Source organism: Argiope bruennichi, chromosome 3, assembly GCF_947563725.1.
Source record: "Argiope bruennichi chromosome 3, qqArgBrue1.1, whole genome shotgun sequence".
Classification (NCBI taxonomy): Eukaryota; Metazoa; Arthropoda; class Arachnida; order Araneae; family Araneidae; genus Argiope; species Argiope bruennichi.
Genome location: NC_079153.1, coordinates 72,529,855 through 72,775,528, shown reverse-complemented (window position 1 = coordinate 72,775,528; position 245,674 = coordinate 72,529,855). Strand labels below are relative to the sequence as shown.

The 245,674-nt window shown below is 27.8% G+C and overlaps 5 protein-coding genes and 1 long non-coding RNA gene across 12 annotated transcripts; 3 read left to right on the top strand and 3 right to left on the bottom strand.

The window, feature by feature from the left end:
* Nucleotides 1–26,272: 26,272 nt before the first annotated feature.
* LOC129963207 (TBC1 domain family member 30-like) lies at nt 26,273–51,588 on the bottom strand. Its single transcript, XM_056077385.1, has 10 exons — nt 51,472–51,588; nt 49,341–49,462; nt 43,189–43,314; nt 40,778–40,963; nt 39,721–39,889; nt 35,677–35,848; nt 35,042–35,147; nt 31,958–32,162; nt 30,980–31,165; nt 26,273–30,573 (listed from the first exon to the last, which is right to left on the bottom strand). Exons 1-10 carry the CDS (start codon nt 51,572–51,574, stop codon nt 30,068–30,070), a joined length of 1,881 nt encoding a protein of 626 aa, XP_055933360.1. The 5' UTR covers nt 51,575–51,588; the 3' UTR covers nt 26,273–30,067.
* Nucleotides 51,589–52,005: 417 nt separating this feature from the next.
* Nucleotides 52,006–64,670, top strand: LOC129964159 (uncharacterized). The gene is made up of 5 exons (XM_056078869.1): nt 52,006–52,309; nt 55,023–55,588; nt 58,305–58,439; nt 60,756–60,998; nt 63,162–64,670. The coding sequence occupies exons 1-5, from the start codon at nt 52,168–52,170 to the stop codon at nt 63,420–63,422; spliced, it is 1,347 nt and encodes a 448-aa protein (XP_055934844.1). The 5' UTR covers nt 52,006–52,167; the 3' UTR covers nt 63,423–64,670.
* Nucleotides 64,671–80,630: 15,960 nt separating this feature from the next.
* LOC129963170 (serine/threonine-protein kinase PAK 3-like) lies at nt 80,631–95,784 on the bottom strand. Its single transcript, XM_056077308.1, has 8 exons — nt 95,607–95,784; nt 91,896–92,107; nt 88,682–88,833; nt 87,794–87,882; nt 86,621–86,747; nt 85,510–85,573; nt 84,620–84,751; nt 80,631–81,892 (listed from the first exon to the last, which is right to left on the bottom strand). Exons 2-8 carry the CDS (start codon nt 92,087–92,089, stop codon nt 81,229–81,231), a joined length of 1,422 nt encoding a protein of 473 aa, XP_055933283.1. The 5' UTR covers nt 92,090–92,107; nt 95,607–95,784; the 3' UTR covers nt 80,631–81,228.
* A 258-nt stretch (nt 95,785–96,042) lies between these two features.
* LOC129963611 (uncharacterized) lies at nt 96,043–105,522 on the top strand. The gene is made up of 3 exons (XR_008784000.1): nt 96,043–96,263; nt 102,089–102,205; nt 104,990–105,522. It is a non-coding gene; the product is annotated as an uncharacterized LOC129963611 (long non-coding RNA).
* A 16,216-nt stretch (nt 105,523–121,738) lies between these two features.
* On the top strand, nt 121,739–167,614 carry LOC129964295 (phosphoenolpyruvate carboxykinase [GTP], mitochondrial-like). 2 transcript variants are annotated; one of them, XM_056079068.1, is made up of 11 exons: nt 121,739–122,087; nt 152,709–152,975; nt 154,097–154,281; nt 156,393–156,596; nt 158,257–158,444; nt 159,098–159,311; nt 159,669–159,873; nt 160,099–160,202; nt 164,153–164,248; nt 165,132–165,370; nt 165,654–167,614. In XM_056079068.1, exons 1-11 carry the CDS (start codon nt 122,059–122,061, stop codon nt 165,870–165,872), a joined length of 1,950 nt encoding a protein of 649 aa, XP_055935043.1. In that variant the 5' UTR covers nt 121,739–122,058; the 3' UTR covers nt 165,873–167,614. The 2 variants fall into 2 exon arrangements, with proteins under 2 accessions (XP_055935043.1, XP_055935042.1); XM_056079067.1 differs by lacking the exon at nt 121,739–122,087 and adding an exon at nt 151,091–151,158.
* Nucleotides 167,615–170,839: 3,225 nt separating this feature from the next.
* On the bottom strand, nt 170,840–245,436 carry LOC129963761 (acyl-coenzyme A diphosphatase NUDT19-like). Of its 6 annotated transcripts, none has more exons than XM_056078297.1 (5): nt 245,254–245,436; nt 184,897–185,292; nt 184,200–184,561; nt 178,646–178,853; nt 170,840–172,716 (listed from the first exon to the last, which is right to left on the bottom strand). In XM_056078297.1, exons 1-5 carry the CDS (start codon nt 245,411–245,413, stop codon nt 172,496–172,498), a joined length of 1,347 nt encoding a protein of 448 aa, XP_055934272.1. In that variant the 5' UTR covers nt 245,414–245,436; the 3' UTR covers nt 170,840–172,495. The 6 variants fall into 6 exon arrangements, with proteins under 6 accessions (XP_055934272.1, XP_055934273.1, XP_055934275.1 ...); XM_056078298.1 differs by lacking the exon at nt 245,254–245,436 and adding an exon at nt 233,841–234,230 and having other exon boundaries at nt 170,842–172,716; XM_056078300.1 differs by lacking the exon at nt 245,254–245,436 and adding an exon at nt 198,486–198,596 and having other exon boundaries at nt 170,842–172,716.
* Between the last annotated feature and the right edge of the window lie 238 nt (nt 245,437–245,674).

Here is a 245,674-nt window from a genome sequence, read left to right as displayed (position 1 = left end):
TGCGATTCTTTTAAAATAGAATTCCCTACATTGTTTAATATTTGCTACATTGTTTACTACTTTTAAGCGTCCCAAATTGGGCAAAGATATTGCTTTCCTCTTCTGCAGATTTTCCTCCCAGTACGAATGCTAAAATATTCCCAGCCACCCAAAAGCAGTCTCAGGGCACAGGTTTCTTATCGCGTGGAATTTTCACTTTGCGAAAAAAATAAATCCCCCCCCTTTCTTTTTTCAATTTCTGAGAAAAATTGAAATTGTCTTGTAGTTTTAAAACGCAGAAAATCTATTTGGGAATTGATAATCGTTTTTCAATTGTTTCATATAACACTCAGTGGCGGATTTTAACAATATGAAGCGACAGACGCTGAAATATTTTGTGGCCCGTTTCCTTAGTAAACACTATCACAAAAAAAGTAACATGAATTAAATTTATTTGAGTTTTTAACTTTATCTTCATGTTTATTTTCTAATATCGCTATATAATTTGTAAGGAATTTCTATATGTTCGTTAATGCATCTTTAACTTTTATTTATCCTCATTTGTACAAATAATATACTCTTTATCAATAGAATTTTAATACTATGTGTTTTTTTAAATGGCTCTACACCACAATTATTCTATAAATGCATCAATAGAAGTAACAGTCGTGGAGCTCCCTATCGATTTTTAGTTTAGTTTTCGATAATAGTTTATATCAAGGAAGCAGTTCAATTTTTATACAATTTCAAGATTCTTTGGTCAAACCTTGGTATGCACGTTGCAGCATACGAATAGGAAGGCAGAAAGTAGGAAAGAGAGGCCATGAGAAAGTATTCTGAACTTATGAGGTTTTAAAAAAGAATTTGCTGATGCAGTGTTTTGATTGCATGGAAAAAATAAAACTCTTTAAAAAAATTGTCATCCTTTTACCCCATAAAATTGCGCACCTAGTGAAGGTTGTGAATGCCACAAATTCTCTGATTTTTATTTTCAGACATTCGCACACGAAATTTTGTGCTTCGTAGTATAATGAAGAAAATCAAATACGTATTGGGAATGCCTTTTTTTCAACCGATTGATATTAAAATTGAATACAGAACTACAGTTTCAATATCAAGGTCACATATCAAATTTCATTTATCTAAGTCCTGTCTTTTAAGTTATCGCATTTACATGATGCAAAAATATAGACCAACAGATGGTCCACCCTTTGACGAATTTTATTCAAAATTCGATAAGTATCTACTCTTTAGATGTCAATTTAGATTTGTGTACTAAATTTTATTCATGCATCTATTTAAGTTTTATAGTTGTCGTGTTTACTTATACTCGGACAACCAGCAGACATCATGCCAATGGATTTCGTTCAAAATTTGATAGAAATCTACATATTTGGTGCAAACACAGAATAGATTCCATCTGGGAAAGCTCAAGATGCTGTTGAGCTATTTTGTTCTCAGACATATAGACAGACATAATTCTCAAACTTCTTTACGGGCGCATGGAATTCTGAAATGTTGAAATTTATCAAAATCTCGAGTTCGAATTTTTGACGATGACAGTACTTTCTCTTTGTATAGCTCGTAAAACGAGTAAATAAAAATGGGCTTAAGTTCATAAATTACTGAATTTTTAATGAATTACAAAATAATTTATTACAAAAAAAAGTAAAATTAAGAGAAAATATTATATATTTTTTTCTAAACTCAAAGCTGAAATAAACATTTTCATCTATCTATACCCAAAGATTAAATGACATCTATACTTATAATAAAGCTCAATGTGTGTGTGTGTGTTGGCACTCTACAGGCCAGACCGTTTGACTTACAGCTACCAAATTTGGTACATGTATACCTTGGAGGTCGGAAATGTGCACCTGGGGTTCCCTTTTTTGAATTTTTAATTAGAAGTTTAACTATTAATTAAAAACTAACTTTCCCGCCAAAAAAAAATCTTCATTTCTTTGCCCACAGCCAAATGAGTAAGGCTTCAGTATTTTTTCCCAACAGTAATGAGGCTAGGGTTAACATTTTTCGGCCGATTATTTCAAATGATTCTGTTTATTTTCTTAATGTTTGATGCATTTAAAATTAAAAATTGTTAATTAATCGATCTTTCAGATTCATTCTGAAGTACTTTTGAATTAAAATAAAACAGAAAAAGGGAAATAAAAAATTTCTAATCTGCATAGCGTTACCCCAACTGGCGTAGAGAAATTCACGCATTTGCGTTACCATAACTGGCGTTGAAAATTCACGCATGCGCATTGTGTTCTGATTGTTGACAAAGGATACGGACGTTTTGAAGGCTTAACCTGTTTTCGACTGATTATTTTAAACGATTCTGTTTATTTTTTTAGAGTTTCATGCATTTAAAACTAAACATTGTTAATTAATTGATCTGTTCATGATGAATCTGAGAAAATTTTGTAGAAAACGTCTTGAAATATTTCATAAATTAAGAAAGATATTCTTTAGTGCCCATAAGGTTTAGTTTAAATACTCAGCGACTCTGTTTTCAGTACTCATATTTTTAAAAAAATGCTTCGTTTCAGTAAAAAATTTCCTTATATTAATTGCAATTTAACTATTTCCACTTTAATTTAAAGCATAAATTCTACGGGGGCTAAAAGAAAATTAGAAAGATACACATTACGTTATGGTTGAAGGCCTTTATAATATTATGAATGAATTATATGACTATCAAAATTTGTAGCTTTAAAATATTTTGATGAAAAAGCTATTAAAATAGGAGTTACATAAAATATTTAATTATTAAAATTTTAACAAGCATTAAGATTGGTGAACCGGCTGGTCACCAAAGGCGGCTAGTATTCTATATTCTAGGATATTTTCTGATAAAGAAACTAAATCTGAATAAATATTTTTGAAATAAAATAATAGAAATATCCAAAACAAATGTTAAATAAAATAAAATAAAATTTAGAAAAAGATACAAACGCACATATCGAGTTGCATTAAATGTATACATTTGATATGGTAATAAAAGAAATTTTAAAAAATCGACAATAAAATTTTACAAACATAAAAAAAAACACATTGAAAGGCATCAAAATATTAAAATATCAAGTTCTTGCTTTTAAATGAGAAAAATTTTGTCTAATTTTTTATAACATTACTTTTTAATAAATAAGCGAGATAATTGACTCGCACTATTCCGCAAATAGTTGTTGACTGTTTTAGAACAAAAATCTCTGTCAACTGAGGAGAGGGAAATAATTCCCTCAATTCTGACAACTCCGATTCTAGTGAAAAGGAAAAATCGCACTGTAGCATCCGAATTCAAGGACTAATATAAATCCTTATTATTCAAAAATAATCCTTTTCAATGGATAAACGAAAGACTGATAAGTATTCTTTTTTCATGTTTTTAGCTTAAAAAATGCCAGCCGCCTTCGACTACAAACTGTTAGTGCACCTTATTAATAATACTAATTTAACCATATCAGCTAACTTTGGTCAATTGCATTTTACCACAATAAATGAAATAAACATTTTAAAACATTCTTGCACAATAAACATACAGCTGAGTAGCTATGCTAACAAAGTGACGAAATTAATTGGGAAATAAAACTGACGTAATCGATCTGGACGTTATAATTTTTTGCAATCATTCTCGAAATGAAGAGGGGGGATAAACAAAAACTGATAAAATAAAAGAACATGCATTCCTGTTTATTAACAGAATCTACGCAACAGAAAAGCTAAAACATTGTGCGAGATATTTATCGAAGGTCTCACTTACTTCTATAAAGCACCTGAATAAGTGTTAGCAAAAATTACATAGCATTAGTAATGATAAATGCATTTTTTTGTCAATTTTTTTTTTCGAAAAGAAAAAAAGGTTAAAGTTTAATAAATTAGTTTATTATTATTTTTTTAACTTGTTTAATACAGAAACAAAAAATTAATAAAAATATGAAACTTAATTTTAAAATTTATTTTTATCAACGTTTTAAATAAACCTTTTTTTTAAATCAAAAATGTGATATGAGAACATCTTCAAAAGCTTACTGAACAAAAATTCCCTAAATAATAAAGAATTGTAAAATTATAATCATATTTCAGTGTAAACAATTCGAATAACTACTACGAATAAATACTTTGATACCTTACTTTCTAGGAATTCTTTCTTTCTAATTATAAACCTTCTAATCGTATTCTTAATCTCTCTGTTTACTGATATGACCAGCTTAGCAACAACCAAAATTTTCAATCTTTACGAATGTTTCGGGTTTTTTATTATTATTGTTCTTTCAGAATAGTTTACAAATCCCTTTTTTAAGAAAAATGTCTGAACAGCCCATTTGTTCTTGATTAATTATAAACTTAAACTTAATTAAATTATGTTTAATAATTTTCTAGAAATATTGTAATGTGATCAGGAATTGCACAAATTTTTTTGCACATATTTCTAACACACCAGGAAGTGAAAGGAAATTCAGTTTTGAAATTTCAACTTTACAAATATGAAAGAAAACAAATTAAACGAAAACTTGTTATATGAATAGAATTTGCGCAATAATTTTTTTAAAAGTGTCAGGTTATGCACGAACGAATTGCAGATCTAATATTACATTTAGGGAATGACTGGCCAGGTTGTCAGCTTGCTTAATAGCAAGTAGGTCCCTTTCCATATAAAATAATATGGATCCTCAAGGTTTGGTGTGAAAGAGGGAGAGAGAGCACTAGAAAACATGTTGTAGCAGAGATTTTCTAGAATTTCTTTTGCCTTTAGAATTAAGTAAATTAAAATAGCAGTTTCTTTTTTTTAGTACAAAAAACAAACAAAAACAACGCACCTTTTCTGAGGTTTGGTCGCAATGGCCTCGTATAGTTTTACTACTGCGCGTTGAAAAAAGGTGCTAACTTTGGCAAAGAAGTAGAAGTTGGAAGTGGTGGTCTGTGAGAGACACGACTAAACGAAGTGTTTTCTCTCACTCCCTCTTTTTTAAAACTGCATTTTACTGGTATAAAACTGATGGGTATGCTATTTGGTATTTCTAAAGTAGAAAAACATATTTTTTAGAATATTAAAATATTTACAAGGGATCAGAAAAAATGATCCCTTGTAACTTCTGACTAAAGCTACATTGCAATAAAAGAACCATACACGCATTTTCTTAGATTTATGTGTTTGTGGGAATGTATTTGATCATGCTTATTGTGCTCTGGGGAAGTCAAAAGGGTCTGTACCTTATTGAATATATTTCTGGATATTCTTTCGGGGTAAATTGTTAGAAGAATATGTGGTATTTCGGTTTTAAGTGAGCAGAAATTGAGATAAGCTAATCTTGCAGGAGGAATTTTTTGAGATGACATTTTTGTTCATTTTTTATTACTATTTGGCCACCTTCTGCAATCAGTGGTTTATTTTTTTATTTGTATTAATTTCATTTTACCAAATAACTTTAAATTCACAAATTTAATGTAACCTAAATTCAAAGAATGAATTATTACAAAAAGCCAAGAAATGAATTAGTAAAACACATAGACATACACAGCATAAAAAAAAGCAGAAAATGCATTGGTATTTGAACTAAATTATTTTTGCAGAATAAAACGTGCTAAAAATCATGATACTCGATGAATATTTTTCTTTTTGCTATGCAATAAATAAATTTAAATAACAATTATATAATTTATTTCTCTTAATAATATCTCTAGTGCTAAAAAAGATTAATGTAAGTCTGCTTTCGCTCGACAAGACATATTCTTAGATCATAGATTCCCAAGTATGGAGGTACTGCTCACCATTTAGCAAGGCAATTTTCTTTGGGCGGAGCAGTAGGTCAAGAGCAACAATATTTTAATATTTGGTATGTATAGAATAGGAGGCGCTAAAAACTTTTTTTCCTGTTAACAGGACAGTAGTTCAGAAAAGAATGGAAACTGCGTTGGGCCTACATCTATCAAATTCAACGCAAATATACACTAGAAAGTGCAAATATGCATTTAATAACTATTTTTTAAATTTTAATTAAAGTCTTATTAATTTAAAATTTAATTAAATTTTGATGTTTCTCTCGCAAAACTGCTGAAAGTTTTATAAAGCAAAAAAGAATTTTACATAATTTTGAGCTTCAGAAAATTATCTCTTCGATAATACCAATTTTATTCGCGTACAGTTGTTTGTCTATTTTTAATTAATTTTTCAAAATATTTTAAAAAGTATTTTACAGCAATATTTTTCATTGTTGTAAAGAAACTAGAAATTGTTTTCATTATTGCTACAAATATTTGATCAAGGATTTTTCGCTTGCTCGTTTCATCCGATGATAAAAAAAAAAAAAAAAAAAAAAAAAAAATGAAGATAAGATTTTTTTTTTCCGTGATGAGTAAGTTTCTTGTTCTGAGAATGCGTTTAAAAACTTTTTAAAATTTTCTCATTCTTGCAATTTAATTTACTTTAAAAGTAAGCAATGATGAAAACTTTTATAGTTCACTCATTTTTAAATAGCTTCTACAAATTTTTTTTTGTTTTAATTCCTTTTTAATCATTTCAGTTTCAAATTAAAGTTAGATAGATGTGTAATTTTACATAAGAGATAAAAAAAATTAAGGTGATGCATAGCAAAATAAATAGAGCGATATAAAATGTCTACAAGAATACATGTTACACATCTATCAAAATCTGAAGTTTAAAAACAATTTGCAAAGACAATCGTTCAGAAGATGCAACATAAAATATTTAATTGAAAATTTTAGCAAACTCCCAGCCAACTGATAAAACCAATTCCAACCAACTGACTGGTAGTTAAAACTTACTTGGAACAAAAACTGAATTTTATGATGAATCAGTTAAGTTTGTAATGAATAGATTTTTTTTGAGATATTAAATAAATTATGGAAATTATTCCGCAGTGCACATAAGACTTCAATGCCGAATGATTCTGTTTTCTGTTCGTTTCGTTTCAGCAAAAAATATTTTTGTATTAATTGAAATTTAATCACTTCCATTTTAGCTTAATTTTCAAATTTTACGGAAAATTAAAGTAATACATCATTGTGCAATAACAGAGCAATTTCTGCCGTTCATTGTACAATGTCTTCTATAATAGTATGACTTACATGACTATCAAAATTCTATAATAGTATGACTTACATGACTATCAAAATTCTATAATAGTATGACTTACATGACTATCAAAATTCTATAATAGTATGACTTACATCACTATCAAAATTTGAAGCTGAAAAATAATTTGCTAAAGAAGCTATTAACAGACCAAGTTACATAAAATATTTAATTGTAAATTTTAGCGAGCATTAATCCTTGTGCGCCAGCTAGTTGTCTGGATTAATGCCATGTACTGGTTATCATATGATTGATCTTTTCAAAAAGTGGATGTGATTGCTGAATGGTGTCTTTTACTTTACTGTGCTCTTTGTGAGAGGATATCCAATTTCGGAAAATATCGGCGATATTTTTCGATATAAAGATTTGCTTCCTTGTAATAATTTTTATTTCTCCTTGTCTTTGAATATTGAAAATTTCGTGTTTCTTAGAAATATGCAAACGAATAAATCAGCGTTTTTCGAGATAAAAAAAAAATGGCGCCAATAAACCTATACGGGAGCTGCTCCCATTTCCATATATTCAAAAGTATAAACAGAGAGACGGTTAACTCCTTGAAGTATCTGACTCCAAATTTAATATTATCTGCAGTTTAGATGCTAAATCTCTATGCCAAGTTTTATCTACTTAATTCATAGCGTTTTATAGTTGCTATCTTCACTCGTACTCGGAAGCCTGGACGGATTTTTTTTGAATAAATTTCGCTCAAAATTTGATTGAAATCTACAAATGTGTTTAAAGTCTAACAAATTTCCACTGACTAGATAAAAGCATTTAGGAGAAAGTAAAAATCGTCAAATATCTCTCGCTAACAGGCTATTTCGTAACTTTTGCTCGTCACAAGTATACAGCTATACAATTACAAATGTCGTTCACAAACTCGCACAAAATCAACAATGGTATGCGAAAAGGTTTGGGGTTCGCTCCAGCTCGTTTTTCGGGTGATTAATCGAATGGTATGAGACTAATACACAAGTGCCGATAAAATTTCAGAGCAATTGAAATCAAAATTTGATGCAGAACTACAATTGTAGTGACAAGATAATAATCCAATTTTCACTCATTAAATTATCTCATTTATATGCATGAGGATACGTCGACAGACAGACGGCCAACTCTTTAAAATATTTGGATCAAAATTTTATAAAATCTACTTTTTAGATGCTAAAATTGTAGGCCAAGTTTCATTTAAGTAAGTTGTTAAGTTTCTGAATTATCGCGTTTGCATGCATGTAAAAATACAGCTAGATAGACGATCAAGAGTTTCTGGTATCCGTCAAGAACCTCTTGACGGATACCAGATTTAATATAGATCTACATTATAGATGATTGAACTGTGTTTCAAATTTTATTTACTTAATTTTTTACGATTTGTAAGTATCGATGCTAACTTGTACTAGGACAGCTAAAGATCATATACCAAATTTCATATGCTTAGCTCAAGACGTTATTGAATTATCGTATTAACAGAAAGGCAAATAGAGTGTCGGTCAAAGAGAAAGATTGACATTATTTAAAAAATGTGTTTTTCGGATTCAGAGTGCCTAAAGCGAGAAGACCGAAATTTTAAATGATTACAGTACTTTTTTTTTCTTTTTTTCCCCCCGTACATTAACATAACATTTCGTACAGATAACATACATTATTTTAGTTTATACGGAGGAATGCATTAATGTTAAATTTAATCAGTCATATCTTGAATAATATTTCAAAATTTTACCTAAAAAATGACTTCTGCACTATTAGTATAATAACTTTAAATCGGCTACTCGGACCCGCACGAAAAAAATCTGATCGGCTCGCCTCAACAGCAACACTGGCGGGAGTCTTAAGAACCATCACCGACCACGGTACAACCCTTCCCTTGGGAAGTGAGTTCCGTCATCGATGGGAGGAGACGACAACCAACTTTTTCTGTAACCACTGGGGTCGCTAGAACCAACCACCATGCTGAAAGTTTCACATCCTCAATTACGAGGTGCCTCCCAGTGTGAGACACCAATAGTATAATCTCCATCAATCAAAGAAAAAGCACGATTTTTATTATTTTTGACAACATTACTTTAATATTTTAATTTGTATCGGATACTTCCTTTCGCAAAATAAGCGTAGTAAGCATCGTTTGCAATTTATATAGTAAGTTTTTCTTCTTTCGTAAGCACCAGGATAAAATATGAATACATATTTTTAATTAGTCAATTAAACTTAAGACACAAATGTGAGTTGTAGTTCCCTTTTAAAATAATAATTTTGAATAATCTAAAAAAAAAAAAAAAAAAAATTAAGAAAATGCTTGACATTTGTTTTTTTCTTTTTTAAAAAAATTTTTGAGATAAAAAAAGAAATAAAAAATGTTATTCTTATCAATGTTGGACGCAGTTGTGTCTGTGTCTATATATATATAATTAATAAATTAAATTATTATTAAATTAAAGAAGAATTCGCTATATATATATATATATATATATATATATAGCGAATTCTTCCTTGATTTGATCAAATATTTTGTTAAGGTATCCAATATATATAAGTAATTTATGAAACAAAATTATTTTCTGTGATATATTATTTTATATGATTTAAATGTCTTGGATTAATAAAACAGACTGTCAAAGGAAATTCTTTGAATAATAATTTAGTTATCGAAAAAAAAAACATGTTTTCTGAAGAGGTTACGTTCGTTCAGTAATTAGTTTTATTTCTCTGAAATTACATTTCCTGAAATCCTGTCCTGCGACTTTCGTAACATCCAGCCTCGAATACTTCGTTTCGTAATATCCTGTCGATTTATGCCATCTTCATTAATTTTCATACGCTTTTATTTCACAATAGTAGTCTTTCCACTTTTGAAACTTTTTTTTTATCGAATGCATTTAATGAACGCATTCCATCTCACTAAATTTAAACCTTCGACAAGAAAAAGAAGTCCAATTTATATTTCGAAATATTGAAGGAAGTTAAGAGTATATCTTGGAAAAACCAACTTTAATTTATCTACTGCAGCCAGTAGATTTCTCAGTGAATGGAGGTCATTATTTCTAAGATAAGGAAGTTCCATTCAGTTCGGTTCTTGTGGTGCGTAAGAAGCTCACATTTCCATTTGGAAGCTATATCCTGCATTTGCAGATGCTGTTGGAATTCACAATCCGTGTCGATGACTGTTAAAAGACAAGGAAATGAATTTCGCAAACATATATATACATATTACAGATAAGAATGTTACATATAAGAATAGATTAATAATATTACAAACGTATGTTACAGTACAGATAAAAATATTAAATGTTCATGGTAGTTTTAGTGTAAGTAGTAGTTTTAGTAGTTAATTAGCTTAATTTAGTAGTAAGTTTAGTTTTAATAAGTGTTTTTACCTATCAAGTTAAAAGCATATATTCTGATGTTGATTCCAAAATTGGCATTGCACTAGTAAAGATTTCATAATCAAAATTGAATTTAAAAAATTTAAATAGCTGTCAAAGGATTAGCCATTTAAAAAAAATCATACGCTTGTGTACTAAGAAAAAAAAAGAAGTTGAAGACAGCCAAAGACAGGCATAAAAAGAAAATGCGTTGAAGGTGTGAAAAGTTCGATTAAACAATAAAATAGGCTTAACACTTCAACGGGAAAAAAAAAAAGGGCATTTTTATAAATTGTGTTGTAATTAACTGTGAAAAAATGGTTAAAACTAGAAAAATGATCCTATAAAAATAAAATTTAAGTCCCTGGAAAGCTAATTTTTAAATTAAAAAATAATTATTGTGCAGTGATTATTTTCGAAAGTTATTGTAGAAAAGCAAATAATCGTTTTACTACCCTTTTCTTCCTCTTTAATAGGGAGTTGCAATTTTTTAACAGAGTAATAAATCTTCCTATATTTGCCTAGAACATATGTGCCGAATTTTGTTCGATTATATTTAGGAGTGTGGAATTGTATAAGGTTCAAATGAATAAACGAAATTCAATTATAGTTATATATAAATTACTGATGAGGGTCTTAAAGCAATTTAAGGTGAATATAAAAATTGCACAGTGTGAAAGTATATTTTACTTTTTCTGACTTACATACAGAACAAATAAACGAGGCGAAGCCGCGGGCCCATTATTTTTACTATTTACTACAATTCATTATTTGCGACATTTTATTTATTTACTACAACGGCTAATAAATAAATAAAGTGTCGCATAACTGATAAGTCCCTATTATGAAATGGATAACCTATTTTTATTTAATACCAGTCTTTTTAATCTACAAATTTCTGATCTAGGAGGAGGAGGAGCCTTCAAAAAATGAGGATAGAGAAATCTTGATTTTTTTTAAGTTATTCAAAATTTATCAGTAAAAATATTCAAGAAAATAACCTTGTCGCCAAGTATTTCGATAGTTTGTTAAAATATTTCACTTCACTTTCTTTTAAATTTAACTAATAATTGATTTATCATTAATTTTTTCAATTTTGGAACAGTGACAATTTTTTTCTGATAAAAGGACAAATTAAAGAATGTTGCAAAAATTCTTAATATCTCGGATGAGGTCGCACGCGGAAAAAGCTTGAAAATCTTTGCAGTTGAAAATTTCAGGAAAAAAAGAAAGAAAGAAACTGATAAGATTTAACGAGTTTTCGATATGAAACAGAGCTTGTAAATACCACTACAAATAACAAAGGATGCCGCTATTGGAACAATCAAGTGAAAATACATTTAAGTGTTTACATGTGCTGGCAATTCATAAAAAAAAATTATTCAATGAAAATAAAAATCTTAACAATTAAAAAGGCATGAGATAGATAAAAAAAAATTATTAAACACAAAAAGTAATAATTCCGTACATAAATATTTCATATTTAAATGCACTCATTCTTCGAGAGAAAGGCAAAAACGTACCGAGATTAATCTGCCGCCAGTGGCGTAACTAGGACGGGGCAGTAAGGGCGTGATCTATCATGGAAATTATATCCAACAAAAATATATTCCACGATTTAAAATTATATCAATCTGATATTTTTACCAACCACATGCATTCTTAAATTTATTTCTTTACTTTTAAATTATGCGAGGTAACTCTTTACCGATATCAACACCAGATGCAAACTGCAAAACATCTTTTAGCTAATTAAAGCTAACATTTTTTTTATATATATAAGAGTTTATCTTTTTATATCTTATATATTTGATTTATATTTTACTAATGTATTAAAACTGAATCTTTGATGTTTCTTTTTCTTTGGATTTATTTGAATTAGAATGGAGAAAATTCACTGTTCAGCAAAAAAAACTTGCGAACTGATGTTATAAAATTTGATTTGAACATTTTTTTGAATTAATCTTATGAGACATTTTATATTTAAGGGTTTTCCATATATAATGGTTATTGTAAAGTTCTTTATAAGGTTTAAATCTAATCAGTTCTAAAATATTTTATGTATTATGATTTTGATTTAATTGCGCTTTCGGTCGGCATTCCTCAGTCAAAAAAAAGGGGGGGGGGGTTCCCGTTTCAACAGAAAAAAAAAAGAGAGAAAGGTGCAGTTTTGGTACTTGCCCTAGGGACCCTTTTATGTAGTTGAACGGGGGGGGGGGTCCCGTTTCAACAGGAAAAAAAAAAAAAAGAGAAAGGTGCAGTTTTGGTACTTGCCCTAGGGACCCTTTTATGTAGTAGCTTTTGATAAAATTTTTAAAAACCCTCCTATGATTCCGAGAAACTATATTCCTTCATTTTTTTTCTTACACAGATCCATCAAATGTTATATCTTTGCAAGCAAGTTTAATAAAAATGATATACTCTTGAAAAATAACGCTTTAATTAGTTTTATTGCTAATTATATTGATGAAAAAAATACTGTACACAATAAATTAAAAATAAATACTCTAAATAAAATAAAAATAAATTGCAAATTATGCATATTTAAAAAAAAATATTTTTACTTTACTATAATTTTTATCAGCCACTGAGAGCTCATCATTGAGTTCCATTTTATTTACACAGCTCATCTATATAAATTTAACTTTTAATTTTTCTGAATGGTCAATTTTGGATTTCCTCTCTTGGCTGGAGCTTCCGCGAACGTATAGAGCAATAAAAAGAGGAAGCACCCTTTTCGTATGCCACGTCCTGGCTCTATCTGCTCCCTCGGGAGGGGCTCTCTCCATCCCCTAAGATAATACGACCTTAAAGATTTGCTACTGTGGAAAGTTAATTTTATCGATATCTCGAGTACAAACAAATAAATAAAAATGATAGCTTTGGTTGTTTTGCAACTCAATATGTGTAAATAAATCATAAAATAATTATTGTATATTTTCATCTGTTAAGCTCATCAATTTTATTTGCAGAAACATTTCAAAATTCTTCGTAAAAAATCGCTTTTCTAAAGCTTTTTAATATTGCTTTTCACATAAATATTTAAATATTGCTTTTCGCTTTTCAAGAATTCACCGTATTAAGAAACCTGAATGTTTTCCTTTTTCACAAAAAAAAATTATATACAAATTAATTGTTTTTATATTTTTTATTTATTCGTTGCTAGCATTTATATTTTATTTCATCAAAATCCTTATTCATTTGAGTTGTGTTGTTGTTGTTGTAACTTATGGCACTTTACAAGCCCGCTGACAGTTAGCGATTTAAGCCGTGTGAGCGTCTCTCTTTTTTTTTTTCAGTACCGCCAACTAGGGCCAAGAGCACGACTTAGCTACTTCATGCGTCACATTCGCTTGTACAATCCCTTTTTATGGGAGGGGGGGGGGGTACATTCACACACCTCACAGATAGAAACCAGAAGGAGAACAACCATGCCCGAACCGGCACGCCCAGATCACGGGGAAGACGCGCTACTCCTATGACAGGACGCCGGCATTTGAGTTGTAATGATTAAATATTTCGTTTACTAGGATGCAGCGCTTTGGTTATGGTATGCAAGTCCGTTGGTACCTCCTGAGATAAAAGAGATAAATTTTGAAGAGTACGTGAGCAGCGATAACGATATCATGACTCAAGAATTATTTACATTTGATAAATTAATAGCAAAAAAATTATATGCGGCTAATTCAAACGATCATTGTCCACTTTCTTTTAAAGACACAATAGACTATATTGAAAAGTATCTGAACGTATTTTGATTATCAAAATACAAATTTAAAAAAAAAAGGACATCTGATGAGCTTATTCAATTTCATAATGTTATGTTGAATATTTTAGCATTTAATATATTAGATGACATTAAAAGTTTTTTTTTAAGTAAATGTTTACTTGTAGGCACATAAGACGTTTAAAGAAATATATAAATTTCATTCAAGATATAATCAGGTACGATTATTTCAACTTCATGATAAAGGTACAATTTTAAAATTTAATTATTGTCTTTAATACTATGCAAGTGCATATCTTTCAAAAATCATTTTTAAGTAAATTCGTTTTAATAACGCTATATTTGTTATAAACAAAATTGTTTATAAAAATTTTGAGTACATAGTTTTACATTTATATCAGTCCCTTGGAAGATGAAGAAAAGATAATTTACTAAATTATCGTTTCGCCGAATTTTACGCCGAATTTTATAATTTGTATTATATACTGATGCTTGTATTACAGATTCTTATAAGTCTAAAAATACTATAGAATTTCGTTCGTTTTCATATACTATCAGGCAATGGCGTAACTAGGGTGCGGCATGCGCAATTTAATAGATAATTTCATTAGCAAATTACAAAATTATTATTAGGATCACAATTCGTAGCAATTATGTATACATCCAGGAGTCATTGTAGTTTTTTTCCACTGCTCTTCAAAGACTAAACATTTTATGCATGGGTAAAGTACAGCAGCAGTCAACAGTTGGTGCAAGTATCAACAGGCAAATGCACACAGGTAAACATTTCTTGAAAAAGCCACTGGACTTCAGAATATCTTATCTATACTTCTAATAAAGTTCAATGTGTGTGTTGGCGCTCTACAGGCCAGACCATTTGACCTACAGCTACCAAATTCGGTACATGCATACCTTGGAGGTCGGGAAGTGCACCTGTGGTCCTTTTTTTTAATTTTTAGTCAGAATTTTAATTATTAATTAAAACTAACTTTCCCGCCAAAAAAATCTTCATTTCACCAACGCCAAATGAATAAGGCTTCAGGTTTTTCCCCGCGCTAATGAGGCCAGGCGTAACATTTTTCGACAGATTATTTCAAACGATTCTGTTTATTTTCTTAATGTTTGATGCATTTAAAATTAAACATTGTTAAGTAATCTATCTTTCAGATTCATTCTGAAATACTTTTGGATTAAAATAAAACAGAATGAAGGAAATTAAAAATTTCTAATCTGCATAGCGTTACCCCAACTAGCGTAGAAAAATTCACGCATTTGCGTTACCATAACGTGTTGAAAATTCACGCATGCGCATTGTGTTCTGATTGTTGACAATTACTTTCAACGGATGCAGACTTAATTTAAATTATTTTTAGATTAGTTGTATGCTTTTGTAATTAAATTGTATTTGTGTTAGTTGTATATTTTTTGTATATGCTTATAGTTTTAAGTACATCGTTTTTTAAGTAGTTTTTTAGCCTGTTTTCGACCAATTATTTTAAGCGATTCTGTTTATTTTCTTAGTGCTTGATGCATATAAAAGTGAACATTGTTAATGAATCGATCTGCTCATGATGAATCTGAGAAAATTTTGTTGACAAATTCTTGAGATATTACATAAATTAAGAAAGATATCCTTTAGTGCCCATAAGATTTAAACGTTCAGTGACTCTGTTTACAGTATCATATTATAAAAAAATGCTTTGTTTCAGTAAAAAATATTATTTTATTAATTGCAGATTAATCATTTCCACTTTAATTCAAAGCATAAATTCTATGGGAGCTAAGAGAAAATTAGATACATATAACGTTATGACTGAAAGCCTTTATAATATTAAGAGTGTATTATATGACCATCAAAATTTGAAGTTTTAAAATATTTTGATTAAGAAGCTATTAAAGTAGGAATTACATAAAATATTAAAATTTTAACGAGCATTAAGATTGGCAAACCGGCGGTCGCCAAAGGCGGCTAGTATATAATAAAAGCAGTATACATAAAACTTTGTAATCAAAAATTGCTAAATTATCGCTAAAATGACGCGAAATATCAAGATTTTAGTCATATTAGCGTCCCATTTTTAAGCAATACTAGGGTTTTTTAGTCATACCAGTGCCCCATTTTAAAGCAATACTTGGACTATTTTAGGATGAAACTCTTAAACAAAGATGACAGCTGAGCTGGCACTCAATTTTCCAAACTGTTGAAACCCGAGAGGAGAATTGACTCTGATGAATTTAGTGTGTACTAGAGTTGCTGCCATAACAATTCTTCGGCGGAATCGGGTGTCAAACATGGAGTTCTTTTGTCCTGAAACCCGAGTACTTACCATCAGGCCACTCAGCGCGCAATCTGTCGCAGTAAACTTTAATAATTTTTGCTCTGAAATATAGTTCTGTAACAACAATTCGGTGAGCTATTTTCAGTTTAATGTAAAGGGCCTGCTATATTGAGTGTACTTAATGATTTGCTAATAAATATTCGTAATTATAAGCAAGAAGGTCTAAAGCTTTTTGATTATGAACACATTTGCAATTCAAAAAGACACTCATTACCACCTACCAAAGTTCACAGAAAAAAAATACGAGCATAGCTAAAAAAACATTCAATATATGAAGAAAAAGAAGGTTTAAATTTTAAGTGAGGAAAATTTCGACTATTATATAAACAGGAAATTCTTTTTTACAGTAAATATAAACTTTAAATGCGTTTTTCTCAAAAAAAAATTTTTTAAGAGATTATGAACCATTAAAATAATATTTCCAATACTATTTAAAATTTTTAAATGAAATTTTCAAGAAATGTTTTATATACTTTTGTCAATTAATTGAACTAAAATTTTTGATATATATTTAATACTTTCTTATTTATAGATTTTTTAAATTAGAAAATAATTGGAAAATTTAGAATAACGTCAGTATTTTAACATATAATGTCTTGTAACAAATAACCTTCATAATATTTTTGTATTTTAATCAACCTCTTAAATTTCAATTCATTTTGAAGATAACTTGCCTGAAGCAAAAAAGAAACAATGATTATTTCCTTAGAATTTTGTGTAGAATGTTACCTGTTTTAGCTGATTTTGATGAAATTTACGTCAAATTAGTCAATTAAAAACATAGGGCATTTAGAAAAATTTGTTTTTTAGATTATTATTTTTTATGTAAAAAGTTGCACGTTTTATGTTACTAAATTAAAAAGTAGCTTTAAAAACTGGCCTCGAATATAAATAGTCACCATAAATATTTTCATTTTAAAATAACGACAAGCATTTCACAACCAGTTCCTTGATTTAGTTGAAAATCAGTTTCTCAATGTTGCTATTAAAATGCGTTTTCTTCGCATTGTTATGGAAAGAATCATGAGTACGTATGTCTTCACTGATACCATAGCAACGTGCCGTCTTACCATAAATAAGCACTCTACGCCATAGCTGATGGATATGCTTTGACCTTAAAAAGGTCACCATCATACTCACACTCTTGAGTAAATATAAAAAAGGAATTTTGATATTTATACTGAGCACAACACTAAATATAGAAAAGTTAAGACTGCATAAAAATTACATTATTAAAGGCGAGGAAACAAATCTGTTAATGTTAGCGATAAGAAAATTATTAGTTTTATTCTATTTTGCTTCATCGCAAAGACATAATAACGGGGGGAATGAGGAGGAGGGGGAGTGTATAGAAACCATAGACGTCATTCTTAGGGAACACCATAGAGATAAAACATCGGTCACTTTTTAAAACCAAATATGATGAAGGAGCGCAAATATGACACCATGTCTTATGTGTCATTTACTTTTGTTGCAGTCACTAATCACAACTGGGAATGATAAAAACCTATTTTTACCTTTGATCCCATTTATGCCCACTACGCCACTATTTTCCCCGTTTCATTTATCATTTTACTTTTAAATTATCTATTCTTAATGGTATACGCATTCATTAAAAAATATCAGCTATAATTCCAAACAGGCCGACCAGCGAAACCCTATTTTTTATATCCACATTCATCTAAAATCAAATGCATTTATCAAAATTATTTCATATTCAGTAAAATGCGGAACATTTACTGAACTTAAATATTACACAGGATGCTATTAAGACATGAGATTAATAATCTCCTATAAATGCAAACATCTTTTATTTTTAACTTTGATTCAATCCACTTTTAATATTTCGTCTAATTTGTTAGAACATTTTATTAAATTTCGGAATAGTTAAAAAATTTTTTTCATAATTAATTTTTGGTTTAAAAAAATCAAAACCTAAACGTAACATTTATGGTTAAAACGGGTTGTCTAAAGATATTTAAACTTTGCTATAGAATCAGTAAGAAAGATGAAGGAAAAAAATGTATTTAAATTTAAAATATATATATACAGTGGCTCAAAAAATTGAGAGTACACCTAAATTTTACTTGATAAATCCGACTTTCAATATAAATAACACATTACCGGGAAGTATAAACATGTTTTTATTTTTACACGTAACAAATGGTTTAATTTAGAGTAAAATGAAAGAAAAATCAACGAAAAACCTCCAAAATGGAAAAATTTCAGAAGCATTTTAAATATAAATACACAGAATTTTGCCTCAAAAAATTGTGAATACACCAATGACATTTTTGCAATATCACGCATAGAAACAAAGTGTCACTATTAAGTTGCATGTCTTTTGGCTTTTAGAATTGCCTCTAAACATCATGGTACCAATTCGACCCATTTTTGGTGGTATCTGAAGATATTTTACCCATTCTTCTTGCACCACTTGTTTTAAATGGGTTTTGTTTCTAATTTTGTGTTTTTGAACGACTGCTTCGAGTGTGGCCCACAGATAGTCAATGGTATTCATGTCGGGGTACTGTGGTGGTGTGTGTACCTACTGTTTACAATGAAAAAGACACCATATTTTGACGTTACATGCATTCTGTTTGGGGTCGTTTCCTACTAAAAAATGAAATTTCCATCAAAACCCAAATTTTTAAGTACTTTCCTTTAGATTGCTGCGAAGAATATCCAAGTAAACCATATCGTTTATAATGCCATCTATAAAAATTAAATTTCCTACCCGGGATGAAGCCATGCCTGAAATCATGATGGAGTCACCATCATGTTTAACTGTAGGATGTAAATTTTTTGGATCCAAAGCAGTATTAGTCTTTCTCCAAACAGTACGATGGCTGTCACTGCCAAAAATGTTGAGTTTTCTTTCATTACTAAATATAGCTTTCTTCCGAAAGTTATTGGTCTTCAATTGATGAGATTTTGAAAACTTCAAATGCTTTTTCTGAATTTGCAAGCACATAAACGGTTTCTCTCTAACAATGCGACTTTTATATCCAGCTTGCCTAATGGTATTTCGCACAGTTTCAGCACTTACACTTCTGCCTATGATTTGAAAAGTTTCTGAAACAAGCTGGATGAACCATATGGTGGCAGCAATTTAAAGGAAAGTGTTAAAAATTTGCGTTAAGATGGAAATTCCATTTTCCAGAAGGACAACGACCCCAAACAGAATGAACGTAACGTCAAAATATGGTGTCTTTTTCATTGTAAACAGCAGTTACACACACCACCATTTAATATTCGTGGGCCATACTCGAAAAAGTGGTTCAAAAACACAAAATTAGAAATAAAACCCATTTAAAACAAGTAGTGCAAGAAGAATGGAGTGAAATATCTTCAGATATCACCAAAAATTGGTTGAATCGGTACCATGACGTTTACAGGCTGAAGGCTATTATAAGAGCCAAAAGACACGCAACTTAACAGTGACACTTTGTTTCTATGCAAAAATTTCATTGGTGTATTCTCAATTTTTTGAGGCAAAATTCTGCGTATGTTTATTTAAAATGCTTCTGAAACTTTTCAATTTAGAAGTTTTTCGTTGATTTTTCTTTATTTTTGCTCTAAATTACACCATTTGTTATAGGTAAAAATAAAAACATGTTTGCTCTTCCCGGTAATGTGTTATTTATATTGAAAGTCGGATTTATCAAGTAAAAGTAAGGTGTACTCTCAATTTTTTGAGCCACTGTATATCTACAAATTGCAGGTTAAGTGCATATTAATTTTAATATATATATATATATATATATATATATATATATATATATATATATATATATATATATAACCAATCTAAAGTAAGAAAAAGTTTGAAAACGAAACTAAAATGAAAACGAAACAAAACAGTTTCGAAATCGCAACTAAAATTTATTATCTATTTAAACTAAAACCAAAAAGGAACTTCATAGTATTTAGAGAGCGCAATTGCAGCTACTTCTAAAACACAGATGAATTTATACAAAAGTATTAGAATCAAGTTAATAGGAAAAACAAAATCAAATAAAAATTAAACCAAAAAAATTATTAAAAAATATTAAAAAAGAATCCGGCCTGAAGACTTTTTCAAGGGTCACCCTCAGGCAGGGATTCAAATAAAGGGATTTTTTCTGTGAGGACATACAGACATTAAGTCTAATAATGATTCCTCGTGACCCGAAAATCCCCCGAAATTATGCTCAAGAGATATACCATTTTAACAGAAAGGAAATACAAAATAACAAATTAGAAAAAAACCACAAAGTAAAAATACAATGAAAACAATAACAATAAAAACAAAAACAGCATTAAAATTAAAATTAAAATTAAAAACAAAAAGGCCAGAACATACCTTCCAACAGTGAATGAAACTTTAAACAATCGATTGTGATTTCCTGTTTTTGAAAGTTAACGGTTAAATTATGTAAACAGAGGTAGGCACCCAGCGCCATCTATTGAGTGATCCAATATGCAAGTAAATTTCTATTTTTATTTAAGCCAAAAGATTAATCCCAAACCATACCTTGTTTAATTAAAAAATTGACATTACAGTAATTTCTAGGAAAATCATTTTTAATTAAATTTTTAAGGAGGATATTTGATGCTTCAATATAAGAATTTTTATTATTGCAAACCCTTTTGATCCTGTTAACTTGTGAGAAAATTAGATTTTTGAAAATTTTAGAGTTTAGATTGGAATGGTAGTTACATAGTTTTGTTATTTTAGTAACTATGTAGGAAACTATGTATGTTTGTTAGTTTTGTTATTTTTAAATAACAAAACTATGTAACTACCATTCCAATCTAAACTCTAAAATTTTCAAAAATCTAATTTTCTCACAAGTTAACAGGATCAAAAGGGTTTGCAATAATAAAAATTCTTATATTGAAGCATCAAATATCCTCCTTAAAAATTTAATTAAAAATGATTTTCCTAGAAATTACTGTAATGTCAATTTTTTAATTAAACAAGGTATGGTTTGGGATTAATCTTTTGGCTTAAATAAAAATAGAAATTTACTTGCATATTGGATCACTCAATAGATGGCGCTGGGTGCCTACCTCTGTTTACATAATTTAACCGTTAACTTTCAAAAACAGGAAATCACAATCGATTGTTTAAAGTTTCATTCACTGTTGGAAGGTATGTTCTGGCCTTTTTGTTTTTAATTTTAATTTTAATTTTAATGCTGTTTTTGTTTTTATTGTTATTGTTTTCATTGTATTTTTACTTTGTGGTTTTTTTCTAATTTGTTATTTTGTATTTCCTTTCTGTTAAAATGGTATATCTCTTGAGCATAATTTCGGGGGATTTTCGGGTCACGAGGAATCATTATTAGACTTAATGTCTGTATGTCCTCACAGAAAAAATCCCTTTATTTGAATCCCTGCCTGAGGGTGACCCTTGAAAAAGTCTTCAGGCCGGATTCTTTTTTAATATTTTTTAATAATTTTTTTGGTTTAATTTTTATTTGATTTTGTTTTTCCTATTAACTTGATTCTAATACTTTTGTATATATATATATACACACACAAACTGCAGGTTAAATTTACCTTATTCATCAGTATAAACGCGATACTTAATTGCCTATGAATATTCTCTGAGTTAATAAAATTATCTCGTTCGCTTAATGAATATTAATTTAATTATCTTCAAGATGACATACGCCAAATACCCACAAGGCAGATGGATTCCTGATTTTTCAAACCAGAAGCGGAAACTTGATAATCTATACTTTAATTTGCTCTGTTAATGATTGTCATAAATTCTATGCAAAATATTTTTAGAACTAAAAATAAGGTAGAAAAAAAATGAAGCAACAGTTTGCAGTCTCTATAAAAATGTTAAAAGTATTTGACACTTAAAAGGTCAGAAAAGATAAAAACGCAAGAAAAATATTTTATTATAATTATTGTTGCTTTAATCATTTAGCTTAGAATTTTATATAAGATGCTAAAAACAGATCTTGATAATTTTCTTGAAGCCTGTATTTTCATTTAGTTTATTAGATAATCTTAAAATTTTGTGAATACACGAGGACTATTTCTATCTAAAACTTGTAAATTTAACACATAATCAGATGACATGGATGAAAACTCCCTTTTTCAAACTATTATGACACATCATCTAAAAAAAAGAGCTTGATTCATTGAGAAACTTAAACATGTGTCCAGATATAAGACAGAATGTAGATGGATCAGTGATTTTTCCAAGTCAGAAAGCGAAATTTGACCTGTTAACTACAATACCATTCAACTTGCGAATTTCTTTTGCTTTGTTTATTATTGCCACAAGTCCTATGCACAGCACTTTTTTAGCACCAAAAATAGGATAGCAATTTGCAATCTAAAGCATATAATAGAGCATGCTACGAAATGTAATACTATTTTTGCACATAATGCTGTTTTACAGCATTAAATGTTTTCAATTACATTATTTTGAAACTTAAACAGGTTTGCCCAGTTTATTTTAAAAATCTTTGCAAAATTGTAAATATTTCATTTGGTAGAATTCTTATGCATATTCTAATCCTTCATTATCTTGTTAAAAATATACCCAATTTAATTCTAATTAACATAAATAATTAACATATATAATTTGAAACATATTTACACATTTATATCCAAGAAAATATAAATGTTAATTTTATTTAACTGACAAAATTATATATTATTCTAAATCAAAATAATTAATAGAAAGGGGCTACAGTAATTTATAAATGTCTAATATTGAATAATGATAACATATGCAAAGTAATCTATATCTATATACTTATAATAAAGCTCAATGTGTGTTGGCGCTCTACAGGCCAGACCGTTTGACCTACAGCTACCAAATTTGGTACATGTATACCTTGGAGGTCGGGAAGGTGCACCTGGGGTTCCTTTTTTCGAATTTTTAATTAGAATTTTAATTATTAATTAAAAACTAACTTTCCCGCCAAAAAAATCTTCCATTTTTCCCACCGCCAACTTTTCCGCCAAAAAAATCTTCCATTTTTCCCACCGCCAACTTTTCCGCCAAAAAAATCTTCCATTTTCTCCACCGCCAAAAGACTAAGGCTTCCGTTTTATTTTCTCCCAACAGTAATGAGGCTAGGGTTAATATTTTTCAGCGGATTATTTCAAACGATTCTGTTTATTTTCTTAATGTTTGATGCATTTAAAATTAAACATTTTTAATTAATCCATGTTTCAGATTCATTCTGAAGTACTTTTGAATTAAAATAACACAGAATAAAGGAAATTAAAAATGTAAAATCTGCATAGCGTTACCCCAACTGGCGTAGAAAAATTCACGCATTTGTGTTAACGTAACTGGCGAAGAAAATTCACGCATGCGCACTGTGTTCTGATTGTTGCCATGACAACCGTTATGAACGGACGATTTAAATTATTTTTAGGTTAGTTGCATGCTTTTGTAAGTAAATTGTATTTATGTTAGTTAAATATTTTTTGTATATGCTTATAGTTTTAAGTACATCGTTTTTTAAGTGATTTTTTAAACCTGTTTTCAATGATTTAAATTATTTTTAGGTTAGTTGCATGCTTTTTTTTAATTAAATTGTATTTATGTTAGTTATATATATTTTTTGTATATGCTTATAGTTTTAAGTACATCGTTTTTTAAGTGATTTTTTAAACCTGTTTTCAATGATTTAAATTATTTTTAGGTTAGTTGCATGCTTTTTTTTAATTAAATTGTATTTATGTTAGTTATATATATTTTTTGTATATGCTTATAGTTTTAAGTACATCGTTTTTTAAGTAGTTTTTTTAAACCTGTTTTAGACCGATTATTTTAAACGATTCATTTTATTTTCTTAGTGTTTGATGCATTTAAAATGAAACATTGTTAATGAATCGATCTGTTCATGATGAATCTGAGAAAATTTTGTTGACAAATTCTTGAGATATTACATAAATTAAGAAAGATATTCTTTAGTTCCCATAAAGTTTAAACGCTCAGTGACTCTATTATCAGTAATAATATTATTAAAAAAAATGCTTTGTTTCAGTAAAAAAATATTATTATATTAATTGCAGATTAATCATTTACACTTTAATTTAAAGCATACATTCTACGAGGGGTTACAGAAAATGAGAGAGATACATATCACGTTATGACTAAAGGCCTTTATAATATTATGAGTGAATTATATGACTATCAAAATTTGAAGTTTTAAAATATTTTGCTGAAGAATCTATTAAAGTTGGAATTGCATAAAATATTTAATTATTAAAATTTTAACGAACATTAAGATTGGCGAACCGGCTGGTCGCCAAAGGCGGCTAGTACTTAATAAAATAAAATAACCGTATCTAAAAATTCATTAAAAGTTTTCTGTTTAGTTAATGTTCATGAAAGTGAACGATATATAATTATACAAAAAGAATTGATATGTTAAGACACTGTCAATGCAAGAAAAAATATGAGAAAAAAAAATGTATATTTATTCTTATAAACTCCTTTCAGTTCAGAAAGAAAAAAAAACAACATTTATTGACAGAGATATCCTGAAGAACATTAGAACTTCCATCGCCTTCAAGCAAGGAATGTTTCATAAAATAATATTCCATAAATTCTTCCTTTTCTTCACTTCAACATTTAAGATAGAAGGTACCTGGTTTGGTTCTTTCGGTGTATTTCACACTCATGTGCCAACGCATTCTTAACAATGAAAGCATTTAACTTTCAAAGGATTGTGCCTAGTTGACATTATGCTAAATGAACAAATGTATGCTATTATAATGGCTGCTAGATTAAAAAAAAACAACGCAGAAACTAAATTCAAACAGTTTTATTAAAAAAAAATTTTCAAAGCTGCAAAATATTTAATAAAAAAAATATTTGATATATATTTTTTTAAAAATGCTTAGACATTATATTCTCTATGTACTTATTTAAATGAGTATATTTAGAACTTAAAACCAAAAGCCAACAAATAAAGTAAAATAAAACCAAAATGCCAAATGCAAACCAAATTATTCAAAAACAATTAGACCTTGAATTTGAACTGCCCTATCTTTATTTTTAAGCATGTGTTCTCCAAAAAGTTATTACAAGATAATATTCCCCTCCCCCCAAATTGGTTTATCCAACTGCATGCATTGTTTTTTAAAAATTTATTCTGTATAAATATTCTATGAATAAATATTTTAATCATCATTTTATTAAAACTCCTTTGTCAAAAGTCTATTAAAAATTTAGAGACACTTGGAATTATACAGTTTTTGTTGTTAAGAGTAATTCAGAGAAAAATTGAAGGAAAAAAAAATGCATTCCCAGTTTACATAGTTATAATACTGAAGGTAGAATCTCAAATATCTAAGTACTAATTTATTTAACGAGTTTAAAGCATACTTAGATAAGATCTTTTCATGTAGATAAAAAGCTACAATGCCCCATTGTATTTATTTCTTATCGCCTATTAAGTGATATTTCCTAATTGTAGTTTAATAAATTAGAGTGAAAAAACAGTTATTTTATTGTTAAATAAGGCTAATTCAGAATTATAAATTTACTTACTTCAATGATTTATAGCAAATTGATATAATTTGGATATCATAAAGCAACTCTCCTTAGCATGCATATAGTAAGAATGTCATTAATTATAGTCTGTGTTTATTAATTTTAACCATTAATCAGATTTTAGTTAGAGAATATTAAAATAAAATACGTATAATTCCAATGACAGGTAATTGAAATTGTGAATGAAAATAAAAGCCCAATTTTTCATAAATCATGATGATATCTTAGCCAAAAAATAAAGAGCAGTAGAGCAAAAAATATATATATGAAAAAAAAAATCAGCATTTTATTCTCTTAATGCCAAGTTGTTATTCTGTCAAACATAGTACAAATTATCAGCTGAATGAACAACATTTGATTCAGATATCTAAAAATCTGCGGGCTTAACGTAGTCGTAACGCGGGCATCCATCGTATTGAATTCTTAGTCGGCTGTGGAAAAATTATCGGCAAAATGCAATATCTTGTTACTTGTTATACTGTCGACGAGTTTGCCAAATGTTATCATTTTGCAGACTTAAGCCGTTACTTAGATATTTTGATTGTTCAAAATATATTAAATTTAATATCATTTTCAATTATCATATTTCTTAAAGCCCAATTCTCCACAACTATTTCAAAATGGTGAAGATGTTTGATGATGAGATAATCAATTTCTTGCCCATGGGCAAGTTTCTCTTGATAGGGGGTGTTTACTCTCCTAGTCACCCTACTAATGCAGTCTCTGATATTAATCCCTCCAGAAATAAGACATTCGCCATATTCTTGCTTCAAGGCAGGGAATTAATTGTTAAAAAAAGTCCACAAATCTATTTGAGTATTCTCTTTAATTTAAAAATACTATTTTTAAATACATTTAAAAAATGCAGTACTATACATAAATGTAGTCAAAAACAGTTAATATTGCATAGTTTTGGCAAGTATAAAAACAATTTTAACTGTAATAGACACAAAACTAATATATTGAGAAACAAATTAAGCAATATGACTTTGAAATACATGTTAATTAAATCAAAAATTATAAAAGTACAAATGAAACAGTTGTTTACAAATACAACAGTTACATGAAAAAACAAAGCCAAATCTGTCAAATTTATATGACATTGCATGACTTTTTTCAACAAACTTGCCTAAAACATATCATGGCTTCAATGTGCATTCATCCTATAACATTCAAAAAATGTACTTTCTGTTCAATCACAGACACAATATATAAACACAGATAAATGCTTTATAAATGTAAAATGAAATGCTGGAAGATACAGCACAAATTTTCTGTGCTACAAGTGAAAAAAATGACTAGGAATGTTTGATAATATAACATTCTACGTAAATTACAAACTACAAGTTTAATAAGGTATATGAAAATAATTTTTCATTACAACATTTGATCACATGCAACAAATACTGAATTTAAAAATGTAATAACAAGTGTAGGTGACTAGAAAATATCTATAATTTTATTTAGCCAATAATCAATTAGCGCATACTGGCCATGCAGAGTAAAGGATTATACTAAATTGTACTCAAATTTTAAAACTAATTCCGTTTTATGTAAAAAAATACTGACTAAAATACCTATAGTCAATCTCACATTCCCTAATTGTTTAATAGCAAATTTTATACATATTAAGCTCCATGGCTAAAATTAGAAATTGATAAATGAAGAAAATGAAATAAATCTTTGCAAAAATTATAAATAAATCTTCTGTTGGACTTTATAAATTCCTAGAAAATCGAATGTATAAATGGGAAATTGAAAATCCATTAAAAAATTATAAATTATACATGAGTAAGTATATCTGTTATGAATTTTCATCTTTGGAATAAGGAAGTTTTTATTATTTAGTTGTGGACAGTGACTGGGAAGTATTTGTATTTGCCCAAATTATATACATTTCTTTTGAAAATTTTAAATGATGTGTTAATCATTATTAGACAAATAATATATTATGAAGAATAAAGAGGAGGGAGCTTTGTGATGTAGAAAATGAATCAAAGGAGGATATTGGAGCCAAAAGAGTAAGCCTATAAGAATAACTTAGCAAGAGTAAAGGGAATTGAATATTTAATATAATTTTTTTTACCTCCAATATCATCATTAGTGATTTAAATGTAAATGGCATGAGGTGTACATTATTTTTTTTCAGCTCCTTATCATATTTGACTTTAAAAAATAACAAATGCATTACTGTTTAATCTTGATGACCCTCTTAAGACTAGTATCCTGGGTTTCTATACCCCATTTTGACTCTGATTTCTGAGCTACTTATTTAAGGAATACTTTTAAAATAAAACATCTCCACATGGAAATTGACAAATATGTAAAAACATACCATAACATGTGTATTATTGGAATCCTATAGTAGAACATTCATTTCAAACTTCAATTTTATAGACAATCTGTTCATCTGGAATGACAGTCTGCATCAATATTGATGCCATCCAAGTTTAGTTTTAAAATTAAAAAAGTATTTTATAAGAAATATGTTTTTTGAGCAGAGTTTTGTACCCTTAAGGCATTTATACTGAGCCATTGTCTGACACGTATTCATAATCACTTATTTAGATCCTGTGATCAGATATATTGCTTAGTCCAATTTCAGACATAATTATATATTTTAGACTTAAATTTTTAGATACCTTACAATATGAATTTAATTCCACTTCATAAATCTTAACATTCTGCAGCAAGTTGAATGCAAATGTAATATGCAATACAAGTGATGCATGAAAGTAAAAAACATTAAACACATTCTTGGACTTATTTTTAAATTGATAACCATCAAAGCAATGAAAAGCAGATTAGATATAAAATAAAAACATCTGGATTAATAGTAAATTGATTCCTTATTTTACACTTGCTTGCATAGTATAAGCACATACAGTAACATCAAACTGCAACCATAACTATTCCTATTTACACATTGCATGCAAATTACCATGCATGATGGTTTTCTATAAAGCTGCACTAGCACAAAAGTGCAAGCTGGTGATAGGCATATTGTAATAAATATTACAATTCAGTTGTATTAAATATCTTATGAGTTTTAATCTGACATAAAATGTGCTTCATAGTTTTATGATGCTATTTTCTTTTTCTTCTTTTTCTTTGTCAAAAGAAAAAAGTGTCACAATGAAATTTTAAAATAAAAAAAGAGAAGTAATTGTTAAAATATGATTAATATTTTTCTACATATTTTAACAAGATATAACTATGCACAACAAAACAAGAAGCACCATAATTCGTATTTAAAATTAACAATAGAAAAGCTAAATAACCTTTTGATATTTGAAAGGGAATATAAATGTATCAAATGAGCAAAATGCACATATACGAAAATTTTCAACACTTAAAATGTACTTTTGTATTAAAAATTTCTCATTTTTTTTTTTTTTTTTACCACTCTCAGATTTGAGTTTGTTTAATTTTTAGTTTAGTTATATTAACGTCCCATTTTAAAACACTAGGTCTATTTTGGGACGGACCTCATAATTTTGAACTGCGATCAGATGACAAGGACGACATCTGAGCTGGCACCTCCTCTCCAAACTTCCAGACCACACCAGTGGGTGGACATTTGGCCCCGATGGATTTAGCAGGCCCCAGATCACTTACACAATGGTTCTTTGGTGAAATCAGGTCTCAAATCTAAAATCCTCCAATTCTGAAGCCGAGACCTTACCACCAGGTCACCACAACCCTATCTCAGATTTGAGGACAACATATATGGACTTTAAATTATTACACCCTCATTTCAATCTTTTCAAAAATTTTATGATTGTTATAATATTTAAAGTAAGTGTATTTATTGTACAATTTCATTAATTTTTTCAGACTATTAATTTGAGATTGGGTGAGAAAAGATTATTAAAAAAAAAACAATGAAAATATGATAAAAGTTTTAACAAATTTCAACTAAAAAAAAAACCTTTTTTGTTGCTTTTGATGTACATAAGAAAGTGCACAAATAAATTCCAATGTACATTTAGTACAAGAATTTATCTACTGCTTTACATACTGGAAATTAAACTGAATCTACTTCTTTGTTTTCATGGATCCAACTCGCCGTCTTGTTGGAAATGGATTCACAGCAGCAGGTTTATCAGTGGAAGTATCAACATGAGCAGGACAAGTAAATGATAAACTACAGTTACAATTATTCCCCACAATTTCAGAAGAGGAACATGTGGAAATGGCACTCAAGTTTCTAGGTTTACAAGCTACAATTTTATTATCACAGCATTTAGCCAAAGGACCATTGGTGTCATTTAGACTGAAAACATTTTCTGGCACTGTTTCAACTTGAAAAGGTATGGGATGAGAAGTTTCCAGATATTCTTTGTCTTTCTCATCATCACTATCATTGTTCCTCATTGTTTTGGCATTGCCTTCTTGAAAACTTTTAGAGGTGGTATTCTTTTCTGCAAACACAAATTGTGGTTGGTGGGATTTTTTCCTGGTAAGAGGCTGTTTACCCATCAGGAGATGATTGACAGCAAGAGAATTGCGACGACGATTTTGAAAATGATTTTGGAAGGCACCTTCAGAATAAAATAAAAAGATAAATTTAATTATAATTACCCAACTCCTCAGAATTCTCAGAGATTAATTTTTACTTTTATAATACGAAGAATTAATTCACATATTAGAAAAAATTAAGCAGAAGTTAAGATGTAAAATATACAAAATATTGGGTGCATGAATTTTCTTTTATAACATTACAATTTGCACTTACCAAAGAACATTTTAACATATTTCAGTGATTAATAAAATATGCTTATTCTTTGTAGTTTAAAATATATATTTCAGAATATTCTTAAGAGATATATTAAAACATTAAATAAATCTTGAAGAATCTTAAAAGTTGTAAAGAAAAATGAAATTGATAGGAATTAAATCATTTCTAGGGTCAGATTTGTATATTTAAATTATGCCAGTAAAACTTACCAGTAAGAATTACATGAGCTTGCTTTTGCCTTTCCCTGAGTTTCATATATTGCTTTTTTAAAGAAGAAATATCTAAAGTCATTCTCTCAGTATTGAAATTGGTGAATGACAAAGGAAAATTATTTTCTGAAGAGCTGTATGCTCCAGGTCCAATATTTCCCATTGCAACTGCTGAACCAACTAAACCTGGATGGAAAAATAGCATCCAGAATTTAAAGAAAATAAATCAAAAAATAAAATTTATAGAATTAGTTACCTAAAATAAAATACTTTTATAAAAACATTCTTTTTAAATACAAAGGATTTATTAAAAAAATTTCTATATTTTGAAACTTATCGAAAGCCTCTTTAATTTACTAAAATACTACAATCATATTTATTATGTTTCATTTAGGATATATTCTTATGCAACTGCATTCTACTATTTTCTACAAATGAACTTAACTTCCATGCAAAAGAATGTGTTAATTTTATTCTACATTTTTTATTAAAACACAAATAATATAACAATCTTTGAATGATACAAACATGTGCAAAGGTTTCAAATATAATTATTACGTCACCTGATTATTGATGTTTATAAAATAAAATTATGCACTTTTCTTCATTTGTTCACATGTGTTCCACCAAAAATACTTTTCATTAGAAACTAAATCAGTATCTTATTTTTGTAATCTTAAGCAATAGAAATGAATTTCTTTTTTTTTTAAAAAAATATTAGTTTTACACAATTTTAAAATTTTAATCTTTATCTAAGTAGTTTTTCCCAAAGTATAATGACAAAAGAAAAATAAAGTTTATGAAACAGTCAAAACAAATTTTATTACTGTGAAAAAAACATATTTACCCCTATATAATTCACACAAGACATTTAAACATAATTCTATAATTGTTTAAACCATTTGTTAGAAGTTTTTAGAATTTTAAATGTATCTCGTAGTAGAATGAAAATTAATCAAAAGCATAAAAAAAAAATACCTTTCTTCCTATACCACTGTAATTCATTAGAAAAGTACCACTTGGCTGTATTAAGATCTTCATCTTCATCATCTGGTTCTCCAGAGAAAATCTGTGATTCTGCATCAGAAGACCAAGAGGAAGTAAAAGGCTGTATGTTGTAGGTATAGCTGTCTCTCAACTCTTGCAGTTGAGGAAAAGGAAAAGGAGCCAAGGTGCACACAGTCTGTAAGTAGCATTACGTCATCTGTTATCTCTTTCATTATAGGGAAGTATAAAATGGATTGTTATCATGAACTATACTATCCTTTGAATGAGATATATCTTAAAGAATGAAACATTAAAAAATGTTTTTATTCATTCATATTTTATTTCCTAATTAATGCACCAAACTGAACTAATCTTATAATCAAATCCTCAACAAGTCATGCCATTCATATCCTGGTTACCAATAGTTTATTGCCTTTGTTTTGATTAAGAATTTCCACATGACAACTGAAAATTGATCTTTTTTTATTCCTTTCAAAATAAAACAATTAATTAATAAAATGACAACACTGAACACCAGAAGAAAAGGAAGCAACAATTTAAAAGATTATCTAAATCAGTAGTAATTGCAAGATTATTGCAAAAATCCTGGAAACTAGCACAATGTAAAAATCTCACAAAATTTCAAATAATCCATAATGTTTATGCAGTACAAATGCAAAAATATGTATCTTAAAAACAATTGGATTTTCACTAATTTAATTATACAGAGTAAATCATCATTTATATGCTTTTGTATGGTATATAAATGAAAAATGTACTATCGAAATTTTGATAAACATTTTTAATTATTACAAATTAAATGTCATTAGCATTTAATATAATTAAAAGTAATTATTTAAAAGTTTTAAAAGATAGTAGCAGTAAATTAATTGATAATATTGAAAAACAAATAAATCTTAAAAATCTTAAAATTAAGCATTTATCAAAGTAAGAAAAATAATTTTTTATTGCATATATTGTGTACTGTAGATATATTTTTTATTTAATACAATTTATTTGAGGAAAAGTGGTATAAAATTAGGAGAGAAAAAAACCTTCAAATATTATTTTATAAGCTGATTGTCTGTGATTATTAATGGATCAAATTAGGTTCATTGAATATTGTTCCACTCATTTTTTCACAAAACAAAACAAATTTGAATATTTTCAATCCAGTCCACTGAATTTTTAAATAAAGATCACACAGCTTTTTTATATTCCTCTTCATTGTCATCTAAATTAACACTGACAATTTGCTTTCTATTAATTAAGTCTGAAATTTCGTTATCGATATCAAAATTTAAATATTCTTTGAAAAGTTTTTTTCTTTAAAGATAAATAACACTCTAGACAAAAAATCTGTGAATTTTTAAAAAAGGAGAAAAATACATATAATTGAAAATCTCTGACCTTTGTCTGGTATTAATGAAGTTTCTTTCACTAAAATGATTGATTATGAATGAATTAGAAATGAGATAAAATGAGACATAAATGAGAAATGCATAAATGGTGTTTCACAGTATTTGATAGATATAACATCTTATACAATAATTATATATAAGGGCATATTTGTTTTAAGAAATTGAAACAAATACTATAGATGTCTGAAAAAAAATTCCAGAGATTCTAGAGAAAGCAAAGGATCTGAAACTTCTGATAAATATGCATACAATCACTTGTAATAAATTAAAACACACACACACACACACACACACACACACACACACACACACACACACACAAAATGCTATAAAATAAATCTAGAAAAACTGAAATTAATGAAGAGAAAAAAATGCAATGAATAATGTTGATTTATTTTCTAATTGATTGAAATGTAAAGATACTTTTCTGAAGTAAAAACACAGCAGTTTGATACAGTTCATATAATCTTAATTTGGAAGTTGGATAATTAACTGAAATATATCAGTATGTCTTTCCAAATATAGTTTTCACTTCTTGAGAATTTTAACAGCATGGTATTTGTGCTACTGATGGTGGTTTAAATTGCCACTTTTCCAGTTATCAATCTACATTCATAAATCAAACAGATTGTTACAATTCTACTTCTGAGATAATAAAAGCTACTATCCATAGGAAGCACAATATACACAGATATCTATATTGGTCTACTTTTTCAACAATTCATTTGCTTTTACCATGTGAAGTAACAGCTACTATGCTCTCTACCATTAAAACAACTAAAAAAAAAATGTTTCATTGAATTAGATCAGTCTAAATCAACACAGAACAAATTTATAATGGACAAGTCATAGAAAAGTGGACAATGTAACAATTGCTCAATCCATGATTACACAGATGTATATCACTGTATGCTGAGACTAACTGGAACCTTTATTATACTAGTAATTTGCTGAACTACAATCATTTGATCAATATATATTATATACCATTTGTTCTTTGGCATTAATGAGATAACAATGACACACACACATGATGATTAATTATTTAAATAATCTCAAATTACATTTCATTCACTGGAAAATATAAGAAATATATAATATTTCTAACAAAATTCAGGAGATCAATGCCATTATAAGTTATCTTAATAAAATATATTAAGTTTGCTTGCTTTTCAAAATGATATATGTGCATTATATATTGCGTAATCACATGTGGATCCCAATGAAATATACACATTGCAGGACTGCGTTTTCTAGATTAACTGTGGTAATAATCCAGAAAAAATAAATCAATCCATAAAAGATAATAACAAAAAAATTTACTCATTGCAAAATTATTATTTTAAAACATCTAAAGTCAGAAATCAAGTTATGAGAGTTTTTGCTAGTTAATTCCAGAATATAACACAATATCATAAAATTAATTTTCTATGGAATGAATATCATTGTACTATTCAAAAGAGAACATTCTGAATGCGATTCATACAAATACCAACAAAAATAAGACAATAATTGCTGCTAACTTCAGAAAGTAAGTTTTTCTTTTTTATATAGACATTTCCATAAACATTTTTTAATAAGGGGGGGGGGGAAGAGCACAATATTAAACAGATTAACATATTAAATACAAAAATATAAGATGGAAAGAGAATACCTTCACAAACATATTAGCATCCATCAATCCAAATTCAAGAATTTCTCTAGTCAAAACACCCATAATGCAATAAAACTCATCTGCACTTTCAACAGCCATAATTCGACTAAATATGAAATGGGGAAAAATTTAACATATGATATAAATTGTAAAATAATAATAAAGTATCTAATATACAATATTAATAAACCAATATTGACAAAAATAAATCACAGAAAAGGAATAATTTAACTTTCTTTCAAAATGCAAAAATTCCAAGAAAACAAATAAGAGATTATTAGAAGTTTTTTATAAATATATTAGAAACATTTCAAAAATATCCAAGGGAAAATGCTGCTTCATGCCAAATAAGGTATTAATTTTTCCTTTTCAGAAGCAAAATGTAAAATTTTGTAATTTAAGACTACAATACTTTTATGATAGTATGAAAATTAACTATATTTTAATTCAAATATTATAAAAAATAGGAGAAAATCAAAATCATAGATATGAATATAGCATATGTATGATAACTCCTTAAAATAAATTCATATCTATTATTTTAAAGTAACAGGGATGATTATTAATTATTAATTTAAAATGCATTGCAATTATATATACATAAAAAAACTTTAACTAAATCAGGAGAAACTCACTCAGCTAATCCATCCCATATTGCAAGAGCAGTTCTCAATAAAACTTCATTCCCTTCTAGAAAAATCAGGTCCCATACTCGCAAGACTGTGTCTTTTGGTAAACAATTTGTAAAAAGGGTTAGGAACCATTGCATAGTGAAAACATTAGTTAAAGGAGGTTCATAAATATGACCTATGTGGAGAAAAAAATATGATGTTAAATTAATGGTATTAATCAGAGAAGTTTTTAAAAAATCCTATTATCTTATAACGGTTTAGTTTTTTAAAATACTTTTTATACAAAGCAATTGTTAGCCTAATGAAAACACTATTGACCAAATAAAAAAATTCTTTAGAGGAAACATGCTGATTTACTAGCAAAGCAAAGTTTTCCATTCGATACTTAAACAAGTTGTAGCTTCATTTGTGCTGATAATAAAGTATGTTCTAATAATGGAAGTAGAACTGCAATTGTTAAATATCATGGGAGCATCTGTTTTTAAAAGAAATGTAATACATTAACTTAAAAAAAAATTACTGTTTGACATAAAAGAATAAAATTAATTTAAAAATATCCCTCTCTTAAAAACAAAATTTTATAGCTTGAATATATACGTACATATATAACATTTTTTTTTTAATTTAAAGAGAAGCAGGTGTGAAGATCTTTAATAATATTTTTTATTCTTCATGATGTTACTGAAACAGTTCAATTATTATCCAATATTATGATTTTTTTTTTGTAAGAGCCGTGACTATATAGCTTTAGAAAGGAATATGCTGATATGACTTTTGACGTGTGTTAAGATTTCTCTGAGAAAATAACTGCCTGTGCAACTTGAAAGTTAGTGTGAAGTCAAATGAAACTCAAATGATTGGTAAATAATTACTTAAAATGCAGATAAATTGATATTTATGTATAACATAATTTTGCAGATGAGGGTGGCCAAAAAGAAGACAAATTGGGAATTTAATTTCAATTTATTTTTCCAGGGAAGGGCATGGTTTGTACAAATGTGTGTGTGGGGGGGGGATGATAAAAATGCATCTATTTATATCAAGACAAAAGAGAAAAGTCTGAGAACTTCTTCCTTTAAGTATCTTTGAAAGAAATAATAGGGATGTTAAGGATTTTTTTTTCACTTATAGCACTAAGTGTCAGCAATTTTTTAGAACATGTGTTAGAAATAATTAAATAAGAAGGAAAAAAAAAAGATTTGGATAAGGAAATAAGAGAAAATTTTAGAATTATTGGATTAATTCATAAAGAAAATAGGAAATCAATTAGGATATAAATAAAAAAAATATCATTAAATACATACCTGAATAATATTTAAAAGAGAAAGAATATGCAAAACAAGAAGAAAATAAATTAAAGTTCATTTTAAAAATTAAAAATATTACAAAGTTTGCAGTTTAAGCCACATCAAGTGTTTGCATACAAAAATACCAAGAAACCTTTAAATTTGCTTACGTTTGTCAACTTCAGAAATTAATGAAGCTATTAAATCCTTCAAATTTTATTTGGAAATTCTATAATGAAAGCTGTAGATTATTTCTCTTGATTAATATATAAAAAAACAAGCTATAATGTAATATCAAATGCTTTTCAATAAATAAAAAATTATGTAATCTATAAGATTCAAATGATTGATTATTCTACAATATTCTTAGATATGAAATTGGCATTTCAAAAAGAATAGTAATCAACTCGAATGCAAGAAATTATATATTCTTATAGTCTAATATCTTTTACTACTTCAATTCAATATTTAAAAAAAAAATGAGTCACTGTTTTATGGTCTAACTCAACCAACAGAAATAAGCATGCAAGATTCTGTTCACAGACTAGCATACATAATTTATAGATTGTCACAACGAAACAGCAAAAAACATTTATACCAAAAGAACAAATAATGCAAATTTACAGTAGCCAAAGGATTTCTTATTTCAAAAGTTAAATATTCAAAACAGGGCATTTTGTAGATTTTCCCCCTTTATATCATTATTTAAAATATATTTCAAATACAATATATGGAGATTTAAACACAGAAATGCAATTCAGCTTATTAAGATATAGAACTCGTTGAAGAGAAATGACCTGTATTTTTACATTAATGATTTAATTATAAGATGAATAGAGAAACAACTGATATTAATTAATTAGTGATCTGGTCAATATATCACAAAAGCACAAAGTTCAAGTTATTTCTGTTTCCTCCTTGCCTTTCTCTCCTCGCAAAAGAAGAAAGAAATCAGATTCTATAAGAAAAAAAGTGCTTATATATGGAATAACAGTAGCAGCAGTAACTCATTAAATGAGTCTAAAATCATAGATTATTAGACAGAAAAAAATTAGAAATATGAGTTTTCAATAATGAAAACAAGTCCAGCTACATCTATATACTAGAAATCTAGAATACAAAAGCCATTTATTAATTAGAGCTATATTACAAGAGAAACTGTTCCATTATGGTTCAGAAGCAAGAACAGGATACTGTCATTTTATTTTTAATGTCATTTTATGGATATTACTTTCAGCTGTGGTTCAATATAAAGCTCATTAAATCACAGTTAGTGAAAAAAAAAGATTCAAGATATTCGAAAAACACTTCATTTTGTATAATATATAAGCAATTCCAACTGTTATTATCAAAAATTTAAACTTTACTGCCTCCAGATTAAAAAAATGTTTTGCTAAACCGCAATACTGTACAAAAGTCCAATTCTTTAACAGAATATGTTTAAAATAGGTTGCCTTTACCAATGCTTGTATGTAAAACAAGTAAATATATAAAACATATATAATACAATAAAACGTATAAAAATATTTATATACAATAAAATATATAAAAAATAAAGCAACTATTTTTAGGGATGCAATTAACCCCCCCCCCCAAAAAAAAAGAGGTGACAAGACACTTTGCATGAAGGGGGAAAAAAAAAAAGAAAGAAAAGAAAAAAGTATGAATTCAATAATCAATGTATAGAAAAATTACCAAAACTACAGAACCAATTGGTTTTCATATTCATTTCAAAATATTTATAAAAGCAAGAAATCACTGCCAAATGATTTTCTAAAAAAAGACTTTAAGAAGTATATTGTACAGGACAAATTTAAACGTATTTTGCTTGAACTTGACTGCTTATCCCAAACATTATTATTATTTTTATGAACTTCTGTTTTGTAGTTACTTGTTGTTGAATGCTTTTACCGATATTCCTGTCTACTTTATATTTAAACAGTCTTTCTTTTTATATAATTGATCAGCAGACTTTTTTTTTTTTTGAAAACATATGTTCATACTTCATAGTCTGAATGGTACAAATAACTCTACATTTGGTCTATTTATTTCAAAAGTGACCACCGAGTTTATGATACTAAAACTTGATTCAATTTTTGGCCCATGAAAGCAGATGAGCATGGCACATGTCCTTTTTTTGATACTAATGAAAATTATTTAGAATTTTTAATTTCCATCTACCAGTTATTCAGTGTCTCCAAAGCATGAGCACTTCTTTCTGCAACATTAATGGCATTAGTCACCAAATCAGGAATCCCTTTTATTATTGTCAAAGAGAATGTTTCTGACAAATAAAATCAATTGCTATTAAAGATTGTAACAGCAAATTATCCAAGAGCATCTTCCGTAATGTTTGTGAATATTCAAAAAATGCTTTCAATAAATTTTTTAGAATTTCTTTATTAAATCCAATTTTGACTTTGGAGCTGAAATGGAAAGTGTTTTAACACCATACCCCATAAATGCAGTTTTTGAAGAAAGATCTTTTTTTTTGTGATAGATTGCAGAATTTTTTTATTGTTTGCTTGTTAAAAAAGCAGAAAAAGAAGAGAAATAAAAGAAAGTAGAAACCTTGAATCCATAAAATAATCACATCTCTGTATTTTGTAATTTTAAAAAACATTTTTTTAAAAAGTTATATATACCTTCCTACAAATAACAAAACAGTATAGTAAATATTGAAAAAAAAAAGTGTAGTTAAAAAATAAAAAAAATTATCTGAAGCAATTATACTCTTAAATTTCTTTAACAGAATACTTACCTGTACTTGCATCCTGAGTTTTTGATTGTAGTCTATCTAAATGAGCAGAAAGACTAGAAAGACGTAAACGCAGTAGGTCTCTGAAAACAGCCATATCTACAGACAAACCTCTTAAATGGTTGGCAAAGTAACTTTCAGGCAACACTTCTTCAATTAAAAAAATCATTACCTAAAAGAAAATACATTTGAATAAGTACTAAAAAAGTAAAAATACAGGCAATATTTTAAAAAGAAAACTATTAAATAAAGGGCGCTAAATGTTTAATAGCAAACAAATAGTAAAATCACCCAAAATGAAAACAGGAAAGACATCAATATCTTGCAAGTGATTACCAACACAGTAGTTTCAATCAATATTTTCCTGGATTCATATTCTTATTTGCTAATTTAGGATATTAAGATCCAATTCATTTGAAACAATATCTTTTACAAATATTATTTTCGTATTGTAAACAAGCTCAGTTTTTTTTTTTTATCACAGATAATTACTGTTTATTATTTAATCACTTTAATCATATAAACACATTTACATACAGTGATGGGGAGTAAATTATCAAAATTTCAGTATAAAAAAAGCTTTATTTCAGACTAAAACATATTAATTAATTAAAGTTCTCAATTTCCTGGAATTCACAAAAAATTTCTTAAACATTTTCTCTTCTAATTTTTGTTTAGGATTTTGGGGGGAAAATATCAATTCTGAAGAACACAAACTTTCCAAGTTGGCAAGAATTTTCTAAAATATGAAAAATTAAATAAACAAAAAACAAACAAACATGTATCTCTAAATCAGATCAAGGCATAGAATTTTTATAACGCTAATGATGCATTTACAAAACATATAGGTTAATATAGTTCAAGAAAGAAAACATATATAAATAATAAGTTTGAAATAAATATAATCTAAAATTATAATCACTCGAATATATAAAAAACACTATAATTCAATTTAATCCCAATTCTTTAAAGACAGGAATAATATTAAAAATATTTTTTTTGAGTTTTCTTTTGTCTTTTCATTTAAACTGAGAGTGGGTCAAAAGGAGATCTTACTTACAGTCAAAGCATCTTCTTCTACCCAATCAACAACTTCCAATATGATTGCTGCTAACATGTTGAATCCCTGGCAATATCCTACACTGGGATTCCATCTAGCATAAGCCAGAAGGACTCTCTTCAGATGACTTTGGTTTTGTTCAGCTACATCGCCACTAAAAGGACTACAACCAGTACGGTGCAGATCCTAAAATATGTGCAGAAATATTACAGAAATCAAGGGAAAAAATTTAAACACTTATATGTATTTCCAAGATTTCTTATAATTGCATATGGCATTTCCAATACATAATGAATAATTTTACTATCAAACCATTCTAAAGGCTTTATCAGATGGGCGAATACCGTTTACACTTTCATGGACAAACGTGCACAGAAAAACATATGTAGTGATGTCATGCGGGCATTTGCTGTATGGTAAACCCAAAATCGCTCTTCCTGTTTTGTGAATATCGTACTCATTTCGTTAATGGGATTCCGGTTCATACATTCTGTATATTACTGTTTATAATGACTTTTTATTGCTATTTTTTAGTTTTTTTACTTTTCTGTACTTAGTTTTAGTAACAATTTTGTTTTTGTTATTAATCTTAAGATATATTGCTGTCCCATCAATTTTGTTAATTTTTCAGTAATAATAACAGGTTTACGTACAAAAAAAATTTAATAATTGCATAATGTGTCTGTACTGATATTTTATAGATTAAATTGTGAATATCAAATTTAACACAGAAATACACTAAAAAAGCGACTTTGGGGATGTGTGTGCAATTAACTTTAAAAATAAAAACTACACTAATATTTTACTCCCATTAAAATATTAAACAGAAACATTTATATCTTACAATTCCCTCAAATATGACTATATAATTTGCTGAACTCTATTCCAATAATTAGAAGATGAATTGATCCTTATTAATTTTCACAACAGCATAGGAGTTAAATAATTTTTTAATTGTATGGGAGATGTTAATAACAAATTTTAGAAATTCAAAGTATATAAACAAAAATTCTAACATTATTTTTTAAAAAATTAAATATTCAATATAATCTAAAGATTATTTCACAAAAAGAAAACAAATCACATAAACATTAATAATTTTTTTTAATTCTGATTTTTTTTTTTTTTTTTTTTGATGACTATCTACTGGTATTAGTATTTCTTCAGCTTCTGATAAATTTTGTACGAATTTCTTCTAAAAATTTTTTTAATAATGAATATTCAGGGGATTCCAAACAGCCAACTCACAAATAAAATCAATCAAAACCAACTTTTTATCATACTCCATACAACTTTTTTTTTTCTTTTTTTTTTTTTTTTGCCATTTTTTACAGCGAAGGAGTGATTTGGAAATATGTTTATGGATTAGTATCATTTTGGTGCTAATTGTGCCATTCATGGCAACAAAATCACTACCAAAGCCATGCATGATTGGTCGAATTTCATTGTCAAACAATCTTTTTGTCACTCACTATCTTCAACATTTTCAAGGTGGTTGAAAACGACTCATGATGACAAAGATCTTGCTTGACCGGTTGTCTGCAGGCAAAAATGGAAAACTGTCCATGAAAGTGTAGACAGTATTTACCCATCTGATAAGGCTTTAAAATATGTGTTTAAACACAATAATTTTATAAACTTCCTACTAAATATTGAGTTCAACACTACTCTAAAACAAAACAAGCTATGTAAATGAATTTCACTTTAATATCAAAGCTGTAGAGCTGCAAGAAATTTTGGATATATTTGCTTAAAAAGAAATGATCAAAAAGCATATGTGATTTTCCACATTACATTAGAAAATGTAACAAAAAATACTTTATTGTACAAAATAAGAGAATATCGATGAGAGAACATTATCACTTTTAAAAACATAATGTGCTAAAGTTATAGATGATTTATATATAAAAATCCCTCAATTTTGTAATTTACAACTGGTTGATTGAATGTAACAAATATAAAATTGTTGCCCTTCATTTTTTGTGAATTATTTCATAAAAAATTATCAGCATTTTAATAGTCTTTAAAATGTATATAATTAAAATTCAGAGAATAAAATCTAGAGAAATACAAAAATATTGCAGACAGAACAGATAAAATTGATAAGAAAATTATCTATACGGGATTAAAAAAAATAATTATGATTCCGACATTTCAGCTTTAATTAAAATGTATGTTACAGTATAAATTACTACAAATTATTTTAATTTCAATTCTCACAAGAATTTTATTTTGAAGCTTCTGTTAATAGCTTAGCTGATTACTCCATAAATATTAAGATTAAAACATTAAAAAAAACAACTAATAGTGCTATATTCCTTATATTCTCAAAAAAAGGGGGAGGGGACTAAATAAAAAAATCTGTATACCTTATTTAAAACTTACTAATTAAAACACAATTTATTAAATACTTTTATGATTTGTGTCCCGAGATCTGCATCTTCTGGATCACTTCTTTCACTAAGGCATACAGAAAATGCTCTCTTCAGATCAATATTTTTGCTGTCAAGATGCTTTTTAGCTAGTGTCAGCCACAACTAAAAAAATAAATTTTGAAATTAGAGAATAATACTTAAAAAATTTTTAAGCAGATTTCTAAACCTTTTGTTAAATAATGTGCAAATATTTATAATGTCAACTTTAATTTGTATTTTAATGTTATTTTTTAAAACACAACGTGTCTCTCTTGGTTAGTAAATTATTTCAATTGTAACTGTTGGACATATATAAATACTATTTAAAATTTAAATTGCCTTTGGAGAAATAATTAAAAAAAAACAGAAGAAATTTTTACAAAATTGAGCTATATACTTTTTTAAATATTTTTTCTCAACAAAGATACATGGTATTTTCTGTTTTTGCAAAACTTTTCTTGCAATTGGGATTTATGCACAGAAGATGAATTTTTTTTAAAAGTCAAATATATATATATATATATAAATTTTTTTTATCTTCTTTTATTAACAAATGAAAGTAATATAAATATATGTGTAAAAAATAGATTTATTTCTTTTGGCAATTTAAAATGATTTATGTATGTGAAAAAAAATGCACTATGCCCAGCTTAAAGAACTATTTTATATAACAGAATTTCAAATTTGTATCTAAAGCTATGAGTATTAAGCCATGCTACAAAAGAAATATTTTTCATTTTACACACAAAAAAATGTATGAGAAATCTACATAAAAAAAGGATCAGCTCCTGAATTTGAAAAACTTAAGAGGATAAGTTATTTATGCAGAGAATGTCATATGTATTCAGAATGAATTAAAATGTTATGCATTATTTAAAAAAAAAAAAAAACCTATCATAATAACATGGTTGCATTTATCCCCGTTTTTCCTAAACTTTCTTATTATGATAGTATAGTTAAGATAAAGTATTATTTAATAAATGAACTGTATGCAATACAAAACTGTCAAGCAGATGTTAAGGCTTTAAAGTGTTAATCACTGTGATAAATGAAAAATCATATTAATAAAACAACATTTAAAAAAGCTAAAATGGTTTTTCTTATTTTAGGGAAACTTTTAGGATATGTACTAATAAAATTTTAAGGGCTACAACTCAACTGTTACAACTACTACAGCTGTTTTTATATATAAAAGTGTTAATGAGAAATAAAAACAAAATCTGAATGAGATGATGAAACTTGAACATTATAATACAATAGTAATATTAAATACTACACTTTAATGGTACTCAGAATTATTCATTCATACTGTAATAATAATGTAACTACATTTTATATGTATTAAAAATTGGAAAGTAGAGTTCTTTTTATTTCAGTTACATCTACCTAATTTTGCATTATAAGGCAACAATTTAAAGAAGAAAGAGAAAAATATAGACAACTTCAGTCTAAAATTAAATAGTTTTAAATTGAGGCACTGATTGAATCTTTACTATTAATAAAGATGAATATGTTTGTATCTTGTTTATGTATAAGTTGCCACACTATCCTGAAATACAAACTGTTCTCATTGCTTCATCAAATATTTTAATGTGCAATTTTTTTTTTCTTTTTTTCATTTTATAAACTAAAGAAAAAGGATTTTATTTAACAGTTACGCAGTATATAAGATAATTAAAGTTACTAAACTGCAAAATTTAAAAAATAGATGGATCATACATTTATGTTTTTAGTAGCGCAATGATGTTATGAGATTGGTCTGCATTACAAAAGTTCATATATATGTATATAATGAACAGAACATATATAAGACAAAATAACACAATTTTAATGTTCAATAACTTTATGGAATTATGGATCTGAAGTTATATATAAATAATTTAACAGAAATATATATATATATATATATATATATATATCCTATTATTTAATGGCAAATTGGATGTATTTGATTCAATTAAAAATTATAATAAATATTTTTGTTTAAAGAAATCTATGAAAATATTTATTACCATAGTACACTTTTAAGCTAATTTAAGAAAATATTTTAATTTTTATCAATATAATTATACATTAAAAGTATTTAAAATAGTAGTAAAAGTGATTTAAAAAATGAACCGTTTTTTAGAAAAATACTGAATTGAGCACCTTTCTTAGTGTTCTTATAATTAAAATGCATATTAAGTATGGCAGAGTAAAGCACTAAATTAAGGTATGATTTTATAAATGTGTGGATTCCATATATTTAGCTAATAATTTGAGACTTAAAAATTGAAATTCAATAAAAATTTGTAAGGTTTGGATGGATAAGAAGACAACAAATGTTGGAAGTCATAATGTATTCAACATGGATTTGAATATAAAGCCAATTACATTCTTAATCATTTAATAATGGTATGTTTGTAAATAAATTGACCTAAAATAGGCAACAGAGTAACAGATACTTCATCTAGTAACACATACTGTTCCTAAATGTTTCAATCATTTGAGTTACACCATTCTATCTTTCAATACTTATGGGATGAGAATCACTAAATAAAATTCTAGCAGATTTAAATATTAAACACTTTCAACAGAAACTAACAATTCTCAAATGCTGAGTCTCACAAACACAACAAAATAATCTCAACAAGTTAAATGAATTTTATTAGATAAGATAAATATTATTACAAATCTGTAATAAGCAAATGTACTCTGGATATAAATAAACCACAATCCTTGGACAATTTAAGACATTTAGACAAAAGGAGGTGTCATGATATTGATTTAATATTGTTTCATAAATGAATAACTTGTATGTTTGATTATTTTATTAAAATCATTTGAGTAAATTCATAAAAGAGGAAATTAAAAACGGCCTAAATTTTTGGTAAATTGTCAAAATATGCCACCAATCTTATTTGAATTTGATAAATATTTTCAAATAGAAACAGAGAAGAAGAAGAATGATGACAAATAAAGAATTATTAAACAAATTCAAAATTCTGCTTTTGCATCTATTTTTGAAGTGCACATGATTATTACAAAGATGCGAGTTTGTGTGCCTTGGTGTGTTTTCTGAGTTAATAAAAATTGAAAATATTAAATGCATTTCCAATATAATAATATGAAAGAAAAGTAATTCATATCATGCAATAATAATTTTCCAACAGCATATTTGCATACAAAAATAATACCCAGATCAGAGTGGCTACAGAAATTATATGTATATATATTCCCTCGGAATATAACTTGCCGATTAAAGCAGTTTTACAAAGTTTATGTAGGATTAATTAAATAAAAAGGTGGAATTGATCAGGAAATAAGAGACCATTTTAGAATGTAATTAATATGGGTTAAATGAAGATACAAATTTGGAATATATATTAAATATAAGATATTTAAATTATATTTAAAAATATCCTTACAATTTTAACTAAATTGTAAAAACATTTTTTAAGCAGTTTCATGGCTAAAGACAAAAGACACTTTTGAAATTTTAAAATTTACAATTTATTCCATCCCAGGAGGCATAAATTATGTACAAGAAAGAAACAAGAAGATATGTCAGTCTACAACACAAGAAGAGAGCAAAAAAGACTGAAAGTTTTTCCACAGTGATTTTATATTATGATAGGGATTTCTTTAACATGTGTCATTTAGATAAGGGAATTTAGGTATTTTTAAAAGAATGTTTCAAAGCATTAAGGATTTTTATCCCTTACTTTGAATCAAGGAACTTGTCAATTAAAGCAGTTTTACTGAGTTTGTGTAGGATTAATTAAATAAAAAAAGTTGGAACTGGATCAAGAAATAAGAGACCATTTTAGAATAAAATTAATATGGGTTAAATTAAGATAAAAATTTGGAAATAAATTAACATGTAAATTAGATTTTATAATATCATTTTAAATATATATATATATATATAATCCCTGGCTAAACTTGTATCATTTGCTATTAATTATATTAGTACCTTGGTCTTCTCTAAATTCAGAATCACTGTATATGCACAATATACATTACTAAAAACTTTTATATATTTAAATTAAAAACATATTTTGCATGAAATTTAATTTATAACCAATTAATACAGAGTTTACTTTTTTAAAGTCCTTCAAGGCATCTTTTTTAAAGTCAAGCAATGATGCATACTCATAATGCATGCAGTACAAATAGTTGCATAGTAAATTTTGCAAAATATCATAATAAAGCAAATATTTCATTTTTATTAGATAAAAAATTACACATTGATTATGTCAAAATGAAGGTTTAGATTGACATATATATACACATCGAGCACACTTAATTGGTTGGTTAAAAAAACGAAAACATCCTAAAAAAACTACTTAAATAGTTATATTAGATTTCTTATATAGAAAAATTTAATGTTAAAACTACTATTTGTGACACGAGTTAAATTATTTTAACAGTAAAGATCATGATTTTTGTTCAAAATTTTAAAGCAGTTTAATAATTAATAAGTGCACTCGATATAAGTACCAGAATTACATGCTGAAGCATAAAAATAAAGTTTATATGATTATATGAACTAATGTATACATATTAGCAAAACTTTAAATAATAAAAAAAAATTACCAAAATATTGCTTCACAGTTTATTTTATTTTTTTGTTTAATAAAACATAATTTTTTTTTTACCCTAATCAAAAAATTTATATATTGTTTAAATGAATAAAACTTTTTTAAAAATTCCACTTATTATTATAAATAATGCTAAATGAAACAAACTAATTTAAAGATAACTCAAGTAACAAATGCTTGCCATTAACAATAAAAATGATCAACTATAATAATCAACAAAAAATAATCAATCATATAATCAATTATTAATTTCAAAACCAAAATACTGATTTACTGAATACTAAAAACACACATTTGGTTTAAAATAATTAATTTCTTTAAGGGAATTGAAAAGTTTTAAAAGTTTCATTCTTGCAAAATGTTTCGATTTGAAATTTCTTCTTCAGCATTTAATTCTCTTTTTCATCTGCTGCAAGAATTTATTTTTTATCATCACTGCTTTTAATTCTTTGAGCTGATACTGAAGCTTTCCTTTTTTTTTCTTTTCAAATTTTCACTTAATTCTTTTTCTTGCTTTCTATATTTACATATTTAGTCCATGAATTCCTCACACTTAAAATCAATTGTCTTAACCCTTCAAAATTACTTAGCCCCCAATTTGCTTGAATGCTATCACAAACAATTCTTTTTCACAAAAAGTTACTGTTAGTAATATTCAGCTTATTGTAATGATAGCATATATCATTATTGTAATTCTTTTTATTGTAATGAAATTCTAAAATGTCATCATATCCTTGAAAGAAAGCTACACTGGGTTGCTTTGCTATGATCATTTTGGAGACTTTTAAGTTTCAGATGTATAGAAATGATAGCACAAAATTGCAGATCCTGTGCATGATTAGTGTGAAATGCTCTTCTTGGCAATTTTTCTTAATTTTTAGATATTTTTATCAAAAAATCGACCTTTTGCCTGACTTTTCCAGATTGATACAATTCATACACTTTTTCCTAATTTCTCAGTTTTAAAAAAACAAATGATTCAAGAAAGAAGAATAAATAATTCAATTTTATAATACTCTCCACATATATGGAAATGGTGCATGCTGAGACAGTCATAGTGCATCATCCTCTGACATTACCAAATTCTTGCTAGATTTACATTTTACTGTAAACAGATTAAAACACTAACATGAATTTTTATCAAATAATTTTCATTAAGTCTCTAGAAGGACTTCTTAATTTTTTTTTCATTCCAAATCCTTTGAAATAAGGTTAAAAAAAAACAATCTGAAAACCTAAGTTTTTTTCTATAACTTTTCTTGCAATCACAAAATAATAGTCAAAACAATTTTAAATTAAATAATGGTGAATAAATAAAAAGTCAATTAAATTTTTTTTTCACCATATTCCATTTATTTTTTTAATATAAGATTTTCATAAGTTTTTGCTTGCAAATACTGAATACAAAAAAGTATTAAGGATCCCATTATTGATTGCTATTTCTAATCTTCCTTTCATGAGTAAAAATCTATGGATTAAGGAACATTGATCAGTAATAATTAATAATACAATAGATTTGTCTTCTTCATAATACCTGCTAATATGTAGATTACACACCAAACTAACCTGCTTTCTAAAATCAGGAGGTATTCCATCTGGTAGACGAGCAACCATTTTCATTGCATCCTTCCATAAAACAAAACTGGAACCATCTGTACTACAATTCAATTTTATATCATGATCCCCACCTAAGACACAATAATTGCAAATGGAAATAATTATTAGAAGAAAATATACCTTTCATTATAATTATTTGTAGTTTTCTTCAAAATCACAGAAATCTTATTTTTTATTATTGAAAATGTTTGAAAAAGTAAGCTATTTTTTTTTTTTTGGAAATATTTATAATTGAATTGTTATATACAAATCAGCAGAGTAACATTAACATTCTAATAATTTAAAAAATAAAGTTAATTACATAGACGGATATTCCCGACCTTTTTTTCAACTTCAATTTATATTTCTGGAAATATACTTAAAAAATATTCACATGTTGTTATATATATATATATATTATTCTTTTAATATATTTTGGTTATTCATCAAACAAAAACATTAACAAGTAAGCAAAATTAGAATTATTTCAATGAAATCAATAAGTACCTATTTATGTTTCTAATAAACAAGTTGCTTAAGTATAGGCATGTTTTTATGTTTGATGATTTTACCCAATATTTTTTTAATAAATTTCTTTTGAATGAAATTTTATTAATTTATTATAAAGTGCCTCGTTCTTTAATTCAAATTGACTATCATTCTTATATCTTTCAAAACTATACTGCTAATTACAAAATATGTTCACTAAACTTTTATTAATTGTGAGATATAAAAAAGGACTGATAATTATTTGAAGAATATATGCACTGGATACATTAAGGATATATATGCACTGATAATCATTTAAGGAAAAAAGTTGTTTTGCATTGCTTATAGAGAAAGAAGGGGGGGGGGCCGTTTTTTTGTTATTGAATTAAAATCTTGCAATTTATACATATCAATATTTTTAATTTGTCTTTTAAATCATGATAATTCAATATATATAATAATTTCATTCGTTTGAATATGAACTGAAAAATTTAAATATAAGTGCAAGGACTTATTCAAAAATTTAAAGCTTTGTACAATTAATTTTTTTAATTAAATATAAATACTTTATAATTAAAGAATTTATCAAAACTTGAAAGATCTAAAAACAATAGAGAAATTTAATTCCTAATTTAGAATAAAAGTAGATATCTAAACATTAACATTACATGTATATCATAAGAATATTTTCTTTTCAATAATGAAGCTGAAAGAAAGAATGTAATTCAAATGAAAGCATTGAGCAATTAAGAAACAATTTTTCTAAGCCAAAGAAAGATTATATTTATATATAGCATACATTCCACTATTTTATTCATTCTATCTAGAAACTAAAAAGAAATTAAAAGAGTACTTAAAGCATCTAAAAGTATTTTACATTTAAGTTGGATGCAATTTAAAACTTAAACTTATTTTAAAATTAAAATCACGAGTTAATGCTAATAGTTGCAATCAAATAGTACAGGAAAAATATAAGTCCCAATCTATGAACTCGTTCAGGAGCATATGCCGGAAAACAAACCTCCATTCCTTCCTATAAGTCACAATCAAAACAGTATGATAACAAAAATTTATTCCAACTTCCAGATATAAGAATATTCAAATTATTATTAGAGCGATGCGATGTACAATAGGTTCTCTTTTGCACGATTAATTTATAATTCGGAACTGAATCATCCAGTTTTGAAATTGTAAAATCTGAAATTTTAATAACAAGTAATAATTAAGTGCATATCAAAAATATATTTTAAAAATCGTTTTAATAGAATAAAAAATGCAAAATAAAAATAATCGTTTCTTTGTAATAATTTAAATACGATGGCATTAATATACTGTATTGTAAAGAAACATGATAAGTATCAAAGTAGCGTGCGAGATATCAAAACAGATCAGAATCAAATAGCTTCATTTAATATTTCTCAAGTCAAACACTTACATTTACTTGAGGTTTTTATATTAATATCTTTAAGAGAGAGAACAAAACAAAACTGCTAATTCTCACAGACAGTTCAATAAAATGAAACTAATGTAATAAACGCGCAAGAAATTCAGTGCACGCTATTTTGATAAAAAATAAGCATTCCTTAACATTCTTAAACAATTCATATATCACCTTTTATATTTATTTTATTATCACAGCTTTTGCTTGATGATAAATCCGGCATTTTTGGATTTATGGACAAATTTTTTAAAGCAGACGTAATTAAATTGTTCATGTTTGTTTTTCATAGTTGATGCCAAATTACTTAAAATAAAAATTACTTATTCAACAAACAATCAGCAAATCAAAATCACTGCACAAATCAGCAAATCAATTTTTAAAATATTTTTAAAAATAACTTTTAATGGGCAAAAATGTTATGTAATACATTGTTTTTGAAGGTTAAATCTAAACATATCATTTCAAAACCCTTATCATTTCTATAATTTTTCCTAGGTTTCACTGAAAGTGAAGCTAGAGCATGATTGAAAGATATTATAAGTGAACCTTCTCAAATTACAATATTATTATCGAATTTTTTTAAATTTGGATTTATTTGATAAAGAAAGGATAAAAATCTAAAATGTTCAAAAAATATCTATGTCCATAATTGTAATCGCAATCGTAACCTATAGATACATGTGTTTGTATTATGGAGAGCGGACGCTTTTGATTGTTTGATGATTTTATTTTTTGTTTCGTTTTAAATTAATTTCGAAACCATTCATTGATTTTTCTGTTTGTTATTACTTACTTATTTTTATTAAAGTGTTTATAACATAATTTTTTTCTTTATTTGTAAATGCCTTTGCATTGTACAAAAATTCTATGGCTAACGAGGATAGATTCTTCGTTGAAAAGGTTGCATTTTGTTCGCTTCTATGTGCTGGATTTGCTTATGCCGGCTATAGTATTGTCACTAAAGTATACTGTAAGAAATCTAAAAAGAAAGACTCCAAGCTCTGTCAAAGTAAGATATCAAAAAATACTTTAGAAATACACTATTGTCTCTGTATCATCATTTTTAGATTTAGTTGTGATATAATTATTGTCTTTTAAAAATAAGATTTCAGTGTGGTATGATTATCTGTTAATGCTGCTTTCTTCCGTTTTCGTGCATTTTAATCAATTTCTTTTTACAGTTCTGAGTTTGTATGTGTTATTTGACTCATTGTAATAATTGTTAATTAATGGCTACTGCAGATGAGTATTCCATGTATTAGATAATTTTATATTTTCCCCTATTTTGAGATTTCCTATCATAATATGTTAATAATGTTTAAAAATGATATACAATTTTATATTGTCTATTATGAACTTATATTTAATCTATTTTGAATTATATGATAAAATTTATGATATTTTTCTAGTGCTATTTTCATAGTATACAAAAATGTAATATCGAATTTTTCTTTGAATTATGATAATTTTTCTTTCTGTGGATATTTAGCATGCTTATTCAATCTATGGTTATGGTTTTTGTTTTGTCTTTTTCCAATTGAATAGTTTGTAAGTTTTCTCCCAATTAAATAACTAGCAAAACCTGCAGTCAACATTTTAAGCAATTGTGAATTTTAAAATAAATAAGCTGTCATGTATACAATTTGATTTATCTATTTTTTTAATTAAATGTTAATGTATTTAGTCTAATTGTACTCATTTGTAATGAAGATTTTAAGATAAAATAAAATATTAAATTATCAGTATTTATTTTTGGTCAAAATTATTTTGGTACTGTCATTTTATATTTAAAGAATTGAATCATTAATTATGTAATGAAATAAATATCTAAATATACACTATCTAAGTTAAAGATATATTTTGGAAAAGGATACAGTTAAGATTTAATGATCTTAAAAGATAATACATGATGTCTTATTAGAATATTCAGTGCAACTTAAATGACATAGATACAAAAGGTCTTTTTTTCCCCCCTTGTCTAAACTACTGGATGTGTGCTGAGTGTTCTTTTGAAAAAATTTGTTTCATTTCATAAGCCTTGTCCACTTCTTTCGATTTTCCCTTATCCATTTTCATGATAAGGGAAAATCCATTTATCCTTATCCTTATACATCATTTTGATTTGGGGTTAACACATGCTGATTTAGAGTTGCTGTAAAAGGTGATTTACTATTAATCAGGAAAATAATTTTAGTAAAAAAAATAATAGGAATGGAGGATATACAAAATTAAGGACCTATTTAACTTACTTAAGGACTTATTTAACTTAAGAGAATAATGCACAAATTCTTAGAAATTAAGCTGTTTAGCTTAACTATGAAGAACAGACATTGAAAATGGCTACCTGTGATAGTACTCTTATCTATAGAAAATTCTCGTACTTCAGAATGGAGTGCGAGATTCTTCATTTATTGCATTCACTATGGAGTAATTGCATTCAGACAGTGAATACAAGAAAGACTCTGATGTTATTATTACATTTTTCTTTTCTTTTGTAACAAAATTCATTTAAACTGTAAAAAAAAATATATTGTCTAATGACTGAAATTATTTTATTTAATTAATTATATATTGCATTCAACAAATAAATGTAAAAGTAAATGGGGGAAAATATGTTGTGACATGTAACATAGGTATACAAGCATCCCTCTGTTCAATTAAAAAAAGCAAATAAAAAAAATAAAACATAAAATTTTATTAATTATTTTTAAAAATCTGTTCTAATATTTAAAATCTCTTAAAAGAATATTTTTAAATAATTATTTCGAAAACTAATTATTAACTAGAAATAGTGCATTTTTTGTTGAATGACCTAGTAATAAGTCAGTCTCATGCATTTGTAGAGATATTTTGTGTGCAAGATAGTAAGTAGCTTTTGATTTTATACATTATCGCTCTATATAGTTATTAAATAATTTATCTTGCACAAAGCATAAATAAGTTTAGCAGTAATTTAGGAAATTATAATCAGAGTGCTTTAAAGCATATCACACAAATAAGTTAGAAAAATTAATTATTGATTGAATTAAAAAAACTAATTAAAATGCATTGATATACATACTTCTGTTGGTTTTCTGAAAAATGTTTTTATGTTTCTGTTCAATGTGAATTAGTAAATATTAATATATTATATTTTGTATTTTTTTTCCTATATATTATACCTCTCTATGCATTTCTAATCAAATTTCAAGTGCTGTTTGAATACATCATCAGTACACCATCATAAAATTACTCAATGCATCTTACTATGTGAAGGAGTCAATAGTAATTGTTTTCTTAAAAATTAAAACATTTTTCAAGTTTAACTTGCACACAGTTTGAATATATTCTTTTGAAGGAGTGATTTTACTTTCTTCTATTTTAAATTAAGCTAAAATTCAAAATGAAATGAATTTTATTTTTTAAAAATTACAAAGTTGTTTTGGACTATAGATAAAATTTTAAAATATATATTTTTCAAAAAATTCTAATGTACTTGGAGATAATGTTGATTCTCCAATTTTATTGTTTCTGTCTTATATTTTTTAAAAAATATTTTACAAGATATTGTAGAAAAAAATAAAAGAATTTAAACTAAGTTTGGAAAATTACTTGTCTGTTTTTTTCCTGTTATTTGTCTGTTTCTGGCACTTTAGATCTTTTCTAAATTGAATTCTAATTTCAATATTTGTATTTGCATGCTCTTATTAGGATTAATAGATAGAATTTTACATTTTTTTCAGCTAACACATTAAGACTCAGTAAGACGGAAGGAACTCAAACTGAAGAAATAATGAAAATCAAATCATTGATTGATGAGTGTTGTGTCTCACCCAAAAGTGTAAGAGAAAGAGTGAATGATTTGAATACGACTGAACGTTTACGGAAAAACAGTATTCCTGTTTCACCAGAAATTAAACCTCATAGTTTTCACGGCAGCCCTTGGAGTTCCCCTTTGGGATGTGCCAAGTATTTAAGTGTGTCATGTGAAAATATAAGTACAAGACAATGCCCTTCTCCTGATTTTAAAGAGAAAAGCAAACTTGCTGCTTCCCAAGGTGCTCTTGATGTTGAACTTCAAGCTAAATTATCAAAATTGCAGTTGAGTGAGAGCATTTCTCAGCAAATGTTACCCTTCCAAGAAGATGCCATCACTATGAAATGTTTAAGCAATTTACAAAAGGCTCCTGGAACAATGACAACTTTTGAAGTAAAAAATCTGGTTTGTTTGTTGAGATCCATGAATGAGGATATCTTACTTAAAGCTCTGTATACTATTTCAAACTGTGCAGCTTTTACAAAAAATCAGGTAGCTAATAAATTCATTGTATAAAGAAATCTGTATATTATATTAATTTAATTTTGTCTTATCATATTTTTAAAGTCATTGGATTATTATTCTTAGTAATAATTTTAATGCAACTATTATGAGATTAGAATTTATATTTTTTTCATTGCGATTAAAGTTAAATCTTTAAAAGCTTTTCAAAATGGCACATATGTGTTCAGAGCTATTTTTTAGGTATTATAAATATGCTGTTCTTTTTTTTTTTTTTTTTTTTTTTTTTTGTGGGCATAGTTTATAGCTAAATTAATTGGCTACAAATTTAATAGCTTTCATTTCTATGAATACTCTAAAATATATTATTTTCTAAATATCTTTAATAATATATAGAATGTTTTCTTCCACATTCTGCTAGTTTTGCTTTATTCTATTAATCATTATATTACAGGTACTTTAAATTTTACATTTGTAATTTATATAATTTAGTTAAGCTTCCAACTTTATTATGACTTTCAGTCTTATTGAACTCATTTCTAAAATATCACCATATGAATTTTACTTCCCAAGTGCATAAATTTATTTGCTAGATTCTGGTTAGTTAGTTTTTTTAAAATTTGTTTTATTTATTTCAAAACCTTGATTTCCATTTAAGAAAATATAGTTTCTAGTTATGAAAATGAAGGATTGTTTAAAATTTTCATAATGTATTTTTAAAAAAATAATTATAATTGTATTTTATATATAGTATATTTTATATATTTTATTATATTTTTATTATTTAAATTTTAACTCTGGAACCCCTATCTGAAAGTATTACATTTTTTTTCTCATTCATTGTCTATACAGTCTTATTTTTTTAAAAATTTATTTATTTATTACTTCAAAATTGTGCAGGAAGAGAAATTCTAATATAGCAAATTTCAAATTACAAGTGATCTTGTCTGTGTAAATTATAACAGTGTAGCTGCTTAGCATTTCCCTTTAAATAAAAAGTATGAAAAATACAAAATTTTGTAAACTTTAGAAATAAGATAATCAATTTTCACAAAAAGAATAGGTAACTTCAATGAAACAAATAAATAGTTTAATTTAAAATTAATCTGTTCTAAACATAAGAAATATATATTATAGAAATACAAAGTGCTATATTTAGCAACATTTAGCAATTTTTTTTACTTGTGCCCGACTAATGTACCTGCCTACATTTTTCATTCATAAGTAAGATTCATATATAAATTGGATCTCCATAATTTAGTTATAGAAAAAGTTCCAAAAATACTTAGCTTATACATAGAAATATACAATACTTTAAAATTAGTTAATTTATTAAGATTTTGGATATATATAGCAGTTATTGAAAACTATAGTTGTTTAATAGGTTTGAAAAACATTTAATCTTGGTTTCTTAATTGTTCGAATTCAAAAAGATTAGTTCTATTTAAAAATTGTTAATAGTAGCTTAGTGCTTGCATGACTTTCTGTATTATATTAATATATTTGCATGTTTGAAAATTGCAGGAGATTTTTGACACATGGGTTAATATGTCAATATCAATGAGTCCTTAACTTTTACTTTATGCAAATTCATCTTTTTTTAATAATTGAAAACACATGTATTATTATTTGTGAATATCTATTTTAAAATATTTCATTATTTAGGGGTAAAATATTGTAGTGATTGGATTTTGAAGCGTTAGAAAATAAACGTTCATAGATGGCGCTAGACAACTAGCACAAGTGTAATTAAAAGAGTGATGTGATTCAAATGTTGGCTCTTGGAGAAGAAGGAGTTACTGAGCAGAGTAACTCCAACGAATCTACAATAAATTTGTTGTTAAGTTTTCTATTTGCCTATTTTATTCAAAGCACTCACGAACCAGCCGCAACGAATATTTTCTTTCATAATAATGAAAAAAGAATGATTTTTAATTAATTATCACAAAACATCACTGCAACATTCTTTGTACTTTAGTATTTATTTAAAAAAATTTAAGGACTTATAATATGACAATAGCTATAGTTATATCAAATCAACAGCTGATGGTTATGTGGAATGAAATTAATTTATGAAAAAAGGTTTATTTAAAAAAGCTCTTGATAAAGTGCTGCTGTATATAAACACATACCTTTTTAAAAATATATAAAATATTTTTAAGGTAAAATTTCTTATATGTAAAATAATATAATGCATACTATCTGTTTTTTTATTCCTGATTTAAATAAGAACGTTAGTTTCATTAAATAATTGATGAAAATTGGAAAAAAAATTAATATGTTATTCATAATTGAAAAAAAATATTTCAAAATTTGATCAAACATTGCAAATAATATCTTGGAAGAAAATTATGATGATTTGGAATGAGTTAAAATATCTATAATGTTTCATAAGAATTTTATATTCAGTTAAAATGGCAACACTAAAAGTGACATTATCTATTCTTTGAATGGAATGTAATATTAAATTAATAAAAATTACACAATTTAGCAACACAAAACCTTCCTTCGACTTCTTAGTATTTAGGAACGAAAACTTAAAATTATGTGCGTGTGTGTGTTAGATTTTGTATTGTATATAAATTACTTATAAACTTATATTTGTAAAATTAATTATTTCATATATAAATAAAGTGTTTTGATTTCTCTTGTGCTTTATTTTGATGGAGTTTTAAGAAGCAATTATAATTTTGTGAGAAGCTACATTGCTTAATACAAATTTGAATTAATTTTACTGTGTATGTAGGAGCTGCTCTGTGAGTCTGAATGCCCTAAGAAACTGAAAGATTTATTGTTGATTCAGTCTGAAGCTATCAAAATTGCTACAACTCAAGCTGTTTCTAATTTATCTGTGATAGACAAGAGTCATCGATATTTTCAGGTATATTGAGTTTTCAAATTATAATGTATCTAATAATAATGAATTAGAATGTATCAAAAATATCTAAGAAAGATATTGTCTAGCTGGTAAAGGTAAATGAATATTTTTTCTCTGAAAACATTATAAAGATAAAACTAAAGGATAGAATGTTCATAGTTTTTTTTCCATGTTTTCAATTCAAAACTCTCAAGATTTATGATATATTGTATGTAAATCACTCAATATAATTTCAGATTGTTATTTTATCATTTTCCTTATTTTCTTTCGTATTTGACTTCTAACTATGGTGGTATATTAATTCTTTTTCTAGCATTTTTAGTTCTAAAATGAAATTATTGTATTAACTAACACTTTGTATGTTTGTTCATTCATTCCTTAACTTTTGAGAATAACCAGAATTATTAAAGTCAGCCTGGCAAGATATATTAGTCTAGTTTATTTTTCTAAGACTACATTGTGATATTCTGTAACAGAAGCATAAAATTTTACATTTTGTTAATTAATTTAACCCTATCTATTTGAAATAATAAGAGAAACTAATGAAGTAGTTGCCCAGCCATTTGTCCAGTACCACCAATTTTTGTTTCATATTAAAGCTTGTAATCCCTAGATATATTATCAAGCATTAACTTTTTTTTTAATCAAAAGGAATAAAAAAAGAAAAAAACACACAATTTTATAATACATTCTGTATGGGGAAATCTTGCAATGGAATTTGTCAATGAAAAACACTGAATCAATTTTGATGATTTTAAGATTCATATAAAATGTGGTCAAGGTTATTAGCACCTTTATCCGCCTATATAAAATTCAAATGGCTATATATAGAATTAATGTAATATGAAATAAAAATTGTTGAACTAATACTTGGTTTTGATAGTTATTTTAAATGGTAGGAAAACAAATAATCACCAAAGGCTAATGTAACTTAATTTTTATAAATCACTTATTCTGTACTTAATTTTATGATAAAAAAATGAGAATCTGGTAAGTGGTTAATTACATTTAAATACTTCATATATTTTACTTCATACATCTGAAAGAAATATGAAGTATTGCGATTAAGTTCCAATAAAAGTATTGCGATTAATCATGTATTATGAATTAATTTTTACAGGCATTCAAAAAAAAAAAAAAAAAATTGAATCTGTTCTTTTTGTCAATGACCAAATTTCACCAAAACCTATTTCTTAATCATTTATTTTTCTTTCTCATAAATGGGCTAAGAAATTGCATGCTCTTGTGAAATATTTTCAGTAAAATTTTAAATAACAACATATTTTATCAATTATTTATGCAAGAAAGAGCAAAGATAGCAGTAGTATTAAAATGAACAAAACTTTTGAAGTGATACCATACAAAGCATTTTACATTCTATTTTAATCTATTGCTTAATATTGTCTGTTTAGTTTTTTTTTTTTTTTTTACATGTTTCTTATATCTCTTACATTAGAGAAATTAATTAAAAATTCCAACTTTTTCTTTTTGCTTTATAAGGGTCTTTATTTTGGATTGCTGCTTCTTACTGTGAAAACTTAATTATGTCTTTCAATAATATTACAAGTAATTTTAATCCAATAAATTGTGATTAAAATGTTTCAAAGTGTAGAACACTTTATTCCATTACTTGTAATAATCTAGAAATATTTTTAATAATAAGAGGTTCTGTGCTTTGTATTTTAAAAAGTTGATTTGTATATATGTGTGTGTGTGTGCGTGCTTGCCTGCGTGCGTGTAACATAGTTTTAAGTATAAGTTGCAAAAAAAAAAAAAAAAAAATGATACTTTTTAAAATTTATTTTTGCACAGGTGAGTATGGTTTTTATATGCAGAGGAAATGCATCTGTTAACATCAGAATATAAGAGAAAAGTGTTAAAAGATTTTTCTTTAGTGATTTTATTAAGAGATTCTTTTAGAGATTTCTTTGACTTATGTTCATTGAGAGAAGGGAATCTTAACTATCTTTTAAAGAAGGTGTTAGGAATTTTTATCCCATCATTTGCAGTGTAAGAACTAAAGCATCAGCAATATTTTAGAATAGATAGAAATAATTAAATTAAAAAAGTGAGATTTGGAGCGGAAATACGAGCAATGTTAGAATAAAGTAACATGGACTAATTTAAGACAAAAAAAGAAAAAAAAAATTAAATAAATAAATAAAATAAGATATAAGTTAAATTAACAGATATCATTACATATAAGTGAATACAAATTTATATTTTGTGTGCAATTTAATTTCTGCTTTTTTTTTACAAATATTAATGTCTTATATGAGTATCAGTAATAATTTCCAATAAATAGAATTTTTTTTTTAGTTTCACATTCCAATTTTGCTGAATAATGCCATAAATGGACGAGAGTTGCTGAAATCTCTCTCTCTGACTGCATTAGCCAACTTGGCCCTGGATCCTGCTTCCCACAAGGTTATTCTGAAATATGTCCATCATGTATCCCTCATGGTACGGAATGGCACAACAGTAGTGCAGCTACAAGCTCTTAGGCTTCTAGTCAATTTGTCCTGCAACAAAGACATCATTCCTTTGTTGCTCATGACTGAGGTGAGAAAAAATTTCTGTTGAGATTGAATATTTCTGTAAAGAAGAAACAAAATTGTTCAAGCAGAAATTGAAAATGAAACTGTAAAACCCATATCAGATTTTTCTGTAAGCATTTGCCTAAATGATTTTATTTTATTAAGGTGAAAAAGTTACCTTGGTACTGATTGTATTGTTTAATTTAATTTTAATTTATTTACTAATATGATAAATAAGATATTCATCATTTAGTTATGTGAACTATCAGAAAAACTAATATTTATTGTTTGTTTTTCTTCATTTTAAATACAAATAATTAAAGGAAACTTTTTTTTTTTTATAAATAATGCTTCTTGCAAATTAATGAAATCAAAATTTATTTTTGAATGCAAATTGTTTTCAACAAAAAAGTAACATGTATACTACATTTTATTAATTATAAGAAAATGCAAGTTTTCAAATTTTGTTACTTTATAATATCAATTAATCAAACAGCATGCCGGTATAAAGAGTAAAATTGGCTTCTATATAATCATAATGTGTTAATGACTTTGAAGGAGAATTAAAGTATATTGAACAACTTTACTTTTTGGTTATACTAAAATTCAGAATTTTTCAAAATCTTGCCTAGTTTATGGTAATTATTTTCTGCTCTGAATATGGAAACTTAGATGTTATTTAAAAAATATCAGTAGGAATAGTGGCATGCCTAAAACTGCACTTGTTATAAATGCTATCTGTGAAACAGAACACAAAACAAGATTTTTTTATATTTAATTCTGCTTTCTTTCTTTTCTTCAGTTTGCTCATAACCAGGAGTAAAGAATTAATTAAAACACCCACTCAGTAAAATTACTTATGAAAACTAACAAAGTATCTGGGATTGTCTTCTAGAGTCTGTGTAAGGGAGAGGGAGTAATGGTTGAAGAGAATAAAATACAGTTATATTTTTGAGTGAAACAATCTTAGACATAATTTTCTTACATATAATGAGGAATCAGGAATTTTCGTTTCATATGTATTGATTTTTTAAAAAAACTATGTTGCCTACTTATAAAAAATTAAATATAATCTCTTTTGTGTTACATTTCATTAAAGTAAATATTGCATAATTTTTTTTCTTTTTCTCTGTGTATTTAATGACTAGTTGGCCAACTAATTTTGCTAGAATATTTGATATATTTAATTTCAGATAAACTATTTAGATTATTTAACTTTATTTCATCATTCTCTCAAGATGTCAGATAATAAAGCTGTGTTATTATAATTGTCTTTCATATGTTCTGTTCATTGTATACTTGCACTTACCCAATGGAGGTCAATCCCATGATATCATAGTGCTATTAAACACTTAAAAGTTTGGTTCACACATCTTCTAAATTTGGCGTATTATAATTGCACTATTTTTATTCTTCTGAATTATATAAATTCAAAAAGTCTTAGAAAATTAAGTGGTTAAATATTTAATAAAACAATGAAAATGGTTAAGTTTCAGTTAAATAATATGATTTATTGTTGAAAAGTCAAAAAATATATTTAAAATATTACCAAAATCCAAGAAAAATTTGCACGACTATTAAATTTTATCATTCAAAATATACTTTTTTGAAATTCATTTGTGTGCTCTAAAATTTTTATAAGTTATCTTTAAATAATGTCAAAACTTTGCTTAATTAATTAATTTTCTTAAAATTGCTTCGGTGTGTACATTTCTCCAAGGTATATATGTACCAATTTCATAGTTACATGACACACATACAGATAGATACTCACACACATTCATCTTTATTATTAATAAATATTTGCCATAAAGCAGACAAATTCGGCTCTTTCATTTGTTTGTAACATTGAAACACATTGAAAAAACTTTGTGCAGCTGTGTATTATTAGTAAAACTGTTTTCATCTCTATTCCATTGGACAGCTGAATATAAATTATATAGTTAAAACCTTGTATGTGTAAATTTCACATTTGGAAATAGTATTTTCTTTCTCCCTTCATCTTATGTTTTTCTCTAAATAAAAATTTAATACTCTTGACTTTAAATATTTTTTAAAAATTTATATCTCTCTTGTTTTACTTTACTACATTAAAAAGAAATTTTTATAATCATTTTCAGAATTGCTATTTTGTTTATATGTAACTATAATTTACATGTAAATTTTTAAAATAAATGTAATGTTTTAGGTACCTTCTGACATGCTGGACATGCTCAGAAAGCCATATGAAAGAGAACTGGTTCTTAGGCTTCTAACTTTCCTGGCTAATATTGCAACTTTTGCTACTCATTTTGTTGATGGATCTTCAAAACCCACACTTTTATCAGTTCTTTATCACTTCAGCAAAAGGACAGATCTTTCGGAATTGACTGCATTAATCAATGATCCAGATGAGGATTTAAGTTTGCAGGCAAAGCGTTTGCATGATGCATTAATAGGAATTTCATAGAAAAATGTTCTTTTATTATTTATTTTAGTACCATTTTATATGTTATTTTGTTATATGTATTAAAATGATATTTATTGTAGCTCTGAAATTTGACATATTGCTGTCATAACAGCATATGAAAATTTTTTCTTTAGTCTTTCCTTGTTGGATGTAATACAGAAAAAATTTTTGTAGTTAAATCAGGAAAATATGATAGTTTGTATTCTGATCACTGTTTGAGTAGTCAAATGTTAAAGAAGTATTTATAGATAGAGAAAAAATTTTCATTTCATTTTACATAAATTTCCTGTTGGAATTGTTAAAATTTTCTAGTCAGTGTTTATTATATTTTACCTGCTGCTTATTATATTTTATGACTTTTTTCACTTCATTTAATTCAAAGCCAATATGAATGTAGAAGAAATTATTTTCTTAATTGTACTTTTCTAGTTTTTAGTATATTGTGATTAATTATACATTGTCTGTTTTTATTGCATTGAATTATGCATTGTCTGTTTTTGCTGCAATGAATTATGCATCGTCTGTTTTAAATATACATCAATGCAATTTGATTTTATGCAGCTGTATTTGGTTCAAAACCTATTAGAAAATAGATAATGTCAGAATGTTAATATTTCAGAGTATATAGATGTTTCTGATATAAAATAACTCCTAACTGGATCCTAAAGGATAAATCACGAGACAGCCTTTATATCTAAAGTAGGTTCATTACTTAACTTTGAAATCTTAGATATGCCTTAATTACCCAAATGTGATACCTTTTTAGTAAATCTTTAAATTATAAAAGAATGAACTGAAGTTTGATATTTATTTACATAAGAAATGCGTAGAAAATTATTTTCTATGTTAATTGTCCTAATTTTCCTTCCTTTTCAGAGAAAAATGTTTAAAAATATGAATGGCAGGAAAAAATTAAATCGAAATCCCATGTCAGACTTGAATTTATTTAATGCCTAATGTTCGTTGTTGGTTTCAGTTTGGAGGATTTGGATTTTCATATTCCTTTAATTTCAAAATAACTGCAAGTAGTCTTTATATAAAAAAAATTTGTTTTGTACTCAACTAAGATTTTTAGTTCACAATTTATGATTATGTTTACTAGTTTTGAATTGTTCATCCAATGCATAATTTTGTCTTCTTTACCATCTATTATTTTTTTTAAATCATTTGTATGTCTCAATTATTATTGTTTTTTTTGGGGGGGGAGCGAGGGACTATGATCCAAAAGCATATATATATATATATATATATATATATATATATATATATATATATATGCTTTTTTAAAATTAATATGAATTGAGTAATCATATGGTTGGGGATTGAGCCTTTTTTTTTTTTTGTATCTCTTATCCATGACTTCTTTTGTACATTTAAATGAGAATAAAAGTAGATTTAAAAAAAAAAGCCTTATAATGAATCTTGGCCACATTTATAGCTATCAAATAAGCTATATATTTCCAAACTGTATATTGCATTTGATTGGAAATTAAGAATTTATATTATTTAAAGATAATTTTAATATATAAAAAAGTGAAACCATGGAGACAGATGGAAAAAGTTCCTTTTTAAAAATATAAATTCTTCACACACACACAAAAACCTTAATAATCATATCTATTCAGAATTAGTTAAGTTAGAGTAAATTAATGACATATCAAGGATAAATAATTCTGAAAACAAGGTATTTTCTGGTCTCATGTTGTATTTGATTTTCAAAAATGAAATAAATGCAGTAATATTTTTTCTTCACGTCATCTTGCAATTGTAAAAATCTATCAAGGTAACAATTCATAATAATTAAGTTTTTTTTTTTAATTATGTTTAGAATGAGATGTTGCTAATTTATTAAGATTGCATTTTGCCATCTGAACTTAGTGCTGTTTTCAGACAGCATATTTCTTGAAATCCTTTCTGTTCATTCTTTTAGCCAGGCATTTTTATATAGGGTTCCTATAAAGAAAACTATAATAAATTGTATCCTTTTTTTTTTTTTTTTTGGAGGGGGAATGTAAAATGTTTGGTTAAGTCTTTGCCAGAAATAATAAAAATTGATGAATATTAAATAAATTTTTCGACTGTCATTTAATGATGTTTATGTTTTATTATTAATATTATTGCTAAAAGTATATTTTGCTACTGTTTTCACAATTATAAATTTGAAAATTTTCATATTACATTTCTTGGACTGATGAGAGACTTTCAGAATTTGATAATTCCATTGTACAGGGAAAACCTTTCAGAACTTCTATTTGTGTTTTAATTCCTCTTTTCATTATTTTAAAGGTTTTGTGAATGTACTGTTATACTTTTATCTTGAAATAATGTAATATACTGGATTACAGGTTGTTTTTTCTAGTAATGAAATGAACATTATCTTTAAGCTTATGATTAAGGATGTCATATTTTTCGTAGCGTTTTGAAGCTTTAAAATTATAAGCTTTAAATGCAGAATTAAAGCATTAGGATACACGCACATGCATAAGACTGCTGTATTTCTACAAAAAGAAAATTTTTAATGAACAAAATATTGAATTCATATCAATGTAATACTGTCATGTGATATTTTTAAACATTTTTAGATGGAACGATGCAAGTGAAAAAATATTTAAATTGCTTTCATTTAGAAAGTATTAAAAAAGAATTAATAATAAAAATGTATGACAAACCTATGTTCCTTCTTCTAAATATATAAAGGTTTTTTATTGTAATAATTCTTTTTACTTTCGAAAAATAAATTTTATTTGAAAGACCATGTATATTATAATTTTTTTTAGTTGAGTATAGAGTAGTATACCTTATTTTTTAGGTGACACTTTAGCTTGAAAAAATATCCATAAAAACTTTAACTTAGTATGTTTCTAAACAACAATTTGAATTTTGTTAAATTTCAGGCTTTCTTTATTGTTATTAATTAAGCAAATGAAAAAATAGTAATGAAGTTATGAAAACAAGCTTGTAATGTAACAATAACAAATAATAATGTAATATATATGTATATATGTTATGTTTTAGTTTATGTTTTTATGTAAAAGTTTTCATAAATTATTATATTGAATATAATAATTGTATAATTGCATCACAAAATTAAATATTTTGAAGTTTTTTAAAAGTTTCTCAGTTTGTACCTTTAGAAATAAGAATAAGCAAATTCCTTAGAAATGAATAAGGAATTTATTCTAATCATTTGTAAATGTTTTGTATCTCTATAACCTACTCCAAAATTTATAAAATCCGTCAAAAAGATACACATGCTTCAAAGCTAGTCTGCTCAATTGTTTATACATATGTTATTATTAATATTGTTATTGTTGGACTCTATTATAAAATATCATTTTTTAAGAGCCAGTGAATGATGACATTAAACAAAGGGATCTGTATTGATCCAAAATCACTTGCTTAAATATGATACAAACTCTAAAAATAATTTGCAGATTTAAATTAGTTTTTATATTGTTTAAGAAGCAGCATATCTATGCATGTGTGTTAATATATTTTTATTAAAAGTAGAAAAATAAAGTTTTAATGCCAACTGAAAAAAAAAAAAAGAATAATCAATTATTCATCTTTTGTGAAAGAAAAGATTGAACTTCCTTAGTATTTTAGTGCCAAATGTTACTGCAACTTATAGCTCCTTGATTTTTTTATTGTTTTGCCATTATTTTTAAAACTACCAAAATTAAAATAATATTGGAATTGAATTTTATGTTCATTAAGTAACTCTTAAAGAAATAATTACTAAAAAAAGATGCTGTAGTGATAAATACATTCAATTTGAAATGTTGTATTTTATAATCGCATCTAATTTTTTTCTACGTCAGTTTAGATGCCTTGTAAAATAAATTTAACTGCCATATAATTTTATACAGTAAACATATTGGATACTTTTTATACCATTAAAAACATTTAAAGTAAAGAAGTAATTCTGTTATTAACGTTTCTCCATATTGTTTTTTTAATTGATAAGAACTTTTCATTATTCATTTATTAAACATATTTGAAATTATTTTTTATAACTTTGATATCAAATTTGCATATACATTTTTTTAAAACTTTATAATTTATGTTGAAACATTAGAATTTTTTTTTTTCATTTGAATGTTTTTGAAATGACAATCCTTCAAAAAAATCAAAAGTTACAGAGCTAACTTTATCATGCTTTATTTTGCAAAGCAATTCAAATTTGAATTATACATCGAATGTAAAATAACAGGCATTTACTGATAATCATAAATAAAATGTTGTACTATTATGCATAATATTGTAAAGTATCTTGTATGATATGTACATATGAAGATATTGAGCTGTATTTGAAGTGGCCATTTGTTCATCCTTGTGTTTTATTTTTATATTCATTTATTGTGTGTTTTCCTTTACCCAAAGTGCGTAGTTTTAAAATAAAGTTTTCTTGAATTAGAGAACCAATGTCATTGTATTTTATTTCGTTCTTTTCCATCCTCTGTGCATGCTTTTATAAAGGTAGGTAAAGAACAAAATTTATTATTCAGAATAATTTGTATTTTAGGTGGAGAAAAAAAGATTTTAGTCGTTTTTGTTAATTTAATATTAATTCGGTATAAAATTGTTTACACAGTGTTTTTTCAGTGTAATATAATTTATCCATTTTCTGGACTATTTTAATTGTAATAACTTCATTTACCAAATTCATCAATGCATGAAACCTGCATATAAGTTGCAATCTTCATGATAAATGACAGTAAAATATATTGAAAAATAATCATTTTGATGAATTTTATTATGCAGTTTTAATAAAAATAATTGTTGGAAATTTTTGTCGAACAATTATAAAGACTTATTTCTTCAAATAGTAGTAATTGAATAAAGCCAACAGTGAAAGATAAAATTCTAATGGCTGTATGCAGACAATTTAAAGTTTGGTTTCTTTTTTGTACATTCTAAACCCTCTCCAACCCCCAAATATGTTTAATGCATCTGTGTTCAATAAAAAATAAGAAAGTACTCTTGTGCCCAATTTTATTGACAATTCTAATTAGAGTTAATTATTACTGAAAGTTCTAACTGTAATGAGCTATAAAATATTTAATTCTTCATTGTAAGTTTGATCGTCATTGCTTCTGTGGCAATAAATATGCTGAGAATTAAAGAAATCTGCATTTTTCTGATTCCTTTAAGTATTACTGAAAAGGATATTATCTGAAGCAGAATTTTTTTTAAATAAAAAGACAGCTTCAAAAAATAAGGCATCATTTGTGATAGAAAGAAGAAAAAATGGCATATTTAAAGCTATCAGTGCTTTATAAACCATCTTTTGAACCAACTTCATATTTTTTTACTTAATAACTTCCCTGGAAGTTTGTGCCTCGTGCGTGTGTATAAAGTAAATAAAAGAATTGCATACAAAAACCTAGGTTAAAATATTCCATATCTCATTTTATCATCTCAGGCAATCGAACTTTCCTTCTTCAAAATTATTAATAAAATTTTTAGATAAATGTTAAAAATATAAATAAGCATTCTTGTTTTAACACTAAATTAAATTATATTATGCAGACATAGCAGATTTTATTGTTTTTTGAAACAAATTTTGTGATTCGTGAGATTAATTTTTTTCTTTGTAATAATTCTTCATTATTTTCAAGGTCTTGACTAATTATTGAATAAATTTATTCAACTTATTGCTTAATTAATCATGTTTATTTAACTTTTAATTATTTATGTTTGGAGAATTCATTATTTTATAAAGTTCTTTTTATTTCAAGCCTGACTAGAAGCATTTTAAATATTGATATAATGAAACAATAATAAAAAAATTCTACATTAATGAAATAAAAAAATATATGTGTCTTTTTTATTTCCTTCTGTTTCAGGTTTTTACTTTTTGTGACCACTGTTAATAAGTTTCAATAAAATGAAGTCATTTCTCTGACTTCATCTGAATTATAATGAGTGTAATGCAAGAGGGAATACTGATTCCTTGGATATTAAAGTACAGTTATTGATAAAATATCATATTAAACACTGATTGCTACTTAAAAAAATTATTATTTAATTGAAGAGTATGCAACAATTTTCCAGATTAAGGTTATTAAAATATACTCAAAATATCCCTAGAACAGCTTATACATAATTATTTGGGATGGTAATTATTTGATAACAATTAAATAGTTTTATACTAATTTTATTTACAGCCTCTAACACATTTTGAGCAAAGCAAATGAAATACTTACACGGAATTTCATTAGCATTGCATTTGCATGCATTCATAGCATGTGAAATTAAATTTTTTTAGTGAAATATTTTCTTCATTTGCAATTGTGGGACAAATAACTATAATCCACAATCTTGAAAATCTTACGATTTTTAAAGCATTATAAAAGCGTAGGTTCGCAAACATTTTCTAGCACCTTTCATTGTACATTTTAATAATAAAAAAATATCATTGAAACGAAATAAGGGCGTCTATATGTTGAAATATACGAGGGGAAAAAATATTCGGTGATGATAATATTTCTTCATAATTAAATGCAGCATGGTACAGCTACAGCAAGTGTAAATTTTGATTAAATTAACTTGTAGTGTGGAACGTGACGGATGTAAGATTTCGACTTAGGACGGGACCTCTGAGAGCAATACAATAAGATGTATTTGCATCGCGGCGGTTCAGCTTAGGAGCCGGAAAACTAAATGTCCGAAACCCGATTTCACAAAAAACCGGCTGTGTATGCGGCCCTGATATACATTCAATGTGACATCGTGGGTTAAACAGGTTCTCATTAGTGTGGTGCGGAAATTTGTTGAGGTTGGATACTAGTTTAGCCAACAACTTCATCCGTCTGGTTCAAAATTACGAGGTGCATCGCAAAACAACCCTTAGTGTTGCTTTTGAACGAAACATTAATATAAATAAACTACAGAATGGAAGATAATTGAAATTTTTGTATTTTCCTTAACGGAAGTTTTGTCTTCACATTGAGTTAAGTAAGTTCTGTGATTGTTGTTAATATATGGCAATGATTTATTCTACTAAAATGATTAATAAAAATTATTTTGTTGTGATTTAAATAACTTTGCTACTAACTTTGTCTAAATATAAATGTATGCTAATAAAATGAATCATTTATTGTATCGGTGAAATTTTATTATAAAGTCTGTCAAATTACCAATTTATTTTAATTTTATATTTAGTTATTTTAATGTTTTTTGTAGATTTCAAAATGTTATTAAATATTATGAGTTTAAACAGCTTATTTTCTGAATAACAGCAACCTTAAAACCGTTTTGCTTTAATTAAGCTTAAAGTATGTTTTAATGTAAACTTATACACTAAACTAATAGCGTTTTATTTTCTCGTATACAAGGAGTATTATCGTTATCGTAATCGTATCGTATCGTATTATCGTAATCAGCAAAAAATTCGAACTCGAGAATTTGACGAATCTCCACATTTCATACCTTCATGACTACGAAAAACAATTTTTGGGTGTGAATACAATAGTCTTTGGAGACTGTGAATACTATTACTCAAAAGCGCTTTGAACTAAATGGATGAAATTTGGTATGTTGTTGTTTATGTGTGTGAATACTATCTAAAATCTATTTCCCAACTTTCAATAATAGATTCTACATACAATATCATATTTATTCAAGCTCACATAAGATAGCAAGCAACACGAACACAAAGATACTCTTACACTTACATCTCTAATTAAACTGTTTTAGTTCTATAATAATTTAACATAAAAGTAAAATCAAAGTCCTAGAGACTAGTACATGCCCATAGCAACCATAGTTGGAAGGGGGAAAATGTTTCTGCTCCAGAACAGAGATCTTCACATCAAATTTGCAGATTTGTGAGACATGTTTTTAGATAACTACCAATTCAAAATTAAAAACAAACAATTGCACCCGTTTTTTTAATCAATTTGTGTTTTTACATTATATCCTATTAACACAAGATATTACGCTTCTTCTTCTATTTTCTCATTCATATCTCCATGACTTTGTTCAATATTTTGACGTACAATATCGTGAATGTATCGTAATGATATAATTGAGCATCTTAGGCTAATAGGGGTACCTTAATCTACTTTTCATCATAATTTTCCATCAATATTACGCCATTTATCAGATCCTCAATAAAGAAATCTGAAGCCTGATTTTATAACAATTTAAAAACATGGCCATTTTGTGATCTTCCACTGTCGTGGTGATGACAAGTAAGATCTTTTTTTAAATGCATGAAAAAATGGTAATTACTGGGTGCTAGATCAGGATTTATGGAGGGATCAAGTTATTTCTAACCAAAGGATGCTGTGAGATCTTAAATATGATTAGCCACACTTGGAGAAGGACTATTATGAAGTAAAACAATCCTCATATTCAGCATGCCCCGCCTTTTGCTGAATAATTTAGCTTAATTTTCGAGCAATTTAGCTCTAAGGTTTTACAATTATGTCGCAGAATTTATTGTATCTTCATAAGGTCAAAATATCCTAGAGCAATTACATTTTCTAGCCCAAAATACAGTATACATGATTTTCCGGGTTGAAATTATTTGAATTTCACTTTCTTGAGGATGTTGTATGTCGCCATTCCATAGATTCTTGTTTCCGTTTCTGATAGCACGAGCCATCCATATTTCTTTGCCTGTGACAGTTTTTTTTTTTTTTTTTTTTTTTTTTTTTTTTAAATTTCCGCCACAACCAACTGTACTGCTGAAGGAAAATCAACATTCAAGATAGATGTTGGTTTTATGAATCTCAATACGACTTCTCGAGAGTATTAATTTAAGATTCTGAAATAATTCCATAAAAAGCACTTTTTAAACGAAAACATAATTTATTAGATAAAAATGAAATCATTAAGCATTTATTATCCCTAGTTGTTCCTTCATCAGCAGGTCTTTAGTAAAGTCAAGGCGTGCTTAGATTTTCTAACCTATTTCCCTAGGATTCCTTTGCTCATAATGTTTCTTTCATACTTCACAAGATTTTCAATGAATTTCAAACGCTTTCACATCTTTTGTATTCAGAAAACAAATGAAAAATCACATATCACAGTCGCTGGGGTTTTTAATTGATTGAGGCTTTCTATTACTCACAAGTAGAACATAAAACAATCGAATTATTCTGTAATAGTGCCTATGGCTAGCCAACGGATGTAGGTATTCAACACGCATTAGCGAAGTGAAGCTGCAGCGCTCGAATTTCAAAACTGTATTTACTTACAGATGATTGCTTGTGTTCGAAGCAATTTTTTAAAGTTCTTTTTTTAAAGTTCTATTTGGTGTTTTTTATTTAAATAATATAAAAAAATCGGTATATGGGATTTTTCTTTTGTGTTGTAAATTTAAGCAAAATGGCTAATATTTTACAGAAAGTTCTATTGGGATAGTTATTACTTTACATACTAGGCATTTAACACTGTTACATTCAAAATGTAGAAAAATCTAAGATATAGATTATAATACAGGAAGTATTATCAAGATTACAATATAAACATTATTCCAGACTTCCCAATTATTTTTTAATAAAAAAAAATGGTTATAATCAAAATTTTTAATTCTATTTATCAAAAATAGTATACAAAACATTCCTTGGAAATTTGATGAAAAAAATTTAATTAGTTCTTGCCACCTTTGGCGACTGGCTTGTTGCCCAGATTGTTGGCTTTTTAGGCTGTTAAATATTAATATAGATTGCATGTATTTTTTAAAAATTCACTTGTAATTTGATAAGACCAAATAACATGAATTTATCTGAATAAATCAAAACTAATTATAACACGTTAATTAACAAATTATGACAATTAACACGCACATTAAAAAGTGCATATATTACGAAATAAAAGCGAAAGTGACAACCTTATTTCGGAATTAATGTCCAAAGGAAACATTTTTCAACCTTAATTTTAGTATTAGCATAAGAACACGAGAGAGTATTATGATGGATAAATTTGAATTTCATCATAACATTGCAAGTTGTATATTGCGTTTAAAAAATGTTATTAAAAATAAAGAAAATGTAGAGATAAAATTATTACAAAAAGAGTATTCTTTGAATTTTAAGAAAATGCAAAAAACATTTACATGATAGTTTAGATATAGGCGGTAGTGTTCATAAGTAAATTATACCAGTTACCCATCTGCCAATAATTCAGCCATTTTTCAATCGATTAAACTTTGATGCTTATTTCTGAATTTCTTTTACGTTCTTCTTTCCTCTGGGTGAATAGAGTTTTTTTCGGAACCCTATCCAGAACATTAATAATATTTTACAGCTTTATTAATTAACAAAGCGTTGAATTAATTATATCTGTGAAAGTGTTCAATAAAGCAATCTGAAAAGTTCGTATAATTATTTATTTGCCTTTGACTGTTACCTTAAAACATTATGTAATAAAAGTGACTTCTGTACCCCTTAACGTTAACGTTTTATACATAAAAAGTTTGGAGATATTTTAATGGATGATAATTTATTCCAAAAAATAATTTTGCTAAAAACGTAAAGTTTTAAAGTTTTAAGTGTGTAATTACTACCAAACAATATCTTCCCCTAATCTCCTAGTCTAATCTTCTCACATATAAGATAAACATTTCTTCTTTTTTCCTCATACATTGAACTTTTTTTTTCTTTAGCTGAGCTCATATTTTTATTCTGTGAACTTTTATAGGTGGTAATAAGTACCTTTTGAAGTGTAAATACCTTCATTAGCAAAAATATTTAGACTGTTTTTCGTATAATTCACTATTCATTAGTAGTTTATTAGCAGTCCCACCTTCATTAAACTGAAAAATAGCTAAAAAAATATTGTTAAGAGCAACGATATCTTCCGCCCTATCCTGACCTGGTGGTATGGCCTCGATTTCAGCACAAATGAGTTCAAGGTTTGAAACCTGCTTTACCGATGCATTGCTGTGCAAGCCGTTTTGGTACACACCTTACTCATCGGGGTCAAATCACCTCCCCGTTCGGTGATTTGGAAAACTTGATTACCAGTTTAGGTGTCGTCCTTATCATCTAACAGCAGTTCAAGAGGCACTAAAAAAGCACTAATGTTGTTTTAAAAAAGGGCTCTAATATGAATACGATTTGGGAGCTTGCGTGATTCGGTGTAAGGAATTTAATCACAAGGTTTCATGCATATTGGCTTTATCCTAGGTAGCACATACTTTTTAACAATATTATACATTATTGTCAATATTATATTATATCATTTAATATGATACAATATTCTGAATATTGTTTAATATCATACAATTTTGTACAATATATGTGTGCTACTAGGGATACGATATTCTGAGGAAAGTCCAATGTCGTTTGAAATAAATTTTTTCCCTTGTGTCTTTGCTTGTTGATACTTGCACCAGCTGTTGACTACTAATGGATTTAAACATATGAAATAAATTCAGTAAACGATTTTGTGATTACAATTGCAGTCACAAAATCGTTTACTGAATTTTGTAAAATCAAATTTTGATTTCAATCAGTTTGAAAAAATGCTTCCAAAACCGCATGTCGGGAATTAATCGCCAAGAGTCACACGATAGATTCAGTAAAAATGCTAAATTCACACCAAAGATCAATATTTCGTAACTACTGTTCGCCAATATCAGGCAAGGCATTTGCGACTTTACACAAGATTCATAATTATATGCGGAGAAGGGGAATGACATGCAATAAAGTTTGGGAGAGACTATTTCTGTTATACTTTTTAAAATCCATTTTGGAAAAAATCTACCGATACTTCTAATTCATCAATTTTCTACAGTATATTTTAGTAAGAATTTAAAATTTTGTGTTTTCTCTATCAGCTGTCTTCTAAAAACTAATAATTAAAATGAGGATAAAGGTGTAAAAAACTTATAGTAGAATTTCAAATATAATTCAATAGAAACAAAATATACATATTTTTGACATTAAATCTTTTTAAACAAATAAATAAACATTCTTCTGCGAGTAAAATGGACCGACTAATGAAAAGTTGAAAATCGCTATTTCAGACGAATTAGATTATTACGGAGATTTAGAGATAATTTGGAGCCTCAAGAGAGATTTGAAGGGATCTTTGAAATTGAAATTTTGCGCAGTTGAGTTCCAAATTTTTCTTTAAAATATATTTGTATATGAATGATGGGATTTTTTTTATCATATATTTTAGAGTGCCAATAGTTTTTTACTTATCACAGAGCGGGGTATCGTGTAAAAAGTTTAACTTTTATTGACTCAAACAACGTAAAATAAATTTTTTTCTGTAATTTAAAGCTACATGTCTATCTTTTAAGGCTAAGTTCAGTCACGTTAACGTCCCGTTGTAAAGCAACACTAGGGCTATTTGGGGACGGAACTGGTAATTTTGAACCTCGATAAGAAATCGAGGACGACCCTGATCTGGCACCCCTTTTTAAACTTCCATACCACACCAGCGGGAAGACATTTGGCGCCGACGGATTTAACGTGCACCAGACCCACTTACACGGCGGCCCACGATTCCATCAAACAATAGAGCTGTGTTATTTTAACAGTCTTGCATATGTTCTGTTCATTGTACATATGAATTTTTCTAAAAGAGACCAGTTCTTATCGCTATTATGCCCATTTCATCTCTATATTTATTTAGCGGTTCATAACTAAACCTTCTTCTTTTTTTTAAATCTATCTTTCAAACTGTACAAATATAGAACTGAATCCTTCCTTTCTAGTTTTCAATAACGGAGAAAAATCAAGTGAATAAATATTTGAGGAAATAATGAAAACTATTTGAATTTCACAATAACAATATAATCAATTGTTGAAAATTTAACAAAAAATAAATAAATAAAGGCCAGCATTTAGCAAAAATGTCAAGATTATTATATTCACAACATAAAAAATCGCTCCGAGATGCATATTTCTTCCTTCAAAGGTATATACGTTCCAGATTTGGTCAAATGGTCTGGCCAGTTAAATACAGATTCATCGTTATTATGATTAAACTAGTAACAAAAATAATTAAACAATAGTGTTTTAGTATTATTACCAAAAGAACTGCATCATTATTATATTCAATTCCTTTGCTTATTGATAAATGTAAAATACAGTAACTATCAAACCATCGCTGCAATTCTAAGAATTCTGATGATGATAAAGAAAGAGTGGCACAATTTAATTTTTTTCACACATATACATAGTTATGAATTTAAGATATCAAATTAAAAATCTGTGTTGTTTCATTTGCAAGATATTATAATGATGATTTTTAAAAATTATTGTGATCTACAAAGATAATATTATTTTGTCATAAGATTAAACTGAATTTAATGGTATAAGAATAATATTCTAATGTCTCTTTATATTTGACATTTTATATCCAATAATTTCAGTTTCTTTCTTCATCATTATGAAAAGATTACATTAAAGATTAACTATAAAAGTCTTGCATATAAAAGTAATTGTAAAGTCTCTTCCTTATTTTGTTTTAATATTTATTTTCAACTTACATTTTAATTCTCAAATATTTTTTCCCCATCACCTGTGTCTTGAAATGAAATCTATGTATGTTTTTCTAGTTAGAATATATATATATATATATATATATTCTTATATATATATATATATATATATATATATATATATATAATGTATTGTAATTTTCAGAACATATTTTATATTAATTTATGACAACTTTAGGTAGTGAAATTTGTGACAATTTAGGCATATATAATGACAAAACAGAAGGTAATATTAATTCCATTAAATAACAGGTCAATATCCTTAGAAAAGTAAAACTGAATACTTGCTTTTTTTAGTGAGGGGATACTCTTCAAATATACCTTATTGTAACAAATACAAAAAAACAACAATGGATTAGAACTGCAATTAGAAAAGAAATGATATTTTGCATGAATATATAATATTTTCCCTCAATTTCTGTTAAAAGTTACAGTGTTTTGATTTTAAAAAGAAGATCAACTATACTACATTCTAAAAATGATTTTAAAAGTAGAAATTCAAATTGATAAAGAAAATCAATTTATATTACCATACCAGAAAGAAAGAAAGAAAGAAAAAAAAAACTATGTCAATATGGAGGAATGGGTGCCCATTATATTATTCGAATTGATCAATCACATTTCAGAAACTAATAGACCTAAAATGATGAGATTTCATGTGCAAACATAAATTTTAATGCATTATGAAATTTGATATCACAAATGGGTGTTGTTAATGGAAATTTTGAGATTAAAGGTCTCCTAAGAAATTTTAAAGAAACTTTATTTCTTTTTAAATGATATGTTAGGTTCTAGTATAATGTGTAACGTTTGTTGTTTTTCTCCTGAAACCTATAATTGATAATTATCTTTTAAACTGTTACATATAATATTTGATCTAGCATAAAAAGATACTTTTGTAATTGAAATCTAAAAATATTTTAATGTTTAAAAGGATTCACAATTAATTAATACAATTTATTGTCACTGAATGCACTTAATAACAAATAATGCAAACCACAATAGAGCAAACATTTTTATAAAATTATACATCATACAAAATAAGTTATTTCTTAAAATAACTTTAACTTTCTAAAATAGAGATGATAAATTCATTTGATTTAAAATAAATTGAGAACAACAAATTATAAATTTCAACTTTATTAGAAAAACTTGAATAAAATGTTCATTCACAAAATGCATGTACTTAAATTTATGTATATATGTATAAACATATCTATATAAAATCAGCATAGATCAAATATTTTGTTTCCACAAAATAAGCAAAAGTATTTGATAGAAAAAATTGAAATCAGTAAGCTTGATTCTAAAAATATATTCCTTTAAAATCTTTCAAGTTGAATAAATATTACAACTTTTCTGTAATGCATGATACAATAGGAAAAGTCTTTCTTTTTTAAAACTAAAATGGAAATAATGCAACAATTTCACTGCATCAATACCAAATTGTAATAAAACAGAAATCTACAATGAAATATATAATTTTACATGGGTGGGGTAGATTGCTAAGAAAAGGGATGAATATTTAAATGAAAATATGTCCAAGGAACACTCAAGATTATTTTAGAAATGAGTAATAACATGATATATAAAGTACAAATGATTTGGGAAAAGAAAAAAAGTTTCACAATGGCTTATGAAGTAAAAAAATAACTAAAAAAACACTGTTGCAACAAATTTGTTACAAGGACAGAGATTTAAACATCTCAGTATTTGAAACAAAAATATTAAGATAAAAAAACAACAGCAAACAATGCAAAGAAATGATAATTCATTCTGCTCTAAGCTACAATTTATTTTATAAATATATTATAATACAAATATTCATAATTTAAAAATTACGAATTTTAATAATTTGAATATTTAATGTGAGGTATTCTTCCAGAAGTCCTATGTTAGAAAACAACAGACTTAAAATAATACTGTACACTTATTTTTAAATAATATGACACATCAATATACCACCGAAGCACTTCCATCTATAAGTGCCAACTCATAGATGATTTTGCTAATGATTCTTTTCAAAAGAGCATAATCAAAACAAGCAAAGGAAAAGAAGATTCACTGAAAGACATTACAAAATACTTTCCCATTTGCTTTAAACAGTAAAGTATTTTCAATTAAAAATAGGAACAATTTCTTAAAAAATTAAATAATAAATGGTTGGTTATTTTAAAATGATTCGAGTTTATTGAGCCTATACTTCATAAACAAAAATTGTTTGAATAATAATAATAAAAATAAAATAGAGAGATTATGTATAACTCACGTTAACAAATATGCTAAATTTATACATTAAAATACAATTTTTAAAAATTCATATTACTCTTCAAAGAAACTTCTGAATTTGCTGTAAATAATTATGGATTTAATTCCTAAGTCAAAAGTTAAAATATATCATTGTCATATAGGTTTCACTCATACATATAAAACAGTCAAGCAAAAAAATGAATATGATATAAAAATATTTTTTGATTACATAAATGCATAGCACATACTTTGATTATCAGTCAAAATAAGGTAAATGCATATACAAAGCATTTCAGTCATTAAGAAACATTTATGATTTTACAAACAGATACAATTCATAATAATGTTTAGTACTCTACATTGGAATGTGAAGCATAAATATAGCCAAAAATTACACATAAAGAAAACCCCAACAACTTAAGTTAAAGAACAAAATTTAGGACATACAAGTACAATAAAACAGAATTCAATTACATTTTCTGTAATTACAGAATTAGACATTATATTGTACTATTTGTAGAAAGAAAGAAAATGGCTAGGATAAAATATATACTTTCTTTAATCATTAACTTAAACTGTACAACATTTAAGGACAAAAACATACTACTAAACCTTTGGCTTCGATTAAATTGGTTTTTCAACAACTGCATTAAGTAGCTTTTTATGACACTTATGGTTCCAAGATTTTTAATGCAAAGGATAAATATTACCAAAATGATTACATTATGTATAATGAAGCTTGGTGATCTTAGTGTAATCTTCAAGTAAACTGGGAGCCGTAAATAACCATAAGTACCCTTTTTTTCTCTCTTTATTTATTTCTCATTTTGTTGTTGTGCTTGTAGTTTTTTAAAATGTTACTAATCCATAAATTTTATAAAATATAACTATGCTGTGAATTTCTTATTAGAATAGTACAATAAGCATTTATTTCCCATTCATGAGATTATTTAAGCTCTTAAAAAACAAAATAAAAGAAAAAGAAAAATCTTTTTAAATTTTAACAAATAAATATCTAATCTTTTAACAATAATTCATAAATATTCAAACATAACATTCCAAAAATGTTTTCTATAAAAAAAATAAAAAAAAAATCACGGAAAAGGATAAAGAAGATTCATGCTAGATATGCTGAAGTTGCAAAACAAATCAAAACAGAAAAAACAACTTTTTTTTAAGTATGGCAAAATAATCGTATCTTTCATAAACTTAAATTAAAATGTCAATTTTCCAGCTCATGAAAAATAATAAATTTTCAATTAAGCATTTATTATACTTTTTGCTTGGTTTCAGTTAAAGTTGTTACTTTATGATTTTTATACACTGCCAATATCAATAATATTCAAATCATTTTAAAAATGCAATGTAATATAAAAAGTAAAAATCAATATTAAGAACTAAGTTTAACAGTATCTATTTCAGATTTTAAATGAAACAAGTTTTAAATTATTATTATTTTTATTATTGAATACTTTAATAGTTTCAATTTATTAGTATAAGATAATTCTGAGATCAAGTAAAAAAGAAATGGATTTAAAAACAATAAATTCTAAATTTAACAATACAACAAAAGCAGTTGGCTTTTTCTTGCAAGTCATTTAAAAACAAACATATTAAAACCTCTTCAAGAAGAAATCCAAATTGCATATCTTGCACACAACCATATATTCAAGATTAAAAACATATTAGAAACAGTGCTAATTAAAGGGACTTTGTCAATGCATCTATATGCCATAATTCAATTTAACATTATTTCATGCAAAATTAAAATATAATTAATAACAACATAAATTTCAAGTGACTCTTTTAAAGCTTAAGTTTCCAAAAGCTAGTTTAAAACCAATGTTAAAATAAAATCTGCAACTGCAGCAATTTTATCAAGTTGTAAAAATTGATGATTTTGAAATTTCTAAATCAAAGAACTAAGAATCAATTTAAGTACAGAAAATGAATGCAAGATCAAATTCTTTCTTTCCTTTTTTGACTAGTCCTTTCATAATTGACTTATACAAACATAAAGTAGAAATAAAATGCACAGAATTGGTATATACAATTATCCTTAATTTTCCCCATATCACTTTTCAATCATTGCTTTTTAACAATACTTCTTGCTAATTTAATGAGTGGAACCATTGTTGATAGACTATCAGACTTCAATAAGAAAGGATGTTCCAACAGTTCTTCAGCTGATAGTCGCTTGTCTACATCTACTTCAAGGCACTTATCAAGAAAATCACATAATTCTGGAGACAATTTTGCTCTGTCTTGTATCTTTGGCTTTCCTGTGGTGGCAATAAGATACAAAGCTTTAAGGGGTGTTTCATTCATATAAGGTGGCTGACCTTCAATCATTTCTATTACCATAATGCCTAAGCTCCAAATATCTATTTTGTTGCCATACTGTTTACGGGTGACTACTTCGGGTGCCATCCAGTATGGAGTACCAACAACTGTTTGTCGCTTTTCCTCAGGAGAAATTTGAGCACAAAATCCAAAATCAGTCACTTTGACAGTGCCATCCATGCCAAGAAGCACATTATCACTTTTGATATCACGATGAATTATTCCTCGAGAATGAAGAAAAGCAATGGCTTTAAGGGTTTCGCGGCACACAGCAGCAATCTGGCTCTCCTTTAAGAAGATCTCCATCACAACATCTGTTAGTGGACCACCTTCTAAAAACTCCATCACAACCCATAAAGAGTTGTCCACTAAATAGCTTTCAACAAAGTTGACCAAATTTGGATGCCTTAAGTAAGAAAATTATATCAATATAATTTTGTAATAAACATACATTATTTTAAGATGAAATAAAATTATACTGTAATTGTAATTCTTTATAAGAAAGACCATGGGAGAGCTTTAAAATAAAGTAGAAAATTTCATCATCCAAGGTTCAATGAATTAAGATTTCTGTTAACAAAGCTAATCTTTGAAAAAATTTATACTAACGTTTTTTTTAATCAACATTTCTAAAAAATAAAATTGACAAATTTCTCAAAAAAAAGCATATCTAAGTTAGAAATAGAACTAATTTTTCAAGATGCAAGGGATTGTGAAATATCATTATTGAGAGGATATTTTATAACTCAAGAAACTATTAAGAGAAAAACAGATGTAATTGATCATCACAAAACTTTCTCATGTTCCCCCATAGTGCCCAAATTCCCAACCAAAAATTAGAGTTAGAATTAAATTAGAGAACCACCGATAGCACAAGACCAAAGTACCCATAACAGGCCAAAGACTTCATAGAAATTCATGATTCTCTTTTGTGATGATAGCTGATAATAAATGAACTCTTTTCTTCTCAATTTTTTTTTTCAGTCAAAAAAGATATGAAAGCATTAAAAAATTTTTTACAAAGAAAAAAAGTTTGAAGTTTTTTAAAAATAAGAGATACAACTGCTCTGCTTTAAAAATAATAGTGGAAATTAAAGGAATGGTCTAAGAATCAATGTTTTTGGCTTTCCTTAAGACAGTGGTTAAAATGATTAGCCATTATACACTGTTATGGATTTCATCTGTTGAAGTACCAAAACATGACTAAGGCAGGGACATACGGGGCAGTTGCCCTGGGCCCCCACATTAGAGGGGATAAGATTTGATCCCCAAATCGATGTTTTTCTTTATTTATTGTAATTATTTGGAGAGAACAGTAAATCTTGGTTAAAACTGAATTAGTAATAAACATGTTAAAATTTTGTAGATTTAAAAATAAGCATAATTATTCAAGGTCAATATAAATTTTATTATTCTCAGTTTTTCTTACATAGTAATAAAACAGGCTAGCATAATACTGTGTAATAACTTTAAAAGAAAACATTATTTAGTATTATGACAGGAAAAAATGATCAAAAGTACAAATACGTATTTACAGAAAAGACACTTTTTAGTCTCATTTTTCATACAATGTTCTGTAACAGTAAAGAATACTTTATTTCGATGTGTCTATGAAGTAAGATGTAGAAATGTTTTAGTTGTTTTGAAAAAATAATTATTTATTGTACTTTACTGAAAGCTACGATATTAACATATATATATATTTAATTTTAAAAGAAAATTATTTTCTTATCCCATTGTTGACCTTTTATACATCTATACTAAATCCTTTAGATGATGGACATAGAATTATCAGAAAATCAATAAAATGGACAGAATGATATTTCGTCTGACCATTGGAGGGGGGGGGGACTTTATAGCTGTTTTAGGTTCTAGTCAATTTTCTAGTTATATATCTATAATAAAGTGAAAAATTTAAATACTTCCATAAAGTTAGGTTCTTTATTACTGAAGTAGTAAAGCACAGGGGGCTCCCAAAGAAGTTTTTGCACAATTACGTCCCAATTAGGCTAAGTTGAGCCCTGTGAAGTATAGCAGGGTAACTTCATTTAAAGGTTTTAAAGTAATGCCAAACTTATCAAGGGAAAAAAATTATTCTTACTTTAGAATTTAAATTACTAGATAAAAATACTTTAATTTGAATGTAATTATCTGACATTAAGTGCCCCTATTAAATATGAAAAACTAATCATTAAAGAATTCTATCTTAAGATGCCAAATTGCACCTTTTACATATTATCTTAAACATTGCATAAAGAAAATCCAAAATTAGAAAAAAAGTACATAGGAAAAGCTTTTGAGTTAAACATAACAAGAAAGAAGAAGTACAATAAAACCGGATCTTAAAATATTGAAGAACTCGATCAGTGTATTTCATTAATAAATGATAAACATCTGGAATATTATTCATAACAAAAATTAAATTTTTTATGAATATCGAATTAACTTACGATAATTATATTATCTGTTTTAATAAACAATTCATCAGAGGCGTTAGCTTTAGTTGGAAAAACAAGCCAGCCAAATATTTCTAATTTTTAGTGCCTTGCCAATATAAGCTAATAATATCAAGAATCAGAACATTTGTCAGAAATGAAGAAGAATGCATTGCTGAATTCAGATATTATTTTCTAGATAATGGTTTCATGGGTAATATAAATATAACACAAGAATTGACTGCTATGCTAATTCAAAATAATAATAATAAAAGTAATAGTCTTCACAAATCCCCTTATCAGTGATTGATTTTTGAGTATACTTACAGATTTATTTTAGAATTTCAAATGAACAATTTTGGATAATCTAGCCATAAGAAGTTATAATTTAAAATTTAAAAACAAATATAATTCTGATTGAGAAAATACACTGTAAACAATATGACAGTATGGGTATTAAAAATTTCAACAAATTTGTAATTAAAAAGGCAAATTAATTAAAAAAGGGAAAAGGCAAAAGGGAATATATATATATATATATATATATATATATATATATATATATATATATATATATATATATATATATATATATATATATATATATATATATATATATATATATATATAAAGGCAAAAGGGAATATAAAAAAAAGGAAAAAGGCAAATTAATTTATCCTAAAATAAAATAAAGTCACCTGTTCTGCTGCATGACTTTGATTTCAGTAATGATCAGTTCTTTTTGTGGCTGTTGCTTTATGTCCATAGTTTTTATTGCCACTTTCTCCCCCGTGTCTTTATCAATTGCTGTATATACCATACCAGAAGCTCTGAAAAATATTGAGTGGCAAAGCATGAATATGATACTGTAATATTAGATAGCAATATATATTTTTTAAAGTAACATTTCGACATTAATTATACTTAAGAATACTTTAACATAATGAATAACTTTTCATTATGAGCCGAATGTTTCCTTTTACAACCAATAATTAAACAATTTAATACTTTCAAAGAAAAATTAAATAATGATGGCAATAAGAATATAGTAAAAGGGAATGAAAAAAAGCATCAAACTTTTTTAGCAACATGGGTATACTTAGTGAATTTCCTTTATTTTGTCCAAAATAAGAGATAATGTTGATTATTAACAGATAAATATCATTTCTGGAATACTAAGATTTTGAAATTAAGTTTAGAAGAAAGTTTTAAAATTGGATATGATGCAAATAAATGGCAGGAAAACTGCCAAATGTTTCCCATTCATTTACTGCAAAAAAAAAAAAAAAAGCTATACTTTAAAGAGGAATTTTTATGCTTTATTAATTAGTGAAAGCCATATTTTTCTTTTGTCTGTTCCTGATTTCAACAAATTTATCAGGCAACAATTATATAAATAAACCTATAGATACTTGCTATGAAGAATGACATGGATATTAAATATAATCAAATATTATAGTTGCTACATTCAAAACTATTTACAAACATACATTTCATTTTAAATAAAATAAATTTTCTTTGACTATTGTAAACATAATATAAAACTATCAAAACAAAATATATTCAAATATTTAATACAAATACATACCCAAATCCTATCTTTTTTAAAAGAGTATATTTTTCTTGAGGATCACCAGAAGATACTATTTCTTCTGTAAAAGGAATAAAACACATATAATTTAGAAAAGCATTTGTTTAAACAACCTCCCAAATGTTACCAGTGTTTACAATAAATAGTTTCATAAAAAGTTTATAAAAATTCGAAACTTTCAGTAACTTATCAGCAGGAGTAGAATATTTCATTAAAAAAAAAACCTACAAAATTATTTAGTGTGCATCTTTAACATCAATTTACAATTAAGAGCTTTATAAACTAAAGCTTTTAACCAATGATTTGATTTTTGCGTGCAAGATCCTAGGATAGGATAAGGCAAACCATTTAATGAGTAACACTTCCAAATAGGGATATAGAGATTCTTCAATTTTAGAAAAATTTTAATGCTTTGAAATTTATAAAAGGAAGTACAAAGAATATTTTCTATCAGCTTTAAGAAAAATTTTGGATATTGTATAAGGCTATTTCCAAAAGATTGAAAGGATTTGAAGGTTTACGAAAATAATAATGTAAAAAAATAAATCTGAAATCATAACTGCTTTCAATTTATAATAAAGAATATTTTTTTATCTTCTATTGTTCAAAGTATACATTAGTAACATGAATAACATCGAGTGAAATTGATAGTTATCTGACACAATACAAGATACCATGATTGATTGATAATTTGTTTTTTTAAAGCTGTAACGGTAAAAAAATAGTAAATGTTAAAAAAACAAAAAAACCTTGTTCGGAAGGGGGGGGGGGACGAAAAAGCGTCTAATGAAACTTGAGTGCCAAACAGAGAGAGCTTTGCCGTAATCTCTCTTTCGACCCCTGCCACATCAAATTTATTAAAAAGAATAATAATAATTTTTTTAAAAAAATAATAATAAATTTTTTAAAAAAATACAACTTTTTTCCTGCAAGTGGAGTAAAATGATATTTTAATAAAATGTAAAACCATTATAATCTTGAATTCAATTTTAAGATATTGCTTTTATAACCATGATTTCTAAGACTTATTAAATGACCATTCTCTAAAGATGATGTTTTTGTAAAGAAAAAAAAATTGTTATACATGTAAAATAAATTTTCTTCTTACTTAATTTTGTCATGACCTCTTTATCTGAGAGTGGCTTTCTCCTCAATACAGGAGGAGCAGGCTCTGCATCAGCCAAACTATTTAACTTCTCCAGTTCTGTAACAACTTGGTCTACTTCATCTTCAGACTAAAATAAAACATAAAAATATACCTTATGAGTGTATCCAAAATGCATGATAAATTAGATTTATTTTCTGTTAAAAAAAGTGAAAAATGATAAGATAAAAAATAAAAAGAGGAAAATCTCAGATCCGGAGAGGAATTGCATTCTTGCAGGTTGAATGCTGCATTTTCATACGCATGATTCATTTCTGCTATTGCAAATCCATAATTTTGCTTCCCTGTGCAGTTAGTTTTATGATAAAGAAGAGAATTATACAGATATTTTAGAGGATGCTGAATGGATGCCAGGTCGATGTTTCTAAGTATTAGCATTTAATAAATGTGCTGTTGAAATGATATTTTTCCAACAAACAACAAGGTTCGGCTTTGTTTTGTTTTCTTTTTATAATCATTCAAATTCATGATATTCATTTATGAATATGTTTTTATATTAATGCTTCACAATTAAGGAGTTCATTCCAGACCTTTATAATCTTTAAAAAACATGTACATTATAACACAATATTCACATTTCATATTTAAAGCAACTTTAATATATGCAGGATAATAAATAAATTAAAAAATGAAAAGGAAATTGTAGATTTATGGATAAAATATACACTAGGTTAATTACAAAACAAATATAAATAAAATAAAATTGTTCTAGTTGTTACATTGTTTTTAAAAAAACTTTATTTAGTAACTAGAGAAGCCTGATTACAGTATATCATGAGAAGAAAGGTTTTAAACAAAGTTCAGGTCATGCTAGTAGGAGAAACATTAAACTCGAGTAGTAAAATTTGTTATGATCACTTCTATTTGCTTTTTTTAATTAGAATATTAAATAGAAGGGCAGATATGATCATAATTTAAGCATGAATCATGCTGTAGATAAACTAAGATTCGATGATTATCCCCCCTTATATTTATCTATTTACAAATAAAGATAATTAGAATAGTATGCATTCATTTTGTAAATTGCCATTAGACTTTTTATAAGTCATTATACAAAGGGCATTCTTCTTGAAACTTCAATGCAAGACAATAAATAAGAGAATTAATATTATCTACCTCTTTATTTTCATTGATAATATCATCTTCTATCTCAGAAATAAAATCCTTTTCAGAAGCAGCAATATCATTAACATTGTCATTAGGCTCTATAAAAAGAAAGGATAAATTTGATATAAATTAAAGAAAACGTTCACTTAGATAGCATTTTAAGAACATATATCAACACAAATTTAAGAAAGTAAATTAGAAAACTAAGAACAGACTGAAGGCTTTAAAAAGTTTTTTTTAAAAAAAATCCTATTTAATAATATACTTTATGATTTCATTTTAAGTAAAAAAAATGACTATATTATTCTAGATAAAATAATTCCAAGATATATAAATCAATCACCATTCAACCATTTATGTCGCTGAATTTTTGAAATACATTATACTTTTGAATACATCATTATACATTGAAATACAATAAAATTTTATACTTTTTGTAAAAAAAAAAAAAAAAAAAAAAAGCTTAAAGTGTAGCATCTAATTTTTGTAGTGTAAAAAAAATTTATGAAGATTTATATATCTCTATGTGAAAAATTACTTAATTATTACATATAATTTATTCATCTTAATTCTTGAATGTTTCAGTATACGAATAATTTTATTGTAAATTTTAGAAAATTATTCAAAAGCCGATACAGAAACTAAAAATGAGAAAAAAATTACACAATAGCAACACAGTAAATTATGATGCTAATTAAAATATATATTTTCAATAAAGAACGAAAATTAATAATTAATTATTACAGTGTTTCAATTGTATTAGTATTGTACAAGTATTAATATTAAGAACAAGCTAAAATTATGTACAATATGTATTTCAGCTTTAACTACCATAAAAAGTGATATTTTCAAACAAATTTTAAGGTGATAAAAACAACAACAAAAAAAAAAAAATACCAGTAATAGTGTCTTCAATTTCTTGTGATTCTTGTTCTACAGTTGTTGCAGTTGCAATGAATTTCACTTCACATGGCTTTTTCTTGATAGAGTGAACATAATATTTCAAAGCTTGAAGAACAGCAGTAGGATTTTGGCTTTGTTCTGACTTGCTACAAGAAAAATAAATACAGGTAGTAGATAAAAGCATCCATATGCAAGATAATCATGTTTTCAAAAATAATACATTTCTCAAAAAGTTACTCTGGATAACAGCAAATTTCTTTTATTTTTGCTTCAATAAATTTACCATATAAAATACAAGACATGATAAAAGAACAATAAAATAACAAATTATATTTCTGTATACACTTATTTTTTTCATAAGAAGTATGAAGCATTGAGAAAAGATGGCCTGTTAAAATGTTAAATGAAAAAAGGTTCCAATGAAATCATCTTAAACAATTATTTTCATCATCTAGTAAGAATTATTTTACTTTAATAATAAAATAACTAAGCAAATCCAACAAAACAAATCCCAATGCATACATTTTTTTGGCATTCAAATAAAAACTGAATGACTTTCCTTATTCTAAAATATATTATGTCTCATGGGTATTCAGAATTATTATTCAACCCTATCTTTATTAATTTTTACTTTTAAGATCCCAGACCTCCCTTCTATTATCTTAATACAATTATCTCCATCAATTGCCATAATAAAATGTTTAATTCAGTTACAAATCAGTAATAAATTCGAAAGCAGTGTCCATTGCCTAAAAATAATAAATTGCACTATATTCTGAGAATAAATTTATTTCCCATTTGAGTTTATTAAGAGCACTCATTGCTTTTGGTGACCAACTGTTTTGCTCCAGGAAAACATCAACTGGGAAATATCAGTTACATTTATTTTCAATTAAAATTGCAATACTCAATTTAATACAAATGACACCCTCATTTAAGTGTTTTTTAAGAACCAAATAGCAAAAGACCTTATACTTATTTAAAGGCCTAACACTTAATCTATTTTTTCAGCTTTAATAAAAGAATCACATCCCAAAACAATGCACACATTATCATTTAACAAAAATATTCACCATATTTGATAATTCTAGGTCAAATAATCAGCTCTGTAGAATGCCAACAAACAAACTCCTTGATTACTAGTAGTTTTTTTAAAGTGATTTTTGAAATCAGAAGTATAAATGAGATTTGTTTTATATAAATATATTGTAATTTTCTAAAGCAGATTTACAAGAATGGGGGCTTTTTAAAAATGAGAAAATATAAAGAAGGTAATTAGACATATCTTTTTAAAATTTAAATATGCATTTAATATTATTAGGAAAAGTTTGAAAACATTCAGGTATAAACTGAGTGTTTCATATTTAATGGTACAAACTTCAAGTGTTGATATATTACATCTACAGGAAAAAGAACTGTATAGGAACCCAAAAGCGGAAAACTTAGGGCAAGAGTAACAGAGGCATAAGACGTGAAAGGATATTAATGGGGAAGTATCCCCTCATGTTGCAGATCACATTTGCTGGTGTATATGTTTTAGTAAGCCAGCAAATAAATAACCTGTCTTATTCTACAAGATGGTGGGAGGTACACCTTGACTAAGTAACTGTCCACTAGACCTGTTTACAATTCAGTGTGAAGTGTACAGAAGCGTAAATGCTGTACAGAAGCGTAAATCATAGGAATTAACAGTGCTCAATAAATACATATTATGCTGGTGGAAAATACCTTCTTTTAGAAATCAAAACTCATCATTAAACAAAACTTGGACTAAGAAATTCCTATATTATATGAGAATGAACCTCATAAGAAATTCATTCTCAGTCACATTTTTTAACATACCACTGTGTAAAATGCATATATGCAGGATAATTTATGGGAAGCAAAGTTTGAATTCTTTGTAAATGATAGAGTTGTAATGACTCATTTTGCAAAATCTGTTGTATACTGGCCTGAGATACTTCCAAGGAAGAGGCAATGATAAATGTGCTATTACTAAATTAACAGTCATGGTATCAATTAGAATTCCTTTATTGGTGGATGTATGCATTGATTATAGACTCACTCACATCCACAGCAACCTCTTAATTTTCCAAATTCAGATACATTTAGATGCATTTGCACAAATAAATGCTGGTCCGCTTTGTCCAAAATATATTCCTCTACATTTGTGTAGTAGCATATCCATTCCTCTCAGCTCTGTCATACACTAGATACATGCTTGCAAGTTCCTTATTTGCATAGTGTTGCACACTGTTCCTATTTTGGATACCACTTGAATAAAGTAGCTGTTATTTTTTTTCCCCTCTAGTATACATAAACAGTGCTGACTACTGGATTTCTGCCTATAAGTTCCTATAAAATTTTTATTCCTTTGGATGTAAATTAAAACCCTTTTAAATTTGTATTATATAATGAGACATCTTATAGAATTGTGATAACCTTTATATTATATTCATATTTCAAGGATATTTTTAACATATTTGCAGTATTGTAGAAATTGATTTTAAGCAAAATTTATTTGATAAATCAATTTGACTTCACTATTATAATAATTGCAAAGTCATTCTGAGAAATGGCCTATGTTAAATAGTGAAGGCAAGTGCAGATTATCATAATTTAAAGGAGATGCATTTTTTAAAACTTTTAGAGCAAAGATTCTTTATAAAAGCAATTTTTATTAGTAAATGATTTTATATTTCTTAAAAATGTAACATTGTGTGCTTTCTTGCATACTCAGCATTCACAATTTTAGCATTAAAAAGAAACTGCCCTTCAAATCATTCCAAAATTTCAAATGAAAATTTAAGTACAAATACAATCTTCAAATATTAGAATTCAATCAAAAAAATATGTATGTAAAATTAGAGGCCATATCCTATAGATAAATCAGTAAGCTGGAATAATATGAATTTTCTTTAAAAAGTATATTTTCAAGGAGAAGGGGGGGATGAAGCAAATGATGATTAAAATAATATTTTCAGTATATAATTCCAGAAAGAAATTTAGTACTTGCAGCCCCAGTTTACTTTTTAGATTACTGCACGATCTTCAAGTTCCTTTATATATAATGCAAAAAAAAAAAAAAAGGGGGGGGGCTTTAAATATCCATAAATATTAAAAATTTACAGAGGAAGAATCAAATATGATAAATACAAACATTCTCATGTATGTAAAATTTAGAAGGTATGCTTTTTTAAAAAAGTACCTGATATTTGCTTGTTGAAGAAGTCTTAACCAAGGTTCAGGTAAACCTTCAATTTCTCCAGTGTCTTGATTAAAACCAACATGAATATTGTGTTTCACAGAAAATGGAATCCCAATTTCAGAAGGTGTCTGATCTTTCTTGGAAGACTTTTTAGATGAACGTAATTTAGTAAACAAACTACTCATTGTAGACATTGTAAAGAGCTATTCAATCTAAAAAATAATTTTAAAAAATTACTTTTATAAATATAATGCATTAATTTAATTTTATAAATCTCACTGCAAGCACACACAAAAGTATACAAATACATCATTATATTGCAAAATTACTTTCAATTGAAAAAAAATTGAGTTACTTATTGTAATATAATAACTTGTTGTAAGAGAAATTGTATGGCAGTAAAATCTATATAAAATTAAGCTACATTTCAAAGTGATTTCTTACTAATGATCATAGAAAGATATACTGAAAATGTCTACCATAGTAATATTTCATAGCTATTAAATTATATATGTGTGTAATAGATAATTTTATGGGAAATCAGTGATGCTTTCATTTTTTTTTTATCCATCAGTGTATTATTTGATATTTCATACTAATTTCATATCACAATGTTCCTAGCTATAAACCATAAAACTTAGGATTTTATAATAAAAAGATTCGTAGCAAATATAGGAATTGTGGTCGGAATAGGAACATTGTGGTCAGTCAGATAAAAATGCATGCCTACAGTTCTGTAGGAAGATATTATTTCCATGATCCATGTTTTTGTTATTTTGGTATAGTTTCAATACATAGATACAAAGATTGACTAAATAAAGATTTAAATTTTTATACAGTTTTCTTAAATTTTTATACTGTAAAATATATTTGATAAAAAAAAAAGTTCCAGCTCTTTTGTTATTAAAACTGATTGAGTTGCACAACTTTGAATTTCCTTATTTTAAACTAATTTGAACATCTAGAGAAAACAAACTGTTATTTGAATGGTTTTCTTTGAGGCAGCTGCTGAAATGAGTTCAAAAAGAAGAGGGGGAAAAAAAGCCCCTTCATATTATGATTTCCAAGCTTCATAATAGGGTCACATTTGGTTGCAAAACAGTGAAACCTTTTTGTTTAAAATATTAGTGCACCAAAAAAATTTCTTTAAACATAACTAATATCATCAAGTTGTATAAAAATATAGATTTCAATTTTTTTTCCTTCAGAAGAACAATTATTGATTCAAGCAAAATATAATACTTACACCATTTGAAATATTTTTCTCAATAAAAACTATGTCTGATTCTAATGGTTTAGAAATCGGTTATTAGGTCATAATCTGAGTGGTCCTGCATATTTAAATTATATAATTCTTAATGATACTTTTTTCTAACACAAGGTATTTTATAATTTCACAATGGGAAAAACCTAACTGAAAGTATAACTTAATAATTTATTACACAAATGTATAAAACTTGTCTATATATCATTTTGACAAAACAATGTTTACATAATACATGACATAAAATGAATATTCAGATAGAATGTTCCATAATTAATACAATTTTATTTCTCAGCTAAATCACATACACACACATAAAAATGAATAGAAGGTAAAATGTGAGAAACTGATTATCTGGAGCAACAGGTTAAGATGGCTCGGCCATATCTGGAGAAGCCCTGAAAACAGCACCCTCAAAATATCCACTTTTAAACATCCTATGGGATTCCGGGACAGAGGAAGACCTCCAACTAGATGGCTGGATGACGTGGAAAGAGACCTGAGTATTCTGAGGATAAAGAACTGGAAGGGAGTTGCAGGGTATAGAAAGAATTGGAAAGCTCGTGTGGTTGAGGCAGCCAAGGTCTGCAAGGGGCTATTGTGCTCAGGAAGAAGAAAAATGAGAGGGGCCTCAATGAAAATACATCAACACAAGAATTAATAATAACATCAACCTAATAGAGTCAAAATTCATTCATCATTTCATATACAAAAATTTCTTCCTAAAAATCTTATTTACCACTTAATTTCAGATAAAAGAAATTCTACAATACATATAATAGACTAAGAAGCAATATAACAAATATTAAATAATGGGAAAAAATGAAGCCAAAGTATTAACATAATTTATTAAAACATTTATTATTCTAAATTAAAAAGAATATTTAATTTTACCTTTTTTAGGTAATTACCACAAAAATGGGAGAAAAGGAGAAGAGTAAGAGAAAGAGAAAAGTACATTAAATAACAACGTATTGTGATCAGTGGTTGTAAAAGAAAAGAATAATATAGAAGCGCCAATAAAAATTTCAAAATCAGCTCTTGTTAGGCATGTCCAAAAACCATAAATCATTGAATGAAAAGGATATCAAAACACAATATTTATTAATTTAAGCTTCTCAAACCTCGTCTCATTCTTCCCTCATGTAAAGGAGGTGTGGGACAAAAATATTACAGCTTTTAATTATGCAAATAAAAACTAGTTGTTAGTATTTTTCTGTTTCTGTATTTTTCAAAAATAAATTGAAGACCATACAATTAGCTTTTTATAAACTTCATTCTTAGTAAGTCTACACTAGTGAGGTAAGAACATTTTTGTGAAATCTGTCCCATTCCTCCTAACTCATCCCTAACAGAAAAATACCAAAAGGTGACTATGGATATATTAATTTTTTTAATAAAATTAAAACTGGATCACATGTATAAGAAAAGAAATAATATAAGTGCAAAAATGAGCCAAAAATAACAGTTTTACTATTATTTCAAGTTATAAATAAATATTAACTTCACTTATATTAATATCATTAAAAATAAAAATTGAGCTTCATTCATATAATATCTATTTCTAAACCATAATATAAATGATAAAAACCAAAGAAAGTTAAATAGATAGAATAAGAAACCTCTGCACAGTTTTTTGTTACATTTCATTTCGAAGCAGTAATACATAGTCTAATATTTACAATATTAGAATAATTTTAGAACACACCTAATAATTCTGAACCCCAGTCCTATATCGAGAGTGACATTGAGTTAGCATACTCCTCAACAAATTTGAAAACATCAATGGGGGAATTTTGCCTTAATGGATTTGATGTGTACTAGATTCACTCACACATCTGTTCTTCAATAGAATAGAGTTTTGAAAGTAAAACCATCTGGAATTCCAAAACTTATTATAAAGCCATGACATGGCCCAAAGTCTGAGCAAAATATATGTTAATTGTATAACTAAATAGTGCCATTATAAGAAAATAATTGGTTAAATAGATCAAGAAATCCTTTAAGGATTAATGTGAAACACAAAAATATTAAAGATAAATAGATTGTGTGACTGTCAACCGTTTACCAATTATAATATTAAAAAATATAAATGAGTAATATACAAATCAAATCTAAAAATTCTTATTTCTAATGCACAGTTATCTTTTCAAAGTTCAGTTTTAAAATTTCAGGAATTATAAATTTGGAAACTTTAACAAACTAAAAATCCCGATAAAACAGAAATGAATATACAAACTAAACCATTTAAAACTGGAGATTAAATATTTTTAATTATCAAGACAAAAACTATTGAAATGTAGAAACCACTCCTCATAAAAATAACACAACATTTATTTCTTTTGGAATGGAAAGAAACTTGGTCATTTTGAAAATTAAAAATACTTTCATCAAAATATAGAACAAAATTCAGCAATGATTCATATCTATCTTATTTATTTACATACCTAAATCACAGCAAAATGAACAATAACTATTTTCATACTATAAATAAAATGTTTCTCCGACAGATCATAATAACCTCTTTGATGAAATGTAAATTCGAACAATATTTATGCAGTTTGAATAAATATATTCTAAAAATATATGCTATCAGTCATGAATTTCATTTCCGGCAAAACCCAACCAGTGTAAAACGGAAGTCGAAATAGTTGCCAAAAAAAAAGCAAAAAATATAAAGCGATATTAGCCGTCAAAGTATCAGAGAGACTAGCGAGATATTGATTTTGAAAATTACAAAACCACTGAAATTATTGTAAAGACGGCTTATTCAATAAATAACAAATATAGTTGCTCACAAAGAAGAATAGTTTATTTAATAGTTCAAGGAATATTTAATACTGAAAAATGTAACCTTTCTTTTCACTTCAATGGAATTTAATGAAATGATTATTTGCTGCGCCGATTGATGATCTCATGTGTTGAACATGGTTTTGACCAAGCTCTTTGTTTGTATGAAATTTAAATTTTAGTTGTGAAATCTGGGTTCATGTGTTTTAATTGATTGGTAACTTACGCGCATTTTGCGAACTCTAGCATAATGTTTATTCCAGCAATCGCTACGTTGTTAGCTATACTACTTGTTATAATATATTTAATAATTTGTAAGTACAGAGTATTATCCTTGTGTTACTTGTATCCAGTTTATTAAGCTATTTATATTGCTTTGCATTCAAAATGAATGTTAGATATGGCTTGGTACTTTAATTTTATCTTTTCGAAATTTCATTTGTTCGAATTTTATCAATCGAACTATGATTAATGGAACATACTTACACAACTATTATATTTTAGAATTGTTAATTAAAATAATAAGTAAAAAAAAAAAAGAATACGACGTTTTCCCTTAAGATTTTATATTTTGGATAAAGTGGCAAAATTTTTATAGTAACACCATAATGATTTTTTAAATTTTTTTTAATTGGACAAATTAAGATAAATAATTTTTTTCCACCTTTTAACACAAATCGTTAGATTACGATGTGAAGTTGGGAAATAATGTCTTGTCTCATAATCCAAATTTTATCTTATTTTCACAATCTGTTTCTTTAACTCCATAAGTTGCTACTAAATTATTTTAAAAATTCACTCACTATACAAATAAAATATGCAGTGTAATATGTAAATGTAAGCCGAAATTATTTGAAATAAGGAGCAAAGTATTTCATTTCTCAAGAAATTATTGTATCATTGGCATTCATTGCCAAAATTTGACAGCTAATTTAGAGACTTACAATTTGTAAAATAAGTAAAGCCTTAGTTAAAATGTAGCATATTTTAATAAAAGTTAATATATTAATAAGTAGACCCTCGTAGAATGTTTATAAAGCTTTTAACTTTATTAGTTTGATCAGATGCACCGTATATTTTCAATGATATATTTATTTATTAAGATGTTATGAAAATCCTTGGTAAATTAACTTTTACCTTCTTGATAATTTCTATATCATAGTGAAGCAATTTAAAACTAAAAATTTTAATTTTATATTGTACTATTAGTAGATTATATTAATATTGTATTATGTTTGTTGATTAGAATTATTGTAAAAGAATTCTACATTATTCGCAAGGATGCTATTTTTATATTACATTGATAGTAATGATGCTCCATATATTTCGAGCATTCTGTAATTTTTATTTTTGACAAATACTTTTAAATGACCAATCATTAATACTAGTAGCTTTATAGACTACTACTACTAAAATTTTTTGATGTCAACCGACTATGGCAGCTCTAAAGTTATGTAAAGTAAAGTAAAAAGTTACATAAAAATACTTAAATTATAAAGCTAAATTGACTTACTTTGAAGCTTGAAACAAAGTATAATTTTGTTTTGGGTTTAAATATTCTGGTTATTCTAAGGAAATTGTTTTGAAAATCTGGTACTTTTGTATTAATTGCATGCCATTGGGAAATTTTTGTCTAACAGTATGTCATTGGCCAATTTTTAGACACTAATATGATATGATTAGTGAGTTTTTTTAGGGGTGTGGAGGACAAATAATCTCTGGTTATTATAAACATTACAACTCTGATTATTAATAACTAGCAGGTGGTTAATACACAAGTAACAGGGATGCATAGCATCAAGAAAAGTGCTTAAATTTGAAAACTATTTTTAAGCACCTTAAAAGTGCTTAATTTTCAGGAAAGGTCATTAAAAAGTGCTTAATTTTCTCGTGAAGATGAAGAAAGCTTTTCATTTTGTTTTGTTTCCCCACAAGTTGAATATGATAATTTGAAATAAAGATCGTATTGGCATGTTTACCGGATGTATCAAAAAATAAAACCAACAAAGAGGGAGAATTCGAAGAAGTATTCCAAGGGTTCCATCACATATTAAGATAATGTTTAATTTTTTTTTTTTTTTTTTGCTCTCTTTTTCTTTAACAATGTACACTGCTATTTATTAAAATACTGGAATAGTTATCTGAAGAAGCAGTACAAAATGCATACTATGCCATTTTTATTGCAAAAAAAAAAAAAAAAAAAAAAAAAATTCAGTTTTTAATGTTTTAGATGTTGAAGAATTTATTTAAGTTATGCCTGGTAAGTATATATTTAAACTTTTATGTGTTGTTAAAGAAGAATAGGCAATATGGTCTGATCAATGGAAAATATGAAAATAGTAGGATGAATTTGATGTACCAAAATGATACATGGGAAAAGCTGCTTTAAAAACGATTGCATATTCGATCATCATTCTCATTAATATGTCGCTTTTGAGCAATCACTTGAATGACCTACGATTGGTATTCAACTGTACTATATTGAATTTTATTTAATTGTGGTATCTCATTATGTTAGTCAATCGCTTAAAATCTAGTATGATGAAATTTTAATTTGAAGCTTTAAATTTTCAATGATCATGTTATCTTTGGTGGTATAATGCCCCTATCCATTTAAACATTTTTATTTGTTGAACTATTCTTGCCATATTTGTTTTGATTAAAAAAATTTGATTAAAAGAAGAAACTGCTGGATTTGGCATTTAAATATTTCTAAAGAAATAAAAAAAAAAGTTTTTTACAATTTTTTTTATGACTTAGTTTATATAATTTTATAATGATTTTTTCTTTTCTTTTCTTTTTATAACTAATATAGAAATTTTTTTCAATATGAAATCTCTCTTTTTATCTAAAGTGTTGTCCTAAGAAATGTTTAACATTAAGATATTATGCCAATCGTCGCTCAGAGAGAAATTAGGAGCATGAAATGTGGGAAGTTATTTTTGGGGCATTAGAGGCACACTAAGAATGGATTTCTCAAATTTTAATTTGAAGTTTAATTAAAAAAGAGAATTTTAATGTGTTTTCATCATAACATCAAAATATATCATCACATAAAAAAGATTTTAACATTGTTTTAAAGGTTAAAAAAGAATATTCTTTGAATAATAAAAATTTTGTTTAGTTGAATGTAATTTTAAAAAAATAATTTCTAAGAAATTAGTTTTGAACATAGTTTATAATGAAGATTTTAATTATAATATAATTCAAAATGATATTGCATTTTCGAATCATTGAATTGTATTATTCTGCAGCTGTGAAAACTGTAGTAAAAGGGAGGTGATGTTTACTTTGCTTTTATTTAAATTTAAAAAATTTAAAGCTTGTTCATTAAATAAAATTTATTTGATAAGTTTTGTTAAATTTTGAAGCAATACAATATACTGTCTCACACTGGCTTAAAGAAAATTTTTTTTAAAAAATGCTTCAATTGCCATTTTTATTTTCTTGTATACAAAATTTAGAGAAAATATTACAATCATCAAAAAATTTGATCTCATGATTTTAATGAATCTCCATGATTCATACCTCCTTGAATTTGAAAACACATTTTCGGAAAAGTGTCTGTCTATGACAAAGATAACACAGAAACACTTTGAGCTTGATGGATGAAATTTGGTATAGTCTTCCCACCAAACTTGTAGACTTTAGTCAAAATTTCAGCAACATCTTTTTAGATGAAATCTGTTTGTCTGTCCGACTGTCCCATAAGCCTGAAGTTAGCCTGATAATTACAAAACAAAGAGAGCTAGATAGTTAAAATTTGGTACACAGATTTGATATCTATTACATAAACATCTGTCAAATTTTGTGCCATATCCAAAAAGGAGTTCACCTCATGTTAGTCTGTACTTTCAGAAATATGTAAATTCGATAACTCATAAATGTAGTGACTTCGATATTTCAAATTTAGTATGTAATTTTGTGAGTATAAATACTGTTTTGAGTCAAATTTTTGTTTTAATCCATTGGAAAAAATGCGTCTAAAACCCAAATTCACTTTTCAGATACTTTCAACCTTATGCCAGAGATTAATCCCTAAAACTTGCCAACGACCATACGATAGAATCAGTAAAAATACCTAATTCACGCCTAGTGTTTATATCCTGTAACTATTGTAAACCAGTGTCACACAAGGCATTTCCTGGCAATATGCAAGAAAGTTTTAGGAAGACACTCTGACTGATTTATTTCTATTTTGCTTCTAACTACTGAGCTGATATTTTTTTTTTAACTTTATGAATTTATTTTTATTATTCATGAAAACTTCAGTCTGGACAAGGTCGACTCAGCCTTTCATCCCTTCAGTAGGTCAATACACTGAAGACCAAGCATGCTTAGGAACTAACCGGGGGTTCCGCGTTAGGCTGACCACCTAAGGGAGACATATGCCTTGCACCCCAGGGTCCGTGGTCAAGAAAGCAGATATGGACACTGTAGGCCTTGTCCCACATGGGCTGTCGTGCCACTGAGTTTAAAATTTATGAAAGCTAGGACTTGTTAAAACATTTTCATTTCTTTGTGAAATAGTTAGTTAGTTGTAAGAATTTTTGCTTATAGCTCAAAAAGGAGATTTTTATTAAATTTTGGAACACTAAACATTAAAAAAAGAGAGACTTTTATTACACTTTAGAAATAAAAGGCGATAAGACAATTTCTTTTTTATCTGATCGGTTGTGAACACTGCTATTAAAAATTGATTTTAAAAACTTATTTAGAACATGACATTGTTCTATCATCAATTTCATGGCAGTTTCATAACTATAGAAATACTTTAGTTCTTAGCTTTATAAGATTGTAAATAAAGTTACTTTATAGAATGAGTCAGTGCAGGGAGAAATTTACTCTTTCTATCACAGCCGTGTTGGATCTTAATCTTGTTGATTTTATAAAGCTCAAATACAAAATTTGTGGTCATGTTGAGCTTCTGCATCACTATCGACATTTTCAGAAATATTGCATCTATCTTATATTTTATTTTAATTTTTAAGAAAGTTGAAAAAGCTCACTGATCTTTTTTTGTTAATCTAATTAAAGTTGACTCAATTTTTTTGGTATTAGTAGTTTCTTTTTTTTTTGATCATTTCTATACCTTTGTCAAATCCAAAAAGGCATGCTTTTACAATAAAAAATGTTGTGCAAATACAGAAATAAATATTAAAATTTAAAAAATAAGTTTTTCAAATTAATTTTTAAGAATTTTTTTCTTTTAATAAAAACTTTGCATTATTATAAAACGAAAAAAAAAATACTATGCTTAGAAAATATACAATTTACATATGCATACTTATACAAAGGTGCTTAATTTTTGGGGGTTAAGGTGCTTAAAAGTACTTTATTTTTGCAGCAGTTTCTCACTATGCACCCTGGAGATTATTTTTTTAGTAGTAGTTATATTAGTTTAGAAAGCTTTTTTTGAGTTCATATGTATGAAGAGATTATTTTCCTTTTCCTTCTTAAATGGGTATACTATTAATATATTTTTAAGAATAGAATTATAAAAAAATATAATTTCTTATAAATTGTAAGATGTTCTTAAAGTATGTGTTACAATGTAAGGAAGTTGGAAGTTTGCAAAAGAAAAGCTAGGCATGACACATTTCTACAGAAAAAACAGATTTCAACATTTTTGGAATCAAATTTAGATTAATTTTCTTTCATATAATTCTACAATATTTTCACAATATTCTACAATAATATCACAAACATCATATTTATATATGTATATTATAGAAAATTATTTTATATTCCTTTATTCTATTAAATTCTTCAATATGTCTCAATAACAATAAAAATATTCTTATCTACAATTTCAAAATTTTGATAATACTTGAATTGTTTTAATTACTTGGTCAGTAAATATATATTTATATGCACTAGGCATAAATTTGTAAGAAAATATATAATTATGTATTGTGGAATAACATATTTGATGCCTTTTTCATTTGGGGAAGCAAGTTTTACTTAATAAATATATTTGAATTTCATTTGTCTTTAAATCTATATTAGCTATGATGAACCATGAATATAATGATTAAAGAATATAACAATTGGAAGAATGTTTTGTCTTCTTTTCTTATTATTCTTGTCATTTTAGTAATTAATACAGAGTACTAAAATAGTGTTTATCTTTATTAAGGTTGGGCAGTTATATGGTTTTGTAGTCTTTCTCGACAACGTTTCTTCCAAGTGCTGCTCCATGACGATGTTCTTGAAAAACCAAAGGAATCACAAAAGGTGGAATGAAGCACTTGTGGTACTGATTTAATTATTTTTCTTTTGTATTCTTTAATATTAAACTCGAAATTTAATTTTTATATACTAAGCATTTTTGGTTATTTCGTTCACATTATTTACAGTCTTTTATCTGCAATTATTTAAAAAAAAATTAATATATATTTTTTTTTCATTTATGTAACCTGGTTCTCATGTTTGCTTGATACATTTAATTGGAAGTAGCATTTATTCCACCCTCTTTTTTAGTTTTAAGACTTAAGAACTCTGTGAAATGTTCTCATGAATTCTGTAATTGAATGAATTTTGATGTTTTACCAAGGCTTTTGGTGTGAATTTGATGATTAGGCAACATTTTGGTGACCTGGTATTTTGAAATTTCTGTTCTTTTCCAGAAAATTTACGAGTCTTTTCAAAGTATTTAAAAGCTTTACTGCATTCGCTGATCAGTGAATTAATTTTGTGCTTGCATTGAGTAAGAGCCTCCTGCTGCTATTTTTTCTGTGTTCTCTAAATGAACTAGTTGGAACTGTTGTAGTCTATTGAAAACTGGGTTGTTTTTACTTTATTAAATGTAAATAACTAATATCAAAATTTTTTTATTTTTACAGTCAGAATTAAAATAATTTAATCCATACACCTGTCTGAACTATAACAATATTCATATAGTTGTTTAATGTAAAGTTTCAAAATAGTCATTTTATAAAATAGTAGCTTTTATTTCTAAAAGATACATCATTATGAAATAATTTAAATTTAGTATATTGTTATGAATTTGTAATGTTGCTTCTTAGTGCAGTAAGTTTCCTAATAAAGAAGACAGTTTTATAGAGAGCTTAGCTTAGTGACAAGATAGAAGATTCCAGAATCTCTTGGAATTTTTGCAATAAGTCCATTAGGATGTGATTTATAGTGATCTTTCTTGAACCATCTCTGCCCTATTGCAGAAATCAAGAAAAGCTAGAAGACTGAAGTGGAGTTGGTAAGTTGAATTGAACTCAAGTGATTAGTTGAGTTTGTGTGCCAAGTCTTGTAGTCGAGTTTTGAGACTAAGCATTATGTCGTGTGCTGAGCAATCTGAAGTGTTGTGTTGAGCACTGCATTTGTATTGAATCAGTAGTTGAGTACAGCTTGAGTGAATAGAGAATGGAGAATAGCGGATTTTGAGGGATTTTAATAGTTATATATGCTCTCTCTTCCTGCAAATTTTTCTTGGTATTTGTGATGTTTATTTATGCATGTCAACTATATGTTTTCATTTGTGTTTTCTTGTCTTCATATTGAATTAATATCATTATTTATTACTGACTCTTTTTTAATCTGTTCTATAAATACTACTACACCAGGCCCATTTATTTTGCAGAATTTGCCATAACAATATCCATTATCCGTATTGAGTAAATAATTTTCAAAATAATGAAAAGATCAGTTCTGTTTAACGGTCACATGCCTGATTAGACTGGGTAATGGTCATTTTTATATTTGTAAGATTTTTAGCTTTAAGTCTCAAATTGGTATTGTTATAAAATGATCAGTAAAACAATTTCAATAAAAAACAAAAACCGAAGAGCATTACTATAACCTCTAAATTACATATTTATATATGATGTTTCATTATAATATAAAAACCAAACCAAAAATAGAATGCTTCAAATTTGACCAACTTACAGGCAAATTTAAAATTTGTTCCTTTGTTGTAAAGAAACGAAGCACAAAATATACAATTTTTACTACACACAATGTTAACTGATATATATAAACTAAGCTGTCAGGAATACCAAATATACTTTTGGTCCTCTGGTATACTTGAAATTCCAAAATCCCTAAATGGGGATCATAGTAGGTAATGAGTTAATCAGTTAGAAATTTTAAATATGTTTTTTTTAATACATTTTTGAACTAAATTCAATTCAATGACCAAATTTATCGTTTGCATGTGTTAGAACCAGCTTTTTGAGAGCAGCCTGAAGATACCTATACTACAAGCAGAACAAATACGAGTCTAGAGATAATTAAAGAGATGCAAGCTCTCTGAGTAGTAGAACGAGAGGTTCTGATATTGGCCTGTAAATCTGTGTATAATACTGTGGATTATCTGTCATTGAATGATAATCATAGTTCTGGTAATGTAATGATATGTGTCGCAATATAATTCTGATTTACATGTATTATTTGTTTGTGCTGTGTCCCATTAACTTGCCACTCTTGTCATAATAAACTTTTTAGAACTAACCAAGTGTATTTATTATCACCAACCACAATACAATAAAGAGAAAGATGCAAGACTAAGATATAGAGTAAAAAGAAAGACAATGTAACTAATCATTTGAGTATGTATTGAAAATTACTGCAGAGAATTGTTGAGAACTAGAAGATTTGATCTACTGAATTATACAACAGACATCTTGATTAATTTAATATTTTATTATCCTAATCTATTTTTATATCCCAAGAATCAAAGAACTCTTTACATGATTTTAAAATTTGATACAAATAATTGAAATTCTAGTCTTAAATTCTTGTATTTCCATTAACAAAATAAGATTACAGCTAGAAGCTTGGATTACTATTTAAGTATCATTCTAATATTTTTCTTAATCTTATTTTAAATATTTACATGAATAATGTGTATAGTTTTCATCATTATGTTACATATTTATCTATTGTATATGTCATAATCTTTGAAATAATTCTTATACATTAAACATGTATTTTATATGTTACGTTATGTTAACATATATATGTCATATATATAACATATTATTTTGATTTTTTGGAATGTTAAATGTTTATTTTGGTATTTTAGTTATCAAGGATGCTGGAATCCAAGATCGTCATTACTCTGTTTTCACCAATTTTGATTCTGTGATTTACTTATAGCACTCTGTGATCCAATAGCAAGAAAGTGAAGTGTAAATAATATGAATTATGAATTCATTTTATAATCATTTCCCTCATTCAAATTTTATCATTGTATATATTCATTTGTGTATATTTTTGTAATTTGTGATCTTATGTTTCATGACAGTTTTATTTAACTTGCTAGACACCCAATTATTTTGACCAGAAACTTCTTGGCTCTCAGTAACTAGCTCTTAAATGTATATCCTTATTTTCTGACATGAAATCAAATTTTTGTAATTATAAAAAAATACTTAGAAATTTTTAGAAAATTTAGAAATGCATATGTGTGTTGAAAATGAAGAATTAGCAAACACTTTAATCAAGTGTATATACCTTTTTATTTATTTTTTATGTGTTGGATTTTATTCTTTTACTGTTTAAAAAAATTATGTATAAAAGTGCAAAAAAATAAAGACTCTGTTTTTATTTTGTTATTAACATATTTTTGTTTGTTTAATCATATAAAAAAGTTAATATAAATTTGAATTATCACTGAATATTTTGAAAATGCTTTCATGTTAAGAATTTGAAGGTTTTACTTAATAAATTTCCAAACTGATTTGAAATATGGTTGAACTAATTATATAGACAGTTATCAAAATAGTGGAAATACTATGAAATGTAAAAAGTTTTAACAATAAAGTATATTACTGACCTTAGTTTATAAGTGCATCTAGAAATTAAATTTTGTGTGAAGGAACACCATACCATGTGATGGTGTTTATATGGTAGTTATAGGGAGTCTGTAAATCTGTAATGCCTTATGCATTGATACCTGTTGTAAAAATCAGAATCAGATTTTCTGTTTTCTCAAGTCAATTAATTTAATGATTAATTTTAATATCTTAATTATTTTTCACATCATTCTATTGATTTAATTGTTAAATTAATCATGCATTTTACTTCTAGGTGTTTATCTTTGGCACAATTCTTTATTGAAAGAAGTTTAGCTTTTTTATTCAAAACCTGTGTCATGTTTGTTCATTAGGAATTAAATTTTAAAATAAATGTTTTTAGTTATTTTTTTCTTGCCATTCTACTCACAATTCCTAAAAATTTAATAAAATTCTTCCTAACATAAAAAAAAAAATATTTATTGATAATTATCTTCCATTTTTTATTTATATCTAAGTTTCAAGCTTCTGAAAGGGGAAAAAAATGCTACAACAGAGCACTGTTTAAAATTAACTGATAAGAATGAAGATGATTAACTGATAAGAATGAAGATGCTGTACTCCTAACAATATTTCCTTTTCTTCATAAACTGTGGAATAGAGCAAAAGCACTTTGTTACTGTGCTTGTACGTTCACAGAAATTGGAAATTTTCTTCTGACTGCTCCTTCTTTCCTTCAGAAACTGTGTAGATATTTTATCTTTACAAAAAGTTTTTTTTTTTTTTTTTTTTTTTTTTTTTTTGCTGCATTTCAAAGGAATGACAGCTTGAAATTATTGAAATGAAAAAAATTGATGATTATGTACTGAAACAAGCTGAGAATGCTGCAGTGCCTATGTATGAACTACCTGTAATCATAGCATTACTCAAGGAAAAATTATGAAAGATACCATAGGAATGATAGATATTGTTTATGAGGTATGTTCTCCCAAATTGGTAATAATGATATAAAAATATCGAAACCCAGTAAATTGCATAGCCTTTGAAGATAGAGAATTCTTATTTTGAAGTTTTTCAAATTTTCTGAAGGAAATTAAATAGGCATCTGATTTTCTAAAATATCTTTGCAATCACTCCCAATTTTTCTCTTTCTTCATATTGCCAAAAAAACCTGGAGAAATCCACTTAATTGTTTATCCAATCTTGACATATTTGCTTTCGTGGTTCTCTATTAAACAAAAGGTATTTGGATAATATTCATGTGAAGACAATTTAATATTCTTGCATCTTTTCTTGAGGTCTTATTTGAATAACAATTTCATAACATTATTTTATAATTATTATTATTATACAATTTAAAATGGCATTTTACTTTACAAGTGGTCATGAATGGATAAGAAATTGCTGCTTTAACATAGGTTTATTACTTTTGCTGTACATTTCTGAATGCTAATGTAATAACCTGCAAGTATTGGTTATGTTCTCCGGCACTTTAGTTGTGATCTGCTTTTTTGGGGGGACCATTCATTACATAATTCAATTATATTTTTACCCTCTGCCCCCACCCCCAATATATTCGGCAAAGAGTGATATATGACAATTGCTTGTATATTTGACACTTCTCTTATATATTATATGCAGTCTATGCTTCAAATGGCTGCATTATTATATTGTTTTATTAATATTTTTGTTCGCTGTCATAATTACAGATCTCTAATTACATAACTACCAACAATTTGGCCTCAGTGGTGAAAGTATGTAATATCTGATATCCTCTGTACTGAAAACTGCAATGGCTACAATTTTTTAGCAAGTGCTTCATGATAAATAATAAATCTAAATAGATAAGTTTACTTTGGTATCCTTTTTAAGACAACAGTTTAGTTGGAAAGTTTTATAATAATGTATGTAGAAATAAAATGTCTACTGTTTTGAGAAATTGAGTTTATTTAAATAATGAATCTTGCATTAGAATAATATCCATTTCTTGTTTGAGGAACCAAAATTATGGAAAAGAAATTAAAAAGGGTGGGGAGTAAGTATCACTTGTTATCGGAAACACTATAACCAGTTAAACATTGTAACCAGCATAGTGAGTACCCTTTTACTTACTTGGCGATTCTACATTCATGTACCTAAGATAAATTTCTTATAAAGAAGTTTTGTTTGGCAACATATTGCAGACCATTATAAGACACTGGAAACATGGAAAGCCAGCCATTATACATTATATACCAGCTGTGGATAAAGTTAATAACAAATTGAAAATCTATGTATATAAAACGCAAACATACGTGGCACAGAAATCGATCTTATTACTAATTTTCGAATAGCAACAGTTAAATATAAACAAAACATTATACGAATTTCAGATTGCTTCATTTTTTTTTTTTTTTTAACATTTTTACAGCTGTAATGAATCAAACGCTTCGCTTAGCTAATTAATGGAGTTACAAAATATTATTAGAAGTGTTCTGAAGATAGTTCGCTATGTTACCAATGAGGACATTCAATCAGAGGAAAGAAGATAAAAAAGAAATCAAGAAATAGACTTCAAACAAAAAGTTCAATCAAGAGCAAAACTAGATCTAACTGTCGTCAGGTAAGTAATTATGGTAAGACGTAAGATTAATGTATGGTTTTATACCGAGCGCATCAAAAATATCAAAAATCTCTAGAAGTCTGTAATCTTGAGTGTATACCAGAAATGCTGTCAAAAGGCTTTTATAGTTGCAACCAAAAATTGTCACGATTATATTTGGCGAGAAATCGCTCAACAATTGTTCAATCTTTGCGCCCTTATATTAATCTTAAGTCCAGCCGTAATCGCTATAACTTGATGCTTATATCTCCCAAAATAATTATCTTTTTAATAACATTAATTTTATTTTCATACAATTTTTCATTTATCTTTAATAATATTTTTAATTCAATTTGATACATTATCAGAAAACAATGTCTTTACGGGATTCTAACTCTCCATCAAAACATACAAGCTCGTCTTTTTGCCACTCATACAATCCGTAGTAGTATTTCCGTTTTAATATATGTACTTTGTAAATTGCAATAAACTGTTTTAAGTGAATCCATGTGTTTTTATCGTGTTAAATAACTTTTTTAAAGAAACACATCCCTTATTAATAATTTAACTGCCTAATAAGTTAATAATCTGGACGATCAAACTGGTCACCAATGACTTCTAGTTTTTTAAAAATTTACACTGATTCATTTCAAATTATAATTTTTCTGTCATTATCAGAAATGCGAGCCTGTCTCATATGATACTCTAAACAGTTTCATTCGGGGAAAAAAAATGGCATGGCTTTGTAATATTCATTTTCCTTTGTGATTTATATTTTTGCATTTAATTTACCTTAAGTATATTATGTACTCTAATGAGTGAATGAATTTTAATAATCCAAAATTAATATCCATAATTCCTACCTATCTAATTATATGGTGAATTTTTTCCTCCTTGCTAAGCATTTTATTCAAAAAAGTAGAATACCCTAAACAGTCATCACTCTCACAATTTGTAGAACTTCTATGTTTTTAAACGCTTTCCCTCCACGTTATTCGGCTTTCAGATTTTTTTTTTTAACGGACTAAAGAATTAAAATTCTGAATTCCCTTTTATGTAACACAGTATAGGCAGAATAACATTCAAACACCTATAAAATACCGATGAATTAAGAGCTCTTACAAATACCGTAGAATTTAATAGAAACCTAACCAAACTTTGAAAGAGCAGTAAAGAAGACTTATGAAAATGTTGTATAGTACTAAAGCCAAATAAAAGTTATTATATTTATTAATTGTAATTTTAAAGTATTATTGTTAATAGATAAAACGACATTACTTTTTATTTTCTTATATACGAAATATATAAAAAGAAAAGAATAACTGTCAAAAAAAAATCAAAATTATGATGAATCACTACGCTGTAGTCCTTCCTGAGTCTAGAGAATCACATTCTTGGAGTTCCAGTTATTCCAGGAAATACAGTTATCGCATTCACTTATAGAATAAGTGAATGCGATAACTGTAAACCGCTTTGAGATAGATGTATGAAATTTCACACCAAATTTGAAGACTTCTATCAAATTTTGAGCAAAATTCTTTCATAACAAATGTATCTATCCGGGTGTGTGAATATAAATTTGGTGTGCAATTTAACATCTTAAATGCAGGTGTGCCTCCGATTTGGAATTAAATTCATAAAGAGGTTGATCATCTGTCGGTACATATTTTTGCAGGCATGTGAACGCCATAGTTCACAAAGGCAATGATTTCAGTACTAAAAAATGGTATAGTAGATTTCTTTCAAATTTTGGTTTTAATTGATTGGGGGAAAAAAGTGTCAAAAATATTCATTTGGTGTTCAAGTGCTTGTGTATTAACCGCATTCTTGCGGTTAATCATCTATGACTGCACGCTAATAATTTTTTTCTATGCCTATTGCTAGCCAACGGTATGCGGTACATTTACTAAAGAGTATATGATAAAGTTTCGGAAAGACTAATACAGTTAATACTAAATAAGTGTAGGCATTTGTTTCCTTGCAGATTCTAAAGATTTTTTGGTGAAAGATAAGATACAGACTTTATCCGGTCAATTTATTAGTACATATTTAACCCACCTCGATATTGCAGATTAATTTGATATTTTGTAAAAATATTACAGAAATAAATGCACGTCAGAGAGAATTCTATTGAAATGTATATCTTAAACAATATGAACTAAGTGTAACGATTTAAATGCTAAAAATCTATAAAGATAAAATACCTTTTCCATTTGTAAACTGATGGCCTGCTTTCGTGCTTAATTATAATTGGGTCCAATTATAATAATGCACAAAAATTGCCTAATTTTCCTTAGAAAATCAGTCGATCAATATTTAGATTCATGGTCACAAAAGTTTTCTTTTTTTCTTTGATTTTATCTAATGTTCGTTACTTAGAAATGCAAATAGAAACATGGGAAATTATCGGCGATATTCGAATCATATTTTTGCTTTTCGGCGACACATATCAAAAGGGGGGGAAAAAAATAAAAAAATCGATGGCCATTTAAATAGAAACATAGCACTATTTCTCTCATGCTACAGTTTAATATTCGCAAAAACACGCCACTTGTGCTAATCACTTTGACTAGAGTAATTTTATTTAAAAACTAGCTGACCCGGCAAACGTTGTTCTGCCTTATAAATTATTTCTATTGAATATTTTGGTTGTTAACGAATGCATTGTAAGTATGTGGGGTTGGGATCTATGGCAGAAAGAGGAATGGAGCGCTGTAGATGATGATCGCCGATAAAAACCAAAAAAACACCAACCATTCATTTTCTCAATACGATATATTTCATTAATATAACGAACATATACATTGTTTGATCTCTTAAAAGTTAAACGTAAAGTGAAAAAAGTAATATATTTTTTATCCTAAAGTATAAAAATGAAATAAAGAAAATCAATATTCATTTCGAAGAGCAATTGAGTATACGATATTTTTTCTCAGTCCGTCTTTAGCCAACACAAATAAGCTCGATAGTTTGCCCACGCGAGAACATATCACGTGTGAAAACATGGTGTGCCCAAATCTAAGCCGCAAACAGACATAATTTGGTCTTGCGACTTATTGATTGTCACTGCAAATGCGAATCTAACAGGAAATTGAACGCGTTTGAATTCGATTGCCACGTCTGTGAGAATCATTGGAATTCGTGGCAGCAAAACATTTTCGGCTCGAAATTTGCCATTCAAAATGGTGGCTTCGATAACGTTTTTCATCAATTTTTTAATGACCAATCGCGTGTTGTTGCACAGAATTTGAACCCATGGTGGGTTCAAATTCCGAAGTAAAATAACCGGAGATCCAACTTTCAGTCGTAGAAGGTGTGGTAGCATGCCTGGCAAATCCAGTGAGTTCAAAAACTCTGTTGGATAATTTACACCTTCGTTAGGATCGCAAACTGTATCGATCAGTTTGTATGATACCAAATCGGCTGGCAACGACTGCTGTATCTTGAAGTTTAAATCGTCGACGTCCACATTTTTTGCTGTCAAATTGGCTCTTTCTGCCAGCCACGCATGATTTATGTATTGTGTGCGTACATAGTGAAATATGCGGTCAATGAGAGCATTTTGCGAATCAACGATAGTGCAGAAATTAGTGGGCAATTTTATGCATCCAGTATTTTCATAGACAGCAACTTTTCCATCGCCGATATCTAATAATTGGTCCAAGAGTGTTCAGCAGATGGATCTTGTAGCATTTGAACGCGCTTTTTAGCTGGACTGTTTCAACATTACGTCACAGTGGCAATGATTTCAAGCATGCGTTGATCTCCTCATCGTACGGTGAACGTGGATAGGAACACTATAATTACCTAGTGTTATGAAATATACTTTACGACCTATTCTCATACCTACCAAATACACATAAAAAATTTCATGAAAATCGGTTGAGCCGTTTCGGAGGAGTACGAACACAAACACCGTGACATGAGATTTTTATATATTAGATATCTAATAACGGATGTGATTCTATCCTGCCTTTTTCTAAATAGTTATATCGAGTTTATTTACAAATCAAGTTCACGAGAAGCTTGCAAAAAACAAACAATTACTAGATGAATAATTAAAAATCGGCAATGAACTCTTAGCTCTTAATTCTTGATTAAGATTTTTAACTCGAATAACAAATGATCCACATTCGTAAAACTAGAATGGTTACTGCTGCAGTACAGCGTCAGCTATTTCTCATACAAATTATATTCTTTCCTGTTGGCATGAATATCACAAAAAAGAAAAAAGAAAAGAAATCTACATTTACCTCGGGATTAGCCTTTCTTTATCAGAATAGCCTTTCTGTATCGAGATAGCCTACATAATCCGAATAATACCTACAGTTTACATGAATGACGATGTATATTCTGGAAAAGTTGTAAAATCAAATATAAGTTCGAAATTCTGGAATGTTATTTTTGCTGTCATCTGGTATACGATATTAAAAAGAACAATTCTATTTTGTTAGAGGATATGAACGTCTTTTAAGAAAACCGAAATGAAAAATTCATAGATTATGGATAATATCTTCCTTAATAACCTTCATTGCAATTCATACAGTGGATTCTTTAATTGTTACTTTGCCGGCTACAAAAATACATTGCCAAAGGATACTGAGATATCAAGCTTTTTTTTTATTGACATATTTTCAGTTGATGGTTGCAAGATCTGGTATATTGTGGTGCCTCTCAGTGCTGTCCCCTCACATGTTTTTTTGCTCTGCCCTTAAAATCTTTTATGTTATTATCTGCTGCTGCATTCGAAACCTTCTAAATGAACATTCGAAATTCGGATTAGAGAAAAAGCATATAAGCTGTAACGAAGACTTGTACTTCTTTAGGAGAGCCCGCTTCAGCCAGAAGCTATCTCCTGTAGTGGCGGAATTTGGATGTAAACTAGACTTGGCGTTGTTGAATGCCCTGGACTTTTGTGGTTCTTGGTAGTTGGCAGATGTTCTACGCAGAGCAGTCCCCTGGTGGAGAGGGAGAGGAAGGTGGAACGCCGTCCAATAGGAACTCAGCTGCAGTGAGGAGGGTGCGTTGGGTTGCAGTGCGGATCGGAGTGTGTAGCCTGCTAGTTATTAATTGCACAATTTAGGATAAACTATTGTTTGTTCAGAGTCAATCAGCATGCGTTTATAAGGGATGGAAGTGAGTTTGGCTGGTCATGACATTAGGAAGAGGGAAATGGTTAGATTTTAAAGCAACAGTATGTTTCTTGTTTATTGATATGGGGTTGAGGTGTTATATTTTTCAATAAGCTGTAACGATTTCAGAGATTACTTATATACTTATAACATCATAGCTAAATTTTTAAAAGATTTTGAGAAAATCATGTCTTTACCGGTTTTCATGGTCGTAGCAAAAAATTGCACTGGGATATTTTTTGGTTTTTTCATCCTAGATCCTTTGGACGTCTATCAAACCCTTTATGGAATAAATTATGGATGTTGGGAGCTGTATTTCTATCTCTGGAATCATTAATCTCTTTCCTCTGTATTTCTTTTGCGGCTGCAAGCTTTGGTGGAGCTAACGAGAATGCTTGCCAAGTCCAACAGGAAACGATGAAACGAGTTCATGCTTTTACACTACAGGAAAAGGTAGATCTGTTAATATTCTTCAATACGCAGAAAACTACCCCTTTCAATCTGTCGGCAGGGGATATCTTTGCTTTACCAATGGTTTTATTTTAGCAACTTTTGGGTCCTTTTTAACCTATTTTTTTCTGCTGGTACAATTCTCATAAATGAGCAACTTAATTAAAATCTCGATTGTAATTAAGCGCAACTTAATTTTTTTCTGCTGCGACAATTCTCATAAATGCGCAACTTAATTAAAATCTCGATTGTAGTTGCTCGTTATTATTTTCCAGTTTAAACATAAGAAGTTATCACATTTGAATCTTGTGGAAATCGGCCAATTCTGCTAATACCGAAACTTGTCAGTATTATTGTTTCTTAGAACTTTTGCCAGAAAATAAATCTACAGTCGGGAGAAAAGCTAAAAAATACAAGAGAAACATCGACTTGCTGAGATGAATTAACCCTTTTCCTGTGGGTCATGAAACCTGCGTTCTCTTATTTCCCAGAATTGTTTTATGTAATGTTGTAATATATGTAACTATTGTACATAAAGTTTATTCTTCTATTGTGGCCGCATTAAGTATTATGGTTGCTGATGCTGTGCCTGTATACTTACATTTCATTTTTCTTTTTGTTTGCTTAAAGTTAATATTTTTTTTTTATCATCTGTGTTTTTTATTATCTTACCTCGACTACCAAATTATTATAGCTATTGCATTAATATTGTGACACACTTATGATGGATGCATAGTATCATTAAATGTGCCTAAATTTGAAAAATCTTTTTAAAAGGGCGTGATTTTGAAAAGCAAGGCAGTAAAATGTGCTTGATTTTCTTGAGCAATGCAAAGGGAACATCTTTTTTGTTTGTTCTCCGGGTGTTGAATACGATAAATGGAATGCATAATATAAATCATTGTTTATCTGATGTTTCAGAAAAAAAAAATAATGAAAAGGAAGAATTCGTAGTAAGAATGTGCGACGAGCTAATTTCAAGGGTGTGAACACATACTAAGATATTACTTTTTCCCCTCCTCAGGTTCCCTTTTTCTTCTACAATAAGTACTCCCATTTATTGAAATATAGAATGGTTACGATACTACAAAAGCCTTACCTTAAAAAATCGGAATAATATACTTTGAACATCAATAGACGCAAATAAAATGCACATTGAACAAATGATACTGAATTAAATAAAGTTTTGAGTTTCAAATTCGTGATTTTCACTCTTTATGAGTCACCTTTTCACATGGTGATCGAAATTTGTAGTATTATTTTTGAGGATTTCTTTTCCCCACAGTCCAAATAACGCATATACCGAATTTCAACCAGAATGGTCTCTACATAAGTCTACAAAGTGTTACTTAAATTATAACACAACTAAAGAAATATACTAAAGAAGCTTCAGCGTAATAAGAATAAAGGTCGTTAAGTGTCTTTTTCCTTCTATTAAAGCTAATATGCATATTATTTAACTCATAAAGGATTAAACAACTCTTACCAGGTATAACTAAAATAAATTCTACAGTTCTAAAATACTGAAGATTAAAAAGGTTAGAAAGTTTGAGTCGCAATAAGTTTGATGCAATATTTATTTTGTATATCTTCATCTACAAATATTGTAAGACTAGCGTTTTTCAATATTGTAGACCATTTTTTAAAAATCAATTTAGCGAATTTTAATTGAAATAATACCTGTTTAATGAATAAATTTTGCGTAGGGTGATTCAGCACAATATGACGAGGTATGCGGTATCAAATAAATGCGTTTTATTATTACTCATATCCAAAATTCTTTTAGCTAATTGGTTTCTTGTTTATTATACAGATGTTTTGATATTATATACGAAACACTGATGAAGCATCTTGAAGCCAGGCTCAACTAAAAACAGCTATTGATGCTGCTTTACAGGAATACCGAACAATCAAGAAAGTAGGATGATCTTTTGGCATCCCTGAATCCATCACAAGACAAGTTTCTGCCCTCTAATCTTTATGAAAATCGTTTCAGACTGAAGTAGATTTTCTCAAAAACAAAAACTCACTGAACGCTTTCTAGAATTAGCTAGCTTATTTTGTGGACAAACGAAAATTGCTAAATCCAAGCAATTCAAAACATATTGTATTGAATCGACAAAAATAGCCGGTAAGGATTGGTTGATCTTATTTCTTAAACACACTATGAATATCATTAAGAAACCCACAAACATAAAATTCATTTTGAATCATTTAAAAATTTATAAGTAATTTTTCACAAATTGTTCTAAAAACAATGTAGAAACCAACAAACAAAAAAAACAAAAAACAAAAAAACATATAATTATTGGAGCAAATAGGAGTGGAAGAGTTCTGCACCTTAGAACCCCTTCAAATAACACCATAATGGTTTATACTTTCATTGCTGCAGGAATCGAAGCTTTGAAAATCAGAAAGCTGGTAATAAGTTCAGTTACTCAATTAAGGTTGGTGGAACTGAAAGATTGTTACGGGCTGAAAGCTGCATGAATTTGATTTTGTTTTCTGAAATTCTTTTGCTACTGTTGTTAATTTAATAGTTTGTTCTTCATTTTAGTAAAATATGCGAATTTTAGAACAAATCGGATTAATATTTACATTTATTTTATCAAGTTTATGAGAAACAGTGCTTTTAACACCTAATTCGCAAAATTGTAGCTCAAAGCTACATGAGATTGAGCAGTATTCCCTTACTCAGAGTTCGGAATTACCCGATAATATTGCATGCGCAAATAAATTTTGTTGAAAATAAATTATTTTTAAAAACCTGAACTAGCTGTATAAGAAAGAACTGCTCTCACTTCACACTTAATAGCAGTAGTACTTAATGAATATTGAAAACTGGTTTGTGAAAAATCATTACCATGTTTACTAATATCTGCCAGGCGGTTAGCCAGTATTAATGCCACTAAAATTTTCAATTAAATATTTTATTAGTCTCTTAATACTTTCTTCAGCAAAATATTTTTAAGATTCAAATTTTGATTGTCTTATAATTCACTCATAATATTATGTAGGCCTTAAGCCATTTTGTTCAATGTTCTATGTATTTTTTTATTATATATATATAATATGAGTTAGCAAAAGTCACCCATTCCAGAGAGCTCTAAAATGCGTTCTATTGATCCAAAGGGGTCAATTCACGGTCACGTGTCAGGTACCAAACAAACCGCTTCAGTTCAATTTTCAACCGTTCTGCGCATGTCGGGATGTCTGCTGATAACGTTGATGAAAGCACTGAATTTTTCACTAGCGGAATAATTATTAAAAACTTTTTTTAATAAAAGAAATTAATATTTTGAATGATTTTCTCCAAATTTTTGTAGTAATGTAATTTTATTTTTTATATTAAAATTTTAATTAGTATTTTCAAGGGAATTATTGTTTTTGCATAACTAATTAACATCGCTTTTTAATTCATTTGGCGCCGTTTTATTCTTTCCTTTCCCATATCCCCCCCCTTTTTTTTTATCCAAAGGATACTTTTTGACAAATGACTATGAGTTTGAAAAATTACATATGTTCTTTTTTACATAATATGTAAATGTTATTTATAGTTGAATTTTATGAATATAATTCTTTTTAAAAATAATTATTACTCTTAGATAAGTTAACATTTTAAAGCTTACTAATAAAAATTATTACATTTTTTTTCTTATGCAGTGGTTTTTATTAATATTTAAATACTGATATTTTCAATTTGCTCAGAGGAAAGAACATGAAACTTAAATATGTAAATATTGAATAAATTATGTTTACAATTTCAAATTATAAAATACAAAAGGTATAGATACCATTCTTTTTAATTTATATCAGTTATTTCATTTTAATTTGTAGAAATCATTAAAGGACAAACAAGCAAAATTATGTCTTCGTAATTTTTATTTACACATTACAAAAATATATAGATAAAATACATATGATAATTATTTGAAAAAATATGACCAATGGATGTTTCAATGTAATCACCTATAAAAAAATCAACTATTTATTAACATTTCTTTTTCTAGACACTTAGAAAGAATCTAAACATAGCATGACAAGAATGTCAAATTAAACGATGAAATCAATTTTATTCAATAAAAACATCCTAGATACTAAAGAACAGTTTTTTTTAATCACCAATAAAAACATACTGTTGAGCAATATACTTTTAAAGCAGAACATTTCTAAAATGCTAAAGTTACATTGAATGAATATCATAAAATAAAACTAAAGATACAGTACAGTAAATTTAATAAACAAGAATAAGATCATGATATATATATATATATATATATATATATATATATATATATATATATATATATATATATATATATATATATATATATATATATATATATATATATATATATATATATATATATATATATATTAAATAGCATATAAAGAGGAATTAGAAGAAACCTTTTTCTGCCATAACAAAAATCATTCAGTTCTAATACATGCATCAGATGAATTTTAATAAAAAGTTCCTTGTCAGATATGCTACCACAGTATAATGATAAAATAAAGCTGATGGCTCCTGAAAGTATTATCATATCTTTTAAAATATTTGTTTTTTTTTTTATAAAAACTCAAAGTCATTTGCTGGTCTACTGGATTTTTAAGTTTCTATAAAGAAAATTCAGTGAAGTCAATAAGGACTCTGGAGTCTTTATTTTCAGAACCAAACTGTTTTGTCATGGTTCAATAATGACTTTGGAGGAAAACCGATAAATAATTTCAACTTTTCATTAAAAAAAAAAAAACTGTCGTTACAAAATTAAAATACATTGAAACAGTAAAATCTGAAATTTCAAACAAAATAGATAAAAATTCTTTTGAAATTCTAGTCCTTAATTTAACAAGGAACAGAACATATAAATCAACTGGATACTTCGACAAATTCAGTTTTTGAAGATCTGCTTCAGAATTAAAAAAAAAAAAAAAAAAAAAAGAATATATAGAGAGGAAAATCTTTCTTTAGTGAAACCTGTCAATCCCCTCATTTTAATATCATCAACAATATTCTCTGGAATAAATCTCTCTTTCTTTCTTACAGAATCATGAAGTTCTTGCAACTTATTTTGCAAATCTGTTGATCTTGTCGATTATTTCAGAACAAGTAAAAAACTAGGAAGAAGCAGAGTTCACTCCACTGAAATCAGAATTCATATAATTTTTTCTATACTGTAGATCATTATTTAAGTCAATTTAGCCAATTTTAAGTGTTTAATGAATAAATTCTGCGTAGGATGATTCAGCATAATATGACGAGGTACGCGGTATCAAATGCGTTTTATTATTACCCAGTGCCAAGATTCTTTTACCTAATTGGTTTCTTGTTTGCCGGAATATCAAGAGCATGATGCCGAATTCAGCTCTTCAGATCTGGCACAGATGCTGGGCTTTGATGGAGCAAGTCTTTGATGGTCCTTCTGGAGACCCCATAACCAAAAGTCGCAAGGTATGATATATGGCGAATGAGAAGGATATGGCATTGAAAAATGAGGGTTTATCATCCGTGTATCTGCAAAATATTTTTACCAATTGCTTTTCCCTAGATTTCTGTATCATCTAGCGTAGAGCACATGGAAATTTTGAAACTCTTCGTATGCGCTTTCTACTAGGGAGTTCTACTAATTCTGGTAGAATAATATTATCATAACGATTTTTCTTGCAACGTAAGCATAATATGCAGAGAAGTGACTAAGGCTTTTGGAGAATACGTCTTATTTTTAATCCAAGGAATACTGTTGATACTCATGCGCTTAAACGTAAAAGATGTTTCACATTTTTCAATATTTGTAAAAAAATACCATTTTTGTTATTACGCCTTCTATAGGTGAATTTTCGTACAAAAATTTTCTATTTGATAATTACCAAAAGCATCATTTAAATTACCTGCAGTTCAAATTTTATCTAATTTGGATCAATAGAATATATTCTATTCTGATGTGAATTTTTTTTTTCCTGATGTAGGAAATTTATTTTTTGCTAACTGTGTGTATGGATTATTATTTTTTTTTCAAATCTATTTACGTTTTTTTTTAGTTTATAAAAAATAAAATTAATTTAGTTTATGACATTTTTTAAGAAATTACGATAATAAAATTTTTTAAAAAAATAAAGTTTTCTGTAAAACAAGGGTCGGTTATCAAGTTCTAGATAGTTTGCTTAAGCAAAATAATTTGACCATGTTGGGCATAAAAAATTTTCTAAAAGTATTTTTTTTAATATCTACAAGTAATTATTTTTTAATTCTTTTAATCTCTTTAATTTGTCTTTATCTAATTGTCTAACGTTAGTAGAATTTATAGTAAATAAATAAAGGAGCTATGATATTTATTAAATATCGGATGCTTTTAGATTTGTACAAAGAATCAGAATCAAGTATCAAAAAATGCACCCGAATAAGCTGATAATTTCTTGTACAGCACATAAAAATTAATAACAAATTGTTATATAGTATTGTTAAATACATAATTTGTCTTAGTGTTCTCCCAATGGTGATAAATGTAAAATTTACAATATAGTTTTATCAATATTCATCATTGTTTATTATAGAATTTTCAATCTTATTTTACAAATATCGTATAATATTACACAGTATTCAGATTTAATGAAAAATTGTTAAAACTGATTTTTTTGAAAAAAAAAAAAAAAAAAGAACTCAAATTAAATGAATTGTTAAGTTATAATTCATATGTTTTGCCAGAATTTTACTGTATTAATGCTTTAAAATTTTTTTTAGCTCCGATGGAATATTATTTCAACAACATTTCCTAAATATTGCACAGTATTGTGCTACTAATACCTGACAGCATTCCGCACTTTAAACTTTCACTTCACAGCAAATACAAGACTTTTCACCCACAACGATAAATTTAAAATTCTCCTGGTTCTCCAATATCGCGTATCATTTTTGAGATTGGGTCTAGAACCAGTCACTTAAACCTATTCGCATTCACTTAGAAGAAAACGATCGAATATCTCGATTTAGTTGAAAATATTCTCGTGTTGTGATTCAAAATTTAGTGGAACGCCAGATTTCACCTGTGCTTCCGAATCTATATTTCAAAATCATGAGGTTGCACTGGCGTAACTATTATGAGATTGTTTTGATTTCATGCATTACTGCACATTTTTTTTTAAAGCAATAATGTATAAAAGCAAATATGTTTCTTATAGATAATACATTCAAATAAAACAAATTCATGAGCAATAACAAGAATATTTTATGCATATCAAAGTAAAAATAGATAAATACCAAATATACCAAATAAAAAAATAGATAAATACCAAATAAAATACAAAAAATAAGTAAAAATAGCTATGTGTATGTTAATTTATTTCATTAATGATATGCATTGTGAATATATAGAGAAAAAAGTACAGAATTAAAAAAATACGAAGAAAAAGGGAAAACAAAAGTAAGAGAGAAAATAGAGCGTATATTAAATAATTTGTTAATCACTATCTTCTACTTCAGTGCTGTAATAAAACGCCGTATATGGTAAATTTGTATCTTAAATACTATCGTCTCTAGGCAACATAAGTATAATATCAGCGAATACAAAAATTAAATTTTCTGATATTCAGTCATTCGACCAGCCACACATAGAAACAGAAAACCTTCACCCTAAAATGCTGCAATCGCTTATCAGTCTATCGTGTGCTACCGGCAAAAATTTACGTAATTGTGTCGATATAGACATAACATTTTTTTTCTTATCGAAGCCTGTAGAAATTTTTGGATTTTGAAATCCTGGATAACCTTTCCAACTTATCTTTAATGACGTATATCTCTGATAAACTCAATTTATCTTGTCAGTAATAACCTGTCTTATGATTGGATGTTGTATAAATGAGAACTACACACCCCTTAAATATTTGCAACAGAATACAGCTTGAATATTTAAATTCACATTTATTTCAACGGCGTTAACTTTTATATTTGATTGATTATTAATCTGAAGTGCATTAAAACGAATAACTAAATAGAAATGATAAGGGAGTTGCTGTTACACAGCTAACTTCTTCTCAACTCCAGACAACTTGTTTTCTAGTTTTTCTTATTTTTGCTTTTGAGCAGACTTCAATTTTGCGTTTGTCGAAGAACTTGCGTATGTGTTTGATGCAAGTGCTTTTGCAGCTTCTTTAATTTGTAGACGCTGTTTAGAAATATTTATTTTATTTATTCAGAAAAATGCCAAAATTATTGAACAGTGTAAGGCGGTATGTATATTTTGCTTATTATTACGAGTTTCCAAAATTTATTTGACATTTACAGAACATTTCGCACGTTTGATTATGTCAGTATTGATTACAATTTTGTTGTTATTTTATTTCTTTTATTGATGTTTATGGCATTTGGTTTTCGTAATGATATCTGCCTATAAAATTTTAACAATTATTTATGTGCAATTTCCACCCAGAGATTAAAATGATTTTATTTTAGCCTAAATTAAAATGCACCGAACATATTTTTAAATCGATCCTTAAGCTTAAATTAAATAAATCTGCTGATTACAAGTAATTATTTCTTTAATATTAATTTTTTCCCATTGTGGATTGTTAGTAACTAGATATTTTTTCTGTCATGTAACATAGATTAAATTTTTATTTATTGGAAATATGAAAAAAGCTTTTTATTATTTATTCAACTATTTTAGAAAAATTAAGAATGTTCCTGTTGCTGAAATATTTTTTATTGCCTGCCTACAAATGCATAAGGTTCTGATTTTAGGTACTTTAATATATATATTTAATGGTTCGTTTTTCAGAATGTAACAAATGATAAATAAAGTAACTTCTCTGAATTTTTGTATTGATCACAACTATATATTATTCTTTGTGGGAGAAAATCACTTTAATTATAAAGTGTAGATCAAGCAGTTTCTCCATTGATAAATTGTATTGTTTGAGGAAAAAAAAATAAGATAATTTCTTAATGCAAGTAAAAATAATTAAATTTTGGTTTCTAAAATAATTAAATCTTGTTATTTTGTGATTCTCCACCTTGGGTATTTATACCTTAACAATATTTTTTTTTCGTGCTTTATAGCCAGATCAGTTATTTTCAATATTAAAGATACTATGAAATTATTATATGCTGTATTATAAGAACTCTTCTTAAAATCTAAGAACAAAATAGTTGTCTATAATGACAACATAATTTTGAAGAATTATTTTAATTATTTGAAAAGACATTTACTTATATGTACAGCTTTAAGCTTAGGTATTGCAGAATTTTTTAGCTATGATTTTGTAATTTATTATTTTGCAAAACATTTTTCATTTATATGTTGATTCTGAGTAGAGTTGCTGTCTATCTTTCATATAATTCCTGGAATATATTTCCTATATTTTGAGTCATCTTTTCTTTTATTTCTTGTAAATGGAGTCTAATGTACCACGTCTTGAAATTGTAATTTGAACTTATAAAAGCTATATATATACATATTTGTTGTTGTTTCTGAACCTGCTTAAATATAAAATATTCTTGGAATTCTTTTGTTTATTTGGATTTTTTATACGTTATTTAAATTTAAGTCCTCTTTTGATTTTTTTTTACGAGGAGTAAATGGATAATATTTTTATGGCAATCAAATCCAGGATTAGCAGTAATTAGATTTATTATCTATCAATTATGAATAAAATGAATGCAACTTTATTTTAAAGAGTAGCATCTGCAGTATCAAATTTTCAACCTGCTTATCATAGCTGGAAATGGTAATAGTAGAAAAGACACTTTTTAAAATAAACTTAATGTAATTTTTACTAAGAATTCAATAAATAATTCTCGGGTGTTTTCTTTAAGGCATGAAAAAGATTCAACTTTTTTTCTTATATCTTTGAATTACTTAAGAGCTGGGGAAAATATATTTACATTCAAAGTATTTAATGTTGATCATTAAGTCATCAAACTTTGGTGTAATCTGGATTTAAAATAAGTAAAAAGTATATTTGAAGGATTTCATTTGTAGTTATTTTTTAATAAATGCTTATGCTAAAAAAATCATTCTATAGGAGAAATAATATTTTAAATTTGATTGATGAAATTCTAGGTTTATTTTTTTGTATTAAACTAATAAAATAAGGTTATTTGAATAAAGCACATAACAAATTATTTTGAAGATCTTTGCAATTAAAAAATCATTTTGTTACATTTTATTTAGTAATTTTTTTTATCATTGGTTAGTTTATTTACAGATTTTAAAAATCTTTCATCTTCTTAAGTTTTTAAGATGCATTTTAAATAAAAAAAGTGAATACTGTTTTACAGTTACATTTCTTGCATATAATGAAATTATTTATTGTTATGCTAATTTAGAAAATATTTAAACATTTATTTTGTTTGAAAGTGTGCATAATTATTACTTATTTTACAAGATTCATAAAATTTAATGTTTTAAAATTACCTAAATGTATCAATAATGGAAGAATTGGTGATTTTTTTTAAAGCAATAAGGATTTTTCTTGTTATGGTGTATCTGAATGTAAATTCATGTTTTGAAAATTTGAATTTCAAAGTTAATGATTTATGCTAAAAAAACAGAAAGTAAAGCATCAGTTGTAAGGCTGATTAAATTTAATCAAAACTGTCTAGATCTGAAATTATGAAAACATGCACACACTAAAATGCTGAAATATTCCAATGCTTGTTCTCTATATTTTCAGATTACTTTTCATGCCAAAATTATACTTAATTCTGTTTTAATTCTTTTCAGAAATAGATAAAATTCAAGATGTGAATGTAATGAAAAGCTGATTTTTGAAACTTGCATTCTTTGTGGGGGTGGGGGTTAATGTCTAAATGATGTGAATAAAAATTTATAATCTATTTATGTAGAAAATTAGGAAGAATCCTTTTGCTGCTTTTATTCTTTAATGCTAGATTTATTATTAAAATGTGCATCATTTTATTGTTTAAGAGTATTGCTATTTCTTATGATTTTCTGTATTACAAAATTTAATTTAAAATAAAAGTAGATAAATAAAAATGTTCTAATATTTTTTTAAATATTGAACTGAACTCAAAAGTATCTAAAATATGAGTAATTAAAATAATGTGTGCTTTATAAAATTTAATTGAAATGGATTTAAAATGTTTTATGATTTGATAAAAAATGTTTTGAGATACCCAGAGATTTTAAATATTTATTTTCTATTGTATGCCGACTTTTTTTTTTTTTTTTTTTGCATTTCTGAAAACTACCCTTTATTGATGATCAGTGACTTGAAGGTAAATTTGAATTGAAATAAATCAAGGATATCTGATAAACATTCTAATTTTAGCATTTCAACTTTTTATAGGTTCATTTTTTTTTTTCATGTAAAGTTAACACTGGCAATATTGATACATTTTTTTTCTATTTAAAATAGAAAGAAAATAATTTTTTTTCTAAAATAACTCATTTATTTTAAATTAATGATAAAATATTCAGTTTTTGTTAAAAAATCATTCAGTGATGAAATGATCTATCATTAATTTACTCTGCAGCCAATCATCATCTCATATGGTTGTAGTATTTACACAATTTTTTCAAAAGCACTTTGTATCGATCTCATTTTAAAAAGTAATTTCTACTTGTTAAGAAAAAACAAGATTTTTATTTGCATTCGGTAGTGCGTGATTTATAGCAATTTGGTGGCTTTCTCCATCAGCTGACTGTTGAATCTGTTCCATTGAGATTCTGTAAAGTGCTGAGAAAAGTGTTATTTTGTTCGCAAAGCTTGGGCAAAAAATTCGCGAGTTCTCTTTAAAAATTAAAATATGTTTATTAAATATTTTAATGTTTATTTAGGATATCATATTTCAAATAATTCCAAATCTTTTTTGAAAAATTTCTGAAATTTCTTTTTTTTAAACATCCTATTAATGTTGATGATTCCTCTTTAATTTTTAAATTGATAAACATGATTCCCCCCCTCTTAAAATTTATTTGTAGATTTTCGGAGTCGTAGTTTTCCACAAAATAAATTCCTACATTGATGCTGAAAATTTGCAGTGGATGTCAAATTCAGTGAAGAATTTGAGTGCCATTCGTTTTTAAGACGTGTTAGTTATGAAAAGAATATTATCTCACTTACGTCAAGGAACTGTAAGCCGATAAGAAAACATTCATGATTATCGCTTTATCAAAGTATTTTTTTTTTCGGAATAATCTGAAATTGCCCAAGTTCCTTCTGGAATTTCTTATCTGGTCTTTTAATTTTCAAGTATTGCTCCATTGACTGGAGATATAACTTTATTATTTCTTTGCAAATTCACACACACAAACTATAGATTTTTTTATGAATCGTAGTTGTTTATCATTGGAGGTTAACCGCATATGTGTAGAAAATAAAATGAATATAAATCAAAAGGCTAGTTATTTTCTTGTCCTTCAAAGCAGCATAAATTGGGGATAAACTTGAGGATTTCCCCACTTCCGATTCTTGTTTTATAGTTGTTTTCCTTCAGTCACGCCTTAATAGCATTAATTGTACCTCGCTCGTAGATATTTAATGTTTAAGAGTAGGATGTAAAATTAAAAAACAACAACAAAAAAACCCATATTGATTTCTTAGAATTTAAGAATATTTTAAGACTGTTTTGCATCCATTTATATTTATATAACTAATTGCATGGCGTAGTACGGTATAAATCACAATTTAAATGTTGTTAACTGGATTAGCAAAAGCATTTCAATAATGATTGTTTTTTTTTATTTCATTTGCTTTGTTACTTTGATCATTATGACATTGTTCATGAACGTTTTACTGCATAAAGGAAAGATTTCGTTTCTCGAAATGTGATTCCTGATTCTTCCAAATGCATTTTATATGCATATTATGTCGTATTAAAACAAAACAATAACGTGCTATTTAAAAAAAGCTTTTAACTGATCATGGACACTGCTAAGATACTGCTTTTTTTAAGTATAAAATTTTTTTAAAGGTTTTTTTTCCCACCGACATGAAAATTGTAAACATTTCATGTAGTTTATACATGCATTTTTATTTAAGACAATAAAACACTTTAAGAGGAGTGAAAAATGACGTGTCTGTTTTGAAAATTTTGAAGGAGTGCTATAAATATAATAAATCATTGTCTTCGAAAATAACATTGACCTTGTTAAATGCGTAGTTGCTCGTTCGAATTCCCTATTTCGCAATCTTTCTAGAATAAATCTGATATATTTAATAAATGTTCTGTAGAAAAAAAAAAGTATTTCGCAAGTCGCTAGCATCATTGAAAATTTAGACGGAACTTGATGGGCTTGATGTCACGTATCCTTTACTAATTATTCAATTTAAAGATAGGAAGATTTAATTCATTTTCATTTGAAAAGATATTCACTGCTGACGATGAATTAAAAATTTTGGAATTAATTCACGTGCTTGCTCTTGCTCTCTTGTGTTTGCTCAATAAAGTTTTTTTTTCTTTTCTTTTTTTTCTTTTTTCTTCTCTACTAGTAGGAAAAAATCGCATGAAAAAAATGATGTTCTGCTCGTGTTGTTAACAGTGCCAGCTGACACATATTTCTTCCTTTCAAAATAAATCTTTCCAGACACTTTTCTCTTTATTTTCCATGACCATGAAGCTTCATGATGACAATTGATGTTTGAATGCTCCCCATTCTTAGTTCAATATTGAAGTAACTGAGCAGCCAATTTTGTTCGTGGATGTGTCGTAAATCTTGTTTAAGTAGATAGGATCGAAGTGCATTTACATCAAATATCCTTTCAAAATGAATTCATTACTAATATTTTATAAATAACAATAAATTTTTATTATTTGCTAATCTCATTAGACGGTTATTTAAACGCTCTAAATCACTGGATTGAACATTTGTTTTTGATGAGAGAAATATAAAAAAATGAAATAAATATTTGTCTTAAGTGGCCAAATTTTGTAATCTTTTACACGGGAGACGCACAAAAACCGGAGGAATTGAAGATGGAGAGGCATTTACAAAATTCATAAACATTAACATTTTAGAAAACCATGGTATTTTTTATTATTACTTTTTTTTGTAATTTTTATGATAAAATAGTACAAGTAAATTTTATTTTTAATGCTATATTTTTCACCAATTCCCTTTACTCATATAGATCATATGAATGTGATTATATTCCATTTATAATCAAGTTAGATAAAAAAAAAAGAAACTTTTGAATTATTTTTTAATTGGAATTAATTTAAAGTAAATTATTTTATTTAAAAAAATTAAGATTGGAGCAATTTATGACATTAAATTTGAGACTATCTAATATAATCCAAACCGAGACATTTTTCCACTTTATCAAACTGAATGCTGCCAAACAGTCCATTATAAATTGGAAGTATGAAAGCAAGTTCATAAAACAGGAGGACAATAATAAAAAAATTTGCAATACTTCGTAAAACTGTCCTTATCCCATTTCTCACAGCTAAGTTCTAATCATGCCAAGAAAACTGTGGCTTCGGTAGTAGCTGGATGGTTCACACATATGCTTGTCGGATATGTTCGCCCTGTGGAATGGCTTGGAAGTTTGAATTTTGGAAGAGGAGGGATACCGGCTTAGTTGTCCCCGCCATCTAACTACGGTCTAACTTATTCTGCCCCAAGAATAGTGTTCGTGTAATTTCAAAAGCAGGATGTTTTCTTCTCATTGTGTACCACTTATTGTTTTCTGAAAATTGTTATTTGACCAGCTTGATCTGATCATGTTATTTTTTATGTTAATTTCTTTTTTGATAAGTCTACTAGACCGAAGAAGAATATTTCTTGTTTTTATCTCAAGTTTTAGTAATTATTCGTTTTTGAGTTTCATGTTAAAATTACTTTGAATCATAATATATTTTTAACTAAACACATTGATTTTAAATACTTATTTCGAATTTTTTATTTACATTGTTATAGTTCAAATACAAACACTATTGCGATAATTAATGAAGGAATTATTTTTTAAACCGTATCTGATTTATTAAAGCCACAAAAAGTTTTCAGTAAAAAGCACCAACAACATTCTCTAAACGTAGAAAGCAGTATATATATATATATATATATATATATATATATATATATATATATATATATATATATATATATATATATATATATATATAAATAATATAATATAATATAATATTTTAAAATTTAATTTAATCCTAATTAATTTCCTAATTTTTATTCTCTTATTACAAATGCCTTTTGATTAACAAAGTATATGCTTATGTGTGTGTGTGTATATATATATATATATACTAGCCGCCTTTGGCGACCAGCCGGTTCGCCAATCTTAGTGTTCGTTAAAATTTTAATAATTAAATATTTTATGCAATTCCAACTTCTTCAGCAAAATATTTTATTCTTCAGCAAAATATTTTAAAACTTCAAATTTTGATAGTCATATAATTCACTCATAATATTATAAAGGCCTTCAGTCATAACGTGATATGTATCTCTCTAATTTTCTGTTACCCCTCGTAGAATTTATGCTTTAAATTAAAGTGTAAAGGATTAATCTGCAATTAATATAACAATATTTTTTACTGAAACAAAGCATTTTTTTAATAATATGATTACTGATAATAGAGTCACTGAGCGTTTAAACTTTATGGGCACTAAAGAATATCTTTCTTAATTTATGTAATATCTCAAGCATTTGTCAACAAAATTTTCTCAGATTCATCATGAATGGATCGATTCATTAACAATGTTTCATTTTAAATGCATCAAACACTCAGAAAATAAAATGAATCGTTTAAAATAATCTGTCGAAAACAGGTTTAAAAAAACTACTTAAAAAACGATGTACTTAAAACTATAAGCATATATAAAAATATATATATAACTAACATAAATACAATTTAATTACAAAAGCATGCAACTAACCTAAAAATAATTTAAATCATTGAAAACAGGTTAAAAAAAACTACTTAAAAAACGACGTACTTAAAACTATAAGCATATATAAAAAATATATATATAACTAACATAAATACAATTTAATTACAAAAGCATGCAACTAACCTAAAAATAATTTAAATCATTGTAAACAGGTTAAAAAAAACTACTTAAAAAACGATGTACTTAAAACTATAAGCATATACAAAAAATATATAACATAAATACAATTTACTTACAAAAGCATACAACTAACCTAAAAGTAATTTAAATCGTCCGTTGATAATGGTTGCCATGCCAACGATCAGAACACAGTGCGCATGCGTGAATTTTCTTCGCCTTTTACGTAACGCAAATGCGTGAATTTTTCTACGCCAGTTGGGGTAACGCTATGAAGATTAGACATTTTTAATTTCCTTTATTCTGTGCTATTTTAATTCAAAAGTACTTCAGAATGAATCTGAAACATGGATTAATTAACAATGTTTAATTTTAAATGCATAAAACATTAAGAAAATAAACAGAATCGTTTGAAATAATCCGCCGAAAAATCTTAACCCTAGCCTCATTACTGTTGGGAGAAAAAAAGAACTAAAGCCTAAATCATTTGGCGTTGGGGAAAATTGAAGATTTTTTTGGCGGAAAAGTTGGCGGTGGGAAAATGGAAGATTTTTTTGGCGGGAAAGTTAGTTTTTAATTAATAATTGACTACCCCTAACATTTAGGGGGATGAAAAATAGATGTTGGCCGATTCTCATAGATACCGGATAAGCACAAAAAATTTCATCAAAATCGGTCAAGCCGTTTCGGAGGAGTATGGCAACGAAAACTGTGACACGAGAATTTTATATATTAGATATAATGAAATGGAAATAATTAGTAGATATCGGGTGGCTATTTCACTGTTGGATTTTTGACTAAAAAGTTACTTAGGACAATAAAAAAGTTATTTTTTACTGTTATTTCTATGAATTATAAATTATTATGATAATGCTAACATATTGTCAAGTATAATAGGTCAGTTTCTATCTGCTTCTATGTATTTACTTAATTATTACAATATTTATAAACATTGAGAGTATTCTTAAATAATAGTGAGCACAAACGTGACAATGAGCCATCATGAATCATAATAAATAAATAAAACCCCTACGTTACTAAAATAAAATTTAAAAAAAATTTAGCCTAATATAATTTATTATTGTGATGTTAAAAGTGTTTTGAAACCCTAACCTAAATTGACCAATTTATAAAAAGAAAGGTCTCATAATGTGTATTGTCCGACAACTTTTCTTTTTCCTGATTATCGTGTCAAATGTAACCTGATTTTCGTAAAATTACAATAAAAAGCTTTCTTTTAAGCTATATATGATTTAACTCTAAATATTATCATTCACCCTTGTCAGTGAAAGAGAAAGCAAAGCCAGTAGAAAACGCTTGTATGACATTCATTTTCCCTTTGGAAAATGCATTGGGAATCGAATTTGCATTATTTACGAAAAATAATTTCTAAAAAGCATGACAAAATTTCAGCGAAGAAGGAGCATTTAATCAGGAGGATACTAACTCACTAAAACACTGGCATTATGTTAAGATAAAGCATTTCTTGAAGAGGCAGTAATAAAACGGAATCGTTATTCCGTAATAAAAATCCACTTTCACTAGATTTGTTTTGTTTGATTGTTCTTACTTCCTCGTAGAGAAAGAGAAAGCGTTATAATTCTTAAAAAATTATTCTTGAAAATTTGATGGATATGCTCATTTTAGAGCACCCTGAATCCGTAATATTATTATTTAAGAATTTCGTTTGTTTGTGAACACAGTAACTCAATGGGGGAGAGAGCTAAATGAACGAATTTTTGATATGTGGTCACTACTTCAAAATTGCAGATTTATGTGAAATTACTGAGGAAAACCATTAAAGAAATCTGTTTGTATATCTGTCTGCATGTTAACATAACTCAAAAATGAAATGAGTTAAATGGAAGAAATCCGGCATGTAACTTTACGAGAATTATAAACATATATCAAATCCTGGTCGTAATTCATCATTGAATTGACTGACTGCCGGTGTGCCAATTTTATACACGTAAATGTGGTAATTTAAAATAAAAAGCAAGCTCCATGCACGGATTTTAGTTTGTATTTTGTTTGGATTTTTAGTTTGTGGTCTTTGCAAGAAAAGTGCAAATCAGTAGAGAATTTTGAATAAAATCGCTGTGTGGGAGAAAGTGCTATAATCAAGTCTATACTCGAATTCTGTTAAAGTACACCACATTGAGTAAGTGTATGAAAAAGCCACAGAAAAAAAGATCCATGTATTTCGAAAATGAACTCTCAAAAATTATTATTGCATTACCTGAATTTTTTTAAAAGCATTTCGTTAGTATAAATTATATTTTCTAATAGTTTCCTCCTAATTCTAATAATATATCTAAATTAGTTTTTTGCATAGTTTGTAATTTTTTTTGTTGTTGCAAGAATTTTAAGCCATTTTCTTTATTCCATAGCTTTCTGTGATATCAAATCATACGTAGGATTTATATGCACTTTTTTATGCAAAAACATTAATTTGCTTTTTTAAATTCTTTGTTTTTTTTTTGTATTATATGGCTTAATTTTATCTCGTATTTTAATCTTAAATTTTCAATGATTTTTTTTTTATATATAATGTCTTGTCAACCGGCTTGAAATACTTTTAAAAACGAACTTTTCATATTTGCTTTACATTCTAATTACAGATTTTTATTTGCAGAACCTATTTTTAAATTCGAGATATCTGAAAATTATACATTTTCTTATGTTAATTATAACGAGATATTATGATATTTTATTCTTTCGTAATGTATTTAATCACGTGTTTTTCTGCTGCTTTGAAAAAACTAGAATATTAAATTTTTGCGGATTTTTATGTTTGAAGTAACTACTATTGACTTCAGAAGAGTGATATGATAAGATCGTATTTTATAGTTTATCAGTATTTTAAACATTGGTATTCATTATAAACTCATATAAAAAAAAATTATATATATAAAATGAAATGAAAAAGAAATTACAAAAAAAACAATTTATTGCTTTGTTATATGATAGTTAAATTATGAATCATGTACAGTACAAACATCGTAGTTATGTTTTTAAGTGCTCGTTTAAACACAGCTCAATTTTATCTCTGAAGATTTCGCATTAAAGTTCAAATTTTTGGAGTAATAAATCGATTGCAATGAGAAGGTACAAGAACACAAGGAAATGAATGGGGGCAAATCTTTTAAAATAGTAGAAGTATAATTGCGGATCTCAAAATATGAAATTTTAATCCCTTTCCGAAGAAATCGAAGAATAGGGCAAGTATAAGACATGAAACATAACAAATATTCCTAGTTGAGTTGAAATGAAATCCATATTAGCTCATCCATGCTGAATTAAAATCATATCTTTGGAAGAAAGTACACTTTTCATCAAAGCAGATTGTTACTACTTCTACCTATTGTTGTGCATAAAAAAAATGAATTTACTTGCAAATTGATTTGCAAATCTATTCCAACTTGCAGTTGCCATGTATTTACATCTTGGATCTACTAACCTTATATGTATTTTGAATTTTTTTTATCCGTGAAATTTGGCTTATGTAGATTGTTAGTTTTCACTGTGGATTCATTATTACTTATTCAGTACGCTTAATGATGTAGATGTTTAAATCTGCATATTTGTTAATTCTTTTTATGCTAAATTTGTCCATGCACTGACATTAGAGAAAGTTTATTTTCACAAATTTCAGTGTCTTCATAGTTTTTTTTTTTTTTTTTCCAAATAACGAAGTTGTAATTTTAAATACATTCATACTGATAATTTGCCAGGAAAATCGGTTTATCAAGCGAATAAACTAGTTGCCAAAGGCGACTAGTTCATTAATAGATGTACATTACTCGACAAACAAAGGTGGGTTTATAACTCGGAACACTCACTTAAGTTTTATAATTTAGGACTGTATTTCTGACCATCTCCACTTTAAAAAAAAAATGATTCGACTGAGCAAGTGTTATATAAAGTAAATGTTGTATGAAGGGCCTAAATGCCAGATAGTTTAAGGTCTCATTAAATCTAAATGCAGAATTGTCAACAAATGTTATGCTAAAAGCATTTTCCTCTTATTCGTAATAGGTCAAATTTTAAAGTCATAGTTAACCATCGACGCAGAGAAAAAATTATTTTTCGTCTTCAGGTATTTTGGCTGTTATCCAGATTTATTTGGAAGGAATCTGTAAGTTCGGAGCGCATTCGTGACGAATTCACGAATGCAGAGCTTTGGCTGCGCTTCAACCGAAAGAATCAATGAAGCCCCGGCGAGTCGATGTTCTAGTTCCCAATTTGGAGACTGCTTTCGCGCCAAAACGTATTAGAGGATTTATGTTGCAGGACATAATGCTCTCATTTTCAGAATGTTTAAGTGTTTTTTTCCATGTAGTTGTTTGTAAACTGTGGAATCTTAAATATTTTGAAGAGATTTTTGCTTTAAATTATGATATTCAGAATCTCCACCATCTGATTAGGAAGTTAAGCTAAATACTGTATCATTTTTAAAAATTGAAATTCAAAATGTGAAATAAAGACTTAGAAGATTCTTTAATATGTAATTGTTAATTTTAAAGGTATGCAATTTTCCAAAATCGATGATTAATACAGTATTCTGCTAGTGCTATGCATTTTCTGGTATAATTGTTTCTCTGTTTATTTCTGTAATCATACAGTCTATGAATATAAGTTACCTGACGCTCATGGAATTGAAACTATAAATGTTTGATTAAAAATATGTCATTTTCTCCAGAAAATAGCTTTGGTTGTTTAAAATTGCAGCAGATGATGTAAATTGAAACTTAAGAATTTAGCATTGTTTGATTTAAAAGAAATATTATAGATTCATGCTTGACAGTTGCAGATGAAATCGTCTTCTACATTAGCAACTTCAGAATACTTTGGTATTATCACAAGATCCATGGAAAATTAAACCGCCATTAATATTTATATTTACCTTTAAATTAATTTATCTTTGAATCATTTATACTGTATGTATAATTTATCATACTACAATACATAGCAGTTTTCAATGGGAAAAATTTTAGATTCTTCAAGTATGCTAAATCTACAATTACGAAAGAGATAGAAGTTTTCATTTTTAGTTCTGAAAAATGACAACCATGATATTGATTGCACATGTTTTGGATATTGATTGCACATGTTTTAAATTATTCAGTAAGATTCTGGAAATATTTAAATTCATTTCCTTTAGGTTCATTTAAATTAAGCCTGATAATAACCTTGCAAATATGCAAAACAATATTTTAACCTTTCTAGTCTAGTTTGTTCTAAGGAAAAATTTGCCCTTGATCTGGTGACTGAAACGAAAGGTTTATACTCAATTTCCGCATAATTGTTGGCGACCTTTAATCCAGGTTAATAGTTGTTGATAAGATATGCTCCACTCGAAATATTTACTACAGATACGAAATTTTATCAAGACTTGTTTATTGTTTAAGCCAACAAAGCAGGAAACTAACCAAGACTCGAGTCTAAGTTTCAACGAAATGTCGTGGAATTTTCTAGGAGGGGGGGGGGCAAAAATTTAACCTGGTTTATGGACTATCAGAGAATCGGGAGTAATCTTCCACTTTTTATTATTATTATTATTATTTTTTAGAAACTATACTATTTACGAAACGTAATTACTATGCGTTTGCTTCTGCATATCAAATTATTTCTGTTATTATTTGCAACCCTATCTTTTCATATATATTATTCTAAAATACGATTATTTTTTTTTATAAATATTACAAATAAAGTTACAAGGAAAATTCAACATTAAATTTTTTTCAAAATGTTTAAATATATAATTTTTGCCATATTCTCTGCCCAAGTAAGTATTTCATTTGAAAATTTTAACATTTAAGTTAATTACTTTATGCACTTTAGAGTACTTTTAATATGCGAAAAGCTATGTAACTGTGTTCATTTTGGCTAGTAAATTTCACGATGCTTAATGTTTTGATTTTAGAATAGAAATATATATAATGCACATGAACTTTTATTCTTCCCTTTTGAAAAAAATCAGGTTCATCTTGTTTTCTGTAAATGGTCTGATATTCTGAAGTTAAGAAGTAGGACGCTCACTTAAAGGAACATGTTTCTTAAATTTCTGGGGAAAGTATTATTTCCATATACAAGATGAAATCAAAGATAAAATTGTTTATTTCGCATCTCTGAACCGTAAAATGTCGATGACCTAGAATTCCGGATTTCTCATTGAATTTCTTGGAAAGAAACTCCTTTTATTTATTTTCCTTCTGGAACTTTTCCGGCGGTCAGACAAAAGTTACCTTGCTCTCATTCCATTCCACATTTAGTGCATTTAACCGATACTGTAATTATAATACTTTATACTAAGTCTAGCTCTTTTGAAAACTTAAACTAGTTTTTCATCTTTTTAATGTCTGACCTCAAATGTTGCAAAGAAAATTAGAATCGTATGAAAGAATTATTTCTTTTTAGTGAAATATACTTTTTCAGTAATATAAAATTTTGATGTTTGTTTATATATATATATATATATATATATACATTAAAATCGCTGTTATGATGGCATTTTTATAATTCAGATTTCAACTCTATTTCATTTCACATTATGTTAAAAGGTGAAAGAACCTTTTCAATTTTGCGTTTCTTATTTTAAACTAATAAATTATTCTGAACTAATAACTGGATGTAATTCTGAAAGTATTGTATGTTGTCCTGGCATTGTGTTTCTAATTATTAATAGTACCCATTCTAATCACGACCCAATATTAATTTATAAATTAGTAAATACTTTTAACAGGATACATGCTTTAAATAGTGTAAAGAATTATTGATTTTTACTCTCTTTAGAATGTTTGATTTTATGCTGTATTCTTATTTTATGCTGTTTGATCTTATAACTGCACAACTAAATCCAAATTTATATACAGTTAATTATTTATATACATTTATATATAGTTACTCTCTCCCTCAGTTATATTCTTTTAAAATTTTTGCCTCGTTAACATTTCAAACGAAAATTCCATTCTTCTGCGACTGTCCGAAACTAACCCAATTATGGAATTTTGAATTTTCATTATTTTAAATAAGATCTGCCTATCCATTGTTTCAATGAATAAGCAGAGAATGGGAGAAAGATCCTATTCAACGAATAGCACTTGTTCGACACAGCCGGTTGACTGGTTAAAAAAAAAAAAAAAAATGTTATTCAAAGTCTCATAATTCGGTCAGTTTTAAACACAGAAGAATGGATTTTTTTAAAATATATATATATATATATATATATATATATATATATATATATATATATATATATATATATATATATATATATATATATATATATATTTAAAATGTTAGAGATTCAAAAATATTTCACTAAATATGACTAATAGGAGGAGAGGGGAGAGACCTGTATAAAAATTTGGATTATGATTTTTCACTTGTACATTTATAATTTAAAAAATATATATAAAGTAGAATTATTTAGATTATTGAAAGCATTTATTGGCTATGGGATCACGATTAGAGACCCTGTATTACAAGAGCTGTTAAATTTTGAATTTATTCGATTAATTTCTTTAGTATTTATATATTTAACACTAGTTTATCACCCCCCCCCCTCTTTCGAACTTCACGGGGAAAATAACTTACTTAAAGCTTTTAGATTTTTGTTCTGTCTCTTGCACTGGCGTTTATTCACTCATTGAGACAATTACATATCAGATTTCAAACCACCTAATTTCGAAGATATATGTAGTATATCTATATCTTCTGATAGGGCTCTGTTTGACTCTGTTTAGGAAATAAGCATCAGTTCTAGGAAATTGGCTTTGTTCCTGCACTACGTATTTGTGTTAGATGATCTTGATACAGAAGGAGGAAAAAATAAATAAGCATTGGAAAAATAATCGAAAGTCAATACACGAATTTGTTATCTTAGGCCGCGGATTATGTCTTAAGTACTTCTGTAAACTATGCGCGGAATAAATGTAATATAATAGAATGCTAAATATTATAAATCTTATGTACACGCGCATAATATCTGTTATTAGTTGTGTATCATTCTATCGTGCTTTAGTTATTTGAAAGAAAATTTGTTTTTATTCGTAGGTCAAATTAACCCATGTTGATAGAGATATGTGTATAAGAAATGTTTTTAAACCTTATGTTAAACCAAAATTAATTTTAACATTTGATGCCTCCTGAAGTTGAACTCAGTTTTTAACAATACCGTAGAATTCCTTAAACTTTAGAGACTGTATAAAAAAAAAGGGGGGGGGGATTGCAATGCTTTTGTCAGATTCTCCAAAATAAACGAAAATAATTCTGAAGCACTTTCAAATAAAATATTTGATTAAAATTTGTGATGATGCATTGCAAAAAGCTGGTAGAGAGTCAGTTCATTTTAATGGCTGTTTTAGTCGTTTGATTGTATTCAGTGTTCAATATTCAGTTCATTAGAAATCAAAAAGTTCATCAGGAAAAAAAAAGAAAAAAAAAAAAAAGACGAATTTATTTAGTTCAATTATTGTATTTTTTACTAAATAAGGCTTCCTTTGTTTATTTCATGGCATTAAATATTAAATTCTTTCAAGAAAAGGGAATGAAAATTTTTTATTTGGAAAATGGTCGTAAATGTCAAAATCTTTGCTTTGACGTAAAATAATACTTTAACATCATGACGTTATTCCTTCAGGATATTTTCCTTCCCAATTTTGGTGTCTATCGATCATAAAAATTGAATTTGTGGTCAATTCCAAGGTTTAGAAATTTAACGTGAATCTGAAATATTATGTTCCTTCTACCTGCCGTGTTTTTCAGTTATTTTAAAATTAATTGCTTGCTTATCATTCTAATTTTATCTTGATTATTTACTATTCATAGATTTTTTTTGTACTAACCAAATGTAAAATCCTGTGTGTAAATTTTGTATCTGCTATCTAATATGTGATTAATAATCGTAAAATATTTCGCCCTTTGTATATACTTCTACCATATCAAAAGATTCCACAATATTTAAGACTTACGTCTTTCAGCATTTCTCCTTTTAAGTAGTTTTGGAGTCAGGGATGAATACATTCTAACATTTTAGATGTGTGTGTATGTGTGTGCAGGGGAGGGGTCATTATCAAGTACATAGTTTTGGGTTCGAAAATTTTCTGAAGAAACTTGTGGGGCCGTTAAAAAATCGTGATATGCCGTATGACTTTATTTTAAATGCAGAATTATAGATGATATTCTCAAACTTTAGCTAATTAATTTCTTGGGAAATAAAAAGGAAATATTAAGAATTACTAAAACTACCGTTACCGTTATTACAAAAACTACCAAACAATTACTTAAAACTACCGTGATTGTCAAGCTTTAACATTCAATTTACACCGTTTTGACTATATAATATTTTATATATAACAATGCAAAGTTATCAGGGATGAATACATTATGGCACACAAACGTTCTCTTGAGACGTTGAACAGAACACTCAAAGATATATAAAAACAACAACAACAACAAATTATTCGGCGGCACTCTATTACTCTTTTCAGGTGATTTCAGACAAACACTTCCCGTCATTTCACATTCACCGTATGCTGTTGAAATCAACGCTTGCTTGAAAACATCGCCACTGTAGCGTAATGTTGTAAAAGTTCAGCTAAAGATAAACATGTGCGTCCAAATGCTACAAGATCCATCGGCTGACACATTCTCGGACCAATTGTTAGATATCGGCGATGGAAAAGTTGCTGTCTATGAAAATACTGGATACATAAAATTGTCCATTAATTCCTGCACTATCGTTGATTCGCAAAATGCTCTCATTGACCACATATTTCCCGATGTACGCACACAATACATAAATCATGCGTGGCTGGTAGAAAGAGCCATTTTGGCAGCAAAAAATGTGGATATCGACGATTTAAACTTCAAGATACAGCAGTCGTTGCCAGGTGACTTGGTATCATACAAATCGATCGATACATTTTGCGATGCTAACGAAGCTGTAAATTATTCAACAGAGTATTTGAACTCACTGGATTTGCTAGGCATGCCACCACACCTTCTACGACTGAAAGTAGGATCGCCGGTTATTTTACTTCAGAATTTGAACCCAGCACGGCTGTGCAATGGCACGCCATTGGTCATTGAAAAATTGATGAAACACGTTATCAAAGCCACCATTTTGAATGGCAAATTTCGAGCCGAAATTGTTTTGCTGCTACGAATTCCATTGATTCTCACAGACGTGCCAATTGAATTCAAGCGCGTTCAATTTTCTATTAGATTGGCATTCACAATGACAATAAGTCGCAAGGCCAAACGATGTCTGTTTGCGGCTTAGATTTGGGCATACCATGTTTCTCACACGGACAATTATACGTGGCATGTTCTCGCCTGGGCAAACCATCGAGCTTATTTGTGTTGGCTAAAGACGGTCTGACAAAAAATATCGTATACTCAATTGCTCTTCGAAATGAATATTGATTTTCTTTATTTCATTTTTATACTTAAAAAATACATTACTTTTTTCTCTTCACGTTTAACTTTTAAGAGATCAAACAATGTACATGTTCGTTACGTTAATGAAATATGTTGTATTGAGAAAATGAATGGTTGGTGGTTTTTTTTGTTTTTTTCGGCGGTCATCGTTTACAGCGCTCCATTCCTCTTTCTGTCATAGATCCTATTCCTACACACTTACAATAAATTCGTTATTTTTTAATTAACAACCGAAATATTCACTAGAAATAATTTATATGGCAGAACAACGTTTGCCAGGTCAGCTAGTATATAGTATATAATATCATTCATATACAGTCCGATCAACTGCTCTAAGGCGATCAACTTTATGGCAGCATTTCTTTCAGATTACAAAATATTGTCTATGGATTTTTGAGAGGGCTTCGAGACAATCGTTCCCCTGTCCAGAATGCTGATGATCTTTCGTTCGTGAAGCAATATCTTTTTAATTTTTTTTAATAAGCTCCTAACGCAGAGCGGCCTATATATGACACTTGAACCATTACATTTATTTAGTAGCTTAAACTTCCTAGTTCACTGTTACTAGCATCAAAACAAAGCAATCGCGCCTTTCATAATTCTATACTGGTGTGAAATTGAGCTTGCATTTGAAGTATCGCAAGATTGAACTGATGCTTGACATATGATATATCGAATATTGTGTAAACCTTGTTTCCCAGCAAGCCTTTTGTAATTCTGGAAGGTATTGTATTTGGGATAGTCTCAGAGTAGGAATGCAGTTTACAAACGATTTTAACGTGGGTTAACATTTCAAAAGGGAAAAACGCTGAGAAGTATCTATAAAAAAAATAATTCATAACAGCATTCCTAAAAATTACTAGGTTTATTGATGGATGCAACACATCCGAATTTCTAAGATATTGCGTTGCCTTTTGAAATTGGTATATTCATATAGAAAGAGAAATAATTATAACCATCGAAAAAATTCGACTCCGTTTTCCAGACCTACTCTAGTAAAAAAAAAAAAAAAAAAAAAAAAAAAAAACGCATTTTTTTTTTTTTTTTTTTTTAAAATCAGTAAACACGATATTCAAAAAAATAACGAGCTAGATATCCAATTTGGTATATGGCTTTTTTACCAAATTTGTAATTTTCTATTAAATATTGGACTTTCAAATTTAGAAAATCCTTGTCTATTAACGGTTTTTAATAAGCTGTTTTTTACTTTTTGTTTCCAGTTCTGTATTACGTGATCCGATCTCATCAGTTTGAAAAACCCGATTTGTAATTTTACTTAAATGATAAAACTGACCTAAATTATCTATTCAGACTTGTCCTGTTAATCGAGAAAATAGGAAATTTGACTCGGTCTATTTGGATTTCTATTTAAGTGAACAATAAAATCATGCAATTTTTTTGGTACAAATTATTATCTCTAGTAATGATAATAATGAAAGAGCTTTACAGGACAAATCCACAGCTACCAAATGTGGCAAATATAGACTTTGGAAAATTGGAATGTGCATCTGGAAGAGACTTTTCTTTTTGAATTCTTCATTAGAATTTTAATTAATAATTAAGCGAAATTTTCCTGTCTTTCTTCGATATCCTCTGAAAATATTATCATACGAAAAAGAATTTTAAACCACGGTTTAAAAAAACTTTCTTCTTAATGATACAATTTAATAACCTTGCGAATTTTTGCTGAATTTTGACAATTTTTTAAAAATATTGTATGAATTCCTTACAATAGATTATTGTTTCCTTGAATTTCAAACCATTTTCATTATTTCATCAACTAACTGATTGCATCATTTTCTTCTATTGTTGAAATTTGAAGGAAGATTTTGCTTAACATCTGTGTACTTTACAAGACGATTATCTATCTATACTTATAATAAAGCTCAATGTGTGTGTGTGTGTGTTGGCGCTCTACAGGCCAGGTCATTTGACATACAGCTCTCAAATTTGGTACATGTATACCTTAGAGGTCGGGAATGTGCACCTGGGGTCCCTTTTTTTGAAATTTTAATTAGAATTTTAATTATTAATTAAAAACTAACTTTCCCGCCAAAAAAAATCTTCGATTTTCCCCACCGCTAACTTTTCCGCCAAAAAAATCTTCGATTTTCCCCACCGCTAACTTTTCCGCCAAAAAAAATCTTCGATTTTCCCCACCGCCAAATGAGTAAGGCTTTAGTTTGTTTTTTTCTCCCAACAGTAATGAGTCTAGGGTTAACATTTTTCGGCGGATTATTTCAAACGATTCTGTTTATTTTCTTAATGTTTTATGCATTTAAAATAAAACATTGTTAATTAATCCATGTTTCAGATTCATTCTGAAGTACTTTTGAATTAAAATAATACAGAATAAAGGAAATTAAAAATGTCTAATCTGCATAGCGTTACCCCAACTGGCGTAGAAAAATCCACGCTTTGCGTTACCGTAAGTGGCGAAGAAAATTCACGCATGCGCATTCTGATTGTTGCCATGACAACCGTTATCAACGGATGATTTAAATTATTTTTAGGTTAGTTGCATGCTTTTGTAAGTAAATTGTATTTATGTTAGTTATATATTTTTTAAATATGCTTATAGTTTTAAATACATTGTTTTTTAAGTAGTTTTTTTAACCTGTTTTCAATAATTCAAATTATTTTTAGGTTAGTTGCATGCTTTTGTAATTAAATTGTATTTATGTTAGTAATTGTAGTTAGTTAATTGTATTAGTTATGTTGTTAATTGTATTTATTGTAGTTAGTTATTGTATTTATGTTAGTTTTTTTTGTATATGCTTATAGTTTTAAGTACATCGCTTTTCAAGTAGTTTTTTTTAAACCTGTTTTAGACCGATTATTTTAAACGATTCATTTTATTTTCTTAGTGTTTGATGCATTTAAAATTAAACATTGTTAATTAATAGATCTGTTCATGATGAATCTGAGAAAATTTTGTTGACAAATTCTTGAGATATTACATAAATTAAGAAAGATATTCTTTAGTGCCCATAAAGTTTAAACGCTGAGTGACTCTATTATCAGTAATCATATTATTAAAAAAATGCTTTGTTTCAGTAAAAAATATTATTACATTAACTGCAGATTAATCATTTACACTTTAATTTAAAGCATAATTTCTACGAGGGGTAACAGGAAATGAGAGAGATACATAGCACGTTATGACTGAAGGCCTTTATAATATTATGAGTGAGTTATATGACTATCAAAATTTGAAGTTTTAAAATATTTTGCTGACGAATCTATTAAAGTTGGAATTGCGTAAAATATTTAATGGTACGACCGGAGTTTAACTCCCTGCTTGGCAAAAGTTTTAAAAATCGCCAACAACGGCCTTGCGAAATGTTCAAAAGCAAAGGAGCAGATGTTCAATCATAGTACATAATAAAGATTGCCAGCTTTGGCGCGTTATCGCAACTTGGCGAAGAAGGGGGTAAACTCCGGCTCAAGCTATTTAATTATTAAAATTTAAACGAACATTAAGATTGGCGAACCGGCTGGTCGCCAAAGGCGGCTAGTTAATAATAATAATAAAATAAAGCGAAGTTACAGTACCACGGAATTTGTAAGAGAGATAAACTTTACATTTACACTTTTAATTGCTCCATGATGTGATGGAATATATGTAAGACATTCAGAGTAATAACGCATCTTTAATGCCAAACAATTTCATGGTATCATGGATAAAAGTTGCATTTAAACAATTTAACTGAAATTGAAGATAACCAGCATCTCTGCCGAATCAGCTGATCGCCAAAGACGACTAGTTTGTGAATAAAAGATTCAAATCTGGTATAAAGAGACAATTTCAGAATATTTTATAACTAAACATTTTAAATTATTACTGATCATTTATTTTCTTAATTAATGATATCTGTTCGTTATTCATTGGCATTTAAATCATTATTCAATTCATTCATTATCGTTCATTTATATTTATTAGCATCTATGCCCCATCATACTCTTAATGACCAAATATAGTGGATATGCATTAAAAAAAAGAACAATAGTTGTTGGTGATAAATGACATCATTGACTAGGAAATTATTTAAAGGATTCATTTTCATATTATAATTGAAATATATTTTGAATATTACTTAAAGGAAATAGCACTATTATTTCACATGTCTGCTTTGAGTTGCTAACTTCTTTGGCCATAATTTTATCTATTATTTTATAAACAGATTGAGTTCCAATGCTATAAATTTTCTCAGCGTGATAAATAGTTACTGATAATTTTTATGCATAAAAGATTAAAACAAAACAAAACAAACGATGAAAATTGAATAGAAATTTTTGATAATGAAATTCTGCTGACAGTCGAATTAATTTGAAGTGGAGTAATCTAAGAACATTAGATATCAAAGTTATTTAAATTTACTACTGCAAAAGAATCAGAGTGGGATTTTTTTGAAAAGAAAATATTTATCTGATCGTTGAAAGTGAAAATTCATTCTGGGTCTCATTTTGAAATCAATACTATTGTATGGAATAATGTCTTATGGAAATTTCTCGAATTAAATGCAATATGCATCTGATGCAAGCTTTAGGAATTAGTGTATTTTAAACTGGTCAGTCGCATAGTGTATTTTAGACTGGTCAGTCGCACATCCTTAGGTAGTCTGGGTATTTACTCTTTCATTCCAATTCATGTCTAATCACTTATTCTTTTTCTGGATTTCCTGAAATTACGGATGCGGAAATCGCAAATTGGACGTCAGACATTCCGAGTCAGGCTCGCGCATTTTGAAAAATGGATTAATAAGAAAAGAAATAACTATTCAGATCCTTCTCTATCTGTTTCAATTCGGAGCAGATTTTTATGACTATCGTCTATTCATCTCAGTATGGAAATCCAGTTATTTAAATACTATTTAAATAGCAAAATTCGTTAAATAGTGATAAGGTTATTGATAATTTTTTCACTGTGTTGATGTTTGTACATTAGGAATATTGATATTAATTTTATAGTCGAATTTGTATTTTATTATAAACTGCAAAAATAACAAAAAAAAAAAAAAAAAAAAAAAAAATATTGTCCTTGAAATACACGATTTCAAAGCACAAAGAAATAATCTGCCGAATTTTTTTTTTTATTCCAAAGAAAGAAAAAAAGGAATAAATTATTTGTTGTAACATAAATTAATAAACCTATATTCCATAATAAAGCGCATTTAACTATTATAACGTTTATTTACTTATTTGCGAATTTAGTTACAGCATAAGCAATTGGGTCACACTTTAAGACAATTAAATATTTTATTATGAATAATTTCAAGGTTATGAACTTAAATTATCTCATTGAAAACAAACAAAAAAAAAAAACAACAACAAAAAAAAGATTAAAAATTGCTGTACATTTTGCTTCTATCTTAACCTCCAAAAATTGTTTAAATACTACGAGTTAAGCAACATTGTTTTTATAAATATCTTTGTGAAATGAGCATACGCAATGGCTTTTTTTTCAAAAATGTTTAAATAATAAATATTTTATTATTCCTGGAATAAGTTTCTTAAATATTTTCTGCTATTTTCTCTTCCCCCCTTCCTTCCTCCCCCCTTTTTTACAATTAGATGTTTTTCATTTCTAGTCTTTTAATTGATCCCACTGTGCACAATAAACAATGTATTAACTAACACTACCGAATCAGTTTTAATTTAATACAATCACAGTTTATTGGTTTATTGCTTTTTATCTAAGTAAAACATTTTTAATATTGAGATACTTACATTTTAATGATAAATACCTTTGAAATGTGCCTTTGCCATCCAATAGCTTGAGCTCTGCGCTGTTAAAAATTACAAAATCAGGGGAAAAAAAAATGTGGTAAGAATTGTAAGTTATTAATTTTGGTTTCCAGGATATCTATCCTCGATTCTGGAATATATCGACAGAAACTTTATGACTTTTCGTTTTGAGATCCTTCCAAGAGATGTAAAAATCCCTATTCTGATGCATAAAAAATAATTTGAAAAGATTTATGATAATAAAATTTGCTTAATGCCTGCTCGATTGCTTGGCGATCCTTATACAAAATCATGATTTTTCTAAATATAATTCTTAGGAATAATTTTTCGTCATGGGACACCTGAGTTCCTACTTTAAAATTGTCTTAGCATTAGACGAAAATGAAAACATATTAGACACACTGCATGACATTGCTTGCCCACTGCAATTTAGTATACGATTTTAATCTAAATTATATCAGAATAAATTTTTTGTTAATTTTAATCAACTATTCAACTCTGGCGTTGATGCTCTCACCTTCTGTGTTTCATTCGATTCGAATCGTCAGTTCGCTTTAAAATTCTTTTAAAGATATATAATATAAAAATTCGTGAAACTGAATTTCATTGGCCTGTTATTATTTTTTTTTTCAGAAATAATGATAGCAATTTAATATTTACTTTGCTGATTTTTCATACGTCACGGGTCTTGCAGGGTCAAGTATTTGCGTCTGATGCAATGACCAGCTGGAGTGAAATTCGAAAACTTTCTCTCGTTTTAAGTCTGTGCAAACTCGCGAGCTGTCGCGCTATCTGATGAAACCAAACAATCATAAAAATGCGGCACCTGCGTCATTATTCTGCAGTGTAAACAAGTGACTTTCATGTCACAGCTGGCGTGTTTGTGAACTTTGGATTTCGGGGCCCGTGTTGGGAGAAATCGGCCAATTCACACTGTTAAAAGTACAACCCTGTTCGATAACAGCTTTCTCTGTTGAAGATTATGTTATCCCAATTTTTTTTTATATTTTCCTCTACTAAAATTACCTAATATGTTTGTCTTTCTTTTCGATAAGTGAATGCTGATACAAAACAAAAAAAAAGTTACTCAGAATTTACTGTCAGAAGCGTTTGAGTGACCATCATATTATCTCGAAGATAGCTAGTAATTTTATTAATAATTAAAATGCTAGTAATTCGCGGAATTCTTTAAACGTAAGACAATTAAGGAAATCACATTTAGTAAATTAAAAAGAAATCTTTGTTTTGTGGTCTGTTTCTATTCTTTTTAAAATTCAAACACTTGGACACATTAATTCTAAACTTTTGCATTAGTTATTTACTGTATTGTTGCTTATAATGTAGACTATATTCTTTGACATCTTATAAACCGAAGCACTGATGCCTTTCCAAATTCAATTTTTTTGTTTCAGTATTAAGAATAATATCATTCCATATCTCCGGATTGAAAATCAACCGTAGAAATATTTTTGTAAAAAGTCTATTGATATCGTATACCAATTATTTTAAGTTTTAAATTATAGTATAGAAATTTCAATTTAGCATTAAGCATGGTTTAGTAATTCATGTGCGGTATCTTATTTTTATCAGAATCTCACATTATGTCCTTAAAGCCTATCAATTTCTTGTTGCGGTGGGTAAAGTCAAGTTTTATTTCAAGTTAAAATAGCTGTCGCTTGGTGCTATTTGTCTGATCTGTCATATAGTTGCAAACCTTATTGTATTGCTTGATACTACCAGAGACGGAATGAATAGTTTGTGGAGACTTCTCCACTGTAAAGAATTCGTGGATTTGCGAAACTGGTGTTCTATTTCCTGTTCATTTTATGATGAAAGATGGATTGACACTAGTTCCTGGTCAGATCTTTTCATAACTATTTATAAACTTTTTAGGTCGTGATAAAATTCTGAAACATGCCATGAGTAAGCGAGCAGTTGCTTGCAGAATTTGTCTTTTAGATGTAAATCGTTGTCATAAAGATGGTTGGTTCGGTTTTCCGCATTGCAAAACTTAAAAGTTCTCACTTTACAAATAACTAGTCGGTTGTTTCCTCGCAATACGTGCATTTTGGACTCCCATAATGTTTCCGAAACTAGAAATTTCCATTCTATTCCAATTCTTTGCATTTACTTAAAACAGTATTTAGATTGCATATCATTCGAATAGTGTGCATGAATGTGAATTTCGCTTTTGGTAACTACAATTTATTTTAAGTTTTTTTTTTTCATGTTCTGTTCATCATTTATTAGGTTAATATTCAGAACAGAATATTAGCCTAATAAATGGTGTAGCTGTATTATAAATGTTCAGAGTCGTTGTCTTGGTTATAATTTGTTTTGTTTCATTTTTTATTTATTATTTAAAACATAATTAATAAAAACTTTTTGGAATAGATCTTATCAAAAATTGTGATTTGAAAATTTCATTTGTGCACTTTAAAAATTAAAATTTGTTGACCCTTTTTCTTAGGAGAAATTATTTAAATTTTTTTCTCTTGTAATTCAACCAGTTATTTTCATTTTGCAAGTTTTCTTGAGAATAATATATTATTTCATTTTAAAATTAAATATTTCAAAAGTGTTTTTATAAAACTTTTCTGCATGAGCATGAAAAATTTTTCAGATTAAGTTTGTGTTGTCAGTCAAACCTCTCCATTATCAGTTCTCTTTACTTATTTTAATTTTTTAAAATTTTGAGTCAGTTGTAAAGAAACAAGTTTGACATGCTATCTAAATTTTCTTTTCCCTGTACATTTATTGACATTAAAATTTCTGTGATATTTATAGTTTTTTTAAGCATTTTAAAAATAATACTTTTAGTTATAATTCTTCATTTTGAAATCGTAATCCAGCTATAAAAGACTTAGGATGCCTTGAAATCTTGTTGTTGTGATTAGTTTCTTGATATAAGTGACAGCTTTATGGAAAGACTGATGTCCTTGATATGAGCAAATTATCTAATATTCTAAAAGAGAGAGAGAGAGAGAGAGATTATTTTTAAATCTGATGTATGTGGATAATGTAATTATGGATATATATATATTTAAATACATGAATAAACAATTGATTAGATATGCTATATGTAGTATAATTTATGAAGTAATTGTGGCTCAATAATTGCCTTTAGGTTCTTTCTTTATGGCAAATTATACCTTCTTCACTTTTTATTAGTGATAAAATTAGAATATAATTTCTTTTATTATAATATAAAAATTTATTATAAAAAGGCTTTTCCCCCTCACTATTGAAAAATTAAGTAATTTAACAAGAAACTTGTTAACAATTAAAATAAAGGTTATGGATTATTAAAAAAATGTTGTTATTCACTGAACAGTCTTGAAATTAATATTCTCTGCTTTTCAGCTTTTTGAAAAATTGCATTTAATTTTCTAAAAGAACCAATGCAATAGTTTAAAAAAAATGTAGAATGTTTATAATATTTCATTTAATAAATATGAATTACAATTTAAAATACAGATCACTCTAGTTATACTGTATTAATTCTTTTTCTTTCTTATTTTTAAATCTCTTACAATTAAGTTAATCCCAAGATAAAGGTGAGTTATATTTAGTACTCATATCAAACTCTAAGGCTATTCAGGACTGAAGTAATAGGCAAGGCCCCTGTTGCAATGCCAGCTGGGAAATGGAGGGGGAGACCTTACTATAAAAAGATTTGTTTAAAAAATTTAAAAATTAATCATAATAATAATTGCATTGGGCAATTAACTCCTTTTTAACCTAGATATCGTTTCTTTGCTGTTAATTTTCTTACCACAGCAGAAATCTTATTGATAGTTATTCCTTTTATTATTGAAAGTAATTGCTTGCATTATGAAATATATTTGATATAAGAAATAATGAAAATTGACCTTTCTAAATCAGAAAATGTGCTGTTTTATATTCAGATCAAGGATATAATAGATTTTGCATCCAGATATTTGAGTGTTTTCAGATCTTTGGTAAATTTTTTTTTGATGCTTAAAGTAATAGATTGAAGCTTAGTAAAGAAAAGAAGGGGAGAGAAGTTCCCTCACTCCTGGAAATTTAGCTAAATATTGTCTTACAGGTTACATACATAGGTCTTTTTTTCTGTTTCATTGTTTTATATCTAACTGGAAATTGAACCAAATCTTTTAGTGCTCTTTACTCTATGAAAGTAGGGAAGGGATTTTGATATATACTGCAGCAACTAAAAGTTCTTATTATTCGAACTCTAAGTAAGAACCAATTCCCAAAAATTTGAGGCATCTAGAGTGTTTTATTCTCAAAAGGATATTTTCACCAGGAGAGGGAAATTATGTGTATCTATGTAAAATGCTGTTCATCTTAGTGGTCAGATTCTTACTTTTTTCCAAGGTATAATAAAGACAATATTGGCTGAGTAATAGTCCCATTGCTGCTTATGAAATGCACCTATATAAGGAGCAGTCATGAGCTGTTGATAATGGGAGCTAATTTGTCCAGATCAAAGTATCTATGCTATTAATTTTGGTTATTTGGACATTCAACTGATAAATAGCTTAAGTCTACTGTGTAGTAATTTCATTATGAATTGTCCATGAAAGGTTAATGATACACTTGCCTAAATTCCTTTAGTGATAAACTAAGAATACTTAATGGTAATGACATTTAACTACATGGGTTACCGCATAGCCGAGTAGTTATTAATTGATGTATAGTAATGACAATGATACTCAATTTAACAGAATCAGTATTTTGTTAATATTGAATATTATAATTTATTTATATTATTACATGCTGTTGACATCTTATAAGAAATAATTATGTTATGAAATTTTTATCCAAATTTATGTTACACGAGTTTAAACGTTACTGCAGTATGCAACTATTGGGATAAATTTTTTATGTATTCAATTTCTTTTCTTTCTTTTTTTGTTTTGTTTTTGAGGTTTGACTGTACCTATCATTTTCTTGTGATTGACCTCTAATCTCATGTGCTATCCTTTATTAGTGTGTTACCTATGTATGTGTCCTCTTTCTCCTTTTCCTCTTAATACTTTCCATGTACAGTGGGGGTGCTGAAGTCAAATGATCACAATGCTTGGGGGTAGGACTGAATCTGCTCCTTCCACTTCTGTGCATTGCCTAGAGTAAGAATTTCCATTATCCTCAAGCATTGCTTTTTCATGCTACTGCAGTGCTTTTGATTTCAACTGTAGATGTAGAGCTTATGTCTATCTTGGTATATTATTTATTAGTTATTTGTAAGAGTGTATAGCTTTAATTAGTGGTTGGACATATTCAATTTTATTTTTGAATTTATAATGTATAATAAACCCTTTAGCATTAGCAAGAATTTTTATTTTCCTAAAAATTAGTTATTTTGTCATTAGAATGAGGCACATTGCTGTTTAAAAATGATCTAGCACATTTTCCTTTGTATTATCTTTTGTATTAGTTGCAAAATGAATAATTTTATTTAATGAGAAGTCAGAAATATTGCTTATAATTTATTACTAGATTATTACTATAATCCCTGCTTAAAAGTTTCACATTTATATTTTAATTTTTTTACTAATTATTATAATTTTACTTTTCTTTGGAAAATTTCATTCATGCACTCTCCTTAGTTCTTTTTTTAAGTATTAAAATTAGATATTACTCAAAGTTAAAAATTTGTATTTAAATCATCTTCTATCTTTGTATAAATATTAGGTACCATTACCTTGGGAGCATCATTAATTGAATGTAAATTTTGACTTTTCGTGGCTTATTTCATTATGTGATGTCTAGTCAATTATTGTTTGTTTGATTGTTTTGATATAAGTTTTCTCCCAAAAACTTGATGGTAATTCTTTATTTGGTTCAATATTTTACAAATCCTTAATTTAATTATTATATTCTGTATTCAACAATTTAATGATTACTGGATATACTGTATACTAAGGAAAATGTGAATATTTAAATATTCCTGTTAAATTTCAAAAGATTTAAGTGAAATGTAAAAAAGACCCCCCCCCCACTCTCCCAAAAAGAATGCCTTTGTATTAATTATTCACAATCTATTCATTTCGTTTTATTCATGCATGTATATCTTATTATTTTCGCATGATTTCAATCTTAGCATTTTCATGAATATTATATATAATCTTTTTCGATGAATAATAACTCAAATTATCTATTTGTGTATTTAACATTCTATTTTGATGTTCTACATTTGATGAATTTTTATGACATGAAATTGTTAATTTTTTCTGATTTCAATTTTATATATTTTAGCAATAAAAACCCACCATTATTACTGAAACATAAAATAAATATTTGCATTTTATATTAAAATGTTGATGTAGCATTTGTGACCTTGTGATATTGTTGTAACTTTATGATTGTTAAATGTCTTAAGATATTGATTATTTGGAGTATTCATTAGATATATATTTGATGCATATTAATTCTACAGAGATTCAAATGCCCTTTAATTTGTGTAGTGTGGAAATTTAAAGGATAAGTTGTGAGATTAGAGACTTTTTTTTGTCATTGACTATTGTTAAAAAATATTGATGTTCTTAATCTTTATATAATTTTAATCTTCCAGTGTTAATCTACATATACCATCTAATAGGTTAATCTTAAAATATTAAATAAACAGAAAAAATTAATATTTGCTATTTATGCTTTAATGTTTAATTTTTGTTTGCAGTTATGGCTCATTCCTTGTGAAAAAAAGCCAGAGCTTCAATTCCTGCCCACAGGCTCTTTGCTTTGGTGCTAGTAGGCACCTGAGTGTTGTCCATGGAGATCTGAGCCGGTTGAATGACCATGTGAGGAATTATGTAGAAGAAAAAGCAAAGCTGTGTCAGCCAGACAATCTTCATATCTGTGATGGAAGTGATTCAGAAAATGACTATCTTTTTAATCTTATGTTAAAACAAGGCATGGTTACTCCACTAACAAAATATGAGAACTGGTAAGCTTATATTGTGGTAGAATTTATTAATAAGTAAAAAATAATTTGTGTCTAATAGTTAACATTTTTAATCTTAATTCTTAATGTTGATAGGCTTTTAATTTTTTAAAAATATGGATGATTGTTATTTATGTGCTGGAATTATTTCTTATTTGGCATTCTTTATAATAGAATTAACTTTTTGATTACTTACAATGTAATTTTTTTTCCCACAAAATAAATAGAGATTTATAAAATGCCATTAATTTAAAGCTCACACTCTTTTATTGTTCAACCATATAATGCAGAAAATTAAATCTGTTAATGTAGTCTTGATTTCTTAATTCCAATTCTAATCATTGTTATTAAAATATGTCTTATTTTCTGATGAAATTTCACATTTTTATGCAAGGAAATCAATAGAAAGATAAGAATTTTTGAGAATTTCTGTTGATGCATTTTGTAATATTTCCCCTATTTAATTTCTCTAATATAGAAGTGCATTATACTGTAATAATATTCCATTTGTCATTTTAATACTTATAATACAATAAATTGTCTATGAATTTTAGACTTGTACCTCAAAAAAATGTTTCCTTTCTGTATTTTAAATCTGCATGTCCCAACCATTGCTATGCTTAATCTCAGGGGAATACATGAAATAACTCCAGGAGGATATGTGGGAATAAAAAGGTATGATTGTATTCATTGAGCAGTAATGGTAAATAAAGAGGTACAAAAGTAAGAAAAAAAAGTTTTAAAAATAGTGTTTTAAATGATAATGCTGAATGGAATATTTTAATTTGTTTTATCATAAAAATTTTCACGCTTAAGTTTTTTTAGAGTAACAGCAGCATCTTTGTTAAAAAGTGTTAATTTCATCACCAATTGTATGTTTGTGTTTACAAAATAGGAAATGTGACAATCTTATGGAGTCAATAGCTGAAGAGAGCTTTCCGATCTTTTGTCAATCTCTTTCATGTATTTTAATATTAATTCTACTTTATAAATATTTAACATTTTACTTGTATATGCTGTCAGACATTAAAATGAATGTATATGAAGAAATTTCATCTAATTTATTGGAAACAAGACTTTAAATAAACATAATAGTTGATTCAATACATATTTTTCATGTGAAGCTGGCTTGCTCGGACTGATCCTGCTGATGTGGCTCGAGTGGAGAGTTTGACATTCATGTCTACCCCCAATAAAAGTGATGCAGTTCCTACCCCTAGAGAAGGTGTAAAAGGTACCCTTGGTAATTGGTTGTCCCCTGCAGATATGCAGAAAGCTTTAGATGAACGATTTCCTGGCTGTATGAAAGGTAGGCTGTTCTGTTTTTTTTTAATTAAAAATTTTTTTCTCCCCTCCATATGAAATTGCATTTTAAATCCAGAGGCGGCGTTAGCAGGGGGCAAGAGGGACAATTGCCCCCCTGCCGGCAACCGCTTGCCCCTCCCGTCGGCAAGAGAGTGAGAGTTCCGTCGGCAAAATTTTTCACCACTTCTAATTGGTTGTTGAAAAGCACACATTCTCGAATAAGAAAATTTAAAAACCATCTTAAAGTTAATATGTTGTAAACAATCAAAATATCTAAGTAGCTGTTGAAGAGGTTTGACTATGTTTAGTAAAATAATCAATAGGGTGGCAGGTCAATAAGATGCCGCATTTTCCGGACGACTTTTGATCGCCTGACTATGAACGCAATTTGATAGATGTAGAAGTTAAATTCACAGATTTTCAGGCTTTTGATTGAAATGTTCACCAAGCTTCTAATTAGCATTACTTTTGGCAATATATCCGACTGGGTGAATAAGTTATCTCATTTTGTCGACAATTTCTGAATGGCCGACTATGAACTGAATACGATGGAAGTTCGCTAATTTTCAGACATCTTATATAAATGTCGTTCATTCGGCTAATAATTCGCATTACTTTTGGCAGAATAACCGACATTTGGAAATTGTGATTGCCCCCCCCTGTCGGATTTGTCTCCCCTCCTGTTGGCAAGACTCTACCGCCGCCTCTGTTGAAATCGAATATTAAAATTCTTAAATTTACTTATGTTAGAGCTTTAATTATATGCTTATCAAATGAATTCTGTTCTATTATTAAACACATATGTAAATTATTATTATTATTATTTTTTTGTACAATTTGCAAATTTTATAGCATATCTTACGCAACTTAGATTATCTCTAGAAGGTGGTATCATGTTAAATACTTCTCATATTTATCTAACTTCAGTATCTAAATGAGGTTCCTGCTACTTTTCTATTGCATTTCTCTCATTTTAGGCATTTATTGAATATTTTATATATTTAAACTGATATAAAAAGCTATTTACGGAATTAAATTTATTTCTTTGTTTTTGTACAGATTCTTTTGTATTCTATTTTTCTTTCAAGGGATTTTATTTTCTAAAATTAATGTTTGTTCTCTGTCAATAAATTTTTAAATATATACTATCGAATTTGGAGATTAGAATATTTTAAATTAAATGATTTTTGAGTGTATGATGATGCTGCTTGTAAAGAAAGGACGAAAGTTGGAAGCAAAACTAGATTTTTATTTGTATTTGTAATTTACAGTATTTACTACCATATATTATATTTATTGGAGCATTACATTTCCAGGCATCGTGAAGGCAATGGTGGCTATAGCTATAAACCTTAATCGCATTATTCTCCATCAAAATCTCAATTATTAAATGAGGAATTAAATCGCTGTATAAAACAATGTTTAGCAATATTCCTTGATGCTATGACAGACAGAAATTGCCTGATAGCATCATTCAATGTTACTAAGAATGTTGATTGTTCGTGGTGCTCTTGTGCCTTAAATTACTCAACACGATGCTTAAGCTGTAAAGTGTCAAGCTAGGAAATCTAACTTGTATCTGATCAAACTGTATGGCTCAACTGAGAAAGTGATTCTTCCAAAATATTGAGCCTTCTATGCCTTTTTAACAGATATTATGCATGATAATGGGCCATCATTGCAAACATCTAATTTTGTTCTCATTCTTTCTGCATATTAGCAATATTCTGTTTTTATTTATTTAAAAATTATGCATATAAGTTTTTTTTCTGAATTTTTAACTGTCCTCTGTATGAGAAAAACTAAGAATAGTGTTGATGGAAAATTATTTGATTTAAACATATTTTGATAAATATTTAATTAATTATCTGTTCTAAAATAATGTCATTGTTTCTGTTTTTGTCTGTGATATTTTTTGTATTAAAATGTGCTTTAAACATTTTATATTCTCAGTGTATGAATTAATTTTTTAATTTTTCTCATTGAATTAAAATAAAAATAATAAATTGAAAACTATTTTTGAAAATGTTTCATCAATTTCTTAGATATAAAACTTAAGTTTTTCAAATAGTTTGCTGAAACTTTATCTTAAAATATCATGTTTTTGCTTTTCAGGTCGTACCATGTATGTGATCCCCTTCAGTATGGGACCCATAGGATCTCCTCTATCCAAAATTGGCATTCAATTGACAGATTCTCCTTATGTTGTTGCCTGTATGAGAATTATGACCAGAATGGGTTCTAATGTCCTTAAAGTTCTTGGCAAAGAAGAATTTGTAAAATGTTTGCATTCTGTAGGGCAGCCTTTACCAATGAAAGGTAAGTATTATTTTGTGAATTATTGTTAAATATAAATAAATTCTGATTTAATTTTACTTAAAAGGTAATTATTTTTTTCCAGTTGCTTTTCTTTTAAAGATTTTTTTAATACTACTCTGTGAATTAGAATTATTTTAAAAGATAGTTTTGTCTTACAGTTTGTATTTTCCCATATGTGATAATATTTGTTGCTTGCTTTATTTGATAATTATATAGTTTGGATTGATTAGACTTCTCTTATCTTCTTTGTGTCGTGTGATGCATATTCAATTTTAATCGTTAAGCATATTGCATTCAAATAAAAAGTTTTGTTTGATTAAGGTAAAAACACGTGCTTTTATTTCATGTGTACCAGTTTATTGCTAGTTCTTCATGCTTCATTTTTATTGAATTCTGTGTGATGCATATTTTGTATTTAGATCTTTGAATTATTTTATTCTTAATGATATTTGTGAAATAATATTTCAACTAAAAAAAGAATAGAAAATTTGATTACTTTCTTTAAGAGCCTTCTATTTGATTTATTATGTGTATTACACTAAAAAAATTTGCTGTTTGTACCTTGTATTATAATTTTTTTCAACTAGTCTTTATAATTTTTTCTAAGTTAACTCTTAATGTCAGATTGTATTAACACCATGAACTGAAATGGCAAGTTCAGCTTGTCGTGAACTTTCTTGAGTAAACTGACAATGACAAGCTGTATTTATAAAAAAGTGAAAGTTGATGCCTTTAATAAAATTTTTTACCCTCCCCCCATATCAATCCCTGCTCTTAAAACAAGAAAATTTAATTATTTGTCTGAGCAATGTTGACTGAAAATGTAGTTCAAAAGGTTAATTTTACTCAATTTGGCATCTTTATATTAAATGTGAAATGTATCGGAAAGAATAATATTCATTTCATTGCTTATATTCGTTTTTGACATATTCATAATGATAATCTCTGATCCACTGCTCTTGAATGTCTTGTTTTTAAGTTTATGATTTCTGCATTTGTTCCCTTAAATGATTTTGGATTAATCGTTAATATATAATGATAAAGGAAGTATTCTAACCTTCATCTTATATAGTCTTCATTATCAAAACTGTCTCTCTGATGAAAAACGTTTAATAATTGTTGTTCATTATTCAGATTTTAATGTAATATTTTTGCTTTGTAAGTGCTTAATGTCTCCCTTTTTATGCAACAATTTTACAAGTGGTAGTTTCTGAAATTGTTCCACAATTTTTTTACAATATTGTAATGCATTAATAAGCGTTTTTCTTAATTATAAGATTATTATTTTTACCATTTGCCTTTGGTATCTTCTGAGATAAAGAGACATCAACTAAGAGGAATTAAAGCAGTTTTTAGATGTTTAGGAAGAGAAACATTTTTCAAAGAAAACTTCGTAATTTGATTTTTTTTTACCAATTCAAACATCTAGTTATAATTTAATTAGTAATTATAACTATTAATTTTTAGTTTTATAAAAAGACAATTTAAAAATTAAAAAAAAGACAATTAGAAAAAAATACAATTGAAATTTTGCATTATACAAAAATTTTATTTTTGAATTAAAAGTAATGTGTTTATTTTTAATTTAGTTGCCTCCTTTTTAAAAATGCTTCAGTTCTGTACTTTATATATGAAACATTTAAAATATTTTATTTTGCAGTTCCACCAATTAACAATTGGCCTTGCAATCCACAAAAGACTATCATTGGTCATATTCCAGACAACAATGAAATTTGTTCTTTTGGAAGTGGTTATGGCGGCAACTCTCTACTAGGTAAAAAATGCTTTGCTCTAAGGATTGGTTCTATACTTGCCAAGCGAGAAGGATGGCTAGCTGAACATATGCTGGTAAGCCTTAGGATATTTAAATTTTTTTTTCTGAAAAACTTTCAAACTGAACTACTTGTGCTATCATTTTCTTATAATAAATTTCCATATTTTGTGAAATAAGCATTTTCATGAAAATAGATTAAACAAGTATTGTATGAAACAAAACCTAACAAGTTTTTTGACTATAGTTTGTCTAACAGTATCAAATTACTAATGCAATTTTGAAATTGTATTTGATATTTTTTGAGCTAATCAAATATATATTTTTGAAAATACTCTTTTATTATTATGAAATAGAAATGAAATTGCAGAAATAATATGTGTTTAAATTTTTAAATTTCACAAAAGTTTGTTTTAATGCATTGCTGTATTTTCTTAAATAGTTGTCATATTAGAAATTATATTTTATTGTATTTAATCTCAACAGGACACTTTTGCTTTTGTATAAATTACAAAACTTATGGAATTAAGTTATTTGTAAAAGCTTTTACTTGAATGAAATTTCCACTATAGCTTGCAAACTGTTTTACATAAAATTAATAGTAAAGGTATGCAAGAAACTCGTTGAAATTTACATTTGCTGAAGGAAACAATGACAAATTTTAAAAAAAACTTTGGTTTACTTCATATTATTGCATTCAATTCTTGACAAGTTGTATCTTTTTTTACAGATTTTAGGCATTACAAATCCAAAAGGCCAGAAAAAGTATGTAGTGGCTGCCTTCCCAAGTGCATGTGGCAAGACTAACTTGGCCATGATGAATCCATCTCTGCCTGGTTATAAAGTGGAATGTGTTGGAGATGATATCTGCTGGATGAGATTTGATGAACAAGGACAGCTCAGAGCCATCAATCCTGAATATGGATTCTTTGGAGTTGCTCCAGGTATTTAAGACGCATTTGCTGTTTTCTAGATTTTTCTATAATTTAAAATTGTATTGAATATAAGGCAGTTTTTTTATAATACATTGTTAGTAGGAAATCAACATTCCATCAGGTTTGTTTTGGCAACAGAAAACATAGGGGATTTAAAAATCATCTTAAAGACAGGGAATTTTTAAATTTTATTTAATATTTAGGAAAATACAGAGAGTTTTTTTAATTTTTCAGTTTTTTTTTTCCATCTAAAAAAATGCCAAACTTTTTTTAACATTTCAAGAATAACAAATCATCGCCATAACTCTAAAAACTAAACACCGTTGTTAATTTTACATAATTAAATTTTTATAAAATCTTTTTCAGGAACTTCCATGAAGACAAATCCTAATGCAATGCTTACCATTCAAAAGAATACAGTTTTCACGAATGTTGCTGAAACAAGTGATGGAGGCTTTTTCTGGGAAGGTTTGGAGGAAGAGATGCCCCCTAATGTGAAAATTACTTCATGGCTTGGAATGGAAAATTGGACTCCAGAAGTCAAGAAACCATCTGCCCATCCTAATTCAAGGTACTTCTGCCTTTTCTTTTCTTTCATTTTTTTTAGACATAGTAATTTAAATAAAATTTAGACTTAGTAGAGTTTCTATTTTAATATTTAATTAAAAATTTTAAAATTATGACTTTGTTATTGAATGCTTTTCATTAATTTCATTTTTAATTCGCCAAATGCCTTAGTTATATGATGAAGAAAATGTTTTTAAAATTGTGTATTATTTGGTTTCGGTTCCTGTAGATTTTGTGCTCCTGCCAATCAGTGTCCCATCATGGATCCTGCATGGGAAGATCCTAAAGGAGTGCCAGTGAGTGCCATTATCTTTGGAGGAAGAAGACCTAAAGGTTAGTTTAGTTGAAATACCCTTAGAAGAAATTTTTATTAATTTTATACAAGTTATTTGGAATTATGATAAAGACAGTTTATTTTTAAAAAATATATATATATAAAAAATTTTATTCACATGTTTAAAAAAATTTTTTTTTTAATTTTTATTATTATTATTTTTATTGTCAATTTTGAAATAATGGCTTAAACAAAAAGATATTTGTTGATAGTATAATTTTTTTTGTTTATCCTCTTCAGTCCTGAGGTACACATATGTGTACCTGCAATTTTTTTCATTTTTCTTATCTTTTAAAGTTAAATTTTGACAAAATAGTGCATGCATTTCAACATCTATGTATGTACCTTCCATTTTTCATCATTAAATAGCACTGCAGCTCTATATTTTTTCATATCCATCACTATTAATTAGAGAAATAACGAAGATAGTGTTGAGCAGAAAACACAGCAAATATAAGTACATTTTTTAATATTTATTATTAAAATAAACGCTTGTATATATTTTTTTAAATACTATGTCTCTGGTTAAAGTCATTACCAAATTATATCTTGTTATCTATCGGTGAAAATACAAATTTAACTAATGTACACATGTGTACCTCGGGCGTTTACGCACCCGTTTCTTGACTGCTTGCGATCATTGCGCTGTTTATCTTTTGAGCGCTTGTTTTCAAATTGTCATTTCTTGTCCTTGAATATATTGTATATCTTTTTTATAATAAATAATTCTTATGTTCTGTAATGTAATAAAATATAAATTAAAAAATATTTTTTTTAACTTTAGTAAGAAATTTAATTTTATAATTGTCTTGTAGTCGGTAATTGATATTTCAAACCGATATCATGTATAGAATTTACGGAATTTTATAAGCTAATAATCATTTTTTTTCACGTCAAGTGGCGTTAACTCAAAAGGAGGTTATTGAACTTTTAGGAAAAAGTGATTTTAGAGGAAGCAATAGAATTTCTCATGTATCGAAAATAATGAAACCGGGCAAATAGGATGAATGGGTCACAGACGATAGTCAAATGTGCCTTGTCAAGTAGAAAGATAATAAATCTGGGACTATTATCCACATGTATAGATAATGAGTCAATTGGAATAAGCAGAAGACAGACAAAATAATTTAAACAAAAAGCTGATATAAATTCTGCTATTGTAAAAGCATATAATATGGGAGGCATTGACCATTATTTTGCATATTACTGGTATGCAGTAATTACAAAAAATGACCAACGCGAGCATTCACGCATTTTATAGATTTAGTAGTTGTCAATTGCTTGATATACTGTAAAATGGTGGCAAAGCGACAAGCTGATTTCGGAATGAAGCCGAAAATGTCATGATCTTATTGCAATTTCAAATGCATATAATTCGGTCCCTGTTGAAATATGGGAATTCTCATCATCAGCAAGAAAGGAAACCAAGAACAAGTTAAAAATCATCTTTCAATGTAAACAAATTAATAGAAGAAGGGTCATCAAATGATGGAAATGCAACTACAAGATCATTGGAGATTTCATTACCGCTCTCAGGTGAAAATACCTCTAAAAGAGCAAGAAAAATTGTCCCTTCCCAATTAAAAAGAAATAAGACTAGATATGTCTAGCCATCTACAACACTACATGGACGATAAGTATGTATCAAAATACAGGTATCCAGGATGTAACTCTAGGAAAAGAGCCAAGTTCTCAAAATGCAGTATCTACTTACGTATTATTAAAAAAAAAAATTTCAGTCGAAATAAGGTTTAATAGATTATTAATATAATAAATTTTGTTTTTTTTTTCTATTTATAAGGCCTTAGAATAAGAAAAGTATAGCTATTAAGTAATCAGGAAAATTAAATTTTTTTTTTTTGTTGAGGATGCTTTAACTTGCTAAGATCTGAGGTACACATATGTGCACCTTAAAATTAGGGGACTTAAAATTGTTTGATCAGTAAATATTTTTTTCCACAAACTATTGAGATTTCTTGTTTTTAATGTATAAAATTATTTCATGCATTCAGGGACTTAATTAGTAGAGTTAGTTTTTAACTAATGAATGAAATAATACATGAGTTTTTGCATTCGTATTTGCAACAAATTCTTTTCTTGTTCTTAGATTGTAGCGTGTGAAGAGTTCAATCTACTTTCTTTTGTAAATCTTGCACCAACAAAGCAAAGTTTTCTTTTGTGTATTAATCTCTTAAGAATATGTTGTCTTAGCAGTTTTTCAGAAAGGGTAGGGTCAAAACGGTTTTTTCCCCCAAAAAAGAAGAAGCTCGGATATTTTAATATTCTGAAGTCGCAAAATTTCCAGGTTTATAGGAAACAAAAAGTTAAGCATTAAGAAAAACATTTATAGTAAAATGCATTTTTATGAATGTATGAGGTTTGTCTACTATATTCAATTTTAATAATAATTTAATCCTCTCCCACCCCCTTAACAAAGCAGTAAGATGCTTTATGATATTAATGTTTTTCAATAAATCTATAGGATTCAGTAACATAATGTTTGTTTTCTAATAACAATACTTTCCTCTTAGTTCAATCAATTTTAGGAGTAATTAATTTATAATTAAAACTCCTAATCAAGTTTTAATTTTTTATAAATATTAAGTGAATTTTTTTTTTATTATGAACTAAAAAGATCTTTAGTTGTAAATGATATTTAAAAAATAGCTAACATTAGAAAAACAATTTCCATTAACAAGAAAGTTTCTCTTTTCTTTATTTTTAATCAGTTTGCTCTCACAATCAATCAATCAATATATATATATATATATATATATATATATATATATATATATATATATATAATTGTTTGAGAACAAATACAGTTTTTTTCAGTGAAAAATCTAAAGATAACTTTTCTCAAATGCAAGACAAAAGGCATATATGCAAGATTTAAAAACTAAAAATATTAATTGATTACCTGAAAATAAATTTCAGTTTAAATGTTCTGAGGGAAAATATTTGTATTGCAAGCAAATAGGAAGCCTTATGATTATTTTTAGTAAATTAATAGTAAATCAGTTGTTGGAAGTAACACAATGAATGATTTTAATTGCTTTCACCAGTCATTTGTACAGTGTTTAAAAGCCTAAAGGCATACTAATGTGGTATGAAGTTGTTTTAAATTTTTTCAAAAAGTCTGAAGCACATTTTCAATGCCATCTTTAGTATAATTTTGTTTTTTAATAAAATTTTAAAATTCTTACTTTTTTGACAGATGGGATTATTATGAATAAAAAAGTGTTTTTTTTTTTTCTTAATTTTTTTGCCAAACAAATGTAATTCAACGTTGAGATTTTTATAAATTTCCAGATTCCCATGAGTTTGAAAAACACATTTCTGTAATTCTGTCTTTTAGTTTGCAAAAAGATGCTTTGAGTTAGATCATGAAGACTCGATATGTGGTATAAATTTTGTATGTTTCTATCAAAATTTAAATCTGTACATATGCAAATGCATGTGAATATGATAACTCAAAAATTCAGAATATTGTAAGGATGAAATTTGATCAACAAATTTATCATCTGAATTGTAGATATTTATTTAAATATTATGAATCAAATCTGTGAAAGACAGCCATATTTTGTTTGCATATTCGTGAGGTTGTGGACACATTAATTCAAAAATGTGGCAAGTTAGATAAATTAAATTTAGGGGACAAAACTGTAGATACGTGCAAAATTTTGTATTTAATTAATGGAAGAGAATCTGTTAAGCATAAAATAGCATGCATAGCATGTGCCATAAAGTAACATTACTCAAGGAAATCAATTAATAAATTTGAGTATTCTTGTCTACAATGACAGTTACTGGCTGTCAGATTAAAATAGTAAAAAAAAAAAAAAAAAAAAAAACATGTTTTTAAAAATTTTAATAATATTCTTAATAAGAACAGATACATTTTGATAAGATTTGGATTCAGTCTAAATTAAATGTGATATTTTTTTAGGAGTTCCCTTGATTTATGAATCTTTCAACTGGAGACATGGTGTTTTCATTGGTGCAGCCATGAGATCTGAAGCAACAGCTGCTGCTGAACACAAAGGTGAGTTTCATCCTGTTAGTATACTACATCAAACCTCTACAATCATGTGGGACATTTTTAGATTCCTTATTCATGAATTTAATTTTAATGAATAGAATCGAAGCCCCTGCTCTTGCATTATCTGCTATATTTTTCATTGATTCTTTCCCCAAAGTAATAGGTTTGATAAATGTTCATTTATCATTAGTTATTGTTGATTTATTTTTTTATTATGGGGCATCCAAGAAAATTTTCCTGTTATGGCAAAACATTTGAAATTCTAACATCTCTGAACTGTATTTCTGAAAACACATTCTTTTCTTCAAAAACCTATCATTTATTGCTATACAAACTCAGCATCAGGAAATTTGTATGGGTTATGCAGTTTTCTTCCTTTGTAAATAATAAGTCAGTTACTTAGCTATGGTAAATCGCACCTGGTGTATAATATTTTATCTCCTGCTGTTATCATGTGTTTTAGAATGGATAAATAGTTGGCTTGGTATTAATTTTTTTTCACCTCCACATTGTATTTGACTTTAAAAATTGGTATAAACTTGTTAATGTTTTGTTTCCACTATGCCTTCCTAGCTCATAGTCGCTAAAATACTAAAAGATACATATACTATTTTTTATTGAAATTTGGAAACTCTTATGGGAAAATGCATTAAATGGTTGATGAGTTTAAGTATAATTAGCAAAATTTAAATAAATTGGTGATTATATTTTTAAATAAAAATTTTTTAGAGGTGCTGCAGTGTTTATGTATGAATTGCTCTTATATATGTTACAAATTTTTATGTCATATTAAGTGATTTATCATGAGCATAAATGTTTTTTTTGGCAATAATTATTTTTTATAACCTTGTGGGCTTTGAATTTATGGTTAGTTTTTGATTTTTAGGAAAAGTAATCATGCATGATCCCTTTGCAATGCGTCCATTCTTTGGCTACAATTTTGGTCACTATCTGAAGCACTGGTTAAGTTTCGAGAAGAAATCTGGTGTCCAATTGCCTCGCATATTCCATGTGAATTGGTTCAGAAAAGACGAGAACAACAAATTTTTATGGCCAGGATTTGGCGAGAACAGCCGTGTTCTTGACTGGATTTGTCGTAGAGTGGATGGTGAAGATATTGCTCAAGTAATTATTTTGTTGAATTATGAATATAAAACGTAATATGTATTAACATGTATCCGTTTAAAAATTGCAGATTGAGTTTTTTTATTCATATCTAATAAAAATGATTTTACTTATCCTTGTGTTTATTAAAGTTACTGCTAACTTACCCTTTATGGTTATATAATATTACCCCATTTAATTTTGAAATTGATTATTAACTTGATGGATTATTATGTTTTTGATACTTGAGGATATTTAGAAGGAACTCTTAATACTTTTTTTAAAAAGTTGCTATTCTTTCCAGAAAACAGCCATTGGTTACATTCCAAAACCAGGAACCATGAATTATGATGGTTTGTCAGAACCTGTTGACGCTGAAGCACTCTTCAATTTACCTAAAGACTTTTGGTTGCAAGAATGTAAAGAGATTGAAAAATATTTTAGTGATCAGGTGCCTCAAGATCTTCCAAATGAAATAGGTGAAGAACTCAAGCAGTTGGAAGAGCGAGTCAAGAATATGTAAATAAAATATATTTTTATCCAAAATTTTAATAGCTAGCACAATTTTTTTGTGTGTAAAAATGCAAAAATCTTTGCCTAAGAAGCTTGAAACTTTATTTTAGTAGATTTTACCTTTTATAAAGCTATTTATTTTCGTCTTTCTGTTTATATTTTGTGTTTAATTGTCCTACAATGTCTACTTGGATAACCTATTGAAATTTTTTTAAAAATAAGTTTTTTCAATTTTGATTTTTCTATCATGATTTAAAAAATTCTTTAGTTAGTAATACTTTTAAATAAATTATATTTTATGTTTTGAATATTTTCATGTACCTCAATAGTTGATTATAAAGCCATATTTGCAGAAACATATATTGCCTTTCTAACATTTTTGTTTTAAATGCCCAGACCAGTATTGCTCCCCAATTTAAGATTTTGTTTTCTGTGTTTTGCATTCAAATACTTATTTCCCTAGATATTTTCTGAATTTCAGTATGTTTAGATGAATGTAAAAATATTCGAGTATGATGAATGAAATATTTTTGGAAAGAAAACTTGTATTGCTCAAATATTTATTGTATGGAATGAATCAAGAGCTAAGTATTTGTGATAAATGTGGTGCAATATCACAATTAAACCTAATATTTTGGAAAGATTGGGTGATTTTATACAGAATATTAAATATTTGTGTTTAGAGCTTATTCCATACGGAAAGAACATTTGTGTGTTCTAAAATCGTTCTTGTAACTTTTCATTTCTATTAAATATCAAATCTTGTATTATTTAGCTATCGAAATGTCTTGTTGTTTTACTTAAGACTTTTGAATTGTGCCAAATCTTGAGATTCATGGAGATTCTGAATAAAACATTCCAAAATACTAGTCTTATGAAAACATATTGGAAAATATGTACAAACATTCCAAATTTATTCTAAAAGAATATATCTTAATTATTCAATGTTGAAAAATCAATTTGCTTCAGTACTGAAATTAACTGTAAGAGAAATATTTATCCCGAGTGTTTCACTGTAGATAAAGTTAATTGTGATGAATTGACATAAATTGTTAACTCTTGATTCTAAGTTCCCAAATTTCAATTTGTAAGATGACCATGTTGGTTTTGCTTTTAATCAAAATCTGAATAAAGATAATTTATCATTTTTATTTCATCATTCACTGAAATATTTGAGCTGAAATTTAGAATCTGTACATGAGGTTTGGTGCAACTTTTATTTCTAGTTGGGATGGTGATCTATGATGATTATTAGAATTAAACATTGATTTTTTTATTCTTTTAAAATATATATCATTTATATAAGTAATTATAAGTTTTATAATGTCCTAAAATAATATATAGACTGTGTGCATTTTAAGTGAAGTTTCAAAATATTGTAGTTCCATTTAGTTTTATGTTTAAGCTTCTTGTTTTATTTTGTAGTTCTTTTACACTTGTTTGTATAAATTTTTTTTGTAAAATGTAATGTTTTGTAAAATGTGAGTTTTGTTTTTGTATAAAATTTAATTCATTATAATTTTATCCCACTTAATCGGTAAATAAGTATTTATCAAATAATCAAGCAAAATAGGTTTTTACCAAGAAATTTTAGCTTTAGTTCATAAAAACATTTTCTTAAGTATAAAAAACAGTTTGTGCGATGTCTTAATGCGATATACTGCCTAAAATGTACTGCAATATTTTTAATATTCTTGATCCTGTTTAAAATGTTGCTTAGGAAATAAAGTAATAAAATTACTCTTGATTCAATATGTGTTCTTGTTATTATTTTCTGGATGCATATGAATTTTTAATATACTTTTTGAAAATACATATTGTCACATTATGAAGACAGCTCATTTTTTAAAAAGTCTTTCATATTTGTTTTATTTCTAAAATTCAAAGATATATTTAGAAAGAATAAACATTTTTGTTTATCGACTATTGGTAAAAAGTTTCTTTTGGTGGGAGGTAAAACGTTTATTTCTTTGTCATAGTTCTGACTGATTTATTATAGCCCATACTTTCTCACCACAGATAGTGCTAATTTCAATACACAAGTGCTTCGTCATGATATGAAATTACTGATGCAAAATGTGATGAATACAGTAAAATAATTTATCAATCAGTGAGTAATTAAAAAAAATCTAAACATCAGATTTTGTTTCAACTTTTAATGTCCGTTTCCAGAAATATACCATATAGTCTCATATCTAAGTTTCATTACTGGTCCACAAATTTAGATATAAATTGTAATAAAAATATTTTATTGTAATGCGGATATCTTGAATATTGTGATGAGGGTATATTGAAACCTTTGATTAAAAAAAACAACAATATGTTTTTTCCATATAAATCTTTCAATCAGACTGAATAAAGCTATTTGTTGGAAAATGTCTTAAGTATTTTTCCGTTGCCCCAAAAAAAGTCTATTCTAAAAGTGTTAAACAGTTTCAAATGACTTATGTGCTAAATTTTTGAGGAAAAAAAGGCAGGTTTTGAAAAATATTAAAAAGCAGTATTCGAAAGAACACTGTTGCATAGTTTAAAATGTCAGAAAATGTGCTTTCATCTCTAAATAACGATGATATAGCAACCATTTGAAATTGTAAAATGCTATTAGAATAAGACTTTTCCCGTGCATTTAAATAATAATAATAATAAAAAATAATGTAGATGTCGATTTGGAAAATTTTATCAGATTTATTCTCTATCTAATACATACTTCAGGGAAATAATGAAAATTTTGCTCAAATAAAAAAAAATTATAAAATTGTATACCAGATTTCAAACACTTATTATTTTGAAGCTTTTCAAAGTTTTCATGCCCACGAGCAGTCAGGTAAATAGACTTTCTGTTGATGGCATTCGTTCAAACTTTGATAGAAATCCATTTTTATATAAATACCACATGCAAAATTTCCTATCTTCTAACTCGTGCTTCCAGATATATGCTCTTCAGGTATTGAAATGTGATGAAAATCTTGAATTTTATGACGATTACAGTACTTTCCTTTCACTTACTGGAAATTAAAGATCCGCAGTGCAGATCTTATTAGAAATTTGAAATGTTATGTTGATCCATTGATTGTATTAGAAAAGTCGTATTAAGCAATGTTAATTTTCTATAACTTACACTTGCGAAATTCGAGGCACACAACTAGGAGCAAGCATTGTTTTTAAATGCTATTTGATTCATCTTTGATAAGAAATTCTAATAAACATTGAGCAACCTATTGAAATATTTTTTTTTTAAATTTATGGAATCGTCCCTGTTATTTTTTAATCAATTGTGGATTTAAGTCTTAAGCAATGCACATGTGTAGTCTTTTTTAATAAACTGATTAATTTCGATACACATTTTTAACTTAATCAACATATTAAGATTTATTTTAGGTTAATTTTTTTCTTTTAGTAACTTAGTGGATATTCATGTGGTTCTATTAATGGTGACTTGTGGCTGTATTCATGTCTGTGCACAGATTTATTTAACAATGCTCAGTGATTGTAGATATTGTAATTAAAAAAATGGAAATAATGAAACAAATTATATTTGACCTATTAATTATGTTTTACAAAATGGTCAATGGTTATGTTTTACAAAATAGACAAATAGTTCTAACTTGCTGCCTAGTTGGAAATTCACTGTTGTTTTGAATCGCAATAGTTTTTACAAAATCTTTAGTAACAAAATAAGTATTAGTTACAACAATAGATTATGGCTAATAAGAATTTCAAATATTCTTTTAAAATGTGCATCTAACTGAAGAACGAGGAAGGTCAGCGCATTTCTCTCCTTTTTAGTTATTAAATGACAAGTTTGATGTCCTTCGAACATTCGTAAAATGACTTTTTTTTTTTCAAAAATAATGTAATTATATTTTACAATATAAATTATGAAATAAAGTAGCCCTTTTAGATAATACAATTCAATAGAAATATATCTTAAAATATATTGGTATCCTTTATCCAGTTTATTAACACATTTTCTGATAAAGAAAATAAAATTAGATATTTTTGAACAATAATGATAGAAATTATGCTAAAAATAACAAAGAATTTTATTAATTTTGCAGGGGAGAGGTCAAAAGTACATATTAAGTAGAATTAAATTGCTATTTATGAAATTGAAATAAAGAATGAGGAAAACATATCAACAAATGTTTATGAACATAAAAAATTGTTGAAAGAATAAGAATATTTAAATGTAATTTTTCATGCTTTTAACTCTAAGAACTTAACTAATTTTTTTTTGATAATCTACTCCTTGTACTACATCATACTTTTCAATAAGAATGGGGATTCATTCAATTTGGCATTAAGAAAAGGTAAAATTGCACTATGAACTCCAGAAAGCGAGGAGTGTTGGAAATCATTTTGCACAAAATTAATGCCTTTTCATTGTTGATTTAATAATATTGTTTTTTTAATAATTTTTATATCGTAGAAATTTTCTGAATATTATTGCCTTTGTAATCATTCATTAATTTGATTTTTTTCTCTGTGATTTCGTTAAAGCTTATTTTCTTCTACGTTTCATTTTTCCTTTTTCATTCATTCATTCATTTTCTCTCATTAGTTTTTTTAATCAAGGGATGAAAATTTTCTGTGAACAAGGTTGCAATATAAAAAAGCAGTGACTAGGCACTGTAATGTAGTCGTATAGATTTGAAGGTGCCGAAGCTGTCATTTCTGACGTCTGTGCGGAATGTTTCTGTTGAGAAAATTCATTTGGTGCAAATGCTTATTGACTTTAAAGGTTCTTTCTTATACTAGAATTTTTTCTATAACACTTTAAAAGAAACTCATCCCTTTTTCATCTACAATAGCTGTCATGTCGTGGAAAATATTCCTTAAACATATTTTTGAATATTCTTTTAGAGGAACATTCCCCACATGCAACTTTTGAGCTAGATTATTTTGTTGAAATGTTTTTTGTGTTAGTAATTGAAAATTAGAAATATGCTTCATCTGAGTATTAAAATACAGGAAATCCGATTTCTTTTAATTATAAAATATTTTTATTCCAAAACTATTTACACGTGTTGAATTACATAAAAGAAAATTTAAAAACATACAAACAGTAGATACTTTACATACATAATGACGAGTTGGTCATTTGACGGATCTATAAAAATTTTTTGTGATTTCGAATATTATCATTGTATCGGGGTTTTCTCTCTCTCTCTCTCTCTCTTTTTTTTCTATCATGCAATTTCATTAAAATATAAGTACTTTTGTAGAGGCATGATAATTCTATTGCCTATAATTGTCAGAGTTAAGAGGATCAACATGGCTGCATAGTTTAAGGAAATAAATTCTTTTTTTCAATAGTTTATGCAAAACATATATGTTTGTACCCTTTTTCTTTCTTGTTAATTTCCATAAAGAATTTTTTTTAACAGATTGAATCCCATTATAATGTTCATGCAAACATATATAAGAGAACCAATAAATTAAATAGAACCTCAATAACCAAAGAAGGTTGCAAGCTTTAAAAACAGACGATTAAGTCACTGTGTAACCATTTTCTTTTTCTAATACTTTTCCTCCAGTAATTTTACTTCTTGCTTCTTTCTTTACAACCATAATTTATTAGATGTCTAGGTTAACTGATGGCACTCTATGCAGCATTCTATCGGAATGTATATATCTTCAGTCGATACAAGGGATGTTCTTCAAATTGGTCATTGAAATAGTGATATATGTATCTCAGGTGAATGTATTTATATCAAATTTATGTAGATAATAGTAATCAAATATTGCTACTGCTTTAAGAACAATGGCGGAATTGTTTCTTTTTCACAAATTTTAATTAATAAAATAAAGTGTTTTAAACAACACCTATTCTAATGGCTCTTAATTACTTAACTTTTTAGTTGGTAATCTGCCACTCTCTGAAAAGTATATATATATTCTCTGAGTTATTAATATAATCGCCAATATCTGCTTTTTGTTGAAGAATTATATTTTAGGGTTGTTGATGAAATAGTTGTTATAGTTCTTTACTGCTTTTATATAACAGTTCTAATATGAATTTTTTTTAAATCCAGTTTTATAGATTTTTTTTTTTTACAAATCCCAAATGAATTTTTGACATATAACAATATTAATAAATTTTTTTTTCTGATTCAAGAAATGGTTATCTAAGATATTTAATTATACTGTGCTTAGTAAAGAATTTTATTTTTTTACCAAGCATGATTTACTGTGCATAAATCAAATTAATTTTTTTTCTTTCCTTGACGAATCGCATTAATTTGACAGAAAGAAAACCAAAGAAAATGGTCGGTTGCAATTGCGCTTCAGTTCTTTCACCTCATAATTCTTATTAACCCTAGATTATAAATAACATATAGTATCGCAAATAATATGATTATTTTTTTTAGTTCATTTTTTTACATCAGTTTCTTTTCTATTTTGTCCCGTGATTTAATAAAATAATAAATTCTGATATATGTCAGAAGACCATCTCGCCAAATAATCATTTTGCTATGTATAAATACAAATAAAGGAGGTAAATAAGTGTTCCTGATTCCAAACAACACGTTGTTGTAGTCGATTCATTATTTATATCCTGAAATTGGCTTTTGTCAGTCCGGAGGTCATCGTGCCATCATTTGGCAAAGGAGGGAGAGTGGCAGTTTCTGGTCATAGATAGGACTGTACGACTGGCCTATCCGGCTGATACGTAAGCGGTTGCAGATGGCCACAAGAAGGCGAAATGGTACAGAAAACGGTGCAGATGGGACCTCTTACTTCAATTCGGTGAATGCCAGTATGTCGCTTTCGCATCTCGTCCACGCTTACTGGATAATCAGGTCCTGGACTTTTGCCTAGATAGTCGGGCTTTCGAGGATACATCTCATCACCTGAAAATATATGAAAATGTTTATGAACTTTTAGAATAGTATTTAACTCAATAATATCACTGTTGTCACATTTTTGGATTTACATTTTTTAAAAAATGTTTTCTGGAGCATATTCTGGTTTAATTGTTTGTTTTAGAAAATCTTTCAACAAAATTTTCTTGTTGATTTACATAATCCAAGAGATAAAACACAATTTTTAAATGATAAACACATTGCAAATGTAAACATTTTTAAACCAACTCAGCACTAGCTTTAAAAAAAATATAATAATATTTATAGACTGCTTTATTATCTCTAAATCATAACACACATGATTAAAAAATCGTTCGGAACATTCTACAAGCAGAACATTTACCGCTTTGGCAATAGGAATTTGAAGAGTTCCTATTGAGAAGAAAAAATACATAATTTATTAAAGTATGATGCATGTAGGTACTAGTGTAGCTGATTAAGAAAGTTTTTCAAAATTTTAATTAGATTTTTAATGAAAAAATTAAGAAAAGTTAATATTTTCCTCAATAACTTTGGTGCATATATAAACAATATTTATATCACTTTAAAATTAAAAAAAACAAACAAAAAAAAACAAAAAAAAAACTTTTCAATAACTAAAAAACTTTAGTAAAAAAAAAGTTTTTTACTAAATTTTTTCCTTTTTGTTTCAATAAATTTTTAAGCACTTTTCACAATAAGCACTTTTTTAAGCACTTGTCATTGTTTTAGTTACTGAATTTATAATGACGCACATTGCGCCGATATTATATATATATATTCATTAGTTCTTTTAGCCTTAATTTGCTCCAAAAACAAAAACAAAACTAGAATTAATTGATAAAAACTATTATATTACTTAGTTTTTATGCTGTTTTAAAAATTAATGATGAAACTAGTGCCTGCCGGCAGCTTAAGTTTTTGTGAAAGTCATTTTATTTGGTGCGAAAATGTAATCTTATGACTTCAGTATATTATTATCTCACTTATAACATAGAGAACAGTATATTTTATAGGTTAGATTAACTATTTGTGAAGAAAGATATTGTGAGTTCAGCTGTATGATGACTCAGTTTTAAGATAAAAGGAAATTTTGATATGATGAAGAAAGCTAAATTATAAAAGCATGTTTACACTTCCGAAGTCGTCACTGATATCGAACTTTATAGGGTCTAATGTATTTTCAGCTAATAGGGTTTTGTTAAAGAAGTGTGAAATTAGCATTTTTATGTCGGATGTAGATTTTACAATTCATTGCCAATGTTTCCTGTCAAATACGCTTGTTACGATGGCATTTTTCTTGGTTTGACACTGTACCAAAATTGCAGTGTCTGTACACTGTTTTGAATTAAGTCACTTTGGAATTATATTTAATGGAATTATAAAACACGTGAACTTTGAAAAAACACGAAGGCGGAATTCTTTTACTCCGCAAAGAACGTATTCGGTAACTAACCTCTTTCCCCATCTCTCGTCTACACCCGGCGGTCGGGCCATATGAATAAATACATGTTTGAATATTCATGGCATCTGCAAAGGGAGTAGAGGGAAAGAAGAAAGAAAAAAGCTTCCGGGGTCAGGAGAGAGCTTAATGTTTACCGTCTAGGTCAAGGGTATGCCGCCTAGGAAGAAAATTAATTCATTTTTCTATTTGCATTTGAAACTTTACCTGAGAACTCTACTTTTGATCAATGAATGCAGAGAAAGTCGTATCGTCAGTGGACGATTTAGGAACTTATCGGCCCTGGTTAAAGCATGTAACGAGGCCCATCTTTTAATAAAATGGCAAATTTAGTTCCACATTTTGGCAGGTTAATGACTTATTTTAAATTAACATAAAAATATTTTAAACTTAGCGGCCCTGGGTACAGCACATAACGAAGCCCCTCTTTTAATAAAATGGTAAATTTAGTTTCGCATTTTGGCAAGTTAAAGATTTATTTTAGGTTAACATTTAAAAAATATATTAGCTTTGAGAATATATATTTGTTTTCATTTATTTATCATGTCTCTAGATTTCTCTGGCACCTACGCTTGTGAACAATGTTAGTGAAGCACATGTTCGGTTTTAGAAATATATTTATAACTAAGAGAACGCGATGATATAGATAGGAACCTGACCAATTTACATTCGATAAAGTGTTAATATTATCTTAATATTTTATCATTCGTAGAATTTATATTTTTTATTAGCTCATTTATTTAGCAAATAGAAAAATAAAAGTTTTTAATCGACCTGCTCGCGGCCCCGAACTGTTACTTACTTTGTTGAATAGGATATCTACCACTGGATATCAAATAAAGGCTTCATATAAATTTAATAAATAAGTACAGTAGAACAGAACGATTATTCTGATTTCTATCAACCCAAGTTTGTGTCAACCGAGTCAGCAACAGAAAAGCGTAAAGAGTATTTAAATTTTAAAATAATAATACCCATCCAGGGGTAATGAGTATTTTTGAATGTGAAATGCTAGCTCGTTCCCCCCCTCCTCCCCATTATTATGAAAGCAATCTTTTCTGAATTAAAAACAATCGTTACAAATGTCATAAGATGGATTGATGGTATTTAGTATTCATTATACAAAATTTTTTGCATGAATTACGATGACATCATAACGTTTCTTTTGCCTTTCGAGATTTATTAAGTTAATTTTCAGTATACCGTATTAATGGTTTGGTTTCTTTGTGCATTTGGAATCTTGAAATCATGATCTACAAACCGTGGATCACTGTTTGGGAAAAGGATTAGAATTATATTTTAAAATACATTCCTCTCAAAATAAAGAAATTGATTTACTAATTTCAGTTGTAATTTCGGAAAAATTGTTAGGGTACATTTCATCATTCAGAATACTCATTTTTTCTGTTCTTAATTCATTCTTAGTAATTCTGTTAGAATATTTGAGTTTCGTTACTTCCGCTTACGAGGTTTAATTGAGTAGTTTCTTATATGGAGTATACATTTATCTAATTTTTATATAATATGCTACATACATGCTTTCTTCAATTTTGAAAAATATTCGAAAAAAAAATGATCCGATGCTGAAAATACAATAATTTAAAAACATTTTAATCTGACATGCTTATATTTGGCAACACCAACATATGCATTATTACCTATTTTTCCGTCTATTCTCTTCGCATAGATACTAATTTCAAGTTATTGTAACTTTATTAACGTGTTGGTTACTTTAGATAGTCAGAACCAATAATTGGTGCCAGGTAATTCACCAATTATTTCAATTTAGTTTTATATCTTCTATGACCATTTAATTTTTTTGCAGATATTATTCCTCAGTCATTAGGCAATCGTGATACTTTTCCTTTACTATTTTCACGATTCCTTAATAAACTTAAAATATTTTTATCATTTTATGCATTGCAACCTTCACGATTTTTCTTGTTTCAACATAGTAATATATAGTTTTAACATTGAAAATGTTTAGCAGCAATTACCCATTTGGAATTCAATCCAAGTCAACAAATGTAATACTTATTTTGAGATGTATCTTTTTCCTTGAAGTATTACATGGAAAAAAATTCAAATGCTAAAGAGTTTCAAATTAGTTATTGCATTATCAACATTTTTTTGCAATTGATTAGAGATGAATCAATTCTGTACAACATTACTCGCAGTTATAATTTGTAACTGTAAGCCTGAAATCCGTAAAAAATTTGTTGGTTCTCAAATGCATCCATTTAATTTAATTGCAATATGTTAGTACACATAAAAATTGGAAATGTTTTAGAATGCGTTCAGATATGATTTTATCTCCATATTACGTAATTAAACGTTCTTCACTGACATGAATACAAATCATATAAAGAACCTAAAATTACCCTTTTCATTTTGACAAATTGTAATCATTATTTTTGATTTCGTAATTTTGATGTTTTCGGGTGATATCTTTTTTTCCAGAAATATTTTTCTGAAATTTTTTTGTATTGTCTTAAAATTAAAAAAAAAAAAAAAAAAAAAAAAAAAATTCTTTCCTGTCCAACATTAGAGAAGACAGGAAGCAAAATTTACATATTCTCGAAAATAAAAGAACATAAGGTATTAAATTGAAATTAATTACTTCTTTCCTGACGAGAAGAAAAGGATGAGCTTTGCCATCTGTTGCGATAGAGATTCAAGCAATAGAGGTCCCTAATTACTGAACTAGATGCCATTTTCCCCACAACAAATCATTTTCATTCCTCAATGATATCCAAATGAGTTTATCTGAATCTTAAGCAAAGTATCGGAGCTTTGTGTCAGTATAACAACTGAGGATGGAGATCGACAAGAACGTTTGTAGAATCTCTAAGTACTGCCGAATAATCAGTCGAATATATGCACAATAGAAAAGTAACGGATGTGCTGCAATTTTCCTGAATATTCTGTATTCAATAGATTTAAAGTGAGTAATACTTTGATCCTCAAACAAGATGAGAACAAGAAGAAAAAGATATTTCGTCCACTACAAGAGAGGAATTGTGCGAGATTTTCCCAGGAGAAAAATCTTAAGCAATTTGCAAAGACCAAAAAAAAAAAAAAAAAAAGAATGAGAATTTTGAATCATTTCAAAATGAGTATAATCACAGTGACTAAATAGACGAGAGAAATGTTAAAATGTGCACTTATTACTGGATATGGATGATATAATCTGTGAATGCTTGTCGACAGACGATTATATCTTGATTTGCAAAACATAATAAGTGAATGGTTTGTTGATAGACGAGCAAATTATTTGGTTTTCACCAAGACTGATATTTAAATATTTATTGCTTTATCGTATACTTAGTATAGAGAAAGTATAGTAATCGGCAAAAAAATTCGAACTCGCGACGAATTCGAATTTCGACGAATCTCCACGTTTCAATCCTCCCTGAGTAAAAAACATATTTTTGAAAAATATCCGTCTGTCTGTCTGTGACAAAATTCAAAAAACGATTGGATTTAGATGAATGAAATTTGGCACACAGTCTTTAAGGCAAATTTGTTGCTTTCCATCTAAATGTGAACAAAATACACTCAGATGAAGACTTTCTGTCCTACTGTTATAATATAAATTAAGAAGAGAGCAAGATGGATAAAATTCGGCACGCACATTTATCATGTATGATGTAGACACTTCTCAAATTTTGAGCTAAATCGAATAAGGGGTTGAGCTCTGTTGGTCTGTACTTTCAGAAACATATAAACGCTATAACTCAAAACGCAATGCGTTAACAATATTAAAGTTGGTATGAAATTTTGTGACTACAAATGCAACTTTTTAACAAATGTTTTGCTTCAATCGATTGGGAGAAATGCATCTAAAATACAGATACTATTTTCAGATGTTATTAACCACATGACCGGGCTCTTTCGCCAAATAACTCGCCAAGGATGACACGATAGTTATATTAAAAACGTTAAATTCAAGCCTAAAGTTAATATTTCGCAACTCTTGTAAGCCAATACCATGTAAAAGGTACTCTGGATGACAAGTTTATTAGAGAATATGTGAGAAAATTTTTAGGAGACTAAAATTAGTTTTTCAATGGCACCACATTAGAAAACTATCAGAAGAATACAAAGCATCACAACACTGAATGGATGGTTCACAAAGTATCATATTTCTGTACGGTAGTAGCGATATGATCCATTGTTTATAAAAAATAAGTCATAATGTGTCTTATGGTGCAAAAATTATTATAATGATTACATAATCCTTGATTTAAAAATAATCACTGTTACGATATATATATATATACAGATCTGCATTTTTGTAGATCCTATTCGTTTTTGAGGTTGGAGACTGAAACGTTTGCAATTTCTAACACATCCTTATTTATTAGATACACAGATTATCTATATATCTATACAGAAATAATTTAGTTATGTTATGAAATTCTTGAATTTGTAATCGGAATATAACTAGGACAATTGGATTTAAACAAAACAGACCTGGCAGTAGTGAAATGACTCCATCCTGGCAGGTAATGATGACTGGCAACCACCGCTCGACGCCCTTATTAGCTCGGTCCCTTGCGAATGTTCTTAGGGTCTGGAAAGAGCTGAAATGGATGAGCCGGGACAGTTCATATACTTGGGGAGGGGCCAGGAACAAGGCGTTCGTCGAATGTTCCTCCAACATTTCTTCCGGGGTACACCACTAAAAGCAATATAAATTATTGACTCTTAAGGATAGATAGAATTTCTTCGAAAAATATCTGGGATCTATAATATCACAGACCGTTCAAATTATAGAAATTATTAAATGTGTGATGAAAGAATCGTAATTTTTTTCGAATATCCTTCGATTTGAAAATATTTTTAACATAGGATAGACATTATTTCTTGTTTGAAGAGGTAAAATTTTGTCTAAAAATGTTATATGAGAACAAAAAATTGCACTTCAAAAGTTATTCAGGATTTACATGTTATTGCAAGAATAATGTCTATCCTGAACATATTTGCAGATATCTACCTAAATGCCATCTAAATGATGCTTTTTTCCCATTAAATTTTCATTCTTCTTTTTACTTAATCCTTAGATCCTTTTTACTTTTTCGTGTATGTAGTATAGAGAAAGTACAGTATACTAAATTTACGGTCTCTATATTAAATCAAAAGTACTGCTTCTTTCTCTGGAAGCTTTCGGATATTTGTTGTTTTAAATAACTTAATGCTTACCACCAAACCAGAAAAATGCGAAACTTCGATCTTCTAGATAATGTACACAGAAAATACACTATTGTTTTGTTCTCATAGGGGGAAAAAAACAAAAACGGAAATTAAAACTAATCATTTTAGTCTACGCTTATAAATGAATTTTAGATTAAATTAACGAGTGAAGTGAAGAATAGTGTGCCCCCGAGTTTGTCGCCAATATGGCAACCCATCGGAACGCTCTTCTAGCAACCTTAATACTCTTTTGTTTACTACTTTTTGTAATAGTTGAGTTGTACTTAAACTACAACTATATTATAAAAAATGTTAAATTAAAAATATTAAAAAAATTTCGATTAAAGATTTTAATTTTGTTCTTTAAGTTTATTAAATAAAGAAAGTTAAGCTTATAATTAAAAGTATTTTCTATTTCCTTTTGTTTTTAATGTTAATATGAACAGAAAATATTTTTTCTTTTGCAATTTTTAATTGTCAGTATGCGCTTTAAAAATCGTCTGAATTCTTAATTTACGAAATCGTCTGCATTCTCACTTTAAAAGACAGCTGCAATGAAATTCTTCGCAGTTCTTGTAATTCTCTTGGTGTTCTAACGGTTGGTTACCTTCATAATTTGTTATGTAGGCAATTGTGCAAGAATGGATGTCGGGTAAATGGATGGAACAGAGTATTTCGAACCTGTAGAATGGATGAAAGGTGAGTGAAATGTGTATATATATATATATATATATATTACGAGTTGATGAAGTTAGGAAAGGATGCTTGTTTGAAATTTTGTATGGAGAATGGTTTGATATCGAACTGGCAGAATGGATGAAGGGTGAGTGGAATATATTTTTTTACGAGTTGATAAAGTTGGGAAACGGATGCTTGTTTGAAATTTTGTATGGAGAATGTTTCCATTGCTTCTTCCTCCGTTGTTTCTTTTGTTTTGGTTATGGATTGTTCTGTTATCTACACAATCCTTATGTTCACTGTGCTAGCGAAGCTACTAGGTTGTAACATCCTACGGCCCGCTGCTAGCGAAGCCGTAGGATGTTTTTTTTTTAAGTTAAAAAATTCTGCCCGGTGCCTTCTACAGATGCCAAGGGCATCTGTAAAAAGCACCGGGCAATCTGAAAAAAAAAAAAAAAAAAATACTTATTAGTAAAAAGTCCTAATTTTATGGCGGTAAATGGTACCGTAACTATTCCGCGGAAGTATTTGTTTATTTTGTCCGCCATCTTTATTGGGGACTTGGCATTGTTGGCGCAGCAAGGGCACACTAAAATTCACTTTTACCAAATTAACTACTATGTAATGTTGTATGTATGTACCTCTCGATTTTAATATTTCAGCTATAAATATGATTTGAAAATCCTTTTCCTTTAGTTGATTTTCCTTAAGGATAAGAAGAATTTGAACAGATGATTTTTAGTAGATATTCATTTTTAAAATTATAACTAATTTATAATTGATTTATTGAGATCTAAATGAATTTATTTGCCCAACCATCTTTAGATTTCAAATGTTGAATTAGTAGAGGCATGTCTATTCAATATTTTAAAAATGAAATGGCGTAGCACATAATTTGATTGTTACATCATTATGAATCATTGAAAAGTTATCAGAAATTTCATAACGTACAAAACCTCAAATTAACTATTTAATTTATCTTAAGTAGTAGCATGAAGATTTTACTTAAAAGCATAAATGACTGCAAACATTAGTCAGTGCCATGAATTTAGTGCTATAAATTATTCTGAATGTTTGATTTTCTCATTTTCTTAAAAAACTTTCAATGCTTAAAAGAAAAAGAAAACAACTACTGCAGTTTGTAATATGGAATCTCGGTTCAATGCCAGATCATTGCCCTATTCTTCTAAAAATATTTTTTTTTCCATTCTCGTAGCTGTCAAAAAAACTTGTTTGAACCATCAGATGGCAACTGTAGCATCAGGAAGTCATGGATATGAGTGTCAAAGATTTTAATAAAAGCATATTGATGAGTAAATTGCTTGTAAAGTCATTTATCTGTCTCGTTAAACAGGCTAATGACTCTTTGGCTTCTCTTTACAATCAGACTACATCAATTTGAGTAACTCATCTGGACTGAAGTACTTTTGTGTCGGTTCATCACAGATTATAATTTAATTTGAGAATATTGACCCACTTAAGCTGTCTGTAAATGTAAGTAATGCCTGTAAGCTGAATATAAATGTCTGAATCGATGTTTAAATGGCTAATTGAATCGTAAAGAAATCACGCAACTTTTTTGGCAATGTAACATAACTCCAGGAGGAAAGAACTAAAATTTATGAGATGTTCCATTTTATGGCAGTTTCTTATTTGTTTGAAAGAAATTTATATTTGTTAGGAATCTAATAATAATTCAGTGAAATTTGAAATATCATTAATTAACTAAAAACAGTAAAAAAAAAAAAAATCGTGCTAACAAAAATAGCTATTACTGATATTTGAATCTTTCTTTTTAGGAAAACGGATTTATACTTTTGCCTATTCTCGCGAAGTTATTTTTAACTGATCTAATGCTTTTTAATTGTTAACCTAACTGTTATTTTGAAGATTGCGTTAGCTCAGAACTTTTTTCATTATTATTAACATTATTGATTCTGGTTGCAGATTTTCAAATGCTTAATAAATTCTATATTTGAATGCAGTTTACTTTTTGCATTCTTTCTTATTTTATTAAATAATCTGTAAAATAAATTGGCGGTTAGAGTGATTAATTATATTATTTGAATTGAAAAAGAAGCAAAAGGGAGAATTTAGAAAAAATCTAACTACTTATGACCGCCTATGTATTTTATGACAAATTTTTCGTCTAGGAGAAATTCATTTTTACGACTTAGAATGTCCATCAACTATTGCAATTTGTCATCTGTTTATTAATTTTATACAAAACTTTATTTTGTAATTTTGGCGTTCTATAATATATGATGTCATTCAAGGGCTACCAAATTTATTTTGAGATTGCACTTATACACTTGTTTTTCTTTTTAGTTATGACTGGAATGAATTACAGAAGTTAGAAAATTCATTAGTATTCATACATAAATTTTAAGTTCATTGTGAAAGCTAATAATAATTGTTCGCGTTAACCAGCGAAATTCAAGCAAAACATTGCCATTCTTAAATTACAAAAATAAGTCAATATTTATGATTTATTTTAGTCTGAAAATTAAAAGATTTTAAAGGAAGAGATTATACCAGAGGATGATCTTTATGAAATTAATATTAAGTGCACATGTATATATTTTATTTATTAAATGTTACGAATGAATTTGTAAAATGTTACGAATGAATTACATGCAAATTAATTAAATTTGCATGAAAACAGACTATTTTTGATGTTAGGATCATATGTCGTTTATCATCACGTGATGAAAACAACAAATATTTTGATCGCTGTGATGATGCTTGTAGATTTGCAGATCCAAAAGGAATTAAACTTTAACATTCCGAAAACAGATGACTTTGAAAATGAAATGAAAATACTACCATTTGGAAATCTTATCTGCCCATCAAAATATCGGCCCCATGTAAGTTAATCTATTTTTCCTCTCTATTGCTTTCATAAAACTGAAAATTACGATATTAATTCATTTGGAGATAATTTTGATGGTTCTGATATATTAATTTAACGTTTTTCTAGCTACTTTAATTATTGAAAGACAATATTAAGAATCATAATTTGTGTCAATTGCTTGAATTAGTTTTACATTTCTTTTTAAATTATGAGAAAGCTAGATCGGATAAAATAAATGACAGACATATTACTTAAAGCGTATCGTGTATACTAATGTTTTGATTGGGTAATGTTTGCATTGTGAGATTTACTATTTAATAATTAAATTCAGCAAATTAAGTTGATTTTATGGAAAGGAAATAAAAATTGTCATGGAACCCACATGTCTAACATTTTGCAAATGGGAGCATCTGACAGGATTTGCTTCTAGTTTCTGCAACCAAAATTTATATTCACTTGTATGGGTTATTTTTATGATCACAATCATTTCTAGTGCATAACATTTTTATATTACATTTTATAACATTTTTATATATTATTGTAATCTAACATTTTTATATTACAATATACAGTCGCCTGCTCAATATTACATACCCAATTTTATTGATGAATTTTATACTAAATTTGAACGTCTGAGAATATATACAACAAAACTGAGAATTCTTAAGAATGCTTAAAATCTATCGAATTTTATATAGAATCATTTTTTTGAATGCACTACGACTTAATCAATTATTTTACATATAATAATATATATAAATAATATTGGCGAATGTATCATGATGTCCCAAGTAGATTCCCAAATCTTCTTCCTACAAAACTTGTTGCACAAAATTTAGTAAAACTATTTTTGCTTTAGATTTATATATAGTATCATTACTGCTAACTGATATTTGTTGTTCTTTTGCTTGTAAATACTGCTTGCTTCTGTCTACAAATCTTTCCATCTAACTGTTTCTTTCTTCAGAATTTGTGCTTGTGCTTTTAGCTGCTTTGCACTTTGAGGTCGTTGAAAAGTCATCGATTTCCGTTACATGTCATGAGATTGTTATTTACGAAAATGAAATCTGAAAATTTTGACTCAAAGGGAGCTTTGTTGAGGATATAAACCTCCATTATCCCTCAATATTCTAATATCACAAATGAAAAGAATCCATGGAATCTATTGATTGATTTGATAGCAATTGTCGTTAAGATAAAATGGAAGAGCCATACGATCGATGATTCTTAATATTTAGTTATGCTACTACATATTTGGTAAGATTTACATACTTATTAGAAGAATAGAAAAAAATTACTTACTTTGAGTGTTACGACTTCACTGTGGTCAAGCACCACTTCTGGTTGCTTTTCAAGGCAGCAAACATAGAACATGGTGTCGTACCTCCTGTGACCGACAGATGTGGGAGTTAGCCAGTCCCACCATTCGTACAGGGACCAGATGTCTGGACAGACACCGGCCTCCAGACAAAAGTCGGCGAAAGATATCGGGTCCCGCCGAATTTTCTCTTGCCATGACACTACGTCTACGTTTTGGTACCAAGACAAGGAGGAGGGGGAACCTTCTCCTTTCGTCATTAGAAGTACACCCGTTTCCTCGAATGTCTCACGGATGGCTGCAATGCGCAGGGCTACATCGGGGGGCAGAGGAGCATCTGTCCGATCTATTGGAATGTGAGGGGAAATAATTAGTTGCATACAGATTAATGTATACTATGGATAGCATTGATGTTCATTTAGGCAATAGCATAGGTTTTATAATCCTCAAAATAGCTTGGTAGCAATAGATTATCATCAGCAAGCATTAAAAAACTGAGATTTACATTGACTTAATTTTGAATCGTATTTGGATCTTTAGTCTCTCTTGTAAAATCGTCTTCATGCACAAAGCAGATATTTTTAGTTTTAAAGTATCATGCGTAATATCAAATATATTCATCTTTATTTCTCTCAAAAACAATTATTTAAGTAAGAAAACACGAATCCATAAGTAACTCACCAGGATTTTGATCTTGTGGCACCCCCGCGCACTGCAGCGTTACTGATTCTGTAATGATGTTGGGTCGAGGCCCCTTGACGCGGGTGCTGAATTCTTTTAATGAATCTTTAGAAACCCCACGTGCCTGAAAGACTTCGTACCACCTAGGCGAGTAATCCGCTATCTCTACTAAACCCCCAGGGTATACATATGCATTAGCCATGAACGAGCTGAGTCCGCTGCGCTTCACCATGAGCAGACGGTAATCACAGTGGTTTTTGCTGACCAGTTGCAAATTTGAGGAACGAGCACGATTCATCATGCTCGCGAGGTTATTGCCGACTAGTTCCTGCAAAGAGGTACGTACCACGATCATCACACTGGCTGCCTCTCTCCAAGGGGGAATGTGTTCCATATCTGTGAAGAAAGAACGCATTGTTTAGACAAATAAACAAGTAATATATAAAGCAAAATTTTTTAAGTCAATTCCTACTTAGGTCAACAATTTTTTTTTTTTATTTTAGTTACTTTTTATTAAATAATTACAAAATTGGTGACAAACTTGGCGACGGATTTGGCGACTTTGGCGACCAAATAGAAATTACTGGGCAAATTTAATTAATATTTGAAAAAAAAAACTGTATTAACATCAAGTGTCATCCACTACAGGTTTTAAAAAATGTATTTGAACTTGAGTGGATGAACAATATATATATATATATATATATATATATATATATATATATATATATATATATATATATATATATATATATATATATATATATATATATATATATATATATATATGAGAGAGAGAGAGAGAGAAAGTGAGCTAATAGTAGGAATTGAAAAACAGAAGTTGGACGTTAATACAAAATATAGAAATACATTTTGCTGCTCATCAGCTGTACTTAGTATTTACCTTTATCAACTAGTTATTCTAGAAACTATGCAAGATTTCATTTGCAATAATGTTAGACTATTGAATAAGATTCTGGTTCTCACTTGCAATCCATAATTCATTGATCAGTTGGTACTGGTAAAAATCGATTAAACATGATTCTTTGGTTTTTTCTATTTATATTTTATTCCAATGATCACGACATAAATTATCTTTGGCCGACTCGATGTAGAAATTTAAAATGATAAGCCAATTCGATCGTTATTCTTATCATACGATTGTAAGAGCAGTTCAAGATATCATTGTTTTAACGAGAGCTTAAAAAATAAGCTTTAGAGTCCATAATTTCAATTTAGGCCTGATTTTCAACTGTAAATTTTTTTCCCTTTTAAAGTGCTAGTTAGTTAGATGTATTATTCCTTGGCATTGCGTATATATTCCCAAGAAAAATAATGCATAATTGATGAGAGATCATAGTTTTACTTTCTTTTATTGAAACTGACCCCTTGTTTTATAAACTTGATTTTTTTTCAAGTTTATAAGAGTGGAATATTTAAATCGGTTTTTCACTTACTTTTTGAGGCTTATAGTTTTAAAATTTTATATACTTGTGTATTATTGTGATAATATATCATTTTAATATTTTTTAGAACTTTATCTGCAATGAATCGATTCCTTTAATCAAATTTTGATTCCATACTAGAGACATAACTGGTACTAATTTTGAAAAAAGAATCATTAACGGATTATATAATATTCGCAATGAGGAATTATAAATTAAAAATTGAAATAAAAAAGGGTTACAATAAAAAATTATGCCTTTTACTATATTAATAAAAGTACATTTTAAAAAATGTTTTTATTAAATGCCTTAGAATTGAAGAAAATCGATCATTTGATGAATAATATGTCTTGCGATGATATATAAAGATAATAGCAAACGATCAAAGATATTTGTTTCACAGAAATGTATGTCCACGCCAGATATTTTAATTGTTTTCTGGATTATTTCGAATCATTTATCCCAATATAGAATTTTGAAAGTAAAATATCAACCTTTTAATATTATTTATTAATGATTGAATTCCAGTGCTTTGAAACATTAATTTTATTCAAAATATTCCAGTGTTTGGAATAAAAATTTCTTTTTCTGCAAAAATGCATTTTAATAAAATGTTTTATTAAATTTTAATTTTGGAAATACAGTTTCTATATCTAGATAAAGACGTTTGAAATAGAATACTTTGAATAGAATAGATTTCAAGCATTTTTTCGGTAACAGTTTAAATAAAATTTAATGTTCCCTAGGTACATTAAATAGGTAGGTAAATCAAGGAATCTGTTGCGATTCATTATGTAGAAATATCAAGAAGAATTCCTTTAATATTTTTAATTACATTAGATGGATTTAAAACATCCATGATTTAAAATTAAGCAATAAAATCAAAATGAAGAAAGAAAGAATTTATGATTAAGCGAAAATCAAAATAAAGACTTCGACACCTACTATAATTAAAATTAACTCACATCGCAAATATAGATATTATGATAACGAAATATATAAAAGCTTTTAAGTAGAAAAGAAGATAATTTATGAAATAATAATGTTTTCAAGCAAAATATTTTTTTAAAAAAATTGATAAATTCTGATAAAATTCATTAAAATAACTTTATATAATATAAAATAGGATAACATAAAAGAATTATTTCAACAAAAAAGGTATGACATTTTAATGTAAAATCATATAAAAAAATATTTTATCTTACTTCAAAAGAAAAGCAATGTAGTTTAAGCTTTGAAAATTCCTATTCAGGTCTGATAATGTATTATATTTCCAAAGCCTATGTCAAACTACGTATCAAGAAACCGTTACAGATGATACTTATTGTTCTGAAAATTAGCAGCGGCGTTATAGTCAGAGCATCGTCTTAAAACTACCTTTATGCCTTCAGCCTAGAGTGTCTTGGCGTAGTCTGAGTACATTTGAGGTCAACTCTAATTTGCATTTAGAGGAAGAATATTAGTGGAATGGAAACGTATGATTAAATAACTGTCTTTCCCCTTCGCGTAGGAAAGGTTAAGATTGGGAAAATAAGACGAACTCGATCCATGTCGAAAAAAATAAAAGCTTTTGAAAATTGCTTATTATCGTCTGCTAAAAGAAAATGGCCTCCGCTAAGCTTATGTTCAGAGCTTGAATTAATAATATATATATATATATATATATATATATATATATATATATATATATATATATATATATATATATATATATATATATATATATATATTTACGCTACTAGCAGGTGAAAAAATTAAGTCTTTTTGAAATTGGAACCTTTAGAAATATTTTGCCAACTTCTGGGTGAACTGAAATATTTTTAATTTAATATTTTTTTAGGAATTTAAAATACCACAACATGGTGTTATTTTCAAATATAATTACGAATATAAAATTATTCAAATTGGTTGTAGTTATACATTTGCTTAATCATCATGAAATTTATGCTCACTATTAGAAATTTATATCTTTTATATACAAGACAAAATTAATACCTATTCGTTGCCTAATTACTTCTTATAATACAATAGTTAATTTTGAAATTAGGCAGCATAATCATTTTTTATTATGCAACTTTTTGCATAAACATTTGCATCTAAAAATTAATTTATTGGAAATAGCTCTAACGGCATAATTACTCTCTCGTTTTATCTTAATTTTTCACAGAAGGGTTTTTATTATTAGGAGGATTTGACCAATTCAAAATTGAGCTGACTTCAAGGAAAATGATATATTTCTAAAACTTTTAATTAGTTACAACTGGATTAAAAATGAGTCTGGAAGATAAAAAGATAAATTTTAAATTTTTTATTTGAAATTGTTATGGTAAACTTATTTAAAATTTTTATCATAATACTTGTTTAGTTTTGATAATTAATAAATAAACTATAACTAATGCACTAAACAATACGATAATTTATACATTTACATTTATGCATAAATAATACAACATATTAAATTTTATAATTGTGATATTAATAATTATTAAGTAATTATGCTATTTCAATAATAACAATTTCAATAAATAAACAATATGTTGAAACTGGAATTTAATAATTGTGAAATAAAACTTCGAAAGAGACTTATACTTCATCAATTCATACCTAACATGTTCAAAAAATTTTTAAAGATTCAGCAATTTTTATTCTTTATTTTATTAAATGTATTCTTAAATTATTATAGCAGTAAATGACTCGAGTGAATTAAAGGTCTTAAGAACTATTCATCAATTTTTGGGTCATGTTGCGCCATTGTTGGAGAATTAATATACTCTTGAATATTTGCACTAAACCAATAAGAGAGGTCACCCCGAAATTTTCTCGCATAGTCTCTCATAAATGTACTTGAGTATTATTAACTATATGCCATTGGCGAACAATAGTTATGAAAGAGATTATTAGAATGCGATCTGTAGCGATTAATCGCTGGAATGTAGTTAGTATACAATAAGCAGAACAGCAATTATGCATTTTGGATGTCTTTTTTATCGGCTGATTGGACACATACTAATGTATGCATCCAATCTATCTCTAATCCATACTAATGAAGCATAGAATACAATTGTAATCACTACATGCCATATTTCATTTATTTAAGTCTTTCATTGCGTTTTTCAACCGTCGCATTTGGCTGCTTGTGAAATCACCGGCCTACAGACGGTCAATCCTTTATCGGATTTGGTTCCAAATTTGGTGTCTATATTTTTGATGTTAAACATGTTCATCAAATTTTATATATCTAGATCTTTTTGTTTTGTAGTTATCATGCTAACTTATATATTCGGACAGCCGGATAGACAGATTTTCTCTGAATGGAGTTCATTCGAAACTTCATAAATAAATTTGGTATAAAAGTCAGATGCCAAATTTCAGCAGTCTGAATTTCAACGGGTTTTAAATTCTCGTGTTCGCAGCAGGTAGATATATATAATGCCAAGAATATGTTTTTCGAATTTAGAGAGGTCGGAAACATTTAGATTCCTCAAAATCTGGAGTTGGAAGTTTTTGATGATTATAGTACTTACTTTTCATTTTGTATACCTCGTATAGAAAAAAAAAACAGATTAAAAGAAAAAACTAGTTAAAAGGATAAGAAGTACTTATGACGCAAATTTGAGTGCAAAAGAACATTAGTGAAATATTTATTGTCATTTTTGGCATCGCTTATAATGATAAAATTATAACAGTTATAATATGAGCAAAAATGTACTTTGCTTGTTGTTTAAAAAATTCTTTGTTAACTAATTTTGATTTTTTTTTTTTGAAAAATGTTATTCTAATCATCTTCCAAACATATTCAAACAGAACAAAATGGTAATAACATCTCAAAACCCACCAAATATTTTCAAGGAAAAAAAATCAGACAAGATTTTGGAATTTAAGACAATATTATTTCATTGCATCCAAAACTGGTCCTCAGACACAGATTGGAAAAATTATCATGATTTTTAAATTAAAAAAGTTTTTGTTAACCTGAAAAATCGAAAGCAAATTAATTTGCTCTGGCGATGCTAAGGGAAAAAAATCAATCCCTCCTCTTACACTATTTCCATTTCTAACTGCACAAGAATTGAGATTACAAGGATAGAAGAGAGTGGAGAGGATTGCAATTGAGAGCTCTTCAACAATGACACCACATGAGCAGATTAAAAAACAATCTAATGTTACCCGAAACATCTAAGGGTTTGCAGCCATCAAAACAATTGAATACAAAATTGTTTGTTATGACAAGACTTTTTATTAATCAAATGTGAGCAAGCCTTCTATTTTCAATAATAAAGGAATCATGGGGAATTAAATAATTGAATTAATAATTTCAGTACTCCACTCTATCTCTCATTTAGAGTTAGATGGTTCATATACGATCTCAGCCGATACTTTTACTGCCTATAAAACCAAGACGATATTAAACCCAGTAGAAGCCCCTTTATCCTTCTCCTATGTCCAAAATTAGATATTTTTGTATAGATTTAAATTTAAAGGCAGTTCTTTATGGCAATTTTTGGCAAATTGAAGCAATGAAAGAATTTAATAGTCTGTCATTTTTCAAGACAGTTAATTTCGTTAATACCGTAAAAAATTTAAAATTAAAATTTAAAAGTAATTTTAAACATAATAATGAAAAAAAAATTATATTTTTTAAACAAAATCTAAATATTAGTAAACTATAGGAATGGATATATTTTTTAAATAATAAAGTAGCGTATTTTCTTTTAATTGTAAAATAGCACAATGTAGTACTTTCAAAAGAAATTCAGTGGAATGTTCTAGAATTTAACGATACTTGATTTTAATTTGAAAGAGTTTTAGTACTAAGTCCTTCAGAACTAAATGAAAGCACAAAAATGAAATCGTTCTGATAATACCACAAAACGGCCTTTTGAAGTTGCTGGACTCCTGGATATTTATTTACTTTGCCTATTTTATAACTTGATTCTACCAAGAACGTATTCTTTGCTTGTTCAGATTCAATCAATATTTCTCTAATTATTCTGTTCGTTAAACAATATGAAGAAAATATTATTCTTTCAATCTAGAATACTAAGAATTTGCCAACAGATGGACAGCCTAATAACGTGTTCAAGTGCAGTGCTTCAGAAACAATCACATGGCAAATGTAACTAAATTTGCTGTTAGACATTTTTCTACTTTTTGTCTTACCTTTTCGGAACTGTTATTTTACTTTGTATGATTCTACTAAGATGACATTCCTTATGTTATATGTACAATGATTTCAAAATTAAGCAAAAAGGGCCATCTGATCAAAATAGGAATCGACTCCGTTCTATAAAAAAGGAATTAATAGGAAATCTATAGAATATAATGATCTAAAAAAACTTGCGTATTTATCAAATTGATATAATTAAAAAATACATTTTTAAAAAAAATTTAAGATGATTTATAAATTATTCTTGTGTTGCAAATATTTTCGGAAGTTATGGTGGGAAAATATCAAAGTTTCGCTTAATTTTTAATTAATTAAAAATCGGGCCGAGATGCACATTTCTATCTTCGGAAGCATATATGTGCCAAGTCTGGATGTTTTAGATCAACGATCTGACCTGTAGAACGCCAACACACACACACAGAATATAATCAAATGTCATTATTCCATCAAGCCAACAAATCGAAATTCTACTTCGGAATGAATGTGTAAAGAAAGCAATTTTTAAACTTAATTTTAAAAATAGCAAAAGCACATTATTGAATTTTTGATGAATGAGTTTCCATTTCATAACATTATAAATTAAATGTCGTAAATTGTGCACCATGTTTTAAAATTTTTTCAAAAATAAAGAAGAAACATTGTGCAGAAATGAATTTGATATTATTAAAAAGCTAACTTTTGAGTCTTAAGCTATCGTAAAGCCATATTTCTGTGATAATATATTTGGAGGATATGGTCATCAGTTTTTGTGGGTTACTTATATCGATTACCCACCTGACAATGATTAAGCCTATTTTCGAGTTCGATTAAACTTTAGACGCCTCTTTATTTTTACATCTTCTTTCCTCTGAGTGAAAACATTTTTTTTGGTGAACCCTATCCAGAGCATTTCTAATAATATTTTGCTGCTTCATTAATTAGCGAAGAATTAAATGAAGTGCGACAGTTAAATCGTTCAGTGAAGCACATTCAGAGAAAATCTGTCTGTCCGGCTATTCGAATAACCAAGCAAGCTAGATGAATAAAATTCAGTAAGACAGATTTATCATCAAAAATGCAATTTTGCATCAAGGTTTGAACCAAATTTCAAAGAGATGACCGTTTTTCAGTTGGTAAATTCCAAGTATATAAATGCAATAACTTAAAAACGCAATGACTTAAATGTATGCAATTTGGTATGTAATATTATCTTGTGACTGCAATTCTAGTTCTGAATCATTTTTTTTGTTGCTCTAACCGGTTAGAAAAAACACATGTAATATGCAAATCCGATTTTCGAGCTTTATTAACTGCATATCTGGGATTAATCGTCAAAAAAATCGACAAGGATCAGATGAAGTAAAAATGCTAAATTCACGTCAGATGTCAATATTTCGTAACTATTGTACGTTGATGCAACGCAAAATGTTTTCATTTTTATCCAAGGTCCACAATTTTTTGTGGTTGGATGGAAATAACAATTTTATTATGCAAGAAAATTTTAGAGAGAACACTTCGTTGGTTTAAAATTTTTTTTCTCTGATTTCCAGTAATGGAATCCATTATTGCCTTGAAATTCAAACCGTTTTCATTGCTTTATCAAATATTTAATCGCGTGACTTTCTTCCATTGTTGAAAGTTAAAGAATAAAGATTCTGTTTAATATCTGTGTAGTTTATAAAACGAATAAAAAAAAGCTATAGTATCTGGAAATTTAGAAGATTGATGAATCGCATATTTATGTTTTTAAAGATATTATATTTCTACATAGGACTGTTTCTATTAGGAAGATTTGTACACATAATAAACAGAACTTAAATAAGACAATTAAAATAACAAGGTTTTAATGTCAAACAATTTAGCTATATCATGGACATGAAGTTATATTTAAATGATATATCTGAAATCAAATATAAAAAAAAATATTCCCAGCGAACCAGCTGGTAGCCTGAGGTTGACCTATGTTTAATAAATTTAAAGTTTTATTAAAGACAAATTTCTGTTTCAATTCGACAGAGAAAGAAATTGCCAAGAAAAAATACAACCGTTGTTGTAGAGCAAAAATTTGTTAAACAGTAATATTAAATGAATCTGTAAATAGAGATCAATAAAGCTTTTTTTCTTATAAAATTTCATGTTGACTCAAAAAAGCTGATTAATCATGAAAAACAATAAGTAGTGAAAACTTTCTTGGTATATTTACTCTCTTCAGCATACTTCCGAGATATTTTCAAATATAAAACATACCTTCTCTAAAAAAGTTAAATATTTGTATTATATAAACAACAAGATTCCGATTGAAATATCTTATCATTTTCCATATGTTCAAAAAATGATGAAAAAAATAAAGGATTTTTAACATTGAATAGAAAGATCACACATATAGGCTTACCCAAGTGAGGTTTCTTTGCACCAATCATTCAGTAATTTAATTTTAAAATAAGAGTCGTTATCAACATGATTTAGATTTTCTATTTATTTAATAGGGATTTCAAAATTCGCTTCCATTTTAAAAATATATTTAAGAAAATAAAGAAAAATAATCATAAGGTCTAAACTTACTGGACATGGTAAAAACCACCGTTATTCCACTTGGTAAGCACTTGGCTACCGGAAGATCTGATATTCCATTCTAGAATAAACTGGAGGATCACGCGAGTTGATGGGGCCGCGCTTCGGGTGTCCCCGCGGGCCCGAAACCAAGACTCGACAATCAGCTGAGACCAGTTCCTCGTTATACATTTTTGGATCATCATAATGCTTTCACAGGTGTGGTTTCACTATCCGAGTGCAAATAATGGCGAACCCCACACGTGACCTCTATTTCGGCTACTCAGTGGCCTCCTTGTTCCAACGCACGAAGACGGAAGGGGCGAGAACTTTTTTACATCCTAATTTTGCTTCTTTATTTCCATAGAAATCACACATTCTAAAGGGTTAATCTGATTGTAATGTATATGTTTTGAGATTTTTGCATGCGTCTATATTTGCGTATTTTAATTTAGAACCATTTAATCGGACGCTCTGTTTCATAGACTTAAATCAAACCAGATTAGCAAATAGGCTAACTGCTCGGCTGGTCTATTAACTGAAGAGGAAATGTAAAGATATAATATCTTGATTGCTGCCCCTTGGAGGAGCCCTGGCGTCAAAACATTAGTGTGTTAATGTTACTTTCTAAAGTCCCATTTAATAAATTGAAAATAAATAAAATTATCCTTATGTAACCACAGATGAAGACAATGGCGAAATAATCGTAATATAACTGGGCATCATTTACCCTTGCTGTGCCACTGCAACTGTCTAGGGAACCCGCAGTTTATCAGGTTTTTAATGCCCGGAAGTTTATTTTTGCGATATTTGAAAGGTAATTTAATTTTACCCTTTCATTTATTTACAAGGGCTGAGCACCCACTGGAGCTTGTTTTAAGTTAAAATCAAGGATTTAAATTTCAGAACGTTATTTTAACAGCATTTTTAATTAATTGCCTTTTGTAAATTGTATGTTATGTCGTTTTATGATTCTAAGGATATATATTACTTTGTAATTAAAAAGCATTCAGAATTTTGTTAAAACTTTTTGTTATTTTGTGACTATTTGCTTTAAAATTACTTTTTTTTATGCACGAGGAAGTAGCAACTAATTACCAAAAATGGGATCTGAAATTGTTTTTTTGTTATTTCAGTTTGTGACAATTTACAACATAAAGCTGCTGATGCAGAAACAAATTATATATATATATATATATATATATATATATATATATATATATATATATATATATATATATATATATATATATATATATATATATATATATATATATATATATATATATATATATATATATATATATATATATTGAATTTGGGAAAGAAAAAATGGGAGTCCCAGAAAACTTAACTTCACTCACTTCTTGGGGGTTTAGTCCGACCCTCAGTGATAGATTTCAATGGCTTTGTGTTCAAAGATTACATAGCTTATTTACAATGTGAATTTAGTACTATATTTTACGGAATTTAAGTTATCTCTTAACATGTTGAAGCTTATTGTATGGATAATGAAGAGCAAGATATAATATCCACCACCTGAATTTACCACACACTGCACCTTGATGATATTTGAAATATGCACTTATATATCTCTGATATAAATGGATACGATATTTTAACTAGCTGGAATGGTCTCCCCAAAACTTTCTCACATACACTCAAGTAAATTTGATTTGACTACTCCTTACCTGGCATTGGCGTACAGCAGTTACGAAATATTTACTTTTGGTGAGAATTTAACATTTTTACTGAATCTATTGTGTCAACCTTGGCGAGTTATTTATTAATCCCTGTCATGCGTTAATAGTATACAAAAATGGAATTTGTGTTTAAGACACATTTTTCCCAACCGACTGAAACAAATGTTTGATTCAAAATTGCACTTGTAATTCCAAAATCACATACAAATTTGATACATTTAAGTTACAAGTTTTGAATTATCAACGTTTGCATGTTTCTGAAAGTACAGACCGACAGACAGATAACCCGTATTTGGATCGTAAATGGATTTGGTTCAAAATTTGATAGGTGTATGCCCAATAGATTTTAAATCTGTGTGTCGAATTTTATCTATCCAGCTCTCTTTGATTTCCAGTTATTGTGTTTACTTATATTAGAACAGTCGAACAGACGGACTTCCACTGAACAGATTGTACTCAAAATTTGGTAGACATCTACAAATTTGGTGTAAAGACCGTATACCAAATTTCAACCATCTAGCTCAAAGCGTTTTTGAGTTATCTTTGTCATAGATAGACAGACGAACATTTTCTAAAAATGTATTTTTCGAACTCAGGGTGATCAGAAACATGGAGATTTGTCAAAATCTCGAGTTCGTATTTTTTTTTTGACAATTTCTGTACTTTCTCGATACTACGTATAATAGAAAGTAAAAAGATTTCAAAAAATTCTTCTCTATTTAATCTTCGAAATATTTATTGAAATAAATAAATACAGGCATTATGTTCTCTAGTTCAAATTCTCATACAAATTTTCTCGAATGATACAGTGATTTTATGCGGATTACCCAAAACGAGACGAGCAGACAAATCTGTTTCTTTCAAAGTCAACCTGAAGGACAAATTTTCTCGCTAGATTTTTCTTCTCTATGTGCTTACAGTTCTTCGACGCAATAATGCAATTTGTTATCGTTCACGGACGTCGAGTCCATTAAAATAAACGCTGGAATACCATTAGCCACAGAGACTGGAAATTTCCACAGGTCCGAACGCCGCTTCCAGAAGTATTCCTTGCACCTCTTCACCTCGCTTGAAATCGATTGCTAACATTGTTAAATGTTCCTAAACCAACAAAGTAGAAGTGGGAAGATAAATTTCATTTTTTCGTTTTCATCCAAATGCAAACTTTGTTTCATCCCATCTTCCCTATTCGGGTCAGAAATAATAATAATAAAAAAAGGAGCAAAGACCGAGTGCGATCGTGACTCGGTGTTCGTCCGCATTCCACCGTCCAGATGTGGGTCACGGGCTCTCAGGTCAAGTTCCCCTCCGAATCATTTCATTCATGGCAACTCGCCCCTAGATACGACCGGATTCTTCGCGATGCTTCTTTCGGAAGTTAAATGATCCGACTAATTTATGCATAAACAATATAATAGGGATAATATAAAGAAGCCTAATCATTAGTTTTGGAGATCCCGATTGAAAGACATTTTAAATTTTCACAATTTTTTTCGTTCAAAAAATATCCATTTTTTAAAACAACAACAACAACAACAAAAAAAAAAAAACATTTTGACCGTTTTAAATAATTATTCAAGCTATCCATCTTGCACATTATGCTTAAAAACAAAACAAAAAGATGTGAAATTCATAAACATCTGAAGATTCCACGGAGGCTTAGTTAAGGTATTCGATTAGGTTGAAAACATGAAAATTCGTATATTCTAGGTTGAAAACGAATTTGTATTCGTATATACGAAAACGAATTCATATTCGTATAGGTATTCTAGGTCGCAAACGATTTTCTTTTTTCTTTTTCAGTTTTAAGGCACCTTTCTGTTTCCAATGTTACCTTTATTTTGTCTCTATGTTAATTAGAAGCCAAGTTCTAGCAAAATATTGACATACAAGTGATGTTTATTTATAAGCATTTAAAAATTTTAAATGCGTTTTCTGAAAAATGAGTTTTTTTCATAATTCTACGATACGAGTATTGTCATATCTTAAAAAATAATCAAGATATCTTAGTGAAATTTATAATTATTGCTCGTTACGTTATGCAAAATGCAATGAACTATGGATTTGATGCTGAATGCTCCAGAAGTGAATATATGGTTGTTTAAAGCAAATATTGTTAAAAAAAATTCTAAAATCTCATTTATAATTTCATATAATACACACGAAAATTTTATTTTTGAATATAACTCTCAGATAATAGTTAGTTACACTCCGGGATATGCTACACATGTAATGATACAAAAAAAAAAGTAATATTTTTTTCTCTAGGACAATTCTAGATATAATAAACCGTAAAATTTACATCAAAATATACTTTTCTTTGAAAGCTACATATTATTTAAATAATTTCATTTTTATTCCTTATTTTAATCTTATATGTATTAATAAGAAACATTATATAATCATTAAAATATTTTTTTGGGGGGGGGGGAAATCCACTCCCAGCCTATTCGGATACCTTAAGACATCACATTTTTTAACTTGAACATGACATCTATTTAAATAATGGAGAATGTAATTAGGAAGTTTAAAATGGCTTATGCATAGAAACTGAAAAATAAAATCTATAAAATAATTCTATTTAAAAAATGGATATCAATACAGCTTATCTTGATAAATTAAAAAACAACAACTAAAGATATTAAATAAATAAAATGCAAAAAAAAAAAAAAAATGTTTGATTTAATGATCTGTAGTATTCAGTAATACCAAAATCAAAATAGAGAAATTTTAGAAAGTGCGTACCTTTTTGAGAGATATTAACAGCACAAAGCGATCTTGTGCTGCGATCCATGATTAATTTCGCGAAATGACATTTTACCGCCGAATTTTCGCTGTATTACGCGCTTAGGCACATACTCACAATCAAATGCAGAGGGAAAACTCAATATAAAAATCAAATCTATTTGTCACAAGGAAAAAATATTTTGTTTGTATTCATATTTCTTTGAGTATTGTTTTAAGATACTTCCCTGATAAAGTTATGCGGTTTATTATGAAGAATATCTTGATTGAAGTGACAATGCTTTCTGAATAATTGTTGGCAGATCACGAGATAGTTTATTTTTTTTCCACGTGCTTCAGCTATTTTTAAACTTTCATGCACTTTATGCGTCCTTACAGAATATCAACCATTTATTTTGAAGCAACTATAATTATACATTAAATTCCAGGGAATTTGAACATAGGATAAATTTGGTTTTAAGGAAATTAAAATTGTACGACAAATAGATTAGTGATGGTGAATATTCTACAATTTTCTAATGCTAAATCGAAAGAAAAAATTCTACATATAAGCAGTTTTACGATTTATATTTTATGGCTAAATTAATGCATTTACTAATAAGTTATTTGAATGTCTAAATTAGAAAAAGGAAATATTATAGTAATTTACCACATAAAATACTATGATAAGCATTACACACTTTCATATTAATATCTAAATACTTGAAATAATCGGCAAAACCAACGAAACAGTTCCTAGACTCAAATTATGGTTCAATTTTTTGCCACTTTTTCGTGTGTATGAAAATTCATTATCCAGAGACATCTCAACAGTAGTCCGCTAATCCCTGTCTCCATTTTAGTGAAAAATCTCACAAACCCTACTTCATTGCGCATGCTCTGTAGGGAAAAAAGAAGATATCTCTCTGACACAACCACTATACAGATAAAGCCATTTTTATTTATAGGAAATAAAAATGAGAGCCCCCACCCTACATCGTCCCTTTTTTTTTTTCAAGAGTTATTGCAAAATAAAATTTTAATAGAACTTTCAGTCTCAATAACTCGATCAATTGTAGTCTATTTTATTCGCTTTTTATTTCACTATTTTTCAAACGTAGGATGATCTATAATGTAATAGTCAAGAGAAATCCGTAAAGCAGAATGGAGTTAAAAATAACCCCCGCCCTCCCCTTTGGTCCGCCTCATATTGGATGCACAAACCCCAACTTCAGATTTGTCGTCAAGCAACCCAGACATCTAACGATCATTTGCCTGTCATATTAATTTAGTTAGAAGTTATAAAAACACTAATACCTCTTTATATATATTCTATACATTGAATTATAAATTAAATCTTAAATAAAATATTTTAGATTTAAAATCATAAAAAAGACTAATGTATGCAAGTTTTAAAATATATTTTTAGTCAGGAATTTCCTTATCTATTTAAACTAAATTTTATGAGCTTTCTTTTCCTAAACTTTTATTTTTTATCCAAGCACTAGATATAAACTCCTTGTGTGCCAGCAAATATAACATTAGGCTTTCCAAAGCAGCACGTTTGTTGAGCAACTAGAGTTCGATAATTTACATCAGTTATTTGTAACCTAAGAATATTTAACCTAAAATTGCTACATATATTCTAAGAATAATGTGCAGCGGCATTAATTAACTTAGCAAAATATTGAATTAAATGCATCTGCGAAAACGTTTAATGAAACAGTTTGAGACGTTCGTACTGCGGTTTACAATTGACTTTTGCACTTCGACTACAAATGACAACACCAATTTCTGTACAATGTAATTAATTTTTATTTATGAAACAAAAGTTAATTATGGGATTATAAGCGTTACATTTTTAATGCTGGATTATAGTAAAGATTAATGAACCGAAGTCTAAAATTTTTATTGCTTTTTAATTATATCAATTAATTATATTCTCACTTCAAGGGGCAGTTAGAGGTTATTCCTAAGATGTTTACAGCATTTTTAATTGTATATTTGGCATTGCATTTTTTTTCGTTAGTGGATTACGGTTTGTTTTTATCCGATTTAATTCGCTTTGATTTAAGCGTTCACGACTGATTATGACATTATGTATAGAGACAATCTCACTGCTAGTAAACAAGCGAAAGAATTGCACGATGAAAGTCGAGACAAAACTTAGAGATATTGCTAACTCGATAACAGCCCGTCGATACATCTTCTATTCAATTAAAAACTTAATGTTTATTGCGCAGTATAATTTAAAACAATATTTTCTTTAGTTGGGATAAGATACAATTGGTCAAAGTTGATTGTCATGACTTTCTTCGATGATGGTGTTTAATTAAGGTTATTTTTCAATGCATAAGAAGTTTTCAATCTCCAAAATTTTTGGCAGCATTATGCAATAATTTCCTAGTGTTTTAATTCTAATTGTGATAAGAATACATTGCTGCAACTTTATAATCTTTCTACTTAGAATTACACTGATTGTATGTAATGTCAGAAAAAATAATTTAAAAGAGAAAAAGCCGTAGTGCTGTTTTATCGCAAGAACTCACTTTTCTAAATGTTTTTAATCTTTTGAGTTATATATGTAATCTTTGAATAAGCTTGGTTGGAAAAATTGACATATAATTTTTAAATAACTTTAATTCAGTTTTAAATTTTATGAAAAGCATTTTGAAATGTTTTTTGTTTGTGTCATTTCAGAACAATGTATTTTAAAAACCATACGAAATAATGTTGTGGAAATAAAAATGTGGATGAGATTCTATAATATCTTTTACTTTATAATAAAACAAGACCTTTGCTGACGGCATAATACTTTTCTTTCACATTTCTTTTGCATGTTACTTACATTGTAGATACTTTAATAATAATCCTTAGCATGAATATTTCCAAAAGAGTAACAAAATGCTTTAATAAATAATGTTGAATAATACTCATAAAATAATAGCATAAGAAGGCTATTCTTTTATTCGGAAATTATATATATATATATATATATATATATATATATATATAGTATCTTAGTCATATTTTTATTATACTCAATAACTTTCTCATTTTTCACTTTTAAGTGGAACTTCACAGTCTTATAACTTTTGTAATTATAATAATGTTTTCTCTTCATTTTTTTCAAAATTATTTTAGTAATTTTGAAATTATTGCATACATCATCCTCGATATGAATCTCTTTTTTAATATTTTTCAATGTAGTCCTTTGTTTCCTTGGTATAAAAATTGGTACATCAATTATTTACCTCTATTTTTTTTATAATCTTATTTTTAATCAAGAATTTCTTGTTTTAGAGTTAACATAATATTGAAGACAATTTTCACTTTACTTATCATCATTTTTTACTACCAAGAAACAACGTTTTATTTATTAGTTACTATTTTACAAAAGAATCATCCGCGACGAATCGAAATTGTAAGAGGAGTTAAAATTGTTTAATCGAAATTTCTTCTTTGCCAACGAATAATAATAATATTTTTTCTTACAAATAGCTTATGGAAATATTTATGGTTCAATTTTTCTTGTATTATAAATAATTGATTGTTATAAAAACTATTTTACATCATAAATGGATAGATACATGGGGTTGATGATCTACAAATGCACCGAAAATTAGCACTTTTATAAACATAAAAGAAGGAAATTATACGTGAAAGAAAAGAGATGAAGAGAGGCTTTCGATGCCTGATTGCATTCCAAATTAAATAATTGTAAGTATTTGTATGACTTCAACTTGCAAATGCGACAGCATTCATACTATTTAGTGCGAAAGTCAGACTGAATGAGGCCCAAAACTATTTGAAAAATGAGGCCCTTTATAAGTCCATATAAGTAGTGCATTTATTTTATTTGACACTCGCTCATTCAAACAGTTTTTTTTAGGAGGAAGAGGTTTCCCCAAGAAAGAAAAGTGCCTGCCATAGTTTGTGTATCTTACATCTAAATATGCTATTTATTTCAAGAAAAAAAAAAAAATACATATCCTGCATAAAAATTACAAACCGTTAATACTATTTAAAGATAATTCGAGATTAATTTCAATATCCTTATTTACTTGAACAATAACACGATTTTTAAATTTCAAGCGTTATTGATATAATTATTTTTGAATCAAATTTATTAAACTAATATAACTAATGTTAAATCTAATATAATCAATTGTTAATGCAAACTATGCAATTTCGTAAAAAATCCAAAGGGGAAAAAAAAGCTAAATAAGGGACTAATTTAAAACTATTTATTTTGCTTAGAATTTTATTTTTGAACAGATAAGGAGAAAATAAATGCTATGGAATGATTCTTCTTTTAAAGAGCCAGTTCTAGAAAAGTTATTTAAATATTTATTCTAAATTTAATTTTGCAATGTTAATCTTTATCATAACCCTTTCCAGTTCAGAAATAATAAACATAAATTTAATTTCGGATAAAAATATTGCGCCATATCGTCTAACTGCTTATCACAGGAAACTCGGAAAAAATTTATATTTTTGCATTCCGAAATCCAAGACTTACCTTCGACGGCCGATTTGGCATCTCCGGCAACACTAGTATGCTCTCCTGAATCCATGAATTATCCCAGAGCTGGCAATTCGACTTTCACTTGGGTGCGGAGAAACCACTTGTGTCGAACTCCTTTCTGTTTCAAAGTGGTGCAACGTCGACCTTCACACTGAAGAACCAGCTTCGGCCCAGAGCAAGGACTGACGCTGGATGGACATCACTCGAACAATATCAATGCCACGACGACGTTTTCGATTTCACTATTTTGTAAATCAGAATTCATTCCAGTTACCGTATATTTAAAAACTTTTTTGTCAATTAGAAATTGCAACAAATTTTTCCATTCGTTTTGTTCAACGTTGCGTATCGCAGAGTTCTTGACAGTCTGCCTATTTCTTGCCCACCTGTTGGAATACTTCTTGAAGGCGGGCGTTTGTCGGAAGTGATTTTGCTCCCCTGCCGATTATTTGCTCGCTGACGCAGGAACGAGGAAGGGAAAAGAACTTCTATTGCTGCTTCTCTCACTTTTTTCTTTCTTTCGTTACTTCTGTGAAAAGTTCATATTATTTCTGCAGGGTATATGTCTAACAACCCTCCTTACTTGGCGCAGAGCTGTTGAATCTCATTTCTTGCATACCTTTTCCCTTGTTTTAGCCCCATCTTACGATTATTGGATAAAATGCCAGTTTTAGAGATTTTACAGCGTTGCTGCAGTTTTCTCTTTGACGATGTAGTCAAGAATTCAATCGATATGTTCCTATTTTCACAGTTTCTTCCATAAAAAATGCTTAAAAATTATTCACAAAATACAGTGCAATCGTTTATTCGTTATACTTGAGAGAGAGAAAGATCCGGACCCCTAGCCTGAAATCTGGGCAAAATAATGTTTTGGATCGGATTCGTTTTTCTTTATTTCATTTATAAAATTTCTTAGAAAATGCATTTAATAGCGACTCAATTCGAGTAACAACAATAATTAAAACAATAAAAAGATACTTTGAATATTTGTTAAAAAATTTTTTTAAAAATTATACTGAAATAAAATAAGCATAACTGAAAAGTTCAGTTTTTAAATTTAAAAGTTTTTTTTTCATTATGCGTTAATACACACTATACTGTTAAAGAGAAAAAATGTTGGTTTACTTTTTTATTAAAAATCTATTTAAAATTCTATTATACGCTTCCTTGAAAAGCTCCTTCTACCAAGAAGTAACTACTAGCCAAATTTGGTAGCTCTAACGGTAACGATTTTTATGATTTTTGCTTCAAGCATTTGTGCACCAATTTATAAACATTATCATATCAACTCTTAGACTACCAAGATTTTATTTTGTAAGACTTTTTAAATCTGTGTCCTTTTTCAACAAAAATATGCTAGATAGGTTCTGTTGAAGTTAATCATATTTTATCACAATCATATTATGAGAGGAAGAAAGAATTTAAAGCTATATCTCACTGGTAGAATTAACTGGGATCATTAAGTACCACTTTATACAAGTAAGAAAAAACAAAAATAGCAAATATCTTATAAACATTTATTTTTTAGATTGTTTAAACAGAATATAATATATGAATATAAATTAATCATATATAAAAAAATTAATATTATATGTGGCAAGGTGCAAAGCATAGTTTACATAGTGGAATTTGGCACATAGTGCATGAAATTTTAGTTCCTTTCCCTAACTACTTCCAGGGGGATAACTAACTACTTTCAGTGGAATAATATTCAATGAGTTTTAGAATTGGTAAAAAATGGTTGCTGTTTATATTCTATTTCGTGGGAATATATTGGCAGTTTAAGGATTAAAATATAATGCTTCATATATTCGAGAAGCTATTTTGATGCCACACTCATTATTACCGAAATGAAAATTCATAGTACTTATATAGAATGAAATTTAATTATTAGTATTTTTCAAACATTAAAAAGCAAAACAAAACAAAAAAAACACTGTGAATGACTCTAGAACATTACAAAATGATTAATATTTCATGTATCAATTTTTCAACTATGGTTAGTTCATCATAAAACTAATTGAGGGAGGCAGATTAATGCACTTTATTTGGATTATCAAGCGAAAATGTTGGATTATAATTGTGAAAACGATTTAATTAAAATCAGATTTTAGAATAGGAAAAATTCTGCTATTCTCCGGCTTTTAAAGAAATAGCTATTTTTTTTTGTTATGAATAAAAAAAAAGCGGAAAGTAATATGAAGTATCAATTTAATAGGAAGATATTTAAACACACAATTTGAAATAGAAATAATTCTGATGTGAATATTTCTACGCCATTGCCAAAACTTTTATAATTGAATGTACTTGTGCTTTGCACTGTCTCGTTTCGAAGCATATGAAGTTCGGATTTAATTGAACTTCAGATTTTACTTAATTTAACGGTTTTGAGAAAATGATAGTTAGCTGTATGAAATGTGTGCCTCGGTTGGAACAAGGAGTTTTGATTAAAAAAAAAATGCGATGAAGTTTAATTTAAAAATAAAATTTACGATTTCAAAGATTTTGGAATACAAACCAATAACGATTCAGAGAGCTAATGGGCGGGTCCCTAAATAACCAATTTGATTAACCCTTTTTATATTGTTATCGATATATAAATTGTATATTATATTGATATGTTATATATTATATTGATTTCTGAACGAAATGCATTTTTTGGAAGGAAAATTATTCTTTTTCTGACGTAGGACGGCAAAAATGCAGAAAAAGTTTTCTTAAAAAAAAAAGAAAAAAAGAATCAGCCTGAATTCAGATGTAGAAGGTTAAAAAATTGCTCTGTTGTTGATACTCGTCACCAAAATAACGATCAATGACCCAACAGATTGCAAAGGCTACTTAAAGGCTAAAAATGCTGTATAATAAAATGCACGTTAGATTATATTCTGTGAATAAACTTTGGAACTTCAAAAAAAGTTAAAAATTAACCGTTTGATAATTTTTATTCCTTTTGAAAAGTTCTGTATGTTTTATTGAAACTTACAGCAAAATCTTGTACGTTTTTTTTGTTTTTTTTTGCATGTCAAATATATTTTATTAATTAATTTCTTTCCTGTATTAAAGATAATTTCTCATAATTGAACATTTTTGAAGTAGAGAATAGATTGAAACGATGTAACCTTTCTGTGAGACTTAATTTGGAGATAAAATCAACTTAAGATTAAACATAACATTTAAGATCTACAAATTTAACTGCATGAAAGAAAATAATGCATGACTTATAATTGATCATTAACTCAGACCAACGGCAATAGCAGTGTATAGAATTACGTGTTTCATAGATTTTCATGGTTAAAACATAATGTTCCTGATTCGTGTTACTTTGACTGTTTCGAAATTCATTAAAAATTCCAAGCTATATGGGTAGGACATAATTAGTGGTTCTAAGCTAAAAATTATAGGGATAAAAAGCATTGCCATTAATTTAAAAAAAGAGATGTTTTAAAATGTATATTTTAAATAAACTATAATATGCAAAAATTTTAAAACATACAGCAATAAATTACTTTAAGAGTCCTTAGATTGAACGATACAAATTTGAATAACAGAATGAAGAATGTGATCTATGACAGACAACTCTTTTTTTCAAAAACCTGATAACAAGACATTCTACAAAAATTAATTTTTCAAATTAGGTGGAGAAAGCAAATAATCTTCATTTAGAGGCAAATAATGATATCTTTTTGAAAAGAAAGCAGAAATAAAATAGTACCAGAAGAGATTATGCTACTAACTATATTCTTGCGCACCTTATCTAGCTTTGACTTGAACGTTATAGATTTGAATAATGAGTGAATAATTAAATTAAATGAGATACATTTCAATGTTATTTCATTTCAACAAAAGCAGTCGATTTAAAAGATATTTTATTTGATGACAGAAATTCTAAAAAGGGGTTTCTGTCACTTTCACTTCATTTGCCCTTGCTCCGATAAGAGTAGAAAAGTTTTAGGTTAAAAGAAAAATGACGGCTTGGCGCAGAACAATCTTGATATCTCTCGATCGAAGGACACGAGTACAAACAATAATATTTACTGCTAGCGATTGCACCTTCTGACGGAACCGACCTCTGAGCTTGTTGTCCTTAGTAATGTCCTGCCGGCGGCAGTCCATCGTAGAGGTTGCTCAAAACAAACCAGTCGATCGAGTTGACAGCGCAGCAGTACTGGAAGGTCAGTGGATATAGAAGACAGAAATATGCTTAATCCAGTTCTTTAGTAAAACAGTTTTATAGTGATAATGGGCTATTAGCTCTGAAATTCATCTTTAATAACGAAGTAGTTGAATAAAAAGGAATACATGTCGTATTTTTATGCATAAAAATTATAGAATTATTCCGTACATATCAATTTCATATTACGATAGTAGACTAATTTTTAAGAAAGTACAATTTGTTATAAGATTTCGAATAAAGTTTAAAGAAGAACCAATATTTCTGGGGTCGTCAATGAAATCATTAACAAAAAAAAAAAAAAAAAAAAAAAAAAGGCATTTTGAGATTGAAAAATTTATTTGAAATTTTTGAAGATAATCTAAAGCCTACTATGTTTAAAATTCGCCGAAAATATAGACTTTTGTTAAAATGGAGTTAAAACATTAATTTGAGAGTCTTTTGATTTAAAATGGTTTTAAAACATCTATTTGATTATAATTGCTTTTGTTAAGTTTAATTTCGATTTTATAAGTTTAATTAAGAATTGATAAATTATTATCATCACAGCAATCCCAAGGAAGGTATAAACGCTGTATTCATTGCAGAAAGTTTTCATAATGTGCAAGCTGCATCATTGCAAGGACTATCATGCAACCCTTCATCGCCCATTTTAACTTTCGCAGTGACTCTGTCATTTAGATTACTCTGAGCAATAAGGCAGAGTGGAGAAAGTTCCTTGTTGTTACCTTTCTCAAAGAATTCTCCTTCATTATTATTATTTTTGCTTTGTCAGAAATGTAGCGATTAAGATACGGCATCCTCATTGTGGTTCTCGTCGAATAACGATAGCTGAATCATAGGAGTTGCGTTTCGGATATTTTCATGTCCGTATAGTAAAGCAATTTGAAAAGTGAGAAGTGAGGAATCTGCTACCATGAATGTTTAATGCCATAGTTATGAATATTAGCTCATTTTTAAATCAAACAAAATAATCTGGTAAGTAAGGCAAAGGCCTGATTAACTTTTCAATATCTGAAATACCAAACCACGCGTGGCAGTTTTTTTTTTTTTTTTTTTTGTAAAATTGTTTTTTATCGGAGAAAATATTTAGATACGAATTCCATACTAATTACATATGAATATTTTTCAATCTTACCTACATATTAACTATTCAATTAAATTTTAAAAATCATGAATGCACTTAGTTGAACATGTTATTCGAATTGCACAATAATTGCACTGTTGCTATTGGATGGGAGCCGTACGTATTCGTATTCGGATAATGTCATATTGCGCTATCTCAAAAAAAATTATGGTACCAGTAGGTCATTATTCTGTGGCAACAATTCAAGTACTACAAAAAATTGTGAGATGGCGTTGTATGGTATTGTCAGTATGAGAGTAGATAGAAAAAGGTTCTAATAGGTAGTTATTAAAAAAAAATGTTTTTTTTTTGTGTGTGTGTGTGTGTAAAATTGCATTTTTTCAGGAAAGACACCTATGTAGATAAACTTAAAAAGTAAAGCTTTATCTAACTATAGAATTTGATTCAAATCGGTAGAACCGTTTCCGAGATACACGAAATATATATATATATATATATATATATATATATATATATATATATATATATATATATATACACACATACAAGAATTGTTTTTTCAAAGTTCAAGATTTTGAGCAACAATCTAAGTTATTTGAGGTTTGAATAACACAATATTCCTGATTGATTTACTTTAAATAATTTATTAAATTAGTAATAAATAAAATATTTTTTTGATTGATGAAGAGTTTTTCTGAGTAAAAAGAAAAAGTTGCCTTAAAGTTGGAAACACACACACACACACACACACACACACACACACACACACACACACACACACACACACACACACACACACACACACACACACACACACACACACACACACACACACATGTTTTTAAAGCATGAAAAATTGCAAATAGTTTAATGAAAACACATTCATAATAAGTTTTTTTAAGTAATGGCATCAGGATGCATTTTTAAACACAATTTATTTAAAAGTAACATCATGAAACGCTAAAGTATTTCCTTTGAAAGTAATTCATTATGTTAGTAGTAACGGAAAGACTTACTTGGTTGACAGGCTAAGATTATCGAGAGAGAAAATAATACTAAATTCGTTTGTAAATGGAAACTTAATAATCTGATATCTGGACACAGCAGTTGCTCAAAGAATTCTGCGAGGTCAGAACAGTACTGTAAATGGTAAGAAGAAAAATAAATAAAAAGAGTGTCCACCTCGAAATTTGTCTTTTCTATTGTCTTTGCTTCGTTGGACTACTTAATGCTCTGTTTCCCGTGAAATGGGTAACATTATTAAGGTTCCGTTGAAGTTGGACATTAAATGTATAGGACAGAACTAACAAGATGACGAACATGGAACATGGATTTTTTTTCATAGTCCTTTCGAAATTTTATGTTTTAAAGAAAGAATAAATTGCATCATTTGCATTTGTCGAATGTTTTAAAAATGACTTTTCTGTAAGAACGCTGACAAAAAAAAAATAATAATAAATAAATAAATAAATAAAAAATAAAAAATAATAAATGTCACGAGACTTGATTAATTAGGCTGCAAGTTGGAAGTTAAATTTGTGTCCGGGCACGTAAAATAAATTTTATATGCTGTATGTTTTCTTGTCTCTTGTTCAGTGGAGCTTGACAAATAGCATTCCAGCCAATCTTATTTGCTATGTTAATTGTTATTAGAATAACTAATCGACACCGTTTAAAAAAAACCTGCAATAGTATCTTTTTATTCTATAAAATCTTTATGCATTCAAATTATATTAATATTTTGATATTTTCTTAAAAATGTAAGTGTGATTTATCGTTTTCTAACTATTCCACTTTATGAGGAAATCAAATCCGTAGTGATTTTTGTGAATTTTAGAATTTTGTAGTCATTTTCATTCTTAACTTGTCTAAGTGTAAGCAAATTCATAAAACTACTTTATTGCTGTTCAAAATCAGCAATTTTTTTCAGCTTTTAGATGAATTTTTCAGATATATTTTTGTGACTAGTAATATAATAAATGCCAATGAAGCCAAAGCCACAGTAACATTAAGATAAAGAAATGAATTAGTACGATAATGTCGGTTTTGCATGTTTAATTATTTATTTTTTGTGTGACAATAACATTGCCTGGTAAATTATACAGACGATAAAAATCGAAACAAATATCTGAAAATGAAGACGCCCTTAAAAAAAGAAAGAAAGAGAGATTAGAAATTAGAACGTTTACTGCAAACGATTATATTCGTTTTTACATAATGTTAAAAAATTTTTCCTGATTCCTTTCTAATTTGTCCCTTTGCCAAATTAGAGAAAAAATAAACTTCTTAAGGATAAAAGAAAAAGACCTTTAAACTAGTCAGGAAAAATAATTGAAAAATCAATAAAAAGAAATGATTATTCTTGTTTTAAATTAGAGAAATATATATTGAATAGTTACTTCATAAAATTTAAAAAATATGTTAGAATTAGAATAACGGACTCAGCAATTTTTTATTTAATTCTTAAAAATTTTCCAAGATAAGTGAATAAGTGATTTTTGAAGAATTTCTCAAAATTCAGCTGATTATTCAAGAGGTGCAAAACAAATTTCTTTAAAACGATAATTATTTGTTCTTTCAGACAGTGAGCTGAATTTTTTCTTGATAATTAAAAATGGTGCTAAAGACAAATGCGGGTGAAAAATCAAACAAAGCAAATCTTTCTGTATTTTATTTTTAGATTCGAATCATCATCGTGATTTTCTGTGTGCCACATTTCATGTTAAGTGCGAATGATTTGCAAACACGCACATAAACGCGACCTTTTGTGAATAAGTACAGATAGCAGCATATGCATTTTGTCTATCATCAGCACTACGTTAACAAAGATGTTCAACATTATTACAGAGATGAACCGTTTATAATGTAATATTTTTTGTTTTTCTTAATAAAATTTGTAAAGGAATGATTAAAATGATATCATTGATATCAATAACGGTCATCAAAATAATGTGACCAACCCAGGAGACCATGTGGCTCTTAAAAAAACCAATGTCGTAAATAGAATTCTGTTTTAATGATGCCAAAAAAAAAAGAGTTAATGGAACTTATCAAATGAATGGTTGTTTTGGATTCTCGTCTTGAAGTCGTATGCGTTAGCCGCAGGGTCTGTTATACTACGAATAATTATTATCTAGATCTGGAGTAACGGTCAATGGTAAGCGTATAATAAAGAAAGCAAACTTCATGATAAGAAAGATGAGATGCATAATTTAACCTGCAATTTTAGAGCTCTTAATTATCATTATAATAATTTAACTAAAATCTTATTTCATACAGGTGGCGCCATCTAGAATTCAATATGAAAACTATCAATTTTTTGATTTTGTAAGTATATAATCGTAGTAATGTATTATACAAATATAAAAGATTGATGAATAGAAAATAATAAATTTAAAAAAGGCTTTAAACATTGCTTTATTGGAGGAGTGAAAAAAAAAGAGAATCAAACATTATCATAAAGAAAAATAATTTCTTACACAGTATAATCATTAGAAAGAAATTCTTGGATATTTATTGAAAGTAAAAATATTTTATAAATGAGTTTAAAATTTCAATTTATTGAAAGTATATCACTCATTTAAGGTTTCTCTAATTACGGCAAACTAACAGAATTGTGTAAACTAATTGCGAATTCAACAGCCTACATTCACTTGTATCTAACTTCTCTGATATGTATGTGGAAAAAAGTTGTAAGATTGCGGATATATATTTTTCTACAAATAATTAGCATTGTGAACATGAATATTTTTAAAATTAACAATAGTCTGGATAATTAAATTTTAAAAGTTATTTAGTAGGAAAGAACTTGCTCTGCGGTGGGCTGTCATTTCTATTTCTATTTCAATTCATTCTGTATTATTCGTTCCACATGGTTTGCGTCTGTTTTTTTAAACTTTTATTTATACTATAATTGCTTAAATCTTGATTTGAATTCCATCCTTTAATGTATCCCATCATGCGATATTGCAATAATTTGAATGTTTTCCAGTTAATGAATGAGATTTCCATTTGTTTTGATTTTTTTTATAATTTCCAAAGTCAAATAGTTTTGGGGAAAAAAATCTGTAAATAAAACTAAAATAAGAGATGGTTTTTTTTTAAATAATATTACGAAATTTTAAGTCAGAATGAAATCTAATTAAAATGACTGTAATAGCTTCCTTTTACAAATTATTTAACAAAGCGAAAAGCGAATTAATATCTACTTATCTGATACATGAAAAATCAAATCATTAAAATGAAAAATCAAACTTCAAAAAATAAAAAAATAAGAGAAAACAAAATAAATGAAGTAAAAAATAGAAAAAATAATGAGCTATTTTTACGCAAAACATTTCTTTATAAGGTAAACAGAGTATAAAAGATATTGGTTCAAAATAACGAAGACATATTCATAAAGAAGAGAGAGAAAAAAATAGTAGTTGAAAATACACACTTAAAAGTTTCTTTACAAAGACATTAGTAAAATAACTGCATATATATCAATTTGTACTCTAGAAATTTTAAGAATCGCATAGAGGAATATAATAATCAAAAACAATATATAAAATAATGAAATTATACAAAATTCTGTGAGAAAAATTGTCATAAACATTATTGTCATCATAACATTGTCACTCTTCAAATCTTCTCAATTTTAAACCTGATTTCTAATCAGGTTTAAAATTAAAAACATGTGAAGAGTTCAATATTTTGTCCGAGTTTGTATTTGCGCAACGACAACATATTTACTTTTCAGCATTTGAGTAGTAGCTCATTGAAGTATTTAACTGCATCAGGTTGTTCAATTCTCTTTTTGTACGGGGATTTGAAATGAAAATTTGGAGTCAAGAAATTTCATGAGCATTTGAAGGAGTTCTGAAATGACAAGAGGACAGGGCGGCACGAAGAGAAGGGGGGGGGGGAATTTCTTGGTCGCATGCACAATCGATTCAGCTAATTTGAATCATTCTTCAAAATAGCTTGGAAATGGGCCATGTTTAATCTATACTTATATAAAGCTCAATGTGTGTGTTTGTGTGTGTGTGTGTTGGCGCTCTACAGACCAGATCGTTTGACCTACAGCTACAAAATTTGGCATATGTATAACTTGGAGGTTGGGAATGTGCACCTGGGGTTCCTTTTTTTGAATTTTTAATTAGAATTTTAATTATTAATTAAAAACTAACTTTCCCGCCAAAAAATCTTTTGATTTTCCCCACCGCCAAATGAGTAAGGCTTCACCCCCCCCCAACAATAATGAGGCTAGGCTTAACATTTTTCGGTGGATTATTTCAAACGATTCTGTTTATTTTCTTAATGTTTGATGCATTTAAAATTAAACATTGTTAATTAATCGATCTTTCAGATTCATTCTGAAGTACTTTTGAATAAAAATAAAACAGAATAAAGGAAATTAAAAATTTCTAATCCGCGTAGCGTTACCCCAAATTCACGCATTTGAGCTACCGTAACTGGTGTTGAAAATTCACGCATGCACATTGTGTTCTGATTGTTCACAATTATTACCAACGGATGAGGTCTAGATTTTAATTACTTTTAGGTTAGTTGTATGCTTTTGTAATTAAATTGTATTTATGTTAGTTATATATTTTTTTGTATATGTTTATAGTTTTAAGTACATCGTTTTTTAAGTAGTTTTTTTAACCTGTTTTCAACCGATTATTTTAAACGATTCGTTTTATTTTCTTAGTGTTTGATGCATTTAAAATTAAACATTGTTAATGAATCGATCTGTTCATGATGAATTTGAGAAAATTTTGTTGACAAATTCTTGAGATAATACATAAAATAAGAAAGATATTCTTTAGTGCCCATAAAGTTTAAACGCTCAGTGACTCTGTTTTCAGTAATCATATTATTAAAATCTGCTTCGTTTCAGTAAAAAATATTATTATATTAATTTCAGATTAATCCTTTCCACTTTAATTTAAAGCATAAATTCTACGGGAGCAAACAGAAAATTAGAGAGATAAATATTATGTTATGACTGAAGGCCTTTATAATATTATGAGTGATTTATATGATAATCAAAATTTGAAGTTTTAAAATATTTTGATGAAGAAGCTATTAAAGTAGGAAATGCATAAAATATTTAGTTATTAAATTTTAACGAACATTAAGATTGGCGAACCGGCTGGTCGCCAAAGGTGGCTAGTTATAAATAAAATTTCCTTCCTTGACCATTACTTAGGAATTGGTGGTACCTTCGTTACATGGCAAAAATTTGACAGATAGTTATTCCTTCTTCCCATTCTATTTGCGAGAATTGTAAAAATAAATATATTAGGCATTTCTTTAAACAACTTATTGGCATTTGTAGATCAGTACGAGTTCCTCCAATCGTAGCTCTTTTATTACTCTCTAGTATATGTAGTATAGAGAAAGTATAGTAATAGCAAAAAAAAAAAAAAAAAAAAAAAATCGAACTCGAGATTTTGTCAAATCTCCATGTTTTTAGACCTCCCTGAGCTCGATAAATGCATTTTTGGAAAATGTCCGTCTGTCTGTTTAGGACAGAGATAACTGAAAAACGCTTTGAGTTAGACGGTTGAAATTTGGTATACGGTTTCTACATCAAATTTGGAGATTTCTGTCACATTTTGAGTAAAATTTGTACAGAGGAAGTCCGGCTGTTCGAATATAAGTTAACACGATAGCTAGAAAACGAAGTGATCTATATTAGAGATTGCAATACCGGACCAAAATTTCAATATCGGTATTCGGTATTTTTTAAATCTTAATACCGAGATACCGGTTTTAATACCGGTATTAGAAATTTTAGAAAAAGAAAGAAAACACAGGTGTTTCTTTGTTTTATTTGCCAGTTTTGTTAGAGAGTGTAAATATCACAAAAAACAATTTGTAACTTATAAATTATAACAGTATATAATCACAAAAAAGTAAAGAAACATCTTATTTATTTAAATCACAAAAAAGTGTAAATATCATTATTCAGTTTGTGGTACTATTACAAATTTTTGAAATGTGATCTTAAAAAACATAATACATCAATTGTACTATCATTAATCCTGAAAAGTAATTTTGTGTAAAAATTACCAGCTTTCGAAAACGCTCTTTCGGCATCTATGCTAATTGGTGGTACTGTTAGTAATGCGCGATTTACTTTTTCCAAGTATTTACCTCTAAATCCCTCATCTTCAAATAAATCGATTTCTCGTCGGATGGTTTGGGATATAGATGATTTCTGTATTGCATTTTGGTTCGTTGATAGTTTTTTATTTATCGCTAATTCTAATTTTTGTTCAAGATACAACTCTTTATCACTATCGACAGTAGTGACATCATAATCTTCGATAACTGTACCGAATTCTTCTGAATGTGGATAGGTTTGTGGGTTAAAAATTTTAAGAAAATTTACTCTAAACTTTATCAGATTTGAATTGGTTATTTTCTTTTCTTCTTTTTCATTTTCATTTTTAAAATCATTATAATTATGTAAATACCATAAGACAATTTCCATTTCGGTATGCCTTTCTTCTGTGAGATTTTCCAAAGTAATATATAATTCTTCAGATAGTGATGTGTGCTGTTCTTTCAGTGACTGCAACATGAAATTTATTGTTGCATTATCTGTTAATAAGATAGATAAGAGCTGATATAGTTCTGGATATTAAGTCGAATTCACTATCTGAAAAATTAATTTACAGGTTTAAGTCGATTATTGCTTTTTGGATTGGATTTTCCAGTTTCAAAAATCGTTCCATCATTAGGAGTAAACTGTTCCAACGTGTTTTAGAATCTAATATTAACATATATTCTGTTTTATTTTCAGTTAGTATGTATTTTAATAATATGTCATCTTTTATAGAGGAACGTTTAAATATCTTAACAATTTTTCGAACTTTATAAATTATAGGAAGCAATTCTTGATGGATTAATATTTCATCCTCATTAGCAATATCTTCTTCAACAATTACATTGTCATTATTTTCATTGTCAATATCACTGTCACTCTTACTCTTTTCAAAGTTGGAATCCGAAGTTTCTATAACCACAGTATTTGGATTCTTCTGTTCTTTATTTTTTTGGAATAATACATCTATTACTCCTAATTGAATTCCATGTACATAGCACAAATGCTGATTTTCACCAATCCACTTTCCAACTTTTTTCATAATTGTTGCTCCATCTGCCGTTATGGATACAATATTTTCTTTCAGGGATAACCCATGTTTCGCTAATTTAGATTTAAGCAATTAATTAAGCCATTCATTAGCCAATTAATTTCTCCCGTTAGGGAGACATAAAAACAAAAACGTATACTATTTTGCTATGTTCGCGATACCTGAACATATAGTGGAGACCATTTTAAAAATTTCTAGTAATTACCGATAAACCGGTATTTAAACTTGTGAATACCGGTATTCCAAAATTGTACAAATGGCTCAAAATACCGGTATTCGGTATCCTGGTATACCGGTATTGCAATCCCTATTCTAGATAGAAAAAATTCGGTACATAGATTTTACATCTTTAGTATAAACTACTTTTTCGTGTAATCCAACGAGGAGTCGATCATCTGCCAGTCCATACTTTCAGAAACGTATAAAGGCGATAGCTAAAAGAAAAATGACTTAAATATATCAAATTTAGTATGTTTTTTAAATTTTGTATCTTTTAGTTTTATGTCAAATTTTTGTTTCAACTGATAGGGAAGAACATTTCTGAAGTCCAAATTCGATTTTTGGATATTTTTGACCTTATTCCAGGGATTAATCGCCAAACCACTCGCCATTCAATAAAAATGTCGAATTCAAGTCAAAGGTTAATATTTCATGACTATTGTACGCGAATGCCATTCAAGGCGAATGCCATTCAATATTTCATGACTATTGTACGCGAATGCCATTCAAGGCGCTCCCTGGGACTTTATTAGAGAATAAGAGAGAAAGTTTTGAGGAGACCACTTCCATTGGTTCTTTTTTTGCTAGCTTGTCAGCTTTTTCATTCCTAAAATGACCATCGTGTGGTTTTTTTTCCAGTTACATTTCAGTAAAGTTTGGATTGTTATTTTAAGAATTTTGATACCTGAAGCATTGGAGCGCTATTACACCAGATGTTGTAACTATTGCTTTGTTCTATTTTCCGTATTATAACTTCGCGTATTGTCTAGAGCTCTGCTTGAAACATTTTATTCTCTAGTTGTAAATTGACTATCTATTCAGATAATTTTGTGTTATGCCGCAAAGCCACGAAGATGCTATCTGCTCTTCCCTAACAGAATCGTAATTTGGAGCGCCCGTTACTATCGAGTTAAATAATAATAATAATAAAACGAGAAGTGAAAAAAAAATCAGCTCTTTGGATTAAAGCTTCGGAATTTTGCAAATACGCACCTCTTCAAAATTCAATTTTACAACCCAGCTTCCACCATGTCTGATCGAACACAAAAAAAATTAAAAAAAAATTAACAATTTCTTTATTCTATTTCTATTATATTCTACATATTTTTTTAACATAAAAGTGCCGTAATATATTTTATATTTGAATTAATATGTACATGTGCATAAATTACTAATTAATATGCACATGTACATAAATTACTAATTAATATGTACATGTGTATAAATTACAAAATTAATGTACATAATTTAGTACAAATTATGTACTAAAATGTACTTAAATTACTGTTGAGTTTTAATTGTGTTTTGTATTTTATTTAACATCTTAAGTTTTTTTTATTTAATGAATACAAAATATGAATTATAATTCATAGTAAAAGAAAAGTATTATTCAAGTATACATTCTTATGACTCATATAAATTAATAAACAGTACTTTTACAATTATGCATTCAACTGACATAAATATGTTATTTTGATATCTAAACATTCTATGTCATTTATTTGCAACAAATTTGTCAATAATTTTGGTTTAATAAACAATTCTTAAAATATCATATTCAATGAATAAAATATTTAATTCTTTCAACCAGTTGTAAAAATGTACAATAGTAAATGATTTTTTTCTTTACTTTTTTATGTAAAAATTCCTATCACTTTCAAGTACAAACCCTAATCATATTTTTACTTTTACCATTCTTCATATTATAATCAAATAATTTATTTATTCGAAATTAAAATAAAACCGCACATTGATTTTTAGGATCAGTGTCGCTTAAGGCACTCATGGATTACACACACACACACACACACACACACACACACACACACACACACACACACACACACACACACGCACGCACGCACGCAAGGATATCTCTTAATCTAATTTAAATCCTCTAACTATTTCTTATTTTTCCGTACATACGCAGATATATGTTGTTGTTTTGCTTGTTATTGTGATACCAATCTTTATCCAATTTGTAAGATAAACAGATTTGTAACTTTAAATTCTCAAGTTTTTTTTATGTGTATTATATGAACTCGAAGTGAACTCATTTAAAATTGAATTCATTTGTTTTATTTTATATATCAAGTGTATTTATATTTTGTAAAAACTGTTTTTATGCATTTTTATTATTTTCTCATAAATGAAATATACATAGAGGTAGTTTTGTAATCGTCGAAAAATTAGAAATCGCCGTATTTCCACGTTTCGCATCTTTCTGAGTTCAAAATTAAGTTCATGAATCATGGTGATCTGTCTGTGAATACAATAATTCAAAATAATTTTGAACAGACGGATGAAATTTAGTATATGGATTTCACTTCAAATTCGTATATTTCTATCAAATTTTGAACGAAATCCAGTCAGAGGAAGTCTGCCTACCTATAGTCTGATTACAATTGAACGCGATAATTAAAGAGACAGATAGATAAAATTTAGTTCACAGGTTAGCTAAAATGCAAATCCATATCAGAATTTAATGAAAACTGTCAAGGTATTTATTAATCGTCGGTTTGTCTATACTTTTGTTTTCATGTAAATGTAATAATTCAAAAAATTAAATGAAATTTGGTATGTGAATTGTGATTGCAATTGTAGTTCTATATCAAAGTTTGGTTTTAGTCGGGCTGGAAAAAAAGGTATTTAAAATGCATCACTAAATACGAAATACTCAATTGTCATGGGTGGGACAGTGAAAATAAAATCGAGTACTTGTAGTGTTCACAGTCTTGTCCAAAGCCCATATTTTTATACGCAAAGGAAAGGGAATAACACATTTTAGAAAGCGTGGGAGAAAGTATTGGGAGGGGGGGGGGGAATCATGCCAGCTGGTTTAACCTGACCCTCTTTCATACGTGTAAAAATAGAATTTTTTTAATCGATCCTTCACTCACTTCTTGATATGCTATATTTTTCTAGTCTTGTAGTCTGAGATGTTCTCAATGAAAACACTAATACTTTCAGAATTCATTTATCTAATTAGTACATTAACTTTATGCAATACTGATTCCACACAAGGGTTGCTATCTTTTAAGAAATGTAGGAAAAGTTAATATAAAGATATTAAAAACTTTATAATAATGAGTAGAATTTAAGAAATGAAATGTGGAAAATGACAATAACAAGAAATATTTCTGTTTACCACACTGAGTTTTTACAAACCTTTTTTTATTAAATTGTTTGAATATAATATCATTTAAGAATGATAAATTTATTAATATATTTTCTATTTAATTTTTCTTTAGAAACTAATAACTAATTTTCTTTTGGTGTTGTAAAGCTCCTTAATTCAGATACATTGTCATAGTAAGAAGATGCTTTTATCTATAAATGTGCGCATTGTTTTCTATTAGTTGACCCATTTGTAAAATCTATGCTATGGTAAGAATCAAAAAGGTCCACTTAGTCTTAATTGTCTGCTAATTTTGTAGTTAAGATTCAACTCACAAAATCAAATGGCTTGTATATTTGCTGAGAGATGAGTTCATTTATTTCAATGTCAATAAGTGACTGTGTTACGAAGCTGCTTTCCTTGTAACAGCAAGAAACTTTTAACAATGAAATTTTCTTTGTACCCAATAAAGAAAACCGGTTGTTTGTTTAAATCACAGGAAGACGTCATTTCCTGCAAGGACAAGTATCTAGATTTAGATAAAGATCGATAAAAATGTCCAGCCAAGCATACATTGAAAAATTAATTGAATGAACAAAGAAGAAAATTTTAACCTTGAGATTAATATCTGTATCATAATTTCATAGTGCCATTGTTATATTTTCTTATTTTAACTGTCATAATGAGTACCAAGGAACTGATATGCGAAACCTCGAAAAAATATAAAGTACCTTGTTATATTACGCTCCATAAATTTATGACAAGTCAAATTGTATTCCGCGAACAGCCAAATGAATACTGAGTTACAGTACCTTTTGTATATATTTTTATATCTTCTAATAGAGGAGAATGTCTATGTAAATATGGATCTGCACGCTGGCACTCTGTAAGTTAGATCGTTTGTTGTAGAGCTACTAAATTTGGCATAAATATAATATAGAGGGTACAAATATACACTTCGGAGTGTCTTTTTTAAATTTTAGTTGTAATTTTCATTAATAGAAAACTAAGAGAGATTTTTACATTTACCCGCATTATTTCTTAAAATATTAATGAACCAAATAGATTTTTTACGCTATTTTAAAATACAAAAACATTCTTTTTCAATTTAGTTGTGAAAAAATTGTTCCAGAATTTTAGCAATTTGTTTAAAAAAATCCTTTCGCATTATTTTCAACAATAGTTTTCATAGTTGTAATGAAATTTCAATATTTTAAATTGCTTCATTAAATATCTAACAGCATGATTTTTTTCTATTTTTTAAAGTAAAGAAGAAAGATATTATTCACTGTCTGCGAATTAGATATGAGGAATGAAGAAAAGAATTTAGAGAAAGTCAAATTCATTGTGCAATTAGAAGCTAGATTACTCGCGTATTTTAAGGTAACTTCTAATTATGCATACTTTTTGATGACCCTATGATATCATGGTTTTTGACAATATTCCGAAAGCTCATGAATATGATAAGCAGAACAAGTATAATATTATTTAAAAAAAAACCACCGTTTGCATGTTTATCCCAATTTGTGTAAAAATATTTTGTTAATGCAGTCATAAACATTTGATTATACATAAATCATGTCGGTGAATAAATTATTCTCCAAGGGCGGCTAGTATCGAATAAAAACCAAAGTTAAAATAAGGAAAAGAAATAGAGAAGTAAACTTCGGTATAAAATAATATTGCTTTAGCGCAGGATCTTAAGAACAATATACTATTTCATTCGAAACGTTCAAGGTAACTAGATTTGCTTTGTTCCTTTTTTAGCAACATACTTTGGGAGAGGAGAAGCGGTCATTTTCTTATAAGTGGTCTTTCCAAAACTTTCTTTCATATTCACTAACAAATGTGCTTTCCTCCTACCCCGCATAATATTGGGCCAAACCGTGAGCATTTCGAATGCTCACCTTTTTATTTTTGGCGTTTCGGGAATGAGTGTATTATTCTGCATAGTATACATTTGGGGCATCTTTTGGATAGACCGAAACACAGAACTGCAATTTTAGTAATAAGATCCTGTATCAAATTTCGTTTATCTAAGTCGTTATATTCCCGAGTTATTGCGATCCGAGTATGCGAATGTTAGAGCCGACAGACGGTAAGCATTTCGAAAGATGTAGTTGAAAAATAATTCCAAAAATATTTTGGAAGTCAGGGATGTCTGAAACATCTGAATAATACATAAGTGAAATATGCAAAGAAAAGTCTAGTCATCTTACTTAATTAGACCTCTTGATTTTGACAAGGTTTTTATTTTCGAGGTGTTTTATTATTATACGAGGTATTTTTTTTTATCTTCAAGTCTCATCCAGAGACATTTCTGAACTCGAATTTTTTTTCTTTTTAATTATATCTATATGTTGTTCTGCCTGTCGCAATAATTGAAAAACGTTTTGAAAAGGTGAGGTTGAAATTATGTGTGTGGTCTTTACACCAAATTTATAGATTTATCAAATTTTGAATCAAATCGAATCAAAGAAAGCTTGTATGGCTATCCGCTCAAGAGTCAATGGACAAGATAACTATAAAGCATAAGGAGCTAGATGAATAGAATTTGGTTCTGAATTTCAGTATCTAAAGTGCAGATGCATATCAGATTTTGAAGTAAATCTTTCGATGGTTTGACCATCTGTCAGTTAATGCATTCCAATCATGAATGCAAGTAACTTATAGCAACTCCGACATATGTTAGGAGATGCAGAGCATGATAGAAAGAGAACGATTAAGGTGATTCAACATTATCTAAATAAATGAGAAAGTTGAGGGGGGGGGGAATCTTAACACTAGTTTTATAGATAATACACGTTTTGTATTGGAAATAGTTTTGAAGTTTGCTAAGGATGGATCCACAAAGCTTATCTTCAAGAAATATCCTCTGATGTATCGATATGTGTCTCGTTTCTAGTTGGAATGCACTATTTTCTTTGCTCTAGTGAAATAAATAGCAATCCGATGTGATATTTAATGAAATAAACCAATTTCGGATTTACGTTAATTAGTTTCAAATAATTGTTTCGTCAAAAAGGATATTTTAAAATAAATAAGACATAGAAAGTTTGAAGGAATTCTGTAAGATAATAATTGTAATGATGAGCTAATTATTTTTATATATTACATGAAATGCCCTTTTATTTATTCAAATTGGAAATAAATGGCAAATCATTGCCATGAAACATACAAAAGACTGATTTTTATTATTTATTACTGTTATAATAAGGGTTCATAAAACAAGCGATTCAATTTAGTTGTAGAAACTTTTTTATTCATGCTCTAATTATATTGGATAATTTTTTTATTGTGTGCAGTTTAACCCAGATGCATTTTGTTCCCAAAACCCCACTCTTTAAATAAACCAAGCATTTCAGAATTCTTTTCCTTAAATGAACGCAAAACGCTTGTTTTGAAATATAGTTTAACAAATATGGAATAAAACTTTCATTGCTTTAGTTTTTTTCTCTAATATACACAGTTTATTTTTTTAAATGCAAATTTGTTAGCTATGAAATTTAATTGTTAATAAAATGGATAATGATTGCTTTCAAGCTTAATTAGCATACTTGTTTGCTTATTAAAAAGTGTTGAGATAAATTATTGAGTAACTGAAGTAATTTAAATAATCTCTCTATATGTAGAAATTAATACTATTTGTCAGAACATGATAAACATTAAAAAATTGTTAGGTGAAAAGAGGGGAAATCTATAATTTCTAAACAATAGCAACTCTGAACGGAAATATAATTATTTTGTGCGTGTACACTATTTAAAATTATTTTTTCTTCAACTTTATTTAATTAATTAAAACCCACAAGACATTTAATAATTATTACTATTCGGCATAGTGATAATAAATGTTATCAAATGATATACAATAAAATAAAGATAAAATTGTTTAACCGATCATCATAAATTTGTCTCAAGATTTTATTACAAATTTTCTCATTCCATAGCTTCAGATATTTTTGTTAATTAATAAAAAATATAGCGGTTAGAAAAAAAAATAAGTAAAGCAGCTTTTTCAAGAATATTTACCTAGGCAAAATAAATAAATAAAAATATTTTTGAAAAAATCAACCACTTTTCTTAAATCAAATTTTACGAAATAATTTTTTTCCTCAATGACTATCTAAAACGGAAGAAATATTCACAATTATTCCCTACCCGTTTCGGTTGAGCACTCAGTAGGCTCATGCAATATCATATTTAATGAAAAGTCTTGCTTTCTAAGATAAATTGCATCTTATCAGACAAAAAAAAAAAAAAAAGAGTCCGATTTAAAATTACATTTGCACAATAAACATAAAATATTAAAATTTTGAAGTTTTATTTAAAAGTGACGAATAAAGATTGTGGCAGCGATCTCTTTCATTTTGCGCTATTTCGTGAAAGTTTTGGATGGAAAGGAATTGGCGACCGATGATGACAAATGCAGCTTGGAGAGAGGGGAAGCAAACATTTTCGTATGATATAAAAAATGGTAAAATTGGTATAGTGATGATGGCTGAGGGACTCAGATTCCTTATTATTCAATTGTTTTGGCGAAATAGATTCAGTTATTAAACTGCGAACCTTGTCTTTGATATATATATATATATATATATATATATATATATATATATATATATATATATATATATATGTGTGTGTGTGTGTGTGTGTGTGTGTGTGTGTGTGTGTGTGTGTGTGTGTGTGTGTGTGTGTGTGTGTGTTAAGAGTTCTATCTTTCAGAACATTTTGGTACAGAAGTTTTAACAATACTAGTGAAACTTCCAGAATTATCAAGAAAAGACTGAAACAACGCCGATTAAATAAAAACAGAAACATTCTCTGCTAGAATATATAAAAAAAAAAAAACACGTACAAATGCAGCACTTTTTGATGCACATGAGGACAAAGAAACTTAAATTTTTTAAAAAAATGGAACAATTGCAGCTAACTAAGGGCAATGCCTATGCTTCTGGTTTTTTCAAAAAAAAAAAAAAAAAAATTACTTTGTTCCAATTCTTTTTCTACTATCTTTTAGTCTAATGTAATTTTTCTCAAATCAAAAAAAAAAAAAAAAAATTAAGCTTGTAAGCAGGATATTTTAAAAACTACTTATCTTCTTACACTGAAATTTCATGTGCATGCTAAAAATGAGTTGTACTATGATTTATATGTCAGTTTTTAGACAAATTATTCTCACAAAAATTTATATGAATGTTAATTAATTTTTTTCTTAAAATTTCACTTTTTTAAAAAATAGTTGCATTTAAAAAATGTTTTTTTACAAAAAGTTTATAAAATGTATGTATGACTGCAAAACTGAGCATTTTCTGCATTTCAATACTATATTAATTTTGTAAATTTTTTCCTATTTTTAAACTCAGAATCCTGCTCGAGTAAAATACTGATTTTTAAGATTTTGAAGAAATACCCAATTTATATATATATTTTAAATAATTTTATAGCTTTTTCTTCTTTAGATTATATGAAAACATGAGAAAATATTTTAATGAATATTCTATGGTTACAGTTTCAAATTTCACATTTGTTTCTTTTGTAAATTAGAAAGGTTGGAAAAAGGATCTTTTTTGTTAAGAGTCTTGATGCCTCTTAAGAGATTATTGATGATGCATCTAGAGCTCATGAGCCTTCATATGAAATAATATCTGGCGAAATGGAACCAGCGGTTTTCCCTAAGGGGTCTAATTCTTTGTTTTCCTTATTATTTCAAATATAAATACCTCTAATTCGCCTAAGATGGCTATTAAGGGCTTTATAATCAAAAGAAAAGATTTCAAAATAATTAAGGCAGAAGAATCAAAATTCAGAAAATTAGATATAATTACGAATCGAAAACAACGATATCGAATTGAAATCGGAGCAACAATGATCATAAATTAAAACAAATATTTAGAAATAGCTGCATCAATATTTTCTGATAATATTAATGGAATAACAATTGATTTGTTATTCCATCTTTAAATTAGATGCCCAGAAGCGAACAATTTCTTTGCACTCGGAGCCTATGATTAACATGTCTCTTTCAGATTTTATCACTTTAAATTATATCGATTGTTTGAGAAGCAATGTTTTGATTTCCGCTAAAGGTGTCTACGAATTCATTCAGGTGAGACGAACTGCTATTGTGCCATGGCAAACTAATTTTTCGTCTTGAAAGATGGATTATGCCAAACAGCGTTTTTGATATTATTATAAAATTGATCATTAGAGTTCTTCACGAGAGCTTATCAGCCTGATTGCTTGCAAATCTAAAAATTGATCTTTTTGCATTATCCTCTTCACAGAGCATTTTAAATTTTAATAATAGTGCAACCCTTCTCATTTTAAAGTTTTCGAATGGAAGTTATATAAAATGAGGGGAAAATGAATGCAGCGTAAGATTTGATGCAATGATTTATGAGGAAACCAATGTTTCCAAGTTTTCCACAAATACAATTAAAAATTCTATGTTATTAATTTTTATCTTAATCAAACTGTGGATTCCAAGAATTAATTGAGCTATCCCATAACTAAATAATTAGCAAAATATTGTTGTTGTTGTTTATGGCACTTGTCATAGACCAACCGCCGACGAAGTCAGCGATTAAGTTTGTGCAGTAGCTTCGGAGGGTAAGGCCCCTGAGCACCCGAGGGCAGAAGTCTGACTTCTAGCTCATACGAAGATGACACTCACACACTCGCTTGTACAGCCCCATTTTATCGATGGGGGGGGGGCTCTTTCACACACTACACACATAGAACATAGGGTAAAGAACCACACACACATAGAACCATGCCTGAACCAGGACTCAAACTCGGGACATCCAAATCACGCGGAAGACGCGCTAACCCTAGGCCAGAACGCCGGCTTAGCGAAATACTAAGTGCCAGATACCAGTTCTAACTAATGCATGGTCAATTCTGATCTTTTAAATCCAAATCAGTGTGAAACATAGCTTTCGGTTGCTCATAATTCTTTTTCACTACAAAAACGTTTAATAACTCTGAGAAAGCAAAATGTCATCCATCGTGGAATTCATTCCACTATTCATAAATTTCCGCTGAAATATCAGAAAAAAAAATGCTTCCAAAAAGTGCTTTTGCTTTTAGCACTTGATTTGTTTCATGTGAATATGCTCACAAATATATGATTAGAAATGATTTACTATAAAAATATTTCTAAAATAATGAAAAAAAAATAATGAAACATTTGTGGAAAAGGTAAAATTTCCTTTTTTTTGTTTTTAAATCTAATATATACTTTTTTGTCTGCTTGTGTAATTATACAAAATTATCAGTTTAAGTTATTTTTTATGCTCCTACGCTCTATTTTAGGCCTGATTCTTTTGAAATATCTTAATCGGAAATATTTAATATTATGTCTCGGTTATTATTAAAAACACAATTGGCTCTCTATAATCTAATGCTCTTTGCTTTTCAGGAATAAATTTTTATACATATAGGTAATATGCTAAAAAGTAATGAGTCTTTAATTTAGGATTCATAAAAAATATTTTTATTATGTTTATATTTAGGGACAATATAAAATCTTTTATAGTGGGAAATAATTATACCAATTTAATCCAAGTTGTTACTGAAATTCTATTTCCCCTATCTTATTTCGAATTTCTACAGTTTCATATCTATTAGTTTGTTTTTGAAGAATACAAAATTTTATCATGGGAATTGCCTGTAAAAAGTTTCCTGAAAGGGGATTACATCCACTATGATTTTGTTAATGTATAAAAATAAAAGTATGAAACTTATTTATGTGTTTATATTTTGCGCTGCATAATGTTTTGACATTGCAACTGCAGACTTCATAAATGGCTGTATTGATTAATTGCTTAAATAATCTTGCAATAAGACTTACTCTGTAATAAAAAAAATGTGTTCTAATCTAAAACTAAAATTAAAAGCAACAAACAATGAACCATAATATAAAAAAAATCATTCATGAAAGACAAAAGGCTAAAGTAAGTTTATATCTGAAATTTTTATTAAGGAAACATGCAAGAAAATTGAGAATTTCATTTATTTTATTTTTTAGTGCAATCATTGTTGGTAGTTTTGACATACTAAATTATGCAAAAGGCTTATTTTGATGTTTCACTTTTATTTATTATATTCATTATGTTTGTAAATATTTCTAGAATGACTCTCTTTTGTTAGAAGAATAATACCTGGCACAAATAGAGAGAAAAAAAATTAAAAAATTATCATGCGGATTAATTTTATTTGAATTGGACAATTATATCAAATAAAGGAAGTGAAATTTAAATTTAGAAATGAAAAAGTTTGTCTAGGGTGATCAGTGAAGCATGAAACAGACGTTCGCTTCTAGAAGGATGCTGAGGCCTTTGATAAAATGCATTCATTCCATCCAGAACGAGCGTTCCAACTAATTAAAGGTGGAAGTTGTTTGTGTTGCAACACTTGTTTCACGGTCTCTAGTTTGCATTGCACGCGAGACCTTTTCCACGAGTGAGCATTTTAGTTCAAGGTTAGTCCAAGTTGATTGACCAGAGCACAGCTTATAAATTCTAGAGAACAACCAAAAATAAGCCCCATGTTATCTAGGATCAGCAGCATAGATAAAAAGTGCTGATTATTGATCTGAAAGTGATTCTGAATTCATTCTTCTCAAATTCCAATCCAATTTTGTTTTAGCATTTTTTGCCCGATCTTATGTTTATATTTATGTTCAAAAAAGGATAGAATTAAAATTTTTGGTAAGGAAAAAACCAGCGACTAGTATGTGTAGAGAAATAATTCCCAATTGAAAAGCCAAACTTAGATGGCGTCTATGTTTGTCTCCGATGGTGTCTATTATCTATTCCCATAATGAAGGTAACGAATAACATAAAAAAATGACGAAAAGAGAATCAATTGATCAAAATTTTCATTTTCTATTTCAGAGCTGCTTAACTTATTTGTGTTAAATACATCGAAATTTGACTGTTTATGATAACCTTTATCTTCTATTGCACGTTTACAATGCATAATTATATGCATCTGTTAAAATTGTTATTGAAATCTGCATAGAAATTATTAAATTATTTTGAAATGATGATTGAATTAAAGTAGAATGATGACTGAATTATGTTAACATTAGGTACTGTTTATTTATCTTCTTTTATCGCTTATTTTCGGAACTTCTTTGTTATTTGTTCGTTTGGCCATGTTCTGTATTCTTATTGTATTATTCAAGTTTCTAGCGATTGATATTCTTATGGCAGCTAATATTTCTCTACAGTGATCTGAATAGGAATTCTTTATTTAGAGCTGATAGGGAGAAATAATGATTCTGTAACTAGTTAGGAATTCTTTAATTATACTATAATAATGAAAGAGAAAACATCTTGCTGTATCCGGCTGCCTATTCCATCAATATTAATAATTCTGCTGTAAATGGAATCGAATTTTTTTTCGAAGCAACAGGTGATAAAATTATCTTGAAAAGATCTGGGAAACATAATGCTAAATTGCTTGATATGAGATATTGTTTCGAAGACATTTAATGAAAAATATCAAAATAACATAAAAAGGAATCATTTGTAAAATTTAAGAAGGATTTTAGTTTCATCTGAAGGTTCAGAAAGATCTCATTTCACTAGTGTTTGTTTGAGTTTTATTGAAATATTTTTTTAATAATTTAAATTTTAAAAAACATTTCGGTGCTGTAATTGTATAAATGAATATTGCTTTTATCAACAATATGTTTTAAGAAACGTTTTTCTCCTAAAATTGTTTTAAGCTAAGAAAGTGGGAAGCAAAATTCTCACTGAATCCCTCCTTTTTAAGTATTATCGCCATCAATGCATCTACATCGATTCTACTTTCAGCTTACTTGTACTTTTTTATCTACTTAAAATTTCGATGCAGTTAAAAGAAAAAAAAAAGTATTTTCAATGATCGATCTGATGGGAAAATTGGTTTATAAAGATATCATTGTTTGATTGTTTATACTTAGCAATAAATACTCCACAATGAGTTTCATCAAATGCAGCTTATAGACATCCACTGTAATGACAAACGAGGTTGAATATTAAAGAATATTCTTTAAAATTTTAATATAATTTAATGTAAACTATCCCATGAAATTCTACTTATTGGTCTTTTGCATAGGTTTAATATAATTTGTTATATCATGTTAGTGCTACAATTGCCTAATTAATTTGTATAATATTAAAAGGACAATCGCTATATCTTTTTCACTATCATCAAATTTATTATTATTCTAACCTTTTTATCGAATCTTAAAACCGTTTAACTAATCTAGTAAATTTTCAAAAGTGCCAATATTTTGCACAATCGCTTATAAATTACATTGATTATTAGTCGGTTCAAGTAGTCAACTGGCTCATATAGTTGCCATGATTCCACCAAAACGTTTGAAGTTAAAGCTAAGTTATTTTAATTGCTTTACTTTTAGTTACAGTGTAAATGAACATTTCTAATGGAGACAATCCCGTAACGTCATGGGGCTGTTAAAAATCTAAATGTCCGGTTCTTCTATCTATCAAACTTCTCCTTACTGTAACTTCATTTTATTATTCAATTCGTAAACTACACAGTTATTAAACAGATATCTTGCTCTTTAGCTTTCAACAATGCAAGAAAATCACTCGATTAAATATTTGATGAAACAAAGAAGACTTTTTTGAATTTCAAGGCAGCAATGTAATCTATTGCTGAAAATTAGGCAAAAAAAATTACCAAAATTCAAAAAAAAAAAAAAAAAAAAAAAAAAAAATCCCACTGTAATTAAATTAATATCATTAAAAAAGACAATTTTTTAAATTTTGAAAAGGTGGGTAAAGCTTTTTTTTGTGCTGTTACATTTTTAAAAATTGACTTGGAAAAAACACTAAAATTTAACTTAATCTTTAATTATTTAAAATTCTAATTCAAATTTCATAAAACTCTCTTATAGGATTACATTTCTGGATTTCAAGGTATATATTTTTCTAATTTTGTAATTGTAAATCAGACTGTTTAGACTGTAGAGTGCCAAAATTTAGCTGAAACTAATTTTTTTTTTTTTGTCTTCAAAGTAGCTAAAACAAAAATTATAAATTTGGTGCAGCTGAAATTCTTTAACTTCGTCAGAATCAAACTCTGATTATAAGATACTATTAACCACTTGGAATAACATAAAATGCTCAAGGGAACGTTTGCTTTATTTTATTTGGTTGCTTTATGCAGCAAGAATATTTATGTCTTAGAGATACTTTTTGCCCTTCACCTCGTGCTTCTAGAATAATTCATAATTTCTTCTTTATATTTTCATTGTGTTTCTTTTTTGCCATTCCGTGTTCTGCCAAACTGGTTTTTTTTAAAACGATTAGGCAACAAAATTGTTCTCTCAGAGATGAACTAAAAAATTGAACAATTTGAAGAACTTAGCAACGTAAATGGAAAACGTTGTTTTGCTCAAAAATTCTTTTCTGATTCATGTCAATAAAACACTGCTTGTTTTTCACATTTATATGTCATTTCATCAGATTCGATTCATAGGTAGCCGTTGTAATGAATGATTACATATCGGTTCGGTTATACACGATTTTTCCCCTTTCTAAACTTTGCAATCGTTCTATTTGAGTCATTTTTTCTTCTTTTTTTCGATTGAAAGCAAATTTCTTTGCGGTTCTAATACCATTAATTTGGAATCAATCGCAATTGATGAACTGATCGAAGACGAATTGTCTGCTTCAATTTTAACAATGAGAAAGAATTTTTTCCGTTTTAATTTTTTAAAAACCAATGGATTCATTGGAAACATTTTGAGCTTATTTTGTTTGCTTAAACAGCAGTGAAAAGACATTCAATCAATTTGATTCGATTTAACTATAAATGAAGAGCATATTCGACTTTATTAAAACGTATAAAATACAGAACGTATAGTTAGCAAGCAGCTTCTCTTCTAATAATAAAGATTAATATGTGTGTTTCGGTGCTCTACATGTTAGACCGCTAAAAAAAATCTAGAACTATCAAACCTGACATATGTATATAACTTGGAAAGTGAAAATGTGGACTTTAGAGACATTTTTTTTTTGAAATTTTAAAAATTTAAAAATTTTGGGAATTTTTGGCATTTTTTGCAATAATTTCTGAAAATGTTTCAGCACAAAATTTATTTCTATATCATTTTAAAATTAGAAAACTATTTTTTTGTTGTGGAATTTGGTTTCTATTTTTTTTATCAATTTTTAAAAAAATGTGTTACACGTGCTTTACAACAGTATTTTACATTATTGAGGAGAAAAAAAATGAACAAGTTATTTTCATTGTTAATGCTAACATTTCATTTTGACTTTTTTCTATTGTTAATGATGAACGCATGAAGTTGGATTTATCTCTACTATGAATAAAAATGAATGTAGTGTTGGCTATCAACAAGCCAGACCGTTTAACGTACAGCTACCAAAATCTGGATATATATACCTTAGAGGTTAGAAATGTGCATAAGAGGAAAACTATAGTAAAAGATGCAACAGTTATTATAACTGTTTATATTAAAACTAAATTTGCTATTCTTCTTTCATTTATTTGAAAAAGAGGAATTATAAAAGATATAAAAAGTTTTAATTAGTAGATCTTTCAATAATAGAAAATTAAAAAGTAAAAATAATTTCTATTACCAAAATAAGTCATCTGACAATGTATAAATAGGAACAAGGAACATTTAATTTTTCAAGCTATGAGTATAATAAAAAAAGTAGAATGAAAAAATGAACTATTTCTTTAATTTAAAAGAAACACGAGAAACAGAAACATACAAAATTCAGTATTAGTATTATTAGTTATTTACGAATAATAAATATCGAATTTATTTTAAAAACTATTGTATGATTCGTTAAACGTAAATTACTTTAAAAACTATTGTATAATTCGTTAAATTTTATTCCAACGGAATTTCAGATAAAAACGTAAAATTTTCTGTTCTTAAATCTAAGTAGACCATAATAGCAAAGTTAAAACGTGAGAGAAAATATTTTTTTTTTTGAGGATTTATTAAAGATCTAGTTATAGAGTAAATTTTGCATGTAAATTTTTAATAATTTATTTATAGCAAATTATATGAGTGACACAAGTTTCTTCTATAAAGTAAAATATATAAATAATTCAACCTTGAACTTCTTTGTACAACATTTAGACATAAAGTCCTTTATATTATTTCGAAAAATATGATATTTAGAAGTTAAAAACATCGCAATTCTTTTACCAAACAATGAATGCATTATTAAACAATGAAAATGGAATCATTTTGATATGCCCATTTACTTATTACGTAAAGAATTAGTCACAAAATTCATAGTCTTCAAGTTGTGTTAAGCAGAAATGCATTATGAAGTTCTAAATAAAAAAAAATATTTCTAACATGAGATCCGCAACTGAAAGATAGAACTGTTAAACTTTTTCAAAATGTAAAGAGAACTAAATATTTATTTGTTAAAATAGAAAATTGGCTTTCTTCTTCTTATCTTATACACCGGCAATATTTTTCAATCATTCAGCACAAGCTATATTTTTTTTTATATATTAGAGTGTGTGTAGTATTATATCAAAACAAGTGCAACAAGAGTATTAGAATCAATGGCAAAACTAAAAATTACAAACCTTGTGGTATACAGATTAAGTTGGACTTATTTTTTTCTAAGCGAAAAATTACATAATGGGACCCCCTCCCCCCTCCCACTAAATTTTTCCTCTCTTTTAAATATTAGCAAAAAGTTAAGCCTTAACGTTCATCCCTTTATAACTAATACATTGATGAGATTTTGAAGAAAAGTGCGAAGAGCCGAGCTCTGAATTTGCATATTAAATTTTCTAATTAAAAACTGAAAAATGGCATTGATTCACAGGGTCAATAAAAACACTCGGATATGATATTTATGTTGATAATTTTCTTATAATTCATTCTTTTACTCTTTTTTATAAATTTCAAGAAATTTCACACATTCTTCTTATTGAATAAAATATCAGTTTTATATTCGATAATATCATCATAAAAATAAAGCGCTTAAAATATAAAAATAAATATTAGATCTAGTACTGAATGTTCTTGATCCAATTTTTCTGATCCCCCCCCCCAAAAAAAATCCAGAGCCTTACCTTTATCGGCATCCGATTTTTTCTCCGATTCCATTATCATGCTGATGAAGGGGGTCACGGAGGGAAACATAGCCCTCGCGATAGTGGACAGCATTTTGATTTCCTAACGGCGTTTGTAACTTCGAATACAACGAAATGAACTGTTCGGACAGCCCTGCTATGTAATCTCCATGGCCGCACGCGGATGGGAAGTAGTATCCAAGCAGGTAGTTGTCAATACGGAAGCCTTGCCCGAGAGAGCGGATGTTGCAATCGTTCCGAATGCCTCTCTTTATGAGAACGGGCCGTCCGATCGAGGTTCATCGGTCGATTTCAAAGAGACCTGGACGGACGAGTTTTTCTCCCTTTTCGCCTTCACGTTGTTGTTTCCCATTTTCCTACCCTTTCATCGAACGTCTTGTTGTTCCGAGTGATGCGGTCATAGATGAGCAGTTTCCGAATATTCGTTTTGAGGGTCAAGAGGTGTGCGAAGGGTACACGTGATACGGTTCCTAGATTTACTGATGCATCTTATATTTTCAAGGAATGTTAAGAATTTTTTTTGTCATGTATTTAATTTAATAGCATGTATCATGCATTTGTAAGAATGCAACACAAAACTTAAAATCAATGTTTTCTGACAGTTATGGGATTTGAGGTATTACGATATATAAATGTTATATAAATGTATAGAAATAAGTATTAAATAGAAACTGTATAATATTTCAGAAAGGAAATTAAGGTTTCTATATGATCTGTAAGGTTCTGTATGCTTAAATGATCACAATAAATATTCATTAGAATCAAGGAACCTATAAAAAAAATTCCATAATTGGAAATTTAAAAAAGTAAATTGGGCTCCAAGAAAAGAAAACATAACCTATAAATTTAGAAAGTTCTGAAGAAAAAAATATTTTACTTGTTTTATTGAAATTTTAAATTAAATTTATTAAAACTAAAGACTTTAAACTTGTTTTTCTCGAAATGTGGTTTTTCCAAAATTTTTCTTTTATACACGCGATTACAGAAATATTATAAAAGTATCAGTCTGAAATTTGGCATACATTTATTTTATAATAGTCTCAAAGGAATGAACCGAAATATCAATGCAATAATGAATTTTTATAAAGTCATGCACCTTTTTTTAAACTTTGAGAAAAGAGCAAAATTTCTCAAAAATCTAAGATGATATGCTAAAACTTATACAATTTACAAGAATGACACTCAGGAAGGTCTTAAACGTGCAGATTCTTCAAAATCTGGAGTTCGAATTTTTGTCGATTACTATACTTTGTATAAGAGAAAGTAAAAATATTAGTTCTCTAAGTATTATTGAAAATGATCACAGTTTTCTATTAATTATATTGAGAGCAATTTTCGATCCTGCCATCTTTTTAAAACAAAATATGCATCGAAAAACATTTCGTTTATAAATAATGATAACCTTTCCTTTTACTTCCCATTGTTATACCTAGAATATAAGCACACAGATATAAATAACTTTCTTCGGAAACATAGCTAAAAATGTTTTCAGAAGCGAGTCTTAGTAGTTGTTTTTCTTTTAGATATCGAAACATAATAGGAAATTTTGTTAGATTTCATGCTATGTATTATCCACAGAGGGCTCAGAATACTTTACATTACTTTATAGTTATTCTGTAGATATCATATATTACAATTTGAACTAAAAATAATATTCCTCTCAAATTCAGAATTTGAATGCTAAGAAGTTTCTTCTTATATCTGGAAACCTCTGATTTAAATATTTAAATTTCAAAGCATGTTCATGAATTTTCATGGATTAATAGAAGAAAACAACTGAGCGTTAAAAAAAAAGAGTTGATTGAAAAGAGTTCATTTTGAAATTTTCGATGTAGGTTTAAAGGTGGCACTAAATTTTTTTCCATGATAGTAAAATTTTTTGAGGAAGAACTATTGTATCTGCACATATTGTCTTTTTATTTATAATATTGCTAGTTTTTTCTGAAAAATAGTATAAAGATTGAGGCCGACAAATTATAGAATAGGCAAACAAAGATTGTTTGCACAATATTATATCTTTCAAAAATATTTGAGATTGTTTGCACAATATTATATCTTTCAAAAATATTTGAGATTGTTTGCACAATATTATATCTTTCAAAAATATTTGAAGAACTATATATTTGCGTTTTGAATAGAAGAAAAGATGATGAAAACAAATATACAAAGTCGAATTTTATAACTTATCATTAAGTTCTTAGCACTTGCAATCAAGAAAGACAGATATTTCAAGTATTTCTAAACATTCGATTCCATATGACCTGCTTTGTCATATACTTCAGCGTTTACTTTTCCGCTCTTTTTATAAACTTTTTGGAACGAATGCTATAGCAAATAAAATTTTCCTTCTTAACTTCACGCTTTAATAAGCAAGACTTTTAAAGTTTTAAATGTTAGTTTTTATGATCAATTTCTCATCGTCTTTGACCTAAATTAAAATAAATAACTAAAATCTGAGAAGTTGCATGTCCTCTTTCATTGCTTTGTATGTCATTGTCAAGGACGAATAATATCAGTTCCTGATTAAATACTGTTCTCATTCTATCTCACGATAAAAAATAATATATTTTATTATAAATTCATTAGTGAAAAATATTTAAAAAATTCAAAAATCTGTTTTACAAATAAATGTGCGTAGTTTTTTCTTTATTAAAATTGTAGAAGGACTTGAGAAGTAATGTGGGCCATTTTTCCAAAGATTATGCATCTTCTAAAGTCAAGAATTTCACAATTTTCTGCCTAATTTTGTTATATCTGCCATGCTTTCTCACTATTCCGTTGTTGAAAATGCAAATGAAATTAGAAAAATACTGCAAATAATATAGGAATTAGGAATAAAATCTTAAAATGCCAAATATCGGCTGCTGTCACAGGAAACATTCATAGACTATTACTAAAAAGTTATCTTCAAAAAAATTTTTTTACCTAAGAATTTTTTTCACTTATGACAATTATCCCTCCCTCAAATAATAATAAAAAATTTTCGTAATATTTTTTAAATGAAAATCTATCAACATTAATCTCTTTTATAGCTGATTTAACTTTAGTTGGCAACCAATTGTTTTTGGTGACCAGCCAGTTTGTCTGAATATTGGTTTGTGTTTAATTTCTATTAAATATATTATATCTAACTTGTTTATAATTTCTACAACGAAGTATTCTTAGGCATCAAGTTATGAAACGAATTATAGCCATATTATTTTAATTGCATTACACTTATTCTTTTATTATGTACATAAACCTTCATAAGGGAGAAAAGTCTACTAACATAATTCTACTATTATAAATATAAGTGTCAGGATAATCTATTTTCTAATAGCAAATGTTTTTTCACTTTATTGCTTCGCTTTCTTATTCTGCAGATAAGATAAACTGCTAAGATGTTAAACAGTTTCTTTCTTTAATTTAACAAAGGAAAGAAATCCCTCGTTTAAGTATTTGACGAAACATTAAATTGGTTTAACTTTTATTGCTGCAAAGATAAGCATAGAATATTTTTTAAAATTATCAAATTATATTTGTACGAACTGATATCATTAAAAAAATATTTCTTTACATTTTAAAATAATGTAAAAATTCTTTTTGAGCAAAAATATTTTAGAAGATTATGAAAAAAACACCAAAACATTGTTTAATTAAAAAATTCTTTTTAAAAAATCGCTTAAAGATGAACACTCCCGACTTCCAAAGTTTATTTGAATCAAAACTGACAGCACCAGATCAAACAATCTTAACAACTAACATTCGCCTATATTATTAGTAGAATTAAACCATTTAGGAAATAATAATAATAAAAAAAAACTGTCTAGAAATTAAGAATATTGAATAAAAAATAAAGTTCGATATTTTAAAGTAATCAAAATGATGGCGAAAGGTGAAAACTAAATACACACATAAAGCTATTATGATTGAACTAAACGGAAACTTCAGCTATCTATAATGTGCTGCGTACAAATAATAGTTTTATTCTGGAATCCAGATTTATTAAAAATAATGACAAATATGTTTTTAAATTTTATTTTCGTATTTGTTGATTCTTCATAAATTTTATTTTCGTATTTGTATATTTTTCATAAATTTTATTTTCGTATTTGTTTATTGTTCATATAATTATTCATATAATTTATTTTTGATAGCTTTTATTAAAGTTTTAAGCGACTTTTTAATAAAAGTCGTAAAATTGTCTCTACTTTTATTATTTGCGAACTTATATTTATTTTTACATTTGATTAATTTAAGTTTTAAAGGAATTTTGCATCTTTGGATGCGATTTTCTCGATTCTGGGAAAATCTTCTTTCTAAAAATTAATAAATAAAAATCTGATATATATTTTTGATTCAAATTTAGTATAATAAACCTAAATTTGTTCTGCAGTTTTTGAAGAACAGAATAAACAATCTGTTCATATAAAAAGATTTTATAGTTATTTTAATGCTTTATAATGTAAAAAATGAAAATTTCATATTATTAATCAGTTTAATTTCAATATTTAAAGATTAGATAGAAAGATAGAAATACAGCTTATTAGTAGTTTTATAGTATTTTTCAAAAAAAAAAAATCATCCTATGCCTAATCATATATCTTAACAAAACAAATGCTTTTAAATTTTTATTTCAGGATTATTTTAATGTAATTAAAATTCATATACTAATTTTTATAAATTCTCTAAGAAATTTGTATGCCAGTAATTTTTGTTGGCCTCTCATTAACTTCTTATTAATTTTTCTCCATCTATTAATAAAAGAACTCTTATAGCAAATTAGAATTAGAATAAAAATGCATACACATAATCAAAATTTCTCAAATTCTTCTCTTTAATTGTAGTACGAAAGAATCTAGAAGATAGAAAATAGTAGATAAGTGAGATGACGTTTTGAGTAAACCAGAACTCCTTGACAGACAGGAAGGTCGACTTCTATCATTCTAAAAGGCAATTAATTGAAGGAAATATACAAATAAAGAAAATGGACATTTTAATAAGCGTTTCGTTTTCAGTTTCAAAGCAATTATATCTTATTGCCCTATCATCAAGCAAAAAAAAAAAAAAAAAAAAAAAAAAAAATTTGGAAAGTATAGGTATGTTAGTATGGTATTCTTTAGAAATAATTATTTTAAAACTGACGATAAAAAATAAACCTTTGCTTATAATATTTTTAATGATGCTATTTAGGTTTTTATATATAATTAATCGCCCTTGACAACGAGCTTATGCATTTATAGAAATTAGAAAAAATTTGTGCGGACATGAAATTGGTATCATTAGAAGGCTTTTATTTTCCTATATAAGTAGTACAGAGAAATTATAGTAATCGTAAACGGAGATTTTGGCGAATCACCACGTTTTAGACCTGCCTGAGTTCTGAAAACATATTTTTGGCACGTCTGTCTGTCTGTGACAAAGATAACTCAAAAACGCTTTGGACTAGACGGTTGAATGTGGTATAAGGTCTTTACATCAAATTTGCAGGTTTCTGTCAAATGTTCAAAGGAAGTTCTCTGTCTGGCTGTTCGAATGTAAATTAACGCGATAATTACAAAACGAAAAGAGAAAGATAGATAAAATTCAATATTCAGAATTAATATCTATAGTCTAGACACCTATCAAATTTTGAGCCAAATCAATCAAGGGATTAACCGTTTGTTGGTCTATACTTTTAGAAACATGTAAACGCTACAGCTCAAAGATGCTGTTACTTAAATATTTCAAATTTGTTATGGAATTTTGTGACTACAAGTGTAGTTCTGTGTGAAATTTTTGTTTCATCGGTTGGGGAAAAAAGGCGTCTAAAACCCTAATTTGATTTTCGGATACTATTAACAGCATACCAGAAATTAATCGCCAAATTACTCGCCAAAGACTACATAATAGATTCAGTAAAAATGCTATACTCACGCCAAAGGTTAATATTTCGTAACTATTGTACATCAATGTGATGCAAGTCGTTATCTGGGATAACACCTTTATTAGAGAGTGCACGAGAAAATTTTGAGGAGACCACTTCCACTGGTTATGTATAGATATATACTGTATATTAATCAACTATCTAAAATTGATATTCAAAAGATTGATGGGTTTTATCCAATCATATGGATACCTTTGAATATATAGACCAAAGTAATGTAAAAGAAATGCATCAAACAAACTGAAATTCGAGCAACAAATTTATTTGAAGTGGCCGACTTATAAAATAGTACTAAATGCCTGGTGGCAAATTACTATTTAGAAATGTAAATATTGCACTGCCATTATAGAAAACTAGAGGGAATGGTCTCTCCGAAACTTTCTCGCACACTTCGCTAATTAGGGTGTTATCGCCTTTCTCTCAGTATAAAAAAAATGTGAACCTTGAACAATGTCATAAGCCCCCTTGTTCTCAGATTTTTATTTTTAATATTCCATATGAGTGTTTCATACTTTGTAGGGAAGAAAACAGATAATGCATTTTGAGCGCCTTTTTTTTAACCGATTAAAATCATAATTTGACTCTTAACTACAATTTTAGAAATAAGATCACATACCAATTTTCATTTATTTAAGTCATTACGTTTTTGAGTTAACGCGATGACATGTTTGCGAATGGACAAACAGACAGATGGTCAACCTTTAGATGGATTTAGTTCAAATTTTAGATCATAAAATTGTATAATAATTCAATTCAGTTAGCTTTGAACTAGCTAGTATCCATTAGCATTTGAACAGATAAGCGCACAAACTTCCTGTATATAGATTTCGTCAAAAATTTCGTTCAATCGTTCAAAATTACAATTTTGATGTCAAGGCTATATATAATATTTTATTTATCTTTCTCAAAGCGGTTTTGAGTTATCTGGTTTACAGACAAATATAATTCCAAAAATGTGCTTTTTTTCGGATTCTAAGAGATCTGAAACATTGAAAATTGTCAAAATCCAGAGTTCGAACTTTTTGAAGATTAGGAAACCTCTTTTTTTATATACTTTATATACGAGATAATGAAAACAGAATTACATGTGCTTTGAAAATGTTACTTTCCATCTTTTAGTGTTGTATCTACATAAATGATTTTTAATATTTCATTTTTTCTATCTATGATTCTAACAACATTTATTGCAGAATTTTTTTTTATATCAAGCATAACAAACAATCTTATATTCATATCCGATTTGATGTAAAATGAAAAATGTTTACTATTAGTTGAGAAAAATTTGAATTTTATTTATATTTGAAAAATTTCGAAAATATAAATGATTTTGCATGTTAAGAGTTTACAGGCCTCACTAATAATAATACACGGTTATGATTCAGGAAATTCTGAATATTTTGTTTCTTTTCTGCATGAAACAACAAAACTTAATTTGTTGTTACAAATATACATTATATTTTTATAACACTATAAAATACGCAATAGAATGATATAGTGATTCATACAGAAATAATTTTAATCAGCAAATAAAAAAATATTAAAGATCAAAATGAAAGCATATATAACTTAACAAATTCTAGAACATTCATTCTATTTTGTAAATGTTGCAAAGTGCGAAATTTTATTAAAAATGAATTTCTCGTAAGCAAATTCGATATTCAACACAAATCGACATTTTCCTTGAAACACAATTTTTTTATACAAACGAATCTTTATATTTTTATCTAAGAAATGTTATGACAAATATCATACATCCATTTTATGTCTATTTTTTATATGCTATCTTCGTTAACATCTCTTTAGGCCACAATGAACTAAGATAAAATTTCGGCTTTGAAACACGATTTGTCCATGAAATCGTTTCTGGTTCAAAACACGATTCCATTGAAGAATAATAGTCTATGTGAATTTGGTGTACTTAAAGTCTGATGTCACGGGTCAAACGGCCTCTCTTTGACGTAGTGTGGAAGTTTTGGAGATGGGGTGTCAACTCAGGCATCATCCTTGTTATCTGACAGGGGCTTAAAATAATGAAGTCTGTCCCCCAAATAGTCTTTTTTTTTTTTTTTTTTGCTTTCAAGCGGGACGTTAATATGACTAATGAGCTTCCCTATCTAATAATCTTAAAAGTGGCATTAGAGTACCAGTTTGTAGATTTTTAAACATTTGCGTAAAAACATGAACCCAGGGACAGTTTGAATGAAGCTGGCATCTTGTCTCGAAAATTATAATGTGTTTTTTGGTAATTTTTAGTATTTATATTCATATGATGCTCATTAATCTTTCAGTGAAATATAAGGAATAATTTTGTATCGTTGTCAAAGATACAAGAATCAATGAAGTTATAAATTCTTCTAATTTGTAATATTAAATTAACTTAATATAGTTTCCTTAGATATAAGTCTTATTTTTTTTAAGTAAATAAGGATAAAATAAGGATGAATTCATAATTCTAAACTACGGTGATATATCGAGAAAACTAACCATAAAAGAATTATTTCAAATATATTGAAATCTTCTCTTATTCTATTATATTTTATGGATCTTTTTTTTTTTTGATATTTATTTTTATATTATACAAATATTTGTTATTATTTTTGCCCGTGTAATTTATGAGTATATTTGATGAATTCCAAAATTGTTGCTTTGTAAAGCTAAATACTCTAGTATGAGAGAAATCAGTGGAAGGGATCTCTCTGAAATTTTCCAGCATAATTCCTAACAAAAGTGTTATCCCTTTGCACACAAATTGCGATTTTTGAGCAAAAATGAGCACGCGAAAAATGCTAATATCCTTATTTTCACTCATAAGCGTTTTGTACTTCGTAGTATTGTGAAAAAAACCGAGCATTCATTTTGAACAGCTATTTTTGTCCACTGATTGTAATCAAAATGTGACACAGAATTAAAATGTTATCAATAATATCACATATCAAATTATATTTGTCTAATTTTCGTTGCATTTTTGAATTATCATGTTTATATATATGCGAATGTACAGCCCGTCAGACAGTCAATGCCTTGACGGAATATGCTCAAAATCTGATATGGATCCACACTTTACATGCTAAAATTTCGCACTAAATTTTATCTTTCTCCTTACGCTTTTAATTATCGTGTGCACTTGTGCTCGGATACACATACAGTGGCTCAAAAAATTGAGAGTACACCTTACTTTTACTTGATAAATCCGACTTTCAATATGAATAACACATTACCGGGAAGTGCAAACTTGTTTTTATTTTTACACATAACAAATGGTTTAATTTAGAATAATAAAAAAAGAAAAATCAACGGAAAACTTCTAAACTGAAAAGTTTCAGAAGCATTTTAAATAAACATACTCAGAATTTTGCCTCAAAAAATTGAGAATACACCAATGAAATTTTTGCAATATCACGCATAGAAACAAATTGTCACTATTAATTTGCATGTCGTTTGGCTCTTATAATGACCTCTAAACGTCATGGTACCGATTTGACCCATTTTTGTGGGTATATGAAGATATTTTACCCCATTCTTCTTCCAACACTTATTTTAAATGGGTTTTATTTCTATTTTTTCCGTTTTTGAACCACTTTTTCGAGTACGTCCCACGAATATTCAATGGCATTGATGTTGGGGTACTGTGGTGATGTGTGTAACTGCTGTTTACAATGAAAAAGACACCATATTTTGATGTCACATGCATTCTGTTTGGGGTCGTTGTCCTGCTGAAAAATGGAATTTTCATCTAAACCCAAATTTTTATCACTTTCCTTTATATTGTTGCGACCATATGGTTCATCCAACTTGTTGCAGAAATTTTTCGAATCATAGCCAGAAGTGTAAGTGCTGAAACTGTGAGAAATGTAATTAGACAAGCTGGATATAAAACTCGTATTGTTAGAGATAAACCGTTCTGATGAACAACAAACTCAGAAAAAGCAGTTCTTACAAACTCAGAAAAAGCATTTGAAGTTTGCAAAAACTCATCAATTGAAGACCAATAAACTTTGAAAAAAGCTATATTTAGTAATGAAAGAAAACTCAACATTTTTGGCAGTGACAGCCATCGTACTGTATGGAGAAAGCCTAATACTGCTTTGGACCCAAAAAATTTACTTACTACAGTTAAACGTGATGGTGACTCCGTCATGATTTGAGGTTGTATGGCTTCATCCGGAGTAGGAAATTTAATTTTTATAGAAGACATTACAAACGATTTGGTTTACTTGGATATACTTCGCAGCAGTCAAAAGGAAAGTGCTAAAAATTTGGGTTTAATGGAAATTTCATTTTTCAGTAGGACAACGACCCCAAGCAGAAAGCACGTAACGTCAAAATATGTTGTTTTTTTCATTGTAAACAGCAGTTACACATCTCACCACAATACCCCAACATTAATGCCATTGAATATTCGTGGGACGTACTCGAAAAAGTGGTTCAAAAACGGAAAATTAGAAATAAAACCCATTTAAAACAAGTGTTGGAAGAAGAATGAGGTAAAATATCTTCATATGCTCACAAAAATTGGTCAAATCGGTACCATGATGTTTAGAGGCCATTATAAGCGCCAATAGACATGCACATTAATAGTGACACTTGGTTTCTATGCGTGATATTGCAAAAATTTCATTGGTGTATTCTCAATTTTTTGAGTCAAAATTCTGAGTATGTTTATTTAAAATGCTTCTGAAACTTTTCAGTTTAGAAGTTTTTCGTTGATTTTTCTTTATTTTTACTCTAAATTAAACCATTTGTTATGTGTAAAAATAAAAACATGTTTGCACTTCTCGGTAATGTGTTATTTATATTGAAAGTTGGATTTATCAAGTAAAAGTAAGGTGTACTCTCAATTTTTTGAGCCACTGTACATGTTTTTGGTGCATGAATTTCGTACACATTTTGAGAGAAATTCAAAAATTTGGTGTAAAGATCACGTATCAAATTTTATTCATCTAGATGAAAAATGTTTTAAAATTATCTTGTTCACAGACAGACAGTTCAAAAGATATATTTTTTCTACAATACTTTTATGTATACGAAGTATACACAGAGAAGTAATTGTAATGGAACAAAATAATTCTTCTTTACGAATTATTACCGAAAATCTTTTCATAATTTAGCAAAAACTTTTAAATGTTGTTATTTTAGACCAATAAATGACTACCTCGAAGAAAGACATTGTGTTGATTGAAGAATCATCTAATATCAATCAGTAACTGCAATATTCAAATTTTCATTATTTGGTTCAATTTCAGTCGTAACGAGAAAGTAATTTGACTAAGAAATTATCAAACGTCACTTATTACAGTTATTTCAGTTATTTACTTAGATGTAATTGACGAAAGTTTAATTTATTTATGCAATATTATGCAAAAGTACCGACATTTTAATTAATGTAAATTTTAATAAATAAAATTAAATGATGTGAAGGAAAAAATATTTCAAACTATGTCAAACATAATGAGCAAAATAATAGAAATTAAAATGAAATTCTCTTACTTTTGCGAATTTTCTTCATTTTTGGAGGCGGCTGCAATATAAATTTAACACTTTTTGTTATCCAAGAACTGCACCAAGACAAAATGGACCAGGATTCTATCTCCTTTCTGTCCATGATATGCTGATTTTGCGAGCTGTCATCTGTTATTTCAGCAGCCATCTCTTGGCACTAACTTTCAGCTGATCTAACGGTTCCAATGCTTCTCTAATGATAGAGTAGAGGCAATAAGTCGTGTAGAAAGAATCAGGATTAGGATTATATTTTCGTACTTTCTCAAACAAGTGAAAAAGTCTGCGGGAGAAGAGAAACTGTGTCATTTTGCTTTGAAAGGAAACTTTACATATGTTCCACAAGGAAGAAGCTGCGCATTCCACGGATGATTGGATATCAGTCTGGAATCAATTGGCGCTACCTGAATTA

Bases quoted from the DNA above. Each gene is read 5' to 3' on its own strand.
- LOC129963207 (XM_056077385.1), bottom strand. From the start codon at position 51,574: ATGAACAATTTAATTACGTCTGCTTTAAAAAATTTGTCCATAAATCCA. The intron at 40,964-43,188 runs GTATTTAATAAA...CACATATTTTAG, and splicing joins TCGGGACACAAATCATAAAA to GATCTGCACCGTACTGGTTG. The intron at 32,163-35,041 runs GTATTCTCTTTC...TGCTACTTACAG, and splicing joins ATGCTAATATGTTTGTGAAG to ACTGTGTGCACCTTGGCTCC.
- LOC129964159 (XM_056078869.1), top strand. From the start codon at position 52,168: ATGGCTAACGAGGATAGATTCTTCGTTGAAAAGGTTGCATTTTGTTCG. The intron at 58,440-60,755 runs GTATATTGAGTT...TTTTTTTTTTAG, and splicing joins AGAGTCATCGATATTTTCAG to TTTCACATTCCAATTTTGCT. The intron at 60,999-63,161 runs GTGAGAAAAAAT...GTAATGTTTTAG, and splicing joins CTTTGTTGCTCATGACTGAG to GTACCTTCTGACATGCTGGA.
- LOC129963170 (XM_056077308.1), bottom strand. From the start codon at position 92,089: ATGTCTACAATGAGTAGTTTGTTTACTAAATTACGTTCATCTAAAAAG. The intron at 88,834-91,895 runs GTACTTTTTTAA...TTTTTCTTGTAG, and splicing joins CTTCAACAAGCAAATATCAG to CAAGTCAGAACAAAGCCAAA. The intron at 84,752-85,509 runs GTATGTATTTGT...AATATTTTTCAG, and splicing joins TTAAAAAAGATAGGATTTGG to AGCTTCTGGTATGGTATATA.
- LOC129964295 (XM_056079067.1), top strand. From the start codon at position 151,097: ATGATCACAATGCTTGGGGGTAGGACTGAATCTGCTCCTTCCACTTCT. The intron at 152,976-154,096 runs GTAAGCTTATAT...TTTCATGTGAAG, and splicing joins CTAACAAAATATGAGAACTG to CTGGCTTGCTCGGACTGATC. The intron at 159,312-159,668 runs GTATTTAAGACG...AATCTTTTTCAG, and splicing joins ATTCTTTGGAGTTGCTCCAG to GAACTTCCATGAAGACAAAT.
- LOC129963761 (XM_056078297.1), bottom strand. From the start codon at position 245,413: ATGGCTGCTGAAATAACAGATGACAGCTCGCAAAATCAGCATATCATG. The intron at 178,854-184,199 runs GTAAGTAATTTT...TATTGCTTTTAG, and splicing joins GTGAAGTCGTAACACTCAAA to TGGTGTACCCCGGAAGAAAT. The intron at 172,717-178,645 runs GTCTGTTTTGTT...ATATATTTTCAG, and splicing joins AGTCATTTCACTACTGCCAG to GTGATGAGATGTATCCTCGA.